Source organism: Solenopsis invicta, chromosome 12 (genome assembly GCF_016802725.1).
Source record: "Solenopsis invicta isolate M01_SB chromosome 12, UNIL_Sinv_3.0, whole genome shotgun sequence".
NCBI classification, from domain to species: domain Eukaryota; kingdom Metazoa; phylum Arthropoda; class Insecta; order Hymenoptera; family Formicidae; genus Solenopsis; species Solenopsis invicta.
Window position 1 is genome coordinate 19767850 of NC_052675.1, and position 234773 is coordinate 20002622.

A 234773-nucleotide genomic window follows, 5' to 3' on the forward strand; every position below is an offset into this window, starting at 1 on the left:
AGTCGGCGGCACGGCGGTACAGCGGCGACGTAGCGGGAAATAAGCGAGATGAGGAACACGCGTGTGCGGTGCGAGATGGCTGGAGCCGAGAAAGAAGAGATGCCTCTCGTCTACGCATCGTGCGTTTTATGCTCTCGCATCCGCGCGCCACGAGAGACGTCGGGCCCGCAACACACGGTAGCACACGGCTATAACTGCGTCGCGGCATCATTTATATTTACGAGACACCGCGAAGCCGTGCCCAGGCCGCATTGTTACTGCCCAAGGGCCTTACAGCCGCCGTCTGGACCTTATAGGGCCGCCGCGATATCTCGCTCCCACTTTCCTCTCCTCTCCTCTCCTCTCGGATGAACCAGACGAGTTCGCGGGACCGGCCCTGAACGCCGCCGATCGGACGAAGGCGAGATGCTGGGGGACTGGGGCCCCCGTGTATCGATCCCGATTGATCGGATTTAGTGTGCGCGAACGTGCTCTTTCGTGGACGTCGACCCTCAAGAAACTCACGTAATTGGGTCGAGATACTCGGCAGGTAAAAGAAAACGAGGAATCCAATGTACAGCCAAATGGATAAACGCGTGACGATACAAAATAATCTAAATATAGAAACGGATAAAAATATTGCACGTATCGATAGCACGAACTCATAAGAAATCGCGTTAATAACCATTACACAACTTAAAGTATAAGAGATTACAAGTTTGGCAGTCGTCGCTCACTTAAACTTTACAAACTATGAAAGAGCGGCGAAATCGTTTTGCGTGCGTTTTCTGTGTTCTTCAATTTCGCGGCAAGGTATTCGCGTCGAGTGCACAACAATAGTCCCTTTGTGATGGCTTTTAAAAAAACGGTGTCCGTCGGGCCATTCTGAATAAAGCTCTCGGAGAGGGCGCGATCGAAGGAGGGAAGCAAGATTTACCGCGGCGCAACGGTTTGCGCCAATCAGACACGACGCGGCGCATCGCCGGCGCAGATATTTCACAGTTATGGCCAGATAAACCACGACCTTAGCGCCGGATGTACCGCCGTTTGGGGAATAGAGCGCATCAATGATGCAATGTTCGGCATCGCGCGCGGCATCGAACGCGCGTTTGTCTTCCTTACTGGGAGTTTATAGTCGCGCCTATCACGTATACAACTCCGCTTATATATTATCTTTCTCACATATACGCCCACTGTATTCCGTAAATTTCCATGAAATTCGAGAAATCTTACGGACGTCGTGTAATTTATCATTGATTAGTATAAAACAATAAATGATAGAACGAGGAATTTTAATCCCTTTTCCAAGACACGTGAGAACGATAACAAAATGTTCAACATTGGCAAGCGATGTCTCGAAAAAAGAGGCAATTTAAACGATCGAATGACTGTTGTGACGTTCAATGACTAATGTAAAAAAATCGAGCGTCTTCCTTGTTCCGCAAGTGAGTAGCCAATGACTAAAGATATCTCCTCAAGGGTGACTCTTTCGAGTGCAAGCGAAGCCAGGGGTTGCGCTTTTCTGCTGATCAGCGTGCTGAATCCCGGTTTCCTAGCGGAGTCGTCACCGGCGGCGGATCGAGAGACAGAGAAAGATAGGAAAGAGAGAGGGGAGAAAGAGAGAGAAAGGATCGTGTGGAAGGGAATAGTAGAGTTTTAAACCGCAACTCGATATCTGCTCGTTTCCGTGCCGTATATACCAACCCCTGCCTCGTATAAGTCTCTCCAGGGATTTCGGTGGAAGCCGGAGGGATGCCCGACAGGCTGTGTACGAGCCGCGCAAAAATGGGAAAACCAAAGCGGCGTTGACACTTTCGAAGTCGTTTCTGATCGCACGGGTTAACGACGGTGAAAAAATGCCCCTCGTCACCCCCAATTTCGGTTAGGGTCGGTCAAACGCGTTGTTATTACAGTCGCAACGAGTGCGATAATTAAAACGTTCAATTTAGCCACCGTGAAAACGAATCACTTCCAAATAATTGCTTTGTTTGCGTTGAAATCCCCAAAATTTTTTGCACTTAAAATGAGATAAATGTACAATTAAAATCGAGTTAAAGCCAATGAACGTTATAGCAAACATCTTAATGCTCAATAAGATTTTTTATATAATTTTATACATTTTCTAATTCTTCAAATTGCGCGTCGGCTTATTTTCGGTTTTGAAACGCAATTCATAAATTGATGATTTAATAATAACTGATAATTTGATATCGATGTTGTGACAAGTATCTATTATAGCAGTAACCGCTTTGTCCTCCCTTCCCAAAATATTGCAAAAAGTTTGTTACAAACAATTTTATTTCAGTCAGAGTTTGAACTCGAACCTCTCTATTCTGTAACGGAAGTCTTAACCAGAGATAAATATGCAAGCATTGTGGAGAAAGAGAAAGCAAAGATTCCGAGTGCAAAGAATGTAAACAACGTAAACAGACGCATTAGCGAATCATTTCAAAGTAATTCGGAGGTCCGTTATTGTTTGAAGAATGATATTAAACGCTGAATTGGAATGCCTAATATAATATTGTAGTAATAAAAATAATAATAAATCTGGTTGTATCGTGATCAGTAATTTCTTTCGCAAGAGGATATTATTTCCATGTAAGGGGACGACTCGGCACGACGTTCCGCTCGAAGAGGTTACTCGGAGGCTGAGAAAGAGAGAAAAGGTCGGCGGCGCTCCCGCGTCCCCCGATAAGTTCAAAACCGTGTCGATGCTCGGCGCTATAAATCGTCGCGGCCGAGGATCGCTATTCGCGGACGAAGCGAGTCGAATCGGAAACGTGACCGAGCGCGGAAACGGGGACAAGGAATCAGGCAAAAAAGAAAAATATAAAATTCCATCAATTCGCGAATCGACGGTTGCCAATACAATTTCTCTCTTTCGTCTTGTGGCGTTGAGGATACGCCGAGGGGTGCAATGGCACCGCGTCAAAGTATGTATGATGCAGAAGGAGAAAAAAAAGAGCACGCGTTAGAACGGCGAACTACGCCTTATGTGTGTTTGGGGTTTCAGGTCTTATTAATGATTGATCGAGGGATATCGACGTCTCCCCTCTGACGCGACTGATATATGTGGGGTGCGCGGGAGGTGAGGAAGAGGGAGGAAGTTGTCTGTGCCTTCGCACGTGACACAATAAAACAGCACGGCCGTATCGATGGCTTATTGCGAGACTTTTTATCGATCCCGATAACTCCCCGGTTGTTGTTCCACCGAAGCGACGCCGATGCGGAACTTTATATAAATCGCGCTCCTGTCGGGGGCCGACTTTGTTTTGCCAGCAGATTAGCCGGAAGCGTCCCCAAGTACCTATCTTGGAGAATATCGATAGGTCGTTCGTATCTATCCGCGATAATGGCGGAGGATATCGCATTGATTTATTTATCTCCAAATAGTTGATTGATATACGCATTATAATTTCAAAGTTATTTTTAATTAATATATGCAGTAGATTAATGGCTCTTATTTCCAACTTGGTAATAATTCGATTTAATTTAAACTAGTAAAAATATTATTATAACGGCTTCCTATTGAAGAGAAGCAAAGTAATGTCTGTTAAAAGAAATCTTTCTAGTTAAGGAGTTTCGTCGCATGTCCGCGGCTTCGCACTTTTTCTACAGATAAGCTTAACATCTTGTCAACTAATGTCAAGCGCATAAATAATAATTTGGGAGAAGTCAGTGCTCAAGCAAATCGACTAATCTTCGTAAGAGGTGAGCGAGGTCTTAAAAGTATAAAGCATAAAACCGCTCGAGCAAACACGGGGCTAAAGCGGGGCGGATACAGCGAAGGTGGAAAAGCCACGTGGATCCCCGAGGGTGGCATTAATCCGCCCTCGCTCTCCCCGATGCTTACCCATCTAGACAACGGAGACGAAGCAATCATATTTTCCGCCCCAGAGGCACGATACGTGTCAATGCGAATCAGGCTTAGTGATCTAATGTGGATTCCGATAGTGTCTGATTTACTCTCGACATCTCTCTCCAGGCGAGATACACCCTTATTCCGTCTGTGGAGATTGCAGCCGTCTGTTTGAGATTTAAAAAAAAAATCGATGTGCCTCATAATCAATCCGCCCTGGCTTTAAACAATTCTTAAACATTTTTTAAAGTCTTTGATTACAATATTGCATGTTGATTCATATCAACGCATTAGAAAAAAATAAACGTCAATCTACATTAAAAAAAAAAAAATTATCAACGTGTAAGCTTATGAAGAACAAGAAGTCTGTAAATAAAATTACGTTGGCTGCTAAAGAAACGGATACTGTTATCAGCCACTTTCCGTAGCGAATCGCGTAAACGACTGCTATCGTACTTTCGAATACGGCGTTTTAGGAAGAGGAAACGACGTAAGGATTTCGAAAGTTGGAAAATCCCTAGCGAGTAATCCGGCGTCCTACCATCAGGCACGATCGTCGCTCGCGATGGACGGAAATTCGCGACTGGCTTTTTTTTCCCTCGCTTTCTGCCGCCCTTTTCTCCCTACCTGGATCCTTTCTCTTCTCGTTTCTACTCCCGTCACGTATGTAGCGAGAAAAATTGCAGCCGAGCGCTTTGCCCGGTACTCGGTTCTGCACGCTCGGCTCCCTTGCCTCGTCTCTCTTTCTTCGCTTCCTGGATACGCTCCTGAAACCCGCGTGATGAATCTTATTGTTAGATAGAGACGCCCTTTTTGCTCGGCCAAGTATACGCTTTATTGTTAGTTACGCCAATGCCTTGCTTGAATTGTTAAATTTATATTTTCCATTATGATTTATCCGTATTGTAGATTTTATAAAACGTTTTTCAAGATGAATTTTTTTATGGAAATGGACAATTAAGAAAAATAAAATTTACAAAATTTAAGTCATTGTCTCGTGTCGTTACGTTTCTCTCTCTCTCTCTCTCTCTCTCTTTCTCTCTCTCTCTCTGACTTCTTTTTACTCGTGTAATGTTCAATGCTCGACTACACTTGACAGCGCACATATCCGCGAACGTAGCGAATCGAAATTGTTTCCGCGTATATCAGCGTTTTTGAAACGCATACAGATTCGAAGAAGGCTAAGATAAACTGCTCTATAGCTACATTTTCAATGACTCGATAGCTGTTCTCTCTTTATTTTTCTCTTAGACACAAAGACGACGTAATGATACAGGATAAATCATAAAGGAAAGAAGAGAGAGCTATAGCCGTATACGGAGAAAATGACGAATGTTACGTTAGAAGCAGTTTATAAATTTAAATGTAATAACATTATTGGGTTAATTATAGTTGGGTTGTCATAGTTTTAAATATAGCCGAGGAGATTTGATAATGTCGCGTCACGGTGATGCTCTTCGGCGAAGAAACGATTTAATTCTGCTGCTCGTGTTTCTAAGCACCGGAACGCGCGATCGTGTCTAACGAGTTCGCATAATGACATCAGGAGGGCAACGAGGATCATCGGTAGCTACGTAGAAGCGGGCGATTACCTCTCGGACGATCTGGATGCTACTCGTATAATATGCGGCAATTTTCCTGGAAGGCACACGACAATACGCCACTCTTCTGCGATAATGTAATTACGGCATTACGTCTCCGTTGCAACGAGGGCAGCTTTAGATTACATCTCGGCGATTCGCTATCTGTACTTCCTATTATATTATCGACCTAATTAATTTCGATTTAACGAATTATTTTATTATTTGTTGATATTATTTTTGTTTTTTAAGGATTGAAGAAAGAGATGTGTGATAAAATTGCATCGTCAATGATAGGCTTGCCTATCGTTTAGCTAAAGGCTATACTACATAAAAAATGTATAGAGTTAAAGTGATAAAGATTGATGACGTGGTGGTTTATTCACGATACGATGATTAAAAGAGAAAGATCTTGACCAGGAAATTGTTTTCGTGATTTCCTTGAAGTGATAAATGCACGTAAGTTATAATCCTGCGTCTGATCGCTCGTTAGAAAATACTATAATTAACTTTGGAAGGTCATATCCCTACTGTTCACGTGACAATTAGTATCAATCTTTACTTCACACATATTATAATCATCAAGATATAATCTTAAAATTGAAAAAGACTATAATTTTACTGAAATGTTTAGTGGAAAATTTAATGTTATATTACGTTATCGTCCGACGAAGTATTGTAAGAATGAGAAAAAAAAATTTTTTTCGGTGATTTTTTTTAAAGAGAAAACATGCGCTCTTCAAAGATTCTTCAACTTTGGACGTTATCCGTAACCGAGGAAACGATTTTTTATCCGTGATTCATATCTCCGGTTAGATCCTTACAATCTCAGGGCACACCCCGGCGGAAGTAGTCGCCCGCACTTTTATGTAACCGACACTACGTGTTTTTTTCCTGAACGATTTCTATCAAGACGAACGGACTGTTAAGGGAAGACACGCGCATCCTGGGTAAGCCGTGACGACACGCGTGTCTGTCTCGACTTCCCTCCGACTCGCAGCCCCGAGTTTTCTCCGTCTTCTTCGTTTTCGTCACTACGTGAGTTTGATCCTTCGTCGATATCCATAGAAGTAAATTGCGTGTAACTTACACGCGTAAGTTGCGCATAAAGCCATTTACATTACTGTTACCTGATAAATTAAACACTTTACCAAATACATGATCGAAGTCTTGATTGCACTTCTTTAAAAAAAAAAGACTGAAATAAATTTTGTTTAATTTTTCGCGAAGGTCGAAGGATCAGATATGTTGAGAGATACCTCGTTATCAATCTATTTGATAGCTACGCTGTTTATTGAATTACAGAAAGCAGCATTCTTACGGAATACACCAGGAAATGAAAATTCACGACAAATGCAATAAATAAGAAAATGCTCGTAAACCGCATCGATGATGCATCGTTAAACCTCTCGTCTATCGCGCGAGGTGTCGCGGGGAAGCAATAATTGTTTCTTATACGCGATGCCGTGCCATGCCGGTCCGGCACTCCGCCGCTTGTCTTCGTGCCTGTCGATGGACGTGCGCGCGAGCGAGTTGTCAAGTATGCAAATGACGGAGCCGCTTGTCCGTCACCTTAAGACCGACCAGCGCTGTCGGTGATGGCTATCGTAGCCATCGCGACCGTTAGTTCATATAAAACACGAACTCCTGTTCGTGATGCGCACCACGTGACCGCAAATCGCAGACTGGTGTTGTCTATTGTGTCACATCCTGCTGCAGACAATATTTATTATCATCGAGATGACGCATCATTGGCTGAATCGAAAAATAACGATCCAGACGATTTGCTAATCCCTAAATAATCTGCAAAATTGAGGATTATCCATGTAAGGATTATCTGAAAGATAATTGGCCATATTGTGATGACTGATTGCAGTTGTGTGTGTGTGTGTGTGTGTGTGTGTGTGTGCGCGCGCGCGCGCGTGTGTGTGTGTGTGTGTGTGTGTGTGTGTGTCAACGGATATCGACGTTTTCCATTGACAAAGGTAACTGGTTTAGCGAGAATAATGACAAAACGACCTACTGTGTAAATTGTGTACATTATAAATTGCGAGATATAATAACTAGACAAGCGGTCAGTTGAATGTATTTGGAGATAATAAGCTATTGTCATTGAGAACTATGGGAAACAACAGTAATTTTCATTTTAAGATAACTGATGAGCTATTAAATATTAAATTATGTAAAGATATAAATTTACTTTGACAGTTTTAAAATATCTTTCTTATATCTTTACAATAGATAGACCATTAATGACCTCTATACTAATATTCCTCAAGAAAATGTCGTTTTGTTTCTTTGTACTGTTCAATCATCTGGTATGACTTTTGTGCGGATGAGTGCGCGTGATTATGCTAGTCTAATGAATCAGAATTATTCGTCAGGCAGTCTCATTAGCGTCAAAGTCGGCAACGTGTTGCGCGCCAATGACTCCTGCGGAACATTCCTGGCATAGCCGCATACTTATCATACGCGGCTATTCTTTTCCCGGCTCGTTGACATGAGTCTTCGAGCTACCTCTCTCGGACGCATCTCATTCGACTGAATACCGATAAAGTCGCGCAATCATCGCAGAGATGATCGCGGCGGTGGCTTCATCTCTTGCATGTTGAAGCGACGCACATTATTAACCAAACTGATTAGCCTCTCCGAGGCTGCAGACAACCGCTTCCGTGAAAACGCGCACAAGGTCGGCATACCTAGCTACCTCCAGAACCAGCCGGCGTGGTAAGCGCAGAGGGGGTTGATTCCTACCACCCCCGGGATGGGTGTTGCGTGTAGAACGCGGCATAAATATGTAAGAGCTACTCTCTCTCTCTCTCTCTTTCCCCTCCTCTCCCCCCGTTCCTCGAGCTGTTAGCCCCCTCGGTACCCCATCCTATGCGACACCCTCCTCCCGCGGCGCCCCTCTCCTTACCACCCAGACCTTGCGCAACCCCCGTGCATGTACGCGAGAGAGATGGGGACGTCGATGGTGACGTCAGAGTACGTCCACGTCACTGGCTGGCTGCGTGCAACGTCAGTAATCGAAGTCAGCTGAACCGGCCATGGTACTAATATGAAAACTTTTAAGTTTATAATATAGATCCTCGCCGATTCGTCCATCAATTAGCACTCGAGTCCAAAACTGACATCTGTAATATCTCTTGATTTCCTCTTTAGATTTTCAAAGAAATTAAAAAAAATTAAAAAAAAAGTTATTAGCCGGAAATGCTACCATTTAAGGACGTTATATCCCGTTCGTTAACCCCTGGTAAAACACTAACCACTGATCGCAATGCATAACCTTAGTAAATAATTCTGATCACGATTCTGTTGTTCAAGCTGAGATTAGACCGTTCCAGCGATTGTTCGCCGATAGTGCGATGATTCTTTGGAGAGTCGGCTTAGGTCTCCAGCAATGATCGAAAGGGGTTTCGAGCCATCCACTTGAATGGGACGAGAGGCGGAAAGGAGCAGGACGAGCAGCAAGGCAAGGTGCTCATTGTGATGAAGCATGAGTCTGACCTAGTGGGGTAGTGGGGCAGGTCGCAGCGGATGATACATACATATTTATGTCGCGCACCGCGTACCACCACCACCGACAACCAGAGTACCACCGTGTCGGCGGCGCTTCCACCATCAGACCAACCCCCTCCCCTGGATGTTCTCTCGCTCTCTCCTTCTCTCTATCTCTTTCGCACGGCACGCTACCCCTTATACTCCTCGCGGAAGACCAGACAGGCAAGCAGGCAGGCAGGCAGGCAGGCAGGCAGGCAGGCAGGCAGGGTGCCATTGGCCTTCGCTCGGTCTGGGTTGCTAATCAGGCCGCGAAGGTGCGCATCCCGAGCACGCGCCGTTTTCACGTTGCCGTTGAAAAGCGCCACGAGGATGCCACGTGAGACGAAAGCGTGAGGATTCCCCCCGCGTGGAAAGTGGAGCGCTTCCGGACGTTTGCCGCCACCGCTGGTTTTCGCACCGCCAACTGCCGGCACGAACGTAGCTACGAACATCCCCCGGTTACCAAACTTTCACCACGTGGCCGGCAAAAGGCTTCCCCGCTGTTCTTTCCGCATTTCACGCGTCTTCGACTCTCGTCGATTTATCAACGGAAGTGCACTTTCTCATTTGATCATCCCACTGTTATCTTTTCTTTTTTTACATTGATTCAATTGCAATTTCTTCTTTAAGAAGAAACATCAATCTATAATAAACGTGAACTTAATTTTTCGTTTTAATCTCAAATTTAGGTTCATAATCTTAAGAAGTCTTTTCAGTATAGCAATAATTTGGTGCAATATCAATTTCTCTCGTTAATATTGACTCCTCTCTTTACGCGTCAATTTTTAATGACGAAAATGCACCATTGGTCGCTCCAATTATATACATTAAATATTATGCTCGTTTAATTTATCAAATCACACACTCGAGCAAATGAAAATGCAAAACGGCAACAAATATTACCCGTCGAAGTAGCGCGAGAAGTTCTCGTTGCTGCCAGCGTGAGTTATTAATCAGTGAATTCCTTGCGTCACGTGGACGGTCGGCGAGGACCTGTCGTCCTATTAATCGTGGCCGCTAATGACGCCTGGCTACCGGCGTAACACCATCATCGTCGTCAGCATCGCGTCGTAACGGTCACGCGATCCAGATCGCGTTTCAGGCCTCGCGACGTGCAATTATAACGAGAATGCGCCGCAAGCACGCACCATCACGCGAGACAAGCGTGTGTGTCCCCGTGACTGGGCGGGGGAGAAGAAAGGGGAGGACGATCTCATCCTTCCCTTTCGTCGCGAGAAGGAATCGATTTCGCCTACGACATCGTCCGTCGATTCCCGACACGACATCGAAGGCAGCAACGATTCCGGACCGTCCATCGTCGCGCTGCTCGCATTTGGATGCACTTTTACGACGTGGTGCAACGTGATAATCACCATCGGCTCGTGCGGCCATGCACGCAAGTGCACGCACGCACACACATATTTACGCGTGTATCACGTTTAAAGTATCTTACGATTCGTATCGCGCACGGAGAACGCGATATGCTGATTGAGAATGATCCTTTCTCGTCTGCGTGACACGCTCCTTCGTTCCGCTATTACCGTGTTCCGGGTTATCGATGCGTCATTACTCAATTAATTACATATATCCGCGATAAGTCCGATTACAATTTTGCGTTCGCTCGCGTGCGCATCTCGACGTACCTATTTAAAGGATACCGCGTGGTATTTACGATCGGCACGAGTATCTTAGCCGCTGCCGCGACGGATGCGAATTCCATGCGGGTCTTTAATGAAAGAGCGAGGGGCCGTGCGAAATTACACATCCCCCGGGACAATTCGGAATCACCGGGCAATCGGCTCGTGGATTTAGAAATTAAAGACACGGCTTATCGCTTCAAGGGTGTCCTCGAGGCCGTTCTTCGCGAGTAAAGAGAAAATATCAGGGCCTAAGAAGCAAAGACGACTCGTTTCACTCACAAACATCGATGTCTCTCGAAAAGTATTTGAGCTTATTTAAATCTCTCTTCTTTTTTTTTTAATCAAGATGGTATCTTCGTGTCTCAAATTTCGTCTCTATAATCTCGGGTCTTTTCCGTCATCCTTGAACCGAATCATTTGACGACCATCTATCCTTCTTATTTTGTTCTCCTTAATCGCGAGACTACCGTTCCTCTTAGCAGACGGACGTTTGCGACAAGGAACGACGCGGCGCTATCGACAGGAATGCAGTTGGCCCGAGGAAAAACGAGGTGCAAGTTGACGATGCATACGGAGACGGTTAAATAGAGACGGACGTCACGTCGCGTCGCGTCGGTTGCCTCGCACGCATGACGCGCAATGATCGACGATAGATCCGGTCTGGAAGATAGAACGGGATAGAAGTGGATAGAAGTGGACGGTGCGCGTTGTAAGTCCCGATTTATCGATCGATAATATCCTTACGTAAAGTGTTTATGTCGCGGACGCACCATTAATAAAACCGTTTACCGTGCCTTTTCGATGGGCCTGCCTCATCCGCGATAACTGCCTCGGTGAATAGCTTGCCTCCTTCCTTTTCTTCGATACTTCTTCTCTACCACACTTCTTCTTCCTCCTCCTCCTCCTCCTCCTCCTCCGTCACCTCCTATTCTGTCCGCGGGCAACGTCGTTATTCTGACATTTTTCGGCTGGCTGTGATACTCGAGTATCTTGCAAGCTCGCTGAAAGTTTTCACGTCGTCGTGGTGCAAGCGTATAGTGGGCATTAACAAAACAAATTCGCGATAATCGTTGCGTGGGTTACAGACGTTTTATAGGACAATCGACAGGTTTGCAATCGTGCTTTAACTCCCTCGGTAATTTTTGTTTAACGAAAAAACGTGTTCTATGAATTATATCGACCGTCTCGTTTCCACGTACGCCTTCGTATGAGAGCAAAGGTGCAAGGATTCAGCTGAAACGTGATCTCCGAGGAATCCAATATTCCAGAATCACGGATGCGATAAGTAATAAAACCGGTTTGCGTAAAGCCGGTAAACGCTAATCTCTCTCGTTGTTAATCACGATAATCCGTAACAGAACGGTCTCATTAGTTGAATCGTCGAATCACTTTATAATCTATGAAGCATATTATCCACTTTTTGTGAGAACCTAATGAAAAGAAAAAGTATAGATCCAAAGTTGTTTCTAAATTTTTTTTTAACAAGCAAGAAATCGCTGTTTTCTTTTTTTTTCATATTAGGGTTTTCAGTATTTATCTCACTATGAAACGTCATGAAAGCGAAGACTAGAAAAAAATCAATTAAAGGCGCAAAATAAAAGACCGACTACCGAGTTGTAAATACTCAACCTTGTAAGAAAATAGTGTTTACAGCGGTACCGAAGCAGGTAACAAGTCCAGCTGATGTCGAATCGCGGTATCGAAGAATACGAGTCCCGGGTTAACGCAAACGGGTTTCATCGGGACACGCGGACTCATCCGCGTTCAAGCTAACGCCCACGCGTTCGCCCAAACGCGCAGAGCGCATGCAATCATCCGACGACGCTTTGTAATCCGTGGGTTACCACCTTGACACCATCGGTATCGTTCCCCAGGAAGTTATTGCCCATCGCGAACCTTCGCCTTTGCCCGCTCGCAGCTGTCCCCCGTCCAGCTGACGTTGAGTCCCCTTGCCCCGGAATGATAATCCTGGACCCGGTATTTTTTGTACTGTCAATATATTGTCCCCTGCGTCCTCCCGATTCTCTCGTTCGCTTCGTGTGCAGATCTGATTTCTTAAGATAAAAATTCAGCGATAGTTAAAAGCTAAAAACGTTTAGATAAATCGAAAGCGATCGAGAAAACTATTAAATATGTAAGTTTAAATAAGGTTTAAGTAGGATTAAACGTGTAAGCTTAAAAGGTGTGTCTTTTTTGCATAAAATTCAAAGTTCACTAAAAAAAATCAAATAGATAATTAATATAATAATTTTCATGGCTTTGTTTCCATGATCCACCTGCCGAGCAGCCAATAAATATTCTCACAAAAAAACTTGGCGGTTTGAGTTAATAAAGTTTTCAAGACCTTTTCAGACCTCTTCTACTGTCTTAAAATGTGTATCAGCCAGGTGATGTTGAACCGATCGAAACAGATGGGGAATCTGATGGGGCTAAGCTTGGGGAAAAATTCGCATGACAAAAAGTTTCCAACTTAAAGCGTAGATGTATCATTTCGCTTTTTTTACGGCCGAATATTATCGTGATGCGAAACAAAATCTCTGACACTTCTTATAACACTTTTTGCATATTTCATGAATTATCTTTATCCAGAACAAATAAATTCTGCAACTTGAGCAGCATCGTAACTTTAAAATTTTTCTGCGATCTATAATGCGCACAACGGAAATAACTTCTGATTGCGCAATTACGCATCTAGATCGGAATACAGAGTCATAATCATATTACACGATAATCGTTTCGGTATTTGCATATCTGCGTGAGTTTTGCTTGTTTAAAGATGCGGTATTTAGATAAGATGCGTTTCCTCAGACTCGCAGAAAACCTGCTTTCGAAATAAAGTTCTCGCAGCCGAACCTTACGTAAGGCCAGGTGTACACGTGTCACCTTGACTTTCCAGTAAACAACGATCATTTCCCCGTTGTTTCTAACCCGGTTACAGTAAAAAATGCCGTCAGGGTAAAAAGAGCAACAAGGGCTCGTTGTCGCAACGAGTGTCTCGTCAGAGCTGGAATGTCAAACGACGCAGCAACGGCGGCGGCGGTGGCGGTGATGGGGAACGCGTCGATAATAGCAATTAATGCGATAACGCAAATTATATCGCACGATTCTTAATCATTAATAGTTGCAGTAGGGAATAATTATGGGCGACGATTTATTGCGGGTAATGGCGCATAATGAGTTCACGGCGGCGGCGGCGGCGGCGGTGGCAGTGGCGACTCGCACGCAGCTAAGCTTCTACACATACGTTTCTCGTTCCTCTTCGCTTCCTTCCGCGCGCTTCTACTCGCAGCTTTTTCTCCGTCTCGCCTTGTGTATCCGCAAGCAGTACGATTACGTGGACGAGGACATATCTTGGCACTTTGCGATCGGCACTGCAAAGTCGGGAGACTCGGCGCGACTAGATGTCCTTGCGCTTTAAATAAATGCGAAAACACCGTCTGCGCCTCGCCGATACACGCGGCGCTCCTCTTACGCTTACTTCGAGAGAGGCGAGTTTCTTACGCCTACGCCTGTACGATCGCGATCGACGTTCCTCTCGTTTCTCCTCCCCCGTCTAGAATCTGTCGCCTGTTCTCCGTCTCGAGCTGATGCAGTCTAGAATTGTATTACAAGTGTCTTTGTGCAACGGCTACCAGACTGTAACGATAATTGAAATGTTTTATCTGCTGAAATCATTTCTCCATAGCAATCTGCGTATGCATCAGAGCAAATAAGCAAAAGTACTAATTATTCTTTTTTTTACGAGAAAGGACTCTTGCGCATTCTCGGCGTGTAAGTATTAAATATGGTAATGGCAAAGCCGATACCGCATCGTTATTACGCTAATAAATTGGCCTAATCATCGCGACCGATTGATTAATAGCGAAACGCGAGTGAATCCGTGAATTTTCGGTCGTTAGGTTCGACGGTCTTCGTTAATCGGCGCCCGACGTTATTCGCGTGTTCGCCCGATCGTTATTACACAGGAATTTTATGCGACGCGACGTCGGGATTCTCCGTCGCAGGCCGAATTTTGATAATTGATACCTGCGGATGCGCACCTGTATGCACCGCGGCGGCGAGGGGTGCAGCGGCGCAGTTGCGCGACGGCAAAAAAAAGAAAATTCAAAACGACAGGAAAGAGCGTGCGAGGAGAAGAAAAAGAAGCGGAAAGACAGTTTCCCGGAGCGACGCGAGGCCCGGGGCTAAACCGATCGCTCCTTTCCTACCGCACCCCAATTTTAATCAGGACCCGAAGTATGCAAGTAGGATGGATGCCTGCGAGCTCTCCCGGCGGTACTACCAGGCGTTACGATGCATGTAATTTATTTTTATTGCCACCAATTTTTTTTCTACCCCTCGATCAGCTCCTACTAATTCCGAGGAGGAGGAGGAGGGCATCGCGCGCGAGAGAGGCATCCAGGCGACCAGCCCGGGGTTATGTCCGCGCTTGAAATATTCTGCAACCCAGAAATTTTCATCGAACGTCCTTTTTATAGCGCGTAAGTACTGTCGTTTTAAAATTTTGCCTCGACATTACGTCTCGAGAGGTTAAAGAGATTATTATCGGCGGTATCATGGAATAATTGTTATGACAGTCCGCGATGCACTTGGATAAATTCGCGCGAGTGAATCGCTGTTCTACGGGAATCGTCGCGAGGCCCAAACGGAATAAGAAACCCCGGCGATACTTCGAAATTGCCTTCCGGATTCCATTTGTGCAAATCTTCGCGGGAGCACCAGTTCTTCGTTCCTCTCTCGGCGGTACGGAATTGACAACGATCCACCCACGCGGTTTTCCACCTTCGAATCTCGTTTTTCCCGCTGCCATCGAAAAAGCCACCGCTGGAAACATCCCGAGACACTTCTTCCGAATTCCACGCGAAGGCCGCGAGCGCCGCGTTTGTCCGATTTAGAGGTGCGTGAGATTTATAGCGAGTCAGAAGAAGCGTGTAAGAGGTGGAGCGGCGGCAGCCGGTGATGGAGGATCTCGCAGGAGGGTTGGAAATGAAGGGAGGCGGGGGCGGGGTAGGGTAAGAGAGATACATAGAGTGAACGGCGGGTTTTGAGTCTGAGCTGCGAGGGTTATTGCAGTAAGCCTTCTCTTGGGGGTTCAAGAATATTACTATCCGCGCGCGAGCAAGCGAGCGAGCGAGTGAGCGAACGCGCGCGCGCGCGCGCGCACGCACGGGGTCTACCCTACGTTTTCATCTAAACCATCCTCCCCTCTGCCGTTCACCCTCCACGCCGCCCGCTCGCGCGCTTTCGTTTCTTTCCCTTCGGAAGCCCGGAGCGAACGTGAGACGAGGAAGCCCAGAGACGAGGGAGGAAGAACGATTCCCTCGAAACCCAAGCGATCATACGTGCCTAGGCGATCTTTTTAAACGCGCCCCACTTAAAAGAACACGGTTTACGTTTATGGCCACTCATTCGACTGGAGAATGAAGGGACGAGTGAGCGAAAGAAAGAGAGAGAGAGAGAGAGAGAGAGAGAGAGAGAAAGAGAGAGGTACAATTCCACGCAATTTTGGACGAAGGGCGAAAACGTTTGTGCCCGGCGGTACGGGAAGCTACAGGGGAGAGAGGTTGCGCGACCTGATAAGCAATAACGGTTGAGCTGGGGTGAGGTAAAGGCAGCGCGTAGATACGTATGATTTCCATGAGAGCGTTTCGTAATCGGTGGGATATATTTCCTCGGCGCGCAATCCGCGAATTTTTCCCGGTTGAACTTTTTGCGACTGGGTTGGCCGCGAGCGAAGGTGCGCACGAGTAAGAAATATAGTTAATTATACGGCGAATGCCGTTTTAATGTGATATTGAATATGTGCGTGCTATTATTGCGCTATAATATCGATGAACGGGTCGCGCGCATTCCCACGTTTGCTATTCAGAATTTGCTGGAACCGATGCCGGGTTTAGTCTCGCGTTAAGATTTGTACCGGAACGAATTCACACGCAACGATGGTCTGTCCAATACCGATACTTAACCGATACTACCACACCGGCAAAACAAATACGATCAAACACAGCAGTTATAAAACAGTAGACTGAAAGTATTCTTCGATCGGGAATCAAATAATCGTTTACAAATTCGTTTATTGCAGTAATTTCATTTGATCGCTTATTTGTTAAATATCGGCGATTACTAATTGCATTTCGTTGCAGCGAAAAAACTTTTATTTCCGAACGGAGAAACGAATGTAACTTCTACCGAGGAGACACAAGCTCCTTTTTTATTTTGACAAAAACGCTCCGGGGTAATGCGGTACAATTTCTCCGTTCGGAAGTTACGAGGCTCTTTCACCCCTCGTTTCACTTTCTTCGCGGGCGCTTTGTTCCTCGCCGCTCCTCGCGAGAAGCCGATCCCGTAAGACACGACACGGTCGAGTTAGTTAAAAAAAATGAATTAAAAGTGTAATCCGCGCGCTGATTGCGAGGAGGACTTCCGAGATGGAGAACGGTCTCGCCTCGTGATTCTTTCCGCTCTCTTGGGGACCGACACGGCGGCGGCAAGGAAGCTGTCTAATTAAAGACGGGAGTCGATCCACGGGCACGAACGAGGCACTTTCTGACGGAAAAAGAATTCCTCCTCTTTGCCGAAAGAAAGGGAGAGGGGAAGGACGCGAGGGTGGAAAAAAGAAACACAACGTCGCCTCCCCCCTCGTGACTCGCAGCAGTCGTTCGAACGGGAGGGGAGGGGGGGCATTAACGTCCGTTGGAAATTCCCAGCGGCGCTTTATTGACCGGTCGATATAACCCGCTTCGTAAAAATGCTCCTACCTCGCGCTAATTCGCAATTCCGGGTCGGCCCGGAAAGCGATACGCTTCGTTAAATTGGAGCGAGAGACGACGAGAGAGCGACGCGCGAGAGAGTCTCTTCCGATCTCTTAGGAGTACGGAACGCCTCGCCTCGCCTCGCCTCGCCCGGCTGGGAGATTATTGCTAGGATCAACGGCGCGGCTCAATTTACCGCAATTTACCGCGGACTTTCCCCGATTCCGATTGCTCCCAGGGAACCTTACGTCTTCGGACCAAATCCCCCCCGCACGCACGAACGGCAAGAAGGGGCGACGAGGGTCGCTCTCTCGCCCTACCGGTACACCATCCTTCTCGCCGCGCTTCTTTACGAACGCTTACGTCCGTAAACCGCGCGCTGATCTCCGGGCCTCGGAGCTTAGCCCAGTTTTATTTAACGCGTGTTTAAAACTAATAAAAGCCGGCGGAACTTCTCTCGTCCCATTCGGCAGCAGATCCGCAATCAGAGCTGCGAGTCTCAGAACGGCGGACAACCGCATTATCCACCCCCGGCGCGTTTATGCCTGCGCCTCCTTCTCATCCACCTCAATCGGGGGGGTGGATGTTGCTCCAAGTCGTAGAAGAAGGTCGAAACAGACGAAGAGAAGGTCTAATGACTGAGTAGTCTCTCCAAGTTTCTCTCGACGCGACGTTAACTGCTCGAGCGATCTCAACAATTGTCGTTTCAGCTTTTACCGTTTAAAGAGTCGCTTCTTTTGCCTAGATATAGGATTCGGGTTACTTGGGCGAGGTAAAAAGTAAAATATGATAAGATTATCTATTGCAATGTACTGTTATTATCCTAACGTTTTATTATCACGTTTTGAGCTTTCGATTCTTGAAATACATCGGCATCCCGCCCCGTACCTACACGCAGTTTTTTGCCTGCAAAAACAGAAGCGACAGAAAAATAACGTAGGAAAACAGCGGGGATCGCTTAATCCGACGCGACGCGATCCATGCAGATTGATAAAACAGCCATGACTGAATTTCGCTTCCGATGCTGGTAGCCAGAATTTTGCCAGCCGGTCGCGAACGCAAATATAGAGTACTCTCCCGTTCGAGTTACGACAAAAACAGCCGCAATTCCGGCGACTTTCGGCTCGCAGTTTGTTTTCCGTTTATAACCGTTTGCCGCCGTTCGCGTTCCGGTATTGGGAAAATTCGCCGCTGCTTCCTGCAAATTATCCGACGTTGCAGGTACATGGAAAAGTTTACCCGTCCGCGCGGATTGTAAATGAAACGGCGCGTACACCACCATTGTCTACGAGCCGATCGCTCGGCTGGATGACCTGTGTGTTGGTTATTTCGACTAGCGGCCGTATTTACACGAGACCGACGGACGAGTGGTCCAGGACCAACCGTTTACATCGCCCGTCCGTTAAAACGAACCGCCCGCGCGCATGTTCGTCGAGATCTGCTTCCGTCGTCGATGCCGTTGCTGACGAGGCTGCTGACAACATGCTGCTATGAAACTATTATGGCTATTAACGTGATCGCTTTTATTTATCTAAATTAGTTCCTTTCTGCTTTTTAAATGAACGAAGCGCCAAACGCCAGCACGACCGTAAATGAAATTGATTTTTCCAAGAGTTAAATCTACTGTAATTAATAAGTATCGTAATTAAAACTCGTTATCATTGCTGCACTACTTTTATTTGCGATTGAAATGTTCGTTATACGTAAATCGGAGCTAAAGTCTGCTTATTAATATTACGTTATTAATTCCTGTAAAATTCTTCATTTTATTAAAATTGATTGTAAATATCACAAATATGATTCTCGTCATTTAATATATTCTCTACATACATTTCTCGAAACATAATTCTGATAATAATTTTAATCGTTAAATTATGCTTTAATTTAACCAATTTTATATAAGTAATGTAAAAATATAAATGAGGTCATAATTAAAAAATTGTGAGTTATTTAAATAACTAAAAGAATATTGCACTTAAGAAAGGAAAAAAAGATTGTTGTTTATGAAACGTGTATAACATCTTCCTAACATTTCTACACCTTCAATATACGTAAGTTTATGCAGAAAATGCCTACCAATACAAAACAATTTCAGATGGAAATCTACTCTTGTTCTCAGATTTGTTTTTTTTTCTAAAATATACAATAGGGTTAGTGCATAGTTAACACGTTGAAAATATTTGACAATGAGATCTGGAAAATTATCACGCAGACAAAAAAAACTCGCAAATTATAAGAATGTGCAAAATAAAACTATTCTTGGACTAAGAAAATACCTAAGAAGAAAGCTAAGATGTCAATCACCCATGACATACTAAACATTGAAAGCGTTCGTAAAATGTTTAGAATCGTATCCAGAATTTTAGAATTTATTACTATTTTTTATCGTTTATCTTTCACACCTATAAATAATCGAAAAAGTTTATCCGTTCTTTTCACAAATTGTCTCTGATTAAGTATGCGATCAATATTGCATGAACGATTATTTTTGATGAGTATGCTTCAAATAATTATCTTTGCGTGAGTCTAATTTCGAAAATTTTTATCAAAAATAATATTAACCCGTATTAATTCATGTCCATATCACATTAAAATTTATAACGTTTTAAAATTTATAAGTATCAAAGATAAGCTTATTAATCATTAGGTTGATTAATTTTAAATAAAATTAATTTTAAATTCATGATATTGCTTTAATTACATTTTTGCGCAATATAATTATCGACGCGGTCGCGTAACTTTTTTTATGAGATACCAGACACGATTTCGACATAATTTTTCGTGTTATAACGAAGCTTGAAAAATCATTTCGACTGGCGGCTAATTTCCTCATTGGCACATTCAAAATCTACATTGGGTTTATTCACGCCTCGGAATCATTAAAACCAAACTAAATATCCACAAAGGAGTCGAGTGCATATCCACAAAACCTATTTCATTTGCGATACACTTTTTTACGTTTAATTATTATTCAACCGGTTAAATAAATAATCGAGAGAAAATTTGTGAGCACTGTTGCTTCCCTTAACTTTATAAAAAAAAATTAAACTGTTTTATTGCAATATTATGGCGAGGATTACATTCTGGAATAAGTTGTTGTTAAGTCGTCGCCAGCGACGAATTAAACAGCACACTCCGTCGCTATAATTAACATTTTCTCTAATTACAACGAATAACTCGCCACGCTGGCTAATCTCTTTCGTTACTTCCTCGACGGAGACACGAAGAGAGAGAAAGAGAAACGCGAGAAGGAATAAGAACCTCTCCGGGAAAAAGGAGAAAATAAATCCTGCTTGCACAGGAAAGTAGAGAGAGAGAGGGAGGGGAAAGGGCGCGTGAGGGAATCGACTAGTACCAAGAGGTGTTCTCTCTTAAAAGCAATCGGCTGTACCACTATTTTGAACATTTCGTCGCGGTTAAGTCCTGAGATATAACCGCCTCGCGATGAAATTATAGCTGCCCCGCGCTCACCGGGCCTTTAACTTATTCGACGTACCAGCCATTAAATTATGTAACGCCCTGCGTAAATATCGCACTGCTACGTTTGTACAGGATGTTCCACCGTACCGATGCTAAATCGCGCTTCAATGTTTATCCCTCTTAGTTTCCCGTCGAACTTGCGCGATCGTACCTCTTGCTCCTTCGGGCGGAGCAATTTGCTCGTTGTCCAAACAACAAGAGGGCCGCGAGAGAAGAAAACTTAAAGTCTACATGATGATTCAATGACAATAGCTTTCGTACGAAGGCAATATCATCTCGACGTAATTCTAAACGTGTCTGATATTTGTGTCTTGTAATGGATTAATAGGTCAAGCCTCTTCCACGTAGAACAAATTCAAATGTAATATGTATAAAACAACGTAAGAGAGGAATATATATACATATATTCTCTTTGCATATTTTATGTACAGTAAAGCTTATAAAGTAGTTTTGATTTCCATCAAAATACTGGCTTCTAGAAAAAAAATAAAAAAATAAAAAATAAAAAGCTTCATAGCTGAAGGGTATATCCCTGCCGACACTTGGTATGTATACGAGAGGGCACGACTCAACCTTCCACCTTCGAGTCGGGCGATCCGTTTTCCAGATAGCGGGGAACCATTTTTTCGAGTACAATTGCTTTTTAAAGAGATAACCGTGGAGAGCGCAACGGGGACACGGCACGGCGGCACTTCTGTACCCCTCTACCTTCGTCGCCCCCTCCGGCCCGGTTCTTGTTACGCGGCGGTGTAAGAGCGAGAGAAGAAAAATGAAAAGAGTCTCGGAGAGTGAATGAAAGAAAGGATTGAGTAGTCCCGGGCTCGCGCAAAGCCTGGATGTAACCAACAAAGGGTGTGTCGAGAAGGGCAACGATGGCCCCCACAATGCCGTTCTGATAAACGAGGCGACATTGTCCGTCCGCGTCGTCCGTACGTCTCTTTTTCTTTTTCCCTCTCTCCCTCTCTTCTTCTAGCCTTCCTCTTGCCATTCTTCACGCGCGAGAGGACGAGAGGTCCCGTCAGTCACGCTACGACGGTTCCTTCGCTTTTTCACAAAGCGAAAATTGGATCCGTAAGTAGGCCGAGGAATCGGAGAGCCGTCCGGCGCGGCGCTTGGTGAATGGAAGGTACTATCTTGTACAACGAGGATACTGTCTTGTCTTTTTATGTAACAATAATCGACGCGAGAATTAAGGAACTACTTGGAAAAAGGGATGCGCGCACACGTAAATGAATATACATGAATATTATATCTTAAGCTATACATAAACGGCATCCGATTTTCTTGCCAATTGATGATTTGGTTAAACCGATAGGACAATCCGAGGACAAAAATATTCTCGACGTTAATTTACCGGATATGTATTCCGTCGATTCTTTTGATCAAAGCAACCGCGTTCCCACTTCTGCGAACGAGCGCAAGTTATCATCCTTAGCTGGCCCGATCAATTTTCGATCGAGAGGCATGCGCGTTAATAATTGAGCAGCTTCATTTCGGTGGCGACGTCGCACATGCGAGAGAGAGAGAGAGAGAGAAAGAGAGAGAGAGAGAGAGAGAAGACGTTTTGCAGCGTCGAAATTGCGAGGCGGCCGGTCGGATGGTCGCGGATTTAAGGCGAGAAAGCGGGGCTGCACGACAGCGAATGCCCGGGACATGCCATGAGAGAGACGGCTCAAAGTTGCAATTTATGTTTAACTGCCCTGGCAGTTCGTTAACGAGGCCCTGCTACGGTCTTTATAAGCGCGACGTGTATCTACGATCGGCCGACTTGAGTGGACACGTTCCCGCGGCTTTTCTCTCATTTTTTTGCCTTCATATTTTCACTCGTTTAATATGCCCGCCGGCACATAAATAAATCCCTAATTGGACCGAGGACCTATTTGTTTCTCTTCTACATCGCGCGGCCACACCGGTCCCCTCCACCTCTGCCGTTCACGGCTCGTTGAAGATAAGAACCTAATTTTGGGAATTGGTGCGAGTTTCCTAATTCGCCCGCTTCGCTACGAATTTCTTGGCCTTCGACGGTGTTGGAATTCTCGGTCAAAACCGCGAAATATTCAATTAACAAAAGTTAAGATTCTAACAGATGTGTTGCAAAGGATAAAAAGAATGAATAATACTGAAAATTATCTAAAGTTACAAAAGTGTATAGGTACACAAAGTAAACGTAAATAAAATAAAAAACTTGAATTGTGAAAAGATTCAGATAAAAAAAATGCAATTAGTCTAAATTTTACGTAGGAGAAAGAAGAAATCCAATTTTTCTTCAAATAATTTTTAGATTTTAGTATAACTGTTAGATTTTAATATAACGTGAACATATTATAGAATTCTATGGGCTCTACTTAATCATTCTATTATTAACAATATTAAACAACCGCGCCCTCCAGATTTTAGAATTTCGCATCGGCAATGGACGTGAAACGTTGCGACGACGTAGTCGTTTAAAAATTGTCGGCCGAGACACGCGACAATTTTTTCTTTCTCCGATAAATCAGCCACCGGCGAAAATAATAAACGGCAGTAAAATTCGGACGCGTTCGTAAATTAAAACAAACGTTCGATTTTCGACGCAATTTTCCTTGACGCGAGAGAAAACTCGCGAAAAACCGTACGTATTGCGGAACGTTCGGCGGTGATTAATGACGCGTATTTTAGTCGCGTTCGGAACGAAAGTCGAAAATTATTAATTTCCTGAGGTACGATGACCTGGCGTGGCCCGACCGTGCCCGATGATGTTTATTTCTCTATGTCGTGCGGGTCAATGCATTATTCATGCGCGAATCTACTCGTCATTCTTTCGCGTGACACGGATGTGGAAGTTTCGTCGTAAAATCGTCGGCGACTTTCGGCGAAGTATGCGTCTACGATTAGCGGTATCACGGTCGCTTCCCAATTAATCTGCGCCATCAGATCGTTATCTGACGGAGAAAATAACACAAGTAATAAAATATAGCGCGTCACGCATTTAACTACGGTAATCGCAAATATTAATTTGCGCAATTATCAACGCGTCAAAATTTTAACGGTCGTTAGAGCGACGTTGTAAAAATAATTTCGTCAAGATACGTTCGCCCTTTTCTCTCGAGATACGCATCGTCGCTTGGCCGTTCGTTTATAACCGACTATTTTAGAGAAGACATCGTTGGAGTTGGCTTCGAATCATCCGAACCCGTTTACTCGTAATCTCTACGGATTGCAAGCCAAGCGGTAGATGGGGTGTTACCGCTTGTTTTTGCCACCGAGCATTGTCGTAGGAATTCTCGTAAAATAATTAAGTGAGCCCGGTAGAGCTACCGCGACGATGGCATTTTAAAGGGTCGTAAAAAGGACGTTAAAATCCTAGCACCATCTCGCTCCTTTTCACGGAGAAACGTTTCGCTGTCTGGAGGAATCGCGGAATCCGCAGCGACAAGTATCCTTCCGGATCTTCTCCGCTTTCTAGAACACGAATCGACGTAATCACGAGAAGTTGTTCACGGACGGGGCAGATCGAGAAATGACGCGCAATTACCAGCGAGACGTCGCGTCGATTGGCAACGAAACGTTCGTTTATTGCTGTCCGATTTGAGGAAATCAAATGCATCACGTAATGATAATTCATCTCACAAGATATCTCGTTATATACGAGAATTTTAATTACGGCAATGACGAGGAAGAAGAGATAAAGAGCGGGGGCAAATTGAAGGAAGTAATTTTTTTCTTCTGCGCTGATAATAGAAAAAAAGATCGCGGCTAAAAGAAAAAAAATTAAGAAAAAAAAGGAAATCGCAAAGGCCAAAGCGTCGCGCAAAACATTCGATGAAGACAGCGAGAAAAGAGAGCGAGGGAAGAGAAAGAGAGACGTAGACCGAGAGCACTGCAATTAATTATGTATACGCGATTAAAAGGAAGGCTCGCGCGCTTTCGTGTCCATAAAGAAGTCGAACGGACGAGAGAAGGAAGAGAGGCAGAAGTAGGTGTTGCGTTTATGCATCGCGCGCATTCCTCGACGTACTAATTATCTCGAGAATCATATTGCGTTGCCACGCATTAAATATAAGCGGGATCAAAGAAGTAAGAATCGCGAAGGCATCTCATAAACATACGGAATCTCCGTCAAGCCTATTTATCTACCGACTAGTCTTACGTAAAAGTATATACTATATCGTTTTACTATGTTAATTAATTGAGAGTTGAGTGGAATAATTGCACCCCCCACTGATATGAATAAATCGTCACGATGACGCGAAATAAGAAACCGTATAATCGTTTGTGGGATCGATGCACAGAGAAATTGAATTGACACGTTGCTTAAAACTGCAGAATATTCACTACACTCTGTAGTTTTAAGCGACGCGTGTGTTTGTATCGTGGAAATAGTACTATACATATTATTTCTAGGTTCGCGTAAATGGTGCAAGTTCGTTTCGAGTTGTTCACTCGGTTTGTATAAGATGATACAGATATTACTGCCACGTTATCAAGCCGGTTTACATAATTTGATCGGATACTACCTAGGGGAGGGTCGAGGGGAGGGATAGTAAACGCGTCGCGTATTTTAATGAGATCCACGGAAGATCGGGCGTGCGTGGCTCAACGATTGCATAACAACGAATAAAATTCGCATTCTATCGGTCAGCGTTATATAAGAAGTTTTAGAATGTTCCAGAAATCAGAGATCGTTGCCTTGTATTAGGATACTCGCGCGGTCGCCGCGACGCGACGGCGAAGGCGAGTCGTAAAGTGGGCTGGGCCCGTACAGTCTGGACGCGGCGCGGCGGAACGAGTTTGGTGACATCGACGGGGTCTTGTCACAGGCCCACCTTGCCACTTTCCGAGTTCGGCGGCCCCCCTCCCCCCACCCCCCTGACCCGCCGAGTATCGGTTTTTCGTGAGAGGCACAACCTAGAGAAAGTGCGCGCGTGTAACGCGCGCACGGGTATCTCTCTAAGCGTCCACTTCTTCTTTTTCTCATCGGCCGAAAAAAATACGAGGCCTTTGCCCCGAATGGCGCTATCTTGTTCGCGACGCAACGTGTGTGCCTTCCGCTTTCGGAATGTCTCTCTCGCCTACCTCGAGACGTCGCGCGATGTAGATGACAACTTTCGAAAGGAGAACGCCTCGTAACTTTGACGTTAACGAAGTAAAAAGACGACCGCTGCGGAGCCTTGCCAGATATCCGTCGTATTTTATTGTCGATCGATAGCCAGTTACTGATTAAATTTATAAGTAGAACGACAGGTCATATTTACTCCTAATATATACTATCGATACACATACATCAGGAGCCATTAATTTCTGAATCTTTACAAACGATAACAATTTTGGATCAAGAAGCAATGACATCAACATCAGAATTCAATAGTGTAATTCTACACTATAAAATTAATAACAGAATTTACATAAAAAAAGGATTCTAAGGATGCGTACGAAATTAATACATAAAAGATTTATACGAGAGAATCACTTCTATCTGGAATTTTCTTGATTTTTAATAAATATTAAATCAATTTGTAATCTCGATACATTGTAGATTACACAAAATATATAACAACTATTCAATCGATTGGCATCGAGCGTTTCTAAAGCGTCATATTATCGTGTTGTTCCTCCTCCGCGAAGTTGAGCAACTTGCCTTGTTTGCACGCGACGACCTTCTCGTTCATCGTTTACGTTTTCGAGTTGCGTAAAGGATATATATCGCAGAAATAAGTGTCTACGAGGCGAGGACGGTATTGGTGTCCCGCAAAATAGATCTTCGATCTGGTCGCTCACGATTCGCTCTTACGTACATACGTATGGAACGTAACTCCGGGTACGTATCTTTCCGAGGACTCGGTTCGCAAAGTCTCTTAAGGTCTCGCCCTTATCTCGCATCGAGCATTGTCGCTCGCGCCGGCTGACAGCGCTGTAGGGCTACTGAGGAAGGTAAGAAACGAAGAGACGCGGAGCGAGGAACCGCGTGCATCGTGTGCACGTATGCGAGGGAAGATGTGCCCAGAGATCGAGAGATCCGAAGGAGACGACGACGACGACGACGACGACGACGACGACGACGACGACGATGAGAGGACATCGTTGAACGAAGGACGAGATCGGATGTCTTTCGAGCTCGGTCCACGATCGCGCTCGCGATCGAGAGGACCAAGACCGTCGCCCGTCACTTGTCCTCTCGCGGACAAGTTGCGTCCAGCAGATTCTACAATTACTCGGACTCCTTTTGCGAACTTATTCCGCGCTGCTTTTAACCTTGTGGACTCTGTATCTCAGCGTATCGATGTTGTAACACGAAAATGACTTTTGACTTATTCTGACGCACACGTTTCGGGCATTTCAGCGTCGTAGATTCCAAAAAAAGGGAAGAGGAAAAAAGGCGATGCCCAGAGATTCGTCGATACGTCTTCTCATATAATTTATTTTTTTTTATTTATGATTTGGTCACGAGAGACGCAGATATTGAAGGCCATTCTTTAGTGCGTTAAAGGACAACGTTTTTTTTTCTTCGGCATACGTCAAGACAACCGGTTCGGCTGTTTCTAGTGTTAAAATACGGCTGACGTTACGGCCCGTGCCGGCTGCTCGTTTCCACGAGCGTTTATGACAAAGTCGCGTCGACGGGGCAGCTGCGTGATAAATAATTTATTCCCGATTTCGATGAACATGCTCCCAGCTGTAAATAATGTCACCGGTAACCTCGAGGCCTCGCGATACACGCCTCGCGGGAATAGAGGCTCGGTTAGCCTTCGCACGAGCGCGTTGAAAAGAGATTGCAGTGCGCCGTGGGATCCGCACGGCCGAACGGTCAGGGAGGACATCCAATCCATGATTTCCGGTTTGCCCATCGTCACATAAATTGTTGTGCCGAATGGGCATCGGTTTGTACGCGGACGGACGAAACCGCAGTGCCATTCGCGGTATCGGCCACGTGTACCACGGCCTCGAGGAGATCGGCACGTTCGGGACGGCCGAAAGGTATTGCCCGGTGCCGAGTGTAACATACTAACTGAGTATCCCACAGCGTGAACCTGCCAAAGATGTCGCGCTGCCCGAGAACACGCGAGGATACTAAAAACGCGCGCGGTTGCCCATATTTGGATAACCAATGATGCATCCGAGTCCATATCTTACCTTTCGAAATCTCCAATCTCGTTCCTTAAAGCGAATAAACGATTCACTCCGAAATTATTGTAAAACTTGCCATTTCTAATATTGACAATTGGATTGAATCGTGAAGACGTCGAGTATGAGAATTCAATTGTGAGAATAGATAAAAAAAATCTCGAGACACTTATTTTGAACCACAATCATTTGAAACATCAAACGGGCTGACAAAGATTTTACAGGGCATAAAAATTTCGCAGCTATCGGTGAAATTTAGGATTCATTCAATCCTGAAGATCGATCAACGTACAAAGAATACGGATTTAACTTGAGCGGAAACCCCGCGGTACTTTGCGGGGAGACGAGTGAATTTCTCAAAGTCGCGTCGCCAACTCATTTTGACAATCGCGCGTAAATGTGCGTACGTACACGCGTCACCCTCGCACACATGTATACACGTAGGCAGGATCTCTCAGCTTCGTTAAAACGAGGAGCCCCGACCGATGCTTTCGTCGTTTCTTCGGGCGACGCGAGCGTCTGAAGTTCGATCGTATCGTTGCCGGGGGAAGGTACCTCCCCGCGACGTCGTGAAAGCTGGTTCGTTTTGGTTTCCCGGGATCATATATTGCGAATTTAGTGGGAAGCCGGGGCCGCCGGAACGATCGGTTCGATCGTAGTTGGATCTTCGCCATCGTCCCGTCCCCCGATCCCGCCAGTCGCGTTCCGTTCCCTCGCGCGCTGCCCTTTTCCTTTTTTCTTTATATCGACGTACGTATTCCGTGCCGCTTGTTTTTATCGGCACGAATGGGACTTTATGACGTCCCGTCACCCTGCCATGCCGCTCTCCGCGCGCGAGCTCTCCCTTTCTTCTCTCTGCTCCTCGTCTTCGTCCTACGACCGTCGGTCGTCCTGCGATTCCCGCCCCGGATCGGATTTTATATCGGGAAGAACGCGAGACAACCATCTCGAATCCCGCGAGGACTTTTTCGACCGCGAAACTACTCATCCGGCTCCCTAACTTCTGCTGATTCGCACGGATACAAATTCTCTCTCGGAAACGCGTGTTCCGCTCCGTGTTTTGAATCCGTTCGGCCGACCCCTCGTATCCTCGGCAAAGTCGCGAAATAACAACGGGTTACTGCCTCATCGCGTTATTCGCTTGAATTAGTTCGTAAAGCATTGATTTTCGTCGACTCTGTACCATCGTACGCGGTGTTTACGTTGTGTATATCTGTATAAAGTTGAAAAAAGATGGAGAAGAAAATTTTTAAAATTTTACAAAATCGTGAAAATTCTTCCGAAGCTACCATCTTTATATAATTGACTCGTTAGACTGCGCTTTTCCTCCAGGTTAAAGTTTACTCTCCATTCGCGCGCGATTGTATCGCGAGCTGTCGCGCGCCGGAAATTCGACGCACGTCGTTTCGATCGGAGGTAATCGGATCAATCGCGACAGCGCGGCGGCGCGGTGGTCCAATTTTTCTGTCGCTTGGCATACTGGGAGACGTAATACGCGAGGTATGTCGTTCATTAGGGCTCGTGACTTTGACTTATAGTATTTAGATTCGTTACATATCGACGCGCGAACGACTTCGATGATCGCGAAACAGCGGGCGGTAACTCCGGTGCCTGACAATCATTAAAATTTATATGCTTTTGGCGTGGCACGCCGAGCACCCATTGAACGTATACTTCTTAATTGGCTGACTGACATTACGCGGTCTCTAATGTGAACTGGTCGTTTATTGATCAAGAAAAACTGTGACTTCTAACATTACAAATCGTACAAAAAATGTGAGATCTTTCTGCTACAAAAAAGATATAGAAGTATTCTAGAATAGAATTAATAAAGAATGATAGATAAAAAGGAGCGATTCTTGTTCCTGGGATAGCAAAGTATAAAAACGTTATTTTATATTTTGTAATGTTTCGGTCTGAATCTGAGTTTCAAATTTTTTAATTTGTAAGGAAAGTATTAAAATCAATATATAATCTATTAAATGTCTAGTATCATAAATTATTATTGTTGAGTGCTACGAACGGATCAATTTGTGTTTTTTTTGCTTGTAAAATAAGATAAATGTTTTCATATCTCTAATAATTCATATTCTGCTTAATAAAAAAAATTTTATAACTATTAATACCTAAAAACAAAAAAATTATCGATGAAAATTATTATAAATTTTAACTACTGTATTTGTTTGTACTGTACTGTAACATTTACGTCTTTTAAGAATTTTCTTTCAAAATATTTTGTATTGTACAGTAATATTTTATTATATAATTTGAAATCGTAAGATTCGCGCAAAAAAATGTTTTTGAGCAACAAGATCCACTTTGATCAAATAAGGACTTCTTCACTTATTAATTTTTATTGTCCACACATCGGTTGATTTTTATACGTAGTCTAATATTGTTAATATTTATTTTACTATAGTTTAACGCTCTCATTAACATTTCTGTTCTCGTAATAGCTTCTCATATATTTAATAAGTCTATATGCTAATTTTAATATATTTTTTTGACAATTAAAATTCTTTAAAGATTAGATTCAGTAGCTAAAAAAATGTATATTTTTTTGCTTGCAACTTAGGACAAAGACAGGGTTATTTTACCTATCGTCCTTTATTTGAAACACATTGTTACATATTATATTTGATTAAAGCTTATCCATCGAAACATTAATTGTTTGGTTTAATATATTTTTTGATTATCCTCGATTTATCTTAGAATAATAACATTACGTCGTTATTTTGTTACGGCTAATAAATATCAGTAATGTTTATTTTGGAAGTACGCTCTCCCTATAACCGTCAACAGTAATGTGACGTGTGATTATTGTTGCTATCGTCGAGTAAAATGCAGTTGCATATCACGCCGTGTAATTGAATCATCTCGCTATCGAAAATAAGTAGGCAAATGGTTCAAATAATAAAAAACTCGATGAAACTAGCCAGTTGCAATTGCTATATGTCAAAAGCACTGCGGCGATAATTTCTAATATCGATCTGTTCATGAAAAAAATGTCAAATCATTTATCATCTATAATCCATTCGGATCACCAGCTTTTTGTGACGTGTTGGAAGAACTTAATATTCCATCTGTAAACTGTCATGTGGCCTTAATCGCTGAAAGCTTAACTAGATTTAGCGCTCTTGACATTTACCAGTTTATTGTGGAGCGTATGCGCGTTCTTGTTTCTCTCACTAACGGCAACCGTATAATATGCGATGCCATTTATTCTTAACGGCGCGCCGCGATACAATTACAATGAAAAAAAAAAGTTCAGATACGATCGATCGATCGATTATCTTTCATAACATAAATTCAGCGTGTAATTAACTTACGTCGCTCAGAAGATGGAAATACGGCAGAAAAATGTGAAAAATGACGAGTGCTGCATTTTCTTTTAAGAGCTCATATAGCACAGTAAGATGATTTCTCGATTTAAGATTTTACGCGTTAAAAACCAAAATAAAAACGCAACAAATTAATAGGAAGATCCTTTAAATAATTCCAAGTCAATTCCCTCATAGGAAAAATTCGATTGGCCGTCATGTTTTTTCGCGACTACTTTTCCACCTGCCGTTTTCTAGTCCCGTCACGCAAGAACGTGCGCATGGGATTTTTTTTCCTTCTTTTTTTACGCGGGTGTTTGCGCACACGCGCCTAACTGGTAACGGAGAACGCCTGGGAATTTTCCGCAGGTTCGACCGTACCTACGCGAGAGACAGAGAAAGATAGAGAACGAAAAATCGGATTACTTTTTTCCGGTATATCGCAACGCGGAAAACGCGTCGATGTCGCCGCCGCGCCGTCGCGTTCGGTCATCATCGGCTTCTTCTACGCGATTTCGCGCGCACGTGATAATAAAATGCCCGCAGGGCACGATCTATCGCGATCCTATGCTACGATCTACGAATCGCTGCGGGCTAAGGCAAGGTGGAATTATCGCGATGTCCCTTGATGGATGCGATTGTCGTTAGACGTTGCTACAGAACCGGTGCTCCACGGAGCGAGTAGCGATCGACGCGAATGCGCAACACGTTCGTTCAAATCGAACTTTGTCGATGCTACTGTATCTCTTTATACATACATTATTCCATCTTTCCTAATTGATATCAATTATACGAGTATATATTTATCTCAATCTGAATAAAGGATGTCAATCGTTCGTTGATCGAGAGCCTCTTGGATGATATTATTGCTATTTGACGCGCAATCACACTTCTGTCCAACCTGAATGAATCTCGCTAATAAAAAAAAGCTGGCGATACTGATATTTTTTCGAGTGTTTGCTCGACGAACTTTCAATGGGTCGCGCGCGTGGCCGTTCGTGTCCTTCACTGGTTATAACGCCGGTCGCCTCGGTTGCGTAAGCGATCGATCGGCTAGCGAAGTACAGTGGGCAGTATCGCCGGTACACATGGTTGTACTCGCGGCTTATACTGGAAATCGAAACGATTATAAACGATTCAGGTTACGCCGCGGGCGGATTTCTGCTCTGCGCGGATCGGAGCTTGGAAAAAATTCCGAAGCAACGGCTCCTCGTTGTACGAGGGATAGGCAGACCGTGGTCAGGAATCACGTCGGCGGCGGCGGGACGAAATGGCACTCGGTTGGATCTGCTCCCGCGGATAATCGATAACAGTGATTAACGGGGCAACGACGGGAACGGCGAACCAACTGGAATACTAAAAGTACGCGCGCGGAGAAAGCTGATTGGATCGAAGAGAACAAGGTAAGGGACGCCCTAAGCGCGAACGATGTAAGTTATAAGTGTAATGGAACAAACGCACCTCTCTCTCTCTCTCTCTCTTCCTCTTACTAATTACCAATACTGGTTGTATTGTAGATTCTTAAGTAAGATTAATTATGCCTAATAGATATGATCTCTTAAACTGAATAATTTATGAGAAAACTTTTTTGTTATTAACAATTCTCAAGTATTATAATATTTAATAATAATAAATTAAATAGTAAAAAATATTTAACAAATAATATTGAATATTTTTAATTGTATTCGAGACGTATGATTCTGGATGAAAAGGCAGAGAATCTTGTATAGAGCTTGCGCTTGTATAGAGCGATCCATGGGCAATCTGATCGAGACAATTCGATCGACCGTATGCGATCAGCTGGTGATCGGACAGCGACGATAGTCGCCACAGGGACGAATCTGCTGCAGAACGCGGACGATTGGTTTTCGCGGCACGATCTGACCTAAAACCGAGCTTCGCTCGGTTAGACAGTGTCCCTCTCGCCCCTCTTGCTGTCCCTGGTCGACTTGCTGCCGTCTTCTTTATCACCTTGATCCTCCTCTTCTAGCGTCCTTTTCCTACACTCGCGATCTTAGTAGTGTCGGCTTTTGCGGGGAGCAGAAAAAAAAACCTTTGATTTCACTCGGCTGGAAATGGTGACACGATGTGCACGTCGGATTTACACGCGCGACTCCTTCGTCCCTGTCGCGGTACAATTGTACAACCGTGGCTTCAGCAGCATATTATACGGCCATCGCGCCTCTGCGGACAGTAGATATCAAGAATATCTACCTAGTATCTTTGCAAGAGACCTACGTAGCGCGAGGTGATAATTCCTTACAATTAAATTTCTTGTATTTTTTATATCTCTAATTTTTCTATTTTTTAGTTATGGACATGTTCAGTTTTTTTATGAACACACGTTTATTTGGCATGAATCGAACATGAATAAAGATTTTTTTCAAGCTGTCTAATTTCTAAGTATCATGAATCTCTAATAAGCATAAAATTTATGATCTTTGTAATTTGCAAAGAGATCAGTTTCTCCGTACGCTCTTATTTAGACTACTTTCCAAGGCGATTCAAGGAAATAAATCCGGTTAGCTATATCTCTTGATAACTTATTAAAACGGCTGGTAGTCACGAACGCATCCATGCAACCGATCTTCCTTTGCACGTTATAAATACTCTTCCGGAGATACCGCCTTAAGCGCAATCGACGCGGCACATTTTGCAATTTATTGTGTCGCACCCAACGAAACGCGTGCATTTGGCCGGCAGATGTTGTCAGTTGCCTCACCTGCGTATGCAGCATTCCGGTGCAACATGCAGAGCGCTCCTAAGCGGTGCGCTGTGTCGCGAGAAAGCGGCTTCCCGCCCACGGTTTATCTTTCTTCATACCACTCTGGTTACCTCTTACTAACTGTCCAGGTCTGCCATATCAACATTTATCTTTTTTTTTAATTTTCATATAAATATATCTAATGGAAAACAATTTTAACATTATAACTTTATTTCGTTATGAATAAATTACATATATACATATATATACATATAAAATTTATTCATAAGAAAATAAAATCATAACATTATATATACATACTATCTAATAATATTGTATGTATATATATATATATATATACATACATACAGTACCGGCTAAAATTATATCACCTTTTGCTTCTTTTAAACATAACTTGTTTTAAAAGGTATGAATCTCTATTAAATCATAATTAATTTTGAGTCATAACAAGTATAAATAATGTGAAATATTAAATCCAACTGCTAAAACTAGATTATGATGATAAAAATAATAATTGCGACACGAAAAACGAACAAAGCACAAAAGTGCATCTATGAAAAAATTAATAAAATATTCAAAGATCATAGTATATATAGTCCAATCTCATTACACTTTATGTACAAGGTGTACCTTTCATCAAGTGTTTACTATAAAATTTTGAGTGCATTCGATACACTTCGATAAAAGTTATGCTCCAAAAATCGAAAGGTGATATAATTTTGGCCGATACTTGTATATTTATATATTAAAAGTAATAAAAATTTGTTCAGAATGCACATGATATTTTATTAAGACAAACTAAAGCAAAAATTGTGCCCGGTCAGTATTTCTTCAGCGGATGATAATGAAAGTATAAAAATCGCATGAAAGTGTGAGGCCTCGTAATCCGCTGGTTAAACACTAACGTTCCCGTCGCCCGCGGCGATCGACTTTATAATTTTGCACGTAAACGAAAGGCCATCTCGCGCTATCGTCCCATTACATCATACCCCTCAATTACACCGGTCGCGTTTTCTAAGAAGCGAGCGAGCATCTCGAGAGCCGTCCGATCACTTCCCGATGATGTAAACCATCGAAACTTTAGCAGCATAAAGGCGCGTAAAAGCAAGAGAGCGGCAAAAGCTAAGGGGATGAAGTGGGCGGAGATAAAGGCGGTTTAAACGTGGCGGAAGAGATAAAAAAATATCAGCGCGATACAACCGCGCGCGACTGCATGGTACCGGTGGCACCAACCGCGCAGGTACTCGCGCGGTCGCGAATATGTGTAAGTGAAAAGGGTTGGTCTTGTCGAGGCACGAGAATGCGGTTATGATAATGCACCGGCCACCGTGCTACGCGAAGAGACTCCGAAGGTGGACGCGGCGGCAACCTCGCCGGTGGGGGAGAAACTTCTGCATCGCATCGTCGAGATGCATCCTCTTTCTCTCCCGGCGATGCGACGACGTTTACTCCATAACGTACCCGGCGCGTACCGGGACATTTATCCACGCCGATAACCGATTTTGGCAAGGGGCGCGCCATCGTCGTCGTAGTAGTATCGCTTTCTTCTTCGCAGTCCTACCGCCTTCAGCGTGCGAAACCCGCGGCCGCGCAGATGCCATCGTGGCCACGCACGGTGGAAACTTGCTCGAATCTCCCATTGTTCTTCCGAATGGTTGCACCGCGCCGCACCGCGCCGAATCGAATCGAATCGAGCCGCACGTTTCTCGGTCGATTTTATTGTCGCGACTTTTTCGCCGCGTTTCTCGGGAATTTAGCGAACAATTGTCCTCGCTGTTTTATGGCGTCGCCAGCTTCTCTAAGCGAACACTGTTTCTTAGCCAAATTTGGACGAGATGGAGCGGAATGAAATCAACGTTTGACAAATGTAACAAAGCGATAACCTCTTTTTTTTTATTAATAAAATTGATAATCGTTACGTGCGAAAGAATTTTCAGGATCAAAGGTGATAGCGAACCTCTGTTGGACGTTCTCGATTGTGCAGTATCGATGAAGGAACGAAGATAAGAAAGATAGTATCCCGGACGATGTGATATTATGGAAACTTTTGAGCGTGACTCGATAACGGCGACCCAAAATTCTACTCACATCACATCGAGCGGCACTCTCTTTGCACGACAAGTAGCGCGCACTCGGTTTCGCGCGCGCAGAAAGAAAGGACCGCTTCGTCGCGCCAATAGGGCTGGTGGCAGCGTGCGCGCGTGAGCTAAACGGATAAATTGTTTCCAGTCCATTAACCATTAACCGTACCGGGGATTTGGATTCGAGGTTTTCTCCGAGGTACCGTGAGACGATTCGCCACGAGGAAAAACGAATCGAAGAAACCGACGGCGTTAAGATATAAGACGCGCCAAAGGTGAAGAAAGAGGAAAGAAGAAGATTCTCTTCTGTTAGAAGATAAGAAAGAGAGAAGTGTAAGATAGCAGTTAAAAAGGAGTAAAAGGGAGGGGGAGAGAGAGAGAGAGCGGGGGTATCACCGGTCCACCCGATAGCAGCCACCGCCATCGGTTCTGCCCATCCACTCGGGCGGAGCGGTGAGGTAGGGGTGGTTTTTAAATAATTCCACTATTTCCATGCATATTGCAGGAAACAATTACAACTGTAATTGCTAATAGAAGATTCCAGACGAGGCTAGGTTTATCTCAAGGTTCAAACCCGCTCCTTACCCGCCCATTTTGCTACCCACCTTACCCTCCTCCGTCCCCATTGCTTGTCCCTTTGCTCGGTATAGCTCTTCTTACTTGCAATCTTCTCAAACGTCCGATTCACCACGACCGATAGCACCGCATTTCTCCCTGTTTTGCGCGCGCTCTCTCTCTCTCTCTCTCTCTCTCTCTCTCTCTCCCCGCAGGAATGCATAGTGCGATCGTGTAACTAGGTAGACGGTTTTACGACTGTTGGACACACCGTTTCCAGCCGCCGATTGTTCGCAAATGTATGTTATTGCGGCGCGAACTGTTGTCCATTACGAGCGATCGTTTGTAATCTCGTATATTCGACCGGCATTTACAACTTCGGGCTACTACTTTAGCGCCAGGCTGCGGTTACGTTTGCGTTCGCTAAAATTTCGCCCGGAAGGTTCCTATAATCGCCGAAGAGAGCCCAAACTGCAATGGTAAACGTCACACGTCGCGCTTTCTCGCTTTTCACTTTTAATAACATCATTCGTTCGATTGTTACAAAATCAAAACTCGTGATCAACGTAACCGCTGAGTGTGGTCTTTGATGTTTTACATTTTAAAAGATCAAAATAATCTACAGCAAGAAAAATCGAACTAAAGAAGATTATACAGGTTTTATGTCACGTTCCGTTACACGCAAAGACAGACAGGAAGTAGCGTTTCATCCGAAGCAAAAATACGAAGAAACGGAGACGGACGGGCTGGCCACGGGAAATGGGTGGGTGGAAAAAGGAGGGTACAGAGGGATACAGAAAAGAGAGAAAAGGACAGACATAGAGAGCGAGGAGGAATGGAAGGAAAAAAATCAAGCAAATTGGTATGCAGCACACAACAACCGGCGGGTGGAACGAAGGGGGAGTGAAGTTAGGCCAGCTAGGGGTTCCTGCTCCTGGAGAGAGGGTGGGATCAATACTCTCTCTCTCTCTCTCTTTCTTTCTCTTTCTATTTCTCTTCCTCTCGTCTTCTTTTACACGCCGGCACGTACACGAGAGCGAGCGCGTAGACACGCGAGCGCGTACATGCACGCGCTTCCCCCGTCGTTGTCCTCCTGCTTTTCTTATTTTCCTTCCTTCCCTCCTTCATCGGTCGTCTCCGCGCAGCAGCCCGTGGCAAATCCCGAAACACACGGATGGAGCGAGAAAACCGCGAACGAAAAGAGAGATAGAGAAAGGTGGATTCGTTGCCGACGCGACGTGCCGATGGATCGCTAGAGAGCTGGGATTCTCCCGGTCGCGGAGTTACTGAACTGTGGTATCAGGATAATTATATTCGATCGGAAGGATGCGAGATACAATAACCCCGTATCCTGTTATTTATACCATTATGTGTAGGGGCGAAATTGTTTCGGGCCGTGCACGGTTCCTGGACTCGCAGGAACACGATCATTTGCCGCGAAAGTATCGCTCACGCGACCATTGCATACAGAGTAACGCGGTAACAAAAGCGCGATTGAATAATTTAATGGAAACCCAAGATGAAACAAATCTGTAATATAAAATTAATTTTTGATTCCAAGTCATCCGTTTGCTCGCCTTTGCCTCCCGAAAGATATCAACCTCTTCTGATATTGGATTTTCTTTTTTTTTTTTTAACTAAACGAGCTATAAAAAAATATATGTGCGCTCGTATTTACTTTCACGATTGATGCGTGAGCGTAACGCACGCTTTTCTCCCTTAAATAATGCTATGACGACCAGACGGCAAATTAGCGCGCTGGGTACGGAAAAAGCGAGGAATCGGGACTACGACTACCCTGCCGTACGGAATTTTGCGAGAAAATTTCGACGCGCCCGTACTAATATAATTACGATATTCCGCTAGGGCGGAATATACCGTGGAATTAACAAGGCACACATCCTTGTGAAACACCGGGCAGGCGGCGAAATCATCCTAATTCGAAGCCAGGTTACTATTTCGCTCGCACTTGCTCTTTCGTCGTGTTGAAAAGGGGTAGAAAATTCGCGGAGCTCGAAGGTTGGCCTAAGTCATTTCATTAACGAGGTCACTCTTCTTCCTTATAATTAAGCTCTTTGACGGCGCAGGCTTCTTTGCATCTTTGATGCTGTGTGAACAAGCACGGGATAGTCGACGCAGATGACTTCTATATATAAAAAAGTATCGTAAAGTGTCCAATTTACACGAAACGCGTATGTTTCTAAACAAACGAGTATTAATCGTGATACGAATCCGCGTAATCTGGAGTGTGGCTTTTTCTCAAGAATGCGAATTCTCGATAGCGAGGGTGAATGAGCTAAATAGATGAGAAAGGATAGACGAAAACCAGGAACGAATGGGTCGGTCACGTCCTGGGTTAATGCCGCGTGCAGCAAAGTCACGAGGTTTATTAAACCGTGGTAGGAAGAACGGAAAGGAGTTGGTGACTAACTTTGAGGTCGCGCGTCGAATTAATGCGTTAAAGCGGTAGCGCTTTCTTGCGGGTAATTTGTTCCAATGGCGATTAAGCTTGCGAAACTCGATTAATCTACACCAGCAAAGTTTTGACCGAAGTCAAAAGCTCGTATTTTCATGTACTTATCGTTCAAAATAGATAAGATGAATCTGATATTTTTTTCCGTAACGCAAGCGCTTTGGGTCTGATAATCAGTGAGCTATTTATCGTGACTTATTTAGCGGAAATAAAAGAGTACACACACGCATACACATATACATTGTATTGGTAAACTTTTCTGGCTAATCGTGTCACGCCATTTCTGTCAAGAAATTCATAAACGGTATCAAATTACATCTGGATATATTTAATAATGCTAACTTAAAAATCAGCTTCCTGCATGAGGCCCCGCAACAATATCTTTAGCTTATTTCTAAAAATAGCAACCATAGCGTAACATTTTGCATGTGATTTAGTTATTCATGATTAGTACAAATTCACGGCGATTATATCTCAAGTTATATAAACCGACGCGATTAAAAACACGCGAGTCAAAATTTCATAAAGTTGCTCCCCTGTGAGAGTTCATATATTTCTCCATTATCCCTTTTCAATCTACCATTCTAATCTTTTTGCTTCTTAAATCTTCCTTTGAATAAATATAGATAATCTAATATAAAAAGCTAATTTACTTAGACTCACGTGTTGAGTGTTAAAAGAAATTTTCACTAATAAACGTTTTAACTTGAGTCTTTGAACAATTTTTGTAAAAACTAAAATAATTCTATAGAAAATGACTCATATTTACTGTTTGATTTTTTTATCTCTACAAACTTAATAGAAATTTCCACAATCAGACATCTCGCGATTAGTCAAGCACAGAGAAGTAAATATAGTAAAAGATATGACCCTTGTGTTCAAGTATGATTAACATAACGAAGAATCATTCGTTCGGGTAGCGAACGGTTTCCTGTCGAATGACCCCGACAACGGAAGTCGGCAAAGGAAAAATCGGCGGCATAGAATAATACGCGCGGGCGAACAATGCGAAGTCTTTGCACATGGCACTGCGCGGCCAAGAGTTCACGGCTGTTGCTTGGGTTAAGGGTTAAGATTTCCGATATTATTTATTTGGGGCCAAGGTTAACCACCTGACCTGATCCTAGGTTACTTCACGCAATCATTTCACGCGAAAGCTTCAAAAAAAGTATTTCAATTAAACTATATGCATATAACAAAAATAAATTCTGATTTATCATAATTATTTATAGTATTCTAATCATACATAGATATCCTTTATTTGACACAGTTACGTTTCCAAGACCACTTCAGTCGTAAACTAAATTGATCGGAAATAGAGGAAAATTTATATTTCCATTACCAAAAATGTACAGATCTCTATTTAAGAAATAGACAAAACAGAAGTTTGTTAAAAAATTATAATTCTTAATGTAACAGTTGTTATAAAATTAATATTTAATTTAAACACAGATTAATTTCAACGAGTAATTAAAAATCAAATATGTATAACTTATAATTATATTTAAATTATACGTAGCACTATTTTTGCTTAAAAGTGTATAACTTATAATATAATATTCAGTATTATAAAATTAATTTGGATCAATGCTGCTTGAACAGATTATAATCTACTAATTAACTTTGAGAATAATTTCAGTAGCACAAATTGTAAGTTCAAAAACTCGTAAGTCGAGGTAATCGTAAGTAGAGATATCTGTACACAGAAAATTTTAAAAAAACTCTGTTGCGCGTCGTCTCAACGTCTCCGTTGTTCTCGTTGTTCGTTTTGCAAAGACAATATAATTTTCTAACGTATCATCCCTTACATTACGCCATCATTCTTCGCCGTGGCAAATAAATTTTCCTAACGATCGCGCGCAGTGACTTGTGCCGGCATTGATTTTATCCGAGCATAACATCTGTGAGCTTAGTGACAGGTACTGTGCCGCGGCAGTTGGTAACCGCCCATGGCGAATGGTGAGGCTGACGGGTGAGAAGTGAAAAGGACAAGGAAAGTCGGTGGTTATGGTCAAAATGTGCAATAAATAATAATAATTGCCGCTACGTGTTTGCACAATGCAGCCCGTCGCTTAGGCTGCCAAGTCGGTACAAAAAGATGGCTCGTATAGGCCGTAGCTGCGGCCGCAGTTACGCTCACGCGTTGGAAGGAAACGGCGATTTTTCTATGAGAAGATTAAACGCGATCCTACCCTCCCGCCTCGCCTGCGGGCGAGAGAGTATTTCGTGTTGAAAGAGAAAGAACCATTGTCGAATACGCGATGGAAGAAGAAACGCTTCCAAGAGTAATATCGCACGGATATTTAAAAATTAATACGACGTAAAAGGTACCGCACAAATTTTTTAATCTCACATTGCAGAATTTTCGCGAGTACGGATTGTCAGGCAAGAAGTTCACGGCGTATATTTTTCATGCAAATGACACGCTCTCGGTGCGCCGAGAGCCGTTTCATTGCGATACTGCGCCGGTGACCGTCCCTTTTCGAGATTAATTAAAGAACCTTGCGGGCGCGTTCTTGGACGAACGGCGGTCGCACGTTTTGGTCTAAATTCTTCGTGCTCTACATCACGGTCGTAAGAAATCGTCAATTTGGCAGCGGTGACGCACGAGAGTCCAGCGATATCATTACGAAAATGCTCAAGGAGAGTTTTCCAGATTCGCCGGAACTCGGTTAAAGAGGAAAGAAGAAAGAACGAGAGAAAGAGAAAGGAAGAAGGAGAATCCTGGTCGCACAAAGGGACCCGCGCGCACGAATATGAATTCTTATTTTACCGATGAGGTAAAATATTGGAGCTGCTCGCATCCGCTGGGGTGGGTCCATCGGAGCGTCCATAAATAAGATTTCATCGTGTAATACGTAATATCGCGTGCGCCCTATCCATTGTGTATTTTTATCTTCATTCACTTTGCATAATTTCGCCCGCGGTCCGCAAACTCATCCTCCCCCCCTCCCCCCTTTAAATCGCCGAGCCGCGGCGTCGTCGTTTCGCGTTGCGTAACTGAGAAAAATTGATCGATAGCATCAGTATTGTATCTTCTCCATACGGAATCCCGTAGCTAAAACATTGTGAAAAATTGTTTAGCTGTTATCTAAAGTCAAGCCGACAATGGAGGCACTCTGTTTTCCAAATTGTTCAATGTTAAACAGTCGAGGAATCTTTGAAAATCAGAAGCTACGAAGAGGAAGCGCAAAAGCTATTACGCTCGCACTACGTTGAATGCGATTACGCATTCTTTTTTCCTCTCTACTCATAAAAAATATATGAAAAAAGTGCGCGCAGTGAGATTCCCTTCGGGAATGCCGCGTTAAACGAGGGAATTAAGGGGGCTGAAGGGTGCTCGTGGTTTTTCATCATTCTTCATCTTTTATTCGAAGGAACACGCGATTCTCGGGACTCGGACGGAGATGTCGGTGATGCCGCGCTCCTAACGCGTATAAGCGTAACTAGGTAATCTAGAAAATTGGCGAATAAATTTTGCGAGAAAGCGCGTGCGCTAATTCATCCGTAAAAAAAAACTAGCAAAAATGTACAAATTATATTTTACCGTTACCACAGATTCATTTAGAAATATGAAATATAAACGTATTTTATTGTATTTGAATAATTGAATTTATAAAAAAAAATTTAAATTCTAGTAAAAATATCACTTTTCTTGGGATACACGCGCACATACATACACGCGCGCGCGCGCACGCATCACCGTTCTCGATGATATCGCTTGCAAAACTCGCTATTCCACATCGCGAGACTGCATCAAGCGGAATAAGTAATCCAATCGGAAAGAAAACGGATCTTTTTGACTATTTACTTGGATTCTTATCACTTCGAGATTCTCTCGCGCGAGATTGCGCGATTTCCTCGGGGAAGAGATTCAGCGTGCAAAGGGATCGGTTCAACGCGCGGAACCCTCGTTCTAATGTTTACCATTTATCACGGTGCTCCCGATTGCCTTTCGGATGACAAAGGATCATGTGTAGCTCCAACTCCTCTCGTCATTTCTTTACGCGGTACCCCCCTTTTTTTTATTTTGCGGAAACGCGTGCGTGCTGGCGCATAACTTCCAGATGTCGCGTAGGCTTTATCGCGCGGACACCTGTCCTACTTACAGGCTCGTTATTATCGGAGCCTCTTATCTCGTGCCTCTGCCGATCTTTTCAAAGTGAAGGATTACATGGTCGCGCTACTCGCCAGCACGCTCGACTCGTTTCAGAATTAATAAAAGAAAGAAGATAAGTATATAAAAAGGGTGTGTACATTAGCGTATTACGTTGAACTCCCCTATACAATTCCTTTCACTTTCACACAAGCGCAGACCTAGATTGTCGAGAATCTAGATCGTCGCGTCTGTTGAAAAATGAATTTTTTATGGAAAACGCGTACACTTAACCTTTAATAGCAAATCATGTTCCACTGTTAATTAGTTTCAGAAAACTCGTACTGTTTTCTTCGTCTTCTTTTTTGCAGAAAGGCAATCACTTAAAATCATGACGAGCCGATTTTTATCTGCCCATTATCTCATCGTATTATTCAATAATCAATTTTCACACTAGAAAAATCATCGCTCGATTGGACATTGCACTTCACAGCTGGATACGCATCGGGCGGGGTCATATCGAAAGTATCGAATACCTATAATTAAACGTATAGAATCAATTATACGATGGGGCTGGAAAAAAAAAGTTGCTGCATAGTCGATGAGCTGCCCGGCGCTGTGCGACATGCACGGCGCACGTACGCACGTACGAAATAGCATTTAGTTAGGTCCAGTTATGGGATCTCGCTAGATTAGGGGTTATTAGGTGTCGGTGTCCCTGTGTTTCGAGCACGGCCCCTCATAGAGTGCTGTTTAGACCGAGGCGTGTGTGCGCTGTGTTTTTGGTTTCGACGTTTTTGGGCACCGCGGTCCCTGGCAGCCGCGTAACGTGTTATTACGTGTCTGGCGGTCTATGGGCAAAGAGAGAGAAGAAGAGGGCACGTGAAAAAAAAGAAGGATCAGGAGAGGAAGGAACGAGAGCGGGATGGTGCGTGGATCCATCTCGACCACAGCAACAACCCCCTGAGCCAAACTAAATCGGGGCCCGTTGTGCCCCACGGGCACAGTGCCACCAGTGTCTCTCAATAAAGATTATACAAATTGCTTAAAGACTTTCGCAAACGATTGCGATACGTCTTGTTTAAAATGCTTCATCGATAAAAGGAAATTGCAGTGAGGCGAGTGAGATAATGGTACATAATACTTAGTTTACAAATGTACAAAAATAAACATTATTAAACGTTAATATTATTAAATTTTATTACAATGATATTAGTTATTGGTAAGATATTATTAAATAAAATCAGACGCCTGAATTTTACGCTCAACATAAAAGGGAAACAAGCTGACGTTTTTGCCATAGCTATTATTTCACGTGTACATCGTGAAATAAAAAAATAAGAGTCCATTATGTACGAGGCGGACGAAGGAGAGGAAGCACTTTTGAAGAAGGCGCGATTAAAGGAAGCCCGAGATCGTCCTTTCGTGGCTATGATGAATTTCGTCATTCCGCTAAAACAAGGCAAAAGCGCAGCGATGCTCTGGGCGAATCTTTAGTATGCGAGGATAGGGTTGCAGGTCGTTATATTATTCAATAGCTGTGAGTCCGGGGAGAAGAAGCGTTTCTTCCAAGAAGCCGATGTAGTTTCAGATAATAGACCGGCGAATTGGGATATAACGTGTCTTAAATTGTCTAATGAGTGTCCGAAGGGTATTACGAGTCCAAGGTCACCCTATTTTTTCACGGAAAGGACTATTATCTTAGAAATGCATCGAGATAAAATGTTTGCGAGATTAAATCCCAATAGATCGCGCCGTAAACTGTCTACACCGAGTTTCCATAGAGTTACGTAAGTCGACACTAGCATTGTTCCTTTGACATTCAATGAGTATCAAAAACAGAACGACTTTTGTTATTAAATGAAAATATCCACTTTCTACAATTTCGTAATTTTTACACTATGCACTATGAAATCGTCATGTTTTTAAAGAAATAAACAAGTTTCAGTAGTGTATTCGTAGTATATTCTCTTATGGTGATGAAGAGAAAAAAAGATTCTCATTTACAGAATATATTTATGAATCAAACATATTTGCGCCTTCTCAAAAATAAAGTTATTAGACGTGAATTTCATTCTTGTGCGATAGAAGATCCCTTTCTAGCTATAGTATTTTCTGTCGAATCCTTTGCAAAAGGTAGAATAGACAGTGCGCCTTGTTCGTCGGGAAGAAGGGAACTAAGGGTGCGGGGGATTCGATCGATTTTTAAAGTAACCGCAATATTTGACAGCTACAGCCCACGGCCATGGTTTTGGCGCCACCTGTTTCACGACCCTCCGGCCTCTACACGAACACCACAAACACGTGCGTTTCACAACTCGCATCTCACACACATACACGCACACATACGTACACGCATGAGAGAAAGAGGGAAGTAGAATCCACCGGCGCGCGTCTGCGGTCCATGAGTAACTGCACCATGCCGGCAGACACGCCGCCAATAAGTGAACATCAGTTGTGTTCAACACCCTCGCTTTGTTCCACCCTCGTCGCGCGCTTACGCACCGTTCTGAAATCCAACGGCCCACGACATGCCGCAACGACCTCGATTCCGAGGCTGTCAAATCTACGCGATCAATTCAGTGCTTCTAGCTTGTATTTCTAAAATAAAACCACCCCTGCGCACGAAGAGGAATACGTTTCGTTTGCGTATCGAAAGAACGGACATTTCGATATAACATTTCAATACTTCGCAGATTGAATAAATTAGCTGAAATATATTTTTATTCCCCATTCTAAAATAACTCCTGAATGTTCGTTTAAAAATCTGTCAGTTCATATCTGTTTGCAGTTACGAGTTATGGAAGATCAATGTTGAGCTATATCCGCAAACAAATTGGTTACGGAATCCACTTGACTACCGTGAACAGCCGGACGAAAGTTGAGTACGCAAGAAGGAGAATTGAGTTGACAACGTCAGTGATGTATGTAGGAATGACCTCGAAGTCCGTGGGCGCGACCCTCCTGCGAATATATCGAGGCCTTTGGACGACATTACGGTGTTATATGCGCGGTGTGCCACGGAGAGACATTGATTTATATGAGCCGAGAGTCAACGGCTGGTGGAACACCTCAACCTTCCTGGAATATCCTTCGGCAGCGAATCTGCTGTGAGTTTTCCAGGCGAGCCCTTCGAAGAAACAATTTTTTTCTTCCGCAAGGAATGAATCAGCCCGGCTGTTTTTCATGAAGAAAAAGTATCAATTTTTAACATCTTGGCAGAGTAGCATTTTTTCTCAATCAATAACATTGATCGAACAGGAAAAAAAATTGCATTGCGTTAGTCGAACTCGACATTATAACTTGGGATGTTTTCTCTGTGAAAGTCGTTGCAATAAAAAGTTAATAACATTTTATTTACGTCCTCAGAATCTATCGCATTCGACAGCTCACACCAAAATCGAGTATCACATGCTCAAAGGAGTCTCGTGGGCTGATAAGTCTGGGAGTTAGTTTAGACAGGAATTCACGTATCGATTCGATTTTGACGGAACGTGGACATTATTTATTTTAACCCCAGCAGTTTGACCGATCGGGTGGGACGGTGGGTGCATTCTTACGGGGAGTCACGTATCCCGGAGGTGGCCGGAGGGATGACGATGGAAGGCGATATATTGGCATACCTAAACCAAAAAGAATTTCTAACGTGTACGTATCCTTGTTCATCGTAGACTTTATCCTCTTTTCACCCTCCTCATTTTCTCGAGGCGCACGTCTTTCCGTCTGTCTGTCTTTGCTCGTCGTTGGTCAAACTTCTCGCCGATGCAACACGCTCAATTGCGGATGTCGAGGGTGTGATAGATGCCCTTCCGGCGTAGGAATGCGAGACGAGCCTGATGGAATGGAGGATGACACGTGGCGAAAATATCCCGATTCTGAAATACCGTCGACTCAAGAAACTCAGCGTATACATGCATTTTTCTGTTAACTATTCATGCAAAATATCCCTGAAATGATAAAATTTTTTTCATTTTTAATCAAGTATTAAATACGTTTAATTTTAATTGCATTAAATTAAACGGTCGCAAGGTATTAAGAAGCAAAGAATGTTGAAAGAACGGAAAGGCGATCGATGACATTTTTATATCGCAATTCATAACACGTATTCTTTTTCCACGAGACGATACAAAAGTACACGTTTCTTTTTTATCATGAGGAAATGTCGCTTATCATATTCGATACGACGAACATCTCGCGGATAAAACACGAGTCGGGCGTAGGCCGAGGTATAATCCAGGGTGGCACATAAAGCGACGTTCATCACGTACAATAGACAGCCATGAAGCAAAACGCCGAGCCGCGGCCGTAAACTGGAAATATGTCAAAGATAATAAAACAATTAGCCATAAAACATAACGACCCCCGTATGTGCCGTATATCCGATGCGATGCCACGCGGCCGGTGAGGAACGGCGAATGCGAGCGACGGGAATGGCGCAAGGGGGCCACAGGATGGCACGGCGATTGTAAGTAGAAAAAAGTCGCCCGAAACAATGAAGCGAAGGGAGACTCTATCCAACATCGGCGCGCGTCTCGGGGAAGGGATTTACATATGTTTTCGTGGTAATAAGTGTTTCCAGCAACCCCGCGCGCGTATTTCACGTAATCGCCCTCGAGATAAATATCGTCAGAACGTGCCAAGTAAATCGACCGTTTTTACGAGTGTTATAAATGCATCGCGCGACGATATGCTGTGATAATTCTGATTCAACGATAACGTATCTTGGAATACGGAAACTGCGATCGCGTGAATTAACGCACAGTTGGAATTAAATAAACTCTTATAACGGATATAAATTGAAAACGCAAAAATTCTTTTCCTTTCCATGACATTAGCTACAACAGAGTTTTTGAGAGAGCGAAAGTCGCTTTGCAAAATCATGTCACGAACTCAAGGTCGTTCGAATTTCAGTCGAGAGAATAGAGAAGCGCGAGAGGGACGAAGGAGACGGGAGCCTAAAGGAGAGACCTTGGCCGAAGTGCGACTAGCGCGGCCGGAATGATAAATCGCTCGCGACGAGAGAGTCGCGAAAGAGTATTTAAACGAGACGATTCTCCTCGAGCGTAGCGAAGAGATTAAAGCTATCGAGTAATGTAGCTCTTAATAACAATCACGTTACAGAATCCGGATTGTAATCGCCAGTGAACGGATGTCAACGCAACTGATTGCGGGAAGCGCTATCTTCTATCACGGCACACTCTTTAATAATTGCTTTATTCCTGTTTCTCTTTCGATATTATTGATATTCTCGACTTGCTGATTTGAAAATGGGGGGAATCAAGAATTTTTATTTTCGTGGGATTAAATTTTTTACGTCGATCAAATCCTAATATCAATTCGGGCTTCTAATTTAGAACGCTTATTACACTGAGAGAAAAAAATTGTAATGATGGTAACTATAAAGGGACAATCATACAAATTTTGTTAACAGAATTATAATATATAGTTAAGTGAACTATATTATAGTTATTGCAAATAAGTGAATGATTAAGAGAACTAATAATAGTAGTAGTATGCAATATAATACAGCAATTAAAACTATATGATATTAATTCTTTTAACCATTAACTTAGTTGCAATAACTATAATATAGTTTACTTAACTATATATTATAATTTTATTAACAAAATTTGTATAGTTGTCCCCTTATAGTTGCCAGCGCTACAAATTTTTCTCTCGGTGTAAATATTTTTGTTACACGAGCCTGCTAGGTTTACGTCAACATCGTGCTGACAATTATCACAAGAGAAAAAGAAATGGCTTTAGAGGTACATTTGTTTCGACAGCTTGTCAGCTTCTAATACAAAGTGGATTCCTCGAGAAAAGAAAACGCGCCCTAGGACCTAAGGGAGAGGAGGCCATCGAGCGAAGCAAGGGATTCGTTCGCCCGTGGTCCTTTTCCGGCAGGGTATATACACACGATGCACGGTCGCGCTGCATCAGCTAGGCAGTAATGAATTCGGAGATAAATGGCCGGAGATACCAGCCAATATGTAGAACTGTCGTTCCTTCGTTCCGTTCCTCGGACGCTTTATCGCCCGGGAGAGAAAAGAAAGGAGCAGGAATGGTCTCTAGCAACTACCCGTCGCCGCGTAACGTCTCCTTCCACGGGATCGTGTCTTTAACATATGAAAACACGTTGTCAGATAGCAGCCGCCGCTGAGTATACCAGTGCCGCTATAGCACACGGATCTTCCCCGGTGGGGAAATTTATTAGACCGGAATACGATTTAGAGTTAACTCCGCGGACACCGCGCGCCGCGTGTTGTTTAAGCAAAACTGGTTCTGCAATCGATACGCGCTATTAATACATACGGCGTTATTCGCGATCTAGAACTAAACGCATTTCGTAACCGCGTATATCGACTCTTCTGCTACCGAGGAATAAGTCCAAACTCATTAGGCCTAAGCTGCTTTCTCACCGTTAAAGTTTCAAGTAAATAATTTATATTGCAATAGATTTTGATTTAAACTTAAATATGCTGAAATAGTTTCGTAATTCTCTCTGACAGCGGAAAACTGGAGAAAAGGGAATTAAAAAGAGCGCGTAACGACGAACGAGGAGACGCGAACGCCAGCTCTCGTCTCTCGCGATTCTTTTATAAGACGCAGCAGGTACTGGCAGGTCGATGTAATAATACCGTTCGACACAATGCATGGTACGCAGTAACGGTTTTAGAGAGAGATGAAGCAAGGAAGCAAGCGAGAAGCCTCGCCTTTTGCCACTTGGTTCGTTTCCGGGGTCGCGTCTCGAAATAGAAGTTGCAAACCACGACGCATCATTCCCGTTTTAGCGCAGTTTTACGGTCTGCCTACGAGCTATCGGTTCGTTTGACGGCTATGAATCTCACCGTCGCCATCAATGTGGGTTTTTGACCACCGCGGCTGTCAGGCTCTTCGTACTCGTTCGATTTGCCTACTTCCAAACCAGGAAAACGTCGTCGTAAAATTTATACAGCTGAACGGTATATGTTACTAGAAACATATCGGGCCAAATGTGCGTTTAAGAAAATGACGGCAGAATTCACAAAAAAATTACCTCTATTGCGACTTTCCCATGGATTTATTTTTGCTCGATACGCAATGAGAAAGTTTTCAAAACAAAGTTTTAAAAGATAAATCTCCTAAAAAAAAAGAAAGAAAAGAAAACAAGATTCGGTCCATGTCGTTACGACAATTCGTAATTAAATTGTCGCTTCAATCTTAAGTAAACGCAAGTGGCTGCCGGATTTAATCTCTCTCTTTCTCTCTCTACAAAACAACATTGCATTGCCGAACGTTACTGAGGATGTAAAAGAAAGTTACGAGCGGCGGAAGTTACAGCGCTGTCTGCGGACCGCTTTACAAAGTCTCGGTTCTCCTTATCAAGGCTCGGAGAGATGGTGACTTTGCCGGGTGAACTAGCTTCGTGACAAATCTTAGCAGGGATGCTTAAGCGCATAAAGCTCTCTCTTATACCGAACGGGCGACGGCAGTAGTCTCTATTGCGGAGGATGAGAGGCTGGTGGGGATAGTTATATTTTCCATTTCATGCTTCCCGTTCACTCCCCAACCGAGAATCTTGGTATACGAGTCTTTTGGAGTCGCAATACACGTGCAAGGGAGAAGAAACAGAAAGCGAGCGGTTCAGTAAAATGATTCTATTAATTTTTCCATCGGGAGCGGCACTCGTGCATGCCGCCCCTGCTTCACGTGACATCATCTTTCGGATCTTTCCCCGCAGTCGCTCCGCTGCGGCATCACTGTTCCAGATACTCCTCGGTTATGTTGCGATTACAAACACATTGCGACGCGCATACTTCGAAAAAGAAATACGGTAAAAAAAGAAAACATCGGTGGCTGCCTCCGTGCGTTACAAGATTATCGCAAATCAAACATCTCCGCGCGCATGAGTATGTATATTTTGTTCATTATTATATCAATTACGTTTCCATTACACAGCTCAAGGATGTAAGGGTACTCGAAGATACCAAAGCAGCGAATCTCCCGTTACCCTCGTACTTGAATTTCCTTGTACGAATTATATGTACGATTATCGCGCGATCACTATAATAACACTCGAAACCCACGACCAAGTACTAGTACCGCCATGATCTCGAGTTATTTGCGTTTCCCTTCGGGATGAGATACGAGCCTAGCCAGGATATATACCGACGAAAAAGGCAAAGAATACGAGACAGAATGAACCTAAACTAAACACCGAGGGCCGGACGCGCGGAATGGTAAAGGGAGGGGACCGAGAGGCGCCACCGTGACCTCCTTCGACCCCGGACCATCCGTCACTCCATAGAATCAATGTGCCAGGAACGAAAAGGGCCGGGTCACGAGTCCGAGCTAGCCGAGGAGAACTCTCGTGTCCCTTCCCTCCCCTTGTTCTTCTCTTTTGTCCGTGCGGAGATTGTGCTCTCGCTCGTCTTCCGACACCATTAGATCCGCCGAATTATAAGGAGCAACGGTCCCGCCGCCACACTTTTATTGGAATACGAAATGGATCTCGCGTGTCATCGGTGACCATTGATAACCCGGGACGAAACACGGCCACCGTTACGTACGAAATGACTTTGCTTCAGCTTCAAACGAGCGTCCCGGCCGGACGTGACGTTTCAGTTGCCGCAAGTGACTCATTCCGTTTTTCTCTCTCTAAGATAGCGTTTCCTTCTCGGATCGCAGACCCTGTTCGATTGTAGAAATACTTTTGCGTCCTCTCGCAGTGCGCAGACGCCGTAATGCGCGGATTGTCTCGTCGCCGCCGTCGTTCATTATAATTTGTCTTCCATAGTCGGCACCGCGACCTACACATCGTACCCCGCAACGTGCGCCGGCACTACCTGCTTATACCTGCGTGTGCCGTGAGCCGAGGTTATTAGAGGTCCCTCGTGCGTTTCATTGTTTAACGACAAAGAGAGGAGGGAACAAAGGGGGACCCGTGGCTTTTTCTGCGCGTGGGCGCGAGGAGAGCCGATGTGTCCACGTGTGGTTAGGCAAGTCTGAAGTCACCGCCCTAACACATAGGTACATCTCGTCGTACGTTTATTTCGGAACACTGTATAGAAATGAGGCAAAGGGCGAAGTCAGACGGAGAAACGGAAAGGGAGACACAAGCTACACTCTCTCGAAGAGGCTTCAATTAATTCTACGCGATAAAAAAAAAACAAATATCCGAATACACCTTTAAATCTATTATTTCTTTTTCTCTTATTCAAAATAACCCTAATATTAATAATTGATTGACAAAAAAACAGCGATATTAAAAAATCGCAGGTACGTAGTTGGTATACATTAATATATAAAATGACGAAAGTCACGTCGATCACGAGTGGAGATGCCTCTTAGACGCCTGACAACGTCATATCCGGTTTATTTTCTTCACCAGCAGACTTCTTCGCGATGGAGGTGTGGCGAGGTGCATCCTTGAATGAAGAAACCGTGTCTGGGCCCTCCTCCGTGTTTTCCTTGGCCCTCCGCCCCGACTACACGGCGACCTCATCGCTCGTCAGTATCGATAAGAGCAACGCGTCCTACACGTCCGCGTTCGTTTCTCGCGACCTGACCTCCGGTGCGTCCGCAGTCGTATTGTGGCCCACCGTCTTGTCTCCTCCGTCTCTCCTTCTCGCGCTCCTCTCCACCTCCTCGTAATCACGATCTCTCGAATCCACGGCGTCATCGTGTTCGCGGTCGGTGCGTACGAGGGAAAGACCGTCATGAATGGAACGAGTGAATGGATGAACCAGGGTGAATGCATTCGAATTCGACGACGGCGGCGGGTTTCTTCACGGGCGGAGGGAAGGGAGGAACAGGAACAAAGCGAGAGCAAGAGAGAGAGAGAGAGAGAGAAGCAGGACCGAGCAACGGGTTCAGAGACAGGTCAACCATGGTACACCCGGCACGGCGTGTTTACAAATTGTCTAATCTCGTCGACAAATCGGTGCCAGGCCTGTTTTTCAGTGCCCTCGGGGTGCACTCCCTATCTTTTCTCGCAGGAGTATACCGGTGTATACATGTCGCTCGCAAACGACAGCTCTCAAAGAGTCGAGTGGGGTTCATAAAATTTCTCTGACTTCCAGAGTTCTAATCTTTAGACAGACAGGGCACGTGTCGAAGCACACTTGTAGCTTTGTAAAGTCTAACAATAAAGGAGGACAAAGCAATCCCATCAACAGCGGGTCTAAGGACGCCTTTGTATCTTAATTTCAAATTATAGTTTCAGCTCCATCAAATTATAGTTAGAATTTATAAATAGCTGATTCGAAAACTATGCGACTCTGTAAATCTGTAGTTGAAACATTCGTTCACAGCGTATAAGTTTAGGTTCAACTATTCTTCAGAGCGATCATACAGTCGCTTGTCCGGAAGATTAGACACGAACGGTGGCAACGCAAACGAGCAGCTCCCGCTCGTTCGGATCTTCAGGTATGGATGAACGAACGCGACGAAACCGCAAATTAAATTAGCGAGTCGCAGAACGACTCGAGGCGGGCAAGAAAGCGTTGGCCGCCCGCTGTTTAACCCGGCTTAATTACCAATTAGCCAATAAAAAGCCACTGTATCCGGTTGCGCATTATGGCCGCCCTTAAGAATCTGTGGCTACGCGTACCGAACGAACAAACGCACACTATGCCCACACGATCGTTCATACGAAAAACGATGCTTGTATAATTATAACTGACAAAACAGCAGACATACCTTTAAGAGAACTTCTCTCCACCTAGACTCGACTCTTCTTGCAGTAATCCGATACCAGAAGAGATCCGAAGAGTCTGCGTTTTCTTGCAAATGAGTGAAAACGAAACGATTGACTTATGCGCGTCTTTCCCCTATCATGCGTTACACGCTCATATACGTCGCCCATTATTAATTGCACACGTACGTATCGACGTTCATACCTATCAAGCTTATTAAGTATGTACGCACACAGTTGGAATACAATTTAATTTATCTCACAAGAGAGACGTTTTTCTGCAAAGTGTCTGATCTAGAAGTAAATTAGCAAAATTTTGTTACACAATGAATGTACTCTCGCTTTGTATTCGTTTCAGAGATAATAATCTAGTAATCACTCCAGAGATAATACACCTAGTGCGATATAAAAAAAAAAGAATTCCACGCGCGCGGAGGAGGAAGAGGAGGAGACAAAAGAACATCAGAGACCTTCTTCTCGCTCCTCGGGGGTTCTGATAATTGCCGTGCTCTCCAACTGTTATTATTAAGCCGATATTTTACCGAGGGGACACACGTTCGCGCATATAATTTACGAAAGCCTCTAATTATGGGTTAGTGGGTACACGCGGCTGAACGAAGCGGGGGAAGTTTGAGTGAAAAGAATGGCGTTAGACGGTGCTGAGGAAAGGGCGAGGCCCCGTCGTGGGCCTTGCACTCTCGATTCGCCTACGCAATGCACCAGCCTGAGACTTTCCTCTTGCACCTTAATAGTAATCGCGCATCGTCACACCGGTTCCCCTTATTTCAACGATTATCGTGCGCAAGAGGAAAAGATGCCATTCCATGAATTCCAAAGTGTGTCAAGCGTACGCTTAAATACCGTCTGTTAAGTATGTCGTGAATTTTTCAACATCAATTTGAAGCTAAATAATTTGATTTGCGTAGACGTTTATATAATTTCCGTGAACATACGCGAAAAATGTGATTTTATTGTTATAAATATACACATATTATTTTATTCTTGAAATATTTGTTCAGATACTTTGAAGAAATATTAAAAATAGATTTCACTTACAAAGAATAAATTACTGAAGAAAGTTTCAAATGTACAAAAAATCGATGCGTTCAATAGCGACGAACGAGTCCGAGCGAGAATTGAAATCGATCGTCAAAAAAAGAAGATGAGATAAGACTTGGCTCCGACGTTGAAGACGCCGTGTCGTCGTGGCTCATTGTAAGTACGATCGACCGCGGGACATCGGGAGTGCGTCCCTTCGCCTATCTGGCACCTCTATCGATCGCGGTTTTTGTTCGGGGACACGTTGCACGAATTATCGTGCGCGGTTATAAATGATTGTTCGAGGAGCGGACGGGCGATCTGACGGTGAGAGGAAGAGACGGCAAAGGCGGAAGGGAAAGAGGCAAAGGAGAAGGAGAAGAAGGAGGAGGAGGTGGAGAGGAAGAAGAAGAAGAAGAGATGCCGACCGAGGCGGTGGCGGCAGCAGCGGTTACCTCGCGGCTCGTGTTTCTCATAACTCCGGACCCCGGCAGGGCAGAAGAAGAGGAGCTTTTGAGTGACGTGAGTATAATGACGCGCCTCTGCACCGAGGTACGTATAGTATACCCAGCTCGAAAAACGTCGACGGCGCGAAGGGAGGATGAGGGGAAGCACGGCCGCGTCTTCGTACACGCCTCGGGGCACTTCCCGCCCAGGGAGCAGGGTGGAAACCGTAAGGCGAGATAAGGAATCTGCGATTTAATCGCTCCTTACCGATCCCACCATTAGGCAACGAACTGCCGAAGAGCGAGGTCTAAGCACTCGCCGATCGAGATACTGGAGGAGCCTCTCTACGATCGACGATCAAGCATACGGGCGGATCGATCGAGGACGATCACGATCGTCGTCCACGCAGGACTTTTCCATGGACATCCGCGTGCATTCGTATTGGTTTAACTGACGGGTTTTCTCACGATCTAATCGGACGACCGACTGCTCGCGCGGTTTCCATCGTTGCCGGCGCTTCTCGTCGAGCGACTTGCTTCTTGGCGAATGTCCCAATACGACAAAGTTGGTAATGACCGCCGCGTTGATTCCTAAACGGGTTACCGCCGCTGCGAATGTGTGTCAGCCGTTGCGAGAGCGAGAACGAATCATTCTCCCGACGTCGTACAGAATTCAACGCTGTCCTTGATCCTTATCAAATCACCGATACTCGTCGCAATCCCTTTAGCGGACAGCACGTGCTGCCAGTCAACGACCGTGAAAGTCGCAAAACATGATCGCACTTAAAATATATCTGTTTCATTTCAATTTACAATTTTAAACATTAACTTGTGCGAGCGCGCGACGAGGCCACTACATCGTATTTGATAAAATACTAATCATAAAAACTATAATGGCGTGCCACCATCATCGACGCCAGGAAGGAAACGTGGCGGAGACGGTCGGCGATACATCGATGTTTGTTTTCTTGTGGGCGGGCCGACGAGTCGAGCCAGCGAGCGGCTGGCTCGTGGGTAAGGCCCGGGTTGCAAGTCACGAGCCAACAATAGTACAAATAATAACAAGCTCGTGCGGAGGTCTCCACTGCGGAGGAATCATTTCAGCAGTGGCTACTATGCTACCCCCGTAAGGCTTCTCTCACATTGGTAATACGTCGATCGTGCCTGGCCAATGCGCGAATCATTTCTGCCGTTCGTGCGTCAAATGGTCTGAACATGTGCGGTCGTGAGAGGAGAGGCTCAAGAGGATCGACAATATACCTCATCGAAATAACGATTTCGCGTGTCCAAACTGAGAATGCGGAACGCGGCCGTACTCTCTCTCTCTCTCTCTCTCTCTCTCTCTCGGACGGCCATAAAGCGACTTAAAAAAATGCGTAACCGATAGATTTTGGTGTGCGTGCATCTTTATCGGATCTATCGCGTTCCCATAAGAGCCAACGTAGCCGCCAGCTCCACGAGACCGTGAAACCGAGGAGCGATGCTGCCCCTGCAACTCTCTCGATGCTGTTGCCGCGTTGCTGCTGCTATCGTTCCTCTCGAGAGAGAGAGGCCCACCCACAACGCACGATCTTGGCTCGTACTCGCTACCGGTATTGAATCCGGCGCATTGTTTTTCTTCGGTCATGAGAGGAAGAAGATTATTTGCATCGGAGTCGAAGGCACACCGGAGTTGAGAGGAGAATGCTCTAGACCCTCCCCGTGCTCGAACACATCCGTTAACTGTCCGGCTGTGTTTCCCGAGATGAAAAATACTTGAGTATAAGAGGAATGGCAAAGTCAGGTAAGAAGTTAAGGATTTATTTCAGACAACGAAAAAAGATGTGGGGAAACGAGGCTAAGTTATGACGTTGGCATTTCTTCAGGAAATTATAAAAATATAGTGTAATGATATTTGTATTGTATTTATTCATGTTTATTATTTTATGTCAGATTGTAAAAAAAATTCTCTTCTATAATACGTCTGAATCTTATTTTTTACATCTATTGTACATTAAACTTAGTTGGCGACTACTGTAATATGAAACAGGAGATCCCAATACATTGTGAAAATTTCTTAAAAATCAGAAAAAAACGAATCAGAGCGAGACAATACGAAAGAATGAGAAAGACAAAAGAGTGATAATACAGGAGAAGAAAAAAGAAGAGGGCGGGCCTCCCGCGCTGCGCGTAATGGCACCTGATACGAACACGTGGGTACAGGAGAAAGAGCCCTCCCCGAGAGAGGAAGGTATAGTTTATAGTGATTACATGGGGTCAGGTCCCGGCAATAAACCATCTCATGGTGGCAATGGCTATAAGATCGAGTCTATGGTTGTGACCGTTCTTTCTCGTCTCGGTCTCGAAGCTCGACCGGGACGAGGCCGAGGGAGTCGTCGCGCCTACGCGCGGGCGGAGCAGGAGCAAAGCGACTTCGAAAAAGCAAAAGGATCGGTCGACGAGGGGCGACCGGTATACGAGAGCAAAAAGCGCGTGGCTGTGCGGCCATACGATAGGAGGGGACGGAGGGAGAGAGGGATGGAAGGCGCGAGAGAAAGGACAGAATCGCGATGCGGAGAAACAGAGCGAGAGAAAGAGGGAGGTACGGTGAGAAAGGGGGAAAGACGATGAGGAGGGAGCCGCAACACCGGGAGCCATCCTACTGGAATTTAAATAATAATTATAGTGTTTAATATCATACGCGCGGACCCCAGCCTCTCTCCGGCATCCCCCCCCTCTCTCTCTCTCTCTCTCTCTCTCCCGCCACCGCTGCCGCCGTCGCCGCGGCCTCCCCATAACTCCTCTCGCGTCTCAAGACTCTCCTCTTCTTGCAGTACGGCGACCAAGAGCCCGCCGGCTGGCTGCCGTTGGTTGGCCGATGGATACATACCCGGTAAGGTTCTTCTTCTCTTCCTTCGTAGCGTAGACACGTGCAACCGTATGGCGTCCAGCCTGACCGGCCCAGTCTGTAATAAGGCATCCGCCAGATTGGAAAACGATCATGGTTCCCGAGGGAACTCGCTGGTATAGACGCGGCCATGCGGACGGACCCAAATTTGATATTTAAATGGTATCTCGTTATACAGAAATTATCGGGGCCGTTCTTCGTTCGTTATTTCTAGAGGAATATATGGGCAACGGTTATGTAGCAGCGTACATGTAAGTCAATGATTTAACGATGACGTGTCTTACAAGTGAACTTTAGGACCATTTGCTTTATAGCGAATTAGCGCCCGAAGGTTTCAGTAATTTTCATCTAAGGATGCTACGCCGACTGAATTATTAAACAAGTGATTCTCCGTTGTTTTTTTTTTTTTTTTTTTTTAATTTCAATCACACTAGTTCAATCTATAAAGACAAAGAAAAAAGAATTTGCTTAATCAAAAGTTAACTTTTTAAGCAACGTAAGGCATAATCAGTTCTCGATCGGTTTAGATGGAAATGGCAAGTCACTCGGCAAAGGCGCGCGACATAACTCAATTACTACGCAAGAATAGAAATCACGCGTCGGGCTTTCTTCGGGTACAAAGTACCGATGTGTGTCTGGTAGTCGCCACCGCTGTCACTTCGATGCTGCAAATGCATTAGTCGTGTTCTCCGGCGCTCCCGCTGGCCACCAGGATCCCGGAAGGCGGAGTGGTTTACCGGCCGCCGCAAAACGCTACCATTATCGCTACTTGCGGGCTTTACAGTCGAGAAAGAGAGAGAAAGAGAGAAGGCCCGTCTACTCTCTCTCTCTCTCTCTCTCTCTCTCTCCTTCGCTCCGTCTCAGAGTCCGTTCACGCACAATGCCGCCTGTCGTTATTGCCCTGCCACGAATGTATTAATAAAATTTATTGGTCGGCCTCCTGAGCGCGCAGCAAACGTTAATGGATTTCGAGCCACCGGTGGCCTCGCCGACGGCAGCAAACGACAGCAACGACAGCAAATGAGCCACTCGAGATGGCTCTGGATGGTAACTCCTTCCACGCTTTAACGCGTTAAAACTTGACGGGAATGATATTACGGTACGGAACGACGTACGCGGCGAACGTCGACCACCTTGCGCGCTTGCTCTCTAAGAACAACTTTGGAAAGTCAATCGTGATGCACGAACGATACGAGCACTTCGCGCTTAGGAAAATTCCGATAACTATTGCCTTTTATTCAACCTTCTACCCGACTGTGTAATCTGACTAAAAAAAGATTAGATTACGCGACATATCACGTTGATTCATTGTATATTCGATTACATAAAAAAGTAGAAATATTCTCAAACTATTCGTACATTCGAGTGAAGTACTTTTGGAGTCTTTGAGATGTCTAGAAAAAATCGTTGTCACGCACTGGAAAAGATACCGATATTTTTAACTGTAAGAAAAAAATATTTTTTATCTTTCTTTCGCGAGAACAAAAAAAATTTGCATTCAAAAATAATTTTCGAATACGTTTTGCGGAGGTTCCCGAGGTGAACGGCGCGCGAATAGCAAAAACATCGATCGTCTTGCGAGACACGGTCGTTAAAGGTTCGACTCTCGTACAAATAACTTACATGACGCGAGTTATTCGTGAGCGGGGAGGGAGAGGAAGGGGAGAACACAGGCGGTCGCGGGGCCGAGTGAGAAGAAGAAGAGGAAAAACAAGAAGTCGACGAACGCCAGTACGTCAGTTTATCTTGTGGCATACGTCGACTATTAATCAACAGACCCTCCTAATCGCTTGACGAACCAATCGATAAATCAATAACTTTCATCCACCGTGCGGACGTTGAATAACCCAACGTTATACGCCGCGCGTCTAGGAGCTAAAAAGCTGCCCCATCGATATTTCGTTCCGATGACTCGTCTCAGACAAGATCCATAATCTCTATTTCGAGTCAAAATTCTTCTTTTGTTATTGCATTTCGTAACGTAAGATCCATACGTTTTGACACGAGCTGTTTTTGTAGCAAATTTTTTTTTTTGAAAAAGAAAAAAAAAACAGTAATTTTACTCAGTATATTCGAGCGTGTCCACCTGCTCGAGAAAAAAAGAGCGAGCAAGGACGATGAAGCCTCGGAAGGGCAGCGACGGGCTCGTTATCCTTATTGGAGACGGGAGCGGAGGGTAACGGAAGAAACACAAGAGGAGAGATAATCCGGCTATTAGAGGTGTCCCCAGGAGATTCCGGGGGTCATAGTGTCCCGATAGATCGGGTCGGGGTTGGCGATGGACCCGCGAGGTCACTCGAGGATACATTGGGTTTGTCACGATGGCAGCTCCCAATTTGTCGTAACAGGCGGCCGACACGTTTTTTTTTTTTTTCGAACTCCTTATCCTAAGACCCTACCTACCGTCGCATTTCTTTCGAGTATCGTGCAGTATGGGGATCTCCCTAGCTGGGCAAACTGAATCACATTGATTGACCGTCTGCTGGACGAAAAACTGCCGCATTTCTCTCGAAAATGCGCTTTTTGTCTGTCGCAAAGAGAAAACTGGCGGTCCTTAATGAAAAGGTCTTTGAAACGAGAACGTTTCGTCCTCACGGTGCACTTTGTGCATTTATCGTGCCAAATTGTATCTCGTAATCGTTTAACCTGTCAAGTTGCGAAAATGAATAACAGGTATTACTGATGTAGCATGTTACGTGGTTGAAATCGTGAAATGACGCAATAACGAGAGAATTGTTTGAAGACCGGAGGTGAGAAATGCTCGTAACACGAAACATGCAGCGTGACAGAGTCGATAAAGGCGGACACTCTAACAACATCGTAAGTTTCGCAACGGAGAGAGCCGCGTTAGGTGGTTGGGTGGGTGATGGGCGAATAGCGGCAAAGTTTTGCAAGTCGATCATCGCGCTTTACTCCTCCTCGGGCGCTTATCAATTCGCGGAATCTTGAATACATTAATTATCCGACAGGTTAATCGAGTTAGCCGGCCAATCATAACTCGATGCTTTATTAACCGCTTCCCATTCGCAGTCCATCCGGATTAAGAGCCACGCTAACCCCAGCGGCGAAACGAGGTATCGCGGCAGTTCGCGGCCCATCCAGTCGGCATCAAATAATGAAGTAATTTCGTCGTGCCCCATCGATCGCCGATACAACACGCAGTTGTCGATCATCGCCAACAGACACTATCGAATCGCCATGTAATAAAGTTGTTGCGGCGAATAAAATTGACGTTGTTGGCGAGGAGGATCTTTCGAGTAGCGACGTCTCGCTAAGACGCTAGAAAAGATTTGAGGATAAGGCAAATACTCAGACGAGGTTCTTTGCCAAGAGAGATGTTTTCAGATTCGAAGAAACGCGATAGAGATCGGGAGAATTTCGGGCTGATTTCAATCACGGCGTATCCAATAAGGCACATTGAACTTTCTTCTTTTCCTCGAAGTCGTGACTGCGGGATTTTTCGCGGCCGGACGAGAGCGCAAGGGAGAATAACGAGATGAGAGGGAAGAAGGGGAGGAGGGGGGGGAGTAGATGCGGGGGTAGAGAACGGAGGAAAGAGAAAAAAAGGTATCGCAAAGAGAAAAACGGCAGCACGTACACCCCGGTGAGTTCGATTCCACGAGTTTAGTTGCAGGACGGGACAGGGCTGCCGCGCGGTCACCGGTGATTAATGATCCAGCCAATCAGATATAGTCGCTCGGTGAGGTGGAACCGAGACGGAACGCGATCGAACGGAGACGAAACGCGACGATGGGAGCGTTGGGGTGGCAAGGGGGAATCGCGCGAGAGAGACGAGGGGGAGGAGGCGGAGGTATAGGCAGCGCCCCGTGGAAAGAGAGACGCCCGGTATATGAAAGGGGGAACGAGATAGAGCGGGAAAGAGAGCGGACGCACACAGGCCGAGCACACCGCGGTTGATATGTTGCGCTGTCACTGCTCTGTACCTGCGCCGGTGGGATGTTGCCGTTGCCTGGATTGTAATATTGTATTGTACTGTTTGTTGCCCCGGTGTTCCACCGACCGTCTGCGCGGTCGACAGGCTGTCCAAATAGCCGCCACCGGCTTCGACGGAACGTCGGATAAACGGATGGACTAGCGTGCTTGCCGCCGGTATGCAATCCGGTCGCGTTCCACGTTCACCGGTGTTACACCCGCTGCGGGGGATCGTCATCCTCTTACACGCTAAATACATTGCATGTTTCAGCGATGAGCAGCGATGTCTCGACATTGAAAGAAATACTTTCGCTCTTGTCGTTTCGAACAGCTAGGACGAGCTGAGATGCTGCTACGGTTTTTAAACCCTGGCCTTTCCTTGCAAATTCGAGTTCTTATTGAGGGAAAAAAATGACTTTGCGCTTTCTTAAAAAGGCTTTTATTTTTAATATTATCAATGAAAGCGTGGCAACTCGTACGAAAGCACGGTAACACCCAACACGATAACACCCGGGATTAGATCCATCGCATATCTCGTCTTAGCGATTTAATCAGTAGCATCCCATAGAAATTAGCGAATGCTTGGCTGGCCGTTAGCCCGGACGGGTAAGCGATATTAAATGGGAGCCCTGTTACGTCGTGCGCGCGTACGCATCTCTCTCTCTCTCTTTCTACTTGTCGTTCCTTCCTCCGCTGTCTTCGTTTCCAACGTCTCTCGCAGCGACGTTGCGGTCAGCAGCAACCGACGCCCGGTCTCAACATCAGCTTCAACAGCGTATAATCTCGGCGGTTATTAATGGCGATGCTTTGGGAAACTGCTACCGGGCAGCCCGCTCATTCCCCCCTCATCGTTCTGCGATCGCGAACGCTATCTCTTCCCCGCCTGCGGTCCAAATCTCTTCTTCTTCCTCTCTATCCCGCCGTCCTTCTCTCTCTCTCTCTTTCTCACGTACACGCATACATACGCATCTATTTTGCTCCTCTTTCACCTGGTTCATTCTCTTCTCCCCCGCTACTTCATCCCGCTACGAAACTGCATTCCAAGCATCGTTAAACCTCGCCCCGCGCCTACCGAAAGTTCGCGAGACGCGAGCCTAAGCGCGAGTCGCTTTAATTGCCTGTCTATGCCTGGTGCCTTCTCGACGCGCGCGATCCCGTCCGAACGTCCTCGAGAGAGGCATCGCTTCTTTAGGAAGCAGATCCGACCTCGACTAATTATCGACTCTTATTCGCTTGCTCCAGGCGTGCCCTGAAAAGCGTAGCGTCTCTGTCGCGGAAACACCCTTTACGGACGAGTACGTTCCCGCGCGTACATGTGCTCGCTTTTGTCGCTTAGGGGAGTATTTTTCAACTCGTGTACAATAAAAAGCAAATTAATTGGCAATAAACGAAGCCAAGGAAAAAGGACGTTTGGCAAATAATGGATCGCTAAGAAACATTCATGCAACAGCATAACACGTGATAATTATGCACTTGATATTTTCTTTTTTTTTTTAAACATTCTCAGACATTCACACACGCGTTACAATATACTTAGGAGAAAGAAATAATATTTTACAATAGATGTTAATCCTAGAGTGTTACTCATATTTTTCTGCCTTAATACTACTCTGGGTAAAAATTTTCATTCTCATAGTTAAGAATCTTTTTACACTTTCAAGGATTTTTTTTTTTTACTTTGTAGGTTGCAAGGTGTTACAATAACTGAACTTTATGACATTAATTTAAAATAAAGTTTTATTAAACATTTAAAATGATCTAAATTTTATCAAAAACTACTAAAATTGTATTAGCATCTGGTAAAAATTCACTCATAGTAGCACTCTAGATTGAACTGTTTCTAAAAAAAACAAAAATTATTTTTTTTGGTTGCATATGTATTCTTCTCGTAGAGAACAATATCTGACTTAAAATTAAATGTAGTTATAAAATTTATGTATAAATTTATCACACATTTATATTTTATTTACAGTTATATTTTAAATCTTATGTACATTATATGATAATACACAAATTAGTTCAACGTATACAGTTTTACATTTTTATTATTTTTCATAGGAAGTCAACACTGCATTTGGATAACTGAAATTCTTTCTCAAGACCACATTCGTATTTATTTCTGAATCTTGCAATTATAGCTACGGATACGTCTACGCAATCGTAACAAAAATCCCTTATGAGCTCGATTCACAAGTTTCCATATCCAAAGCAAAATCCACGAGTCGCTCGTAAATCGACATCGGCAAGAAGAGAAAGAGAGAGCAAAGAGTTCGACGAGTCAACTTGGACGATATAAAAGAGCACGGGAAGTTCATTTAACAGGCCATAAAAAGGAGTGAGGAGAAGGGAGCAAAGATACCTTTCTCTCCAAATCGGCCCTTTTGCCGCCGGCATCAGCCAGTTTCGTCCAAGAGGGTGCCAGAGGATTTGGAATTGGGTGCTAGCTGGTCGGAGTATGTTAGGGCCATGGGCTATCGGTGATCAACCTCGGGGGTCGAATCCAAAGGCTTATCTGGCCGAGAGGACGGCTTACCAGGGTAAACGTCGAGAGGGCGAGCCGCGCGAGAATCGTTCGTGCTTAGGTTCTTTCGCGGGATCGACCACAGGATCGTTCGATCTTAATCTGTCCAGACCTACGCCCATCTCTGTGGTGTTCTCTAAAAGGTGGAGGTCGGCCGGTATTAACCGTTCCCGAGTATGGACCACAATTCACGCGGTGAGTTGGCAAAGATGAGCGTCTGATTGAGTCCTCAAGAAATAACGATCCAAGGGTTGATAAGGAGGAAACAGCGGAATATCTTTGTTGCGCAATAATCAATAAGTTTCTCAGAAAGAAGCATAGTGAATACAATCATGGTTATCTTTATCACGATATTTACACAGGAGAGATATGAAATACAAGGGAAATACGAATACAAGTTTCTCGTTAGAATATGCAAACATATGTGAAACATATATGATATAATATGGGCGCAGTAATAGTCCCGACATGTATATGTATCTTCGCCACATAAATCACAGAGCCGGTCGCGTAACAGAAGTTTCTCCTAGAAGTTATTGTCGAGCCGCGTTCGTTAGATGAGCATTTGGAAACCGAGTTGGAAACCGACAGACGATTTTTGCGACGTGCGTGATCTATACAGTTGTAGCGCACGGCGAGACTCGCGGCTAACGCTTTCCTCCACGCACAAGAAAAGATACGCACGTTGCACGCCGAATGGCTTACCGCTAAGCATTGTCGGTGGTCATGCGCAACTCATAAACGCGCCACCGCCGAGGTTTCTAATATCACGAACCACAAGTAGCTTTCTCTCTCTTGCTGATGTGCAGTAGACGAATGTCGAAAATATCACCAGCATACTTGCAATTCATAATTTGGTTTCATAATTACATAATAAATGTAAAGAATATTTATTGCCAGCAACCGTTTGTGTTACAACCAATTATCCTTTTCAATTATTTCGTACATTTCAATATTATGGTTTTCATTTTTATGTACGGAAAAGACGATTTTGCTCAAGTATTTAAAAACTTAGCTAAATGCGGAATAGTTTTGTTGGATCCCATCAAAATAATTATGAAGGACGTTCAAGCACGGTAAGCAATATTGCACAAAATTTGGTGCACATTCTAGTAATCAGCTTGAGTGTCCTACATAATTATGGTGATGGTTCAACAAAAAATTCTTTTCAGATTCTATAACCAGCTAAATTTTTAGATTATTTAAAACCATTCTTCCGTCCCTTTTAGTATATCTTTATTTAATTGACACATATATTCAAATGTTTGTCTCGGACTTTGATCAGATTTCGAACTTGGCTAGCATAACCGATAAAAAAATTGTTTATTGTTCATAATTCTTGCATACGAAAACGTGATAATCGTACATTTACATTTTTTTATAGTACTATTGTAAATGTGGAGAATAAAAAATTGTTTTCGCGATGCATATCATTTCACGTTATCGTACCTCGGAGTGTAATACTCCTAAAATAGCTCCCATGTCTTCCGCATTGGGCTATTTTGCGACGCGAAGCGGCTTTTGTGCTCCAAGAATCGTAAAAAGAAGCGCGCGAGCGCATCGATGAAAGCGCCTCGGCTTCGAAAGTGGCATTCCGCGTTACGCTCGTAGGTCACGAGGCATTCGCACGCTGTTTCTCGCCTAGATGCATCCACGACCGTCCAAATGGAATGCCCGCGTTTTGACTCGCGGCTCTCTGATCATTTTCTGGTCCGTACACGCGCTGATTGGCCGGCGCCGATTTTCCGGCCTGCCAGCTGCAGAGATCGTCATCGATCGGGAAGTCGTTGCGCTAGCGGTCGTGGCAGCTTTGCGCGACTTCTTTTTCGCCACCCTTCGCTGACGATGATTTCGCGAGGGTGATTTTATGACGAAATGTATGGCGAAACAATCTTGGGAGCGTCGAAAGATCGACAGTCCCATGCGGTCCTAAGCGCAAAATACGGAAGAATTCTCAGAATTTATAGCAACTTATAACAGTAAGGAAAATGCACGAAACATCCTATAATTCTTTGTTTATGTGTAACATATATTGTATATAAAAGGGAAGGTAGTATTATGGTATTTATCAGTGTTATCTCCATTGTTAGGTGACAAATTCTAACGATTGCTTATGGAAACATTTCTTTAGTAGCTCTCCCTTATGTAGGCGCTAATATGCCAATACACAATAGCCGAAAAATTGCTATTGTAAGGCATTTTTATTTTTCAGCATTTCAAAACTTTATCAAGAAGTGTTTTTCTGAGCATATAATTTTTATTCAACTATACATATTTCGAGTTATGCAAAATTATTCAATAGCACAGCATTTTATTATGATGGCTATTTAAGCGAGATTTTCATATCGAAATATTTCTTCAATAAATTGATTGTTACTTTGGAGGGCTGCGTTCAGAAATATTATATATAGAAATCGTTTTATCATGTTTAATGTTAAACAAAAATAAAATAATATCTCTAATATTTTTGAATGCAGGAAAATTCTAGGTAAATCAGGAAAATTTTGAAAACAATGGAAAATAAAACATATAATTTGTAACAAAATACTGTGTGTCTCTAAACTAATTTTTTAAATTAATTTTTAGAGTGGCCATATTATCACTTTGTTTTCTTTTCCTATTATGCAGTGTTATCACGTTTATAAATCATATGCTAAGTAATAAATATTTTATAACTTTGAGTCTAGAATCTATTAAGCAACACTTTGATAAATATAATCATTTAAGTTTCAATATAAAATAATGATTGCTAATAAAGTTATTGAATAAAATGTAAATGAGCGCAATATTACTATCTTTTTTTCCTCTACATATACATAATTTTTTTAAAAATATAACGCATCAATAACAATAGATATTTGTAACATAATAACTTGCTGTATTATTATTGCCAGGATTACTTGAAGTAAGCGAACGTTTAATCGTTAATATCGCGCAATTTTTGGCAGCGTTCACGTCTGCGCAGAATCAATCCCGCGATAACGAAGAGCTCGACACGGCAAAAGTGGTGGATGTCGACGTCAAACATGTTGGTAGAACGCCGGCGACAGTATTTTTGCAAAAAAAAAAAACGACAGCGCGGTGATCCAGGTGCGACGGTGTTTGCGTTAGCAAACCGTTTCCCGGACGGACGGACAGGCTTCGTTGTGGCCGGGCGACACTGATTGCCAATCAATATGCCCATCTCGCTGGAGTCTAATTCGGCAACAATGTTGATCAATCAGTGCGCACACGGGCTGGCCGGTCGGCCGGCCGGCCAGCCGGGAAGCTCCCGTTCCATTTCGCGTTCCGCTCGCAATCGCGCATCCACAACGACGAACGAACGAACGAACGAACGAACGAACGAACGAACGAACAACGAACCGTTCTATGGCAACAGACAGCGGGGGACAAGGAGGAAACGCGCTACCGCCACCATTCTCACACTCCGATCATTTCCGTTTCCGGTCGTACATCGTACAAGCACATCTAGCACTCCGATTTCTCGCCATCGTCCGAGTCGCGAAGGGATTCGCGGAGAATCGTGCGATTGCGGAAAAGTGAAATGTCATGGGATTCTTTAAGACTTCGATATTTTATTTCTATTGTTCATTTGCATACACATTTCCGCTTCTGAATATATTAATTTAACAAAAGCTTAGGCGAAGCGTTTGACATTCGGCCTTCCGCCGCCGAAACGTCGAAAGCATTCCCGAAGGAGGCCAGAAGGTAGCGAGAGTATGTCGCCCTTTAACACGCGTCAGTGGCGAATATATACAAATAAGCCCGTTATGCAGTTAATTCGTTATTCTCGCGGCGCGGCGACAAGGTAAGGAATCAAGGGTCGATTCAAAGGCAATCGTTACAACGAATGCCGGCGTATGTTGATGCACGTTTGTTCCCCTGACAATGCACATGTCGGCGGGATGTAACAAAACATATTGATACGCGTGGGGCCGTGTTTCGCACTCGATACAGTCACGCCGCTGATTGCATCTCTGTTTGTGCGTTCGCACGTTTCGAACGAGCGCGAGCGGCGCGCTACACCGATGCGAAAACGAAAATTCTGAACGATCACGTACGCCGGATCGGTTGACAGTCAGTAATACTTCTCGCGTCGCTCTGCCGAGTCGATTAAGCCGCCGAGAATCGTTCGGGTAACGTGTCTCTCTCGGTCCCGGATTGAACGAAGGTTGAGTGCTATCGCCGCGCGGTATCTGTTCACACGCATGTCGAAACGCGCGCGCTCTCCTGTAATTCTCGTTATTATCCGACTCTGTCAATTATCAGAAAACGCCGTAATTAGCCAGCGTACTTACATCTCTTTATCCGACGTGACACCTTAATTGCGACACGACACGCGGCCTCGACAAGGGCTATGTAAAAGGCCACACGATAAAATCTTAACTTCCATCTTGATATTAAACGCACCGCGAGAGAAACGATTAATTAATTTCCAATTTTAATTAATTGGCCTTCTCCGAGTGGACTCGAAGAGCAACTCGCTCAGATACGCGCTGGCCTGTGATCCTTCTCGCGGCACGTCAGGATCGATCGGTCGAAAGAAAACGGCCGCTGGACGTAGACAAATGCTGCCCTTCCGCCGTCGTTACCGCGAAGGGTCAGCGGGCTAACCCGATATAGCGAGCGCGTATCCGCGGAGACCGGTCGTAGAGAAGATGTATGCCGACCGGAAGGCACCGTACCCGGAAACCATTACTGCCCCTCTAATTTCTTTACGATCACGATGCCATTGGTCACGCTCCCACTACGCCGTGGTTTACGGCTCAACCTCACGGTTCGGCCGCGGGAGGTTCGTCGTAGACATTTTTTTCCCTCGCGCCCGCAAATTGAGGCTTTCCCTCCGAATACTTTGGTCCTTGTAAAATCACCGCTCGCTTTATCATTCGCGCGGCCAACCATTTTTCACACTTTCTCGACGTTTCCTGCTGAAGAATCGCCAGCGGGCCAGCGTAATATCACCGATACACTGTAATCAACATTTTTGCGATAGATCTTATCGATTGCAGTAGCAATCTCTAGGTTAATTGCGGGTTGTAAAAAAAAAGACATTCAGGGACAACGACGTCACGATGGAAGATAACGCGACGATTTAACGAAAATCGTGTGAGAGGAGGACCTGTCGATGAGGGAAAGAGAAAGATAGACATATGTGGGAGAACGATCGAAAGAGAGAAGAGAGAGAGAGAGAGAGAGAGAGATGCGGCAAGAGACAACGAACTGGTATGGTGGTAGCTGATGCGATTCGTCGGTAGTGCTGGCAGATAGCACCAAGTAGCTCGGGGCACAATGAGCCTATCAGATTATATTTCTATTTTCGACACGCGGCCTATCGCGCAATCCCATCTCTTCGAGGCGGCTACCGCAACGCTGTGCGCCATATACACGGGATACACGCCGATATATACTACACGTACAAACGCATACGCGTTGCAGACCGCTGCAAAACACGAACGGCGTGTATGTACGCCGCGCCGAGCTGCACAGCACGGCATGGTAGGCACGCCACACCAGGCCGTGCTCTTCGCAGGGCCCATCTTACGTTGCCCGCGGGGCCCCGCTGAAGCTGATGCTGATTCCGACGCTGCCACCGCTGCCGCTTGCCTGCCTTTATCGCCGAGTGTACGCACGTGCGTGTACGCGTACATCGTCGTTAGATCGGCTACAAAACTCTGAGCGTACGTTGCTCAATATACCTGTGTCAACTGTGCGATTAATAAACGAAAAATTACATCGACATTTAGTTATCATCATCGGGATTTGAAACGGTTGAAAAACATATGCTGGGAATGTCTTTTTAAATCTCAAACTATTTCACTGCGAGTCGTAGCAGACGCGATCATTATTTAATCATGTAATCAAGTCCATTATCAATCATTCGTCTCGTTCCATTCGTCCGCGCGAACATCTCAAGTCAAATAGAGAAACGTTGCGGGAGCTCGATGGCTAATAAATATAAGCGGGACCGCGCGAACGCCGTTCTCGATAGTTAATAACGGAAGGCACGGAGAAGCAGGGAAGGAACGAGAGAACGTCCGACAAAAGTAGTAATCACGGATGACGCCCTGGTCGTTCGTTCGTTCAGACGAAACGTAGCCGCGAGCTTCGCAACCACGCGAGATGCTCTCTCCTTGGTATGCAGCCGGTCCTGAAGCATCCTGCGATTCGAAGGAGGGCGCTGGTCATACCGCCGTTCGTCGGCTCGGACCTTGGTGGTAGCTCCCGGCTACTACTACGGGGCCGCGCAGCAACTCAACCGGGGTATCCTCCGCAGTCGGGATGAGCTAGGAGGGTCTGCGATACCGCCGGGGTACCAAAGCGCAAAGCGCACCGACGAGCTTCCTTCGCTTCCTCGCGCTTGTTGCCCGCGCGACGCTATGTTCCAAATCGCAAGGGTGATGACCACACCACGCTCATCGTACGCGTGCACGCACGCGTGTGTGTATGCGTGATAGGCATGGCGGGAGCGAGGGAGACAGAGACGAGATGACGGAGAGGGTTGAAGAAGTAACAGAGACGGAGAGTACTCGAACCGCTTTCTTTCCTTCAGGCGGTGCAGCTTCTCCTGCAACGTGTACTACTACGCCTCTTTCATCTCGTTTCTACCCTCTCTATTCCCTGTTCTTATCTTTTTCTCTTCGTTCTTCTTCTTCTTCTTCTGCGGCTGCTGCTGCTGCCGTCGCCGCCGCTGCTGCTGTTGCTGCTGCTGTTACTTCAGCCTTCTCTCGTTCCCTCGAGTAACGCATTTTTGAACATATCGCATACTTCGCTCCAATGACGTTGTCAACGCGATACGCGTCGATTATCGTACTAAATAAATCTTTCTGACAAGAGTAAACCAGCGCTTGTTAAATGAACACTTGACTGAATTAGACTCTTATCATAATTAAACCTCACCACACCCTGAACATTCTTGAAATTTGTACTAAATGCCTATAATATTCAGGAGAACCATAAAATTTGATATAGTAAATTTAATATATTTCGTAATACCTTTATTTTAATTTGAAAAAAATGATTGCAGCACACACAATATATATAATATATAATTGCGACAGTGACGCGATAAAGTGAGTCCTGCAATTTCTGATATACTATATGCATAGATTTCACGTTGCCACTTATATTTAGGGGGACGACAGGACGACTTTCCAAGAACGATTAAACCGGGGAACGAGGCAAATTCCGCGTTTGGCAATCTCGAAACTACCATGACTCTTCCATCGAGACGCTGAGACGGCTCTCGGAAGATGATCGCGAAGAGAAAACGTCAAGACAAGACGTTGGTTGGAACACCTCGAGGTGTTCCTGGTCGACGTGATGGAAAGGACGTGCGACTTGGCAGATGGCTTCCGAACGCGGCGGTGGAAGGCTGTCGTGCACCGCGAAATGACGTTCAAAAAGCAAAAGAAACGGTGCGGCGCTCGGATCGGAGGGAAGAGGTGGAAAAGCACGGCAGTTATCACGACACTTCGCGCCGCGGATGTGCCCGATATGCCCGCGCATAGTCGACGCGTGTGTGCACGCACGACACTGTAAAATTACCGCGTCAAAAACAATTACGTTACAGCCCAACAGTTCGCGTAACTCGACCATGGGACAATGAAGATAACCAAACCACCACCACCACCACCACCACCATGCCAGCCAGCCGTCGTCGTTGCTGAATGCCTCGCGCACTTCCATCAGATCCGACTTCCGCGTGACAAGTCGCCGTCGTGGTCGGGGATTAACTCGCATAATCGTCCGCTCGCATTCTCTCCGCCTTCCTCCGTAAGACCCCACGCACTCCATCGCGTCTATTTGACTAATTTCGAAAATTACTAGTGCGCTGACGCAGCTCCGAGGCAACGACAACGACTCCAATTTAACATCCGCGAATGATTCATCGATAATGAAGCGTTATCGCGAGATGGTCGCTTATTGATTGCTTCCTTAAACATTAGCATTTTAAGATCTTCGTTTTACTTCGATGATGAGCTATCTCTATCAGCGTAATTTTACTTTATCTCATGATATATTATGCTAGAATACATCTGAGAAGTTAATGTTTGAGTTATAATAATTAAATAATTAACACTCAACACGTATCTTGGGACATTTGTGTTCCACGTTTCTTTCTTTTGAAATTAAGAACACCTAAGTAAACAACGATCTCTATCCTCTCCTCTTAAAAAAAAGTTGGGAAACAGGTCTAGCGTGTTGCCGGCTGCAATTCTTCAACCAAGATGCCTCAAAAATTCACGAATAATCCAACTTTTGCATGATTTTTTTCTGCATTACAAAATAATTTTTTTTATCTCCCATTTTTAACTAATTCTCGTTTATATTACAAAGATTTCACAAATTATTAAAAAATATTAAAATTTCTATTTTTATTTTTTAAATTGAAAAAAAAAACATTTTTATTTTTATCGTATTATTTTTTTAAATGTTTATTAACAGTTATGAGTATTTTTAACGCAATATCAATAATAAAATGCATTGTTTAAAATGTAGATGTAATATTCTTTCAATTTATATCCATTAATGCATATTGAAAAACGTCATTTTCAAATTACTGAATAATTCAACTTTTCGGGCAACCGATATTTCAATTATTATTTTTTTTTTTATAGTGTGGAATGTCAGCTTTATGATAATATTTTTCTTTAAGTTACTTTTGTTTCAAAGTTTTAAATTTTTGCATAAAAACGTGAATTTCTTTCATCTTTTTCTCGACTATAATTATAGTTGTAACATTTGTATACAAGTATTTAATAAAAAGTTATACAAATGCTTTCTAGATATGTTAAAAAACATAAAGTGTAAAAGTCACTTAACAATTTTATATACTTGTAAAAGAGTGATACAAATTAATGACACAAACGACTTATATCTTCTGAAGAGGGTTCGGAAAACAGAAATGTGTATTAAGTGTTAAGAATGATGAGGTCTTTCTCGTAGTACTTTAATTTCCGTTTCATTCCACAATTATTAATTTCTATTCGTCATCGACGTTCTCGAACACCAGCCGTTCGTTTGATATTATCAACGATGTTGGTTCACTCATGGGGTGGAATCGAGGGGGCGGGGGTCGAGCCGCGGTGGCGCGGCGTTGTCGAGTGGAAAGGGGTCCAATCAATCAGCCGCAAATCAGTATGCACGGCACGTTCGCCTAATGCCGCCACTCTTTCATCATATTCCCGCCACTCTTTCATCATATTCATTTGATCGCGACCCCCTCAGCCTGTGCACGCAATCGTTAATGGCGCTGTTTAAAGATCGCAACCGATCGATGTCGAGACCCCGCGTGAGTTCGCGAAGAAGGGATATGAATGTGCAGGTCCAGTTGAAAATTATGTTTTTTCTTTGTAGTTGTTGCACCAATGCGCCAGTACGCCATTTAACGAAAACGAGAACACGGCGAACAAAATTTAGGGCATAGAATAATTCAATTTGACACTTAAACGAGACGCTAAAATATTCTAAAATTCTTATATGAAGATTTTTAATTGTGATCGTACGTAAATTATTTTCTCTCCTATTTAATGCAGTAAGATGACGTTGACGATAGTAGAATATTAGAAGGCAACTTAATTGTGATTAGTTCTTCCTACTTTTGTTCCCTTCTTTTATAATAACGCAATGATAAAATTACAATAATTACGCTAATTCCATCGAGATACCTGTAATAAATCACTCATTGAGTCAAAGACGCGAGTTTTGTAATAACCGCAAACTACACGTGTTCAAGAAGGTCTCGTATAATTGTCAAAGGAGAAATCAGAATTATCCTAGTGTCCTTAACCGCGGTTACACGTCGCGATAATGATATACATACATGGTCCGCTACACGCGTTTTCGTGGCTTCGCGAAACGACCGGCTGCCATTCGTAAAGCGTTAAACAGATTACGGACGGCAGACGGTACGATGCCACGAGGCAAATACGTCTTTGGCTCTCCGACTGGCGTGAGATGGAGATGGCAGGAGGCAGAGAACCGGGCAAATACGTAATCCGGATTATCGTGGATCCGCTTACCTTACCGGACACTTGCGCGGTGAAACGATACGGCGCCGATACCGGTGCCGGCTTCTGATTCCCTTCCTGCTCTATCCCCCTGTCCCTGCCCCTTCGAAGCCCTCCCCCGTCTATACTTCCACATCCCGCAGCACTTTTAAGAGGATTGCCTTGTAGGCCATAATATTTTTAACGAGGCCCGAGTTTTCTCGGCGTGTCCGCGGCTCGACGTGTGTTCGTAGAAAGGTAATCTGTCGAAAAGTAATCGACTTTACACGCGACAGGAGAAGAAAAAAAGAATAAGGTCTCATTAAAGCAAAAAATTTATTTTTTTCTCGCTTATTACTTCAATCTTCTACCTCGTAATTTAATTCTACAAAGACGTTTTGAGTATACCGATAAAATGGCTTTAGCTTCCTGTATCAGGTCGAGCTATCGAGGCGTAAGTCACAGGAAGTAGATATAAAATGAGCAAAGATAGGCAACGGATGAAAGAGAAAGGGGAGGACGTTCAATTTAAGCCGAGCCCACAGCACAAAAATGCTTCCGAAGGCTCTGGCTTGGTTCATTAAATGAAACCCAATAGCGGTTGTTTGCGTTGCCAGACAGCGAATCCGTCGCAAATTGAATGCCATATTGTATAGGATCCGCCCATGTTTCCTATATAGCTTACACACCGTAGTTTTATAAAATCGACGCAAATGGCGGCTGGCATATAGATATCGCATGCGCTATTTATCGCTATTAATTTGCAAATTAGGCGTTCTAGAATTAAAAAAAAAGACACTACTTTAATGAAATAAAACGCCTAGTCCATCGTTATTTATTACCTTACTTGATTATTGAGAAGTTACGTGGTAACTTTCCAATACAGGAGTCTTTTCTCCGAGAGCCGCGTGAGCCATTTTTGTCATTTTCTAATGGCGCAACAACGCGCGTCAAAGAATATTTTACGACAGTTTTGAACAATGGACCACGGGCTATCGCGACGATGTAGAGCGTAGTTAAAACACAATTACCGCGACGCCCTTCTACAACGACCCCACGACAGACCGCGGGCGTACCACGCTGTCAAAATAGATAACGCTCGGAGTAAGTCACCCCGAAGTTAAAACCCATCGCTGCAACGGGCGGTGTAGGACCATTCACTTTGGGTTAACGTCGACAAAGGGTGTACAGAGGAGGATAGGAGGAAAGCGGGGTCGGTGGGGAGAAGGATTGTTACGGCGGAACCGTGATACGCTCTGCGTGTGCACGTTTTGTTGCTTGCGACCAAGTTAGGGGTTGATATTGCCCGTCGCTGGGGCTGCCAGTGACGTCACATACCTGATTAACATAAACGGACGTGCGTACGTTGACAGAAGCATTATCTTTTGCTGCCCGTAACTGCCTTTTTGCGTAAAAAAGTGTCAATTAAACGCGATAGCATATATCACTTGATCGAGTTTGAAATTTTGTTTTTCATCGTTTTAATTTAAATAACTTGAGATTGAGCAGTGATTGTTTAACGAGGTACCGTGCTCTACGCGCGTCATCGATCCGTGGCTTATGACGAATTTTGGACGAAGGGATTAGTCTCCGGCGCGGATGACGCGCGCACGTCAACCCTTTTATTACGGGACCGGATGACTGTAACTATCTAACGTGACGACATTAGCGGAACCTCGTTGGCTCTGGAATTATTATTATTATTCTATAAATGGATACCCCGTAGAGGGAGACCCAGATTATGGGACACTGCTCGCATACCTATCAGAACAGCATGCGCATGGGCTTTTATTTACTTGCACGAATCCTGAGCTTGTTTTCTAATATTTTCGAAATTCACATCAATTGTACTTCTTGTCTTTGCAACAACCTATTTCTTATGTCAAATGTTTAAAATCTATCTAAAATTATATCTGTCAGATTGAAACTTCTTCTAAACATCGAGCGCATTTGATATTAATAGTTTTTAACAAATATGCTATCTATACTGTCGTACTTCTCGGCGATGTCAGAACTCTATCGCTACAATTTCTATGCAAAACTTTAATATCAGTTAAAAATAATGATATCAAACTTTTATTACATTACCTATTTGTCACTGCAAACTCCAAACTTGGATTTACATATAATTTATTTATAGTTCAAGATAAACTTTGTTATCATTTTCGATTCTAATCTGAGATATATCACTTTGATTTTAATATGAAACAGGAATTACTTAAAAAAAACACAAAGGTATTATAAATAAGGGTACAAAATAAGTTTCTATTATAATCGACTTGGTGGTAATGTATGTAATCAGTTCTCGAAGATAAGTGACGCAGAGACGTAAGGCAAAAGGGAAGAGAGTGAGAGCGGTCGCGCGGGTGGGAGGAAAGACGATCGCGTCGGGGAACTTTATCTCATTCATACTTTTGCATTTGAAAGCGGTAATTTATGCGCGCGGCGAAGTGAGACGGAATGCACCGGGAGGTACGAGCGTGAGGGAGGAGAAAGAACGTGAGTGCAACGGCGACGGAGCGTGCGTGGCGGCGTGCACGAGGGAGAGGCACGACGTCGCCATTATAATAGATATGTTAGCATGCAAACGCTGTCTTTTATACGTTTGCCAGTGCGCGGTAGTGGTGGCGATCTTCCAGGGCCGTGCGCCTTCCTGCATCGTACCCAAATTCAGCTATCTATCGATGCCAGAAGAATCGATTGACGTTACTTTGGCAACGCAAGCGACATATCTCTATCGCGATTCCTCTATCCATATTGTTCATCTAAAGATAAAGAGGAACGTACGCTGTGTGCAAAATATATCAACGAAGATTACACCCTAGGTGGCGTCGTCGAGAAACTTGAGTCTTTCCGGTAAAATTAAATAGCGAAGCTTAGCCTCCAATCAGGAAATACAAGGTAATCAATTATATTATTTATGACACTTGTTAAAAATTAAAATGTCAGATTAACATTAGAACACTACGTTTCAGAATGTTGGCGTTGACACGATATCACATCTTCACGTCTAAGTCGAGAGTAGGTGAATTCATTGGAGGATGCAACGAGGCTGTCGTTACGAGATATCGATGTTTGTTTACTAAATCTATAAAAAAAAGCGGCATTTCGATAAATCGACAGTTGATACGTCCCTGGAGCCTCGCGAGCAAAACGTGGAGGCGGCGCGAGAGGGGCGGCAAAGCACGGTTCGCCGGATAGGAGAGTGGTGAGAGGACAACGCGGTAGCAACTGCGACGGCGGGAGACCGGAGAACGGGGGAGGCCGTCGGCGGGGTTTGGCGGGAAGCAGCGGGAGAATGCATGGGTTCCCCAAGGGGACGGAGGGCGGGGGCGGCGGTGGCAGGGGTGTATCTACTTACCATACTCCCAGTATACCAAAGTCCCGCGGTCGACTCGCTACGCGGCAGATAGTAGTCGCCGGCAAAGCACGCTTCTCGGCGGCAGCCGCGAGAGCAGCGAGAGAGGGGGAAGAGAAATAAAAAATAAAAAAATACAGAAAGCGAAAGGCAGATAGCGACATGGGCAGAGAGAGAAAGAAAGAGAGAGAGAGACAGAGGTCAGAGAGCGGAGAGGAAATTCGCTACACGTGTTCGCCGTTCGTTTTCCATGGGACGCGGAGGAAAGAAGTAACAAAAGAGCGGAGATTCAACGAAGAAGAGATACCGTGAATCGAGCGGATCGAGATAAAATGGCGGGACGGTAAATGAAAGAAAGTGGCTGAACGCATCGCGTGTGACAGAGTATATCGTTGCGTGTCTCGTGCGGTTCCGGTCACATGGATCACGTGGTAGTCCGTACCCCTTCTCTTCCTGACCGCGGGGGTTCCTCCGGTGGGCGGTGGGGATGTCAACCGTGGGAGGGATGTAGAAAAGGAGAAGTGGTAGATAGTTCCTAGGATAGAAAAGAGGAGATGAAAGAGGACAGGGATAAGAGGACGTTGCTTCGACACCGGTGATGATAACGAGGTGAGTGCGTATACAGTACTATTTATTTATAATTATTCTGCAACCGCGTAGCTTATTGAAGCAAATGCGTCGTAGAAAAAGATAGCTAAATATTTCCCGATGATAAAACGAGATATAATAATGTTTAATATTATTACTGCGAGAAAAATTTTACATGAAAATCATTCCATTCTACATATTTTGAATAATTTTTTATAGCAGATAGAGAAAGACCAAGATAAAATAAAGGAGTAACTCTTTAACACGGGATAGATAAATGATGCCATAGATTATTATCCGCGACAGACAATACGTGCGGCATATCTCCTTCTTTGCCACAAGATGTCGACTTAAATCGTCGTTTGGCAATGCCTCCGGGGTTCCGGCAGCCCGCTTAAATCGTATACTTGGCACACGAGCTAATTGGTCGTATCTCGCGTTAGTCGGTGTGCTTTATCGCACCATCCGTAACCGGTCGAAAAGCATTCGCCAGCGTTCCAACGAGCAATTTAACGTAACGTGAAACGCGCTCTCGCTGCCACTCGATTTTTCACTCACGGCGCTCCCACGTGGCGCACGGGGCCACGTGTTGGTCGGGACATGTCTTACGATCGCAAGAACTTCTCGCCCGTGTTTTCCCAGACAATCGATAAATCCTGCAAGACACGTACCAATAAATTATATTTTATTCGAAAGACAAAATTTAAAATCGATCTATATTTAAATTCATTTCCCTGAATGCTTGTAATAGCGTTCTATGACGTACAGAAAGCAATTTAATGTCAAATGTTTTATATACCATTCAAAAATTACAAATTTATTTCATAAAGAATTACCTTCATAAAGAAAAAAAAAATGGCGTTTCGAAATTTCCTCTTTATGAAAATAATTCTTCGGAATAACTCTATTCGTTATTTGAACTTGAACTTTCAAAACATTTTTATTTTCTTCCACGCTTCTTTCCGTTGATGCTCATTGTCACATGTGGCGAATGCAAGTTTCTCGCGGGAACGAGAGAGCATCGGAAGGCTTGCCGCTTCTGTTTCTAGCCTGAGAGCCGGACATGAAATTGAATTCGTACCGTGAATAACGACTAACAAACCGCAGTTATATCGTAAAAAGCAATGCAGCGGGATGTGAATTAATTCTGGCTAGCACCCCACAGGCCATCCCAAAGCCCTTTTTCCCTCTCCGTCTCTCCTCGCGCGTGCACACGGGCGTCTCTCGTTTCCTCTCTCGCGGTACTTCTCTCCTCCAACTGGAACGGTCCCAAAATTCAATAAAGCCGAACGAGTACGAGGTCTCTCCCTCGTCTCCGTCGCTTTCCGTATGGGGTGGTGGCAGCTATGGGGTTAGGAGTGCCGGAGTCATCGCGAGGACCGGATCGCGAGGGAGAGATGGAGGCTCGGTGCATACATTAGCGGGGGTAGCGTGTAGAGATATTGTCTGAACAAAGGGATTGGCGCGTACCTATCGAAAAGGCGATTAAGCGAGGATAAAGTTAACTTCGCCTTGGGCACTTGTGCTGAAAGCATTCTCGGAAAGAACTTTCGTTCCGTCCTGTAATTCCTGATATTACGCGATATAGCGACTTGCAGGGACAAAATTGGATGCAACGAATGCACTAAATTCTAACAACAATTTATGAGATTGAATCGTGATGATTTGATAATTATACGAATTCTGTGATAATTAAAAAATAAAACAAAAATGACCGTTTATCGGTGACATGAGATGCTTGCGGACTCTTTGAGAATTATTTAGTTCCGAAAGTATTTGAATAATTTAAATTATACAGTCTATTAGAGTATCACATTCACATTTGCGAGGCGACAAAAAAATTAACATTATTCGCGACGCGTTATGCGATTTTGCAAACTTGACACCGCATCCAGGACAATGAAGGTGGAAAAACGGGTCGCGTGCGACGGAGAGAAATAGAACGATAGCGAGGATAGCGGGGTTGACAGGACACAATATTGCAATAACTTCAATTACGGCGACACGACGGATTGCCATGGGGTGGATTCAACCGTCCTCCGCCCGCGCGTACCAGCCGGCCACCTCCGTCCGTTTCATCCATTTATATATCCGAGTGACACAAACGTCGTGGTCGAATTGGCTGTCGGATCTGAAAGGGGCTGCCTTTAAACAAGTGCTTCTTAATAAACCATTGACGCGCGAAACCACCCTCGAAAATTTGCCCCTCAGCGCTGTGTCGCCACCCTTCCTCAGTGTCTAGTGCCACGAGGCTCCAGACCGTCGAGGGACTTTTAGCTTTCGTTACTTCGTTAAATTCAGAAAGGCGAAACGCATCCCACGCCGCGGAGTAAGCGTAATGAAGCGTTCGGACGTTTTTACTTGGAAAATTTGGACACGCGTCGGGTTTGCAAATAAGAAAATGATTTGATTGATACGAACCGATTATCGCTTAGAGATCTGCGCTGTTTTGTTTTATAAAGTTTGATATATTTCAAACTTGATATCTATCTGTGTAATAAATAAGAAGGGACAAATATCTGCCCATTGCATTGAGCATAAAAATTTATAATTTAATTCACAAATTAACCTATTATTTTTTCAGTAATTTTTATGAAATGGAAATTGCAGAAAAAAAAATAAAATGCAATTACAAATAAGTAATCTATTTTGACAATCAAGATCATCGCAAAACCTTGTCGCTGTGGAATTACGAAAGAACAAGAAACTCTCTCCTACACAATTTTATTTCTATGATAATGCATAAAAAAATTCGTCAAACGATTTTCAAGACAAGGCCGACGACCTTGCCGCGAAGTTTAGTCTAGTGGTGACTTATCGACCGCCCGTTGCAGAGAGAGAGCGAACTCTGGAAAAATTGTGCAGAGCCTTTGCCCCGCGGGCTAAGGGTATTTCACTAGGGGTGGGCACGCACCCTTCTTCGCTCACGTCCCACTCGAAATTTCGCTCGGCTAGCGCTTTTTTTAACATTTATTTGACAGCTGTCGTCCGCAATGCGTGCGCGTTTACCTACTGCACGGGGTTGTCTTCGTGTCGAAATCGTTCGAGGGCAGAAACGACGAGCCTAAACGGCACCCTTGAAAGAAATAGGGGTAGTGCAAACCTTAAGACAAATGCTGACACGGCCGACCGAAACCGTTTCGAGATAATTATACAAGTCTCAGACCAAAAATTAACTATTTTATTAAAATTTTAAAAAAGCCAATATAGACCAACAAGTAAAAACAACTAATTAAAGAGCCTTAATGGCCATAACTAGTGTTAATGTTTCTTGTGAGATTTTTTTATACATTTTAAGTTCACCAAATTGTGCGCCGATAAATTTTCGGATTAGATACACATCATTATTAAATTGAATGAAAATAATATCACAATATTAATAAGAATCAATTTAATAATAATAATGCTAACAAGTATCTAATGTGGCAATGATGATCTATAAGAAAACCTTTTTCCCCTTAAAATTTTTTAAGTACCTTTTCTTGCGTGAAAAATGTTCAGTCTTCTTCTTAACGAAATATTATGTCAATTTACAATACGTCAATTTACAATCTCTTTACAATAATTATGTAATGTAAATGACTTTTGATATTAAAATAGTAAAATGATTGCAATACAATCGAGATCGAATTTCTTAATATTTAACACATTGTAGACAATTTCTTGTTAGGAAAGCATATTTCCAAGATACCGACAACAAATTTCGCGTTCTCCTTTAATTATATTTGCCATGCTTACTTACACTCACGCGGACACGATTGCTAATTGCAAAACCACGTTTTACAAAAAAATCGGCGTGGAAATAACTAGTATAATCACGTAATAAGTCACCGCAAGTCACTGTCACGCGATGCAAACGAATCAACGATATCGTCAAGGCAGGTTAATTACCCTATGACCCGCGCGACAGAATGCGTGGCCGCGACACCCCACTTTCCCTATATTTGTATTCGTACTTTCCATAGCGTTGGGGTACGTACGAAAATTGAATGCCATACGCACGACACATTAACATAGTCATATTCGTCGCATTGTACGTATCTTACCTAATTATCATATATTCGATAAAAATTAATCGAGTCGTGAAAGAATAATTCAATTTTTTATTTCTAAAAAACAAAGAAAAAAGAAACAAATTGCTTTATCAAAATAATCATAATTTATCATAAATGGAAATTGAGAATTCTGCGGCACATGTTAAACGCGTTTACTTTTCTCGTATTATATTATTAATTCGTTTTAAAACGTCAAATTAATTTACGCCAAAGACAAATCGCACCCCCTGTCGCTAGGGTTTCTTAAATCGATACCCGTTGCTGCGCGCCAAGGAGCCTTCCTTTCCCTATCGAGCGTGTCCGGGAGAATGATAAAACGTTTAACGGTAGATAATCGTAGGAACCGCGATAAATCTAACGAGGTCTCGTTGACTCGACCCTTTCTCCGATCGCCGATTTAAGCTCGTTTCGAGTACAATCCTTAGAGACAAAGAGAGAGAGAGAGAGAGAGAGAGATCCCAATAACGAAGCGGAGAAACTCGCGCGTTTTTCTCCTCCGCCGTGAGCTACGGCAGAAATAAGGAAAGTGAGAACGAGCGACTGCCGTGTCGCGGTATTGCTGAGAATGCGACGTTTGAGTCTGAGAACTTTGTCAATTAGACGGCAATAATTAGTCGTAGCCGCCATACGCAGTAGCTGCGACCGTGGAGTGATAGGTAATAAGTAATAACGTATCATTGACCGGTAACTCGCCTCTGCTTCACATGCGCCGCAGGCTCGTTTAATATCGCGTTATACGATGTTTGTTGAGTTTCCGCAGAAGAATGCGGTTTACAATGTTGCGTAATTGAACGTTTTCCCAGATATTTCTATAAGCATGTTATCGATCGTTGACGAAATTAATTCCGTGCTGATTAGAAGGATGTCTTATGAAACGGTAGAGTTTAGAAGCAAACAGTTGACGAAGAACTATCTCTCTAGACAAGGAAATCTCGTGAAGTATCAAATTGTATTTTTAATGAAACTTCGTATACATGTACGTTGTGTACCGGTAATAAGGTTATATACATATAGATATAGATAAATTTAAAAAATATCGAGGTGAAAAAAACAATTTTGAAGGGATGAAATCTTTAAAAATAAAACCATTTTTAACTTTTAATTCTTTATGCTGTATCTCAGAAACTATTCAAGAAATAAAGTGTTTTATACAAAATTTTTTAATATAAAATTATTTACATGTATCCATATTAATATTTTAAAAAAAGTTATTTAAAAAAATATTTAAAAATAATTATTTTTTAAATATTATTGGACATGAATAAATAAAGGTACTTTTATTTTCAAAATTTTTAATTAAAATCTCGCAGAATTTAAAAAACTTCGCAAAATTCTCTTGTAAATACTAATTAAGCAATAACAAGAAAATATTTTATTAATTCCATTAAGTTATTAACATAAAATAGTGCACGGTTTTTAACTATAATCTACTCAATTCATTTTAATATTTTTTCGTAAAAAAGTGAATAATTAAGCAGCATTAATTTCAAAAGCTCTGCATTATTTTTCATAATAATACACGAATCTATGCTCAGGTAACATTTATCGAAACAAGAAGTTGTCGTTTAAAAGATTGATTTCATTTCTATCGAGGAGCGAGGAGCAGGGCGATGTGGCCTAATAAACCTGCAATTATCGGCATCGTGCAAACGCCGCGGAATTTTTCAAACGCTTCCTGACGCGATAGAGGAAGAGAAAGAGAAAGAGAGACCCACGGATAAAAATCAGTTAGAATGTCACGTCGACTGGCGCACCTACTTTCTCGTTGTCGTGTGTGCCATCTCTCGTTTTCACGGGAGTCCCATCGTCGTGCTCCGTTGCCTCACGCTCGCGCCTACCTTTCGCAAAGGATTCCTTCGATCAGTCAACGAGCGCCGGACTGCCGGCCGAAGAAAAACCCGGCTGCCAAGCTCGCTCTCGAGTACGTGAGTTACGTGATGTCGGATCGACCGTCGATTTATCGCGCGATCGTGTACAACGTGTACGACGACAAGTCGCGGCAGTCCGTCCAACCGGATGCGAGATTCGTTCCTTGACGATTGACGTATCCCGCATGAACGTGACGTCCTTTCTGGACGCATTATCGTCATTCACCGTTGTTGACGTTCAGTTAAACGCGGAAACAGTAATTTTTAGTCATTGTGAAAAATTTACATTTTTTAGCGGGAACATCGATGTAAAGAAAAATACTCGTGATTATTCAGAAAGCGTCATTTCTGGCTGGTGAATTGTAAAAACGACATGCCATAAAATCACGTTGCGCCAGATGGATGGGGGACGACTGAAAACTTAAAACGTTCGCATTCTCTAAAATCGAATCGCGGAAAGGAGAGGCATGCCGGGGCAATTTTCGGGATGGTCGCAAAATAATGATGATCTTTATCCCTAATGAAATTAGTCCTGCTGCTCCAAAGCGCGCGGGAATAGACATCGTACCGTGAAATTACTATAATAGGCGGCGGCGGGGCGGTAGATCTCCCTTCTCCTAATACACGCACAAACGTTACTCACGTGTAGAGAAAGACGCCGCTCCACGTGTATATTACGTACATGGATTCGCGGGCACGGAAGAGCACACGGGATTGGATCGGTTCGACTCGGTCCTCGAGCCAATGTGGAACGATCCCCCCCGGCCTATTTAAAGAGAACACCTAAATATAGTTCGCTTTTTTTGCCAGAATTTAAAATTACGGTCGTAAAGAAGCCAAGGGCAAATTAGCCGGGGATTCGACCCTCCTGAGGGGGCTGTCTCCGATCTCTTCGAAAGTTGCGCACGATGGATTCGCCATCGCGAGAAAGGACGATATCTGACGACTGTACACGCAAGACCTCGTTCTTTTTCCCGATCAAGTAGACGTATCGATGAGAAAAATGTAAAAAAAGAATTTAAGTACATGTAATCGGAAATCAATTGGAAATTGATATAACGCATTATCACTTCTTTTTTTTTCCATTAAATCTGAGCACACATTAGTGCTTATGGGTGCAAACGCGATCGAAGCGAGTCGACGACGATTTCGCCGCACCTGCCCGAACACTCTGCCCAATTCTATTACTCGAGAGGCCGCCATGACAATGGTGCGCGTTTCTCGTAATCCTTGGCATCCCGTGGCCTTGTCCGGCTCTTGAGGACGATAGTGTCGGGACCCGCAGCCCCACGGGCTCGCTCTGGTGGAAACAATTGCTGCCGCGGGGCATCATTTACATCATAAGCAATCATAATGATCGAATTTTCGGCGAACGACGATGATCCAACGAGTGGAACGAGGGGAGCCAATTCAGAAGTGGGTACCCACTTACCGGCTGTACGAACTATGCGTTCGCGAGAGAGGGACTCTGACCCTCCTCCACCTCTTTCGACCCCATAGCTTCGGGCTACCTGCGCCCGTTTATATGAACTGGCACCCATTCTCCCTCTCCTCAACTCTTTCTCTCTCGCTCTCTGTCTCTCCAAAAAGTTCAGAAGAGCACTTGGAAAAAAAGTAATCGCCCAAAAAATTTCGAGCACGATGAAAGACGGTGTCCCGTCAACCATTTACTGGCGAACGATGCATCTGGCTGCCTTTCTCGATACGCAATACGTTGGCAAGAAATAACGTGACGCGTGACGATCCATCGCCCAGTCCAGCATGTCGTTGAAACAACCCATCAACCGTTCATCCGCGATTGTTAACGCGCGTCGTCGCGTACGAGCGAGCGAGCGAGCAGGTGAGTGAACGTTCGCCTAAAACGGCATACGAGTATTTTCACGTACCGTTAATGGGAAGTTACTGCGAACTGCGCGGGCGGCGTGCTTGAAAACGCGGGTTCAATTTCCTGGGCGCGCACGAGCAGAACGATGTTCCGGAGGACGTTCACTTCCAGCCGGCGATAATATAAGGAGTTCACGCGGGCTATTTGCGCTTTAAACGGCCGAGAAATTCGCGGAATAGCCAGCTCAAAAATCGCTCGCACGAACGCAAATAATTTCGTTCTATCGTTCCTGGTGTGCTTCGATTTTCAAATTTTGCAGGAGCCTCCCTCCCGCCGCGGAATGAGAACAGGGGAGCCGTGGAAAGCGGCGCGACGATGGCAACGTTGCCGGTGTTTTCCAGACCGGGGTTTACCAAAGACGGCGAGAGCTCTGTTTTGGGCTTTGCCAACGCGCCCACTTGCTCTCTCTCTCTCTCTCTCTCTGTATATACGACTGGACCTATCAGTATGCGGACCACGAAACGTGGTCGGGGGCCCCCTCGTCTTCCTTGTCCCTCTCAGCCTCCTTCTTCGTCCCTCGGTACCTCCGTCTCCCTATCTCTCTTTGACAAACATTGTGTCCCTCCGCGATTTCCCTCGCCATCTCTCCTCTCGCACTCTCCGCTTCTATTTGTCTCTCTTCTCTCGTTGCTCTTCCTCTCGCTCCAACAACGCGAGGCGAAACGTAGGCTGTTTCGGAGAGAGTGTTTCCGCTGTAATGCCGAAACAGTATTGATTGCAGCCCGCCTAGCTTAGTTCCTACTGCCGCTTACTGCATCTAACGCTCACACGTAAAGCCGCGCGTATTTTCGCACGACTGCCTCCGAAGACAAACGAAATTAACTATGCATATTAACTAACTGTCATCGGACGTGCGGCGCAAATATCGAGCTGCTTCTCTCTCCCGACTGGATGTTATCGACTTACCGCATTGGCTTTTGCTCGGCGTTCTCGACCTATATCTTACGAAGTAACTTTTAGCTTGTCCCGTCCAGGTGTAACTAGGAAGGGTCGATATATCTATAAGGACCTCGAATATCTCGAATGGTGCATGTCCTTCGATACGCGTCCATTAATATCAACGAGCTACGATCACACGTTAGGTTCGCTCGCAAATCTGTTCTCGGTCGGCCATGACGGTGAGACGGAAATCGTGCCCATCGTTCTGGACCGAAATTGGTTGGAGGACCGTACTAAAGGGTAGTAACGACGTAACAATGACCCCGGTAGAGGGTAGTAGTCGGCATTGCTGACTCGAAGGACGATGGGAACGGTAATTCCGTCTTCGAGAGAATGGGGTTGCCCTATCGTGACTCGGCAGATAATTAGACGGGTAATCGAGATGGTCGGAGTTTCGAAGTATTACGGTAGTCTGCAATTTAATATAGGCTGGCAATTCTGTAACTTCCTGACTCGTCCTTTAACTAATGTCAATGACCCATTCGAGATGTTATCGTTCGTATCTACATTACAGAATTTATCATTATTACAAATACAATTTTACGCTCTAAATATCTATTTTTTAATTTCTCTTGATATTTTTTTCAAATATACAATAAAATGTTGATCTATAAAATCGCACGTTAAAAAGTCATTTAGCATTATTAAAACAATAGTCATAATAGTACACTCTAGAAACTCTACTGACAAATCAGCCTTGACAAGTTACCATGGACTTCAAAAGTCCTGACACGACCTTCGCCGTGGCTCGTCCTAAAATGGTCACTGCGTTCGTATCGCGTTTTTCCCATAAAAATAGGGTGTATGGAGTTCAGTAGGTCTCGTGTGACTCTGCAAAGTTGTTCGAGGGTTTGGTGACGTAATGAGGCAGATCGATTGCCGAGTGCATTACCATTACAATGGTGAACACCCCCGGAGACGCCTATGCCTAACACAATTGATAGACGACGGGAATTTCGGAAGAAAACGGAAAAAAGCGGGGAACTATCGCCCAATGAAAAGGGAAAGGGAGAAAAAAGAAAGGAAAGGAGAGAGAGAGAGAGAGAGAGAGAAAGAAACAGAAAGAGAACGCGGTCACACCAACGGCTTATTAGTCAGCAATGTGATCTATTTGCCCTGTACTCGCATAAAGAACCTACATTATTGTGCCACTATGTTATGAAGGAGGGCGTTATTGCCCAACAGGGACCTCCAGTTAGGCTCCTACCACCGACCCGTGGCGACGTATGGTGTACGGTTATGGGCACCGTTCTTTCTCTCTTGTCTCGTTCCTTGCTCTCTTCCATCATCGACCACCCGCGGGGCCTCGCTAATATGCCGGTAATATTTCCTCCATTCCGGATATCGCTTTATTATTTCCTGCCGGCACGCCACGGTTATCGACGATGAATTCTACATACGTGGAGAGCAGCGTGAGAAATTTCCAAAGCCACGCGTAATGTATTTCACGGTATCTCGGTTAAACGCTGCGCATTGAAAAGTCAGTATCTTCCTCTTATGCGTACAATGTACAAAGCTAGATATTTTTCATTGTACTATTACACTTATTGCATTTCGCTATAAAATATAAAGAATTCGTAAGGATTGGAAGCTTCATATAAATATTTAAACGCGTAATCCTTATTCGCATTCGTTATCTTATACTGCCAAGACCAGCGGTCGCACTTTAGCGACGCCAGAAATAATTTAGCATCGTTACAGACACACTGTGGGTGAATGCCGTTAACAACACGGACGGCGGTACGGCCTCTATCCTCGACACTCCGTTCCATTGTCGGTTTTGGTCGCTCACAGCCTAGTAGGCATTGTTTAACATCCCGCGGATTCTCAACGCTGTCTGACTCATGCGATCGGCTTCCATCCGCCTAACCGAATCGAATCGTCTGTCGACTCGATTTGGTTCTCGCACCTTTATTCTTACGAATGATAATGACGTCACATAAAAATAAAAGGAATTTCCATTGCTCTCGACGCGACTCTTGCGTGAAAGTTGCAGAAATGATCGATATCGTAGATCTTCGCGAGAGTATACTTGTATTTTATTTTTTTATTTTATATAACCCAGAAACTCATAGTTTGTCGGGGAATTTCGGTCGACGATCGGTGACACTTTCGGTGTTATTTCGGTGGAAGGAAAGTTCGGTTCTCGGCTTATCACGCAAACTTTGACAGAGGCACGTTGGGAAAGGGGCGAGGCTCGCGGAGCAGCGAAACGCTTTCGGAAAATCCATAGCGTCAAGGAATATACAGGGTTTCGCCGTAGCGGAACACAATGGCGCGTTGTAGAAAGGTAGGGTGATAAGAGGAGCGAGCAAGATCGTTGGCCGGACAAGAGAAAGGAAAAGAGAGACAGAGAGAGAGAGAGAGAGAGAGAGAAAGAGAGATGGAGACGCGGGGAGAGCTTGCGGCGTCGGTCTTTGCCCCGAGTACGTGCTTCGAGTGACAAAGCTTTCAGCATGAGACCGACCGACCGACCGACCGTACGAACACCAGAACGATACGACGCATCAAGGTCCTCGACGATCGATAGACAGGCTCTACTCAACCTGGACTATCCTCGCGCGCGTCGCGCTTTGCCTCTGTTTAATATCTTAGACAATTGTCTGCAGACACGATCCATTTGTACGTCGCGAGATCTTTTCTGCGAGTTTCGCAGCTTACGCCTCAAAATATCAATGGAAATACCAGCGAAGATAATTTTAAATTTATTTTACAGAATTATTATTTTTTTTAATTTTAATGCTTAAAGACCACTGTCTTTCTCTTTCACATAAATGTGCTAAGTGGAATCCTTTTTTTGTGTAATTTCTACTTTGCAACTTACGATAACTTTCTCTTTTAAAAGTGACATATCTCGATTATTAAGCATAAGACTCTCCTCAACAGTCGACAATGGCGGATTTAGGTCGAGGGATCGCGCTGGTAGGTGTCGGCAGATCCGTATCTGGCTCCATCGAGCTGGTCGCGCCCGCTCTCAGAAGCGTGAAATGAAATTTGACAGATCAGACCGAGAACATCTCGCTCTTCTCGTCATTCGGTCGCAACCTCGAGAGCTGCAAAATGGCGTTGGCACGCTCGTCCCCCGGGGGGGACGCACCTTCGGGGTGCCCTACGGGCACCGACGGGCACCATCATCCCTCGCGCGCGTTGTACCCCTCTTCACCCCTCGTCACCCTACTCTCTCGAGGCGCACCCCATTTTATACGATTCTCTTTTATCTGTTACCACCCTGCCGCTGCCGCCACCGCCGCCGTCGGTTATGCTCCCTCGGGGGCATCCGCTGAAGCGGGTCTCCTTAGTTCCAACCCGACACCTTTTTACAAATACATCACACGGCCTTCTGGCCTGTTGCCGCTTCTCACCCCGTATCGTATCGCTGTCCCATCGTAACGCTTCGTTGTGTCGGAGGTGGCGCATAGTGGGTGCTCCATTTGCCTAAGCACATCAATTGCTCTAGACCCGCTCGCTCACCTCGCTCAGCAGGTACTTACTTTAACGTGAGTTCCAAAGAGCACGGGGTCACCACTATGTAGATCATCTGATCTATAAATCTATGTAATGTGTGCTGCATTAAGATACTTGACGACATGTCTTTGATAGTTAATACAACAATTAATATAGCAGAGTTTTGTAGTAATTCAAATAAACATTCTTTTTTGTTTTCTTTCGACATTTATAAATTTGTTTACCGAGGTTGAAAAAAAATCGTTTTGACGAGTAAAGCTGCTAAACAGTGGGAATATCGTGATGCGATTTCGTTAAAATCTAACAAACTTTTTTCTTCTCGCCTTGACACCCCTGTCCATCGACATGAGTAACATAATCTACGATCAAAGTGCGGGAACGTCATCATCCGCGTTGACGATCGTCATCACCCCGCCTTCTTTTTCGCATCCAAACATCCGATAGTGTGACAGCTGTCCCCGCATCGGAAACCAAATTATAATACTCAAAGGATCGCTGATCTCTATTTAGATTCTTATCTTTCGCACTGTGACGCAACGCCCCGGAGATGTCACCGACGAGTCCCGTGACCGTGATCGCCACTGGCACCTCGTTCCCGGGGTACTACTGCTTATAGTGCACGATAATGGAACGTGCGAACATGGACGGGCGTCCAATTTCCAGAGCGATTTAGTCCAGTCTCTTCGAAAGCACCGATAGCATCTAATGGGGACGTAGCGTATATCGGGTCGTGGATGCTCGCCGATCGCGTAAACAGTCGATCGCGAACTAGACCCCAAAATTTCTTTCAACATCGCACAACGATCTTTAATAACTGAAGGAAGCGGGTAGACGCGGGAATAATAATTTTTAGCAAAATCTTGATTCTTTCCCGAAACGCGAGCACACTAACCCCCGTTTCTCTTTTCGTCGTTTCATAAGATATTGTACAATTTCTCGCTTCTTTTTCGCAGTGAGAGATCGTTGTGGCATACGATGGTACCACGGACGACCACCCTAAGTGGCGAAACGAGGAAGAAACGAAATGCTGAAACATAAAATTGAAAAGTTTGACGTACGGCGGTTTATGGGACTTTTAGAACGTAGTAAACTCGCGCGTTATTCCTCCTTCCGCGAGTCGTTATATTTTTCTTCCCGTAGTTCGCGAGAGCCCCACACTGGATTTTTGTTGCCAGGGTGTTTGTCGCTCAAACGAAAACCTTTCCCCTCTCTTTCGCAATCTCTCCTCTCCCTCCATTCCCCGTTTTTACTCTCTTCAACATGAGTTACCGCTTCGCCACTTGCGCGATGATTTATCACGAGCTACCGCCTCCGTTTCTCGATTGAGATTTACTATACTTTCGAATTTTAATTCAATCTCATTCGTTTACGCACGATTTGTATCCCTCAAAATACCTATCGTTGCAAGATTTATTGTAATCATTACATTAGCTTTTATTGGTGTTATTTTTTAATTACTTATTACATTTCTTCTTTACAGTCGTTAATTTGATGCGTTTTACCCGTCAAGTATAATTATTGCGTTCATAATTAGCGTGGAACGCGGAAGTCGCGACGATGAAGGGACCCTTCGCGATAGAGCCTTCGCGCAAATAAAGAAGTTGTTCGGCATTCCAAGCTCATTGAACGCTCGCATACCGAGATCCCCGCGGAACGGTTAATTATCCGAGGATTTTTCGGCAACGTCGACCGTACCCTACCAACATCGAAGCCGACGGAGCGTGGGCCTAAGGGGTTAGCGATGAACTTCGACTCGGTAATGAAGCGCTCCCCCTCTACGCCTAAACGAGTCGTCGCCTGCGCTTCGGATATATTTTATTGCACGACCGGCCTGGTTTATTATCGCCACGGTTGCGCGCGATCTCCATCTCACTTTGGTCCGCAACGTCTTCTCACCCTCCGCGCTATATAGCTCCACCCTCCGAGCAGAGAGTGAAAGAGAGAAAGCATTAGGCGGTTCTGCCTAGATCAACCCTTCCTCACGCCCGGCAACGACGATTCCAACCCTCGGAAAAACAGTGGCGCTCAACGAGCCGTGCTGTTGCGCACGAGTTCGCGCGATATAAAAGGGTTATGACCGTACATCTTAACCCTGGGATACCATCGATGAGAGACACGCTTTCAATTCACCTGGACATCTTGTCGAAATATTGATACGACGAATTATCGCGATAGGCTTTATTGCGATACTTGTACAAGCATGTTAATCTCTCTCTTAATAAGAAACGGATGTTTTTAGAGATATATGTGTCTAATACTGCTAAAGTAAGCGTGCTGAACTAATCTATCGTTAATAGCTCTCTCTCTCACATTCGTGGCGTATCGCGAGTTAACGGAGCGTCCGATCTCGCATCGTTAACTTTTTAAACGTGTGCGCGGTAACTTTTAAACGAGCTTACATCAAACGAATTATCCGTAGAATATGAGAACCGGCGGCTTTTAACGGCACGAGCTTAAAACTATAATGCGCCCTAATCCAGCAATATCTCATGCTGTCTTGCGGGATTCGTCGCTCACGCACAGCCGTCCCTATTTAGTGGATCATATATATTATACCATTCTCATCGGCGGATCAACCCCTCGTCGAATGACATTCTATCTTTTGCAATCATGCGCAGGATAATTTTCGCATAGATAGTCCGTCACGAATGGACTTGTGATATATATAATGTCAGAAAATTTTAGTCAATGAATTTATTCGACACGGTCCATTTTTATCCAACATCTTTACAATAACCTTGCAACGCAAACTATTCGAGGTAATCAAAATCCGGCGTTTGTCGGGTGTGAATAGTCACAGAGAAGAGGAGGAATGGGAGGTGGAGGAAAAGGGGGAGAGTAAGAGCGTCGTCTTAGCACCGCATCGGCATCTGTTCGCGAAGGAATTACGACGTAACTTTGTCTCCCAAGATAGCGCGACGGTTCCTCTGGAGCTGAGTGCTACCTAGGATAGAGTGTAGGAGGCGATGGAACTGTTGGGTTATGGGAGCGAGAGGAGTCGGGAGGAGGACGGGAGGTACGAAGGTTACGAAGGAGATGGGGTAAAAGCGAGAAAGAGCGAGAGACAGAGGTGAGATGAGAGAGAGAGAGAGAGAGAGAGAGAGAGAGAGAGAGAGAGAGAGAGAGAGAGAGAGAGAGAGAGAGAGACGAGAAGAGATCGAGAGCACGGGCGACCGGTAAGCACGGGAGTGTGCATGATGGGTGAGGCTCCTCCGAGGCTTGAGTTTCCATTGGGGTTGGTTCTTGCGATATAAGCTCTCGGCAGCCACAGCATCGCCACCCATCCTGGGCCCGCCGCCACCCCCCCGACACCGGAGCACCGACAGAGCACCCCCGCGTCACCTCCCGCCTCCCGCACCATCACGCAGTTCGCCCGCAGACCCCTGCGAGACATACAGCATACCCACTATCACCCACAGATAGTGGTGGTTCGGGTCGTCTCTCGGTGTGCTACGGGGTGTCGCGAGCCTCATACATATTCAGCGGATGCATCACCCTCCACCCACGTTCACCCCTCCCCCTCCCCTTCGCCACCGTACTCTCTCCTGCCCTCGTCGCCCCCACGCTCGACCTCCACCCGAACCGCACCGGTCATCTATTGCCCTGGCGTCCCCGAGGACCCGCGCCACGCCGGACGCGGACGAAACTTTCCCCGGTCGCTCGCTAAACTCGAATTACGGAGCAGTTTTCGAGACCGATTGATGTTTAGGCGTTTTATCAAAACCGAAAAGCGCCGCGGGAGCCGAGAGGTAGGCCGGCAGTCCGTCCGACCGTCCGACCGACCATCCGCGTTACGCTTTGTCGTTCAACCGATAGGCTTCCGAACCTCATATCTGCTCGTTCACTTCGTTCCCTATTTCAAACTCTGCACTCGCGACAGATCGATACACAAACGTAGATCAACATTGTAAATAGCGATCTTTATTTTATGCCTGCATTATATATCACGTCTTAGAGATATTTTGCAAGAAATATTTTAAGATAAATATTGAAAATGAAGTTATGCCTTTTACGTATTCTTTGCATGGTGGCATATTTTACACGAAGGAAAAATATGTCTGCACGCACATATTTCTCCTTCTTTTTCTTTCCGAGTTTCGTTATCGGTACACTAGTACGAGATATCTTTTTCCCGATAAAGAGAAAAAAGTACTGCATGCCTGTCCCACCGCGAACGAAGTGTTTAACGGCGGCTGCATAAATATTTACACCCGCCGTGGCGTTTTTAGCCCGGGCGCAGAATCGAGATTACATCCGAATACATATGTAACAGTTCGCAACGATATTAGCAGCATTGCAGTATTTATGAAGCGAAGTTACGCCGAGTGATTTCCATCGCGCAGCAACAAATTCCTGTCCACTTCGCATTAAACGGACAGCGATGACGTATTTGTAAAGCCCACTTGCTGAATTTCCTCCCGATGAACTTTTTTAAGCTAACTCTCGCGGTGACCGCGTTACACCGCGGCAAACGGTTTACTCTAATGATCGGTCTGTGCCTATGTGAAATCTCTAAGCTTTCTTTAGCTCACACTCGCGAAATTTTCTGCCCAGCAGCCATGAGATGGACTGACGCGAAGTGAACTAATCCCGATATCGCATCGATGCGTTTTCGGTCGCGCGTTTGCGAATTATCCCCGATCGCCGATTCATACGTGGACAAAATCCGACACGACGAACGCGCGTCGAGCGACGCTTGCTTACAACGCGTTCGATGACGCCGAAGTGCGCAAACGCGATCGCTGACATCCGACGCGACAGAACGGCCATTTACATAATAATCCGAGCCGCGGGAACGACACGTAATTGATATAAATACGCTGGGCGATGACGGTACCGACAGACGTACGGCAGACCGTGGCCGCTGGCCAACCTATGGTATCCATGGACTGGCTCCGCATAACTTAGCATAAATAATAAATAATATTGTGAACGCGCGTGCCGGTGTTAACGCATGTGCGTCATTAATAGGCACATCCTGTCTCTCTCTTTCTTCCCCCCCTCTCTCTCTCTCTCTCTGTCTCTATTTTGCTCCCGTCTTCTCTCATCATCCTGTTGTTCCCTCCTCTCGTTCTCGATCCGCGCGCTAACTCCGCGTACATAGTATTATACTATATACTTATGTGCATGTACCTGCCAGCTCGTGTCTGTCTACCTTTGCCATCGACGCGCCGTCTCGTCGAGTTCATCGCCACGAGCACGTATTATACAATTCGAGGGGACGATTTATGCACCTTCGATGTATGCTCATCAAATACAACAATCGTTTCGACGTTCGTTAACAGAAACTATCGAAATGATACCGGAATGGATTTATATTAATAAATTGCAGATTTTATTTTTTTGCAGAGTAATGTTGTTTACACTCAAAAAAGAAGTGTGTAATTTTAAGATAAATTAAATTTTATTTCCGTCTCCGTTTCTTAAATATATACTTAAAAATGTTTCAGTTTTTAACGAAGTTTTATAACACTAAACTTTAAAACTATTAAAGATTTCTGTTTTAGTGTTTTCTATTTAAATACCATTTGTAATAAAAACATTTTTAAATATTTAAAAAACGGAAACAAAAATAAAACATTCTAATGTTCAAAAATTAAACACTTTGTTGAGTGCAAGAATGTCTATTAATTTTTTTAAGTTGCATATTGCAAAAAATATCAGAGAGAGTTCGTTGCGTTGTGAAGAAAATTATTAACTTTCTCAGAAGCGCACACCACAAGTTATAAAAAATATATTTGGATTCTTTGCAAATGACGTTCGTATGGATCGATTTGCTATAAAAGCCGATGATAAATATAATTCGAAATATACAAGGTACCAATCAGCTTATTGCTGTTCCAAAAGACAAATCAGGAAACTAACGATAATTTAGTAATGGAGAAAAAACACGCGTTACATTTGAACGCTCATATTTATTTATATTTATAAAACAAATTACCTATTTATACTAACAATAAAAACAAGAAATAAAAAATAAGAAAATTTGGTAATTATGTATTATAGAGGAACCAACTATGTATTATACGGGAGCCCCTCCCCTGTACCTCCTCCCCGAAATTCCTCGCATAGTCACATCTGCATGCTGTGATCACATGCATGTAGTTATACAGCAAAATTTGGGGTAAGTTAATATTAGAAATTTCAGGATTGAGGAGTGGGGAAGGGACTCTGTCCAAGCATTTACTTTCCACGCAACAGACTCTTCAATTGAATCTTACTTTGCTTTGAAATACACATTCACATAGTCAACTTTATTTGTTAATAATTTTTTAATGGACATCCCTTCTAAAAGTCATTCAGGGTGGTGACTTTGACAATATATGTCAAGATCAAGGTGATCAAAGCTAGGTCCCCTATAGGTACGGTGACCATCCGTCCTTTATTTCAAGTAACTGTTCTTTAGATTTATTTATTTCTTGAAAACTTAATTTTGTCCTCTTTTTTTAAATTGTATCTTTTATATTACAATTTTGTCCTTTATTTACAAAATTACAGTCTTAATTTGAATACAGTTTCTCTCGGGAAAAGTAAAGTTAATACTGATTCATTGAATTGCTATTGGCACTTTAGCGAATTTATTCGATTACTTTAACTAGAGGTTGTTGAAAGAAAAAAATGTTTCAAAAATTATAGAATTTTATTTATATTTTCCTGACTCAAACGCTGATACTAAGGGAATGTTATCAATAACAAATAATATTTGGAGTAGAGAAAAAACCCAACTTGAAATTGACACTCTTGAAGCTGGTATTATTTATACAAAATGTAATTATAAAATTGTTTAGAATTTCATGATTTTTTTAAACAATTATTATCATTCTTTAAAATAAATACATTTTTTTCTCAGAAATACATTAAAAACTCATTATTATTGTTAAAAAATATATATGTATATATTACTATTGTTAAAACTATTGTTAAATACTATTGTTAAAAATGTATAAAATATAAATATATACATAAAGATAATTTTTTTATATAATTATATATTTAGTTAAAATTCAGATTGGATCCGTTTTTATTTTTTTGTTATTTCAAACCTATTTCAAATTTAAAGGATTTATTATAATGCAATCAAACCAGTTTAAAATTATTAAAACATTACAAAATGCTTTATTTTGATATACAATACAAGAAAATTTTGAAATGCTTTGATTCCTACCATAAAATAGTTAAGAAACATTAGGAATAAACCCTTAAAATTTTGTCCTTTATTTTCTCGAAGAAAATATGGTCACCGTACCTATAGGGCATAATTACCGAAAATTGATTTTTAACTCACCGACCTGATGAACGGAGTTACTCAGCCACGAAGCTTCGGTAATACTGTAACAAACATAAGCTTTAAAAATTAAAAATGCATTTAAAATAATTGGTATTTCAAAAGTTAAATTTTTATAAGCATATCAAACTTTCAAAATTTGACTTTCAATGACACACAAAAAAATGAATTTTTAATTCACGTATATTTTTATTCTTGAATACTATTTGTTTTCGTTTAAGTATGAACTGCTTTCTTCATCAATAATAAATATATCTGTGCAAAGTATATTTTGTTCTTAAAATCGTATTCTTATTTCTAATATCATATTGTTCTCGCAACAAGCTCAATCACATTATTTAAAAGCTATTTATTTTTGGATTAAGAATGACATATTTGGAAGTGCGCTCGACTTATACTCAAAGTTCACTTGTTTCGCGTTCACGGGTAACAGTGTGCATAACAACCCAGTGGATCCCAGAAAGATGATCGAAAATAAGATTAAAAATTAAAATTAAAAATTAACTAAGTTAAGTTAACAGTTATTAATTTTATTATTTAACTTTTAATTTTTTAATTACCCAGCCTTGCAAATCAGTTACGAGAGTTTGTAACGTGGTGCAATACAAGATTTCCCTAACAGTCGTTGCAATAGTCTCGCGCAACGAAAAAGATTCCGCTTAGTTAAGGCGCGCGTGCATGCCTCCTTACTAGGGTCGTTGACCGCAGACGGTCACGGCAAACAAGCGCACGTGCGCGTCGTCTGGGCCGCCTCCCCACTCTTCGTCGGCCGAGGAGAGTGGGGAGAAGGCCCAGACGACGCACACGTGCGCTTGTCTGCCGGGACTATTTGCGGTCAACGACTCTAATGAGGAGGCATGCACACGCGCTTTGGCTAAGCGGAGTCTCTTTCGCTGCGCGAGGCTACCGTAACGACTGTTAGGGAGATGTTGTATCGCACCACGTTACAAATTTTCATAACTCATTTGCAGGATTGAGTAATTAAAAAATTAAAAGTTAAATAATAAAGATAATAACTATTGACTTAGTTAAGTTTAAATAATTTAGTTTTTAATTTTAACTAGTATTTTTTAAACATATGAACTTTATTTTATTAACTTTTTACCAAAGTTAAAAATTTATTTGTATAAGAAAAAGTTATAAAAAAAATTTTTAAGAAAAAACAAAGAAAAAAAATTTTTTAATGAAGAATGGAAAAAAGAAAATAGAAGAGCAAATATATACAAAAGAATAATAAACATTTTTATTAACCGCTGGATTAGGTGTAATATTTTGAAATTTTGATATAGAAATAAAAATTTATTTAATAAAATATATAAATATAATTTCCTTTTCTCTTTCAGGAAAAATCACATGTAATAGATGGATAGATATAAAACGTTAGATATAAAATAATGGAAAACGAAAGAAAAAGGAAAAAAGGAGTTTTTAAATACGGAAAAAAGATGAAGATGAAGAGAAAAAAGGAAAAAAGAAAGGGAAGAGCTTAAAATTAAAAAATCCATATTTTAATAATATTAATCATTAATGTAATATTTGTTATAAAAAGTGAAAATTAGAATCATAACCCAGCATTGAAAGATTAAAGAAACATTGCATAAATCTTACATTGTAATATTGTATAAAAATTACAAACGATTTCTGCAATGCTACTACAAGCTTGCGGTAACGTTGAAATGTCCGCAATTTTAAACCTAAAAATATGACGTTTCAAACTATTTGGGATCGTCTACTAGTTTTACTGATGAAAGAAACGAAACGCAACACCAATAATTATTACTTTTTCCAACTGCATTATTTTAACTAGTAATAACCAAACCCATTTTCTAACAGACTATCAATGATTATGAAATAAGCGAGGATAGTTTCGTAAGTGAAATATTATATTCACAGAGCATACCTCCAAAATGTAATTCAAACTTTCAAAGATAAGTAAAATATTCAGTTTGTCCTACCTAACTTATGTCCATAATTAACAAACAGCAGATAGAGCCAAGCGCACGTACAAAAAATAAAGATGCAATTAGTGACAAATAATATATAAAAATAAGTAACTATCCCAAAGATTGGTACGCCGATGCCCAATGCCTCCTAGAACTCCTCCTCTTCTCGCATGGGATAATATACCGTTTTAGATACATAACATTATAACATACGTCCGGTGTTCGAAGTATCAAACAACAGTATTTTGCATTCTCAAAGAAATATCTTGTTAAACGGCTTTCGTTTAACGAGAATTGAAGAATTGATAGCTTCCGTGAAAACACTTCAATTCTAAACGACAAATAACTATAAAATGAATATTATTCGCTGGTATTATCAGCGATTCGTTTAAAATACGATTCTCCTAAATTATACTATACATCCAAGTCGATACGCATCTTTGCAAGATGCGGACCAATAATACGGTTCGCTATACTTTGTCATTAAGCCGATTACGTCTGGTTCGCCGGACAGTCACTAGCCGTATGTTCTCACTACCCAGGAGAAACGGGTTCTACGCCGCAAGTCTCGCCGATAGGCGATTTCGTAATATGTTATAGCGCACCCGAAGCTGTTAAATCGCGGCTGTATACGCAAACTGCCGCGTCGTTCCCTCGAACTCGATCGCTCGATCGCAGGTAGCTTCTTCATGGTGGTAATGATTGAGGAGAGAAGCGCCCGGTAGCCGATGTGAGTAGTAGGGTGTCTCTTTCGCGTGTAACCGAATAGCGATGCTAATCTTGTCGCGGTCCGTGAATACACGGAATGAGAGAGCCCTGCGTGTCTCACACCCATCCAGACCGGAGTTTCAGTTCAAGTTCCAGGGCCGGAGGCGGCAACGACGGCGGCGGCGGCGGCGGCGGCGGCGGCGGCGGCGGCGGCGGCGGCGGCGGCGGCAGCGGCGGTGATGGCGACGGTGGTGGCGGCGTCGCTCTACCCGGGTGTCCGCTTCCAGTCCTAATACCCTTTATCGCGAATTAAGATGTTGTCGGGGTGTGGTAGCCACTCGCTCCCCCTTTCCCCGAATCGACGAAATCGATTCGTCCAAAGTACCCCGCAGGTATCAACACGCATACGCATGTACCACGCACACACAGCACGCGTAGGTGAATAACGACGATACATTTAAGCGTTACCGGAATGAAGTAATGAGCAAGCGCGACACCACACCGAACAACGAGGCGTATCGTTCGTTGAAGATAAGTGAAGATGGAAGTACGTAATGCCAACGCAGCTTCTGCTCGTTCGAGCGGAATGTAAAGCGGTTCGGACTAGAAAATGCAAGGGATTAGACAATCAGGTAGCTTTCCATCTTCTCAGTGGATATATATTATTACGTCCGCGCGCTGTACTTATATTCGCCAGAGAGATTCGAACGATCGCGTCTCCCTACGCGATAGTAGTCTCCATGGCTCACCGGGTCGTATCGACTTATAACGAGCGATACGGCCGTATTCGCGGCAAATGCATTGGGTAGCGCGCATTGCATCATCGCTATCGTCTTTCCCTCGCGCTCTGTCGTGCAATCGGGGAAACTCAGCGCCAACCTCTCGCGATACAGGCGTTATATATCCCGGAATCCTCCCCCGCCGCGCCGTCGGCGTAAGTGCCAGGGGCCGTTGATGCACGAGGCCCCATTACTTCCTGGCACGCCGTAAATAACCGGCAGCGGCATTTGCGTACTGCGTAGTAAACATTCAATAAACGACCGAGATCCGTTTACGGGAATGCATAATGCGTCGGCGGAAGGTCGACGACGTGCCGAGGTAGTTTTTCGACTCGAGATCGCGACTCGCTACAAGACCATTCCTCGAGGAGGAGCCGACGCAGAGTCCAAACCGAATATTCCACGAAGGGAGCTAACTGCGACTACTTACTTGCGAAAAAGAGCCCGTCGCGGAAAAACGAATAACGTGCGAGGGTCTCGGCGTCGCCAAGTTTCTGTATATATGTGCGCGCGTCAGTCCGTAACTTAGGATAATGGCATTCCCAGTGGTATCTGCATATCGGTTATTGGTCCCGCCACGGCTCAGACTCTGCCCGTTCTTGTCGTCCCTTCGAAAATCGCACCTAATTTCCGAAATCGCAAAACTGCGAATACTGTCGTCTAAAATCTTAAATATTTCACTATTAAAATCTGACGTCTATTATAATAAAGATATTCATTAGTTATTTTTAAAAAGTAATGGAAGAATAAATAGATATCGAGTGCAAAAGTTTTGATGGATTTTCAATAGATATTGTAACCAGCGATTTTTTAAATGCTGAAAGATGACCTATTTGTTTAATTTATTGACAACTTCTTTTATCAAAATTCGTAGGATCGTATCCACTAAATTGCGCACATTGTCAATATTAGAGGGAACATTCGGGATTTCGTGATTTGTTGTTAAAATTAAAGTTATCTTGTTTAAATTTAGTCAACCATCTTTTGCAGATACGAATTAATACAACATTTTTCCGAATACTTCACAAATGTTTTTTTACACTATTTCAAATAATTGTTTCTCTCCGAAACTCATACATCATTATTACACATACATAAAGCATTTCTTCGCTTATTTTTATTTTTATTTAAAAACACTATATAATCTATTCAAATTTAGCCAATTTTTTTTCTAAACGACAGCTGATAGTATTGCCTTTTTAACGATATACAATATATTATATGTCTGCCAATAAAAAAACAAAAAAACGTTGGTTACACTTATTGAAAACACACGAAAACTTTCGCATTTGTCTAATAATATGAAATATTGAATTTAAATTTAAAATTTTACTTCATTGACAAGACGTTTGATAAAATCGATAGACGGAGATTGAGAAACGATCTCGACGGCTGCTACACGTATGCCATTAGAGAGTAATTATTGATCTAATTATCGATATTGCCGGGACAGCGTAATCCCTACGTCGAGGAACACATCTTGTGGATCCGCGACCGAAGAGCGTTGGCTCGCGCGCATATCGATTAAACCGGAACCCAGTTAACTCGAACGCTAACTCAAAGTCAGATTCTGCGATTTCTCAAGGCCCGTCTGCAATCTCTGTAAGTCGGTTTCTTTTCGCCTCGACCGAATGTACCCGTGATAGGCGATCGCCCGGATGCTAAGAAGATTGCAGGAGCGGAGCAATTTATCCACGATCGCCCTGGAGGAACCGATGATCCATGAGTGGCCTGAAGCTACGAGTAATCCGGTCGGTAATCAAGAATCGCAACGTCGCCGATCGGAGCTGAGCCGCGCGCGGACAGGTTTATCAATGCATATTGGAAACAAGTTGGCCGTTAAAGAACGACTCGGCGCGCGGCGCGGCAAAAAGAATGCGGATGATTTGGTCGACAACACTCGATCTTTCCCGTAAAACTTTCCCCCTTTCGAAGATCGGTTCATTCTCCGCACTCAGTCTCTCTATCTGCGTATGGCGGGCACGAACACGCGCCAATGGTTGCCTGAAATATGCCGCGCGTTGTGAGTTAGTTTAATATGCAAATGGCGAGAGAGATAACGGACCGATCCGCGAAGAGTAGAGAGAAGGCTAAGTCGTGATTCCGGTAGCCGTGTCTTCCCAGCCCTGTGTGTGTCGCACACCTCCTTCTTGCACGCTCTTCGGCCCCCGGTTTTACCGAGGCACCGTAGAAGATGAAGAGCAAGTGTGAGAGAAAAAAGGAGAGGACGAGAGAACGAAAAGAGGAGAAATGCGAATCTCGCTCGCTTGCTCCCGATGAGTGAATTGAGAGATAAGGGGCCCACGCTTAGCCCCCCATGGACGAGCAGGGACGCATCTCAACGCAGAATTCGTTAATTTCAGATTTCCATTGCGCAGACATCGATCTCTGAAGAGTGACTTGTGATACGATGGCTCCAAAAATTATACATGTCTCGTTTAATAACCGTAAAACTTTACTTGGATAGTTTACTTGGACGTTTCATATTTGTCTGAATCTATATAGAATCGCAAACTGTAGATGGAATTATAATGATTTCAACATCCGCGCGCGATACAAAGCCTCAATTAATAAACCTACTCGACCCATATCAATTAAAATTCATCCTGTGCGGAATACAGAGGCGAAAACTCTCTCAGTAAGAGCCTACATCCCTGGCCGCTTAATCCTGTAATGGTCCGAAGATGTGAGCGTGTCGTACAGAGGTGTATCTACACTCTGCCATTTTACACCGATGATAGTTGGCGACCTTAGTCCTCTTCGCCTCGTCCTAGCATTTCCAAGTAGACCGCGAAGCGTGATCATCGTTTAAAAAAAAAAAGGCAAAAGAAGCAAGAAGCAGCGATCGTCGTCATCGTCATTTTCGTCGTCGTCTTCGTCTTCGTTTCCATCGTTCTTGTTTTTTTTTCTTTTCATTTTCTTTATCAACGTTCGCTTCTTAGCGAGAAAGAAGAAGAACCGTGACGCTGTGGACCAGCGTCGATGTTCACCATGACCTCGGTTGGATATTCTTGTCAGTGTACGTCGGTGTAGGCGTGTGTAGGAGGCACGACAGAGCCAAAGGGGGTTGGTAGCTAAGGTGGGTAAGCGCTTCATTAGGCCGCGAGAGCTCCCTAATTACACACGGCCTCATTAGCGGCTTCCATCCTTCCTCGCCCGCGCTCGTCCCTCCGCGCTTCTCTCTGCCACCTATATACATGTATCCTCTGAAACCTCTTCGCCCTCTCCGAGCTATCTCTCACTCTTCGCAGATATATATATATATACACACACACACACACACACACACACACACACACACACACACACACACACACACACACACACACACACACACACACACACACGCAGAAGAGAGAGACGATTAAGCACGAGTCAGACGGAGAACGAGAGAGACAAGTCGAGGGAGTTAGCGATACGTTGATGGAGCTGGAGGGAATGAAGAGGAGGGACCAAGGGAGCTCGAGGGAGCCACAACGCCGTGTTCGTCGCCGCAATGAGGTTCCCGACAACCGACCGCGTCTCTCTGTGTCTACCTAAACGAGCCAGCAAACCGCCAAATGCCACCTGATCGCTCTGCCGAACACGGAGAAATTACTCGTTACTCTGACATATGGCTGATGAAAGTCAAAACTATTGTTAATACTCAAACAAGGATTCTTCAATCTTGTCATAATACTCGGACTTAACAACATGTAAAATATGACAAAATTATTTCGAAAAATGTGATTTAGATTTATGTTAAAGGCAGCTAAAATAATGTGTCTGACACGTGGTAATAAGCGATGACTTTTACAAATGCCACGTTTACATCTGAATCAAACAAAAGTGGAATGCCATTGCGTGACCCAGTTGAAACGAATGAAATGTGGAGGCAAACTTTTGCCGAGTTAAAAATTCGAGTCAGCAATTTGTATTAATTAAAATTTATTCTTCTTTCCCCTCGTTCTCTAGAGATTTTACTCTAGGATCTCGGAGAAGAAATTAAAAATCGTTCCCGCACGCATTCCGCGCGCACATCTAACTACAGATCCAATATCGCTGGACACATTCCAATGGTAACACGCGTCTCATTATTTATGCATTTAAAAGGGTCCTTCCTAACACAGGCGCACACAACCCTTTCCCTGTCGAAGGATCAAAAATAGCTTCGGAACTGCCACCCTCTCTCCGACTGAAAGGGGTTCGTCAGGCGGCTTACCGCCGCGACACCCCCGGTATCCCCACATAGGCAAATTTAAACGTCACTTAACGCGCCATTAAGATCCTTCAAATAGCTAATTTAAAACAGCGCGAATGGATCGGTATCTCTTTATCGTAAACGTGAACTGCCAATTTTTCTTTACAACACACAACGCAAATTAGTGAAATAATATTCGATATTACTAAATCATTTGTTAAGATGCCAGTACAGATTAATCAACCTTCTGTTCATTAGTTACAATATAATCCTTTAATGCATGCAAATCAAATGTAAAAAATAAAAAATTTATTCTCTCAAATAAAACAATTAAATTTTTAGTAATAAAAAAAAATTCTCGCAGAAACGTACGCTCGAAAATAGATTAGCAAAATCATTTTCCCGATCAAACTTCACTGCGGAATGACCATTTTTCGGATGCACCGCCGCCGGCGAGAGTGAGCGAGCGAGCGGGCGAGCGGGCGAGCGCGCGCGAGGAATCAACGGCGCAAAGCCAAATAACACCAGGGGCAGATACACCTGGTCGTTCCGTTTCCCGCTGATTGATGCGTGTCGTCTGCCGGTCGGTCGGCTGCGCAGCCAGTCGCTTCGCCCAGTCCCGCCGGGGTTGAATGCAGTGAATCGCGCGGGCCTACGCCGCGGCGCTCCGCCGCGCCGGAAACGGTCCATCACACGACCACGTGACCACGTGACGGTCTGGCCTTTGTTCCACGCGATCATTAGTCTGTCAATATGCCCAAACGACGCTCGCCCTATACGCTCCTCCTCTCGTCTGTCCCTCCTCCCCCACCCTCTCCCGTAGTGCATATACGTATGCGTTACCTACCTGCACAATGCACCCATTGTCTTCCACACGCGCGCATTATACATCCCCATTATGCACGTGGACGCGTGCGTATTCGCTTACCTGCGCACGCATACACGCACGCACGCACGCACACGCGGCATACCTAAAGCGTACTCCGGTATCCCGCGTGATGAAGATCGCGGAAGATACGGAATGGACGTTAGGGCTTTCATCATGATAGTATTCGCAGATAACGAACGTACTAGGATCTCGGAGTAGCGCGTGAGGATAATCGGGTGCGTCGGGTAAATGGTGAATACATTTATGTAATAAGTACAATCACGTACCTAATAATGATATTATATATGCAAGTCCGTATAACGTGCTTGCTGAAAAGGATCAATTTCGAAATGGCAACGTAGAATGGCGTAGATGCGTTATACGCGATTGCTCTGTCGGCGCGCTATTCACGCCAGCCCTCCAACTCGCTGAAAGATTCGTAAATCACATTCCGGTTCATTGGATAATCCGGCGGTGTTAATGTTCCCGCGTATCCCGTTGACACATACCTCCCGTCCCGCCCTCCTTCTCGCCGCGCGTCTTCCATTCGAGCTCTCTCTCCGTTTTCCCTCTGTCTTCGCGTGCACGCCGGCTTCCTCCCGATGATCCCGAAGGCACCCTCCACGCGCGTATCCATCCCCGACGCGACGCGTCGCGCCGAACTAGGGAAGAGAGACGGGAGCCGGAGCGCTAAATCCAGATATATGATGCGCGGCCGTGACATGCAAATCTGGTCAAAGCCCGGTGCCATTACGTTTTCAAATCTTTAAAGTGTGTTTAGACAGCCGACGAGCGGTGACGCGCTCTCTCGAAGATTGCCGCTGTGTTCTCAGACGATCTCGAAGAATCGATCGTACGTCGAACCGATGTACGTCATTTTCATCGTTAGATTTGGATCGCGCGTTCCAGAATAAATACACGCGAAGCGGTTCAATAATAATGTACTTGAGCGTGCAAATCAAATGACGTTTGAAATAGAGATTAGTGATATACACTTTTATTTTAGAATGCAGAACGAATAAATCAAGAATAAAGTTTCATCCCCACGCAGCGTTGTACTATTCGACGATCATAAGATTCTGAAGTTAGAATCTTTTTCTACGGAAGATGTATACGCTCTCTAAATCTCGTAGAGTGAAACGTCACTCTAAAAGAGTGAGCCTGTGAAATTTTTTGAACGATTTGTCATTCTAAGAGTAAAAATTGTAAAGTGAAAATTGAGCCTGTACAAATTTTCGAGTAATTTTTCACTCTACGAGATTTAGAGAGTGTTTACACTTCCAAATAAAATATACATTTATAGAAATGAATCTGAACAATTTCTGATATTTTCACGTGAAACCTGTTCGGCATCCAGTATATGTTAGTCATAATGGTTACTTGTCATGAAAAGAAATCGCGAAACAGAAAGAATTAAAGGTCAAGGTTAATATTAAAAGTCAGAGGTGAGAGCGAAAATTGGAGAATCGTTTGAATGACATTGCAGTGCAGCGCAACATGCAATCCTTCCTATTCATCAAGGTCGAGAACTGGCGATTTGCGTCGATCGGAGCATCGCTGTCGATGCGAGAAGAATCGGCGCCACGCGATTGTTGGAATCGGCGAGTTTTTGTCGAAACAATCGATTCGATTCTTGATTCGCCGTGCGAGCGCAGGAATCGAGCAGAGAATCGAGCTTTGCGTGATGTTTATGCTTTTCAATAGCAAGTCCAATTAATGTCGCGTAAAAACTTGTCGGATTCGAGAGTGGTCGACACTCATTGTCGATCGTAGAGATGAATCCTGTGGAGTCAAGTCTGTCGCAGTTTGACGAACCTCCTCTGATCTTTTGTTAATGAAAATATGCATCGCTCAAGTCGAATCGTGTTCATCCACGTTGCTCATGTCTGATAAGAAAACCAGGCCGCGATCTGGCCCGGTTCGTTTTTATTCATCTGCCAGATCTCGCGAATCGGCCGTTCGATTCCGTTCGACTCATCGGCCCCGGATCTTATCGATCGGCGAACGATCGAAGGCAAAGAGACAAAACGATCGCTTCGCGGTATTTCGCTTCTTGTCTCGGATTTCGTCCGGCCTCGTGGACCTTCAGCCGAACGACGAGCGAGGTCGGCAATCAATGCATCATTGTCTTTGTCACAAAGATTGAATCGATCATTGCGGAGGAGGCACAAGTTAACTTACTTTTACAAAAATTGGTCAAAAAGGCCAGATTATATTTCCTCTATAAGAATGAATATATTTGCAAAATAACAAAAAGGTAATAGGTTTGAAGTTACATAAAAGTCATGCAAGTTTTTGATCATTGCATGTATACTTTATTAATAGTTTTTTAGCATTTGCAGTGCTAATCTGAAATGACTAAACGTATTCAAATGCAAGTCTTAAATATTCGTGAATACAAGTGGTTTATAAATACAAAACTTCAAATAAACAATTTACGGATGACAAATTTTCGTAGTTTATTGTCAGGATCGTGCACAAATGTTTAAATGCGATGCGTCCGATAAAAAAAAATTATCCTAATCATGAGTTTCAGAAGTGCTAATGAACTTTAATCTACAGAAGCTAAACAGAAGTTATGATGAAGCATAACGTGGTTGGCGCACAAAGAGAATTCCCAAGTACGATCGTTGGATACGGTCGCGCATATGCTTCCTCCGCCCCTTCTCGTGCCTGCTTGCGGCCGGCATGAAATAATAATAAATACACGGCTGACCGAGTGGTATTGCGCGCTAAACTGATTCGTAAGCGTGGAAGCCGCGGAACAATGGGCGCGGACTTGGCGTCCGATGGCGGTACACAGGAAAGAAGAGCGGAAAGGGGACCGAGAGACAGTCGGTAGGACCTGAGAACGACCGCCGACACAATGGAGACCAAGTTGGCGGTCTGACCTCCGACCTCCCGGCTGCGCACCACCGACGTCCCGCATTCGCATTCGGATTCGTTGCTTCGATTGTGTGCTAATGCTTCGTGCGGTGTCCACTACCGCGGCCTTAAGACACGGCACACCGCGACTTTCGATCTCTTTCTATCTACTATTCCATAGTCCCCTCCTTCCGATCGTCACTACAGTCGTATCTCGACAGGTACCGATGTTTCGGAAAAAATAATCAACGCAAAATGTCTGTAGAGATGATAAATGATCCTTCACTAATAAGTAAAGATAATTATACCTTAAACTATGATAATTATACATATGTTTATAAATTAGGATAGAAACTTTTTGCTATTCGCTATTGATTTCGTCGTTAAAACACACTTTAATTTTCAATTTGGGAAAAAAAGAGCCAGTTTTATTATACTATATTAGTGTTGGTTCCATGGGCTCCATCCTCTTTTTATCAGACGGTACGCAAGGGAGTGGATCGAAATCATTTACTATCGCGATCAGTTGGCAGTGGCCGAGACGTCGGGTCGAATGGATTCGATTAGCGACGGTTCGCAGCGGTACCGTCGACCATAATCGCTCCCGGCAGGCTCGTAAGTCTTACTGCGCCGCTAACGAACATTACTCCGGAATTTGGATCGATTCGAATCTTCGCTACGCATCGCCTCGTGTATTCATCGTGGCACTCTAATCAGAAGAAACATATTTACAATAATATTCATTGCTGAAAACAAATGCTGAAAATTAAGACTGTGAAATCTCGAATTATATTTTTTTAGGATAAAACTACTGAATGTAATTCGTTTATGTTAATTAACTACAATAAAAACGTAATTGTGTTATTACTTGTACTTCTTACTTTAACTAGTCAAAATTTTTCATCTTAGATTATTTAAAATATTTAAATTTAATTTGTCTTTCTTCCGATACATATAAAGAATACATAAAATTTTTTAATGCATTATAAAAAAAACGATGAACAACAAAAATGTCTGACCCACGTGCATGTGATGAAAATCCGCAACTTACTTCTATGTTTCTCTGCGCGCGCGCGCGCGCGCGCAAACGCGTATTGTAATTTTCGATAAATATGATAAGTAGCGATTGACGGCGTTCAGTGTCGAGCGTAGGGTGCAACGTATCGAGTCGAATGCAGCGTACGATGCGTGTCGATTGCACGAACAAGAGAGAGAAATATAGAGAACCCCCGTAACAATGAGGCGGATCTTTCCGTAACGCAGAGGAGAGGGTGAACTCGGTTTCCGGTGGCCTTGCACCCGAATTTGAAACTTTCCCCGTTACGTCGGTGGCGAAGCCGCGCGCGCGATGCGCGCCATCGGGGGGCGGCAAGAGGGGGAGGGGCAGGGGCAGAGCAGGGAACCGGTGACGGCGGGGGCGGCAGGGAGGAGAGCCGGGACGAAGGTCAGTGTCTGCATAAAACCACCCGAGGCTACAGACTGTCGGTTCTAGACTGCCGAGGCGTTTGCTATGCGGGCTGCGCAAGCCGCGGCTACGTGCCCTGCCTGACGAGCTGCGACTCAAATTCAACTCAAACTCTGCTTTCTGCATCTGCTATTCCGCTTTCCTTCGCCGCTCTCCGCGTACTATCGCTGACTCTCTACAATGTGTCCGGCCTGCGAAGACACGAGTCGTACACGCTGTCGGTGAACGAAAGTTCTTAAGGAACCGCGAATAAAATGTCGCGATATTCTTGAAACCGCTGTAATCATTGTAAAGCAATCTTATTATACCTTATTTTAAAAAAACTAAGTTTTGTCACATAACTGTTGGCAAAAAATTTCATCAATGTCATTTAAAATACCCCGAAGTCAAATTATGTACTTGAAAAATATTTTCATCATTATCAAGTATTTTCCGAAGATACCGGAATTTTGAAAGAGTTACAACAGTAAGGTCAAAGAACGCCAAGAAACATTCAAAATAAATTTAAATTTATTATTACTTTCGAGCTGTTCAAGCTACGAAGAGGAATTTTCATTGTTCGTGATAGATATTCCCGTCTTCTTCGACCGCACTTACCCAATTATCATTCACGTCGCGTAGGCTGATCGCGTCGTAAATATAATACCGTAATAGTCCACGATTGCTCGTACGAGACTCGACCAGGCTGTACGTTGCACATACATTTCACGTGGGACACGGGAGGTCCCAGTTGTGGGACAAGCAAAACGAGGGAGGCGAAATGACAGGAGGCGGCCGTTTACCTGGCGTTACGATAATTAAATCGAAACAAAAATCTATCCGCGGTCCGTGGTCGTCAATCCTCGTAGCCGACATTTTACGTTGCCAATCGGCCACCCTCGCGCTGCAACACGTTCCCACTTCCGCCACGGCGCTCATTGTTCCCTCCCAGATCGTCGTGTTTTTTCGTCCTACGCGACGTCGACACGTTCCGCGTACTAATAATCCGCGCACGGGAAATACATTCGCTTTTCACCCGTCCCTTTCCCCCCCTCCCCCCGATAATGACTTGGACGGGGAAATCGAGTAGCGCTGTGGTATGCTACGAGCATGTATCGTTATAAGCTTCACGATAAAATTACACATTCATAAAGAGGCTGCCGCAATCAAGTATTATCTATATTATACGAGTATATAACGAATAAACTTTTTTGTGTCACGACACATAATTTTTTTTCAAAATTTTCATCTTTACCAGCACCATAAGATGCTTAAAAAAAAAACTCGTCCTCGTGTTACGTTTTATGATCTAAATTCTAGAAAACTAATTTTTCTCGAGTCCGTTAATAATCTGAAAATTTTTAATCGATGAAGTTTCCGCTCGACCGTCGGTGCCTTCTCATTATGCCGATAAACATCACGGCGTAGCATTTCGGACGCCATTTTCGACGACGCTACACGCTCGCAGGGTTAATCCCACATGCGCGTCGCGTTGCGTCGTGGGAACTGCGAATGACGCGCGACGAGTAGTTGCAGCTCAACGAAAGTAAGACTCGCGCGCGACGTTGACGGTAGGAGCGCCTAACCTCGGCCCTCCCCAGCACGTTAGCGGCACGGAATCAGCTGACTAGCAAAACTGACCTAATTATTATGCATTTATTCGCGCGTATTCAAATGCGCCGGGCGGCGGTGCCCGTTGTCTCGCTCGCTCGTGCGCACGTCCTATCGCTCTCCTTCGCACCAACCGACGTACTCGGTTGTCCTACGGATACCTAACACGCGATCGGTGATCTACATGTGTCCCGAGGATTTTCCGGGATTAATCAATCGATTGTTTCTAAAAGAATATAAGAATTACTTTATTTCTTAATTTATCACATTTATATCTTCCATTGTTTAATCATCACATGATGTGATAATTTTTGTGCCATTAATTTCTCTTACTGTGCGAGCATATATGAATACCATATTTGTTTACGTCTTCAAAAAATTTAAGAATTAGCAGAAGGAAAAAAATTAACGTTATACGTATAATTGATTTATTCTCAAGTCATCAATCTTCAACTGACAACACTAATTTTAAAAGATTTTATTTTACACAATGATTTTCGCGGAAACAAAAACTCGATATCAAATCAATTTTATCTCACACAAAGAACAATAAAAATTTGTATTCTTTTCGGATTGCTACAAAAATAATGTTGAAAAAATAATGCGAAACTTGTAGATAATAACTGTAAAAAAGCTGAAAAAGCCAAGCAAAAGTGGCTGTATTACAACACCAAGTACAACCACGGCAGGTCTAGATTATGACATTTATGTCTATAATTTAAAAAGATACTGTCTCGCAACAGCGTTAAACCACCATCGCGTGACTACATCAAAAGTCAGATGAGAAACAAAGTTTGTCGAGACAATCGTAAACTGAAGCAAAGATCGCCGATTAGACCTATCGATTCACTTTATCGCGACACTGTGGCACTTTGATCTCCCTTACCTCTCTAGCTTTCGCATTCGATCGTTTTAGCGACTTATCGAGCCAGCGCGAAGGAACTTCCGACATCGAGATCTCTCTTCCAAAAACGCGTTTGCGTGCTAATCAGAATCGGTCGTGCCGATGACTTTGAGACAGGTATGCCGAACCTCTGCACGATAAACAGGCATAACATACTAGGCCCCAGAATACCCACCCCTTGTCCCTGCGCGTTCGCCTGCCTGCCTGCCTGCCTGCCTGCCTGCCTGCCTGTCGGTCTGTCGGTCGCTCGGTCGATGCTTTGGTTTCGCCAATGGTGAGTGTACACCCGCGCCAAGCACGCACACACGCGCCGTGCACGCGCCCGCGTGTACGTACGTGCACACAGCGAGCGCGTCAGGGAGGGTCGCGGGAGGGCGTCTCGGCGCCATGCTGATTTGCATGCGCCGCCATGACGGCCGCCACCGCTCGAGCGGGGGTTGCACGACGTCGCGGGAGGGAGGTCCGGAGGGTTAGGGGGTGAGCATCGATCGCTTTCTCCTGCGAGCTCGCCGTCTACCCCTCCCGATCCCTCCACCGTTCCCCTCACCTTCTGCTCTCTTCGTTACTCCCTTCGCCGGCCCTTTCGCTCCTCTCTCGCGACCATTCTCTACTTCGCTTTGCCCTCCTGCCCCCACCCCCCTCTCGTCTCGTCACCCCACGTTCTCTCTTGTCCCCTCTCTTTTCGTCGCACGTCCTCTTTTTCACCGTTTTACTTCCCCCTTTCTCTTTCTCTCAGTCTCTCTTTCTCTCTCTTTGCGAGTTGCGACCGAACAACCCAGCCTAACAACCGCCACCGACGCCTAAAACCAGAAAACTCCGCAGCTTCGTCTCTGCTTTCTTTCGTTCCACTTGCCGCTCGTCTTTTTCAATTCCTTCGCGGAGACTTTGTCGTCTTATCCTTCCCAACTAGAATTTTGTTATCGACTATTGGCACAAAGTCTAGCTGTGTATCAGTCTAAATAGCTTTGTAAGTTGTATTCATATATTAAAAATGTGTTATTTTTCTTCACATTATTTTTCCCCTATATTGATTTTCTCTGAAATAACTGCTTACATTGATGAGCTATAATATCTCTTTGATTACGAACCAGGAGCCCCACAATATATGCGATCGCTTTACACAAAGGTGAAACGAAGCGACGTGGTTAGAGCGGCGGGGTGGGAGAGCTCTCGTTTCAAGAAACCGCATCGGTAGGCTGGAAAGAGGAATAGAGAGAAGACGAAGGGAGAACGAGAGCAGTAACGACCTGGCGAACAACGTCCGCAGCCGTCTATTTACTTATGCAACGGGCGACGAAGTAAGGGGGTGGCGGCGACTCGCGTGGTGGGTGTAAGGGGTCGGAGCCTCGGGCTCTGTTTGTTTTCGTTGGACCACATAGCGTGATACGTTTGCGTAATGCGCTACGTCCGTCGTCCTTTCCTCCGCCATATCCTCCACCCGAGTCTCCACTAACCCCCTTCCCCTCCACTCTTATCACCCGTCTCCCTCCTCCCTACCCGTACCGTCATTCTCCGAGGGTAGCAACGGCTGCGGTGGAATCTGCCAGGCGGTAACTCATCCGCACGGCCGTATTCTCGGATATGTTTTTGCTCATTCTCTCTCACCCGTTTCAACCCTGATAGTATGTTCTCTCCCTTTCTTCCTCTTTTCCTCGGTTCCCGCCCGCTTCTATCTTTCTCGCTGTGCAGATCTGCATTCGTCCGTTTGTCCGTCCTACGTCGTCTCGTCGCAGTGTTCATTTTTTATAACGGTCACCGACGTCACCACGAACTGACAAAAAAAAAAAGAAGCTGTTTCTATCGCGAGAGACGCGAAACGTTCGGTTACATGAATCGTGAGACTACGCGAATTCAAAGAAATATGGTAATCGAGCGAGAATTCATCACAATTGTTCATGATTTTCGGACGTGAGAGCCATAAATCACGAAATTTATCGCGAATAACAAAATACTATTCAGGATACAATTTGACTCAATATTACAATAAAATAATTCATTAATCATCATCCTTCTTAAACGTTAATTAAACACGCACAAAGTGTTAATTTGTATAGTAATAGAATACATACATAATTTAACATTAATTTTATTAAGAGAATAGCTTCTAACAGACAGAATTAAATCATGTTATTTTCCGTTCCGATAATACTGCTCGAGTACTTCTAATAAGATAATTATGCATTTTCCTTGACGCTGTTTTGATAGAAACTGCAAGCGATATCAGGTGATAACAATTTGCTTGATGCAGCACGCCTCGCAAAGCGTTCGCTTCCGTTCTATCATCTAGCAGTTCTGCCGATAAATCTCGCGAAGAATCTCTACACGAGAAGGTTAATTTCATAGCGAGTCGTTGAAAGCGATAGAAAGGAAGAGCGGTCTCCCCGTGCTATTCCGCAAAACTTGTGTACGAGGTGCTTGAACCGGACGAATGATCGCGCAGTTCTCCCTTAGCCTTCTTACAAACGAATGACGGGCATTTGAGGGAACGGTAAAATGACAAGCCCGTAAAACACGATCTTCTTCCTTCGAACGACCTATCAATGACTCGATGGGTAACGTGATTCGAATTCGGTCGCATGCGCGCGCGCGCGCGCGCGTCCCGTTTGCATTCAGGAATCCGAAAACTTCTGGCGGAAGGTCGCGAGGGGTCAAAGGAGGGAAGCAAAGAGAAAGCGAAGCTCTCCGCGACTGCCAGAGTGGTGAAGGAACTGACGCGACGTGATCTCGATAGACGACGACGACGCGGTGGCGACGACGACAAAATCGAAGAACGAAAGGGTTGACGCAAACGCAGGTTTTATAGTAATGTCTACCGGTCCTGGCGCGTCGGTGTATGCCGATGTAAATACGAGTCAACGATCCCGTGTGTAAAACGCACACTATCGCTTCCACCTCCCTCTCTCCCTCACTCTCTTTCCTCCTTCCTCTCCCACATATATTTTCCGCAATATCTACGTACGACGAGAAGAAGAGAAATTGGATGAAGGAGAACGAGAGAAAGATGGAGATACAGAAAGTACGGGTTACATACTACTACTACGCCGACTACGGGGCGGATGGCGTGGACCCCTTGGATGGTTGCCTCATGAAAGATGCATAAGACGACTCACCGGGGGCGCGATAAAGAGTCGACAACAGACAAACCGACAGTCACCCTTGTGCACCCCCTAATACCCGGTGCAATACACCGCCAGACGTTGGCGTGTAGGAATACGGCCGATGCGGCTGCCACCCACCGCAGGGGGGGGAGGAGGGGGGAGGCTCCCACTATCAATTAATTATAATCTAGATTGATGGATCCGATCCACGCCGCTCGTAACGGAGATTAGTCTCGCTTCTGTCGTTGTCGTGCTTGTCGTCAGTTCTCATCCCCTCTTCTCCTCTTTCCCTCCTCCCCCTTCCTCCCGCGAAAAAGTTCGACGATTTCGTTTAATGATATATTAGTGATATCTCGATTCACATGTCAATCTAACGGTTTCAATTGCCGATTTCCAAGTGAAATCAATAGCCACGTGAATGACGGGAGCGAGAGAGACAGAGAGAGAGAGAGAGAAACACATCGTTGATGTAACACAGAGTTACGTTTGTCGAGGTCTGTGGGCTAATGGCATGCAAGTGAGCGGTGGCGATGGCGGCAGCCTCCCGGCCCGTCGCGCGCCCGGGTCGATAAGAATTAGCATTTTTATGGGTCTATCTCGCTTACGCGCTACGGTGCCCCGTGGCACCTAGATTCTTTGGCATTGTTCACGCGCGCTTCGTACGCACTCGCCGCCTGTAAACGCCGTCAAACGCTCGCACATTCGCTCACGGCACAAGTTTCTCCACGAGACGTTCACCTTTCGATGTGCCTTTTGATCAGCCCGTCCACCGCGAGATATCACGTCTTTATTCATTCTCAGCGTTATAATTTGAGTCAATTTAGAGAGATTTCATTATTACAGACAGGTTTCATTTGTAACCAGTATACGATGACAGATGTAAAATATACATTTCTTCATGTCCGTAATTCAAAATTGTTTTTTATTATCGGTTTCAGAATTTGATCAAGTTTACAGACTCACTCCTTTTTTTTACTAAATCAATAAAAAATAAATCCATAGACAATCAATTTTCATCAATATTATGACCACAGTGACAATGGCAACAATCTCTTGAGCATCAGTGGAAAAAAAACTTGTGTCACGTATAACGATCAACTTGTTCGGCAAACCGAACAATCGGAGAAACTGATCGGTGATCCTTCGCATAATCAACTTTCGAATTAGCGCTTCAAAAGAGAATAACAAATAAAGCATCAAATTTACGCAAGTAAATTCTCAAACTTCTATTAGCATTATAATATAATATATATTTTACTAATATATATACTTTATAATGTATATAATATATTAATTTTTCATGACAAAATCTATTTTAAAATTAAAAATTTACAATTAATGTAATCATTACATTGAAACAAATATTTTAAATTAGCTGTAACATAACATTCAGTGTAAAATAAAGTCTGATTAAGAATAAAAGATATTTTTCATTCAAAAATATATTTCACACCATAATTTCACAATATAATTTCATCAAATATTTCATTTGATGAAAATATAAAGTATTGAATAATTATTGTTCAATTGTCTCTCATTTTAAATAATCTTATCATCTCCAGATTGGCATTGAACGCTTTCTTAATCAGAATCCGTGAATAAATGCGAGATGCATCGATAACTTCCGGAGATTCGGGTAGATAGGCTTCGATCGCAAGTCGAGCGTATCCGATCGACGTTATGGCGTTGTTCTTCTCTGCAAGACGAGCTCCAAGGCGTTATCGGCGCCGAAACGCCTGGGCGGTATTGCGCCTGAAGGGTAAACAAGCGCGTGCATCCCCGTAAAGCCTACACGCGGCCTATGGGGTGTTTAGTGCGTATTACGAAGAGAAGGCAGCCATAGGGATGGTTACGGGGTCGGATGAGAAATGATGAAGACGAAGACAGACAGACGGGTGGATAGACAGAGGGCGAAAGGGTGGTAAGCAGGGGAGGAGGGAGAGAGGGAGCGAGGGAAAGTAAGGGCGCGCGATAGAGGGAGGGTGAGAGAGGAATGACAAAGAGAAGGCGAGAGAGACCGGGTATACTCGTCGAAGGGCCGAGGATCTTCGGCGGAAGGCGCCTGCGCGTTTCCATGGGCACCGTGTCTGTACGCCCCCTCTTCCGCAAAACACCGATGGGGAAGAGAGGAGAAGGTATATGTCCCATTCCAACGCATTCGCGTCCCCCCTTTAGTCACTCCATCTCGTTCTGTCACTGCTCGTTCTCCGCGCCCTGGTGGGCACACTCCGAGGGAGATCCTCCGCGGCAGCCTCCCTCGCAACGCACCCTTCTTCTCTCGCTCGCCTTTCGTCGTCCGCCGTCTTTTTCTCTCGTCCGCCACGTCTACGGCGAATCTCGCGTGTGACGCGTACGAACGACGACTCCGATGTTCGGAACGCAATCGGGAAAAGGAGTCGAACGCACGATCTCTCGAGTCGAGTAGCACGATATCTGTTTCATCGCGAAAACTTGGACTGTCCCGTCGATCTTCTTCGCGAAAACCGAGTCCTCGGTCATCTCGTTAAGTGACGACGTGCCGTTCAATTTTATTACGACATTATAGAAGCTCACGGGCGCTCATAGTCACTGGGATTAAGACCAGATGTTTCGACTTGAATGATATAATATTCAACCATTAACTTTCCTCCACGCAAATTGAATTAATTTATGCTAATTTTATCACAAGCCGAAACAGCTCTCTGTTTGTAAGTATACCTCAGATCTGCCGTTGAGCGGAAAAAGGGCCGATTGCGCGTCATTGTATGCAGAAAACTCGCGACGTTCGGTCCGATTTTGCCGTTATAAAAACATCAGTCAACCACCGCCGTTTCTGTTTCAACAAAGTCAGCTTGTTCACCGCGGCAGGTTTTTCAGATTTTACATTCAGGTCCATGTTTTGTCCTCTGGGCCACTCGACGAGCGACGGACGTGAGATGGGGACAGGTACAAAAGGGGAGAAGATATAAAAAGCTACTCCTGCTGCACACCGAAAGTCAAGATAGAACGGCGCGACCGCCTACTTCGATCGCAAGACACGCTCCGTTACGCATGCACAGACACACGGTCGTCCTTCACGCGTGTACGTCGTTTCGTACGACCCGCGACGCGATCGATTCGGGGTTTCGATCCGCCCTCTGGCAAAAAGCGAAAACGAATATTCTGCACCGAGAAAATCAAAAGTCGACGGTATAAACATCGACTTTCGATTTTTAAATATAAAGCGTAAAAATAAAATATAGAAGCGCATTTTGCTCTTAAGAACATCGTGATAAAAAAGATTTTAATAATGCACTTTTTGTCTCTTACAGCTTTGTAAAAATACAAAAATTCCGAGACAAATAAATTAATGTATCCATACAACACTTAAATCTAATTATCAGTGTAAAATTAATTGCAACAAATCACAGATATCTTGTGAAAAATTTTCAGTCAGAAAAGTATTTAAGATTACGAACGATATTGCGCTTCGTAGTTCCAAGGTCAATGCTTAAATTATCGCGTAGCGAAGCGCATAAGCTTGTACGCACCTCAATTTAGGAATATGCGCGTATCATTCAAGTATCACCAGGCACGTCAGGATGCTCAAGATATTTCTTACGTAACAACCTGTTTTACGAGGCACACTATCCCACGCGAACCGCGTCCCGCGTGGGTTACGGCATTGACTGTCGCCTGCATTTGTGACGAAGTTAGCAGAGTCGCAGAGGCGCGATAAACGACGACCCTCAAACGCGCCGTCGATACGCACCGGTATAAATGCGTCGTGCACGTTCCATACGTGCATATTATACACATTTCAATTTTGCGTGCAGTTCTTGCAATTACGGGTGTTCCGCGACAGCCGCGTTTTACCCGTTTAACCGAACATTTCGTAATTGTCGGTAATTACTCGCCAATCAAACGCTATTAATCACATTTGTCCGCGAAGACGCATGCGACACGTTGCGCGACTATGTTCGAGAACGCTAATTACGATCCCAGGCATCCTGATTTGTATTCCGATATTATTAATTACAGCATTGTAATTATGATTTGTAGAGGAGTTCGTGTAAGACATACAGGTATTCTTTGAGAGATAACATCGTATAGCTTCAAGCCTTAAACGGGATTCCTGCGGGAAAACGTGTGACGCAATGCACCGTTTCTCTAAAGTTAAAAGTAAATAGAATTTACGAGTTACATATTTCTTTAGCATCAAGCGGTGTAAAGAGCAAACATAAATAAATAAGTTTTTTATGAATTCAAACTAACCGACATTTGCATTAACGCTGACCGTTTACGTCATCAAAAGAGCAACTACGTGCTACTATGCAAAGCACATTAACTACTAATTAATTATTTATATTCAACGACGATTTCACGTTCTGTTTTGCGCTTGTTAAAATAGTAATCGGATAGTAACGCTCGATTTATAGATGCGCGATTCTCAATCTTACGTTCTGTGATCACGAAATTAACATTTAGTTACCACGATGATCGGCACTGCAAAGAAAAATCGACGCTCTCTCATAGGGAGACCCAGCGTTTCCTGAATGGAGCAAGTTTTTTTTATGGACTCTAACTCTCATTTGCATTGGCGTCAATCGTTTACATCACTAAGAGCATTCATGTGCTATTAAGCGAAGCACATTAGCAATTAATTATTTATATTCGATAATTTCATTTTTTATTCTGCAGAGTTAAAATATAACATTCGAATCAATTGGAAATTGTACGTAAAAATCACATACAAAATATTATTTCAGGCATCAAGATTCTCGCTATAACCGTCTTGGTTCATCTTCTAATTAATTTGTTTATATATATATATATATATATATATATATATATATAAACAAATCGGTTCTCAATCTCACGTACTGTAATCACGAAATAAACATTTAGTTACCGCGATGATCGGTGCTACGAAGAAAAATCGATGGCTTCTCACAGGGAAGCTCGGCGTTACCTAAATGGAGCAGGGCACGTCGAGTCGTGCGCGGAGGGTAGAGAGTCGTTGGAATAAAAAGGGCTGTTTATGATTTTTCTATTGAAGCGTAACTAGGTGGCACGCGAGGTGGTACGGGTAATAAAGTCCTTTACGCGGCAACTAACCGCGCCGGCGGGCCAGGGATTCAGCCGAGCGCCGCATGCGTTTACCGTTTACTATCGGCGTTACAGCCGGTCGTACACATAAATCGCTTTACGATCTGTCGCTAAAAACGGATTTCATGCGAAAGTAGGTAGCTGCCGGTAACCGCAACCTGCGCGTCTTCATGCATCGCCGTGCGACTCGTGAGAAGAAACCACCGCTCAATCGTCGGACGACCACCACCAATGTATACGAGCATTAGCGGCGATTTCACAGCAGGCGGAATCGATCGGCCCGTCTCGCGTACGACGAAAGAATCGCGTTTCAATGGTTGTTTCGCGCCGGCTCACGAAACGCGCGCGAAAATTTCCATAATCGCCTCGCAAACGTAACCAACGATCCGTCTCGCCGCAAAATGGAACCGCGGGGATGTATAGATGTAACGAACGATTCCTTTAGAAAGCGGAGCTAAAACGGAAAACCAACCATCGTTCCACTTTCGCAAAGAGATTCGCTCACTTTCGGTAATAATGGTTTACTCGGCAAATTTTTTTAATTCTTCGCATTTGTTTTCAAAACCTATTACTGCCAGTAATTCAATAGCATATTATTTTATATTTTTCTTGTCAAAATTATGAAACTGGATAATAAGTTGTGATAATTTACTCGAGTGCATTGTCTTCTTACTCATTTTGACGAAAACAACGTCATTGTTGCGAGCATTTTCAAGGATCGTCGATGCGGCGAACGCGAGAGATCGGAAACGACCGGTGCGAGGAGCAAAGGGTAGGAAGATGAAGAGGAGGAGGAGGAGGAGGAGGAGGAAGAGAAGGAGGAGGAGGAGGAGAAAGAGGAGGAGAGTGGGACGTGAGCGAAACGGAGGACAAGATGATGGATGGTCCCTCTCCACCCTTAGCTGCGCCGCGCGCGCGAAGTGAGGGCGTCCCGACGCTGACGACGATGCTGACGCTAATGAGCAAAATATGAGGCGCCACCCTACCACCCCTCTTCCGTCTTTCCACCCTCTCGCTCTCTCGCCCCCCGTTGTCGAGCGTAGCTCTCTTTCTCGCCTGCCTCTCCACCTCCGGTCTCGCCAGGTATCGATTGTCGTTCGCGTTCGCCTAAAGACCAAGAAGAAGAAGAAGGCGAGGCAAACGAGGAGGTGGGAAGGTTTCGTCCCGGAACGAAAACAAGACGATCTATCCGTCTGATTACTCGCGCCATCCTCCCGCGATTCTACGCGTATATTCCATTCTCGGTTTGTCTACGTGCATTACCGTATCTTGATCGCCGTCGCAGTAGTCCTGCTCGACGTTAAATAATGACCCTGTGCCATCCACGAAACTCTAGATACCGAGAGAAATCTTTGTTTCGTTCGAGTAAATATCGGCGGTATGCGGTACACACCGCATAATAAAACATAGTTGACGCGATCGTATCATGCACGGCTATAAGTATAAAGCATGTTAACAAGGAAAGGCGAAAGTGTTGGAAATAAAAACGAACAGCGAGAATCGTCGCGAAGCGATAATCATCAAAATCCTTTATTGAAAATTTAAATTATAGAAATAAGCGTCGTCGATAGAGAGATTAAATGTGAGCGTAACAAGCGGCCTTCGATGACGTTAAATGACGAGATACAGCGGAGATAGAACGCCTGAAACTACGGCGAACATTAACGACAAGCTGGTCGCTCTTTGTCTGCCCCTTGGAACCAACGTCCAGCGACACCAGCAGCCAACACCAGCACCAGCATCAGCATCACCGTCGCCATGGGGTTAGCGCTGGATGTCCACACTCGTTTTTACCGCGGACGAGATGCTCCGGCGACGAAAAAGGGGCCCGTTTAATTTCATTTCGCTGGCACCGCCCCTACTCTCGACGCCCGGAGCGACGAGGCACCGCGAAAAAGAAACTCTTCGACGTTTTACGAGCGTTCTCGGCTCCTATCCTCCACCACGTTCCAGCGCCGTTCGCGCCAGCCCCTCAAAGGGACCTCAAAAATCTGCTTGTTGTCGCGGTACAGCCCTTCGTTAAATGTCTTGAGACGCGCTCGCTTTGTGGTTCGCAACAACGCGAAACTTCAGTACTACGCGATTCTTCAGGAACGGATCTTCAGTTAACGCAGCATCACATTCGCGAGCTTCGAAATCGTACAATAATATTGTTGTGCCACAGAATAGGCGGAGATACTTTGAAATGTCACGCATTTTGAGAATTTCTCCCAGTTTGCAAGAGTAATAATTCTTGCAAGAATATTACCACGTGCTTCGAGGAATTAATAAATCGAATGTTTTTAATCATGACGAGAACCAGATGAGTTGAAAAAAAAACTTTGCAAGTATCCGTAATGCAAATACCCTTCGTCTCGCGTGTCTCCACTTCTTTTATTGGGTCACTCCATTTTTGTGTTAACGATCCCGTTTCGGTGTCACGCCTACCACCACGGCCGAGACGTAGAAGAAAAGGTTTTTGTGACGCGGCTCGCGGCGAGAGCTCGCTCGCAGCCTCGTTAGAAATTACCGTGCAGCCCATCCTTCTCGCCGTTAATGAAAGCCGGGTTCTGCGCGGCGAAGATTATTCGCGGTTTTTACATGCCCAGGCCATTCAACGCACAGGCAAAGACGCGCAGCCTCCTAGTGCAGAGAAGAATGCCATAGACTGACAGAGAGAGAGAGAGAGAGAGAGAGAGAGAGACAGCAACAGGAGTAGGCTAATTAATTTGGCAAATCATCGCGTCGCAGTGTAAACAGGGTGGTTCGATCTGTCTTCCCCGCACAAAGGGGGTGTCGACCAGAATGAACAAGAGCGACGGTGAGGGTGGCGTGGGGGAAGTTCGTCCGCCGCGAGGGTAATATCAAAGGGGAAGACGAGGGATATCAATCCCCGGAGAAGCCACGGACTCAGCCTCCACCGACTGTATAGCCGACGCTTCCGCAGTTCTCAACCGCGAAATCCTCCGTTTGAATTTATCGCCATCGTAACCGAACACTTCCTTTCCAGTAAGCTCGTCCCCATAACGCGCGTCAAATCTTCTCCACGATTTTTCAAAACGACTGATTTTATCTATGGATTACCTATATCTCTCTCCTTTTCTCCCTTCCACCCACTTCTCTCTTTTTCTCTCTATCTTGCCGTACAATCAAATATATATATATATATATATATATATATATATATATATATATATACAATATATACAATTAAATTTTGATGACTCTTCAAACTATTAAATCTTTTCAAGTGAAAAACTATCGGATCATCCAGGAGTTCCTAACGTTTCGTAGGTATTACCTTGACATTTCACTTTGAACATCTCATAGTGAAAGAAATGAACAATATATAAAAAAAAACTGTACGCATAAAGTTATTTCATTTCATATATCAGTAACTTTCTAATTTTATAATTATTCCGCGTATATAACGTGATGAACGTCTATATATTGTACGTTTATATATTGATCGATACCGATGCAAAAGTTGCACAAAACTACAAGTTACCGTTAATTTTAACATTTTTTTAAGTCGTGCGATTTTTTTACTCGAAACTGTGCAGAGCTTACGAGCCGCGGTTGCGTTCGCGTGACAATCGCGAGTTCGGGCACCAACGGTGACACGAAGAACACCGTGCTGCTTTAGCGCCACGGCTTCGTCTCTCCGTTGCTATATCTTATCGGAGAATCGGGCTCAGTGCGAGGTCAAGGCGCGCTATCGTGGCCACGCGAGCTGCCACGAGCCACCTCGCGGATATACGAGGTCACCCTCGCTCTTCGATCTGGACGTCTTCCTCGCGGTAACGTACGAGCGCTTCACATGCCTCACCGAGGTCCGGTCGTGGCGATCTTGTCCGAACATAAACCTTGCTCTTTATTCAGCTGGTTAGTTGGACGCATTAAGAGTCCGTGCGATTCTGCAGCAAAAGTCGCCGCGGTACAATGAAAATCCCCGGTATCTCGTATCGCAGAAATGTCTCCTATCCTCTCTACGTTGACCCGAATTCATCTGATGCACGAGCTTAATAACGACGACGAAGCGTAAGCAACGGTTGAAGGAAGGAACAACGACGACGACGACGACGACGACGACGACGACGACGACGACGACGACGACGACGACGACGACGACGACGACGACGACGACGACGACGACGACGACGAAGACGATGACGGAAGTTGTACGGAGCGGATACAGTATGATTCACCTGTAATATCGTTCCCCGGAATTCTCGGGGAAGTTGGTATAATCTCGTGCGCGCGCGGTCGTCATCCGGAATCGTTGGTAGACGTCGTCGCTGCCTGGTTATCTTCGACCGCCGACAAAAGCCAACGTAGAATATGAAGGAAATCGTGAGCACCCCTACAGACTCCTTTCCTCTCTCTCTCTCTCTCCCTCCCGTCGCTATCATCATTTCTCTCTCGCTTTCTCTTTTTCCGTGTCTTTCTCTCTCCTACCCACCCGTCCATATATCCGAACAGCCATCGCTCTGTCTCTATCTCATCTCCTTTCTCTCTATCGCGGGATAGGGGGGGCCGAAGGGGTGCGACGGGCGCGCGGGGTGGTTCTTTCCCTCCTGTGACGGAGGAGTTGAGAGTGCCGTTGAATATGCATGAGAAGCTCGGGCTCCTATCTACCGTCCTAAAAACATTCAGTCGACGCTGAAGCGACCGATGCTCGGACCGACCGCGCGCCTCGTCGCTCGCCAATCAATGTCTCCGACAGGCTCGTCTTGCGAAAATTTCTGCGAGACGCCGAGACGATTCCTTGTAACCACGAACAAGAGAGCGAGGAAGGCTCGAGAACGTCTTCTCCGACCTAACGCTGCCATTGGCCGCAGACGTGCACTGACATTTTTATTCCGGAAGAGAAACCATGGGGATCACTGTGTCCGGGAGATTGTTTATTTCACTGAATTTACATCGCCGTTTTTTTTTTAACTTACAAATCGCTGCTTCACAACTAAATTTTTAATATCAAATTTGAACGAGGGGTTAATGTTAAAGATGTTCCCTTTTTTTCTTACTGAGACAATCGTTAAATCCTATTTTCGACAAAATTTTCAAGATTAATTATACTGCGCGTTTTCATTTTCCGGCAAATACGATACATATAAATCTGGATAATAGGTACAATTATCTTTTAACGTTAAATGGGTACTTTCTACGTACACCTTTTTTGTCGAGACAGATTTGACATTGGAATTCGCTCGCACTGTAGATCAGCTTTATCACAACGACCATCTCGGCCATAATTATGTTGTAACCGCGCGCATAAATGCTGGCGCGTAAAGTGAAGCGTGTTAAGCGTGACTCGATTATCTTACGAATCAGACACGGAAGAACGTCGTGTCTGAAATATCGCTCTCGATCCTGAAGAACGAGCGCGATCTCGGCCGCGCGCGTGCACGCGTGCACACGCGCGCTACTTAACTACGCGCGAACGCATATATACGCAGGAATGCTTAATGCATTCAAATGATATTCACTCTCGCGCGCTGACGCGAATGCTTTCGACAAATTAACGCCGTGTATCGAATAACTATCTACCCGCTGCGAGAATGTGCGCGCGCGCGCGTGTGTATGTGTGTGTGCGTGAGTGTACAAGTGCGCGCGCGCGCGCGCAGTTTCTCGAACATCTTGTAAATCAAACACACGATCGGTAGTTCCGATAACGCCTCCCCGGCGTTTCGCTCGATATAATTCCGCAGAGGAACATTCGTGATTACGTGTAAACGCCTTCCCCGCCGCAGCGCGCCGTCTAATATTAATTCATACACCGTAGGAATCGCTCTGTAACCCGATAACCCTCTCTAGTAGTTAACGATAGTTAGCTGGTTAATCGCATGACCGTGAATGTCCATTTCGCGGACACAGTCCCGAAGAAGATAAAGAAATCGTTAGAATGACTGGACTTGCTTTTGCTTTGTTTACAGATGTTACAAGATTTTTCTCAAGAAATTCTTTCTGATCATATAAGAAAGCTTTTTTAAAACGCTCGATTATTTTTCGACCGGAAGAATTTCTTTCCTATCCGGTTCCTATCAACAAGATCCGAGATTAAACGCGACCGGACCACAGATGGACAACATGGCTCTGTCGCCATCTCTCGGTGACGCTGGGAGACAGGGTAGCCATTTTGTTTCTGGAGGTGGCCAGAAGGTCGCCGTGGTGTCGCGGCACACCCGCGCATGTCCATTGGTCCCTCCTACGATGTCCTCCCGACGGCGGCGGCGGCGGCGGCGGCGACGGTTTCTCTCCGCGCTCCGTTTCGTCTCGCCTAAGCGACGAGGCGAGAGACGACGTACCCCTCTACCACGGCCCACAAGTTCTCCTCTTCCATCCCTCTACGCGACGGACTCCCCACCTCGAGTCCACGACTTCCCCACCTCGGGGAACCCGACCACCTTCCCTTTTGTACCCGCCGCACCCTCTGGCCATCGTCGCCGCGGCGAAACGCTCCCCTGCCTCCTCACCCCTTCCTCCCCCTCGCCGGTCACTGCCAACACGGCCACTACCATCGTCTTCTCCTCCGGCTCTCTTCCACCTCCAACGGCGACGATCCCACCCATCCCACCGTCGTGCGATATTATCACTCCGTTTTACTCGCGATTTATCGGCCTTTATCAACTACATTGCCACCGAACGGTGTGTATCGTTGCTGCCTGGCTGCCTGACTGCTGTGATCGCGTAGCCACGTTCGTTCCCCAGCTACGATCCGCGCCAGGTTCTCTCCACCGCGCGACGCGCCCGGCACGGCGTGCCCTCGTAAATCAGCGTCGGTGGTTTATCGTCGTCGCCCGACTGAAAACCGCAGAACCGACCTGCTCCCGCTTTCTCGCCATGTCGTCCGAGTCGGCAATGAGCGCATCGAACCTACACCCTATGATGACTTTTTTCGTTTGCGCCATTTTCGTTTGCGCCATTGCATAGGTACGAATAAGTATCGAACCGATTCAATAAATTATTCAATCGATTTAATAGATTATTCTCAAATAAGAGACAAGAGATCTATTTGATGAGATCTAAACCTGTTTAATCTGGCATACCAGTTTGCATACTGATAAATACCAAAGTCGCAGCAATACGTCACGAAACGCGTGTGGGAGAACTTGTGAATGAGTTGTTATACGTATACATAGTTTGAGCGAAAGTAAAAGACGTATAATAAACGTTATACAATAGCAATTATGCAAAGGCGAGTAGAACGATTTCATTCAATTTGCTTCATACTAACTACATTATCAACTTTGTACATATGCATTGACTAGCTTAGTAAACTTACTCCTTGATGAACAAAAGTCATTGTATCTTTTAAATAGATTGTAATACATTACTGAAAAATAGACAAATTATACCATATGCAATGGTGTTGTTATAATTAGAAATTTAAACCCAAGCGACCGAATAACCAAAGACATTCAGGATACGTCTTCCTTCAGAAGATCATTGAGTTTCTAACATGAATTTTATTCAGCGAAAATGTGGTTCTCACAGTTTACGGGGGCGATTAGCATCCATCGTATCTCGCATCTAATCGGCCGTCTTTGAAGCCTCCATATCTGAATTCAGCTTTGCGAGATGATCCCTAACTAGTTGCATTTAACGCTAGACTCTAACGTTCGTGTCGCGTGTCTCTCGACACCTTCGCTTCGATCGAACTTGGGAATCGAATAGCAGACGCGTACGCAGGACTCCTTCCGTCGCCTCTATTCCGACAAAGTCGGAATTATTCGCTACACATCTACGCGATTCTTTCCCTCTCGTTCCAGCTTGGGAACAAAGGGATCGCCGCGCGATTCCATTTCCCGTCGTCATAGTCGTCGCTTTACATCCTGTTCCTGACTCCACGATGTGCTCTCTCGCGGGCTCTAACGCGCGAGGGGACACCATTCGCTCGCGTGCGCTCTCGTTTTCGCGCATACATGTGTATATACGTGTATGAACGTGCGACTCGTACATACGTACACATACACGAAGCATATATGCGTATCAGTACAGTCACTTATACGTACATATATGTACGTATGTATATAATATATATATATATATGTATATATATTATACATATAATATATATATATATATGTATATATATTATACACATGCATATATACGGTGGGTAGGTATGCATACATCGGAGGCACCGATGCACGGTAGAGTGCTTTCGAGGCGAGTGCAGTAGAGACTCACGGTGCTGCACGGTCTGGTGATTAGCGCCGCCCCCTGGGGACGGCAACCGCCAATCGGTGGACGGCGTCGCGGCGCCCGCCGTCGTCGCTTCACCGCACGAAACCGCCGCTGCTGCCGCCGCCGCCGCCGCCGCCGCCGCCGCTGGGAGTCCCCTGCGGGTCCGCACAATCGCGGATATAGCGGATAGCGTCGGGCAAAGCCACGACAAAAATCAATCACTCGCTGCTTCCTCTTGTTCGCGATGTTCTCTTCCTCGCTCCTTCCATCCATCCGCGGCGCGCTTCTATTTCTGTTTCCCTCCGGTTACACGGTTCGTTCTCGCTTCCTCTCTTTCACCGTCCTCGTTTTCTCCACCGCCGTCAGCTCTGCAGTAGTGGCTGTCTGCGCGAACCGAAACACATCTATCGCGCGTTTTCCCCGCATCCGGTTCTAGCTTATCTCCCGCAATATCCCGCATCCCTACAGGCATCACAGCCGCTTTGCGAGGGTTCACCAAAATCGTGAACTTGATATCGGACGCGAAAAAACGTAGAGAGCTGATTGCAGAAAGCTAATTCTAAACTTCGATCGCCATAAATTTGGCTAAACGATGTTGAAGAAAACAGAATTTTTTTCTGTTTTCTTTCGGCTTTTTTTCATTAATAAATTAATAACTGTCAGTTCTCTGTAATGTTCCCCTTCGTACTTTCATAATATTCCCATTCACGCTTCATTATTATAAAGACTACTGTTCGCCGGAGTTCGGAGGAAAATATGTGGGAACGACTTTGTCGCAGGGCTTCACCGTCGCCTCGCCGAGGCGTCATACGAATCCTATCGCTGCGAGTCGACCGATTTTTCTCGCGCGATCTTCCCACGTTCTCTCGCATCCCGCACACGCGCGCGTATCATTCTTTGCCCGCGTCGATCCACGTCCTCGACGGCATGCAAGAACGGGACAAGGACAAGCGAGATCCCGCCCGACCTACCGGACTGACCGACGACCCGCCTTGAATTTCATTCACACACCGCGAGGTCGACTCTCGGTACTTACGCGGAATACAAAACGACGTTCCCATGGATCGGGCGATATAGCCATACGTCGGCGTCAGCCGCCGAAATGAGGCAGCCGTGAAACACCACCCGAGTATCCTCTAGTATCAACTATTGGAACGTAACACATTTATGTTATTCAATTGATCTTTTGCATATGATTAACATTTATAAATTCAAATCCTCGTTCAATGATAAGTTTCATGTGGCAAGTCAAAAGATTGTAGCAGTATTCATTTAAGATCATCTTACAATCTTAAGACGTCATCATAGAGCCGTATCAGCATCTTAAGATAATTTATAGAAATAAGAATAAACTCCGAATACTGTCCCAAGACTTCTTTTCAGATAAATTGGATCTTAGAATTACTATAGGTAAAAATAAGATGTAATTAACTGTGAGAAATATCTTATCTTGGAAATTTATATAATTATTGTCACAGATTTAATTTCTTTCTTTTTTTTCTATTACGTGATTTTCGTTGTAGCACGAAACAACAAAGTTCTCACAACTCTGCGAAATATGAAAGCAGTATTTTTCTTACTAAAGCGACCCTCGACTATATCGCTTAGCGGAGCCATCGTCACGTCGCAGCAACGGACGTGGTTATGACACCAAATCGATCCGCGAGCTATCGAGCGGCGAACTTGCTGCGCGCACAGGTATCTGAAAGAACTTCCGCCGCCAATACCACGGCAGGTAGTAGTTTCCCAAAGCAGCCAATTTCTACGGCCGCGTTACGCGATTTTCATAAATTAAGATCGGGAGGTGTGCGTACATGGCGGCACGGACACGGACATCGTGACAGCGACGTCGGGTAGGAAGGAGAGCGCGGTAGGGAAGAGAAGCGGAGGCCGGAGAAGAAGGATGGGGAGGAGGAGGAGGAGGAGGAGGAGGAGGAGGAGGAGGAGGAGGAGAGTTGAAGCCCGTGACTGAAAACATCCCATGACGATAAGAATCTCCCGGCGATTAATTGGTATGACAGCGGCACACGTTGCCGCCGCGTTAGATCGCGCAGTGCGCCAGCCGTGACAGTGCGTCCGTGTATCTCGCGCGATATCTCCTTATGACGACGCTCGGTCGACGACTTCTTCGTCCTCCCCTACCGTCTTTCCATCGTCTTAGGTTCTCGTCTACCAGTGCAAAAATAAAAGAAAAAAGAGAAAAGGAGAAGACGAGCCTCAAGGAGTATGCCCCAACGTTCCCGAGGGCGCCGATAAAGAAGGGATCACCTTTGCGCCACGTCGCAACGTGCCACAAGTTCTCACCGGAACTGTAGTTCCGGGAAAAGCCTGTAGGGAAGCCAGCTGCCGGAAGTCGCCAGGCTGCGGAGCGCCGCGCTTTACCGCGCGAAAGCTCTCGCTCCGAGCGAGGAAGAGAGCTTCGCGCTCGGTGCAGGGATCTACTTGCCGCACGGGGGTTCGCATCCCTGATGTCAAACCCTCCCGCGCCCACCCCGTGCGCCCCGTGGATGCACATACCCACGTGGTAATGTAGGGATCTCGGGAAAGCTTGCAGGACCTTATCCTGAGACCGGTGTCCTAGGCGGCCAACCTCGCGGTAACACGGCCAACGTGAGCTTTTCACTGCGAGTTTATCCTGTATCCACCGTTACAACGACGTTGGATAATAAATTTTCAAACAGAACAGTTTTCAATCGTGAGTGAATATCTATATATAGAGATATAATCACTGTTATGTATATACCTAAACTAGATACAATCAATCCGACGCGTAAGAAGAATGCGCTGAAATATTCTATTATATAAGTTATAAACGTCACTCCGTTTGTGTATTTATCACCGTATCAGACATGAATATAATTGCCATAAATTTTCATTACATTACAAAAAGCTTGATCAAAGATATTCACTCTACGCGTATAACGTTGCGGTAATGATTAATCTATGTACAAAGTGAGATTATTATAAAGATTAAAGAAAATAGCCGAAACTTTGAAAAGCATTCCGAAACACGCGGAATTAACGAGATACGACCGTTAATCATTCCACATCGGCGTCAAACGGCCCGTTTGGGACAATGTACAATCTATACGCACACACGCGAAACGATAAAACGCAGCTGCAAGAGAAGTCTTGTCCGTATCTCCCCGATTGCCGCTCCGGTGTCCGAGGTCAGCCGTATTGGCTCGTGGGCCGTGCTGGCCCAGAAGATCGTTGGTCCACCTGCTCCGCGCGCGCGAGCACGCGGCAAACGTTCACCTGCACTGGACGCCCATACCAAACTTACAACACTTTCACACGCACGTGGCCATACACGATAAGTATCCACCTTTCGTTTGATCGCACGAGCAGCTCGTGTACCGATGATTCCAAAAAATCAATATTAAATCTGACTCTCATATCTAAAGGCTCTGCTACCTTAACATTGACTCTACTGTAAGAGAAACATATTATTTCTCTAATCACAATCATGTGGAAAAATATTGAACATTTTAAACAATGTTTAAAATATTGATTATGTTAGTTAATGGGTCGTTTCTTTTGTGTAGAAAAAGAATTTTGTTGGAATATTTTTTCACATTAGATCCTTTATTATTGAGCAGATCCACCAAGGTGGTCAACGATTTATCTCGAGTAACATCGCGATTTCCCTCGATATCATCGATTATATAATTATCCGTTTCTTTTCCCCAGCGTATCATCGTAAGGAAGGAAGAAGAAGTTTGGAAGAGCACACCTTGCGCGACAGGTGCCATTCTCATGGGTAGCAGGCGCAAGTAACAAGTACCCACGCGCGTTCGCTCATACGGCTTCTCTCTTCCTCCGACTCTATCTCTTTCGCATGATAAACGCTCGTCTACGCTCACGCTCCTCGCGTACATGCCTGCCGGTCGTCGTCGTTGTCGTTGTCGTCGTCGTCGTCGTCGTCGTTGGGCTATATCGCCTTGGTGCGCGCGCTCGCCGTGTCCGGTAGACGCTATCGTCGGTACTTAAAAATATGTTAGCGGCCGGCATATAAGCACCGTGACCTCCGTGATACGATCTAAAGAGCCCGGGAGGCCTGCTGGGACAGCGCGTCAGATGCTTTTACACGCCGGCAGACGGGGTGGATTGCCGAGGGTGACACGGGAGAGAGAAAGCGAGAGGAAGACCGTGACTGTAACCGTCACGCCGAGCGTCGCCTATCACCGGAAAAAGGCCGAAACGAAGGCTGACCTATCTGATAAATTTGAGACACCGGGCTGGTGCGCGTGCTCGCACATGTGTGTAAAAATTAATGCCCTTAATTCATGCTGTTGCAAAACAAGTTGCAATCCACGAAAAAAAAAATGTGATATTTATATCACGTTCGTTAACAAAATTATGTTTTACAAACCGATTCGTATCTCATTTTAGGAAACGCGGTTATCATTTCAGAGAATTTTGTGCTAATTGATACCACGATATTTAAAGATAAGCTCTATAAGAAATATTCCTTAGTAAAGTAATTCTCTCTCCTTACTATTTTTAAAATACAAATTTACGACGCCGAAGCTCTTCAGGCAAGACTACCATTAATAACGCGAGGCACAGGAGCTCTTTGTTTAACCGCGCGTCATTTGAGCCCGCGGTGTGTTAGCTTCTGGGAGGAAGTAAGAAATTGATAGATCCTCTCTGTGTATCGGGTGAGAGATCGGGTGAGAAGGAAGTAGACGATAGTCTCCTTCGCGACACGGAGAGGCGGCAGTCGGCGAGGCGAGGAGCAAAAGAGGTCGCGTCATTGCTGGCCATGGCCGGTGATCGATGGCGCTGGGCGTTATCTTCGCTACCCCCTCTTGTTCCCGCGGTAATTCATCATCTCGGTCTGTTTTTCACTTACTTTATATGCAACATATTCCGTAATTTTTATTCAGTCAACCAGCCACCGCCGCCACCGCCACCGTCGTCGCCGCCGCCGCCGCCGCCGCCGCCGCCGCCGCCGCCGCTGCTACCAGCCATCTCCATACAGAACCCGCCTCGTAAAACAGCGAACGAATCTCCAGTGGACCATCACCCCCTCCCCCGCAAGTCGTGAGGGATACACCAGCTCGTTGAAGAAGTAGACAGGGCGACTAACGTCTCCTTCGGTCCAAAGTAACTTCTCGGAACCAAGTCCGAGGGGTTACGCAAGCTTGCACTCTATATGCTAAGAAATTTCGATATGGAGATCCGGACCGGACCGTTCCCCGGGACTGGTCAGTTTGATTTATTGGCTCGAAATCGGCCACGTTAAATTTTGGGGAAAATATGCTGTCCTCCGGTCGTGTCACGACGCCCCCGTCTCGCCACTGAACGCGCCACGTCCTCTGACCGGGCTTTCCCGGTCGGCGATATTTCCATAAAATGAATTATTAGACTCTCAGATATATCCGGGAAAACGCGCAGGATGCGCCAGGCTCTGTCCTCCGGCATAGTTTGACAGAAATCTCGGGGTGAATATATGTCGCCTAAGACAATTTCGTGAGAGTAGAAAGGAACCCGTATTTTAATGTCTCCTTCGTGAATTTATGAAGTCGAGACGTATGGCAAAATTTTGATTATATCAGAACATAGAGCACGTGTATGCAACATATATTAAATTTAGAGCTACGACGATATAAAATGTGATCCCCAAGTAAAAAGTATAAAATTGATTAAATTGTCGCATTAATTCACGATAATTATAACTTATTCTCTACATTAGGGTAAAATATTGATAGACCACAGTAGCTTATGCTACGCTTAGTCGTAATATCAAGCAAATACTCCTGCGTTCAATAAAGTCCAAACAATCGGTCATCGATAGATATACTTTTGGGCGATACTTTAGAAGCCCTAAAGTAAATCTAAGCGCTAAGTAAATCGGAGGGCACGAGGATGGGAAGCAGGGGACCATAGCAAGAGGCACGAAAGACACGAGTGGATGAGAAACGGTAGATGCCAAAGGTCTAGGATGGGGAAAAGGTGAATCGTAGTGGTAAGGGTAGTGCAAGGAAAGAGGGAAGAGGAAGAGATGTGGGAGTGATGCGAGCAAGGGGACTGAGGTGCTTTCGAGGCTCAAGAGTCGCGCGAAATCTGCATTTCAGCCTTCTATCCTTCCGTTTCCACCGCCATCCCCCGGCACGGACTCGCTGGAACCCGAGAGCTTTCGAACGGCTCGCAAACACTCCGCATCGCGAGAAAGCTTCCGTAGCTGTTCACACGGGGGTGTGTGCGTGCATCCGTGTACGTATGTATGTATACAACTATAGGCGCTGTAAAGACTCCCCGGTAATCTTTGCGTCTCCGTCGTCTTCGTACTTTTGCTTTCGTTCCAGTATTTGCCTTGCAAGAGAGGGCAAAGCGAATCTTTTATTCGGCAGATCAGCATTTTGCATATATATATATATATATATATATATATATATATATATATATATATATAGGGGGGACAAAAATAGGTCTTTCGGCAATTAGACTGGTTGTAAAGATTAGAAATAATTTTTCACAACCTTATTCTTTAATTACAAAAGAGTTCTATCAAAGATTTAAAGAATCTAGTTTGCATTTAAATACGATCGATTAAATGTGAACAATTGTTCGTACAATGTCTCAGAAACTTTAAATAACGACCTCAAAGGTCCGATGTACAAGACCGGAGGGACGAAACGCCACGCCGAATGCGGAATGAAAAATTGTTTACCGCGCTCGGCCAGCCGGAAGGGTGCAAGAGTCGGGAGAAGGACGGTGAAGAGACGGCCGGTAGGAAGAGGCAAAGGCGACGGGTAATTAATCCGCGGTTTTTCTCGTCTAATTAGTTGGATTTATTCCGTTGGTCCCCCTTATCCACAGGCTCTCCTTCGCTCGTCGCGTCTCGCTCGCCCGCGCCGTCGAGCGAACGCCGTCGCGCTCTCACCAAGCGTAGCTGGATGGGTTGATATATGGAAATGTATGCGGGGAGATGGAGGTTCGCATTTTTCCAGGCACGGTGTGCCTTCATTTCCACCGCAGCTTGCTACACCCCGCCTGCAACCGTCTGCCCCCGCACGCCTTCCCCCCACCCACCTATTCGGCTTATAGCCCCGTACCCAACACCCCCTTAATGACGCGTCTACTCGTTAAATTCGTGTCAGGCCACCGCTCTTTCTAGTCGCCGAGCTTCTCGAATCTGCACGAGATCCCGCGTACTTAAGGACGAATCCGCTTCCACCTTAGCGAGGATTTTCACTTTCCATCCGTGAAAACCTTTTCTTCGTCGCTTGATCTTTCGTGATGATCCTCGCTAAGCTCGCTGAGATCTCGAGGACTGTCTCCGAGTTCCGTTAACGTTCATGAGAAATTACTTTCTTCGTTGTACAAATAAATGCAGTTAATACGCGATTTAATACATTTCAGAGAGAGACATTGACGTCTGTACTCGTGTGAATATACAACATTTAATCTATTAAACTAATTGATTTTTCTATTACATCTATGCATTTTATTCGGAATTGATAATTTAAATCGTAATCTTTAATTAAATAAAATGGCAACTCTCTCTCTCTCTCTCTCGATATTCTATCTAATAAAGAAAGAAGCTGATGTGCACAAAACAGCACTCAACAGAGCGGTAAGACAAAAGAATCACGTTTCCGTGCCTGAAACCTTGAACGCATGATGTCCGGTGAAGATGACGACTCGAGAACATCCGGTATTCTATTAAAAATGAGTACGGATAATGCAGCATGCACGTGCGGTACAAAAATCATTTAAAATCAAATCCGTACTACAAATAATTTCATTGAAATTTATTTGCCAGATGAAGTAGCAAAAAATTCACGGCACTGCTTTACTACGACCATTGCAAAGTAACAGATAAAATAATGCACTATGTATGAGCATAATGACTAATGCACAAAGTCACTGTTTATAATTGATGCATATATAATAAGATCACTTAATACCGAGATAAGAACATTCAATATGAAGACATCAATCTCCGTGATAGCAATATTCGGTTTGTGTCTTATTACACAGGTAATCACAGAAATATTTCATTTGAAGTGATGTAACAGTTGTTAAGCTGACAAACCCATGATGGGTTAAAAACCCATCATCCTATTAGACAAAGCTATTGAATAATATATTGTTTTCAACAAATAACGAATAAGAAATGTTGCAATTTTTTCAGGTTTTTTTTTCAAAAAAAACTGTAAGAAACATTCAATTTTTGTGCATTTCTGAAATGCAATTATGTTTAAATACAGTCTTTTTTCCAAATCAATCAAATATCCGTAATGATTTGGAAAAGCGTCAGGGAAGAGTCCAAACATAGAATATAATCGCTATCTTCAACATCAACCATCAAAGACGACATTGCAACAGCGGTGGAGACGGTTGCGGCGGTTACATTTCCCGACGTAGTCGAAGCGTTTCGACCAGAAAAAGTTCTTCTATAGACGTGGAGTCGTACGATACAGCGATACACGCGAAACGCACGCACACGCCGCGCCGACCGGCGGAACAGAGAACGTTCGCGTGTTGCGCGCCATAGTAGGCCGGATAGTTACAAAGGAAAGAGGGAGAGAGAAAGAGAGAAAACGGCAACGGGTTACGAGGAAGCCAGAAACCGCGCGGCATACCCGCGGCGATGCCCAGGCACGTACCTGGTAAGTAGTAGGTACGTAATGGGCAGCAGGCAGTAGGTGGCAAGGCTGCGTGACGAGGCGATTGCGGACCGTGACTAAAATATTTAAAAATATGTATCTTTCTGGCCGGACTGCCGTCCAGTTCCAGTTCCAGTCCCCGGTGCGGACCCTGCCCGCCGTTCCCCGCCGCATGCCGCTCCCAAGCTCGCCGCAGCACCTCGCTATATTTATTTCGCGTTTCCTTCCTGCCGCAGAGCGCACCGGCCGCGCTCGAAGGGGCTGCTGCTGGCTAGCCTTTCCCGTGCTGAATATCGCCGTCTTCTCTCCACCCTACTCTATTTCCGAAGCTTACGCAAAGCGAACACTTTGCTCCGTTTCTCAACGGAGTGTGGCCACTCGTCAAGAAGATCTAGATGATAATTATCTACGTTGCAATACAAATCTATTGTGAAATAGAGTTGTTGTTTAGAGTTAGTGGACGTGTACTTTTAAACAATCGCTTTGTTTTCATATCTTTTGTATTGTCTTGTTACACTAATTAATCTCAGAAATATTTCATTTCAAGTAATATAACAGTTATTAAACTCACAATATAGAGAAATTATCCCATTATACAATTCGTTTTATTTATGTCCACCAGGACTACCACTATTCTTCAAGTAGTTTATGAAGATTAAGATAAAGCTAACATTTATCAATACGCGCTAATGGCAATGACGAAGCTGTGTTGCTTGTCAGATAATCATTTCATTACTAAAACTTGGACGTGCGGTGTATTCTTTGCTGGCGGAACTTTATATCGCTCTGCAATAATAGAACAGTTCCGTTATTGCCATTCAGTTGCATTCATTTCGTAATTACCCTCATACGAGCACTTTCCATTATATGATGATGTTATAAATATTGCTAACAAAGTTTTAACAGACACGTATTAGAGCACGCAAAAAACTGAAGCAGTAATAAAATCAACAGAGTTTAAATTTGCTATCGTTCACGTTATGATTCTTGACTGCGATTGGCTTATTTAGCTTAAAGATGATTAAAATGACTTTTCATCGTCGAATAATCCGTAGCACGATTATACTGAATATCATCGAAACAGGTAAGCGCTTAAAAAACGCACATGCACTTGTGATCGTGATTATTGCAATCCCAGAATACCCAACAAAAAATTTTATCATAAATATATAATTATTCTTACATTAATTTGCCATATATAGCGTATCGTTAAATCGACCGTCCACTTAGGATTGTCCAATACAATAAGTTAAGAAGCAGGTGGACCGGTACAATCATGTAGGCGCATTTGTCGCTAGGAACAATACAATTCGAACTTGGAAAATTAATTCATTTGACCACTCATACAACTTCCCGCATCTTTAACACCGGATATATTATGCAGAAATAAACATACGAACTACCCAAAGTCTGCAGTTGTATTAATTACACAGTTATCTTGGAATCTATTCGACATATCAAACGTATCGATTACTCGGACCAACCCTCATCGATTGCAATACTGAATACGGTTAGGCAGGTGAGTGAGCTAGGCGACGGTATGTGTCCGTAATTGCAATCTTGTTTATCGCGGGCCATACGGTTGAGAATGCCGGATGACCTCGACGATCCTCGGGGCCCTCAGGGCCCCGGATGGCCGGGTGCGAAACGCCGACAACAAATGGTCGTGCCCGGGGTCCGCCCGATGCATATTCATGATTCCTTTTTTTCTCCGATCGGCCATCGCGGGAAAGAGGAAGTGAGTACTGTTGGGCGCAACGCGCGTCGTGACGCGTTGAGGACGGCCCGCAGGACGCATCGCGACACGACAAGGCGCATACTAATCGCGATTTTCGGGACATCCGCTCGCCGGCCTTTCCGTCAACCTACCGTCTCGAAACGTGCGGCCGTTTCCGTGTGTTTCTATCACGTGTGAACAACTAGGTCCGCATAGGTTGAAAGTTAATGCAATGCAGCACGTGGCGGATCAAAACGCGTTCGATAGATTTCTGGACGTATGTATTGTAATATGTAAAAATGTTGCATAAATGTCAAATAAGGCATCGAATATTGTTCATTTTTCAACACGCTTAATCGCGACATCTAAAAAAATCTGCATATTTAAAGAAACTTTTACTACATTCCATTTTGAATTTTATTCCATTTCTTCTACTTATTGTTTAGCAGATATAATAATGGAAATGGAGTCAGAGTTATATATACATTTGAAAAAAGTATTCTAGTTATAAAATAAAATTTCCTGTAATTACATACAAAAACTTTTATAGAGTATTCCTCTTCTAATAAGTACTATTCACGAAAAATATATCAAAAATTATTCTGTTTACCTCTTGTATTAAGAGAACTGTATTTATTTCAAGTGAAATGCCTTTTTACATGCAATACGAGTAACACGAAAAGCACAGTGTGTGTCGCTGCATTCTGCCATATATTATCCAGTTTATACTGAACACTTTGATACGCGTACTAAATACTCTATTATATCAAATCTTAATCTTCGTTTGTATCGAGCATATCAAGCATTTGGTACTGGTATAGTATTTAGTATGCATATTACAATACTCGGTGTAAACTAGATAGAATGATTGCGGCGCGAGAAGATAGGCGTAGTAACTTCTTTATAAATGCAGACCGAAGGAAAAAAAAGGAAGATAATTGCTATTCAGATAATGCTATTTCTTGTAATTAATATTAAGAACGAAATTTATGCTGCAGATGCAAGACGAAATTACTCTAACTGTAAAAACATTGTACTTAGACTATTATTTTCTTCTTAGTTTCAAAGAATTTCTCTTATGGCCATATATACAAATAAAATTCTCTTAGAAGATTCAGCTAATATAAAAATTGTTATTTGGGGGCGTGTACAAGTTGTTCAATTGATTATTATAGATCATAACAGCATCGTTAAAACTAATTCTATCATAAAAGTTGAATGAAAAAAAAAAAAAGTTTATTGCGTTTAATAAATATACTGTAAATTAAATGTCTCGGCAAAATGTCGCGGTTCTCCAACAATTAAGCTCTATAAAACAGTAAACCGTGGTGGTCTGAGTTACCCGGAGTTTCGGTCGCCAATGAATATTTTTATTTAATGCCCCATTAGTGTTCTTCCCGCCCCTACAATTTACTCTGGTCTAGCCCGCCCCTGAAACTTGTCGGGAATAATTGTTCAGAATGTTGCTGGTGTTTCAGAGAAACACTCGTTGAATCAAGAAAACTTTTTTTAATTAAGTACGGAATTTTTTGTAGATTTTTACATTCCAATAAATTCTTATTTCATAAATATCTGCAATTAAAAACATGTTCACCGTTTATGCATTTATCTCATATACATAAATATCTTTCGTAGTTTTAATTTGAATGATAGTGTACATCTCAAGACTTCATGTATAGATTTATGTACATTTATGTACAAGACGGCGATTAATGAACACAACATTTGAAATAGATTAACATTTAAGATCTAAATGTTTAGGTTGCGTTCGACTCATGTTGTTTTTTTACGGCCTTCGTAATTATATATTGCAAAACTAAAGCAGTTCTTTTCCTATGCAGATTTTCCCTTTACAGCAGTGAACAAACCAAGTGTTGAAAAAATGCAACATACCATTGCGCGGAAGCCCTCTTTTCGGCACTTTAGATAAAATTGTACGCGATATCAAATAACGATGAGAAAATTTCAAGTTGCACGACGATTTTGCGCGAGTGCGAGGGAAAGGAAAGAACGGGGACCATCTCCGGTGGCGGTAGCGGGTAGCGGTAGCAGTTAGCGCCAAAATAAAATAAGGATGGTACAAAATGAAAGGCAGGAAAAATAAGTCGGCCCTTATCTCGTCCTCGTCCCGTTCCGTTTGGCCCATGCATATTCAGGAGCTTCGTTTTCCTTCTCGCTCTCTCGTTCGCAATCTCGCTTCGTTCTCTCTTTCCCTTTCTCCTTCCTCGTAGACTCAACGAGCCATCCCCCTTGGTTCTCGTGGTCGGTGCCACTGGCTCGTACTGCGGCGGACTCTATACTTACCTACGTCCGCCACCCGCTAATTTCTAGGCTTCCTTCTTTAATTGCACCGGCGCGATAATAAGACCGTATACTCCCCCCTCCTCCCGTGTGAGTGTGTATCTGAGGGAACGTGCGAGCGATTGTGTAAGTAGGTACACCGGGGTACCGTGTAACGAGGTAACACCCATTCTTGCACCCTCGACCATCGAGATAATCTTTAACGTCTCGATGCCTGACGAAACGTCATCAGTTACTTTGATAAGAGGATTACTTCGACACCTCCAACTCGATTCTTTGAATGAGTCGAAAAAAAAGGGGGCTACAACGAGATCGGTCTTAAATTCGTTTCTGGATTAAAAAGACCGTCCTCGGGAATATCTGGGTTTTTTCGTCGGCCTATTTTTTTTTCAAAAGAAGGTAATTAACGTGTGAGACATGTAATCGTTCACATGGAAATACCACTTGGTTAGCTTAATCTCGACAAGTTATACTTTATCTGCCGTAGAAATAAATTGTAACCATCGAGAATAATTGCTAGATAAACCCATACGCTGTGTGCTTATAAGTTCATTGTATTTGTAGAAACAGGATTTATTCTTATTTAGAACCGGCAATGATCTCCATCTGAGACACGCAAAAATAAGAACGCCAAACAACTTGGACGAGAATCGACGAGCTACCGAACAACACGGCGTGGTTAACACTCATTAAGCATGCACGTCGCGTGTATTTTAGTGGAATAAGGTCACGAGACAGACCGGCCCGAGGCTCTTCTTCAAGTATGGTATCATCGAGCATCGAGCCGACACAATGGCGAAGTCCCTCAGAATGGAACGGAACGGAACGCCGCCGGTGAAACGACGACGACGACGACGACGACGACGACGACAGATTTTATATTGTCCGCGAGCGGGGCAAGCGACGTGTCACGCGTCTTATCGCATTCTTATAGCGCGCGTGACACGGCCGATACCTATTTACTGCGGCGCGTATAAACAGACCTTACTCGCTTTGCAGCCCGCGGTGGTCGTCCACGGTCCATTATAGAGCTGGAAAACGGAACATCGATCGACAGCTGTATACCGGGCTACCTATACGTCGAGAATAGATGGCTTCATTACGAGAGGGGCATTAGCGGATCGCTTTGGCGCTCGACGAATTCGGCGGTAATTTTCGATTACGACTCGCGGCGCGCGCGATACGAATGGAGAAAATAATTCGTTCCTTAATTGGTTGCGTTTTCCTCTGTACTAAAATGAATAAGCGCCCACAATGCGGCACAGAACATTTCAACGATATTGCAGCAACGTTGTAAAATTTCAGCAATATTGAAGAAACGTTGCCGCAAAGTTTCTACAATATTGCTGCAATGTTTTGTGCTGTATAAACGTACCGCCCAAACGATGAAACTAGAAGTGTTAGAAGACACACACCTAAAAAATGTGAAACAAATATTTGTCGCGCCTGACGTTAAATATACACGGAAAGAACAAACTTGTTGAAATACAAGATTTGAAAATAATTATGTTAACCACTACAAAATTTGACGTTTAAGCTACTTGCTAGAATGTTAAAAGCTTTGCAGTAATTAATATATCATACATAAACGTTACATAATTATTTTGATGGTGCAACATAAAATTTCTGATCTGTATATATCAGAAATATCTGTAAACATATCTAAAAAAATATTTTCTGATCTGTATCTAACTAAATTTGTATTTACAACAAAATTATTCTTCCCGTCTGATTTTATGTTATTTCTGAATAAAGAGATTCATTCAATATTAAAGTAAAGAAATAATCAAAAAGTTATAAAAATATCTTTAAACGCGCAAGAATCAGTAGAGTCTACGTATTTGCTTCGCTTTGATTAAATCTGAAAAAATTCGAAAACAAAAGGTAATTCTATTTTACGTGTAAAAGCATTTTTGTGGGAAGCGAGTGGTGATTAATAGCTTCGTTAAAGCTACAAAACTGTAGTGTGATGAACATGTATCATTTATAAAATCATATTTACATCTCCACAATATAAATCGAGCACTTCAAGCACGGCCGAACTATCGGTCATCCACGTGGAAATTCTTGGTCCCGTTAGAGGCCAATGACGCCGTAAAGATGCGTGGTCTACGGTTTGCATAGACGATAGGCTGACTTTCGTGTACTAACGATTAGCGTCCGGTTAACAACCCTCGTTGCAATAATCCTCAAACAAGTTTCTTCCGAATGTAATTTGATAAGACAGAGCCAATTATTTTGCTCCTAAATCCACATTTGTAAATGAATTTTCGCTTCTTTCTATACAATTGTATAAATTCTTATCCATTCTTCATACGTTTATCGTAAAATGCAATTCCTATCCAGGGTCTTATGCAAAACACAAATGATAATGATAACGGCGATAAGTTTCAGGTCCGCCGCGAGCAGGCTGGAAGTTCAACGCGTGGAAGTTTTCGATCCCGTTAGGCGCCGGCCACGCCAAGAAACGCGGAACGGTAAAACTTCGCGATGACTCCGAGTCACTCTCTCGCGATCGATTTGAGACCAATTCCACCGCGGTTGTGCCCCTATCGTTCCGATTGTCAACCGTTTGTCGCTTCGCGTCGCTCAGGACTCGCGAGTTGAGCGAGGCAGATCGTGAAAAGATGGGCGCGGCGTACCGGCATTCCTCCTCGAAGAGCCCCGATGGCATTGTTCCATCGCGTCGCACCTCGATCACGCCTCACGCCTCTGTCACGTGGCCCACAATTCACAGGACGTGACTCCCCGGCCCTCTTAAGGTGCCTGCCCAACGGCCGCCGTCGCCCGTCGCCCGTCGCTCGTACGTATCCATAAGCGCGTGCATCGCCGCGACGCCATTATTTCGTTTTTGTCTGCCGTCTCCCGTAATATCACGTTGCACAAAAGTAACTGCATAATTTCGTTCGGATATATGATGACGAAAGCGATCCGCCCATCGAAACAATCGAGAAAGAGACGGAGAGAATGCGACGTTAGCCGGTTGTTAGCACCGATGTAATTTAATGTAAACGAGAGAAGAGTTGGAAAATATAATTACGGTCGAATAAAGCGTAACCTTATGGAATCAAAGTATTTATCATAATTAAAGAGTTATTTAAGTCGAAGCGAATCTATTTACGTTAACATCAACGTTCAGATATTCTCAGATATCTACTTTATGTATGCAAGATAATAATTACTATTATTTTCTGTTATTTAAAAACAGTAGCAGACATCAGTAACCTAGTTGGATTAGAAAAATAGCGAGATAAACGTTAGAAGGTAAATTATTTCGTAACGCTTTTCTGAATGTATTGTATTGAATAACATTTTATTTTTTCACAATTATTCATGAGATAAGAATATTTTCAATAACGAAATAATTAACCTTTTAACGTTTATTGCGCTACTTTTCCAGTCCAACTGAGTTACTGGTGTCTGCTACTGTTTTTCAAAGATTTTTGGGCTCTAAAAATCTAAAAAAAATGTTGACACACTTTTTCAACGTTCCAGAATACGATTTCACAATTGTCTGCCCCGAAACGTTGTTCACTTTTCTTTTGTACGTGACTAAATTTGAGGCAGAATAATTCAAAATTCAAAATTTACTTTATGTTCAATTGAAATGCGTAAAAGGGAGACCGAAGGACGTTTCAATTTTTTAAACATAGATAATTGACGCAGTGTTCTTTTTTACGATTCGTTTAAAAAGCTTTGTCTAAGGGGCGCATCCATATTTTACGTCGTAACTCACGAATCAAACAAACGGAACGACCGTGATACAAAACGTGTACTTGGTTCGCCCGCTCATTCGTTCACCTGCCGCTCATTAGAAGCCTTATCGCTCATTAATCCATATAGCAACAGCGTTACGGCTCTCGTGTCGTTCGTTGCCTTGCTTCTTCATCCGCCTCCTCTCTCTCTCTCTCTCTCTCTCTCTCTTCTCTATCTCTCTCTCTCTCTCTCTCTCTCTCTCTCTTCTCTATCTCTCTCACCCGCAATTACAAGTATACTTCCTGGACTCGTCACCCTAACTTGAGGCTGTTAGGGGTGCGAACGGCAATTATGGTTTCTCGTCTTGATACAAGGTATTAACGAGTCTGCGAGAAGGGTTGTCGGACGCGTTATTGCAAATCTTTCCGGTTCAGGTCAGTGCCAATGACAACAAAAAGATATACTAGTCTTAGATCGTCTTAGAATGATATTTCTTGGACAGATTCCGTAATTAATTCGATGTATTTTATCTCATATAACGAAAACTTTGAGCTAGCAAGAACTTCCAAAGCTTCTCGGCAGTTGGATTAGTCCGAAATGTTCTATGGAATCCCAATTGTTGTTGAATTTATTGAAACGATCTTTACTTCAACAAGTAAAGCTAAAGATGTAAAATACATAGATATATTAATTAATAATTAATAAATTGCCAGCTTCTATCTCTTGAAACATATTCTCGCACGTCGTAAACGAGCGTGATTGTTTGTAATCTTTGAAATCAATTTCTTTTCATCTAAATTGAGCTAGAGTCGGCGAGATAATTCGACAGTATCACATGTTTCTACTTGAACGCAGTCATTCCGCTGTCTTTCAATCTCTACCCCGCCGCGTCGATCGCATCAACAGCGACGTTTACAGTAATGTATGCAGTCAATGTGTCAAGAGCTGCCTGACTGGCTGCCGACGGTTATCCCCGGCGTTGTTAAGTCCATTTAAATCCACGGTTACGCGACAGCTGGCGTAGGTCAGTATCATTATCTCGCGAGAGGAACGAGAGTGAAACGGCGAATCGATAAACGCGGATGTACGGGACATTAATAAACATGAAGAGGCGAGCGCGAGCGAGCGATCGAGCGAGCGAGCGAGCGAGCGGGTCGGCAGACCCTCCGCCGTCTCGTCAGCTTCTTCTTCGCGGGCCAACTTTTTCCTCGTTCTTTGCAGAAAGAACTGATCGGATTTCTGTAAAGCAATACCACTGCCACAGAAACCTCTCCGCCGAGATATATTATAAATACGAGAACGATCAGACGCGCCTCCCCCCTTCGCGCTGTTAATTCAAACGGAATTTGAAATCAAATTCTCTCTCTTCGTCTCGAATGCGGTGCACGGCTATCCCCCGTCTTTGTAGCGAGTCGGTTTTTACGTAGGCAAAGTGGAGAAAGCGAACAACTATCCGGCAACAAAAAGCGAAAGCAAACGCTTTCCTTCGATTCATCTGTGTTCATCAGCGACTTTTAACATTCGATAAAGCATTTAATACTTCGAGACCGAGCTTACGTCAGAGCTACGAGATAACATACCGAATAAAAAAAAACGTGCGTGTCGCGTCACGTTGCGAGATAACAAACCACGGAAAAACAAGGAAAGCCAATTACTGCGAAAGTACTAATACGCGCGATGTCGGCTCGCGCCGTACGTTTTTCGCAGTATTTGACATGCGATACCTCGAAAACAGCCGCCTCATCTCGAGTGTCGAACGTAAGATTTAATCGACCACGATGTTCGCGCACAGCGAGCGAAGGTGCGAGAAGGACGGGGAGAACACCCACCACGCAACGTCTATACGCCCGCGCCGGTACGCGGGCTCCTTGCACGCGGGCAAGGAGCCGGCAACTTGTTAATTATTAATCAGCATGTTTAATTCATATTGCGCGCGCCAGCTGTTTGTTTCCTTGATGCGCGCTAAGGTCTCGTACTTACTTATGGCAACGCTTAAACGTTACCGCGGGTAAGCAATGCACTCTGGGTGCTTAGGAATTCCTTTCCCCCGCCTCCACCTCTTTCCGCTCCCACACCTGTGACTTTTTCTTTTGTCTTTTCCTCACCTTCCCGCGTCGTTCTTTCAATGCAGAAGTCTACGGCGCTACATACCAGGCATGCATACTGCAACGTGCACGCATCGCGCGACGGCAAGGTCGTTCCCGTCAACATTGGCGACGTACAACGCGGCACGCTCGATTCGATTCATCCCTCTTCTTCAAAATATTTTATCACACAAATCCATCAAATTCTAATTTCGAAATTGATAGGAACTTGAACTTCGAATAACGATTTATTTTCATTTAGAAAAACTTTATCTAAAAAATCGATTGCGTGAACAATGTTAACATTGAACCTTTATATAATAATAATTTAATGTCAAATACCAGTACGCGCTGATGAACGTAAAACCGTTGTACAATAGTCGAGATACATTAAATCAAAATATACGCGCGAGAATGTTAAAGTTGAAAATTATATAATATCTCAAATTTGATTATCTCAAAATTAATAATGACGCAAGCATCTTAAAAGCATCTTGAATTTTTACATTACAATCGATAACCTTTGTGGCAGTAGTTTATTAATAAGTTTCATATTCTTTTTATCTTAAGACGGAGCACAAGAATGATAAGCGAATCGCGTAATTACCTAGCCTTCTCGCGAAGAAAAACCGACGAACGCTTCTCGATGACAAGGAAAATTCTCAATAATTCGCCGAGATAGCGAACCTGAGCTCTTTCGAAAGTTATTCCAGAGACATGCGACGATCGATGTATCGCCGCGTGTATCAGCGGCTAACGTTCGGAGCGTGTGCACGGCATTTTATGTATCATTCCGGGAGGGGTGGCTTCATCTCCGTCTCTCGCTCCTGCTTACCACCCCGCGCACTTTTTCTCGACGCGCAACGGGGGTGTTTATGGGTTTATTATACGACCGATTCCGTCCGCTCGGCCGTTCATACACGCGCACGCGACAAATATGTACGTGCACGTCGGCATATGATTCAGTGCGTGTAGGCGCGTGTGTGAGGATCCGTTGTGGATCGGGCGCGTGCGAGGTCCTTCCTTCCCTCTAGGACCACCACAAGCGGCGTCTATAACGCGTGCGAGACCATAAAAAAATATCCGTGGAGTGAAAATAAATCTAACCTCGGGGCCGAGAGAGAGAAAGAAAGACCAGTCGACCGGCCGCGTTCCCTTAACGCGAGGTAATAGAAACGAATGGCCGTAAGAGGCGGAGGAAAGAAGTATATGCGGCAGCGTACGTGGAAAAAACGACGCCGGGACTTCCCCGACGACGTCGCGACGGAATTTCTACTCTATTCAGTTTGTAACGCCTCGTTAGTCCGACGATATTCCGCGCATATCGCGCTCGTTTAATGTGCACGTGAGGCCGCGTCAAGGCGTTTAAGCAAAAGGTGCTTTGAAGGTAAAAGTACGTTATAGTCTCGTATCAAGTATACAAATATACGAGTGTTGAATATACAAAGTGTTCCATATTCCATATTTTATATCTTATGCAAGATTGAAAGAGTGAGATAGTGTAATTTCAGTAAAAAAATAAAATAAAATAAAAATAAAAATAAAAATAAAATGTTTTGATAAATAGAGATCGAGATTTATTTTCTTTATCTTAAAAATCTAACTTTTGAATTTCTTGCTTCATTGTCAGTGCTGTATCGTTAACAAGGCTAAGGACGATCTACGTTTCGTCAAATGTTATTACGGAGAATACGAGCAAATCCATCTGTCACGTAAAAGACATTAACTCGAGCGCTCTTACCGTGTATAACCACGGAACACGTACAGGATCGTCGAGTCGCAATGAAGCCCCCGCATGTTCTATACATAAGACGGCACCCAGTTTCCACTATCTTCCCCCAACTGGGCCGAGAAAAAGGGAAAATGTTATTGAAAGATCGCAGGTCGGGAAGCAGGAAGGCGGGTAGAGGGACACGAAGAAAGATAACCGCGAGGGTAGAAAGAGGAGCGTAAGAGGGACGCGCGGATGCCGAAGACAAGAGAAGGGAAGAACGGTGGGTTTACCGCAGAGCGGTACCACCCTTAGCGCGGTCTGAGTTCATTGCGCGAGTCATCAGTATCCATAAGCGATGAGTTACCCTCCGCTCTCCCTCGCCCTCTCTGATCTCTCTCGTCCTCTTTCTCTCCCATCGCGCGGTGGTGCAACCCCGTCGATAGAAGAGGAAGGTTAGGATCGGGGCACCTGGTTCGCTTGTTCGACGCGCCTCGCCGCAGCTTCTCTCCTCTCGGCTGGATGGTCGAAAGGATGGCGGGGCCACCGTCGTCGGAGAGAAGGACGAAGGCCGAGGACGCGCGGCTGGCGCTGCTAGTGGTGGTGGTAGTGGGTGGTTGATTTTCTTAGGTCAACGTATAATCAAGCCACCGAGGAGAGGCACACTACAGAGGGAGAGGGATAAAGAGAAAGAGGGAGAGAGAGATAGAGCACGGACAGCTATCGTCCTAGACCAATCCCCGGGCGTCGCCGGCGAACAGCCCCCGAAAGCGGGGGCGAGCCAACCGGTGGCTCCACTTCGAGGAGAAGGAACCTTCTCGAAGGAATCTTCCGCATGGAGGTACTACCTTTGGATACTCCGCTCTCCTCTTCGACGAGAGAATACACTCTCTCTCGGTAGAGCCGCGTCCGTAAACCACCCAACCCTCGCCCTCGTCCTCGCCAGAAACGCCATCCCGAACAACCACGTCTGCGATGGCTCTTACGTACTACGTGGTTACGGCTAAAGTTAATAACGGATAGTCCGTTGGTGCACGCTACGACGATTGAATTAAACGAGCAGCCTGTCTCATCCCCGAATATACGCTCGACTACTGTGCGCGGTCTCTTTCGGAATGATTAGATTTCAGAAAGTCGACTCTGCTTGATTGTGTTAGGGAGGAGATATTTCACTCGGAAGATATCACTGGAAACGGAGATCTAAGACATGCTTTACCTTTCTAAGCGCCAAGTTATTCGTGCTTTTGTGTCTGCTCTCGAAATATCTGTTTGTCCTTCGAAATCATTCCAAATTCTTTTTTAATATTTTTTTATTACACACACATTATAAAATATATTTTGAAATACTTAAAATATCGGAAGTTTCACATATAATATAATTCTTAAATACATTTTAAGAAATTTCAGCAGTTTCCAAACCATTTTGAAATTGTTCGAACATACGATCTTGTTTTTAATTCATATGAATTAAATATTTTGCAATGTCAATTCTAACTCACATCCATTCTACCACTCACAAACTCGTGACAGCAATCCGAACGTAAACGACTTGAGACGTCGCTTCGAATTTCGTGTCGCGTACAGGACGAATGGATATCGGTTGATGAGACCGACTGATCCGAAAGAGAAAACAGAAGAGACGAGAGACTCGCGAAAGGGGAAAGGGGCAGAAATAGCCAGACGGCCAGCGGTCCCGGAACGTCGAAAGTCCGTGTTCTTGAAGGCAACGGGGCGAAATGGAAAAATTGCCTCGATGTAAAAACATGAGAATCGCTTCTCCGCCGTCCACACTCAATAAAACGACCTCGACCTAAGAGATACGCGGTCCACTGTGCCGCACATATATATGTAGAGGAAGCACTCGCGCAAACACACGGGAGAACGGCGTATACCGAGCGAAAAATATACACGACCACACAGACTCGTGCGTCCACTCGAACGGCTTCCTTTTGCAACATGGTGGAGGAAACGAGAGCATGAGGGAAAGGACACGCGAAGAGCCAAGCGGGAAGAGGGAAGGAAGCAGTAGCATCCACATCCAGTCGAGTGGTCAGCTATCGAAACCTCCTACCCGTTGCCAATCCGTCCCACCCCCTCCGCCCCCGGGAGACCGGCTCCATCGACCAATAATAAAAAATATACGAGATCTGTTCGGGCTCACACGGACGCAACCGACCGGCACGCCGATCTACGTAGACGTAGGCGAATTATACTTCGAGGCCGGTTCTAAGTGATCGCATTTCCACATAGACGAGCTGCCCCGATACGATATGAAAGACTGCCCGGTGCCGTTATTGCCGCGTAGCGAGGGGCTGAGAAAGGCCATCGCGTCGGCGGGGGGCGCCATGAGATCCGAAACGGAACATTATCGAGTCGGATATTTTCTTTTTTTTTCTCGGGATCTTTATGATTGCCGCTTGCGACGTAGAAACGCAGAAAAAATGGAAAATTATACAATTTATAGTAAAAAAAAAAAAAAAAAAATGTTATCAAATGCGTGGCAATTCTGCGAACGTGCTAAAGTATTTATCGAAGATGCAGTTTCTAAAATTTATCCGAGATATTCTCTCTCTTCCAATTGTTTATTATTTTTCATTATGAGTATTTTCTAATTGCTTAAATTCTCTTTTCAACTTTCATAGTTATAAAAGACAAATGTATAATTTTTCTTATATTAAAAATACGGTAAAACATATCCTCGTAATGATTGAAAAAAATATACGCGTTTAATATTTTAAATTGTTTCGAAAGAAAATTTATTAGAAAGAAAATGTAAAGTATGTTTTCACTGCGAGTAACGAGCACACACTGACGTGATAGTAGCAAAAGTACTTCCCCGAAGAGCGCAAAACAGTTACACGAAATCTATCACCCTTTGTGGTCCTGACGCCCCAGCGGGGCCAAGTTAACGGAAGAAAGATGATCCATTCGTCATAATATAAAAATGGCCGTGACAGCGTTATCTGTGGCCATTTCCTGCAGTCGTAGCGCCGATTCCCCGGGCTCACTTGTCACTATGCCGGAGGTAATGATCATTACTGAGGGTTTCAACCCTACGCGTGGTACAGAGATATACGAACCCCGAAGAAGAAAGTAGAGGATCGCGTAAGCAGAGAGAGATCGTCCCTGTCAAAAAGAGAAGTTGAAAGAGAAGACGGTAGGAGAAAGAGAGCGGGATGCAGGGCGGAAGGGAGTTGCGGGGTACAAGCGGGGATGGAGAGCAGAAGACGATGATATAGACTGTGTTCTCGACCCTGCCTTTGCCTCCTCTGCGATCTCCCGGCTACCCACCCCACAGAAGGGTGGAACAAGATGGCCGCTGGTAGGACTTCCCGGCCCAGGTCGGGTTTATGTGTCGTAATAAATGGTAATTTAAAACAGCGAGAACTAACAATTTCTTTCTTTATTTCTTCCCCAATGCTCCGCGCTCAAGAGCGCCCACGACGAACGCGTTCACCCAACCGAGTGCTACGAACACACACACACACACACACACAGACACTCCGTGCAAACACACGTACACGCGCGTACACACCGGGGGGCACCGCTCGCACCTAGAGAGGTAGAGATCTTTCCGAAGGTGGTAAACGAGAGGCAGACGCAGCGAGGTCTGAGAGGATAGGGTGCTAGAGCACAGAGCTACAGGGGTGGAAAAGGGGCATGGTGGTAGTGGCACTTTCGTCGGGATATACCCAAGCCAAGAAACCGTGAACCAGCCAGTCAGCCAAGCAGCCCACGTAATATAAAGAGATATGTGCCGCGGAATGGCATTACCATTAGGAGATATAGTTTAGCGGAGGAGGCAGCAGATGAAATGAGATACTGCGGCTGAATCATGCATGAAGCGAAGAAGGTGCGATTCACCGTTCTCTTTTCGCTCGACAGTTCCCGTACACGCGTTTGCCTGCATGTATACACGCCCACGCGTGTGTGCGTGTATATACAAACCGAGAGAACATCAAGGTGATCTCCGTTTCGCCCCCCCCCCTCGGCCGCGGATTTTCTCCGTCAACTTTCCCCGTCTTTTCTTACGCTTTTCTCTTTGCCACCTTGGTCGGCTTCCCGATCTTCACCTCCCCCCCTCTCCGCTCCTCCTCCTCCCCCTTTCTCTCCCCCACCCTTTCTTGCTCTCTTCCTCATCCCTTTGCCGACCCTCCGTCTCCTCCTCGTGCGGACTCGATGAGAAAAGTGAATATGCTACAATATTCAAATGGCAGCCGCGCGACACTTTATTAAACGCGCTATTTGCATCGCCGCCAACATCCCCCGCACGCCTCCCCTTTCTATCGCCCGCTCCCTCTCTGCATCGGCCGACGGTCGACGATCCTTTTTGGTTGCCGACCAGACAGAGACGAGCACGTTGCTCGGTGCCTGATTAAAAACTCGCCAGCGAAGCCGTCGTTGTGATAGCGGCACGTTACGCTCCGCATGCTGAAAGCATTCGGATCGAGAGTATCGTTTTTCTATCGCCGTCGTAATCGAAATCAGTAAAATCTTAAAATTAATATAAAAAAAAGTTAATAAATTTCAAATATAAAAATAATTAAGTTCTTGTAAAATGACTATTAAAAATTAAATAGTTTTAATGTTGTATTATCCAAATATTTTTTACAATAATTTTAGAGTAAAAAAGGTACGCAGTTTAAAAAAAAAAAAGATTGTAAGATTCATTATTATGAGAGTCGTAGTGCATGCAGAGATACTAGGAGAGTATTCGGGCAGACTATCCCCGTAATTCTTCGCAGGGCAGCCTGGGGCGCACAGGCACACATTATGCTAATTTGTCTTTTAATCTCGTGGCACCACCGGTGCGTCTTCTCTTTTCGTTCGGAGAGGGAGGCTCGTATCCCCCCCGACTAATACCAGAATACAATCTGAGAGCGTGCAAGCGTGCTATTTACTTTGGAGAACATGAGTGGCTCGTACCTATCACAACAATACTGTTTCTGTTGAGAATCTTAAGGGTAGACACGCGTGATTACGAGAATAGCAGGGCCATATCGAACGGAAACGAAACGACGTTAAATTTTCCCGAGTATATAAATTCGTAAAAATATCTTCTTCCATCTTCTGTCATTTTATTGTATCCACAGTACATTACTACAATATTCTTGTCGGAACTTCCGACGAGAGGTGAAACATCCAGTATTTCTCACCAAATTCGTACTGGCGCAAAAGCGAAAACTCGACCTGCGGGCGAGAGAAATTCTAGCGAGCGCGCAGGTTGAAGGGCAAAAAAGCATCTCCGAAGAAAGAAACTCGGAATCACGACGCGAATGAAGTAGGCGGGAGGACCAGATGGTGGTGGCCCACGACGGCGGTAGTGGGAGCACTTATGCATTTATGCATTCATATTTCCGCGGTCTTCGTTCTCGAGACGAACCGTAAGACGACGACGACGTCGCCAACGTCGGTTGTCGTCGTCGTCGTCGTCGTCATAGGAGCGCCCGAACCGCAACGGTGCTCCGCGCCATCGAGGAAGAGGAAAGGTAGGGAAACGAAAGAGGTGGGCGTAAAGTTGCTTCGGAATAATAATACACGCCGGCGCCCGCGCGAGCTCCGCTCGCAGGAAAAAATCTGAATATATGAAACGTAATGACAGAGTGTGTACGCCTCCGCGGAGCGTTCGCCAGATTCGGGATGGCCGTCTCGGAAAGAGCAAAACCGCAGGAGCGCCGATGAACGTTCCTCGATTTCGTTATGGTATCAGCTTAGTTTGCAAGATGCGACTACAAGATATTTAACTCATAAAAGGAAAATCAATTATATAAAGGAAACTATTATATTCGAAAAAGAAAAACAATATTTGAAATACTGATTAATTAATGATGTAGCTTCAGCAAGCAGCAACTACGCTGTTTAAATTAATTAGATCTTTGGAAGCCTCAAATTTTGAAAATTCGAATAAAGAAGTCGCGCGAAATACGTGTTTCGTATTCTTGTTTTCCGAAACAATCGCACATCGTTTCGCAATTCTAGAGATCTTTCGCATCTCTTCGATTTAAAATCTACTCAATGTCGTAAACGATGGTGATGGTGACCGTCGAAGGACGTGGCTATCGAGACCTGACTAAAAAGGACGACGGCGACAGAGAACAGTTGGCGACGCCGATGGCGTAAGGGTAGGAAGGTAGATGGATGAAAGGAAGGAAGGAAGGAAGGAAGGAAGGAAGGAAGGGCGCCGTCGTAGCCCGGGTACCCGTGGCTCCGCCTATCGGCGCGCCGCCTCGCGGTGGTGAATACATTTAGCCTGGTTAGTTTACAAATGAATACAGCGATTGAAGCAACTTATAATATCAATGTACCTCCGGCCGTCTTGCTCGCACGCCGTGCGCCACCCCTTGCTAGCATCTCACTTCCACCCACTCTCTCGCGGGGTTCCATACAGAATGGCCATATTAACTTGATAATTAGCTCGGTTATACGACTTGCAGATGAGGAAAGACTCGGGACGGACGTCGGCTACCCCTACCAGGAGTGGTGCCAGTGTTCCTTGCTCTGCTCCCTATGCTATGCTCGACTCGGCCCGGCTCCTCGTCGCTCGTCGGATGGATATAGAACCCTTAGTTCGTATTCCTCTCCCTGTCTGCTAGGAACCCCGCCGTGGTTCGTCTCGCAGCCGGTAAATCCGACGACGTCGTCGTCGTCTTCGTCGTCCTCGAGCTTGTAATCGCGCTCGTGATCTCGAGACACGTCTTACGGAGTACCGATCTTTCAGTGAGTTTTCAAAGTGTCACTATCCTTACCCCACAAGTGACAGGGTTAATCTAGGTGATCACGTGTTCGAGCATGCGATCGCGATCACGTGCCATGAGATTTCTCAAGAGCCGTACGGCGAAGTCGACGTTTGCCGTTTTCTTATCAACAGGGTCCTAATCAGGCTGTGATGGTCATGATAAAAAGGTATGTTTTCTGATCAGGATCAAAAAGTTGTATTAAAAACGTAGAAATACCGATACGTCGCCTCGACCGTTGATCTACGAATCACAATCGTCAGGCGACGACCTTCCTCCGACGTCATCGGATCAGGTGATGAGAAAGCGAGTGTGCGTGTGCTAGGTGGCGCCTTGAGGACCCAAAATGGCCGCACACCGAGCTAGGCGAAAAACGATATCTCGCGCGCGCGTTTCGGAGTCGAAGCGGCGAACCGAGTCGAGCCGAGCTGAGCTGAGCCGCGCCGCGCCGCGCCGCGCCGTGCCGCGAGCCCCGTGAGGCCCTCCTTGAGGACTTGGCTGAAGGCCTCTTCGTCCACTGCGCGCGATGCGAGAATATAAACTACAAGATACGCGTGTACACCGGCGCATTCCGGGAGATGACTGGCATTGAGAAAGCTCGCCTTTGGTACCGCGCCTGATCGCTCACTCGCTCGGGTACTCGCCTCACCGTCTACGAACGGAATGTAGAGGACGTGGCGGCCATATTAGGCCTCACTTCTCTCTTTCTCCTTCCATTCGCCTCCTCTTTTCTTATCTTCTGGTGCCTGTCCTTCCCTTTCCACTTCCTTCGTCCTAGTCATTTCATTTTTTCTCTCAATAATTTATTTACGATAAATGCAAACAAGTGCCAAGCGATATGCACTTGACTCTCATCCGTCATTCGAAAGGCGAGGTCAAAGCAGAGAAATCAAAGCAATCGAATAGATTTTTCGGTGAATATCACTCAATCGTTGTAATTAATTCCATCGTCGACTTACTTTCCGTAAACACGAACGAACAGTACCCTCATACGCAACCTTGACGTTCAAAGATGTATCGCGTGCGTTTGTTTTATGCTTTCTCCATTATGAATGCCATTGCTGGCAAATTTCTCTGAGGTATGAAGATTTCTTAATCATTTCGCGTGCAACGTTTTGATTTAGCGGCGCAATATGAAGGAAACGAGGAGAAAACATAGTTGTGCGTAGATAAATTATCTTACTCTCGTTAATGTTACACGTATATCGCTAATTCAGCTTATGCGGTTACATATTAAACGCCGCAGAGCTGTCAACAACTTAATTTTAAATTCAAATACTTTTATTCCCCACGTTCTGTCATTCTAATGTCGCATCAGATTTAACGGGTAAAGATTGATGTTGTCGCAAAATTGTTACTAAATCGCATTATTGTACGACTGTAAAGTTTATTTCAAAATCAGAAAACTCGTAACTTCGCAGACGTTTAGATTTATATACGCCGCTTTCATCCGCTCGCGCCTTTGATCGTAAACAATCGCTCTCATTTTCTCGACATCAAGCTCTATGGCGTCCGCTGTAAAATAATAGCCGCGAAACCGTCCTATCGCGAAACGTACGAACGATAGCACAAGAAGGCGGAGGAACGTCGGAGGCGGACTCGGTAACGTTTTTATGTACGTGCCGTCACGTACGCGGCGCAGTTTTTTTTTACTGGAATCAAATCTAAATAAAACGGCGAGTTCGTAATACGACGATACACACGGACGTCGCAAACTGTTTCTATGGCGGTGCCTATAAGATACCGCCGTGTTTTATCGTTACTTCAACGTTTCGTCGACTGCCGTCGGCGCGCCGTCTGTCGCGCTTGTTACATGCGCTCAAATCGATCAATCAACTCCATTTTCACTTTATTTCGTTTAATCTAACAAGATTAATGTAATGGAGATTAGAAGAAAATTAGAGAATAAATAAAAAAAATTTTAGACACCGAGAAGCCTCGATAATTTTCAGAAAAATATGAAAGTATTAAAGTAGGTTCTATAAATCTCATTTATGTCTCTAAAAACAATAAATATTTTATGATACAAATGTAATCGATGTAACTATAAAATTATTATCAAATAAAATAATTTGTGATTTTCTATAAAAAGTTATTCTAAGAAGTATCTACAATAAGGAAATTTTTAGATTCGTTTCTTACAATGTACCAAGAGTGTGTGTAACGACTTAAAAATACCGCTGCATTGCTATCAACACCGAGTACGAGCTCTACTTACAATTGGCCGACGCGACGCGAACGCGGCGTTCGCGAGACTCTCGATTACGGCCTCGGCGGTAATCGGCGTCACGTTGCACGCGGAAAACGAGTTTTCACGGGCGATAAATTCAAGGATAGCGTGAGCGCGCGACGAGGACCCGGCCCAGGGTACCACAGGGTGTATACGGCAAACAACACCTGCCGCGACTCGCAGTGTGGGTGCCGCGAGGAGGGTACAGGGAGGCCCGACAAAAGTAATGTATGCACCCTTGTACGTTGTACAATGGAAACTCCGAGAGAGCGGAGCCACCTGAGCCTGCAGGCGGGCTCCCGAGCGTCATTCGGGCCGGCTGTTTGCAACCGGCGACGCCGCGCGCGCGGCACCGCTAATTATTCGCGTAATTTCTCCCGTCGGGACGCCAGCCACGTGAGAATATTATTACCCTATTATTGTTACTTTTATCGTCTATGCTCGAGAGAGAGGAAGAGAGAGAGAGAGAGAGAGGACGTCGATAATCGTGGGCTCTGGTATCTCACGTCGGTCGACGTAACGTTACGCGCTCCGTGGCTACTTGTTGTGCGACCGACGCCGCTAATTATTCGCGTAATATCACCATTACTTGTAATCGGCAGTGCCACCAATTTCCACGGCGCGCAGTACATCCCGTACGCGAGCAGGTTCTCCTCTAATTACTCGCTCGGCAGATAATAACGCGCGTCGTTCGACGCGATAACAAGCCGAGCCGACGCCATCATTTTTCCCGCGTGTTCTCGTCCTCGGCAGAGGACTCACGGCGAATTCCCGGCCTAGCAAAAGGAAGAGGGAGGAGACGAGGGAGCGAACTGGAACGAGAAGTCAGGGCATTCAGCGTGGCTAATTGCTCAAATCATTAAGAAAAAAACATGAAATCTAAGCCCCGCCGTACAGTGGGAAGCCGTAGATAGCGATCGGCCGCGTTGTATACCGTAATGAAAATAATCACGGCAGAGTGCGGCAACGATAACTACGTTTCCAGTCAAATTTACCGCGGTTCGCCGCATTCCCTCTTTCGTTTGTCCTTGCGAGCGAGCGCGTTAGATTCCCGATACACGTTCGCGATTACTTCGATCGCGATGAAGATCACCCCTCCCAATTTCAATTCCGCGTCCAACTTCCGTTTCACATTTTAAAACATAAATACGAGTTCTGTTTCTTTCAGCCGTATCTCTTTTCCACATTTAGAACGTAACAAGCGTATATTACGAGTCTTGTCCATTTTATATGTAACTCCGAGCCCATTGATTTTTCTCTCTCTCCTGGTTTGCGTTTACGATCCTGCGGATTCGCGCGGTACTCGTGTAAACAGACCATTATGCACGCGGAATGTTAATCCCACGAATGAAATCGCGAAAAGTAAAAGTAACAGCTCTCCCGATTACTCGTTATTCTCTCTCACACACACACGCACACACACACGCTACGGAAACCGTTTGAGGCCGACGAGTCGTAGAGTCGCCGGCGCGAAATTCGTCGCGGTACGAAAGTGCCGCGATGAAAAGTAAGAAGAAAAAAAGGAGCGTAGAAAAAAAAAAAGAGGGAGGAGGGATAAAGACGGGGCAAATGCGCGGAGGAATAAGAAAACCGAGGAGTGCGGCCGCGCATTTGCGTATTGTTATGTTAACGCCCGCGCCAAGTAACAATCGGCACCAAGCACAATGGCGAAATCCCTGCTGAAAAGGGGGCAGGAAGGTTGTGGAAGCCGAAAGCAAGGGTTGGGAGGAGGGGGCAGAGCCGCGGGCGCGGGACGGGAAACGTTATCGCATTATCGTATTGCGGCGCCTCGTTGCCGGGACTCGCTTTGCCCTTACGTAAATTCCTGCAAACAAAGATTTACACCGATACAACTGTGAGCACGGTACCGCCATCCTCCCTGTTGCTTCTCTCTTCTCTCTCTCTCTCTCTCCCCCCTCCCTCCCCTCATTCCTTCTTTCTTTTTTTGCTCTCTCTTTCTATCTGGCGAGCTTGCGAAATCGCATGGAGTAAATGGGTGGCGATGTCCACCGCCCACTTTAATATTCCTCGTTTCCATAAAAATATAACGTTCCTCGAGACTCTCAAGACGGGGATTCACTACGAACCGCTTAACCTGCGACGAAATCGACTTCGATAACAATAGATGCGATGAGACCACCCGTCGATGCTTGTCTCCTATCGAATAAAGAAGCCACTCTTATTATTTTTGCATAATAGTAAAAATGAACTTGACGTTTAACGTCTGCGAACATGACGGTCAAATGTCACAACGCAACCGAGAATGTCATAAACACGAAAGAGAAAGACGGAGAATAAATGAATAAAAAACGGAAACAACAATACTTATTATTAGTCGTTGCTAACTTAATTTTTTCAGTCGACGAGACAGTACCGTAATATCTCACATATTTCTCACGACTAAAGAAAGAATGTTTCTTTTTTCTTTAATATCTTTAGGTTAAAAAAACTTTTTATTAACGCGTTATAATTGTTTATCGAGTGTTTCGAGTCAACGCGATCCTTCTCAACCAACGTATATATGGCAGAGGCAAAACATACAGCCCCTGTGTTATAAGGGGTGGGACTCGGCGAAGGGCAGCGAGGTGAACGGGGCGGACGGTGGCGGGTCATGGGTGGGTGGTGAATATGCAAATGTAATTGATATTACTTTTTAAATATTCCCCACTCTACCCGACAGAGAGGGGCCACCCGTCTGTCGCTCGGTCGCTCGCTTGCAGCAGAGGGTGCGCCTGCTTTATACACTCTTACTCTAAGTGCCTTTTACCCCCATGCCGACAGCCTCCCACCCCTCTCCCGTTCGGCGACTGCAACGTGCGGCGGTAGCGGCCCCGTAAGTAAAGGTAATTAATAGACCCCGAAGACCTATCGCGAGATTTCGCCGGATAACTGGCGAACGGGCTGTAGTTACCGGTGGACCGTGGCGAATTATCGCGTCTCGATAATTTGCGAAATTTCACTTCTGCTCCTAACTCCTTTCTTTTTTCATTCTAAATTGCAATTTCGTAATGAAAGAGCGTGCAAAGCGTTAAAATAAAAACGAGAAACGATGCAATTTTTATCGAGATATTTAATCCAACCGCAGCATAAAATTAATTGCGAGAGAATGCAAAATATTCCTTGCACAAAAATATCCTCAACAAGAACATTATGCAATCGTGTAAAATATTTGGACGTGCTCATAATATTTATTACCAAAGTGACCACATTTCTTGCGAGCTGAATGAATTCTAAAAACGAATAAATAAAATATGACTCATATTTGTGTGCATTATGTTTATGGAGGAGCTCTTAAAATAGATATATACAGTACAATATGCTGATTCTCGGCAAATAATTATGCAGGAATAGAAATGTACGTTATAATAATTAATTTATCAGGTGCGATATGGAGTTTATAATATAGGAATAATTAATAGATCAGAATATCTGATACTCTTATATCTGCATTCGTGTTAATAGTCATAAGGGATTTAGCAATTCCGATATGAGCGTAACTCTCGTTCACTTTTTCAATCCGTCGTTCCGTCAAACATCATCTCCCCCTTCCCGATTGATCTAATTCTAGCTAGTAGCAAAATCTACTAAATTATCATACATTAATTTGCACACAATGGACAATGAATTTATTAGTTAAATGCATTGCGTTGACGTTACGCTAATTATAATTTATGGTGCAATAATAGACACGATGTATGATTGCCGAATGGAATGCAAGCGATATAATAATCAAAAGGCGACGGATATCATTGCATTGCCAAAGATACAAAATCGTTATTTTCCTAATTAACACTTCAACTGTCCTAAATAGCGAGAAAGTATTTTAGTAAACCTATCGTTGTGTATCAAAGATATCACTAATTAAATCAAAAATCTTTAATATCAATTAGATTATACTGTATCAATAAAAGAAAAAAAACGAAACATACAATAAGAGAAAAAAGTGATTGCAATTACCACATTTTAACTGTAATTTACAGTCATTTTCAGTGCTACCTACATATTTACAGTTACTTTAACGATGCAAATTATAGCTACTAGGCATTATAATTATGTAAATTGTAAGCAACTGTTTAAAAAATAATTACATTTACTATAAATGTGATTGCATCAGCTATATAAAAATATTTTACCTTTACCATCTGTAGCTTAATATTTTGACTACGTTAATATTTGAAATTATCATAATTTATAGTAAAATTTCTTCATGGTTGATATAACTATAAACATAAAATTATTTTTGCTAATATTAAAAGCTGCATAATGACTATAAAAACAGAAGTGTTAATCATAATAATTTTGCAATCATTCAATTATAATTACAAATTCCAAACACTTTTCTTTCAACATGTAACAACAAATATTCGTAGTAAATTGTCAATAATTAATTATTATCAGTTCTAAGTGCATCCTATTTGCAAGTTTAGAAGATTGCACCATAACGTTCAACTTTTTGACAATAATCCTGCTTCGACCCTTTAACCATCTCGGTGTCGCATTATTTCCACATAAAGATTTTCAGTGAGGAATTCATAAATAGATAAAACGCAGATATCACAACTAACTACTACTTTAACACAACTGCCGACGGTAAAAATCTTCTAGTCAAACGGTGAACTCTCGTGTACGCCAATTCGCGGCGCATATGTCGAATCGAATACGAAAAAATATGAGGAAATCCGTGAGTTTATCTTCTTTCTATAGATCTACCGCCCGCTCGTGTACAACAGTCGCAACCGACCGATGTTAAGTGCGACGTTAAATAATTCGGCCGAATCCATAAAATCGTCGAGTTCAATTGCCGACGGCAAGGACAAAAGCGATCGGTTGCCACGACATCGAGATTCGACGCGCACGAAGAGATTGTTAAAATCCAATAATAAAAAGATTTTCCTGAGAATCTTCGTATTTAAAATATCATCATAAGGGCACATCGCACATTCTCAACAAAGACGTTTAGTAACGTTAGTTTCTTATCAGATTAGTCTAAAGCTTTACACGTTTTATTTTTAATAGCGGATGTTATAATAAAATGTATGAGCCGATTGAAAAAATTTGCCCAGAAAATAGTGACACAGCGACGATCGAGATATATTTCTTACATTTAGACTTGGAGTCTCAGATCCAACGTCTATTAATAGCAATATTTCTCATGATATGATCTCGCGCACGTGGCAATAAGGTGTATCTCCTGCCAAATATAGAAAGTCATTAGAATACAATGCGATCGTTCTCGCATCTCGCGACAAAAGTAATCCTTTTTCTTCTGCAACTCGCACTGCGGTTTTACATTATCGCGAATCCGTTCGAGCAGGTGTCAATAAGATTTATGATAATTGGCCGTTGACTGTCGAATAATTAGCGAGAAATTCGTATATCGCGGCACGCGTTATAGAACTCTGCGAGAGAATCCCACGATTAGCACACTCGTTCAATTAAATCGCCGGGGTAAGTATATAACTTGGGGGATCGCGCGCGTAACGAGCGCGTTTTCGTAGCGATAAAATAGCATAGCTAGACGGGACCCGCGTCGCGACATAAAAAAATTTATGCGCCGAATACGTAAGCGCGTACGTATAAAGGACTGTGAAAACGATGGGCCCGCACTCGCTGAATAACGAATGGCGAAGAAGTATCATAAGGATTTATGACCAATTACGAGGTGATTTGAATTCGCGGCATTTAGACAGCCGACGATGATTAATTAATTGGCCCCGCGCTCGCATCGCGATACGACGGGTTAATTGTTGTTTACGCTTATTATGCGGCATAACATTATCGCGTTTGATGATCGATAAAATTTCGCGCACCGCGCGCGCCGACGGTTTTCGACGATTTTTCAACGGGAAACGAATGACGAACGAGCGGATTTATCATTTTCCTCTCTCTCTTTTTTCCCCTTTTTCCTTCATCCTACCAAATAAATGCGGAATTAATTTGTAGCGAATTCGTCGACGATCAATGATTATTATGCAGAATTATACAAAATTACCTCGATTTTCGCGATTTATTTTGTTGCCAGCGGTGTGTAATATTGAAATAACGCCGCGGAACAGACGCCATGGCCACCGACGACGTAGGCGTTCGCATACAAGCACGGTGCTCCATCGAGCGTGCACACCGTCGGTGATTATCGGGCTTCCTGTCGCACCATTTCAAAATGGTGGATTATCTAATAGTCTTCACACCACGCAATGGCGTTTGTTTAGCGGGTCGTGCGGATCGTAAGAAGAAATCGATTTCTTTCCCGTAGCGCGATGCGTTCGGAAAAGAAAAGAAAAAAAAAAACCGAACGTTCGTCGATACTACTTATCGCATGTCGCGCGAGGAATCGTACATACGCGTTGCACGTGTGTCTGTGTGTGTGTGAGCGCGCTCATAATTGCACGTCAGCGCGAATACAGAGGCAGCAAGAGTAATTATCGCGTTTCCTGTCGTACGACGCGCGCAATGGCGAACGCCACTCCGAAGATGTACACTTCGCCATTGCAAATTCGCCTTCGTTAAAGCCTACAGATGTTACGTGAGATAATTCGCGCCGCGATCGAAAATTAACTCCACCATTTTTCTCATACAGATCTTTTCTTCTCTCAAACTAATTGCCGCGTCCGATGAACAAGGAGAGGATCCGAACGATAGAAGGACTTAAATCAATAGAAGAGATGACCTATCTCAATAATTACGCCGGTTATTCTTCTCGCGCTATCGTCGCGATCTCGATAATTATTATTGTCGGCAGTGTATCTCGGTATCGGATGATAACCGGGTGCGATGTTTGTCGATGCCGCGCGATGGAATTTTAATTTCCGCCGCGGTGACGTGGGAATTGAAATAACATTACGTAAATAATGTACGTGCAATAATAATGTACTTTTACCGTCGTGATTCTACACGTTGACACGCAATTGCGAACCACGCGTGTGCGTTTGGTCGTGTGTCTTTAATTTTTTTTTTTAATGGAACTCGGATTCCGCTAACGTGGAATGTGATTAACATTGATACAATCTTTAACAAAACATTTCATAAATGCTTAAAATAACCGCTTTATGGGTATCCTATTGCGCGCTTAAAAAGCCTTCATTGTTGAATTAATAACATTAATTGCTCTTATATCTTAAACTTCAAGCCAACTTCAACGAGTTTGAAGAAAAATTCAATTACATATGTGTTCTTTTTAGTTGCCCCCTCTTCGAGAAGTAATCCGCTCGTATCTAAGATTACTCTTCTTTTTGCATGTGAAAGAAAATTAACAATCGCGATCGCGGCGTGACTTTTAAATCCTCCAACCGCTCCGGAACCAATCGGCACAAATCGGCGTGGCGGTGCGTATCCGGTGCGAGCCCCACATACCGCTGTGACACCTATCTAACGCTGAGAAAGTCGCTCGCCATCGCGAACGAGTGTGAGCGGAAATCATCGCGGGTACGTACCGCCATCGCCAACAACAATAACAACAATAACAACAGCGACGACGACGACGACGACGACGACGACGACGACGACGACGACGACGACGACGACGACGACGACGACGACGACGACGACGACGACGGCGGCGGCAACGACGATGGCGACGCGGGAGTCGAGGGACGGCGAGGCATCCGTGCACTACGTAGTGCGCACGTAGGTCGTACACCCACACGACGTCACGCACACGTATACGTACGTACGAAGTTGCGTGCCGCGGGTAATTACCGGGTTTCGCCGTGGTAACGCACCAGCGATGGCGGATCCGCCTGCGTATAGCCGCGGCAGGATTCAGGCATTCGGGCATTCGGGCGACGCCACCGGCACACACGGTGTGTTCCCGTCACACCGTTGGTTTCAACGCCAATTAAACACCCGCTTGTCAAGGAGACCGGGGGCCGTGCGCGCGAGGCGCGAGGGGCCCGCCAGCACGCCGCCCGATTCCCCGCGATTCGCTCACTGTCGCACGCGATGCGCTACCGGGCGTTATTATTGCGTGTCATTGCCACCCACGCGATGGCGGTTTTGAGGAAACGCGGGAGAAATCTACGTGGGAAGAGAGCGCGCGACTAGCGAATCGCGGCTGCTTGGAATCTGAGCTGAATCCGATTGTGACACGTGTCATACGGCGTTGCGTTACACGTATTACGGCTGATCTCCTTATTATTTCAAAAATCGAAAATAAGATGCAAAGGTTGATGTTAAGGTTGATAAAAGCATTTTATAACATGAAACAAAAAAATTAATTAACATTATTTGTACGTCCGACTTAAATTCTTTTGGAATTGAACAGCGTCTCCGATCGTTGCCGTTGCCTTATCTCGACATCGATTGCTCAGAGAACTTCAGATGACTTGAAAATCAAGCAGAAAGTATATATAATCGTAAACGCGAAACGAAAGAAAAACGGGGCCTGCGACGTCGGCGGCCTTTCCCTCGCGCGTTATCGCGCGGAATAATTTTCCAGGCCGGAAACGTCTGAAGACAGAATAAGTACGCACTTGTTTAGATGAAAGGAAAGGCGGTATACAGCCGCGATAGCCGGGAATCGTCGTAAATCCTTCGGCAGGCCTCCGGCGCGCTGCGTGCAATTAGCGCTTATAACGAAAAATATGCGGGGAAAGTAATATCCGCGATAACGGGCCACGTCGCGCGCGGAATAAAATTTGCCCCGCGGGGAACGTTGCGACAAATGTCGTTCGCACTGCGTATAACCGCGCGCGCGCGCGCTCGTTTCGCAGTGCGTATCGTCCAATCACGCCACGCACCTGGATTTTTCCAACCACCCCTGCCGTGTCCAATCGCGAGAGGGAAAAATTGCAAATGCATATAGGTCGCGGCTGAGTAGGCAATACCCGGCGATAACGGCCGCTGTGCGTGCCCCGATAAAAAATATTTCGTAACGCGCGTCGGTCGTAAGCTCGCCTTGGATTTACGTTTTGACGAAGAAGGGGAAGGGAGAAAGGGTAAGAGGGGGAAAAATGTTTCTTGATAACGCGAGCCACGATTGTTTCGCGAATCGTTAGGGTCGCTTAAGTACGACGGACTATTCGCGGTGCGCCTCGTAATTGAGCGGATAATTATTCCCCGTTGTATTTTTCTGCTCGCATTTTTATGCGCCACGATATTATTCAATTGAGACATTTTATGCGAAAGAGCTTCTATTGCGGTGTAACAGCTGATCGCTCGTCGCGATTACGCGCTCCATTTATGTCTACGTAATTTCTAGTTTCAATGCGGTAACTTAGAGTTTCCTCTGAATACTTCGCCTTCTTTAGTACAAACTCTTCCACATTTATATGGAAAATTTTAACGAGAAAGTTAGTGCTGTCGGCTATTACATATCGTATACGGTATTTTTATCGAAGAATAGCATAGAATACATGCAAAAAAAAAACATTTTTCCAACAAAAAAATGACTTGTTTTCCCAATTACCAATTATTCATATTCACAAGCTGTACACTATCATCTATTAGAATCATCGCGCTCGCACGTACAGATGTAAAGAACCGTCAATTTTTCGAAAGGTCACGCGTTAGTGATAAGTGGTTATCGCTCAAGTGACAGCAGATACTAAAAAAATAAGAACTCTTTTACCGGCGATTTGTACCTGTCCGAGTCAACCAATCATCTTACTCATCGTCCTCGATATGCCAAGTTCGCCAACATGGAAACTTTTCCATCGTAGCGTTGTCTTTATCGCGATCTACGACGCAACGCGGTGTCAACATTGTCAAAGTAGAACGTACCTTGGCATACTATTGTCAGAAAAATGCGTCGTACGTTTTACCATACGGTTTTATCGCTTGGCAGACCTCTTCAGGAAAGATAAACACGTTGAGCAACTGTGGAAATTCACCATCAGATTTTAAGATAAGCCTAAGCTGCTAAGCGCGAAGTAAAGAATTGAAAATTTTGTTCACAGATACAAAGAAAAAAAAAAATTATAAAAAGATGTTTTCCGAGATCAAAAATAAAGCACCTGTCCCATGTCGTCTTTCATATTTCTAAATGCAAACGATAATGATCGAATTACCAGCAAAATAGATTCGTTAAACTTTTAAAGGGACGATGGAGCGTGAGCGAAAGCGCCGCAATGAAGATCCGATGGCATGACGACATCTCAGTAAATTAGCCTAAGCACAGAGTGGTAAGGGCGGTTCCTCTCGCCCCCTGACAATCAGCCCCCCGTGGCTTCGGCACCGTCGATTCAACGCTAGTTTTAATCACGTCGCACAGTCATGGGGCGCGGAGCGCAGCCGTGCTATCACCCATGGGGCTGTTTCGCCCGAAACACCGGGCCGCTCGCGGATTATCCGACTGCTTTATTAGCGCCATTCGTGTCTTCCCGCTTGCTCTTTTCCCCGGGCTGCGAGACGAAAGTCATATGAAACGCGTGCCTCGCGTGCGCCCCCGTCGATCGCGAATTGCACGATCGCGGCGTGCAATCAACGACGGCTTAAAGTCGCGGTTTTACCGTTACAATTGGAATTCCGGCAAATTATAGTCATAACGACAAAAACACGTTTTACCCTCGCTCATGGCCGTGATCACAATTTATGTTTTTATTCGTCACGTATCAACGTGCCGTGATGTGTAGCTGCCCGACTCTTTTTATGGCATTTTACAACGTTGCGACTTTTCACAGCTAAACAACTACACGCTACCCTTTTTTTTACCTTGAGGATTAGAACGATAATTCTGAGTCCCATAAAATAAATCTTATAGATTAATGTAACATTTTTTTCGTCATGTATATAGTTGCGACACCGCAAAGACGCCACTACGGATTTGGCATACCGTTGGCAAATCGACTCCACTGCTTCCCGTTTTTGGTGACTGATAACGGCTAGATTTGTCGACTTTTATTATTTATATCGATACGTCAAAGATGACTCGAAAGTGAGTCAAAACGTCCGTTTTGTAATTTAGAGATAAATAAATAATTTGTATATCATTACTCGTGATTGCGCACTTTTACCCGCGCTGACTCTCATTAGCCTGACCTAATTTCAATTACTAATTTCCCTAGATCACTTTTTTCTATATATAAATACATAAAATTTGTTTATCTATGTTAAAATTAATCCTCACAATGTTAATAAATTATTTTTTGGTTGAATTAAAAAATGGCTGACAGAATACGCAGGTCTTGAAATGACCTCTCATATATTACAAACGGAAAACCAATACTTTGGTTTAGATTCAATGCAATCGTGCTAGTGAACTCTGCTTTCGAGGCAGAGCCGTTTATGATTCGATTTGCATGTTTGATAAGATCCGCATTGCTAGGATAATGACCGTTAGACCTTAAAAGCAACGCGTGTGACGTTAAAGCGGAAATTACGCTTACGAGCACAGATAATAATCGTTTCCGACAATGCCTACAAACGTTCCTCTCTCTCTCTCTCTCATTTCAGTTTCCGTAATATCCAAATACGTCGCATTTTTCAGGCACGCATTTCAGGCAGTTATGCGTTTCAAAAAGAATTATATATTCCGGTTGTATATATCATAAAAAAGCAATAGGCACGCTTATCATGCGATTCATGAAAATACAGATGCCGAAATATGATAATGTATCTGAAAGTATATTTCTCGTACGAAATACACATTGGAAAGGAGAAATAAACGAGCTAGAAAATGATAATAAATTCGCAGAAGAAATCGTTATTAATACCTCGTAGATCAGACACGTCGACGTCGCCGACGGCATCTTCGCGATCGCTCCTGCTTCCGCGTGACATTTCGCGGGAAAACGCAACCACACGCCGCATTCGTGGCCATATAACGTGGCATCTTGATAATCGACTCCAGTTCGCTCTGCGTGCCACTACCCACCCTACTTGCCTACCTACGCAACAACGGAGATCGCTGGTCAGGTCGCGATACGACCGGCAGATAAAGGTGGATGGTCGATAGCTTTTTTTTTCCTTTGCGCGCACGACGGGCTCTTGCGTAAGAGGAAGGCCGCGCACGCTATCGCGGCGGATCAGCGTTTCGCACGCTAATTACCCATCGTGCCTGGCAAATGGCTTCCGCGGGTTACCCGAGAACGTGCCCGCTGATAAGGCGCAAATTTTCAGAAATCGACGCGACAAGATCAAAGAACTTCCCTCGCGCGATAACGTAACCGTGTCTTCAACATCCCGCCGCGGCTTCGTTTCAGTAACGAACGAAAATATGTTGAACCATTGATCACGGAAAAGCGTGATCACTTTCAATCTGCTCGATTGATCTTTGATCGTATGCACTGATGGATAGATGACTATGCTAGATCTTCATGTATGTATCAAGTTAGGAAATTTTAAGTTTTTTTTTTCAATTGTGAAATACTTGTCTAATTCCGGAATTATTTTTCGACAATAATAAATTATTTATTACGTTTTACAAAAGAATTTATTTAGAGTGATTTTCCCCTCTCCAGTAACATGGCTGATAAAAATTCAGACTGTTTCTTGAATAATACTCTCTTCTACTATTTTACGCATATCGATAGATCGCAATGTAATGCGATGCGTTCTACAACATCGAATTAAAATACGATGCTTGTCGAAGAATGAAATGGGAGCGATACTTTACAGTTATCTCTTCGAAAGCGCTTCAAAGACAGACATTAAAATGCGCTCGTTATCGAAGTTTAGCATAACGTTTAAAGTTCAGCGTTTGATATTTAAAGAAAGTACCTTGTTACATAAAAGTCCATTATTATGGACGCTTATCGTAGATAAGAACTCGCAGCGAAAATCGAGGCGAAGATAAAGATATGAAATTTCTACCTGGAGACTCTAAATTAATGTCTTCAGGTACAACTCATACTTGCAGTTGTTACAGTGAAGAATCCACTTATAATCAACAAACACGTTTTATTCTTCTTATAAATAAATAAGAACTTGATTATCATCCACTTTTGTACAGTTTGAAAGGTATTATTATTCAAGGGATTAATTAATACAATACTTTTTTTCTAAATCGACTGCTAAATTTTTCATTGACGACGTTAATTTCTAAACATTTCTTCATATTGCGTTTGAACGAACTCCGCGAAGATCCGCGTAAACGCGCGAAAGGATGGCACAGGTTATCGAGTCAAATATCGTTCCTGAAACTCGTTTCGCGGTCCCCGGGAGGATTTCGAGGATTTACGTATTTCCTCGCGCGCGTACGGTTGACGCGCGCACCATGCAGACAGCAGTCCTGTCGCGAACCAGCCGCGTCGGGCTTCTTTATTAAAGCCAACCTCGGGCTCCCCTTGGCCCCACGTGCCCAAGCTTATCCCGGAGAGACCTTCCATCATTTTAAAGCCCGCCGTGATAAAATTAGACGGACAATTTCATCCGAAGACCTCGAATGCCGCGATCGTGCGGGACGCGTAGGTAGGTGACGGTTTAATTTCATGCCTAGGGGTGATTCGACGTCCCTCGACGTACAATAGGCGTCATGTGCCTATTGCGTTAACAGATTGGCCGACAGAAATTCGAAATAACTCTATTACTATCCCCAGGCTGTACAACGAATTCCGGAAAATTCTTTCAAAGACACTGAACGCTGCCGGAGCAGACTAAAAGGGAATCTAAAGCGTCCATTGCAAATACGCGATTTTAAAGCTTAGGTGATTACGTTTAAACGTGTAAAACTTTGCGTCTCGCGTATCTTGTTTTCGTGAAACAGCATCTATCGTTATAATTGATAATATTGATGAGAAGATATACCCTCGATGAATAAAAATGACACGATTCGTTTATATTTATGGGCGCCTGTCGCCTTAAGCTTTCTCGTCAGAAGCATAGTTGCGACGGAAGTGACATTTATTGCAGCAGCGTGTGCAGCTTGAAGGAAACACGGGAGGTAAATGAGGGGACGCGTAATCGTGATATAACTTAACATACATGAAGTGCGCACCTCGTGACACAGTGTAGATTTAATGCTGCACAGCAATGCGAATAACGACTGAATTTCGCATTTACTAGGGAAATAGAAAACGGGAGATTAGCTCGATAAACGCATTAAATTTACACGTTAAAATTACCTTCTCACAAAGTCTTTAAAGTTAAACGACATAGTACATGACACTGCATAAACTGAAAAAAAGTTGAAATGTTAACAAGGCAATGTTACTTGTGACATTTCCGTTTTCTTCGATATTTATTGGTTGTAAAGAAATTCAAATATATTAACAAAATACGCATTTTACAAAAATATACATTTGTGAGAAAAATATCTCATTTTCTTATCAATTAGTTTGTTCGCTAGAAATAAAGTTTTATTTCACGTATTTAAATAAAAAAATACAATTGAAATAAACTTATATCTCACAAATAAATTTTTAAGACTCTTTTTCTCAGTATACGCTAAACAATCTTGCTACAATTAAATTGAAATTGAATTAATTCTGCATTTCGGTGCAATTATGAACGCTCCTCAATAAACGACCAAATAAATCGATTCATTGATCATCTATTTCTACAGTTTACTTATAGTCTCATAAATCCGTTACTAGGAAACTACCGGATAACGTCCCGATGAGATCTCGTCTCTCGCTCGTTCGGCTCGCGCATGAAAGACGACTTAAGAACGAAGGAACGAAGGAACGAAGGAACGAACGAACGAACGGGCAAACGCGCATGCATTCGCGCACGTGGAATAATAATTAGCCATCGCCGGTGCTGATACACGTTCCACACAAATGACGTGTCAGGTGCAGCTGTTGCGCATCGTTCCGCAATGCGGGCCGATGTACCTCTCCCCCTAGCCCCGCGGCTCTCTTCCTCGCTGTCTCCTTCTCTTCTTCCGTCTCTCTTTCTCTCTTACCCCAAGCTATACCGTCTACTTAACTCCGTTCCACCCTTTGTCTCATGGTTTCATAATGTCTCCCTCGGCAATCTCGGGTCCCAAAGTGCGAACCTACATGCGACGCGCGATCGCGTGCTACTTGTCATTAGACCCTCGACGGACCTAAAGAATGACTATAGCTGTATCTATATACTATACTGTAATGTTCCCCACGTCGTCCACCGTAGACTCTCTTCTACGGATGCACTTCCTGCCGTCGCGATTAAGAATCATACTCGCGACTTATATATCAACTTTTCGCGATAATACCATATGATGCGATTAATTCTCCTTGGACATGATTAAATAATAAAGAGAATTAATACATAGAACTGTTTGTTCTAAATTGTATATTATTTAAAAATAAATCTATCTTTTACGCTCACTTTTCATCTCAAAATTATATCTATTACGAAAAAAAGATTAAAATTAAAAATAGTTTTCTTACAATACGAGAAACTTGTACTTGTTTTTCTAGAAGAAGACCTTCGTACTGAAACATTAGGAGAACAAATCCCACGTCCTGAAAGGATACCTTTCGAAAAGCAACGAGCCGAATACGAGGAGTACTCGTGCGGTTCATACTCCAATTATGAAGCGGCGCTAGTTGGAGCATGTCTCGATCGTGCCGCCGCCGTTTCGATTCGAAACAGTTAGATCTGATCGGATCTCATGGGTAGCGGACTGACAGGAAATCGCCGGCCGTTTTCACGTGGCAGGACTAGTGCGGGGAAGGAGATGAAAACGGCAGACAGCAACGAGCAACGGGCAACGGCATTGCGGCATAGGTCGTTCATTACCCCGTTGCCCGTAATCGAGAGGAAGACACGCTGGAATAGAAAAAGAGGAAGGTAAAAGAAGAGAAGAGAAAGCAGAATGGAAGCTACGTGGCTTCCCACGGCGATTCGCGGTGGCGGCCGTCACGAATCGCATGACGACGTGACGACGACGATGGCGACCAGTCGACGAGGACAATACGTCTCCCTTCCTGAACTCTATGCCGTTCTCTCGGCTCGTTCCTAGCCGCATCATCGCCACGAATATCGGCAGCGAGACGGTGTACAGAGTGCCAAGGGGGAGAAAGAGAGAGAGAGAGAGAGAGAGAGAGAGAAAGAAGGGGTGATGTGGTGAGAGGGAAAGGTCTCTGGACGCTTCTAGCCTAGATCAAAACCTGTAATCACGACGTAATAATACCCGATCACGGAAGATATTGCACATTTCCCCGGAATCACTGCTATTCCCAGGGAAGATGCCCCCGTCGGGGTTGTTTGGGAGGTCTTACTGTTCCCCGACATGCAATCCCGAATTTGCTATATCTCGCTCTTCCTTCTTGGCCGGCCGATTCTTACACTACGCCGCTCGACTTTGCCCTGGGTCATATCGCCGTACCCTCTCCCTCCGTTCTGTCCTTCGTACCTATACCTGCGGTACCTATAGTTTCGTCTCGGTTTTCCTTTTTTCTGATTCGTGGCTAGCGATTACAACTTTGCGAAAGACGAACCGATGCTTTCGCACCGTCGTCGATTTCATTTCCGAGATAAAACAATTTTTCATAGAAACGATTGCTCTAAGTGGTGCAAAAGTTCTAATCCTTTCGTAATCTTTTCAGTGGAAGTTAAAAAGTAATTTCCAAGATTTCAAAGTCGCATGTAAAATTATCGTGTGTAATTATCAAATCAGACAGATGAACATCAAGACTTACAAAAAAAAAAAAAAATACAGATAATAATTCTTGATTGTTTAAAAAATAATAAAGCACGAAAGTAAAAGTTGTCTATATCATCGTACTTTTGTTCGTGCAGCATTATTGAAAATTATTTAAAAAATAGATGCAGGCTTTCCTGCGATAAATTTATAAAGAGCGTTAACTACCCGCAAGCAAGACGTCAACTAAGTATACAAAAATGGTATGCTGGTTCTTAATAAAGTTCACGGATGCAATACGCAAAGTAATCTAAATATTTAATCTAGATTAAATCAAGAAGACAAGCTGAAAAGAGAGAGACAGACAGATAGACAGACAGACAGACGGGCGTACGGGTGAATGAGATACGGTCGGCGCGGGCAATGCAGGTTTAACATTGTATGCTTTTTTACACGGTAACCGACGAACAGTTCGTCGGCCGGCTCGTGTACGGCGAGCAGTTCCGAAGCCTCTGGAGCCGTTGGGCCCAAGATGGGCCGGTAGGATGGTGGCTGGTAGCACGTTGGCGGAGGCCGTGGCAGACACAAGCGGTCAGACACACGCGGGGAAGGGAGAAAGAGGTGCATGCAGAGGGGCAGAGAATTGGAAAACAAGGTGGAAGGGTGCCCCGAGCCAGCGCCGTACCATTAATCATCGGGGTAATTCCATAGATGGCTCTTTGCTGTTCGAAGGAGCGAGCGATGCATGCCAAACTTATACCTCGTCCATCGAACAACCTGCGAAAAGACGCATTCGTTTTCTGCATTTCGTACCGTCGTCGCCACGAACCCGTAGCGCGTTTTTCGTATCACGGCGAGGTCCCGATCGATTAAGGATGGGGTAGTTCCGTAAGAAGCAAAGAGGAAAAACCTCGCCTCGTATAATCGTTCAATCTCGCCAATTAAATTTTTGTTTTAAACCGATAAAGATGTAGATCAAGTTTTGCATATCGAAAGAGTACTAATCTCTGCTTATAACTTATATTCGACATTTATATATTGCCTATATAATTATTCTATCTGCGCGCGCGCGTGCGCTATTCTACTATATCTATACAATCACTCTCACTTCGTTGCAAGATATACACACACGCGCGACAAGATTGCCTCTCTATTTAATCTCGCGCCGTGTATTAGCCGCGTTCTTTTCCACATCTCCCGTATATTTATGCCGTATTACGGGAATATTAACGACACGCCAGCTATCGCTTCGCACGTCTATTAAGATAGAATCGATAGCACATACCCACGTGAGCGTTAATCGAATAACCAGCCAGTTAAGAGAGTATCAGGGAAACATTAGATTTTTTTACGTAGATAATACCTATCTTTACGAACTGTAATCTACTATTAATTGAATGTTTGCATTTTAGATTATACACCTCAATCCTTTCACTTTGTCTTCATCGCTTGTCTCCTGCCAACTATGAAATCGCTCTTAATTTAATCATCGTCAAGTATGCCATTATCTCGATGTAACAAGCGGGATAATTGCAACAGAATTCCATCGCAATCGGCTTCTGTTCCGCAGGATTCGTTAAACAACGCCAGATTCCACCTGGCTAAATTCTTGAGCAACAAGAATCCGAGCATCCCTGGTCGTCGATCGCACGGAACACCGATTGTCGAACGTGAAGTACGAGTTACGATTCGCGGTCCAAAGTGGCGGGACAAAAATGAAAGGGAGGACGGTCGGCCGGGCAAAAAAAGGGCCAACTCTCGGACCCGCGGAGACACGGTGGCCACCGGGCCGCCCGAACGATGTCAGCAGTTTAATCAATGCATTTAGCCGAATTCCCGTCTGGCCCAAATAAAAGGCGAGACGGGTGGAGGTTAAGCGCAAAAAACGCGATGCGCGCAACGAGTCTCGTTCGGCTCCCTCTCGGTTTCTTTTCGCCGTGCTGCGACTTTTGGGACCTCTCTACGGCGGGCCTCTCTTGCCGTCCCAAAGCTTCCAAAGTCGTTAGGTATTCCACGAGCGTACACCGCTGTCCTCCCCCTCGTCGCCCCTCCGTCACTCCGTCGTCGTATCCTTGCGGGAGGAAGCCTCTTCTTCGAATAACATATACGTCAGCCACGAAGACGACTGCGAGACGAAAACCGGTGGCTCCACAAATCTTCGAGTTAGTCTTTTCATTCACTGTTTCTCCTTCCATCTTCCCGAAACCATCCGCCGCAAAACGCTGTCCCGACGCTGCGCGATATGTATGCTTTTTTTTTTATTTTCTCCTCCTTCATTAATTTTTAATGTTTTTAATAATAAAACTAATGAGATTTAATTTCGCTCCAATCAAACTCCAACGATAATGTTCAGATTTCTTTTACTAAAGCTAGCAGTTCTTATTTTCATCACTAATATTTTATTTAATGATAAAGAAGTCTGTTTAGGAAGTATGACTAGAAGCTTACACAGTAAAATATAAAATGCTAATTTTACACTTTTGTATGTCCCAGAAAGTCCATTCTAAATTTTAAGTTAAAATAACTCAACAGTTAAGTTAAAATAATTTAAAATAAGAGTTACTTTAACTTAACTTTAGAGTTATTTTAATTTTTTTACTGTGTATGTATATTTGGCGAGAATCTGCTGTACGTGTATTAAACGCTTTGCATATTTAATGTTAAAAATATAATATAAAATATTTCGTGCAAGTTATATTTGAGGCATAACTACGTATGTCCGAGTCATTGATAGTCAACGAGTCGAGCATCCTGTCCGAATCTACTATCTCGTTAAACATCTTCTAACAGCGGACCTAAAGTTGTTTCGTGAAACGTGACAAAGAAACCGACGGAGGTAAAGGAGATGTTAGCAGACAACCTTCCCTTTTTTTTTCTCCAAACTTGTCTACAACATGACTTACGCGTTTTGTATTAAAAACATATGCGCTTATAAACATCTACTCCCTCTTTCTGATGATTTATATGCGACGAAAATATTAATTTTACATTGCAGATGAGATAAAAAATAAAAATCAAAGTTAATAATCTCTCAAATCACTCACAAATAATATTTGTTTCGTAAAATTCTTTTTGCGCTTTCGGCATGTTATACATATATAATCAAGAATTTACAGCGTTTTAAGATAATATTTCTCTCCAATCTCGATGCGCAATACATCCTTACGATCCTTCGAGCCGAAAAGACAATTTCCATAGTATCCGCGCGTGTAATTTTATTTACGTCAAGTCTTCAATTTGAGGCAAACTGGGCGCAGATGCGGGCATATCGTTTATTTGCGCAATGAGAAACAAAACGCAATATCTTATTGATTTATCCTTTTTATTATTTCTTTTTTGTGCAGGGCGATGAGCGCGTGACGCCGCGGTCTGACCGCAAGCTCGTTACGCCTGTCGGAAGTATAAATCAACCGCAAAGTTATTCCGCCGTGCTGTCGGGAACTCCCCGTAGGGCGCCTCGTTGGAAACTGCTACCACCTTCTTGTCCGCGATACCGTTCGCGCAGGTACGTAAGTCTGTCTCACGTGACCGCGTCATAAGCGATTTATAAAAATCGCGACGACAGCGGTGCGGAGTTAGCGTGACGACTCTCCGTCAAACCTGTCGCTAATTTTCGACATGGAAAAAAGCCCCGCCCCCCCCCCCTCCCGATCTTCTCCCTTGTTCCGCGCCTATTTTTAGCATCCTCGACTTTTCTCTCCAAGGTACCTTATTTTATTCCAAAAGAGGTGCCTCGTCAAAATGAACGAAGTCATGCAACGTTACTCTGTTTAATGGCAATTAATGTGACTTATCGCTGTCGCGGCGCCCTGGGATTTTGCGGTAATTATAATTTATGGCCACTTAGGGCGCGCGTATACATTGATAGTTTTGTAACTGTATTTTCTTTCGATTATCTCTCTCGCCCAGGCCGTGTGCACGCACGCACATCGGTGCAATAGCGAGACACGAGCGGCAATAGCGGTGCCCTCATAACACCCTGAGAATCTAATTGTAAGGTTGCCGCGCGAGAGCAGGTCGCGTTTTCTCGATAACAAAGACGTAAGTAATGATAATGTGGTAACGACCCCGGGACCGGTACAGTTACTCGCAACGGCACGCGGGGGAAAAAAATGATTTCCTAACTAATACAATCACAAGAGATAAGACCGCGTGTGGTTGTAATAAGCCCAACATTGTACCGACGTAATACATAATTACCGATCCGGCGAGATCTGATAATCGTTACGCCGGTAATTGGCACCGGCAAGAATAACATTTCTCCGATGGCCCCGTCGTCGTTTCTCACGAGAAACGTTCGCGGAGCATCTACAGTTTTCGTTCGTTTGACAGAATTAACTTTTTTTTTCTTATTCGAAGTATAGGTATATCCCTCCCGCTACTAATCCTAGCGGATCGACGAGAAAGGCAAGCATACACGACTGAATGTATTGCGAGCACGCGAAAGAGGGCGAAAACTTAGAAAAGTTGAGTTCCGAGTAAACCCGGAATCGTAGGATAATCCAAGATGATCGCTTAATAGCTTTAGGAAAGAATCGACTGGGGATGACTACTTTAAATTACCATAAGCTCCGACTCTTCCCGGTTAACGAGCGGAAGAGACGAGACCCCAAAAGTGTTGAAACTAACCGTCGGAATAAGGGGAACAACGTAAAAATCGATCATGATACTGTGCTTTTGTATTAATAAATTAATACAAAAGAGAAAAGTCTAATTATTAATAATATAGAGAAAATGATAAGATTAAGAAGAAACTTCGATCGATCCACACGAATATCGCATAAATTTTGTATCACGATGGTTGAGGGTAGGTCATCTCAAATTTGCTCTCAGCTAAGCGTTCGCGTTAAGAGAAACAAGTTGATGGCACTTATTATCGGTAACCTAACGTAGAAACTGCTAGTTTTCTCCTAGCTGCAAATTCTGTATTCTTCAGCCGAGAGAAAGCGCACGGAATCTGATACACCCTACGCCAGTTTTAATAAATGAGCACGCGTTGACAACGATCGTGAGATTGGCCTTATTAATTAAATACGTTAATTAATTTATGAGCGAGGGGAGAGCCCGAATAATTTCTCAATTGCGTTTCTAGTCGCAATCGCGGCTGAACAAAATATAATGCGGATCGATAGACATCGTAACGCACCGTAGGCACGGCAACAAAATAACATTTCTCAGTCGGCGTCAGTCCAGAGACTCTCTTACGATTATATCAGCTATCCTTCCGTGTGCTAATAATTATCTCCCGATTTCTTCTCTAATTTAACGGCGCATACGTTACACGCGTAGCGTTCCGGTTACGCACCGCTAAAATCTAAGAGCCGCGCCTCCTTTAATTGGCCCCAAATAAGAGTGATTTACAATTGTAGGAAAAGAAAAGAAAGTATCTCGTTTCTTTCACGCTTTTCCCATTGAGATAACAAATAAAAAGTATTTAATATAATATTAGCGCACACGCGTCTTAATTACGTCTCGCCGCCTCTTTCCCAAGAGCAGAAGCGCTCTTAACCATCACGGAAACGTGCCAGACGGTTATTTCGTGAAACTCGCCGCCACCGCATCGCACAGATGAGATACTTATCGCGGAATCAAATGAGAAATTCACCGTCTGTCCTATGAAAGAGACATCCCTCTTTCCGAGTCCACCGAAAGTCGTAAAACGTCCAGCACCCACGTAGAAACTGGTATCACGTACCACCGTACTACGGCTGAACCTTTTGTACGCTCGCGTGTGTATTATCACGTGGTGCATACAGTCGCCACCACAAATAGTCCCGAGACGTCGTGTCTCGCGTGGCCGTTCGCTTGAAGCTCCAATCTCGCTTTAAATCATGGAAATATTAGATAAGCGCTTGGTCGAAAATGTAGCCTGCCGCGAAATGCCCTGTAATCTTCAATTCTTGCGAAATTGGAGCAAGGCCGTGCTGATCCTACCGTTACTAAATTTCGTCGTCAGGCGTCATATTTATAACCGTAATATTATTTTCGAGCACTTTCGTATTCCTAGGATAACTTATTTCATTGTTATATTCGCCTTACATGCATTATTTGTAATAAACTATTAGCAACATGGAAAAAAATACATTTGGACAAAATACATCTTCAATACGTTTCTCTTCATCTCTAGCTTTATACAAATTAGTGAGTTACCGTTCTCATAAAAAAAAAGTCTTATTCACGGTTGAGACTGTACCATACACGTGGACATTTTGTGTGTGGCGTACGTGCCTGTCGTCCGTTCGTTCGTTCGTTCGTTCGTTCGTTCGTCATGAGTGCGTGCGCGAACGTCCGCACTCGTCGGAGAGGATGCTCGCTAGCTCGTTCGCTTTGCTCGATCATGGGACAAAAGTCGAGCCTACGTCTCGTGGGAACGTAAAAGTCACGCTCGCTCAAAAACCGTGCGTCGTGCTACACGTATTAAATCGAGCGCGAGCGGTTTCTTGCATCGCGACGACTCGACCGGAGTATCATCGTTCCAGAGCAGAACGCCGGAAATGCTCTTTGGACATTATCAATAAAGAGTAACCGAATGACAACACTACTATTGACTTATTAAATTACTTTTTCAATATTATATAATGAGTGATAAACAAAGCAATTAGCTTGACTGATAAAAAGAATTATTAGGAAACGGTGAAAGCCATAAGTAAAAAAATATCACGATACGTATCGCACATTGGCATTCCAATAGCGTGCTTATTAAAATCATGTAAAATCAGTTGGATTTGCGGAGACACGTACCATTCTCATTACCGTAAATTCGTAGCATTGATAATCCCCCGTCGGCGTTGACGATGGCGAGAAGGATAAGGATTACGATAGTCGCGGTAACAGCGGCATAATTAATTGCGTTTGCTTTTTCTGCGCGTGCAGTCGATAATCGCCGCGATCTCGATTTCATGCGGGTACACGGCGCGCACTCACGCGCGTGCACCATGCGCGAAGCCCCGATTATCTCGTAATTCGTGAAAGTATCTCGCGCTTTTACGCGAGAAAAATCGCGCGCGCGCGCGCACGCTGGCCGGTAATAGAGACACCGAGGTATAAAACCGCATCGGTTTACAGCCGCGCGTCGTTGTCGGTCAGGTGCGTCGGTCTCACTCTCCCGGTTGGATGTGCATCCTGACGCGATTGCACCTGTCCGCCGTGGCGGCGCAGGCTGCCCCGTTTTATAGAAGGCTACTTTCTATATCGCCGATCTATCAAATTGGCCCCGGCAGATAAGAAATTAGGGGAAGCGGTCGTGGCTTAAAAGCGCCCGTGACGGGACATTCCCGACTGTTAGCTGGCCCAGCGTCACCCTCGTCTCGCGCGCTTCACGGAATTTTATGGCTCTTCGGTACGATATCACCTGCTGCTCGAAGCAACGCCCCTAACCGATGCTTAAGTTATCATCGCTTCCTTCAAACTACGTCGATTACTTCCCAGCGATATATCTTCTCTCGCGATTATCGAGATTTCAGAGGCTCGAGGCGGAAGTGAACCGAAGCTTAATTAATCCCAATCCCGTAATTTCTAATATCCGCTCTTAAGAGAGAGAGAGAGAGAGAGAGAGAGAGAGAGAGAGATTTTTATCCCATCGCGCTTGTATTTTTCCAAACCCGCTCGCTCGTGAATTCCGTCGTTTCGCGCTCGAGAAAACATTTAAACGTTCGAGACATTCACAGGTATTTACGAGAGAAAAAAAATATAACATGACGGAGGCGGCGTCTTAAAAACGGAAACGTTGTGGGATAATAACTTGATTACGCGGCGTGTTTTATCGAAAAATCATATAGCAATTAATAACGTTCATTAGAGACGACCGCGCGCGCGATAATAATTCCGTTTGATAGGCAATTAGACGAGGGAGCGAGTAATTGCGTTAATTGAGACCGAGACCGAGCGCAAGTTGCGCAAAGCTTGGCTAGATATATGGAACCGTTCCACACGCACGTCGCAGTCCGTAATCGTTCTAATCGCGGTTCTTCTTGCTTGGAAATACCTCGCCTCGCCTTTAGGCTCGTTCCAGAGAGCCCTTTCGCCCGCACGGCGCTTTTCTCTCTTCCTGCGAAAGTCACGCGAAAAAAGTTACCTGCCAACGATCCATAGAGATCGCTAACTTTTGCGCCTAGCATCGTGCAGTCGCTAACGACCTATGGCGTCCCATAACCGTGCTCTGAGTTACGTTCAGGATAAAATACTAAAGCGATACTTAGACCGAGGGGCAAAAAAATTTTACCTTCATAAAATATCGTTGCTTTGAAAAACTGACCATCTCGATATATGAAAGGCTAAAGTTACCAACTGCTTTTAATATTCGATATACTTCTAAATATCCAGTTTGAGTTACAATTTTTCTTACATTAGAACATTTTATCAGAAATTACCGCCGATTTTGTAAATCATTTCTATACTTTTGTCGTTCGCTAAATACGTCTGTAATATCCAGCACTGAAAAAGTTTAAAAATAATCAAGCTTCGATGAAATAATTTCAATTAAATGTTTAGTTAATACAATCAAACGTTTAATAATATGTAGTAACTATATTAACAGTAAGCAAATGATTACTAAATATTTGATTATACATTAGTCGAACATTTAATTGAAATTATTTTACCAAAGCTTCGTAACTAGATTTTTTCATTATCAAACTGTTTTTTAGCGCAGGACGATAAAAATTATTCCCACGAGTTTACATTTCTCAGCTGTTCTTTTTAAAGGGCACAGGTCACAATCGCATTTCTAGCGACACCAAAGTTCATGTATGTATTTATACATAATGGTGTATCGTCCGTCCCGCGCGATGCGTAGACACTTATAACAGCGACATCCTGGACATCTGCCGACCTCGAGGCCCCTGGCCTCTTCATCTTGGCCTTGCTGTATTTTCTTCCCCTTCTTTTTTTTCTTCCGGCGAATGTCGCGCAATAAAGCCGCTCCCGTCGGCATAATACAGCAGTAAGCCCTACCGATATTTGCCATTTTATGTAACGTGTACTTACGTGCCTCATATTAAACAAGAACGAAAGATACGAGTATGCATTGCGGAAAGAAACGAAGAAGCAAAACTTGTTTCTCTGTTCCGAGTTCGTTCACTCTTCTTCTTGCAAAATTCCAGGCATTCGCGTGTAATATAAAGTAAAACATTGTTTTATAATCCATGGAATCGCTCTAACGATTTAGCGTCGAAAGAAACAGAAAGATCCAATCAGAGACACTGCACTTCCACAGATCGGATGCTACTCGCCGCGTAATCCACCGGCCAAAATGATCGGAAAAAAAACTCGCGCATTAGCATAACTAGATATCGTGTTATGACTTAATCCGTCCGTAAATGAATGTAACGCGTCCAAAACAAGATATCATCGCGAAGCTGGCGAATTTGAGTAATGATGGTGATCCGAAATATGTTAATGTCAATTGAACGGGATTAATGAGAGCCAATAATTTATATTCCGTTGTCAGTACACGTTTCAAACGGGCCTTAAAACAGCTTGATTGACATCTCACCGCGAATATACCGATAACGAAAGTATGTTAGAGCGCGATCTCCTCACGTCACCTCTATAGCGCCTGTTAATTTTTCACGCGCGCGATTAATTAACATACGCAAATAATTCCTTAGCGCCGAAACACTTATGACACGCTCTATAAATTTTCGCTGTTCGGGCGCTTATTAACGACCGTAGTTAAACGTAATTACGGTCGGAACGTTTACGCACAGGTATCAATTACCAGAATTATTATATCCGACTATTTACGTAGATACGCTCGGCGCGCGCATAATCCGCGCCCGTAATTTGTGCAATGCAAATTTCTATCCCGGCAAACGCGCACTTATTAATACTTTCGACATAACGACGCGACGAGAGCCGCCCCTCCCCCCCCTTCTTACGTGTAACGTTTACACGCGCATCATTCATCGGGATCATCGTTAACGAGAGCATAAATATGCATTCGATTTGCCTTCATACACGCCGCTTTCTTGTTACTGCCAAAATAAATCTACATAACGACTTGGAAAACGCGAGTTTTAGAAATTCTAAACTCGACGTAATTAAATAAATGACTCTCATTTAACGCTCATAAATTATTACGTAATTCTGTTGCGCGAATGCACAAAATTCACGACTTAATGAATTCAAGGCATAATGAATCGCTCAATCGAGCGTTAATGCATCTTGTAACGTTCCCATATTTTTTTTTGTGCAACAAACTGTGCGACGTGATGCCGATAAAATCTTCGCGTGTCAAGGTAACAACTTATCAGCAAACAAAATCATATAAATCCTTGTTTATTTACATAGCGTAGCTGATTTATCGGGCGCAATTATTTATTAACAGCGAACATCGAAGAGAAACAATTGTCGAGAGATTTCGTAGTGATCCCCCTCCCGATTCGTCAGGGAAATGTCGAGGCGTGGCGGAAACATTTTACGCGACAAAAAAGAAGAGGTCCCGAGGGAAAACGATTTCGGAAAGGGCAGCGCGTGGGCGGTCCCGTTCGCGGGCGGAAAAAGTCGCCGGCGGAACGTCCGCGTCGTCGGTCTTCGTAGGTGCGGAGTATTTCTGGGCGTTCATTAATTTTGTACCGTTGTCACCAGGAGGAATATGCGTATTCATGAGACACACCGAGGCTTATAAACGTCGGGCTATTAGTGATACGATTAAAATGTGCATTTCTCGAGCGTTGTTTTAAACGCAACACCCGACCCGTGACTCCGCCCGGTCGCGGCGCGGTACACGCGCGCGCGCCTATTTCGCGTACGCGATATTTTATTCTCGCTGCCGCTGCCGCACACGCAGTTTTATCTACCGGAAGAAATAATAATGCAGCCGCATCGCCTGCCGGTGGTTTGCGCGCCGCGCCGCGTCGCCAATTAATTTCGCTCTTTACGTTTCGCTCGGTTATCACGCGACGGAGCGACGCGTGCGACATCGATACGCAGAATCGCCAACGCGATTTCGTTACACGCCCGGGAGACGAATTGCGCAGCTAGAAACAATGGCATATCGAATTGCGTGTAACACGGAAGCGAGAAATTCAACCGAGAGTCGTGTGAACTGATCGAGAGAAAAATTAGGTCCATTTTCGCTAATGTAGATCAACTTTCATCTCACAATCAGTTTAATTTACCTTTTATCTTTTTCTAATTTTTAAAACTAGAGAAGAATAAAGAGTAAATTCAAAGATCAAAGTTGATCTACATTAGTGAAAATGGACATTCATCAAATTTTTTTTTCCATTTCAAAAAATAGAATTGACTTTTACGATACCATGATCAAAACGGTGCCTCATCCCTACCATCCTGGACATCTCGAAACTCCTCATTTTTTCACTTATTTAAAATAATTAAAAGAAATCTCTAAAAATTTACGTACTTTCAGTTTCTTGGAACAAATGTTGAAACTTCACTTTAGAAAATAATAAAATGTAGTATATAATTTAATAACCGAAGTAATCATAAGTTGGATATAAGTTGGGGATTCATCGATCGGATACGAAATACCCAGGATAGTAGGAGAAAGTTTTAATATCCGTATTATTCGGTTGTAACGGAAGGATGAAATAAAAGGCAGAAAAGCCTAGGATTGTAAATCGCGAACCGACATTATATTATTGTACTTGAATGATTCCAATTCTTATTAAGGAAATAATATTCTCTCAATATTAATTCAAACGCAACGCAACGATTTATTTTACCAAAAGGACAGTGAACAAAGGACAACCGATTTTCATTGCGCAGATTTAAGACTGAACGACCTTAACAGCAATCTATATCGGCGGCAGGAAAGGTTCGGAAGGGTGCCAAAAAAAAAGAAGAAAAAAACAACGTATGTATATCGCATAAATCTTCCCTCAACCCCTTTCCCTGGTCTTTCGCGAACGAACCAACTCGAAAAACGAGCCGCGCCGCTGCATGGAGATCGGCGTGCGCACATACATGTACATCCGCGAACACGGAAGAATACGCGGGTACCCTCCCTCCCCTCCTCTTCCCCACCGCACCATGCCGGCAAAACGGATGCATTTCGGATGCAGCTGCGAGTTCGTTAGAGCGTCTAACGCGCGGGTGCACGAATTGTTTATGCGTCGTGACGTTGGCGGCGTCGGCGGCCCGGTCGTCCGTCGTCCGGGGTGGAGCCCCGGGACCGCGCGCACCGCTCGGTATATAGTATATATTTCGCAGGAAGCGCGCATACGCGTATCAGAGAACGATGAATATGCATACCTTAATTCGCGGGGCTAATTGAATAATTTGTAAAACGCGACGGGCCGGCCCGGGCCGCGACCTTTTTACATTCCCCTTCTACGGACGCAACGGCGCAACGTGCCGGCAACGTGTTCTCCCCCGTGCTTACCTCGCCTGCCTACCGACAGGACGAGCCCGGCGCGCGGAATGATATTCTTACCTCGCTTATGCTGGAAGCTAAGGTATGCCGTGGATAGCTCGGCTAAAATGCGGTTTGGCACCCGCTTAGCTGTCGCGAGGAACGCCGCCGCCGCGATCCTACGCCTCGTGAATCATTCCGGCGAGCATACCGGAAAGATGCTAACTTTATTCACGTCCGAAAATGCCCGCGAGTAACTGTTGTGTGACGTCGATGGAATATAATTTTGCGGGTGATTATTTCGCAGCCACGCGAAAAGAACAATTTTACTGCGGCACCTTTATAAATTCAGCTATGATAATGCAGCCAAGTTATACATCCGATACAACTTTTTTAAATTTAACATAAAATTCAACATAATCGTTTTCGGATCTGCACTTCGACACAGCTGTTCTTTTCGTGTACAAGTTGCGTATTATGCTAATGCTCTAAAAGGAAACTAAACTGGGATTGTTTTCCGTATAAAGACTAATTTCGAGAGATATATGGATCAATGATTTTTGACAATAATAAATTGATTTTTAAAATTGTGCGCATTGACGTCTGTTTGGCTAAAATTTCTATCCTGAAGAGCCGAAAAGTTTTTTTTGACGAGTAGTTTCGTGGGCCTAGTCCCCCCCCCCCTCTGTTAGCCGATGAATCGGCTCAAGGCCCTCCTTACTTATGCAATGCGTGCCTTCGCCGGCATACATCACTGCCAGCGAACGTTTTTACGGGACACGATGCGAGCAAGAATACGCTTGCGCGCGTTAACATTCTCGGAATATCATTTGTCCACTGCCCAAGGATCCTCAGTCGGCGCCATACTATATTTTTTCATGACACGAATTAACAACGCGCAGGACAAGAATCGGAGGGTTCGATTAACTCATTAACGAGTTAATTATCTACTAACAAATTCCATTCGGATCGCGTCAGTGGCATTACGCGTGAAATCGCTACAAATTGAAAGCAGTATTGTTAAGATCCGTTGCTTTTCTCAAGATATCAGAGTATCGAGTCTTGAATAAAATGATTTATTCTAAAAAAAAAATCCTTGATATGTTATTCTGTATAACAAAACAAATTAATCTTGTATAATTTAAAAGGAAGGTCTCATAAAATCTATTAACACCGATTTTATCTCTCTTCATTATCATTAATACATAAACTTCAGGCAAATACTTTGGTTACCCAGACCATCAAAGTTCAGTACCCTTGCTTAAAAATCTGCTGGTAAACGAGTATTAAAATTGCACGAATCTCGGAAAACGAAATCGTTGTCGACAAAAGCAAACACGAATGGCAAAGTCGATGGTGCATTTCACGAACCTACGACGACAGAAAGTAACATAGTTGAAATCTCACGGCGAGGAAGGAAATCAAGCATGCGACGATTTAACGACAAAGACCACGATATCCAAGATCTAAAGTTGGCTGTCGTATGAGCTTTTCTATAGATGCACGCCAAAGGCTGGCGACGAATACCTCTGCTCTATTTCGGACTGTCTCTCGATGATCCTTCTCTTTCTCTGCTTATTTCCTCTTTCTCTCTGTCTCTTTCTCTCTCACTGCTCTTCTCTCTCTGCCTTTCCATCACTCATTCCCGAAGGGAAGAGAGACGTAAGCCTGGCAGAGGGCCTTTGATCCTCCGCACTCGGTGTCGGCAAACAGGAGCTCCGCTGGTGAACGCAGCCACCGCGCTTTAATACCTCATGCAAATTTCAGGAAAAGGGCACCCCTCGTGCCTTCCCCCTTTCCGGGGGTCCCCACGCTCGTCCCGTGCGCTCATCCGCGCCTCCTTCGTCGCCTCGTACTCCTCCACAACGGTGATAACCCGCTATATTGCTTTTCGAACAAATCACTATCCGCCTGCCACGGGAAACGCACCGATCGAAGCGTCTGCCGGAAAAAAATTTTCAAATTCCCGTCGGAATGCATCACTCATCTGGACATCACGCTATATTGCGAAGAAAATATAATATAATACCGCATAAAACGAAAAACATTTTAAACGAAATTATTTTGTTCGCATGCACCCTGGTCTTCAGAAATATTACTTATCCAGAACAATACATAATTATGATTCATATAGCGCCTGTGCTAAAGTCTCTGACAATGCATATTGTTTCAGTATTCAGAGTAAAATAAAAAAAAAAATAAATAAAAGTAGAATTTTTGTTCAAAAATATAAATAGAAAAAATACTTGACGAGCAAAGAGATATATGCATGATTAACTCATTAATTATGATCAATAAAATGTATAATATCTAAAATCAATTACAGTCCATATATTATTGGTCATTATCGATATTTAATAGATGGACTCACGCAATAAGAAAGTATAATAAAATATATAAAATCATCAATTAATAATACAAATCTTTTAAATGATTTCTAGCCGACATCTTTTCTTATATACCCTGTTCGACATTATCACTTTTTTTCAATTACTTCGGTCCTCCCTAATTAACATTGTTTCTTCAGGTATGTGACTTGGTCCCCTCGCCTCTTCCTCGTTCCCGTCTAGTCTATCTATGCCGTCCGATATACATACAATGCAACGTGTGCAATGCCAGGTCAGAGACATACGTAGGTGCGACCGAATTCCTCCCTCCCTCTCCCTCTTTTGAGGCACGGGAGAGAATTTATGCGTTGTGGATTACCGACCCTCCGTGGCTCGTGACTAACTTTGTCCGAAATATGCGATGGATGTTGGATTACGCTGAGATTAGACGGCAAAAGATAACTTTCTATCTGCAATTGTTGTAGCTTAAGAAAAAAATCTCCGACTATTTAATTCCAAAGACTAAATGCTAATATTTTAAATCTTATCGATTAAAATTATTTTGTACTACACTTAGAAAGATTGTTTTTGTTTTTACGTAGCAGTTTTTTTCAATAAAAATTAAATTTTTTTTGTAATGAATAACTAAAATACCTTTCAACACTCTACAGACTATAAATTTTTTAACTATTCAGCCAATAATAAACAAAAGAGATATGGTTATAATATAAGGAACCAAATAAAGAGCAGCAGATACTGACGATATTGCTTTCGCGTTTTAATAACGTTGGCGATTTCACGGAATTATGAAGCGAGCTTAAAGTTATCGGTCTCGTTTGTTGGGCCATAATATTCCGCTAGTAGAAGTTGTAGACGTGTCTCCCTGGGGCGATTTTGAGGTTCCGCGATTTTGGAAGCGGTCACGGGCGAATACGGATACGCCGTTATATCTATATATTTGTCTACGTATTCATGCCCCAAAACCGTCGGTCTCGACCAACGAACCGCGTAATCCTTGACGAGTGAATCTCGTCAATCACGTCCCCGACGCAGCGGACGAATCGATACGAATTCACCCGCGGCTATCGCGACAGTCGCGATTCTCATCCTCCGATTCTTTCGTCACGACCGCGAGGCTCACGAATCGAATCGATTTTTTTTTTTTAGTCGGGTCTTCGATCGTTTGAATAATCGCTAGCTTTCTCTAAGGAAAGAGATCTCGTAATTGTAACTCATTAATTTTAATCATCGAGAACCAGATGAGACGACGAATCTGTTAAATGTAACTTACACATATTGGACAAGTGAATATGAACGAATAAATATAACAAAAAGATAAATTTGCAAGATACTGGAATAACGAAAAATAATAATTATCCAATATCGACGCGTCAACAGACATTTTTCCTAAATAATAAATGATAAGTAGAAAGTTTTCCTCGGAGTTTTAATAAGATCGGGATTTTTCACGTTCTAGACGTAGCTATTACCGTGACCTCTTAGATGCATCAAAGTCAAAGGTAGCTCGCTCGGTATAATAATTTACGAACTCGCTTTTGGCTCGCCTGGTTTCGGGGGCACAAAGTCAAACCGCGACGCCGTCAGAGTTTCACAGCGTCGCGTACAAGTTCCAACGATGCACGTGCAAAGGACAGGCAGAGAGCGAGTCCGCGAGAGCGGCGGGAGAGGGTTCCCCTGTGGAGGAGGTCTCTGCTGGACCAAGGTAGGTACCAGGAGGGTACCGGAGGACACCAGACCCCGGGAGGAAGCATGGAGTCCTCTTCTGGGAGCGGGTGCCTTTTTTGTCCCGCGATATGGCCCGGGGAATGTCATCCAATGAGGGTGAAGTAAAGGGAAAACAAGTAAAATAATGATAAAAGGCGGAGCCCGCGGCGTGATTTGATTGGTCGAGATATCGCCGGCGTTCGGAGTCACAACCCGAGGAAGAAGAGGGGGTTGTCCTCTCTCTCCTCTCTCTTCGTCTCTTATCTCTGTCTCGCGCCCTGACGCGCGGCCGCTCTTCGCTCTGTCTCTACGGTCTCTCTCTCTCTCTATCTCTGTCTCTCTCGTCTCTTCCTCTGCCGTTTCTCTTTACCGCACCTTCGCCGCCGCCGCCGCCGCCGTGCTGCGCTCCTCGTTCCTTTTCTTGCTTACGCTCGGTACTCTCTTTATATCCTCCTCTTCCTCCTTCGTCCCGTATGTAGAAGCACATACACGCAGGATATATACAGAGGAGGTTACTTTATTCTCCTCTCTCCGTAGAGGTCCATGGTCCACGATCGTGTCCTGACTCTGGCAGGAGCATCGGTTTTCTTCCCCACCTTCGTGAATCTCCTCCCTTCTTTCTTCTAACTCCCTTTCGTCGCCTTCATCTTCCTCTTTGTCTTCTTCTTTTCTTTCCTTCTCGTTCTCCTCTTCCTCCTTTATCGTCGGACAAGTTCGAGTACACCGCATGTCGTATAAGTACGTGCACGGACGGTCCGTCGTATTTAAGTGAAATGTAGATTCGTAACGATCCCAGTAAACCTTGAGAAAGAAACGTCGAGCATGGAATAATATCGTCTTACGAGAGGCGCCGTCCCGTGATACTTTCCACGAAGTGTATCGTAAAGGATGACAGAGTTAATAAATATCACGCGTCAGTTAATTGCACGTGCAATAGACGGCACCACAGTCGATGTCAGTAGCAAATAATGGATGTTTTCTCTTACAATATTACCCACATCAATAATAGCTTTAGTATCATCCAACGATAACAAAATAATTGCTGAGATTGAAAGTGATGATTAATATATTCTTAGATCGAAACATTACCAACGAATCATTTTCTCATTGCCCACAACGGTCCACCGAGTATTTATTATATTTTAAAGAAAATTATTTTAGCGTCTTTTTTTTCAATCAATCTCTGTATCATTCTAAGCGATAAACAACCATATTATGCGATCGGTGCAGATCGAAGAAATAATTAGCGTTCGTAACGAAAATTCAGAGAACCCGTCACGTGTTCCCGCAGTGCGAGGGTTTCGTGGTGGAAAAGTATATTGACTCGTGATACGCCATCTGTGCCGAGAGGAGGCACCCTCGCGGCGTTATTGGCAAAATTAATAATCCCCGCTATATCGCGGTCTGTCGAAACGAGAAGCGGTTAATTCGGCTCGCCGCTCATTGATCCGCCGTGTTGGCAGATTAGAAACGTTTCCGAACGAATGGAAACTGTTTGCCCGATGGCTTCGGCGGGACGGCATTGTACTCTCTTGCGGAGGGGAATACCTCGAAACCCGGGTCGGCAGAGCGGAAGCTGCCTCATCTTCCGAAGAAACAACCACGGTGAACGATCGTCGCCACAAACGGCGAAACAACGTCGCGGAGTACTTATTGCGACGCATTAAACGAAGCAAGTTTTCTGTATACATGGTCGTTTGACTAATTGCAAACACTGATTTGTCGCACTCTGACGTACACCTGATGTATTATTGATATCACCCTTTTTCTTTCAAACGTAAGTTAAATAATCGTTGATAGTCACCTACCGCAGTGAGCGATTAAGAATTCAACGGCAAATCAACATTGCATTTTGCAATGCACGCGGCACGAGTATTAAAAATCAATTTTAAAATATTAATTAAGAAGGTTGATAATAAAATTTTTGTAGCGTGTCAACAAATTTCGACGTCTTAAATATCAAATAATAAATTTCAACTATCAAACGAGTAAAATATTGCTATGAAACTTCACGACACACACTGAACGATATAAAACCTAAAAAACGTAAAGAGCAAAGACAAAGTCTAAAGACATCGAAAAGAAACAAATTGATAAAGCTCTTCAAGCGTCTTTGGAAAACTTCGATATTTGACTCAAATAACTAACGCATTCAAAAATTATTTTCTTCATTTTCCCATCATAAGTATTATTCCACGTGTATGATAGACGGAGCACTCTTTGTACCCTAACGCGCTCACGCATGGATCGTTTGAGGGCAGAGCAGTTGTCGACGCGCATTGCGGCGCGGCATCGAAAATTAACGCCACCGCGAATCAAGACGACAATGTGATTCATCAGTTAAATCCGCGTGCATAATCCTTTACACAGCGTCCGATCCCCGGTCCAGCGCCGTGAATGGGGTGGATCGTGGGATACGAAGAGGGGGCAGGGTGGAAGGGAAGAGGGAGGATAGCAGAGAATCAGGAGAGCGGGTGGCTCTGTCAGAGCTGCGAATTATAATCACAGTTGTGGTTGGCGCGATGAGGAGACACCGGGGGTGTGAGGGGTACACGGTGATGGGCCAGGAGGAGCGAAGGACGATGGCGACGACGAGCGTCCGCGTCCAGGGGGATGGAAAAGGGTGTATTTACCCACCGTCGTACACACCGGCGCCGGCACTGAGGACGGACCTAGATGGAAATCTGCAGCATTCGGAGGCACTGGCCAAGAAAATTGGCTGACAACATTTCGCACGGGCTCTGAATTGCCGAACCGATCTCCTATCCCTACCCCCCTTTCTGGACGGTACGACGTACAGCCAAATTTGCGGTCCGGTCCGATGCATCTACACGGATGACGTCTCCTCGTCACGTCTTTCAGTAGTTTAAATAAATCAAAAAAATTATAGTTTAAAACTGAATACCGCAATATGTAATATCAAAAATATTAAAAAAATTAAGAATAATAAAAATTTAAGTAAAAAGAAAGAGTTTTGTTTAACTATTGAAATTTATATTTGCTCCTTTTAGGAATAAAGAATTATCACACAAATTGTAACTAAAAAAAAAATACGTATAGATTATCCAGCAATTCACAATCTTGATTTTAATGAGACATTCGTTGACAAACGCACAACCAATTTAGATGTAAGATGTAAAATCGCGGTATTTTTACTACTGTGTAAATTACGCAGGCACTAACTAGCGTTGACATTCGTGCGTACAAAGGCGCGGTAATGTCAAATAAACGTGCTCAGTCCGATAAAAGGCTTGGAGGCGTTTCTACAGTGGGAAGCTTTAATGAGCGCCTCGTGCCGCCGACAAGCGCCGAATCCCGGGTAAAATAAATCCGACTTGATTGAATCATTGTTAAGCGAAACCGCGTTAAATACCCGTGAAATTAACCCGGGCGATCCGTGGCCGGCACGCGATCGCTGCTGATTGGCTCGAGGGTATCGCCTTTAAAGCGTCATTAGAGCGCCTCGCGCTGTCGACCGACGATTAATGATGCGTGCGCCAGGATGTGTCCGTCTCAGGTGCCGTTCCGGTCGTAACGTCTTTCGAAAGGAACGAGAGTTACCCATCCTACGAGAGCATGTCTGGAAAATATGTTAAACGGCGATAATGAAGTCCGGGTAATTTGCCAAGAAGATTACCAACACAATACTTAAAGTGCTACACAAGTATCTCAGTATTACGAAACATAATGCAGCAAGGCGTAATTACTTAAATAAACTTTCAGAAAAGCGGAAAACGAAGCATTGACTATAGCTCTCTAATGTATCGGGTCGTCTCAAAGCTATAAAATAGTCAGAATCATTAAGCTTTGCATTTGATATAATCTAACATGGAAAGAACGGGTTTTCGCTCAAGTATCTAAAAATTTAGCTGAATACAGATCTGAAAATGATTTTGTTAGGCCATTAAAATGATTACGTAAGACGCTGAAACTTAGAAATCTGGTGAATTCGAACAGTATTCAAACGTCTATTCGAAAACGGACAAATTAGAAATCTTGTAAAAATTATCAGATTATTGTAAAGTCTCTCAAACATTCTGATTATAAAATCTCGAATCCTGTTATAATAACCAAAAACTTGGTTGGTTTCATCAAAATCATATATGTTTTGTTAATATGATAAAATTAATTTTGTTCGGTGTAGAAGTCAAAACTTTTTGGAGTAATGCTTATAAAGCATAAACGTGATTTAAAATTATTTTTGATGATAAAAATTATTTTTAGACGTTCCGTATCTCTAACCTTTTAGATATTTTAGCAAAATCACATTTTTTCCCTGTAGCTCTTCTAAAATTCTCTATATTTCTTCGTCAGTCGTATCGGAATTTAATCTCTAGTTACTTTACAAAATAGAGTTTCTATTTCGCTCGGGATAAAGTGTAATACGATGACAGCCGTTTATCGCTCATTCATTTCACTAGTCCGGAATGCGACGGACCGCACCCGCGGTAAATTCTCAGCGTCAATGAACCGATACAAATTTGCTGTAGCTGCCAATTCGCCGTGACTTAACGAGATCGGCGCACCCGCGAGCAAACATCTCTCAGCCGGGATCAATGTGCTTCTCGTTTTCGAGAGGGGCGAGCCAAGCCCTTCACGGCCGGATCTCTCGTATAAGCCTATCTAGATTCTTCTTCCAGCTTCCGGCACCCGCGCATTACATCTTCCAGACGTCGTCACGCTGCACCCCGCGGATGGACAGCGGTCGAAATTAGGGTGAGTACTATCTCGGTAGTGTGGACATATGGGAGCACCATGTGGTCACCACAGTACAGTTCGTTCAGCCAACGAAAGCTAAAACCAACCCCCGTGCGCGAACAGGGAGGAGCCGATGGGGGAATATAGGAAGCCGCAGATTCGGCCGGACGGCTAAACGCCCGCCGCAATTTGTAGCAATTTGTTAAGTAGCCGGCCAGAACATTACCTATATTACGTTTACTCCCCCTTGGACCGGACACCAAGATATACGGCGTACGCGCAGATTTATCGTTTCTGCGGAGAGAACGGAGCTTGTGTGTGCGAGATTCTGGGGCGCCGCATCGTGCCTCGCTCATTTTAAGTTATCGCAGTGTTTAACCCTTTTGGCAATGCGAAGTGGTTACGATCAATCGATCCATTTGTTTGGCAATCTTAGCTAATTCGTTACCATAAATAACAGACACCGATACGGCAAGACTAGACTTCGAGTCAAGATGAATGACTATTTGATAAAATTTTGTAAAATTTGATGCTTATAATTTTTATAGAAAGTTAAACACCGTCGGATACGAGTAAATCTGTAAACGATTTACCGCAGTCTCGTGAATTCAAAGGAATGTCTCGTTTGGACGACTGTAATTATCCATTGAAAAGCTTTGAGTTGAAGATAAAGATAAGAGCGTTTCAACTTCTTCATGTTCTTTCGAGAAAATGAAGCGAGTCAAGAGAAGTCAAGAGAAATTAGCGCACAACAAAACTATTTTTTTTTTCGGTCGCGTCTCTGATCGCGGGAATAAACTGAAGGTAAACGTCAAGAGCACTCGCTTTATCTTCGTCCATCTCGTCCTCGTGACGAGTGGCCCCCTGCTCTTCACGAACGAGAGGAGCTTCCATAACGGCGCAGATTCGAGAATAAACCGAAACGACTTCGGCCGCTTCCGCGAATGCTTTTAGTCGATGAGTTCGCTTCCCTATATATCCCGTGTCGTTTTCGTCTCGTTCCGTGTACCGCCGTACTGTTCTGGCCTAACCCAGCTTTCTCATCCATATGTAACAGTCGCCTGGTATTAATGACAAGGGGAGAGAACGAGTAGGACACGGTGGGTTCTTTATCCTACAAGGGACTGTCCTTCTCCCGCCGCGGACTACTCCAGATTTTCTTCGCACTTACATGCTATTGCAGTTTTATAGTTGTCCTTTCATTATCTGATAAATGTAATGGAATTGTTTATTCGTCATCTGCTCGCAAGAATCGCGATATATAGTCAATTAATGTTAAGGAACGCTCTAGATGTATTAAACAAAAATATATATATATATATAAGTTATATGTATTATTTCCAAACTTTTTATCGCGTTGATTAAAAAATTAAATAAATATAAAATTCTTTTTTAATTATATTAAATATCTGACATTATATCGATAAAGCAATAAAAAAAAAATGGTTAGTAAACGATACAAATAATAATACAAAAGTGTGACGAGATACATGCAAAATTATATTCGATCCGTCAAAAAATTGCCAACATCCGCCCGATGATTATTTTTCGTAGAACCCAAACGACCACTTCTCAGATCGAACAATTTTACGGCTGAATGCAACATCGATCGACATTTATGAGTACTAATGAACAACTACAATTTCCTTTTTGAAGATTAGTCGGCCAAAATTATGAACAATATAGAAATTAAGCATCAGAGGCATAATTTCCACAGATTTATATAGAAAATGAGAATTTGCTCACAAATTCTAAAACTATTCCGCCTTCAATATTGGGACCACTCAGTCGATTTATTCATAAAAAAAAAAAAAAAAAAAAAAATTCCTGAGACATTTTGAAACATAAAAATTTTTATGCTTACAGCTTTCCCCGATTTTTCTCGTGCGCGGAATCCCGAGGAGATTTCGAAGCAACGCATCTGAATGCGATGGGCGCTTTTGTGAGTCGCATGCACATATGTCAGAATTAGTGACAATGAGCGGCGCGGATCGAAAACGGAAGAGACAAACGGGGTGAAAGAAAAGAGAAGGCGACGCCGGGGATACCCAGCCGCTCTGTCGCCGCGTTCGTAAGTGCTTGATAAACGGCCGGCAATCGGTTAGTCTTTTTAAACGGCTCGTGATGACGGATCTTCACCTGCGAGCCGGTGGCACTCCAGCTGACCGGCGACAATAGGATGAAAGGAGCAGAAAGATGATTCGAAGGGACTCGTATGGAATACGTACGGGTGTTTGTCTGGCTCAATGGCTCGCATTCGTCGACATCAGTTACGCTATCTCGTTGCCCGGTTTCTTCTCGGATAAGTGTCGTTTGCGATATCATGCGTGATTTGTTTTTCTCTTCCTTCACAAATGATGACCGAAAAGGAGCCAAGAACGCGATGTCAGAAGTCAGCTTAAATTCTCATAAGAAATTGCTTTTCACGTGACAGCTAGCGATTATTTTGATAATCGTCCTCAATTTTAACAATGTATCAATAATAAATTCGCAAGTAATTTAATAATAACTACTAAAATTATTTATTTAATCATATTGTTAATAAACAGAATTTTGATGAGAATCAAGCAATGACTCTCCAAGCAATGATAACTCGAGAGTTAAATGTTGTTAATATCCTTCGTATTAGGGTTGCATTTGTCAGATCTTTTCGGTGCTGGCTGACATAAGGTACTATTAAGCTAAATAGGAACAATTCGATCCGCGATCGTCGAGAATGGTCCCAGTGCTGCAGTTAGCCCTGTGCAAATTGTACCGTCTCTCTCCGACTGATGCACTCTATCTCTTCTCTTCTTTTCCTCTACTTCTATCTTCCTCTCTCGGTGAGCACCAATCGTACGAATTACATGTGGCGAGGGCTCCATACGTCCACGGGCATCGAGTCGAGTGCCCCGCGGGTTCGTCGGGTGAGACAGGAACGAGAAGAGGGAGTCAAGGCTCGAACATGTGGCATCATTTGTTACGTGCGAATAGGGTTTCCGAGCCCATCACGCTATGCCTTATCGAAGCCTGTTTAAAAGCGTCTACGTATCCGGAAATCCAAAGGCGTAAAGGAGCAAGAGATCGTTCGAGCATGTAAACGATCCGTCGTCTCCTGTCAGCTATTCGAAGAAGGGTCGGCAGTTCGATTTAACCGAGGGAGACACTCACGACTGATATAGGCAATGCTTCTTGATAAAATTCACAATATGTATTATGATATATTTCTATAATTACTTCATACTTAATTATACTACTGAATATTCAGATATCTTGGTGAAGAGAGAATCAAGATTAGCTTTTCGATATAAAATTAATCGATACCGAGTAGACCGAGGAAATTAATCATTCTTTTCGTTTGAAAAATGGATTCGGCTTCAAAGACATACGAGCGATATTACGACGAGGCTCCGTTATCGTACAACATTTTTCTAGGTTGTCATCGAAACAACGCGCGACAAGTATCCTCTGCATACGAGGGCGAGAATCCGCGTGGAACGCGCCCGATGGGGATCTCGGTTTCCGTGGACATATGGTCAGCCTGTGCTTCACCGCGACAAAAAAAGCGCTACAGAAACGGTGACAGAAGTTGGGAGTGTCGGTGGGCGATATATCAGGGCTTAAACTGTCCCGTCGCAGCAAGCATGTCCTACCAGCGTGGTTCTGCGCACCCTGTCTGACCGACTGGATGGTTGGCTGGTCGGTCGGTTGGTCGGTCGGTCGGTCGGTCGGCTCGCTGACTGGTGCGCGTATGGCATTGCGTTCAACAGGGGTGCTGGCATTAGTTAATAGCCCGGGTGCAATACTGGGGACACGTTAATGCGAGAGAGCGGGGGAGAGAGAGAAAGAGAGAAACAGGACAAGGGTGATCGACGTCTAACCAAATGTGGTTTCCAATCTATTGCGTTTTTACGCAGCGCGTCTAATGTGTTCCGGGCATTAACGTTCGTATTCACTGCTTTCGGGAAACGTCTTTTGTGAAAAGAGAAAGAACTACCTGTCAAGAATGGTGAAGGAGATACATTTGCGTGGCGTTAAATTAAACATGTGATTTGATGATTTGATATCTTTGCGATGTAATCTTACCATCGAAAACAGGAACCACTTTTTTTAACGATAATAAATTTGAAAAATTAATATTCTAAATCTTTCTAAAAAGTAATTGGTATTCTAATATTTAAAAAATTGTTATTACCCGTTCTCGAGAGACCTGAGAGACCCAAGAGACCTGATCACTTTAAAGAACGAAGAAGTACACGAAGAAACGAGCTAGGATTTGAGCACGAGATGACGGCGCGCGATATGGAGTGGCAAAGGAGTCTGCCAACACAGACCGTAGTCATTATAAAAATAATCAAAGTTTCCCGGGGCAGAAGGCTCGTCGGGATGGATGATGGGTCGCGAAACGTTCCGGCGACCGGCGTCTCATTACGTTTGACGATTATGCGTTAATTTGCGCCTAGCGATACTTCAAAAGATTTTTATTCATTGCACGAGCTTTGCCGTCGTCCTAGGCTGGAAGTCGCGCGACGTACCCTGGTAGCCTCTCGGAGCCTCTCCGTTCCGGCATGGAGACGACTTCTCAAGTTTTATATTTTTCCTGTCTTTCACGTCGAGGATCGAGTGTCCTCGTCAAAGGATCCGGGAGATAATCTCAACGCCACGCTGAATGCGTAACGAGTTTTTCGCTAGCAACGAAAAGTGGACTCGCTCCTGATTAGCTTTGCCTTTACGTACTCCAAGGGTGGGGGAGTAGGGTGAGGGCAACTCGGCATTCTCGCGATCAGGCGTCCTCACGGGTTGGTTCTTTATGAAAGTGAACGGCAACGGAATCGTCTTGTACCAACATTGTTTTATTACACGCTCGAAAAACAGTTAAATCAAGAGATGCGGCATTCAGATTTTCTTCAAGTGTGCATTTTCAGTTCTAATAAAAAATCGTGCGTTTTATCAATTTTTTTCCTCCCGTAAGTTTCTTTTTTCCTTCTCTTTTCCATCATTGTTTTTGTATCAACAGGATCTCCTTATCAAATCTGTGATAGATATTCCTTATACATATTACGGAAAGCTGATTCAAATTCTCTCGTAATTCTTTCCATGTCGTCTTCGATCTTTCCCACCTGCCATCGCGATAACGAGCTACGGTCGGATCATCGGTCGCGGTCGTTCAATCGAGTCGCCAATCAAAAGTCAACGAAGCGTAAGGAGCGTGTCGCACGTTTTAAACGCTTTGCCGTTGCCGCTGCGATAGAAAGCGCGAGAGCAAACTGACTCTCCGTCTCCCTCGAGACGCGCTGCCGCGCACGCGGGTACGTGTGTACGCTTTTTCCACGGTGCTTACGTAACCCTTGCTCGATGCTGGATCACGATGCCGGTATCAATTAATTCCGTCCGTATATCTCGCGCGGAGAGAGAGAGAGAGAGAGAGAAAGAAGCCGTCGGCCATTGTAACGGTGGCAGCGACGGCGGCTGCCGATATACTCTCTCGCCTGTCTCGATACTACCACGCTCGACTACGCTTCAGCCGACAGCCGCTCTCTCGTTTTGTATCGCGACGGCACGTGCCGCTCACAATGGCACCAAGTGACTCCCGCATTCTCTCTCTCTCTCTCTCTCTTCTCCCTCTTCCTCCAACCGAGATCGGCGTCGTCATCAATCGACACGGTCTCTCGCCCTTACGGACGCACGCCCACCCGACCCTGCGAAATACCGAAGGCAAACAAGAGGAGCAATGCCAAAAAGCATTTATTCCCGATTCTTTATCTGACACTGCCCGCGTGCCTCCTCCTCCCTTCCTCTATCTTTCTCACTGCGGTCGTTTCTCTCGATGCACACGCGTGTCCTGGGCGTGCCTGCCTCTCACGCGTGTACCCGTGTGGACCGGGGCGCCGCACCGCGTCGCGCCGTGCGCCGTTCCCGCTTTTATTGCTGCCGGAAATTAATGAGATCGCGAGGCGATACGACAGATATGGCCAGGCGAACGATCCAACTAGCAGCACGTTCGTTCGGCTTAGGTGCTCGCACACACTCGCTTTCATTAAGCGATATTCTTTAGGATGTGGATCGCAATTAACGAGCTACATTCACAAACAAGAACTAGTCGGCTGCTTAAGAAATCCTGTACAACTTATATCGTAATTAACAGAGGTACTCTACAAATTGGAGCAAGCGTATCGACATTACGTGCTACTGCGTGAAACGCTTAAATGATCCTAGATGTTGTTAGTTGACCGATTTATCACTTGTGTGTGATGTCAAGCGAAACCAAATCGTTCGTAGATCGCGAGATCGGGGGAAAAGAGGGCGCAAATCCGAGGTAACGAGTGAACGCGGTCGCGCGTAAAGGCATTTTCCACGTTCGACTTAACGCTTGATCGTGATGACGAATCGCAACGTTACGCCGACACGAAAACTTCTCTCGCGATCGGCAAGGGTGTACATCTGGCGTTCTGGTGGCGCGGCAGAGAAAACCGCAACGCGGAATCTTCCTCGCCCGGCGAAAACGGAAGGCGCGGCTGATGGATGAAGATCGATGCCGTGTACGCGACGCAGCATGCATCCTCCGTCTATACTTCAATACCACCCTCTCTATCCATCCCTCCCCCTACCCTGTCCCTCGCGCGATGTCGTTACATCTCATATCCTTCTCCTTCGGGTTAATATCCTTCAGCACGTGTGGAGATTCCGACGCGACCAGAGAAGCGCGTCAGGTGCCTCTCCAGCACCCCTAAAAATTCGCCGGTATTTTCCGACGAGGCGCCGCTGTTCGAGAAACGATTATCCCTCTCTTTGAATAAACTCGAGATATGCACCGGCATATCCAAGTAGATGCGAAGAGTGTTACCAAGTTCTCTATTATATTTGAGCTTATAAAAATAATACATGTTATGTGACCGTACTCGTATAAATAATATACAACTTATCACTTGATAATCTTAGAATTAATGGCATATAATCAACGAGTCGGTAATTATTTGTGCTATTATTCGCAAAAACATATAAAAAATATTTTCTCCTACAATCTTTTAGGAAACTTTGTTTCGAGCACGTCCGAATATGAATATGTGGCGGAGTCGAATGGCGTTGCGTATTTTATGGCGTTCCGAGCAAGAAGTTCCGAAGCTTCTCTGTGACCATTCGGCATATTGATATAAAAAGATATTCTAGGTTGCCTACGAAAAAGTCAAATAAATTGCTAAACTTTCCGGCGGCAGCGGGACAAATTGCCCGAGGGAATCGACGATAACGGGCGAGTTGCTTCTTTTCGTGGAATTAAATCTGTCCTTTTTCTCGATGTACCCGCGATTATTTTCCGGCGAAACTACTTACTCGATCAGCGAATATGTTTGTGACACATGCTTGTTTACGAGTGCACCGCATCTTTATTCCGATCATTTTCTCGTTCCATCACGCTACTCCAGCTTCCTCCAGACGTTAGTCTTCCTACTTTTTGATCGTAACACACAGACAACAAAAAACTGTTCTCGAATTAAAATATTATGTACTTTACAAGCCCTTTTAACACATATTCTCCATGGATAAGAAAATATATTTTTCTCTAGAATATCCTTCGAAAAACTAAGAATATATTTTTTCTAATAATTTTTTGGATTGAAATTCTTTGCAGTTTTATTTGGTGTTTATAAAAATTATATTGTTATAATTTAACACGGATGTAGAATATAGTAGCTAATGCAGAATGTAGTATTCAACGATCAAACATTGTAAAATTTAAATAATGAATGAATCAGTAATAAAAAGTAATTTAAAAAGCCTAATCATTTAGGCCACATGCATGTTTTAAAGATCAGTATTTAGAATTTTCATTAGTTTGTTTTAATCTTCGTGATCGACGGAAAATATATAGTGTGCGTAATAAGATTCATTATTTAAAAATTATTTTCTTTTATTTTTGTGGAAAATTAGTCATAGAATAAATTCTGTAAAAAAAACCCACATCTCACTTATTCTTATAAAAATTAAGAATATATCTGGCACTAATCTATCTACTATTTAGAGGAAGTTTGTCTAAAGTTTAAGAAAATCTTCTTTTAATGCCTGCTTTAATCTTTCACGAAAATACGTGGATAAAAGTTAAAAGTTGAGTATGGCCACGTGAGGTTCACGAGACTAAAATAAAAACCCTCCAGACTCAGTGTACGAGCAATATTCTTTTTTATTCACAGGGACACAGCACTAACGCGTTTTTTTTTTAAGATTTTACACTTTTAATTACATCTGAGGTACAACAAACCTCACGTGATTTACGAAAGGTTAAAAGAGACTACTGTAAAAGTATTAGAGATATTCCCTTACGTAAAAAATATAATTTTTTCAATATAGATCAAGGGATATTTAAAATATATGATTAGATAAGATATAATTATCCAAAAGAGATAATAAAGATGTCACGCGTTGTAAAGATTAAGTATCGGAACGATGATGAGCGTCCGCGATGATTATTACGCGATAATCAATCGCCGCGAAGATCGTACGAACTTGATTAAGAATCGGCGAGTAACCATTCCCAGCGTGTGATGTTTACCCGAACGATCCTGGCTGGATCAAAATCCTCGAAAGACTCCCGCTGGCTAGAATCGGCCGAGCTGTCAGACGAGCGATTATTGATGACGCGCATTGATGGCTATCGAGAAAGAAAGAGCTGACCGCGGTCTTCGTAGCGTTGGCAACGCTCGCTAACGCGGATATAATATGCCGGGTTCTCTGCCCTCTTCTAAGGGCGTCCAACAATACAATTTTCATTTTCGGTCGAAGGGTAAACGTTTCCCCCCCATGCATCGCGCCATTCTTCTCGTTCTTTTCTTCGTTCCTTTCCTTTCTCTCGGATGACCTGTGTCTCTCCCTCTCTTGTCTGATCTGGTACGGAACTCTCTCCCCTGCCTCGATCATTTTCCATACGAGTGGAATATTCACTATGACGAGCCACCATCGTCAACGTCGCGTCGCTCGCCGTGGTAGTCTAGCTTGTCGCTTCCCAGACACGTCGGAGGTAATGGCGTGTGCCCTTTTCAAGAACCCTCCGTCACGGACGATTTTACCGCGCGACGACTTTATTTATCACTTTTTATTAAGGTCTCGCACATGCGTCTTCCCTTCTTTAAATTATCTTTCGCTAAGAAGCTAATTGTGCGTATATATTTATCTGCTGATGTAGCCGTAACGATTAGCATAAAAATTTTGTTGTATTAACCCTCTAAATCCCTCCCATTTAAATCACTATCGCGCAAGAGGGCCAAATGCAAATCCCTCGTTAACACCGCGTATTCATTTCGCGATTAAGCCACTTTATTTTTATTAAACACAATTCAATTTAATTTCCGGATGGTTATTTTTCACTGCCGTATAATTGTAACATTTATAATCGAGTCGTAAAAAAAATTTACCGTTAGTCGTAAAAAAAATTTACCGTTATCAAGATTTGTAACACAAATAAATATTGCAGGCTCAGTCATTATTAACTTAAAAAAATCTTTATTTCAGTTGTACACTTTTAAAGGTGGTTTAGCCTTTATTTTTTTTCCATGTTATATTACACTCGCTAATAAAAGGATGAAGAGGCAATAATTGTATAATTTTGCATCGCATTTTCCAGCCATTTCAATCAATTCCAATCCTATCTGACGCCGATTGGAGATCATTGCTCGTTCGAGCGAGCGGCTCGCGCAAACAAAGCTGACGCAAAGAGCATGGCGCACGCACGTGTGTTTGCTGCTACCCGCCGCGCCCTGCGAGAGGTCCAGCACAGAGAGATACGACCACCCTCCCCTGCCCCCCCCCCTCCCGCGCGAATAAAGCTCTCGGTATCCATCGAGAAGAGGATCTCGCCTGGCTACCTAACGCGGGGAACGGAACGGGCCACGGCCGTTGCGTAAATCCGTAAAGGGGAGCCCGCGACTCCGCGCCGCTGCGGAAGGGATCAAGGGTGCCACGTGACGGCCGTGTTTGCTGGGTACACAGAACTCGGTGTTTGGTACACAAGGCCTTGGAAGGCACAATGCTCGATGGGTTACCAAAACAGCGGCGCGACGTCGGCATAAGCGATATTTGTGTCAGCATAAAGAACCCCCTAAAGCCGCGTTAAAAGAACAACCGACTCCCTCCGAGGCACTCCTTCCTCCGCAGCCACGAGTACGATATAAGTCAGTTATGGACCAGAAATAAGGTGGCGTGTCATTTTTTTGCCGCGAGGAGTCTGGGTCATGATGCAATACGGTAAACAATATGTATTTTGTACGATTAATGTCTCAAGATAATCTCGATTTTTTATGTATTACAATTTATTTCTGTACCAGAAAATTTTGGCAATTTCTTGAGCATTGATATCCAAATTAGAAGCTTTCTATCTAATCGAAAGAAACAACTCAATCACGCATAATTAACTAAATTAATAGACGTAATTCAAAGACCGTCTTTTTCCTGTTTTCAAAAAAGTCAATGCACGTAAAACCAGTTACAAACTGCCACCTTTTCTCTGTCTTCGCGCAGTTCTCAAACATGCTAACTATTAAACGCGAGACAACATTCCAGAAGCGTGACTCGCAATCGTAAGAAGAGTTCTCGACTTTCGTGCGAAAGTACAGCTGAAAAAATTTCGCTCGCAACGAGGCGGAACCCGATGTACGCGTCCTGGAAGGATTTTCGAGGTAAACGACCGTTGGCTAATGTTCGCCTGCGAGGTCCTGCCTGCACCCGGTTCCAGCAGGACGACGACAGTCGCATTAGCCACAGGACGAGCTTACAATGGACCCCTCTGTTTTTCACGCATGATCGGGACACAGCGAGGGGGTACGCAACCCCCTCTATCTCTAGCTTGGAACCCCGTACTTAGCGGAGGAGATTTGTGAATTGGGGTGTCGCGCCCGAAATAAGTAAAAAATTGATCGATGATACTGCAGTCTGTATTTTTTCATTTCTTTTACTGTCAGAAATTTAAAAAAAAAAAAAAACGCTCAGCTAATTTTATGGTAATAAAGACGATCTATGTTTTTGTTACCCTTCCCCGTCTCACCCAACTTATGAAATATAAGATCTCGCACATTCAAACGCAAAGATTTATTTACAAACGTGAAGCAAGAAAATAAAATAAATTTTTTTATTTACCAAATTTTTTTAAATATTAAAAAATTAAATTACTGCTATATTGCTTTTGATCAGCTATGGCTGAAAAAATAAGATGCATAATTACTAAAATAATAAATATCAATACTATTTTAGAAATTAATCAGAATCTGTCTATAAACGATCACGTTACAAAATGACAAACAGTCACGTCGATGATTTTTCTTTTCGAGCCGTTTGCTCGTTCGACGAACGCACGAACTGGTTTTACACTGTCGGTGTCACGCTAAATCTCCGGTGCATTGTTCGCGCCCCCTCTTACCGTCACGATTTTCCATCAGCACCCCTCCAAAAAGCCTGCCACAGTCAACTCCCATCCCTCTTCGTTCCACCCTCATCGTAAACCTTCACGAAACTTAGCCCCTGATCGCTGTCCTCTTCGTGATCGCCGCGCGATGCACGGAATTGCAAAAAAATCGCGTATTTTACGGTTTCGATAAATCATCATTTTACGCAATGTTAGTCCAATAAAAATTATATATTTGCATACAGAGATGAAATATTAAAACTAATTCTCTGTCTAGCTGTAATACGTCCGTCGGTAAATAATTATATTTCAATACAATACATATAAAACTTTTATATCAATTTTCGTGCATTCTATATTGCCTTTTTAAGCTCTCTTTACACATAATTATAAATAAATAAACTAAATATTTCACATATCAAACTTCTTCACAAATTAATTGCTATACGTAATTTATAATTTAGTACCATTTAAGCAGGGATTTTGTTTCTAAGTTTAAATAACATTCCGTTTCCGCGCAGCAAACTTAATTTTAAGATCCAAAGCAGCTCCTAACGAGACTTTAATGCATCTTTTTTATCGCGTATCATCATCCTTATTGCGCAACTTCCTTAAATACGCGTTTCCTTAAACACGCATCTCTTTCTCCCACTTTATCCATTAGCCCCCCGCCATAAATCACCGACGAAGGAACGATCGAGGAAACAGATGAATTCCAGTGATTACCGTATTCGACGATACTCGCTGTATCTGAGATATAGCCAACGGGCGAGCGTTGCCGATTGGCTTGATGAACGAGTGCGATTAATAATTAAGATCTCCAAAGCCGGGTGGGGCCCTAAAAACCCGCGGGCGTTCTCTCTCTCTCTTCTCTGGTCGGGAACAGCGGGTAATGGCAATTTACGCGTCCCGCGGGACCAGATAACTTCATATCTTCGCAGTAATCATTTATTCTCTCAATGGGCATGATATTGCCAAATTGAATTAGATAAGCGCCGCACATGCATCTTCTGCGTATACGTGCGCATATAGAAAAGAATTCACGATTGTAACATTACCAGGCAATATTACTCGTTTCGTGCTTATCTAGAGATTGATTTCCGTGTCATTCGTTAAAGAAATGTCACTCTAGACTCAGTTTAACTCGGTAATAAACTCGTTTCGAACCTTATGCAACGTGTCTGGGAAAAGTTAAGAATATAACAATTCTTCTCTCTATGGAATAGGATCAAATATAGACGGTTTTTTCATGGGAAAATATGTTAAATAAATCAACATATTTTTCACATATGAATAAAAAAGTCGAATATATGTCTCTAATGTCACAGAATGTTCAATTTAATTTTTTTCTCATAGCTCTGTATATTAAATAAAAAACAATTCAATATTTATACAATATTTGCTACAACATAATTAAAAAATTGTTATTTTTAAATTGTCTGCAAAAAAGACTGTGATGAGAATTTAAAACATTGAGAGTAAAGCGTTAAAATGATGCTTTTATAATCAATACCTAAATTCGTTACACTAAAATCACATTGAAAAATAATATTAAAAAAATGTAATGACACTAATGACTCAAAGTATTCAAACTGGAAAATTGTATTTTTTAGTTATATGTTGTAGCAAATAAGAGATACGCATAATTAAGATACGAAAGATATTTCTATAATATGGAACGTACGTAAATTTATAACAATTAGTAAATGCTACATTCTAAATCCAAGTATATAAAACATGTAGTCACTTTTTACACATTTCTATGTGTATAATTTTTGCATTTTTTATACGTTTAAATCTGTAATTTAACATTGATACACATTGTGTATAAATTTATGTTTACGCATTTAAATTACGCATAAAAATTACACATTTGAATAGAGTGCAGTTAGTTGCAGCAAACATCCACATGTGGCAGCTAAATTTTATCTATATATAATTAAAATTTAGCTATCACATGCAGATTCTTGCTGCCATAACTAATTTTTTTATATAAAATAAGGCTTTACATCAACCAGTATTTATCATAAATTAAAATTTCCCAATTTATTTTATTTCTATTGCAACTTTTTTATGTCAGAAATAAATTTTAACATTTTTAGCGTAACATTTCAATGTTTCTGTCCTTCGTAATGCGCGCATGGACGAACAGACCGTTCGGCTACAGAAAATCACACCCCGATAAATTGACCCTCCATTGCTAAATACCTCCCTTTGACATTGTCGATCGGGGTAAGAGAGTTGTATGGGGACAGTATAGGGTGCCTCATAAAGGTCCACGTGGTACAAGGGAGCGAATCACGCGGTACCGTGAACGGTCCCGATTCTCGTGCTACGGGAGAGATCTATTGATCCTGTCCATCAGTTTTTTCAGAATTTTCATCATCATTGCTGATAGATTAGCTCAATTCCATTGCGGTTGCGAAATCCACAGTCGTGAGAAACATTTATAAGCACGTTTTAATAATCAAAATTTTAGTAGAAATTAAAGATGTATTTTTTCTCAGTATTTCTTCCGAATAATTAAATGTCCTTTATAAAAAAAACTTTTTCTAAAAAAAGAAACTTGTATTTCTGCTCAATTGCGTTTTTATGTACACATCGACTCTGTCACTCTTGAAATAAACTTGACATGTATTACGTAAAGCACTATGCCTCCTGTTTGGAGAAGGAAGATGATAAATAGTATAAATAGTCGGACGATTTAGGCGTCATCGTGACTGTTGTCCCCCGAAACGGCGGGTACGTCAATGCAGGCCACGTGGGGCGGGGTACACGCTGTTTTGTTACCAGCGTGCGACCCGCGCCACGTGCCCGAGATTAATGTGTTTTGATTTTTAGACTTCACATTATATCCGTCCGTAAGCCTTCGCTGCATTGTGCGCGCTGAAGTCGCTCCACCCGGTTCCGCATGGTGAAATCGTGATACGCAAAGTGGCTGAGAGACCGCAGAACTTTTGCAAGCCACGGTACAGGCAGTATAGAATCGCTTTCTTTTGCATATTCAAATCCTTGCAAATCGCGAATAACACTTGTCTTCCGTTCATTTATTGCGCTGTGACAGACGAGAAAATAGATAGGATATGTTGTAATTTGTAACATTGAATCGAAAAACAATTGATGTGACATTGATGTATCGTTGCTGGTCCTTTTCCATAATTTATTTTTTAACGCGCGCGGATCAACGAATCATTCGCGACAGAGCATTGACGAGAAAAATTGAGAGAGGCCGGAGTACATTCGGGCCGATTTCGGTTTATCTCTGGTTTTTAACATTTCAATTTAATTGACGACACTTGGGAGTGAGGACCCGCGAGTCTCTAAAAGGGAGGCAAAGGAGGAGGAAGAAGAGACGGGGGAGAACGAGACGACCCGATTAATTCCTTTGTCGCCTATCCGCCGCTGAAATAACAAACCTCTTCGGCGGACGGGAGTCGAGAGGATACAAGGACGATAAAATCACGAGGGTCCACGAGATAAAAAAGCTGGAAAGTGGTAGAGAGAAAGGGGGTGGTAGAGGACTCGACGGGATGAAAACCAGCGAGAGGAGGGGGTGGTTTGCAGTCCTCCGGCTCTCCCTTCATTTTCCGGCATCACCCGTTGCCCGACGACGACGACGACGGCGGCGGACGCGGCGGCGTCGGCATCGTCGTCGACGGCGGAAGGAGGAATAGCAATTAAAAGTATCTGGCACAATCTTCGTTAAACTTCTTCCTCGCTCCACCCTACTGGAGAGAAGGCATTATTAAAACGTGCCGTCGGCTGCAACCGCTACACACCCCCGTCGGCCGCGCAGCACCCGCGTTTTCAACTCTTTTGCATAGAAAATGCGGCCTTGCCGAATCCGGACTTGTAAGTATCGCTCCGCTATTCCTGAATCTCGGCGTTCTCTTTCGGGAACATCTGTGCTCATTGCCGAAGCGTTCGCGTCATCGCGTCGTGACTCGGTTGGACTCGAGGTGTCTTTTAACTGCTAATAATTTAACGTTAAACGTAAATTTATCATTGAAATGTAATTGCTGAGAAATAAAAAAAAAATAAATATAAATATATTTAGAATTAGAACACGTTGAGTAAGATAATTTATCGGTCAAAGAAACATTAAAATAACATTCTTGACATATAGAATAATAATTTGATAAATATTGCAAGAATCGTCGATTATAATTTTATTCACATTTATTTACTCACGTTCTTAACGCAAATTAACAGACATTGCGGCCATACAATAAAGCGTTTCGACGAAAATCCCGATTTATCGAGAATTTTGAGAATGGTAATGCGGGCGAGAATGGCGTCGATAGGAGCGTGGAAGCCGAGAGGTTCGAGAAAGGTAAGAAAGGGAGAAGTTCTCGAGGTCTCTCGAAGTAATCCTACTGCCGGTACGCGCGCGGAGAGGCCGGAGAATATAGGATGAAAATACCTGGAGTTAGGGAGGTCTTACTTGTCCCACCCTTTCCCAGTCTGGTCTCTCATACCCACCGCGGGCGATGCCGCCCCAAATAAGACAGAAGTCATCATATAATTCCACGACTAACACTGGCGCGCGTTAAGACCCGTGCTAGAGAAGCTTACCGAGTATCCTCAATTTTTTTTCTTCAAGCCAGCCGAGGAAATTAGCACGCCGTTCTGCGACGCGTTCAATATGCAAATAGCGCACGTAATCGGCACGTAACCCTTCCCGGAAGCTTACGGCCCCTTAATACGATCGAAATACGTCTAATACCCCCTCCCTCTGCCCGTAAAGCACTGGGCGATTCACCGTCCGAAGCTCTGAGATTCTCTTATCAATTATTAATACGATTTTTAAGACACGCTTGAATTTATTTCGATGATGTAAATTCACACGTGTAAGTTTTATGTGCATATAAAATTGTAAAACGTTAAATAGAAATTATAGTGAAATCTTTTCGCATAGAAAACTTTTAGAAAGGTCGCTGTAATCCAGATTGTATATCTGATTCCTTGAAATTCCAGCGGAGCGAAGAACTTTATACTGATGGCATTAAAATGGCAGAATTACTCGGCATTACCATCGGAGGTATTATGTCACAGTTGTCGAGAATAGCTCACAAGCTTAGATGTACGAATTGCGATAGTAAGAATCTGCCAAGATATCGTCCAATTATCCCACGGAAAGTTACATTAAAATGCAAGAAATTCTGCTCGGCAGACTTCAAAGAAATTTCAGCTCTGTAATATTTCAAATATATCTTCCTAAAATATTCCATTTGACAAAAACAATTTTGTAAAATTAATATAACTTTTATCGACAATTTTACCAATATCGTCGATCATTACAAAGAACTTAACACGCGAAAAGGGCATTAAGAATCAGAAAAAAAGGAAAATATCCATTTAAATGTCGAAAACACGCTTTCGATAAAAACGGGGGCTTATATTTTTATCATCGTCCGCGTGCAGAACGCCAGCGACATACGGTGTCTCGTAAATTCGCCGATATCGGAGCGAGTCGAAAAACTCGAATATCAGTAGAGGGCTCGGCGACACTCGACTTCGACGAGGGCTTGAAAACGAACGGGCGAGGAACGAGGAAGACTTCCGTCACGACCTCGTCCGCGCTTACTTTGTCCCGGCTTTGATTTCTTCTCTTCGGTGCTCTGTGAGAAAGAGACGGGGAGAAAGAGAGAAACGAAGGGTGTCGAGTAGAAAACGGACAAGTGCAATGGAAACGAGAGGAAAAGACGTATCGAGAGAGCGAGCGGGACGTAGAGCGAGAGGCTTCGCTTACTTCGGTACCGGGAGAGTGAGCGATATTTACATGCGATTTGCATACTAGTTGATCTCTATTGCTTCCATCTCCAACGACCCGGCAGGGGTGGCGGCGTATCCGCAACCCCTCCGTCAGGATTCGCCCTCTGCCTCTCTTCCTCCCGTTGTCGCGATCCTCGACGAATCTCTCTCTATCGCTATCTCTTTGCTTCGCGACGAGTAGTAGTAGCTTTCGCACATTTAGACCGGCGACGAAAGCGAATAAGCGAAATCCTTAACACCGAAACGAATCCGCGTGACGGAGGAGCTTCGGCGTTCTTCGAATCCTACCGTCGTCGCCTCGTTATCGCCTGTCTTAATGAAGTGTCCTCTCCGAAGAGCACCGCGAAATCTTTAGTATCCCACTCTACGCTTGTGCTCAAGACCTGAGAAAGAGTTCTCGATAAACGGCAAAAATTGTTGTATCTATAAAGTTCTTTACCGTTTATATTTTTATTAACATCAAATACCGATCTCCCATTTTTACGCAACTAAAAATGTGATCTGTATACTTTCCTAATTAAGCTCGATGTTTAATTAACTAATTTTAATGTAATTATAAAAATAATTTAATATAAATGTTAAATCTCGACAAAAAAGACATTTTAGAATAAATGTATAATAATAACTTCAATAATTATAAAGCTCATGAATGTATCTTTCGAAATACCATTGAACGATTGCGTTAACGTTGTTTACGACGAAACGAGAATGATTGGCAAAAAGGTTTCGAACGAGCAAATTTTGATTACGAATTCCCCAGATTAAATGAAGTTACGAAAACAATGTAATCAATTCGTACAAACGTGTGCTGGCTAATTACCAGGCTAGGTAACCAATCAGCTCTTTTTTTCAGGGTAAAGACAGTATAGAGACGTACTTTTGCAAGTAAAAGAGGTAAAGCAAAGTATTTATTAGTAATTTCGTCTTGTACTATCCGTCTTGATTGAGCTTTGCGTCCCTGTTCATCGATTTCGTCGTTTTTTCAGTCTTTACCAAACTCTTTTTTCAGTGTACTCCGATTAACGCTTAACGATACGGCAACAAAGAATTTTGGATATAGGGCACACGGAAATATCGAATTAAACCATTTCAGATCAAAAATCATTTCTGATAAAAAAAATCTCGTTTTATAAAAGATGAGATGCGATAACGAGAAGACGTGTGGGAAAAGAGCGAAAAAGTGAGGGAGAACGAGGTGGGAATCTTTTAAGAAAACCGGACGCTCCGCGGTCCATAAGAGCGTGGAGGGGCGATTGATATCTGGGCCTCGTGCCATGTGAGCGGCCGCCGAAGCGCAGCGTCTAATTAACTCCGTGACTGTGTGGCTGACCCTGTGTGACCCGTGGGCTTGTTGCATGCCTCATGTGGCGCCTGTGTGCGCTTAACACGCGAACGGACGCATCTACGTGCACACGTGTTGCATCGTTCGCACACGTAACGGACCGTTGGCCGCTTCATCGAGGATAGAGACATCATCGTGCCACCGATCTTCCCCGTATCCCGTACATAGTCCTTTACGATCCTAAGTAGAAGGAAATTCCTATTGTTACAACTAATACTGCGACGTATAGTCATCGAACATCCGCAACTATTTTGGCAAAGAGAAAAGTGATGAAGTTTAGTAACAAAAAGTTAGATAACAGGAAAATTTGTTTTACTGTTAAAATTTAATACATGTTTTTGTACACTGAAAACAAAATTTGTTGAAAATCTAAAATATTTAGTTCGATATGTTCAACTAAACATTGGGTTGATTCAACGATCTATTACAAAAAAAAAGGTATAATTCATTCGTGTAAATAATTAACATTTTTTAATCAAAAATTAACTGAACTAACTCTGATATTTAGTTTTTCAACAAATATTTTAATTTTTCAAGAAACTTTTCCTCAGTGCACTGTTTTTTACATCGTTATGTAAATTAAAAAATAATCATATACACTTAACAAAAGCTCGTGCCAATTATAAAAATCTGACCAAGGATTAATACGTAATGAATATGGAAAGTATCCTATGTATTATAATGCGATAGCGTTTTGGTAATCGCTGTCGATTTATGTCGCGTATCGCCGATAAAGTGCGCGGATCGCGACAAAAATGATTGACAATACAAATTCCAGGCTGCAAGCACGGGCGAGCGGTCGCATTTGCAACGGTGTCGGGAAGATCGACGTGCGGTGCCGATACCCTCCACTGTGTGTTTCGTTAATTAAAACGAACGAGCGAGCGAGCGAGCGAGCTGGTTAATTTTATGCAGGTGACGCGAATCAGACCGGCATGCATGGCTTTCCCATTACCGGCGCGTTCGCCTCTCCCTCTCTCGCGCCGATTGGTCATCGGTGTCACAAAACGATCATGTCCTGGTTCCGTGGCACCGCGGTATTGTTAAATATCGTCGCTTCTCCTCCTTCGAGCGCGGCGCGGCGCAGATTTGATACGTGCCACAGCGTCCATTTAACGTCCCGATGTTTAATAAGCGGGCGGACCGCGCTCTCTGTTTTTCCTGTCTCTCCTTCTCTCTCTACCTTCCTTTCTCTCTCGTTCCCTTTTCCCCGGATTTAATAAAATTCCGGAATATAAATTATCGCGTGTAAAGCAACGACCGGAATTTATCGTGCCGAATTACAGCTTGCATGACGAATTATCGACATTATCGACGTAGATAAATTTGCGAGTCAAAAGGCGCATACAAATTCATGTTTTGCGCTGCTGGACACAAAATATATTTCTAGCGAGCGATTCATTGTTTTACTTCCGTTTTTTATTGTCCACGAATATCGTGATGCGCACCGCCATTACGAAAGTATGACACCGATTTGTTTTGCTTAAGTTCGCGAAAAAAAACGCCGCCGATGGGTGTACCGCTTAATGTGCCGGGAAAACAGTGATACACCGTTTATTGCCGACAGCTCGGCGGAATTTAGAGTAGGAGTGGCGATGCCAGATATACACCGCCGTATCATCATCTCCCTGACATTTTTATTAAGTACGCGGAAACAAAGGGTCTTTATCGTTTGCATCGGCTAAATTTTACGCGATTTTAAATTCAAATTGTTCCCACATCTAAAATAGTCCACATCTTCGTTTACGCGATTCGCTTAGATTAGAGTACTCCCGAGAATAGCGAAGAATGTATTAGAGCGAATCTCGAGCGTTGAAAGTCCAACCGTACACTGTGCCGTAGTGTTATAACTGCTTACATTGCACTTGAAACGAACATTTAAAATCATTTATGGCTGAGCAAATAAATTAAACGCTAAACTAAATTAAATACTAAATTGAATAATAATTAAACTCTCATTAAATACTAAGATACTTAAATACTATTTACAAATTATTTTTCTAATCATTATTTTTTAATTCTAAGAGTTTATTTTAATATGACGCAAAATTATCTTGACGAAATCAGAATAATGTACCTTCAATGCGAAGTCTTCCGGCGATATCCGAGTAAAAATATTCACCGATGGCGGTTGTTCTCGAATCGAACGCAACGGGCTACACCAAGCCGGCGCATTTTATTCGATTCTTTTTTTGTTTTTTTTTTTGTTTTTTAGAAAAATTGTTTTGCGCTAGAGAGAACGATTTCAAAATTCCAATCGTTCGTAGTGAGGAAACGCGACCGACTGGGCATCGGGAATGTACGTGTGTACACGCGCATGTATGTGTGCAGGTACGGGGGATGATTTCAATGCGGAAAACAGGGTGTGGCGCGTGAGAGCTGGCTCACCTGAAACAACACAACGTTTTCAGATCGCTGATCCCATAAGCGTCCACGTTTGATCCCTCTGTTGTTTTGTCGAGCGCGCGCTCTCCCGCCCGTTTAATTCGCGAAAAACTGTAGCAACGTTCTTCGATTCTGAGAGGAAGCGTCGCGTGAGGTATCCAAACCGGTTGCGACACGTTTTATATCGATACGCTTTTATATCTAGTTATAAAATACTTGTATGTGCGGACTAAGTGCAATCCTCAAATATTTTTACGTCCATCTCTTTTCGCCCTGGATAATCTATACGTTTTCCAATTTGTAAATTCGTTGATACTACGTTATTAAATTTTTCACAATAATTTGGAAACACTCTCGGTTTATTCGAGCCGCGGCCGTCGTTGTTAAAAAAAATTATTTCTAAAATCATCACGTTTCCCCGTCGCGTCGATGAAATAAAAAAATTGATTGAGGGAGAAAAGGAACGTGACGTTGGACGAGACTCGTCAACTCGTGTACAATGGTGGAGATATATCGTGTCGTAATATGCAAAGCGGATCGGATGTACCCAGCGGGGGGTGAAAGCGGGAGCCAAGGGGTGATTAGCGGGACAAAAGCTGGCGCCGCTACAAGTGGAACCAAATTGGTAGAAAATTGATAATCAACCGCCAATATCAACCTCCATCGGGAGCCAGCGGCTTTCATACTTGAGAAAAGGGCGGAGGGGAAGCTTCGTGGAAAAAATATATATTTGCCTGTGCAATGAAAATAACATATTTGTTAATAAAGATGTCCGAGAGAAACTAAAAAAACACAAAAAAAATGCCTTTTGTTTCTGAATAAAATTTTAGAAACAAAATATTTAGCTAAATGAAAAATTTAACGTAACATTTTTTTTAGGTACACACATTTTATAAACATATAATAAAAGTTAGGAAAGTAATGAACACGTAATTAATAATTCGTGGTGATATTTAAGATTGACAAAAAGTATGCTCCTAGCTCGGCTGATTATTAATTAGCAGTTGCGAGTTGAGGTCTTGTGCGGGCGTGCTGTGAATTTTAAAGCGATTCGTCGCGCATCGAGTTATTTCGGGGAGACTTAACCGACCGCGCAACTTCGTCAAACCGGGAAACGCTAAGACCAGCCTACAATCGACGGAGGAGGGAAAAAATTTGAAAGGAAAAATAAAAAGAAGTCGAATAGGTACGTCGTGCGCAAGAGGCACTTCGTCGAAGCGAGCCGCGCGGCCGTTCTGGTGTGAATGGAACACGTGTACGGTGTCACATCTATCTGAAAGTTCATCGTTACCAAGGACCCTCTCAAAGAGTTTTCTAGAATGCGAGCTAACTCGACGGGCACACGGCGGCGCGTCGCGAGTGTGTAATCGAAAGAATCGTAGAGCACTTTTCTCATGCAAATACCCGACCGATGCGGGACATGGGGTGCGAGGAGACGGCGAACTTTTTCTTTGGTCCGCTTAAAACTCCGAACTTAGATCCTTTTAAATTTAAATGCTTTCCCCGCCGTCGCCATTCGTGGGTCCGCTTGCACGTTTTACCGTCTCGAGATGGTTCGTGAAGGTGAGGCAGATAGTAATAAAGAATAGCGCGGTAAGAGAGATGAGGGACGTGAACAGATCGGCTGGCGAAAGTCAAGAAAAAGTAACAGAGAGAACTCACTTTGCATCCGATGAGTATCGGAGTGAAGAAGAGTAATTAAAAAATAAAAAGATTCATTCGTTTTATTTCATTTTTACATAATAAAACTTGCAAATAAGAAAACGTGACGGTTATTTAGTAAAAATGTTATTTCGGAGCGTTGATACATTAACACAGAATTACTCGAAACTAAATGTAAATACATGATATTACATTTAATAATATTAATATTAATAGAACGAGACATTGGTGTTAATAATAATCTCAGGATCAAAGATACGTCTAGTGTAACTTTACATCAAAAGTGTGAAATAATCGCGCGCAACAGATGAAAGAGGAATAAGAAAACGAGCGGCTCTGTGCCAACGCAAGTGTAACACGTACGGACAGCGAGAAAGTGGAAGAGACGAGTTATTAAAATGTAAATATGAGAATCGACAATCTGTAACGCATCTAGTGTCGCGTTAAGCGCGTGTGCGCTGCTGTGTGGATAAACGTGTCGCGAATGTACGCGAGAGTACGATGACACCCGCAAATGGGCTCGACAGAAGACTTAATCGAACGGATTTTTCTCACGCATAATTCCCCATCATAGCCGCCCATGTTAACGCCCTTTAGGCGTCGCAAACGCGTACGCATCGCAATTTCTCGTGATAGCTTCTTTATCGTATAATTTTAGAGGCGTTTGACTTTTCAAACATTCTCTTTTTCCCCGATATTTAAAAATTGCGTTGTACCGCATCAAATTTGCTATTATTTTTTTAACGTAGCTGACTTAATACTTAATAATTCTTAAATATCTAATATATAGTTCTTATTTATATAATTTCTCTGTAATTTTTAAACAAGGTAAAACTTGGATTTCTTTTCACATGCATATTTTTACATTTAGTGTAATTCTGAGGTTACGTTAGAGCTTTTAAAATTATTTTTTTTAATTACACTTGCTACTTGAAGGTTGCTTTAAAATTTGATCTCTCTCGAACGTTTCTCTATCAAATTATAGGATAACTCATCTGACATTAATATATCAATTGACCATTCTTTTCCTATACTCGGGATACTACTAAATCTGACAATCTTCTCGAATGCCTCGGCACAACTGCTGGAAATAAAAATTCCACGACGTTCTGCTTCTGTTTTTTACGGCGACCGCCATAAATTTGGGCAGCCGATTCCGCGCCCGCCTTCCTTCTTTCGAGAAGATTCTCTCTCTCTCTCTCTCTCTCTCTCTCTCTCTTCCTTCGTCCCGTCTGTTCGCAGATTTATGGGTTTATAGATTCTTCTTCCTCTGAAAACCTCCCTGGAATTTCGCGAAGGTAGAGTTCCGCCCTGACCATCGGTCGTCCCGCCCCCTGTTTATCTCTTTTTATTTCCTACAATTTTCTCCGCTATCATTCGCGATTCTTCGTCGTACTCATTCCCGCCGCTAAACAAGACCGTGAATTATAAGCGAAGATAGAATGAGCATGAATCGTCTATTTTAAACTAGTATCCTTTTCAATTCATCTTTCATGTGGTCCTAACAAGTGTACGTTCTTATTTATTTCTTTTATTAAACTATACGTTTTGCATCTCGCGATCGGACTTTACATCTCTATATATTTGCATCGCACGATCGTTGATGCTCCGAACGCAATTACGTCCACGGAATGGCGCATCTTTGACGAAGTTGAGAGCGAAAATCGTAATCCCGCGGGATGACAGCAACCGCAGCCGGTTCCTTTCCACGCTCGCCGAAATCTCATTCTTCGCCCCCTCGGCGGCGACATCCTCCGGCCCCTCCGAGCCCCCGTAGCAACGTGGCCAAAGGGTCCCTTTACCATCTCCTTCGCACATCCTCCCTCGTCACTCTCTCAGTCTCTTTCTCTCTCTCTCTCTCTCTCTCTCTCTCTCCCTCTTTTCGTTTCTCCGCGCCAGCGAGCGACCGCGATGGCTCATAAATATTCAATGGCCACGCGGCCAAGATAAACTAATTAAAACTTAGATCTCGGTAGTCACTTTAGATTTTTACTTACACAAGAAGCATTTCAGCGCGGCTGCTCGTCGCCCGGAAAAAAAGTCTACACGGTCCCGTCCTTTCGAAGTCGCGAATCCGATTCGACTCCTCCGTGAATGCGACTCAAAGAGGGTGGGCACGATGACGATGCGAGAGGAGAGGAGGAGAGGAGACGGACGAGAGAGGAGGCGGTTTGGCAAAAGGAGACGCAAAGAAAGCTTTACTCTGTACTTCTCATTAAGAAAACCACGTTCTTTCTTTCTTCTCTCGTCGTTCGAGGGAGCGAGAAGAGCTGCTTCTTAGTGCTCTCTGAGCACTTCTTTTCTCTCTCTCTCTCTCTCTCTTTCTCTCTGAGACACAAAACTTTAACGGGTGTCGAAAGGGCGCGACAAAGGAGCGTAAAAGCCGCTGCTTCTGTTGCGAATTCACGCTTTGTGCTGTCGTAACACGTACACCGCATGCGGATAATTTTTCTCTCTCGCAAACGACTTGTATATCTTTGCGGAATTTCAAATATTTCAACAAAAAGGGAACCTCTCGAAAGGGATGGTAACCATTTACATATACGCCTTACAACGTACGCCTTACACGTTATTGTATCCCTTGCAAAAATGATTTTTCACTTTCGATTGCCATCTGAACTCCAGACAATCCCTCGGTTCCGCAATCTCCTTCTTCTACGCGCTAGCATTTTAATTCGTCGACCGTGTTTTCGCGTAAACCCCTCGAAGTCTCTCCCTCCCGCGATTCTCGTCTGGCGCAACTTATTTTTTCCTCCTTTACTCTGAGCCAGGTTTACTTAAGATATTAAAGTGCTCACCCTCTCGCCGAAGCTTCTCTTCCGTTTCCCTTTCCATTTCGTCTTCTTCTTCTTTCTACCGATGTAGTCGCTCCTCCTCGCGGCATTCTTCTGTGAGAGTTCGGAAGCCTCCACGCTTAATTTGTAAGCAGATTTTTGCGCTAATCAACGGATTTAAGGAGTTCGGACCGTCTCGTAGGCAAAAGAGAGAACGAAGAGGCAGTGACACCGAAGACAGGGGACAAGAAAGTCATTTGAATTTATTTTAATTATCCTAACGAACGAGTCTCGAGGAAGCCTTAACGAATTATTTGCTTGAATATGATTGCGCAGAATTTCTAACGAAGGATCGACCGATCGTTGCTCCTCTTTAGTTCCTAATATCCCTAGCCTCTCCACTCGTTTCCTTTTTTCTTTCATCAATCATCGGCAATGATTGCGTGATTCATAAATCGATCGCCTCTCTCAATGTAAAAGTTAATCTAGATCAATATTGTAAAATATTTGACTATTATAGACTATTATTAATAAGTAAACCTTTGCCAAAGTGCAATGAAACCTTTTCAAAATTGTAACCGCACCTGTATATAATGTTTACACCATTTTTGTATATTTTTATTCCTTTTAATAATTGTTTTCATAAAAAATATGTCATTTTTTAATGTAACAAATCTCGCTACAAAATAGTCCAACTTAAAACGAAAGTACTGATCCAAATCGCTTTCACTTTCCCCTTGAACCTAGATAGAAACGTATACTCGAAATATACTTTGTCGGTCGCTTTTACGGGAAGACTGCGTACGACGTATAGAAAACTGTGACGTATAATATGATAGATCGCAACGATTCTTTACGGACCTCACCCATTGTGCTCTCTCCATTGCGATCGACTAGCGTGACCAGCGCACGACCGGGTGACTCGGCCGTTTCCATACTACGAGAAAAATCCGAGGCCATAATCCGTCTGCATAAAATGCAATACTAGCAACATAAAATATAACTTCCTTATCTCGCGTCCAATATTTAATTGAAACACCGTTTCTTTGCTGTTACCTTTACATTTCCGTCTTTTCAAAAAGCAATTATTATCGAAATGATGCACAAACATTTTTCGTATACCTATACGTGCAGACAATATCCCATGTATCTATGTACAATAATGTAAAAGAATTTTGCTAAAGTACATAAAAATTTAGTTAGATACAAATCTAAAAATAATTTTATTGGATCATCAAAATAATTATGAAGACGTTCAAGAAATGCTGATAAACTTTTGACATTCTAGCAGTCGCAACTTGAGCTCCTAACAATTTTTTTTTTTAACAAAGTCAAACAAAAATTAATTTCAGATCTGTATCCAGCTAAATTTTTAGATATTTTAACAAAATCGTTCTTTCCATATGTGTGACATATTCAATGACACGAGCTAGCAAAGTAGTTTTTAATTAAATAAATAAAAATGTAAAAAGTCAACGGGCCTGCATTAAAAAAAAAAGAGATAAAAAATTGAAAAACTACCGAAAGAATTTATATTCTTAAAAATATAACGCTGAAGATATTACAAGCAAAATTTTACATGATCCCCGTGATCGCGCTGCTCCAGCGGGATTAATTTTCTCCCGTACATCTCATTAATGTCGATGCAAGCTAAGACGTTCCAAAAAAGCAACGCCCGGCGTAAATCCATCCATCCTACGCGGATCGCATCGTTAGAGTTGTCTCGTACCGTGATTCATCCGACGCGCGGGCCTCGGATATAGCATCGAACTCGCACACGCGGCCGATTTCACCGTAAAACGTGCACGCTCCGACGTCGTTCTCCGGTGTGTCTGACTGTGGGCGGAGTGGGTTGCACATTTGCAATGCAAACGATAACACGGCGTATCGCACGAAAACGTGCACACAGAGACGCAGCCGGACGGACGTCGGAAGAGAGAGAACGAGCGGCGAAGTATCGAGGAAAGAGAATTGTCACCCTCTCTCGAGAGGATTCCGAGCGCGGACACGATCTCTCTTTCGCTCTGCCTCCTCCCTTTCTCTCTTTCCTTTTTCTCGCAGCCGCCTCCTCTCGCGCTGCCGCCGCCACGGATGGATCTGATTATCGGATGGACCACCTCGATGAAGTTATTCGCGATTTCCGTAATCTGTTCGGATTTGTCTCGGTTAGGAAATTTCACGGCTCGTTTTATCGGGATTATTTCGCGTAGCCGTGATGGTGCATATTGTATCGCGCCATTACCCGAAAGGGATGCCGACGCGTTTTATTATTGCCGATTAACATATTTCTATCGTTGCTGTCCTCGAAAAAATCTCATCTTTAATCGTCATGATTCGTCTAAATCAGTACTTTTATGTACACTTAACTCTGTTCCAAGAGAAAGCTGTTCAGCTTCTTTGATCTTTATTTATCGTGTAAGAAAGAGTAATTAAAAAGTGAGCTTACGATGAACTTAAATCATACTTTTTAATTCTCAGAGTTTTCCTTGCTATACATTGTTAATTTATCAGTGTATCTTTTTTCCTAATATATAATAAATGTATATTACTTATTATATATTAGGAACCATTTTTGCTCTTGATTCTACTACGTATATATTTAAGATTAAAAAAAAAAATTATTTTATTGTCGTCACATATAAAATTCTGTTTTCACGTTCCCTCTGCGCTCTGCAAGCAGAGGAACGATGCGTCCCTCTCTCCCTCACTCTTTCATTTCTCAGACGCGCACGGAAACTTTGCGCCCCATCAATCAGCGGGGAACAAAGTACAAACTTTTTTCTGGCACATACCACATTTCATTTACGCCGACCAGCGACGGTATCTGACAATCTCTCTGCGAAACGGCGCTGCGGCCACACGGCCACGCGAACCGAACCAAGCCGGCCCAACTATACGGGCCTGCAGGCCAACCCCTTACGGCCCCGTCATCCCTCATAGCTACACTTACGCAACCCCCTTCGCGCGATAGAGGCGAGCGGCAAAGTGGCAGCAACGTCGGGGTACCGAATACCGTTCCGTGGCACGCGGAACACGGAATATCCGTTTTAGAAATGAGCTTACTTTAAGGCCGCCCGACAACCCTCCTTCTTACGTGTATACGTGGGATCTCTCCGCGCGATGGAGATCGGTAATTAATCATTTAGGGCGGTGGTCTCACGAGGGGGTGGACGCTGTTACCGAGGCTGCAATCGCGACTAGGAATGGCGCGAACCTTTTCGCGTGCGATTTTCAAATTCAAGAAAGTAAACTCGAGTCTTCCTAAATTTCCTTTCAATTTACCAGTTGACTATAGCAAAACTATGAATAGAATAATATAACTGCGTGTTAAATTATAATAATTTAATCTTCCCACATACATAATTAAACGACAGAAAAACACACTTATCATACGTACACGGAACGGAAAGAATCATTAAAATAATTATATAGGACTCAAGCTGATAACTAGAAGAGTTAAAACTTTTTGCATCGTTTGCCATGCTTGAACGCCTTACAATTAGTTTGACGATTCCACAAAATAATTTTCAAATATGAATCTAGCTCAATTTTTCAAGATACTTGGTAAATACCGTCCTCCCTCTCAACTTTCATTCTAATTTTACTATAAAAAAATGTGTCAATTTTGTCATTTACAATTAGTTGTCAAAATGGCATACGTACAAGTAATTGATCAAATTTGGGCTAAACGTTCGGGTCGAATCCATTCCTAGAAAGCGAATAAAAGGCCAACCTCTCTACACGAGTGTGCATAAGGTAGGAAACGCCAAGTGGCTAGCGTTGAACTCTGAGATTGGCTCGAGCCACGCACAGGCGTATACGGAATCAGAACTTCCTCGACGTTTTCGTGTCGACCTCGTAGGATCACGCGTACGTGGAAAGTGTACGGCCGTTTACGCGGACCTTACGTACACACGATATATGCACGGTACGGACGATCAAGGCTGTCGCGTATTGGTCATGATGGAAAGCCTGCGACACATAGGTTGACAGCCGTATCGCGCCTCGCGAGCAAATCAAGCTGACATCCACGTCCTTCGAAGGTACCCGTAATTATAACACTCCTTACACATTTTACAAGAGAGAAAATATCTTAAAACAAACAAAATTTTTTTAAAACAAAAAAATTATTTACTCGATAGATCCTAATAGCGTATTTAGTTGCAGTCAAGTTAACAAATTTCTTAATTAATGTAAAGAAATAATCAAGTATTTTTTCTAAAAAAATATTTATTGTTAGATTATTTTTATATTTAAGATAATCAAATTTTTTTATCCAGAAAAACCATTTAATTAAAATTAATAATATTATCAATTAATTTGTAAAATCATTTTTTTTTTATGTAAAAATACAAAATTACATGAACATTCGTATTAAGCTATATTTTTCAATTAAAAAAATTTTCTCTTAATGTATAATATTCCTGATATTCGTCTATCAGAATAAAATTAAGAATAAAATTTACTTTTTTTACAGAACTTCTCTCTCCCTCTCTCTCTCTCTCTGTATTTTTCAGTCTATCGTACAGATAAAATAAAAAAATCTACTGAGAAATTATAAAGTAAATAAATTATGGCAGAACCTCTCTCATGGTTTAGATTAATTTACGCGCGCATAGATAAATATATATCTACAGATATATATTTTTCTGATATAAAAATATTCAGAATATGCAATAATGTGACTTTTGTATTAAAAATTAAATGTTCCAACATCGAGAATTCGAAAGTCGCGCACCAATACGGCAAAAAGAATTCTTCGGGGTTATATAATAAAACGTTCAAAATCTGCATATTGGCATAGATTCCAACATATGCGCTGCGGCAATATGACCGACGCGATCTTGAAAAGAAAAACGAGTACGTAAAGTGACGGTAATGTTTCTCCGAGCCCTTTCCTGCGTAATGGAAAGGTACGTTCACGCTAAGTACTACGACGGTACCATACGTACTGTACGTACGTAAACCGTGTATCCGACGTATGTTCCAGTCGTTATCGCAATCTCGACCCCGTTTGATATAACAGTCACTGTGACGACTATCGTCTTCCGACACGCAAGGCCGCCGCGCCGCGCCGCGGCCGCCGGACTTGGCGAACTCCGCGAGGGGCCGCTATAAAATTGTTACAATGCGTGGAGTAACTAATGGCGACGGTGATAACGCCGATCGCTGGGTATGGTAGAAACAGCCGACTTGTGCGATACACCGCAACGAGCGGAGAAAGGAAAACGGAGGAACAGTTATCTCGTAATGTATCCTGACCCTTCGCGCTGCACTGCGACATTTACGCGTTGATGACATATTTTTCAAAAATGGTTCATTGCGCCGCTGCGTGCTACGAACGGAAATATCAGTTACGAGTGCAATTAATTGAAAGCCGCACGTGATGGGAATACATTATGCTTGAGTTAAGTGAAGAGATTCTTTAACAGAGATATCCTGGTATAATTGTGAGAATTAATCTTCCTGAAACGCAATATATTCATTATTATAACGTTACATGCGGCATTTATGATCGTTCCATATATAGCACGTAAAAACACTTAAACTTCGATTACGTGTATTAACAACTTTACGTTACGTCACATTAAATTACGTTATTGGTTCACTTTCCTTATAAAAAATCGTATGTATAAATAAATAACAATAAAATGTTAAAATTAAAATTACATCGTTAATGAATAATTTGACTCAAATTAATTTAAAAAGTTATATGATTATACGCTATTACTACAAGTAGAAACATGCGTTAATTCAAAACGTGTCTAACTTATTTACTGTAGGAAGATGGAGTTGCTTTACGCTTAAATCATTTTAGATCAAATTTTAAATCTAAACTCAAAGTAGAAAGTATGTTATACAAAACTGTCCTTTAAATTCCCGGCACAAAAAAAAATTCGTTAATTGCTGCTTTTTATCATTTTAATTGTATCTTTAGCCCCTCAAATCTTGGATAATTGGGTCTTTGTCTACAAGTCTCTTATTTTGCCCACGCATGACCGATCATGGGGAGCTCATAAATAAAGTTATCCTGCGGCAGACGAACAGTAAATTAACACGAAGATAGATCTAAGTAGTTGCGAAGGAATCGGAAGGGTCGATAGGGACGATATGAGATATATACGGTTAGACTTCCTGACGGAATTCATAAACGCGACCGCGACGATCCAGGACAGTTAGGAGATCGCTAACGAGTGTTTCCTCGCGAAGACCGATCCTTCGAATCCAAGCGATGTCCCTAGGGCTGCCATTACCGTTGACTCGGTCGTCTCCGCCATTATCCATCGCGACTACGGCACCCCGTAGCTTCCACCCCATCCTCCCTCTGATCGCCCACCCCTCCGAATCACGGCCCTCCTCGTTAACCTCGAAACGATCGTTTCGAGGGCTCTCGCTCCCTCTAACCTTCCACGGAGCCCTTCTACCGGCTCTTGCGTTTTGCTCCACCCTCGCCCACCCTCCTCTGCAACGCACAAATATATTTAGTAACGTCAACGCGAGAGAATCCGAAAAGAGCGTGGTCCCCCCGAGAATATCCTAATAAGTGCGAGCTTGTCTGATTTGTGTAAATACGTGCGACTATCAGTTTCCTTGAGGAACACCAAAAAATAGTATCTCTTCATTCCTCGTTATACTTCAATGAACAATTTTTTTAAATAATTGATTAAAATACAATAAAATTTGGAATTGATAGAAAAAATATATAAAAAAATAACGAGTTTTTAAATTCGTAAACTTTTAACAGAATTCAATGAATTTTGTCTGTTATCGTTAATTACATTTTTTTTTTCCTTGCGTACAAAGTCGCGAATCTTCAAGTACAAAACCTTCTGTGTGCGCAAATCTTTCGGGAGAAACCCTCTCTTTTCCCGATGCGGCCGGACGGGCGAAATAAGCCGAGTATTTTTTTCGGATGTATTTTCTTTTTTTAACGCAAACTCGCATGCGGTATTCCGCGGCACGCAAACCGATCAAGTTTGCCTGCCGCGAAAACAAGCCGCTCTTGTTTTCGCGCGATGATCAGTCCACCGTGAATCGCCTCCATCTCCCGCATCTCTCCCTGTTTTTGCGCGCAGAGAAACAACAGTTTCGACGTTCTCTCAACGATAACAAAGGAACGATGAACGGGCCGGACCCCGTTCATTTCAACGAGTCGTGAAAAAATATACTTTCGCCGACGACGAGAGCGACGCGAAATATCTGAGGCGTGCGAAGCGCGGTTTACATCGGAGTTCCATGTTTTTTTCCGAAAGGGACACGCAGCCGCGAAGTCACGAAAATCGCAATCGGGCAACTTCGAATCCCATTGACTTGCGTACGACATGTTATTTTACCCCACTTAACTGGAGCACGTTTTTTTTATGTCTCTTAAAAATGCCCACGAGATATAACGTCGATTATCGCAACTCGCGTCGCAATCGCATATTTTTCTCTTCGTGAAAACGGATAAAAGAAACCTGACGTGTGATGTTTTTTTTTTGCGCGTTACGTATCGCAATATTAAAACTGCGATATAGCGTTTGATGAGAGAATCTATGAAGTTGGCACGACATTCTGTTAATACAAAAAAAAAAAAAAAAAAATACATAGAGTTCCAGTGGCACATTTTACAATTCCAAAGTTTCTTATAAAAATAATAAAAAATTCTGCAGTTTTTACCCTCCCCCCTCCAAAAAAAAAAAAACAAAAATAAAAATGTGCTAATTTCGTGAATCTAGCACACCTCCTCCTCTAAAGTAAAAGAAAACAATAAATATTAGTATATTTGACAAAAATTCTAGTTAGTACTATCAAAGTTATATCGCTAATTGCAATTTCAAAACAAAATTCATACAATTAACATCTTTTTTACACTAAAATATTAAACTGCTGGAACTGCGACAAATAGGCAGCACGATACTTTCTGTCCAAGTATCGTAGTATGTTTAATATTTTAGTACAAAAAAAATGTTAATTATGTAAATTATTTTTGAAATTGCAATCATCGGTAGGACTTTGATAATACTAACTGAAACTTTTGTCAAATGTACAAATATTTGTTTTCTTGTAGTACATACTTTAAAGGATGAGATATCGTGCTAGATTCGGAAAGTTGGCACATTTTTTCATTTTGTTTTTTTGGGATAAAAATTGTAGAACTCTCTTCGTTATTTTTATAAGAAACTCTGGAATTATAAAAAAAAGTGCCACTAGACTTCTATGTATTTTTTTCATATTAACAGTACGTCGTGCCAACTTCACAGATCCTTGATGAGAACGCATTGATTGCGACGCGGCAACGGCGGGCGGCGATTAAACGCTGATTAGGACTAATTATCGAGCAGTGCGCATTTACAGGATCCGCCGTTTATAATTCCCCTCTCGGAAGGAGACTTCCCATACGATTCGCCTGAGGATTCCACGTGCGGACGCGCGCGTAGACACGCACTGGAAAGTCCGCGCATTCGGTAAACGCACGCCGCCCGTACGTTGAACCCACTCGCCGTATTCGCCGGCGACCAAGGGGGCAAAAACCCCGAAGAGCCTATATTGCGGCGGAAAAAGTTCCTCGGCAACCTTCTAAAACCTCTGATTAAAAATGGAAGGGACCGAGGCGCGGGAAGGGACCGAGGCACGGGCATCGGAGAAGGAGGCGCGGCTCCTGATGCCACGCTAACTGATTACTGTGTAACGCACCGGTAGATCGCATCTCATCGTCGCGTCGTTGCACGTTGCACCGTCTAATCACATAGGATAGACTGCATTCTTCCGAAACGCGCGTCTTCCTATGATTTATCAGAAATTTCGCACGGTCGCGCGCGGACAACGTGCAACGTGGCGCCTCCTCGTAACTACTTCCAATTAATTATCCAATTAGCTTCCAGGTAACGGTAACGTTGTTTGACCCAGCACGGAACGCAGGTAAGCGCGATGCACGACGCGTACCGCGCGGAGAAAAAATAAAGGAATCGCGTTTTTATATGTAGATGCTTCTCTTAATGAAGGAGAGAAATGAGATCGGAACAGTTCTTAATGTTACAATAGTTAATTATTTTATTCGCAATTAAAAGAGAACCTAGATTCCGTCTTATCTCACATAAATAAATAATTTGTTTTTATTTCTACGCTAAAAGATTCAAGTATCACGTGTGGAGTGTCGCGAAAATAATTTTCCATCTATATCTGTTCTCTTATATTACGTGCTGTGAAATAAATTCTAAAAGACTTAAGAAGGATTATAGGGGACAAATTTTGCGTTCAAATTATCGCAAATAATCCCAAGTCGTATTATCATCCGAAAATCGCAATTGTCGGGGCACAGATCCGCGCAAGCCGATTTCCTCGCAATCCTCGACCCCAAAACTTTGTTCACTTCAAATCAAAGTTCCGCGGATCTTTTTCCTCGAAGAAGAAGAAAAAAGAGGACTTTTCGCGAACTCGACGCGATACAACTTGGTCGAGATGCACCCTCTGAGCTCGATCGCGTACAAGCTAGAACGAGGAGCGAGAAGAAGAGGACACGTCGTCGTCGTCGTCGACGGCGGACGATCGCGGCAGAAGAAGCAGCGGAAGAAAAGGAAGAAGAAGTAGCGGGGCGGAGACGGAACTCCGTCGTAAATCACCGGCAGTACGGAATAACTGGCAAAAGCGCGATAAATCAGGGATCCCCGGGCACCGAATTAGGAAATTGCCTGCTTAAAAACCGCAATGACGTTAATCCCGGCGTGCCAGCGAGCGAGCTAGCGAGCGAGCTGCCGTTCGACGCGCGTATATATCGGCAATCCGGAAAATAAAACTGATTCGGCCAAGGAGCGATTCCTGGGTGGAATAATGCGGAATAAAATCAACGTAACTCAATCGCGCTTGTCTTTCGAGATCAGCCTTCCCGTCTTCGCCGCTGATAAATGTTCGATATACCACCACGGGCTACCTGTATACGGAAGTAGCTCGTTTTTTCTAATTTGCTGCGTCTGTGCCGCGGGTACATTAGGAAAGAGCGTTACGTTTGGAGAAGAACGTGAACCGCACGACGGTGATATTCGATTCGAGGCGCGGTCTCACAAAAACAAAATCACGCCAGTTCTCAGGCCGATGAGATCCCCCGGTAGAGATAATTAATATTTAGATGAGATTATTTCCGCACCGGATTTCATTCTGTACTTCTCATTCAAATCGCAACATCTTTCGAGATTTTTCGATACAATAAGATCTCAAGAAATTTTACCTATTCTTTGTTTAAAATTCCTTAACTATTAATTAAACTTAACAAAAAATAAATTAAACCGGTAAAATTAAATCTCTTAATAAAAATTAAAATTTAAGTAAGGCTTTGAGAGTAACAAATAATAAAATAAAATGGCCTTTCCGAGCCAACGCTGTATTTATTGCGCGCAACGTGAAACGGTATAATTTGACATCGATTAATACAATACAATTTTAACGTTTCAACCTACATATGTTCGGGTTCTGTTCAACACAAAGTAGTATACGGAGTGTAAAAATTTCACTCCTATCATTCCTTCATCTTTAGTGAGTACAATTTGCAGATTATACTACAATAGTTTTTTGTATAAATCTGCAAACTGCACTCACTAAAGACCGAAGGATGATGGAATTATTTAAACCCCTTTAGTTTGATAAAGACATTCGTAAACGTGGCATTCGCGTGCAGCAATCCTCGCAATCGTCGTTTCGAGAATTCAAAACGCACAATGCATAACTGATAGACATCTACGAGCGATATTGTCGTGGCATTCAATATTGCCAGATTTTCGACGGGATACCTGACAATTGACCGGAATTAATGGCTGGCCGATGCGCGAGCCGATCGCCAGCCGGTCCAACTTCCCTTCCGGAATATGAAATGCCGCGCTAATGAGTTTTGCCCCGTGGCAACGGGCCTAAACACACATGAACGTAAGCGAGCCGTGCCGACGCGATGAGCGGTAAGCATAAGCGACATTATACGACGCAGTAATCGATTACGACGCAATCGACTGCCAGCGCAAACGCGAGATATCCACGAGTCGGCGGCGGCGGCAGCGGCGGCAGCGGGTCGCGGCGGGCCGGACCTGACGAGCACGAATGGACAGACGTTCCGCTTCGGCGCATTAATCAAGTTATTAATTATGTAGTCCTCATGCTAATTGAGCCTGTAATCTGCTCGCGCTGCCGTAAAATATCCACGCCGATTTACGTGGGGCCAAATGCGACAACAATACGTTATCGCTGTTATTATCGTCGTCCTACCGTGAGACGTGCGCGTTCCGTTTCCGCCTTGAAATTACGACGCCTTGAATCTACCTTCCGCGAAGACAGAAAATGAGATTCGATAAGAGACACCTCTGATGACTCTTTATAAAACGTCAAAATATATATTTGACATTTAATTTCTATTTAAACCCTCTATTATTTCTATTTGTTCTTATCAACCAAATAAGTAGCTCGCTATTCTATTCACTCACGCGCGTGTCATAGAGAAACACTAGTAAATTACATTACTAATCTTTTCTTCAAAACATTCATACGCGGAAAGAACAATTTTACTGCAGCATGTAAAAATGTAGCTAGATACAGACCAGAAAATAATTTTGTTCAACTGTCAAAATAATTGTGTCGAACGCCCAAGTATGACAATGTTGCTGCAAACAGTTTTGACATTCTAGCAATTAAGTTAAACATCCAATATAATTCTTCAACATAAATATCTTCAGATCTGTATTTCAGCAAAATTGTTCCTTCCGTATAAAATGCGTTCAACTATTAAACATAACGCTTAAATTTCTGTTGCAGATGATAGCGATCTGGAAATGGGGAAAAGTCGGAAAGGCGATAATCAGCAGACAACCGCAAGAGACTATTCTCAACTTCGAGAAACGAATTTATTCTTCGCGCAACTTCTGTTCCACGATCGAGTTTGGCAAAGTATCTCGCGCTCTTCGCTCGAACAATAAATAAATATTCCAACTCACTAAGAGAGCCCTTATCTTTCAGCAAAAACCCCACGATCCTTACGCGATAACCGCGGCGGGCTCGCTAATCCGCCGATCAAATTAATTGGAATACGCACATTTCCTGATCAAAAAATGCCGCCAGAAACATCGTCAGCTCCGGAACATTAATCAAGAACGGGATAAAAAGATAATATTAACTAGTCGGTAACAGTGGCCGACATCAAAGAACCTCCCCTTTCTTCCTCATTTACAGTGACGTACTCGGAATTTTTAGACTCTTATGAAAACTTTATTTTATCCTGATTAATGGCAAAAATAGTAAACATAAGTAAACATAAGCAGACCTACGTCAGTCACAGAGATTCTTGGTGCTGAATAATAATTTTTAATTTTTACAATCTCTAGTCTATTCGAACTGCGCGTCGCATATTAGTCCAACTTATAAAACACAGTCGTAAAGTCAAAATACAATAATAATAATATTAATACTTCAGAATCATCTATAAAATCCCTCCTCCCCAAAAAATCTACGAAACAGTAATTTTAGAATTTCATATTCCAAGGTACTATTAATAACAGCAGCAAAGAATTAAAGTGAGATTTTAATTTAGTTCTTATATAATGCCAAAAGAAAAGATTCTAGCTACAAAGCCTTTTAAAACAAATGTTATCTATCGTAATGTTATATATCGTAATAATATGAATCCAACGATTGAATATGCGAACAAGATTCCAATGTAATGACTCAATTGTTTAGCATATTTCCTGCATAATTTCTTTTTTTCGGTACCAAGAAAATCACTCAGAATCACGTTTCGCTTGTTCTTCCCCGTCGCTATTTACTTCGCCGTAGCTACGGGCCTGATCGGCTCGCTTCCCTTCGCCGACGTGATCGTTTTAGAATCCTCGGCGGCACCTGCCATGCAACCTGGGGCAGCGCGCACCACACGTAAGTATATATACGAGTAAGTATACACTTAGTCCCCGTGTGCAGGCTGCGTGCCGCGCGGAAAGGCCGCGCGGCTACGGTTATTACACGCGTCACGCGGCATTCCGTACGGTCACGCACCGCTCCCTCCTGCCTCCTCCCACGGAAGCCCCCGGAGGAGGGACCCTTATCGTCACCCTCTATCTTGTCAGCCATACGCAACCCCATTAAACCACTTGCGATGTGCCTTACA

The 234773-nt window shown here is 43.8% G+C and overlaps 1 protein-coding gene and 1 long non-coding RNA gene across 7 annotated transcripts; both read left to right on the forward strand.

Moving 5' to 3' along the window:
* The first annotated feature begins 42074 nt into the window (after window positions 1-42074).
* On the forward strand, window positions 42075-47185 carry LOC120359245. The gene is made up of 2 exons (XR_005576058.1): window positions 42075-44314; window positions 45973-47185. It is a non-coding gene; the product is annotated as an uncharacterized LOC120359245 (long non-coding RNA).
* A 26716-nt stretch (window positions 47186-73901) lies between these two features.
* Window positions 73902-233613, forward strand: LOC120359156. 6 transcript variants are annotated; one of them, XR_005575977.1, is made up of 5 exons: window positions 73902-77574; window positions 77649-78640; window positions 178635-178795; window positions 187021-187108; window positions 233432-233613. XR_005575977.1 is itself a non-coding variant. In XM_039455719.1 (4 exons), exons 2-4 carry the CDS (start codon window positions 175732-175734, stop codon window positions 233433-233435), a joined length of 423 nt encoding a protein of 140 aa, XP_039311653.1. In that variant the 5' UTR covers window positions 77913-78640; window positions 174125-175731; the 3' UTR covers window positions 233436-233613. The 6 variants fall into 6 exon arrangements, 1 of the variants encoding a protein (XP_039311653.1); XR_005575973.1 differs by lacking the exon at window positions 187021-187108 and having other exon boundaries at window positions 73906-77574; XM_039455719.1 differs by lacking the exons at window positions 73902-77574; window positions 187021-187108 and adding an exon at window positions 174125-175989 and having other exon boundaries at window positions 77913-78640.
* Window positions 233614-234773: the final 1160 nt, after the last annotated feature.

Coding starts and splice junctions, on each gene's coding strand:
- LOC120359156 (XM_039455719.1), top strand. CDS start 175,732: ATGCTTTTTTACACGGTAACCGACGAACAGTTCGTCGGCCGGCTCGTG. Junction 175,990..178,634: donor CCGTACCATTAATCATCGGG/GTAATTCCATAG, acceptor TTTTTTGTGCAG/GGCGATGAGCGCGTGACGCC.